The 288,358-nt window shown below is 36.6% G+C and overlaps 4 protein-coding genes across 11 annotated transcripts; 1 reads left to right on the top strand and 3 right to left on the bottom strand.

Annotated features, from left to right (window-relative positions):
• Positions 1–73,396: 73,396 nt before the first annotated feature.
• FANCF (FA complementation group F) lies at positions 73,397–75,118 on the bottom strand. Its single transcript, XM_067749590.1, has one exon. The coding sequence runs from the start codon at positions 75,067–75,069 to the stop codon at positions 73,990–73,992; it is 1,080 nt and encodes a 359-aa protein (XP_067605691.1). The 5' UTR covers positions 75,070–75,118; the 3' UTR covers positions 73,397–73,989.
• GAS2 (growth arrest specific 2) lies at positions 75,072–233,285 on the top strand. Of its 8 annotated transcripts, XM_067749593.1 has the most exons (11): positions 75,185–75,233; positions 106,052–106,322; positions 108,570–108,645; positions 122,034–122,198; positions 132,588–132,709; positions 155,119–155,260; positions 166,022–166,085; positions 174,119–174,260; positions 181,032–181,139; positions 195,662–195,715; positions 232,101–233,285. In XM_067749593.1, exons 4-11 carry the CDS (start codon positions 122,054–122,056, stop codon positions 232,317–232,319), a joined length of 996 nt encoding a protein of 331 aa, XP_067605694.1. In that variant the 5' UTR covers positions 75,185–75,233; positions 106,052–106,322; positions 108,570–108,645; positions 122,034–122,053; the 3' UTR covers positions 232,320–233,285. The 8 variants fall into 8 exon arrangements, with proteins under 8 accessions (XP_067605698.1, XP_067605692.1, XP_067605699.1 ...); XM_067749597.1 differs by lacking the exon at positions 106,052–106,322 and having other exon boundaries at positions 75,072–75,233; positions 155,122–155,260; XM_067749591.1 differs by lacking the exon at positions 106,052–106,322 and having other exon boundaries at positions 75,072–75,233.
• A 10,778-nt stretch (positions 233,286–244,063) lies between these two features.
• Positions 244,064–251,784, bottom strand: SVIP (small VCP interacting protein). The gene is made up of 4 exons (XM_067749589.1): positions 251,573–251,784; positions 248,830–248,880; positions 248,180–248,293; positions 244,064–245,183 (listed from the first exon to the last, which is right to left on the bottom strand). The coding sequence occupies exons 1-4, from the start codon at positions 251,624–251,626 to the stop codon at positions 245,169–245,171; spliced, it is 234 nt and encodes a 77-aa protein (XP_067605690.1). The 5' UTR covers positions 251,627–251,784; the 3' UTR covers positions 244,064–245,168.
• Positions 251,785–259,196: 7,412 nt separating this feature from the next.
• CCDC179 (coiled-coil domain containing 179) lies at positions 259,197–261,495 on the bottom strand. Its single transcript, XM_067749890.1, has 3 exons — positions 261,451–261,495; positions 260,855–260,899; positions 259,197–259,328 (listed from the first exon to the last, which is right to left on the bottom strand). Exons 1-3 carry the CDS (start codon positions 261,493–261,495, stop codon positions 259,197–259,199), a joined length of 222 nt encoding a protein of 73 aa, XP_067605991.1.
• Positions 261,496–288,358: the final 26,863 nt, after the last annotated feature.

The raw sequence follows: 288,358 nt of genomic DNA, 5'->3' as shown, positions 1-288,358 counted from the left end.
ATGTAGTCACATGGTGTTTTTCCTTTGCATGGCTTTGTATAAATTTTCTTCATTTTATAAGGACACCAGTCATTGGATTAGAGTGCAAACTAATCCAGTGTGACCTCATTCTATCTTGATTTTATCTGCAAAGACCTTATTACCAAATAAGGTCACATTGACAAGTACCAGGGGTTAGGACTTCAACATATCTTTTGGGGGGACAAAATTCAACCCACAAAAGCTTCTGAACTGACTTAACTGTGTCCCCAGACCAGCTTTACTACCTTCCTCCTGAATTTCCACTTTCTGCCTGAATTTCCAAATAAACATCTCATTTTGTCTTTCTCCAACTTAAAATCTTTCAGTGGATCTATATAATAATTTACTCTCTGGGTGAATTACCATGACATGCAAACCTTCTGAAACCATTATTCTGCCTACATTTCTATGTTCATCTTTTGCTATTACCTGTTTTTACCCCTGCTACCCATTATTCTATGTGCATATATATATATATGCAGATTTTTGTGAACATAACTGTTCAATTCCTTTGGGTAAATACCAAAGAGTACCATATGGTAAGTATCATATGATCATATGGATCATATGGTAAGAGTATGTTTAGTTTTTTTTTTAAAAAAAACGCCAAACTATCTTAAAAAATGGCTGTACCATTTTGCATTCCCACTGGCAATGAGTGAGTGTTCCTGTTGCTTCACATCCTTGCAAGCATTTGATGTGGTTAGTGTTCCGGATTTTGGCCATTTTAATAGATACGTATTGGTATCTCATTGTTGTTTAATTTGTATTTCTCTGATGATGTATGGTGTGAAACATCTTTTCATGTATTTATTGGTCATCTGTATACCATATTTCACAAAGTGTCTGTTAAGGTCTTTGGCCCATTTTTTAATCAGGTGGTTTGTTTTCTTATTGTTGAATTTTAAGAGTTCTTGGTACATTTGCAATAACAATCTTCTATCACATGTGTTTTTTGCTAGCATTTTCTCCCAGTCTGTAGCTCATCTTCTCATTCTCTTGACAATGTCTTTCATTGAGCAAAAGTCTTTAATTTTAATGAAGTCCAGCTTATCAACTATTTCTTCCTTGGATTGTGCCTTTGGTGTTGTATCTAAAAAAGCATGAATGATTATATTTTCAAAGTCATCTAAAAATGTTCCCCCAGAATAATTTCAGGTTGAAAAGCTGAGAAAAAGATTTGTGTTGGGAAATTTCAAAGCAAAATTTTGCCTGTGCATTTCAGAGACTTAGTCTGTGCATTTCCTGTACTTAGTCTTCCTGTCTTGATATGTTCTTATGCAAGTTTTATAATCATGGAAAGTATTAATATTTCAAATCTTGGTTATTTGTAAAGTAAGGAGAAGCAGGGAAATTAAATAATGGCACTAGGCTCTCATTTTCTTTCTGCAGAATACATTCATCTTTAGGAAATATAATTATTCTCCTTTGTATTAGTTCTTTTCTTTACAAAAATTAATGACTATAATACAAAACCTTTTCCTTTGACTTAGATGAGAACAGCATGAGGACTCAAATAGCCTTTTGGTTTTCAGTCAGTTGTGTAAAAAGGGAAAAAGATGGCATTTTAATAGGTCAAATCACATTAAAACAAGCTCTAAGGAGCTGTCCACATTCTTTGTATAGAAATGCAATTGAACTTGATATATTAATCTTAGACAAACAGCTTCCTAAACTCTTATGAGTATTAATTGTTCAATGCAGGATCTTCTGACTTACTTATGAAGTAAACATTCATATTTGTGACGATTGACAAGACTTTTCTTTCCAAATTTTAATATTTCTATTTAAAAAAAATTATTACCACACTGTCTAGAGCAGTGATAGTGGACAAATTTGTTTTGTATGTGAATTTGAAAAGAAAGCTTCTAACTTTTTATTATTAAAAATAATGTTTGCTGAAAATGTATTGAAGATGCCTTTAGTCAGATTAAGAAATTGCCTTATATTACTAGTTTGCTAGGGCAGTCTTTATCATAAATGAGCACTCAATTTTTATCAATGGCTTTTCCTTCATTTATTAAGTATGATCATGTTTTATCCTTTAATCAGGTCGTATCCTTTAAATCAAGTCTGTGTATGTGTGTGTTTTCTGTTGTTAACAGTTACTTTAACTCTTTCGTTTTGTCTTTGCTTAGTATATCTTGTACTAAACTTTGAATTTTAGCCTTTTCATGTCCTTAATCTTTAGATGTGTTCCTTGTAGATAGAATATTCAGCAGTAATTTATTAATTGGTTAGGTACTGGTGATTTAATGGAGAATAAGAGATATAAGTTCCCTGACCTCATGAAATGTACATTGACAGGGGAGAAATAAAATAAATATGTACACAAATAGTAACAAAATGGTTATAGACTGTGATTAGTACTATGAGGTACAGAAACAGAGTGCTAGGATAGAGGATAATGGATGCAGACTACTTTAGATAGTTTGGGTAAGGAAGACACCTAAAAGAAGGCAATGCTTAATCTAAGACCTGAAGAATAAGAAAGAGCCAATCATGCAAGGAGCTAGGAAATCAAACATACCAGAGTGGGGAATGCACACAGGGCTTCCCTGGTGGCGCAGTGGTTGAGAGTCCGCCTGCCGATACAGGGGACGCGGGTTCGTGCCCTGGTCCAGGAAGATCCCACATGCCGTAGAGCAGCTGGGCCCGTGAGCCATGGCCGCTGAGCCTGCGCGTCCGGAGCCTGTGCTCCGCAACGGGAGAGGCCACAACAGTGAGAGGCCCGCGTATCGCAAAAAAAAAAAAATCAGAAAAGAAATGCACACAGACGTCCTGTGTCAGTATGAACTTAGCATGCTCTGGGATCTGCAGAAGACTCTAACTTGAACACTGTGAGCAAGGGATTGGAGAGTCCAAAGAGAATACTAGAAAGAGAGAAAGCAGAACATTTTTGTCATGATAAAGAATATGTATGTAAATCCAACGGTAAAACATTGAAAGTTTTTACAAAGGGGCACAACATTTTGAACTTAGGTTTATAAGAGTTCATAATGATTTCCATGTAGAAATGATGGAGAGATGGGGTGAGGAAGCACAGACACCAGATAGGATGCTACTGCAGTGAGTGATGCTGGTGACTTGGATTAAGATGGGGAGAGTGGACAAATCTGGAATACATTTTGGATGTAAAACTAATAGAACCTGCAGGTATTTTGGATGTAGGGGGTGAGATACCCGAAAGAGTTGGGCATGCTTCTAATGGTCATGCCTCATAGTGGTAACTTTAACTGAACTGAGAGAGTTACAGAGTTGTAAAGAAGATGGAATATTTGTTTTGGGGTGTATCCATGTGTGACTTCTGGGGAATGGTTGTATAAATAAAGGGATCAATTTTAGACACATTATCATTGAGATGTCTTTGAGACATCCAAATGGAAATGTCAAGTTAAGTATCTATACATGTCTGCAACTTAGAGGAAGTATATGGACTAGAGATACAAATTTGGTGATTGCTATCACATAAAATAGCAGTTAAAAACATGGTTTTGAATCCAGACTGCCTGAGTTCATCTGGCTTTTCAATTTCCTAGCTATGCAGCCTAGGGCAATTTATTTAACCTATCTGATTTCAGAATTGTCACCTATAAAGCTATGATAATGATGCTAGCAACTATCTTATATAAATTAGTTAATACATGTAAAGAATTCAGAAAAATTTCTACTTATATTAACCCTAAATAAATCTTAGCTGCTAGCATCATCATCATCATCATCAGTAGCTCAATGGGTTAAATTTTGGGGGTAAATTTTCCTTCTTAATTAAAGTATCGTGAAAATAATACTTTACTCAAAGATAACGACTTTCTAATAATGAATTTTAAGGTGAAGACAAACATTAGCAGGAAAATTATTACAGGAGAAATACTTTTGGAAGCACAGTATTTTGTAGCCTTCAGTCAGAATGCGAAATCAATAACCTCTGCCATTTTCTATATGAGATCCACCTTAAAATCTAGCCCATCCAGTGTCAGTATGTACTACGTACTAAGATACTGTTTGTAGATGGAATACTACCAAAATATAATGATAATAGTTTGGATTTTAAAAATTGTATATTCCCTAGAATGTTCTAGGAATTCGTTGAACACCACTCACAAGTTAAAAAGATCTTTTGGGCTTCCCTGGTGGCGCAGTGGTTGGGGGTCTGCCTGCCGATGCAGGGGACACGGGTTCGTGCCCCTGTCCGGGAGGATCCCACGTGCCGCGGAGTGGCTGGGCCCGTGAGCCATGGCCGCTGAGCCTGCGCGTCCGGAGCCTGTGCTTCACAACGGGAGAGGCCACAGCAGTGAGAGGCCCGCGTACTGAAAAGAAAAAAGATCTTTTGCCAAATCTGATACCACAATTGTGTGTATTTCAAGCTGTTCTATTACATTTGCCAAACAGACTCCCTTTTCCACTTCCAGTACAAACTTATAATTCAAAATACACACACCAAAAAGAGCGATTCTTTACAATTGTTGGCCACTGAATGAAGTCATAATCCTCGTCCGATTCAAACAACTGGATTATTTTTCTATCGGCCAGTGGTCCTAGACTGCATGATCTCTCAGAGACATGTAAATGTTTATGTGATAGAATTGTCAGATAGAAAGAAAACATGAGAATCTATAGTTGAACCACAGTCCCTAGGCTCTCCATGCTGGTAATAAATATTGTGGTGCACTCTAGTGGTCGAAGGAGATAGGCTAGAAGATCTGGAGGTGCACTAGGATTAGCAGTCGTCATTGTTATTTTTAAAAATGTACCACCAATCGTGGGTTTCAAAACATGACTAAGGGAATGTTTCATGTAAAAGGTGGAACTCACATAAGAAACTTGCCCCTCTCCACCCAGAAAATACCTGGGAAGAAAATAACTGCGTTTCTCTAGTAGTAGAACACCTCAGTTTAAATAGAAATATAATGTGTGTTGCTGAAGGTTTATGATCACTTTATTTTATTTTATTTATATTTTATTGGAGTGTAAAAGGGAACCCTCTTGCACTGTTGGTGGGAATGTAAATTGATACAGCCACTATGGAGAACAGTATGGAGGTTCCTTAAAAAACTAAAACTAGAACTGCCATATGACCCAGCAATCTCACGACTGGGCATCTACCCTGAGAAAACCATAGTGCAAAAAGACACATGTACCCCAATGATCATTTTACTTTTAACAGGAGTGGAGTTCATTGTTATCTTCTCATAACACAATAAGAAGTGTTTCTTTTAAAAAAGTATTTTTCAATTGAAGCTGTCAGAGATAAGAGTATGTACATGTGAATAAAACAAAAATGGACATAAATATAAATTATGTATTTGCACATACATTGATAAATGTTCATTCTAGATGTTTTTGTAGTTATGTCCTACCTTCTCATCATACCCCTGGCTTTTACTCCCTGTAAGAAGTCCTAATTCTCAGGTCTCTGATTATTCATTTCTTGGCTCTCAAATTTCCTTGGGAGCCTCTTGTACTTCCTTCCCACTGTTAATCCTTTTCTGATAATTTGTATCTCCATCAATTGTAAATTTCTGGAAGATTCCCTGCCACTGCCAGATCACCCATCACAGTGCCTAGTGTATAATGGGCATCTGGAAATATCTGATGAGTGAGCAAATTCATGAACATTCTGATCTGCTGTTTTAGAGACTTACCACAATGATCAATAATATTCATAGGTCTGCACACTCTGAAGTCCCTGGCTCAGTCCCAAAAACTAGATAGGAGGGAGTTTGGACCTATTCAGAGCTGTTGTCTCCTTGAAAACCAGGTGCCATGCCAAGAAGAGCTGATTTCACATTTAGTTCCTTCCTTCCTTCCTAGGAAATAGCATGATATTCTCACTTGGCATACCCTAAGAGGGAAGGGAAAATTCACTCAGAAAACTCAGTGTCCATATCATTTTACTACATTAAAAGTGTGTGTGTGTGTGTGATCAAAGCTGAAATGGAGGCAAAACCCATCTATATGTGGTCCAGCGGAAAGACCCCAGGTTTAGGAATCTGGAGAACTGAGATGGTTACTCTGTAACCAACTTACCACATGGCCTGAAGCAAGTAATGGATCATCTGTAGGTCCCAGGTGTCTTATTTATCAAATAGAACCATCATACACAGACTCAAATGAAACAACAGATAGGAAGTGTTTGGCAGAGATAATAAGGCTCTAAGGGCTGAAGGATTTTTGTTTATTTGTTTGTTTTTGGTTTTGTTTTTATTTAAAGGCATCGGGCTTTTCGAAGTATCATGATGCAGCTTTGGGAGAAATATTTGAATTTATCCAGTTACTTACTTAACAAATATTTTATTGAGCATCTATTATGTCCCTAGCATTCTTCTAGAAACAGAAAATAAAGAAAACCATGAGCAAAGCAAACACACATCTACCTTCATGGAACTTGTATTTTAGTGAGAGAGAGCAACAATGAATAGACTAATAATATGTAATGTATGAACATAAATTCAGTGTTGTGAAGAAAAATAAAGCAGGATAGAGAATGATGGAGACTGCAATTTTATTTAAGGTGACCACATATAGAAGGAGCTGTAAGATAACTCTTACTTTAATGTGGGTGAGAGGTGATGGTGCCTTGAGAAAAAAGGTGCAACAGTACAGATAGAAGGGATAGCATTTGGGATAAAATTTTTAGGTTGAGTTACAGTATTTCCTGATGGATTGGATGGGGAGCATGAAAGAAAGGAGTGTCAAGGGTGATTCTAAGGTTTTTGTTTTGAGCCGTTGGATAACAGGTGATATTATTTATTTCTATGGTGAACGCTGGAAAGGGGGCAGTTTGAGGACTGTAAATAATGCATGAAACATACAGCACAGTCGCACTGAATAAAACTGTACTTAAAAGAGCAGTTGCCTTGAAAGCCTTGTTTTGACTGATTTTTACGAGGGAAATCGGCAGCATGATTCAAACACAGGCTCCTGGGCCAAGAGAGGCAGATGGTAGCTGTTCTTCAGGCTCAGATTTTAAAGGAAGAGTTTCCATTTATTTTTTTCTGAATACAGTTTCCAGTATCTTAGTTTATAAATATTTCTCTCAGATTGTGAATCTGGGCTTGTTTTGTCTGTGTATATTCAACTCTCATAGCCCTGGGTAAAGTTACCCATTTGGGAATCAGAGAGCTCACCCTGAAAAACAAATCGAGGCAGCCTTAAAAAAAGATAAAATTGCTCCTCCAAGAAGTAGGAATATTGAAAATGAGACAATTTTGAGAGCCTTCGGTTTTGGATTTATAATAGAATATAAATCTTCTGAAAGAGTTTATTAGTCAGTCTTTTAGCCAACAGTTATTTGCTATGGTCATTTGCTATATGACCCTGTTTGTGGTATAAGGAAAAGAGTTGAGGCTCTCTAATCATCCAGGGGATTACAGATACTGTGCAAAAGGAATCTAGCTTCGGGCCTGGCCCATTGGATATCCAATGAATGGGATGCATTATTATACTATTTAGCATGTACCTTTACCTCTTTGGACCATTGTATATACTGCTTTCTCCATCTGGACTATGCTTCCATCCCTTTGTTGCCTTATAAATTCCACCTTGTTAAAGGTGCTACTCTAATGTTACCCCCTCCATGGAACCTTCCTTTTTCCCTCTACTCCTCGTTCCCAAGCACTTGGTTGGTTCATATTCCAAGCAGCAATGTTTTCCAAACTTCATTCACTTATCTCTCTCTTGAGTTTTTTTCCTATAGACCCATACACTTATGCCATTATAACTATATAATTTGCATATGTTGACCCACTACTTTTACTTAATTTAACTTCATCTTATTCAATACTTGTAAAATCAAATCAAAAGCCTGAGGTGCTTATTGTTTTATTCAGCACATGAAAAATAAATATATACTATTAACATAAAAACAATGGTTTTTGTTTCAAACACAATCAAAAATCATTTCTCATATCACCGATGGACTGTATATCATGGTTTGAAAACCACTGGATTATGTATTTATTGTGGTGAAATAATGGATTGTTTAAATAGTCCCAATTCTCCACCCTCCCTCTATCCATACCCTTTACTTTGTCAACTTCATAGGGTTCTCCCAGTGTGGAAAGAGTGTAAATCCCTCAGGCTTGGCCATATGACTAGCTTTGGCTAACGGGATGTACAAGTAAAGGATGACAGGCCAGGATTGAGGTGTTTGAGTGAAGTACCTAGGGTGCAAAATTTAAGGCAGTATTCACTCTTAGGGGTGTGTCTCAGGCCCTGGAGGCTTGAAAAAGCTACTGGGCTTCCCTCTTGAATTTCTTCCAAGACAATGAAAAGAACATACTGACTGGTCCCAGAAGAAATATGAGAGATATGAGAAGCAGAGCTCCCCCACTATAGGTGCCCAAGTCAAGCTCAGTCTAACGTAGGGCCCCCAGCCAACTAACAAGAGCATGAGCAAGCCAGTCAAGATCAGCCAACCTTAATCCAGCTCCCAACATAACCACTGACCCATTAACTATAATAGTAAATAATTGTGGGTTTTAGTCACTGAGATTTGGGGTGTTTATAATACATAAATTAAAATTTATATGTTTTCAATTCTTCATTTTGAATCCATCAAGGGGGAGGACTATTTTATATCTGTGCACACCTAGTTCCTAGTACTCAGGAGATGCTAGCCAAACAATTATTAAATAATGATTGATACTATTATCATGTATGGGATTTTTAACAAAAGCCATACACATTCCCATGCCAGGGTATTTACATTTGCTGTTCCCTTTCCCTGGAAAACTTTTCTCTCAATATCTATACAGCTCCCTTTCTCACCTCCTTCAGTTTTCACTAAAATACTATTTCATCAGAGACCTTCCTTGTGATAGGCACTTTATCTAACTTGTCACTGCCCAGCACTTGCCATCCCTCTGCCTGTGGTTCTTATCATGGGATATAGGGACCGCTCAGAGGGGTTCTGGACAGGGGATTGTCAATCCTTTGCAAATGAATACAAAATTGTAAACGTGGTACAAATGTTTATTTTTCTTCAAGAAATTCCATAGCTTTCAAACTTTTTTAACAGCATCAGTGAATGAAAATAGGTTAAGAACCACTGTGAGTGAGTTTTGTTTTGGGTCAAAGTACTGTCACCTCCTCACATATTGTTTATTTGTTTATCATCTGTCTCCCTGCAGACTGGAAGATCCATGATCACAGGTTATTATTTTTTTTAACGCCTTTATTGGAGTATAATTGCTTTACAATGGTGTGTTAGTTTCTGCTTTATAACAAAGTGAATCAGTTATACATATACATATATCCCCATATCTCTTCCCTCTTGCGTCTCCCTCCCTCCCACCCTCCCTATCCCACCCCTCCAGGTGGCCACAAAGCACCGAGCTGATCTCCCTGTGCTATGTGGCTGCTTCCCACTAGCTATCTAGTTTACGTTTGGTAGTGTATATATGTCCATGCCACTCTCTCACTTTGTCCCAGCTTACCCTTCTCCCTCCCCATATCCTCAAGTCCATTCTCTAGTAGGTCTGCATCTTTATTCCCATCTTGACCCTAGGTTCTTCATGACCTTTTTTTTTTTTTTAGATTCCATATATATGTGTTAGCATACGGTATTTGTTTTCCTCTTTCTGACTTACTTCACTCTGTATGAAAGACTCTAGGTCCATCCACCTCACTAAAAATAACTCAATTTCGTTTCTTTTTATGGCTGAGTAATATTCCATTGTATATATGTGCCACATCTTCTTTATCCATTCATCTGTTGATGGACACTTAGGTTGCTTCCATGTCCTGGCTATTGTAAATAGAGCTGCAATGAACATTGTGGTACATGACTCTTTTTGAATTATGATTTTCTCAGGGTATATGCCCAGTCGTGGGATTGCTGGGTCATATGGTAATTCTATTTTTCGTTTTTTAAGGAACCTCCATACTGTTCTCCATAGTGGCTGTATCAATTTACATCCCCACCAACAGTGCAAGAGGGTTCCCTTTTCTCCACACCCTCTCCAGCATTTATCGTTTGTAGATTTTTTGATGGTGGCCATTCTGACTGGTGGATCACAGGTTATTATATCAGTTGGTTTGTTCTTACTTTGTTTTTTTGCGGTACGCGGGCCTCTCACTGTTGTGGCCTCTCGCGTTGCGGAGCACAGGCTCCGGACGCGCAGGCTCAGTGGCCATGGCTCACGGGCCCAGCCGCTCCGCAGCATGTGGGATCTTCCCGGACCAGGGCACGAACCTGTGTTCCCTGCATTGGCAGGCGGACTCTCAACCACTGCGCCACCAGGGAAGCCCTGTTCTTACTTTTAATTTTGGTTATTCAATTCCATAGTTAATCTTTACAAAATTGGATAATCTTTATGATAAACCTGCAGCCCAGTGGAAGTCATTTTACCTGGGAGATGCTTGTAACTTTCCTCTGTCAAGGTAATGAAGCATCCTTCTACACATTCCACATCCCAAGCAGAAAGAAATCTTACAAAACAAACATCTTTCTTGGTCTTCATAAACAACCCACTTTTAAAATTGCCTTTTATTCAAAAAAAGCATTATTTTTGTAACTATCAAGAAATGTGCCATGATTCAGAGAGACTCCTGTTTGAATGTCAGCTCTCTGTGATTAAAGTATATGGTCTGGAATAAGTGGTTTGATTTAAATCCTGCTTCTGCTAACTGACTAGTGGTAAAACCTTACTTACTTACATTAAGGTATTTACTTCCTATTTGTCTCAGTTCCTCTTCTTAAAAGTTAGAATAATAACAGTATTTACAACACAGAGGTTTTCTGAGTATTACTTGACTAAACAGCTCTAAAGTGATTTGACAGTTCATTACATATAATAAGCTTTCAGCAATGTTCACTCTAATGACTCTTACTAGTTGTGTTACTTTCAGTAAGATTCTTAGCCTCTCTTAGTTTACCACAGAAAGGGATATAATAGTAACTACCATCTCTCAGGGTTGAACAAGATTGATTTTGTGTCTGTTTCCATCTTCCAGAGCTTTTGCTATTACTGTACTCATGCTAATGTTCAACCACAGCATTTAAAGTAAAGGAGAAGCTCCTTTAATGATTCATGAGTGCTGTTATTTAACTTCTTTCACATACTGTTTGATACCAGGACTGCCATGAATAGCATGATAACAGTTTTTGGTTTTGGAGACTCCATTAAACACTGTACATGCTTTATGTCACTGAACACTGACAACTTTATGAAGCAGGTATAACCTCATTTTGCAAAAGAGAAAACTGAGACTCAGAGAAGCTATATAATTTTATTAAAAAGTATATTTTGCAAATACTAGCCCAGCCGAGATGTTTCCTTCTCTTATAGTATAGTAAGCTGTCTCCTGAATACCACCTCTAATTCCACTACGCCAGCACAGCAACCATTTTTATACCTCTGTGCTCTTTTGTCATATGCAGATTTTTCTTATAGTTGGCACAAAGGTAGTTTCATTTTTCACTATTCACCTAATATTATTTTTTAATATTATTAATTAAAGCTGTTATTAATTATTATATTTCTTGGCTGACAATTGGTACCACTGACTTTCCCCCATTTTCTGATGTTAATATTGTCTCTAATTTCTTTGTAATAATGGGTAATACCAAAATACCCCAAAAAAATGTTTGTGTATCTAGTATTTTAGTGCCTTTGAAAAATTTCAGTGGAAAAATGATCAAATACAAGATGTCAGCTAAATTATACATAATGCTTTATGGTCTCGATAGATCTTGATGAATTATTTTTTAAATGTGTTATGTCAATTTACTGTGTGACCAATGATGAGTGTACAAATTTTTCCACAGTTCTGTAGCCTTAAATAATTCTGCTTTTAATTGTTAAGTTAATGGATGTAAAGAACTTTGCTCTGTTTTTAAATTTTCATTTCTTTACAATGAAAATATAAAATATAATAAACAAATTTGTTTAAGGTTAGTTACACAGCCTTGTTTAATATTTACACCTTTGTGAATTATGTTTTGTGCTCTTTATCCATCTATCCATTGTAATCTTGATCTTTACTGATTTGTATTTCTCCACTAAAACTTTTTTTTCTGATTTGAGTTTGTGTAAACAGTGCTTTAAGCTGTTGTCTCTGCTTTTCAGTTGCAAAATTTAAAAGATTATATTACAGATTAAAGTAGAAGAAGGAGATAGAAGTAACTGAAATTATGTTTAGGAGATAATATTTTTCCGACAAAATATTTTAGTAGATCGAAAAAGTTGTACACATTTATAGGGCATATACCCTAAATACGCATCACTAAATCCTCTTTTACCATATTTTTTCAAGTTGCCTTGTTTATTAAATTCTCTTAAATTTGTAAATAAAATTAAATACACTGGCACCTAACCATTTTGTGTAAATATCGCCTAAAACAAAATAAAATAATTTAAAAATCTATGGATATTTTTAAAGAACTATTCATTTTTTGGATTGAATAAAGAGTACCAAATTATACATTTCATGGTTGGATATAGTTTTTCTAGAAGAGGAATACTATTCTATAAGTTATTATTTGCAAAGTTTTTAATAAAAAACTTGTGATTTTTCATTTTACCTCAAGCTAGACCCATCTCCCATTGAATCTCTTTATAGATACTATATGACAGCTTCAAAGGTGTCATGGCAGCAACTGACTACCTTATAACTTATAATAATACCAACCCTTTCCTTAAACCTTGGATTTGAATGTTAATTAAGCAATTAGAGAGGCACAGGGGACATTTGCCAGATGATGCCTCCTGGTAGGGTTTAGTCAGCAGACAAAAATGATGAATTCTATTAAAACTGTGTTCAAATTTTAAAAAATCTCAAGCACCTAAAATAAAAACCACAACAACAATCACAAAAGCAATCTGAGCAACAAGAGATTGTTATGTTGAAAGGGGGCTTTTTTCATTTTTATGGGAGTGTTGGCAAATGCTATTAATAAAACATAAACAAGAACTCTTCATGCAAGCTTTTCCTTTGTGAATCATTTTTGAACTGCTGATTTGAGCAAATCCTTCAGAATGGAACACCATATTAAAACCAAATCCATGAGGTACAGATGGAAAGGCAGGCTCTTAGCATATGTTTGGATTTTATGGATGAATGGTTCATTCTGATGTGCTCTACCTATTAATGAATTTCTCCTTCTTCATATAATCCAGACTAGATCACCCAACTCAAAATCCTCTTTTGCTGCATTTGATCACCTACCCCTTTATCTACTTGTCCCTCAAAACCCAACCTCCAAGACTAACCTGAGGAAAGGCTCTGGTACAATGACATCATCGTGCAGGGCTCCAGATACCCATTTACCAGATTTATGGATAAAATCTTTGGTTCGAAGGGAGAAGGCAGTAAGAGATCTACCTATATAGAACTTTAATATAAACTTGTACTAACACTCAAATTCATGATTTCAGAAATGTAATGACTTCAACCCCCAAGATAATTTTAATACCACCTCCCAGAGATTGAGAATTTTTAAGTGGAAGTTACTGAGGTTCTTCCATTAATCTCAATGTGTTTTAACCTCTTTTTTGGGTAGGGAGGCAGAGTTCAAGTAAGAGCCCATTAAGCCAGAATGCTTCCACCATGCTAGACTGTTCTGGGGGGGGGGGGGCTGTAAATCTCCCTTGTAACCTCGCTTCTATTGAACTCCTTGCACTCCAGCTCACCAGCAAAGTTAATATCTTTCTGAACCAAAAGTTTTTTTAAACAATTTTTATTAGAGTTTAGTTGATTTACAATGTTATGCTAGTTTCAGGCATACAGCAAAGTGAATCAGTTATACATATATATATCCACTCTTTTTTAGATTCTTTTCCCATATAAGCCATTACAGAGTATTGAGTAGAGTTCCCTGTGCTATAAAGTAGGTCCTTATTAGTTATCTATTTTATATATAGTACTGTGTATATGTCAATCCCAATCTCCCAGTTTATCTCTCCCCCCTCCTTTTCTCCCTTGGTAACTCTAAGTTTGTTTTCTACATCTGTGACTCTGTTTCTGTTTTGTAAGTAAGTTTATTTGTACCATTTTTTTAGATTCCACATATAAGCATTTGAATGTAGATTAAGTTTGCATTTCCAAAAATCAGAACCATGAAACTCAATACAGGCAAATCAATATGCCAGGGATGGGGGAGAGTGCTTAAAAACTGCCTATTGTAGTTATAAAATCAACCCCACTAAACTAGAACAGGACATAAGAGAAATAAATAGGGTAAAATAAAAACGTCACAGTGTATCTCTTGTTGTCAGAGTTAAGCACTGTATTGAATTTTTTTTTTCATTTATATATCTTAAGTAAACCTAAGATCCTGCCAGACTGGGATCCCAAGTGGGGTATTTTTTCTACATTGTACACACGGATGTACAATTGTTCAGTTCAACAAACATTTATAAAATGTTATATCTCAGACACTGTGCTAAACAGAGGGCACATAGAGGTAATAAGATATGTGTTTGCCTGTGGGATGGGTTAATCAATGGTAGGACATGTTAGACCCAATGAGAAAGTGTATGGACTCTTGATGCATCTGAAGTGAGGATAAGGAGAAAGATAAATAATAACAAAAATAATAATATTAACAGATCATATTCGTAGAGTACTTACTTTGAGCCAGACCTGTCCTAAGAACTTCACACGTATTAAGTCATTTAATCCTCAAAAAAATTCTCTGAGGTTGAATTACTCCCACTTTATATATAAGAAAAGTGAGATGTGAAGAGATGAAATAATATGCTTAACGTCACACAGCTAATTAGGGGAAAAGCAGAGATTGGAACCCAGCAGCTCAGCTCAAGTTCACTCTTAATCATCATGTTATTCCACTTCTCACCACAAGGGACAGAGGAGAGCAGACAGGCAGTTTTCCACTGTTTTCTCTCCTCTCCCAATTCCCCAAAGCTCAGGTAGAAATCCGTCCACTTTCCTCCAGAGGAACAGTGAACCTGTGAATTCAGTTGCCTTGATCACCAACACTCTCCACCTCACAGGACCTTAGTATCAGCTTTATCTTATGAATAATGAGTTAGGAAGAGTTGGAAGCAAGTCCTGAAAACTTCCCTTATTCTCTGACTTCCCCTGGGAAGATGCTAACAATCCCATTTCTCACAGCTACTTTTTGTTGCCGGTTGACTCATATAGTCATCTGATTTCTGCATCCTGTGCATGTCACTGTTTTTTTAAGTTGGCAATCTATCTGAAAACTTTCAAAGAAAAAAAATAAAAGGAATCAGCCACTGTCCATTTTGTGTTTTCTTTCCCTTCCCTGGAAACCTGCCTTCAAAACTCTAATGTTTGGAAAAAGTATTCAGAGAGAATAAAGAACAATGAAAATTCTGAATACATGAACCAAGAAAATGAAGTGTGATTTGGGGAGAATTGAGTGTTATGGCCTGGGAGCATTCCACTGGGATGGCGCCTGGACTTCTAAATCTATGGACCAATCATTCCTTCTTCTTTTCTCCTTTTCCTATGCAGTTTTCCCTGAATACTTGGCTTATAAATCAAACAGCTGCAACAATAGTTATTTTAGACCTCTAGTGTTAGTTGTTAAAAATACCTCCCCCTAAGGATTACTGCAACACTTGAAGCCTCTCTGATTAGTCCTGGGCATTCTGAGTAGGCGAATGACAATTTCTTGTGTTGTACAATTGGATGGAAATTGGAAAGTCAACACCCCAGCCCACACACACCCAGGCTAAAAAAAATCTCTTTGACCTGGAAGACCTAGTTTTCTCTCTGTCTCTCTACTGACACTCTGCAGTGTCTGCTGGTGCCTTCTCTACCCCATTTCCAGGAGCAATCTCTCAATTTCTGAGTCAGTACTAGGGAGATTCAGAGGAAAGTGTGGGGAATGACTAACAGTGATTACAACTGAGCATCCACACTGTGTCAAGTAGTGTGTTAGGCATTGTTCATAAGGAAAATATTATTAGCTCTCTTTTCACAGATGAGAAAAATTAAGCAGGAAACAGACAGTGTCAGAAGTGATTGGACTGAGAATTAAGCCATCACTAGAATGATCATACATCTTAGTTTACCTAGGCTATATTATTGTCTTGACATTAATCTAAATAATCTCCCCCACACACTTTGTTCTCAAATTTAGTTATATGGTCACAATAATCATCATCCTTGTTTGAAATGGAATTCTGTGGCCCCAGCAATTCTGCTGGGTTCTTGTGCCCTTGTACCTTTTATTTACCTCCCACTTAGAATTTTAGGTGCTTCCACACAGGCAGGAAATTTAGTACAAAAATTATGTAGGACTTAGATGCCCCTATGGACATTACATTGTGATTTTTCTTAGTTCTGGATTGGGCCAATTTTTAGAACTGAGTGTTAACTAGGTTGTCTCTCCATAGCTTCTGAGAGTTAGCCTGCCTAGTATTCAAACGTTCTGTAGAACTAGGGACCTGCCTTTAAGTAGTTAGAAATCTAGTAGTCCAAGTTAAGATGCTGACCAAACCCTGTGGGGGTGGGGTGACTAAAATTAACTTCCTCTTGCTCTTGAACAATTTGGAGAACATTGCTCATATGCACAAGACAAGACTGTTGCTGATTTTGGTTGCAGTCTGACTTAGTTGGTTCCTATGCTTGGATTTAGAAAATGGGGAGAGGAGTAAAGGTGAAGATATAATAGCACCACTGGAGGAAACCGATTCCCCATGTGTCACCAGGATGATGCAGGGTGTTGTGGCTATCACGATGCTAATGAGATCATGGGTTACATTAAAATCATCCTGATGTCTAAGGGAGGTGACAGACCCATGCTATGCTCTGCTGGCCAAAACAATCCTGGGAAACTCTCTTCCTTTAAAAAGAAAAGCTCTTTGGTTGTTCAAATGATCAACCCCAAGACATCTGAGGGATTCTTTCATCCATTCAGCAAATATTTATTGAAGGAGATGTGCCAGTATTGAGGATCCAGAATCTTCTGCTCTGTAGAACATAGAATCTGCTAGGGGACAAAGACATTTATCTTGTAGTTAGACAGATATAAAATTACTGGCCATGTGAGAGCAATGAAAGACATGTACAGTGTGCTTGTAGTAGAGTATAACTGGGACTCTATGGGCAGTGCACCAGCCTGCTTCTCTAAGGAAGTGACAGTTGGGCTGAGCTCTAAAGGGTGAGTTAACAGTTAACTGGGTGAAGGAAGGGTAAACATTCCAGGCTTGGCAAAGGGTGTTCACTAAGCTCTTGAAACATGAAAGAGGAGCTCATTAAGGAACTGAAAGAAAAGCTGAACCAAGGAAGTTGCATATTTAGTCTAATGGAGCAGATTACAGTGGTGGGATGAGAATGGGGTGGAGTTGGGCAGGGTGAGAGTTTTCCAGATAACCTGTCCTATAGAAGGGGGACTAGCCTGTTACAGTTCCACCAGATAAAGGCTGTAGGAAAATATTTTAATTTAAAATAAGAAAGAACTTCTTGAGTCAATGCTGCAAAAGCTGTGAGCTTCTGCCTCCCAACCTGTTTAAGTGTAAGCTAGATCACAACTTGTTTAGAACTTCTTAGAGATAATAAAAGGGTGTCGGGCCTGTTGAATATTTAAGTCCATCTCAATAAGGTTTTGTGAATCGATTTCTTTCCATTAAAGATAAACAAACAATAGCAACAAAAAGCAAGCTAGTCCACTGGGGCAAATGTCTGGTGAAAAGATGCCATTAAAAATTCCCCAAGGACAAAGTAAAGTCTTAGAGATTCCTTTCTGATCAGGCAATTGAAAGACTTTCAGAAATCTCATTTCTGGCTAGAGCTGTACAGTCCTGGGAATACAGCATTTACATTTTAGGAAAGTTGTTTTCTTCTTTGCTTGTTTCCTCCCCAAAGGATATAAAAATGTGGAAAACACTGACTCACTCTTGGTGATTGTATGAGACTAGTGTCAGTAACCTGCTTGCAGCTGAAATGTGATAAGAAAACAAGAGGACAACCAGGCAGCATCAATTTTTCCCTATAAAATTGTAAACTTTGATTCATCTGTTGAATAAAAAATATAGGTGGACATAAAGTGTTTGTAAGTCAGCTCTGTTTTGATAAGTCCGTTCTTTTCTCCTAATTCCTTTCGATTTTATATTTTTCAATTATCTGGAATTTCTAGAATTTTCTTTGTGCATGGTATAGATCTACTCTTGCTAGACTGTTTACTCAGCGATTATTATAACTCAGCCATTATACTCAAGTGTATAAAAGAGTTATTTCTCTTGCAAAAACAACAAGGAATACAAAGAAGTAATTTTCTTTATTATAGGTAACAAGAGTGGGTTTTTTTATAATAATAAACTAAAGTTGATATGAAATATCTTAATCAGTGGTTATTGAGAATTATAAAGTATCTTCTCTTTTTGTGCATATGTGCTTTAGTTAATCCCATGCAAGAGCTCTGTGTGCCTTTTATAGAATCCCAGAAAAATTCCTTCAAGTCAGATGTCGGGTTTTATAGAAATGTAACATTTTCTAATTGCCTCCTAGCCACACATATCTGAAGTACACAAATACATACACACACACACACACACACACACACACACACACAGACTAGCCTGAGGACATACCTGGTTTATAATGTCCTTATTCATTGTTGGCCCAGTCAGCTCAAAATGACTGGGAGATTTATTTTCCCCTGACTCTAACATCATAGAAGACATAGGTTCAAATTCTGTTTAGAGACAAGGAAAAGTGCTGTAGTCCTTTTCCATGCCAACGTTTTTCATCTACATATACACGTTTTTGTTCATCTCTTTTACTGAGAGAACTCATTTAAAGGTCTCAGATACCTTGGAATTCTCTAGCCCTTCCCAGCAAACATGCCACAGCATCAAAAGCCCTTAAGATGGCCTTCCAGTGACTTGAATCTTTCCTAAAAGTCAGCATTTGCTTTAAGCTCCACATGAAAGTCAAACTTTCATTTAATTAAGCAAATCTATTTTAAAACTGTCTATTATATTTCCAGCTATGAGGTAGGTACTGAAGATATAATGATAAATGCAATTTTGTTGTTTTCAGGTAGCTTACAGTAAGAAGAACCTGGTAAACACACAAAAATTAAATGATACCTAATGACAAATGCTAATAGTAGCTAGAACAATGTGCATGTCAGAGTTTCTTAATCCTTTTTGGGCCATGGACTCTTTTGAGAACATGATGGTTTGTATTGTTGCTATGAACAAATATTTGCCTGAATACTTAGCAGCTTAAAACAACAAACATTTATTATCTCACACAATTACTAAAGGTCAAGAATCTGAAAGAGGCTTAGCTGGATGGTTCTAGATTAGGGTCTCTGATGAGGTTGCAGTCAAGCTATCTGTTGGGGGCTGCTGTCAGCTGAAAGCTTGACTGGGGCTGCAGGATATGTTTCCAACGTAGCTCACACTGTGTGGCTACTGGAAGGAGGCCTCAGGGAGTTCCCTATAAGCTGTGGCAGAAACACTCAGTTCCCAGCCTCGTGAGTCGCTTTGTAGGACTGATCACAACATGGCAGTTGGCTGTCTTCAGAACAATTGATCTTTGGAAAAGACAGAGGAGAAAGTCTTGATGCTGCTCATGACCTAGCACCAGAAGTGATACACGATTACTTATGCAGTATTCTATTGGTCACACAGATCAACCTTGATAAATGGTAGAAGAAGACTACACAAGAGCATGAACACCAGGAGGCAGGGGTCTTTGGGTGCCATCTTTAGAGTCAACTACTACTTTCTCCATGGACCTCTTCCCAGAGAAATGTACCATAGAGCCATGTCTAAGAAACCCTGTACCAATAGAAGGCCAAATGCATAACTGTTCCTGAAGAAGCCAGAGAGTTTTAACAAAAGAGATAAGTTTAATCACAGCCTTGCAGAAAGAGTGATAATTTCATCGGTGAGTAGGGTAGACAGGCAAGCAGACACTCCAGGCAGATAAAACAGGAAAAGCACACACACATGAAAAGAAGTCACCTTGTATTTGCAAAACCACAAGAGGCCCAAAGGGGCTAAAGCCTATGAAGAGTGAGAAATGTAAGTCTGTTTCAGATCACGGGAGACTTTAAAAGCCATACTGAGGAGGGTGACTTTTATCCTTCACTGTGGAGAACGTGTGAAGCCATGGAAAAACTGACTGATCTACAAAACCCAATTTATATTTTAGGAAGATTTTTCTGGCCATAACATGGAGACGGAAAGCAGAGCAATTGGTTGGGAAGCTATTACATGCGTATGGAGACAAGACACAACAGTGACACGAGCAGAGAGGCAGGAACGGTGGAAATGGAAAGAGAGATAATTTCCAAGGGTTTGTTAGGAGGTAAAATGTATAGGAATTGGAAATGAATTGATTTGGGAAATGAGAGAAAATAAGACATGAATGAAGCTCAGGAGCTTTCGACAACTGAAGTGAGAGCTAGAAGAGGCTGTAACTGGGGAGAGGATAAAGCATCAATATGAGTTGAGATGTCTGATATGCATTTTCCAATGCATGTTCAATGGGAAAATACTCATGTGAAAACTTCAAAAAGTAAGTTTCCGTGGATATACTTGTTTAGACAATACTGTGAATCTTATACTGTTGGAGATGACAATGCACATCAATATATTAAAGATCAAAGTTCTTTTATTGTTTTTTTCCAGTGAAGAGACCCATATATTTGCAAGATAATTTTCCCAAACATATTTGATAATGGAACCTTTCTTTTGCTCAATCTCTATTAACATACTACAATTCGAGCATTCTGGGTAACAATGAACACTTTGTAATAATCTACAGTTGGCCTAATTCAACACTAAATGTCCATTAAGAAATTGCCAGAAATGACATTGCAACGAGGTAGTTAACTATTTTTTTTAGCTTCACATTAATCATAGTCAAGTCTTCAGGAACTAATCTTGATTTGGATTTACAAAAAGAATCAAATTGGTGTTTATTCTTTTAGATATTTCAATATGTGCAGTTCCCTCTGTTGAAACCAATACACAATAAAGTTTTTAAAACCATGCCAAAAATCTTTGTACCTTGGAGGACAAAATGTATCTAGCTGAAAAATTTACCCAGCTTTTAGTCTGATACAATAGTTATCTGCTGCTATATAGCAAATGTTAGTCCCCAGAGCACTGCCTCTTATTGAGGCTTTGAAATGGAAAAACATCAGGGCCCTGATGACAAGTAGTGTTTCAGCCAATGTTTTCCAAGTGAGTACTGCTTATGAGAGCCTGACAACAGGCTGACTCGTAGGTGTTCTCTGGGTTCTGAATCCCCATCTGTAAACTGAGGAGAATTTTTAGTGAAGCCAACTGCAAAGCTGAAAAATCCACAATGGTTCCTGAAGCTAAACAGAAGGTGTTTCTTCTCTCATAAATAAATGCAAACACAGAAAATGACCCAAGGGAAAATAATTTGTTTCCAATTTGTAGTGGTTTTAAGGTTCAATTTTCCGTTGATAACTCCAAAGAGCCCAGCATGCTACCTGGAGAAGCAAGAGTACAGTGGTTGAGAGGTACAGCTCTGGAGGAAGGCTTGAACCCGTTGAATTCTAATTCTGCTCTTTATTGTTGTGGAACTGAGCAAGTTTCATAAACTTGTCTTACTTTCTAACCTATAAAATGGAGGGAATAATGTCTAGCTCTAGGGTTTTGGGAAAATTAAAGGGATAACTCATATAAGCCTTCAATTAATATGAGCTATTGTTGTTAACGAAAAGGAGGTTTCCACATATAATCTGGATCACCCTAACACAAAAAAATTACATAGATTTCACAGTGCTAATAAAATAATGACAACACCTTAGACTGGAATAGTGTTTTAGTGTGTGTGAGTGCTTCCACATCTCTAAGCCCATTTGATGAGAAAGCACACTTCTCAATAGAGCCATGTTAGGGAAGCTGTGTCCAGCCACCAGTGAGAAAAGAAAAGGCATAGTGAGCCAGGCAAGCTCAGAACCGACAGCCATTAGTGAGAAATAACAGATGGTGTCTCATTTTTTGCTATAGGCAAAGAGCCAAATGACATGACTAAATAGAAAGACAGCCCCATAGGATTGCATTTGGGCTCCTACTGAGCACGAAGCCTGAAAGCCAGGGACATTTTTAATAACCTTTCTTTGACAAGCTTAAAGCCATTTAATGTCTAAACCTGTCATACACATCCAGCCAGGAGAATAGGCCTCCCGAGAAAACCCCACAGCACACGGTCTCACCTCCCTGTGAAAAAATAAAAATCTCATGCACACATAAAAAAAATATATCACATCATACAGCAAGGTCACCAAATTAGAATTTTCCATTTAAATAAAAAAAGGTCATTGCTCCTCTCAATGGCAACCTTCTAGACCTGCTTTCCATTCTGCCTTGAATGAAAAGTTGGGTTTCTGTCCAGTCATGATTTAAATAAAACAATAGAGCACCCATGCCTACTTTAGCTGAAATTTTAGTTAAGTTTAATTAGAAGGAAATGCATTATAAATTATTATGTGCTGAAAGCCTGCACCACAAAAGGACAGAAAAGAAACTCATGGTTTTTTTAGATATTGGGTTTCACTTTTTCATCAATACGAATGAAACAGTTGTTAATCACTTCTTTTTTAACAGCTTTTGAAGTTAATGAAAAAAATCAGTAATCAACATGATTAAAAATCTTTATTCTGTTTATTGTTATAATATTGAGTAGTGGTACACCAGTGATTCTTCAAAAAAAGAAAACCACTTTCACTGCAGCAAATTTATCTAATAAATTGTATTTGTTTTCTGAGTCAGCTAATAAGAGCATTAGTGTGGACATGAATTTGATTTTCCCTGGAGTCCATGGCTTTATCTTGCCCCAGCTGTTTCACTTTCTTCTCATCACCAAATCATGTATTACAATAACTCTCCGTGCCTTACTTTCCTATAGCTTTATAAGAATGCAAGCACATCAGAGATACCTCCATGCTGAGTAGTGGGTTTAAGGTTTACATTTAAATCCCACCTTAAATACTTGTTTGTCAGGAGGAAGGAGGCTGATAGAAAAAAATAATTTTAAAAATAGCATTTTGCCATTACTTAACTATATTAGATGAAAACTAATGTGAAAGGAAAATAAAAATGGAGTCGGTATTTTTAGGAGAGCTCTCTGGAAGGGAGCTGCGAGGCCATTGAGGAAATATGACTTATGCACGTCTCAGCCTGGAGGGAATATGAACTTCAACCACTCCTTGTCTTAACATGGGCTCCAAAATATTTTCCAAATGTTCCAGAATCTCAAGATACATATCAGACCCTTATTTAGAAAAAATCATGACAGCCATCGCTTAAAGACAAATATTTCCTTTCTTGTGTCAGAGAACAGCCTTATGGCTTTTGCCTTTATAAGCCCCTGATTCTTTCTCTTCCCCAGAATACTCTTTTGGTATTACCTGAATCTGTACTGTCTGTACTGCAGTTTCTAAGACCCCAAATAGAGCATTTGTTCTTTGCAGCCTTGATGCTGGTTATTGTTCAACACTAATTTACAAGGTCTACAAGGGAAATAAAAAAATCACCTTAGTAAAAATAGTCATAGTAATTCTACATAGTAGAATTCTATATAGTAGAATAGTACATAGAATTCTACATAGTAGTTCTACAGATTAATGGAATTAAACTTAAATAAAAGTTACACTCATTGCTATCTCTAGAAAGACCCAGCATAACTGAACATATTTTTCCTTTGAAATCTCTCATGTCAAAAGCATTATTTCAAACTTGAAATATGTCACTCTTTGTAAATTTAATAACTGTAAATTCCATGAAAGAGGCACTTTTTCTTGATTACCACTGTGTTTCCATGGCACTCATGTATGGTAGGTGTTCTATGAGTATTCGTTTAATATGTAATACATAATTGGCAGCAAAAGATGGGTAGTACTGTATAAGCACAGTGAAACAAGTAAAGCAATATGGAAAACACTTTATCCTGGCCATACCAGAATAAGTTTTCAGTTAAAAAATGTGGGTCCCGGGCTTCCCTGGTAGCGCAGTTGTTGAGAGTCCGCCTGCCGATGCAGGGGACACGGGCTCATGCCCCGGTCCGGGAAGATCCCGCATGCCTTGGAGCGGCTGGGCCCGTGAGCCATGGCCGCTGAGCCTGCACGTCCGGAGCCTGTGCTTCCGCTACGGGAGAGGCCACAGCAGTGAGAGGGCGGCGTACCGCTAAAAAAAAAAAAAAAAAAAAAAAAAGTGGGTCCCAATGATGGAAAGAAAAAATATTTAAGCTCATTTTCTTATCAGTAAAATATTCTAAAGCCCTGGCCTTTGCCTTCTTTCCTCCCATTCTTCCTTTTCAGATGATGTCTAGGGTGTCTGTCCCACTGCATAACCTGGGATGTCCATGGTTATCTTGATACCCCACCTCGTGAATGCCCTCTTTTCTTACTGATGAACCAGATACTTATTCTGCTGCTATCACTCCTTTCTGCTGTAAGCATTCCTGGTGGTTTTGTTTACTTTGCTGCTTCTGGTAGAAGCCACATAGTCAATCTTCAGAAAATGAGTAATGAGCGAATGCATATACTGCTTTTGTAGTCAGAAATACAAATGGTATTTTTTAAAAAGTACCATTTACACTGTGAATCTTGTAACAATCTTCAGCAATTGTTGAAAACCAAACTGTAATACAGGCTAATAATATACCAGGCTAATTTTTCTGTAACTAAAAGTAAATATTGCAACATTAACTTAAAACATGCTGTTCTAGTAAGATACAATGACACATCCTATTTTGAGGGTTTGGAGACATGCATGGCCTCTCAATGCTGAAAGCCTGGAGAGTAGTCTCCAAGTCTACTTTCTGTGTCAATTGCTCAGCACTGAGTAAGGATTATTTTATGTAAAATAAGAAAACAATCAATAAACATAAAAATATATGCTTTTTCCTTGTCCCTTTTCTGTTGTTCAAAATCCTAGTTATCCTCTAGGCTACTTTCAATCCTTTATTTCAAAATATGTGCCCCTAACAGGCCTCATAGTATTTGAATATATTACTTATTATGGTCTAACCTGAATTACAGTAGTGCTTTCTCTCCCACTAGATTTTAAGTTCCCCGAGGGCAGGCAAGGCCTATGTATTCATCTTTGTATCCCTTGGTTTAGCACAATGCCCCGTCACAGTGACTAACATGGTGGGTTTATTGAGAGTGAAAAAAGAACCATAATCCATTTTTTTTTGTCTAGTCTATGGAGGCATTCAAGGACTAGAATATGTACAACAATCTTCTCCAGTGTCTGCTTAAATATATTCTCCAGTGTCTGCTTATAGATCCATTTTTCATACTCACTATTTCTGCACTGAATGTAACACATTGTTATGACTGGTAAAACACAATTGGCTTGTATACATATATCAAATCATCACAATGTACACTTTAAATATCTTCCAATTTTATTTGTCAAGTGTACCTCAGTAAAGCTGGAAAAATGTTTTTAAATAAAAGAATACCAGCTTTAAAAAGAAAAAAACTTGATTTTATTTATGAAAGATAGTATTTATGTTCTGATTTTTGCCTGGTGTTCCTCTGGAGAACAGCCCAAATCCATTTTATAAGCTTGGATTAAAGTTGAAGTGATACCTGAATAAAATAATGTAAAAAATTCATTATAATAAAACCTCATGTAAATGTGTGTTGTTTTATAATAACAAAACGAATTTATGCCTATTCTTCAGCATAAGCCGTTAAACTCCTTTTATTTGATTAAATAAACATTTGAGGCCTCACTCTGCACTGTATCAAGTGCTGAGGATTCCAGAATGAATCAGGGAGAGAAGTGTCTGCCCTCACAGATTTTATGACTCAGTGGGGTAAACAGAGGGAATGTGGGTTAATTAACAAATATTCATAAAAGAGCAAATAAAATGCTATAATTTTGGAATTACAGAATGCTAAAGGAGAAAATTTGAGTCTTTAATTAAAAAAAAGAATATTTATATTTATTTCTAATGAAAGAGTTCTTATGGAGAATGGCTATCTGCTGTTACATTTAGGTTAACTAAGCTCAACTTTAAATTATTCTGACATTATAGGCACCTCCCCTTATGTCCCTCAAGATCTTATGTTATAAAGTAGAGAATAAAAACTTGTATTAATGATTAAATAAAATAATCATCGTATTATAATCATTGTATAAAGTACTTAGCAGAGTTCCTGGAATAGAGTAAATGTTGATCTTATTGGATGTTTATGTGCCGAGCCTTCTCCTAGGTGCATTAATAATGGTATTTTCTTTCTTACATCTACCCAGTTAGGTGGATATTATCATTATCATTCCCACTTTAATGACTAGAACACTAAGGCTCAAAGAATTCAAGTAACTGGTTTAAGGTCACCAAGAAACTAGTAGTAGTGCAGCCAAGATCTGAACCTTGGTCAACCTGAATCCCAAGTACATGCCTACCTTTCCTATTACACACTTTACCCTCACTATCTCCTTAGCACTTAATACAGCCCAGGTACTCCTATCTTCTCTTTTTTCTGTCTGGAAGTTTCAAGGGGCTGTGGATCTGATCATCATACTTACCATGCTTTCCTCTACAGCATAGTTTCCTTCTTGACATCCTCCACCATTGCTGTACTCTCTCTAGCTTCATTACATTTTTTCCAATGCCCCAGTATACTTTGGTCTCTCTTTTTATTGCTTATAACTTGTAACTCTCCCTCTTTTGATGTTAACTTTGTTACCCCTTTCCTGCTACTAATGTTAGGACACAAAGTTTGGTGATAGAGTGCTATAGGATCTCAGAAGAATAGCATAGTGGTTAATAGGAACAATTTTTGGATTCAGATCAGTATAAGTTCAAATCTCAGCTCCAGTGCCATGCACACCTTCCTTAAATTCTCTTGCTTCAGCTTCTTTACTTGCAAAATGAAGATAGTACTGTTACTGTGAGACTTAAATTAGGTAATACTTCTACAGCTTTGGCATATGACTGGTACATAGCTAAGAACTTAATAAATGGTACTCCTGGTAAATATTATTCAGATATTTTTAATGAAATAACATGATAACTTTCTTAATAATAAAAAGTATTAAATAAAAATAACATACAATGTGGATAAAATAATGATAAGATTTGCTGACTGTTTAAATCAGACATATGCAACTAATTATAGATCTCTTACACTACGTTTTTCATTTATTTATTTTTAATTTATTTTTTTTGCGGTATGCGGGCCTCTCACTGTCGTGGCCTCTCCCGTTGCGGAGCACAGGCTCTGGACGCGCAGCCTCAGCGGCCATGGCTCACGGGCCCAGCCGCTCCGCAGCATGTGGGATGTTCCCGGACCGGGGCACGAACCCGTGTCCCCTGCATCAGCAGGCGGACTCTCAACCACTGCGCCACCAGGGAAGCCCCTACACTACTTTTTTGTAACTCTGAACTTGGCTTAAATCCACAAACTTTTCTCACATTGGTAGTCAGCAATATTTCACAAGCCATTTTTCAAGGATGTGGGGAGGAGGTTGGAAAATAGGGTAGTTAGCCTCCTACAGCCTCCAATAATCCTCACTTCCTCATATTCACATCCTTATGTATTTCTCTTTCATAAAGAATCAAGGCATGTATGTGTGGTCAGTAGAATACAGTAGTTGTCGTGGTGAGTGACTTGCAAGGCTAAGTCATAAAAAGGACAGCTTCTGCCTTGGTCTCTTGGAATTCTTGCTCTGCTGCCATGCAATGAGGGCACTCAAGCAGTCCTGTGGAGATGCCTGCAAGGATAGAAACTGAGGCTTCCTGCCAACAGCCAGCACTGACTTGCCAGGCAATAAATCCACCTTGAAATAATTCACCTTAAGTGAATCTTCCAACAATTAAACCTTCAAATTCTGTAGCCCCAACTGACATCTGACTATAATCTCATAACAGACCCTTAGCCAGAACTTACTGAGGTGCTCCTGAATATACCACCTACAGAAACTTCAAGGTAAATAAATGATTATCATTGCTTTAAGGTACTTAGTGACGTGATGTGTTATTGATAACCAATACAGACGAGGGGAATTGATCCCAGCCATAGTCTCTTACCTCAGTCTTTGTGCTCCTTAGTACTTTCTGCCAGAAGAACCTCCATTTCTTGAAAGATCTTTGACCGCTTAGTCAATGATACTTAAGTATCTTAGAATAGTTCCAGTTAACACAATATGTTCACCAGGTTTCTGCTGGATCTTGCTGCTAATACTCCTAAGTCACTTTGATTCTTAGCTCTGTTCTTCTTTCTTTTTATACTGATTAGGTGGATTAAATTTTCAGCATCATATTCTATCCATATCCTTTTCACTACCCAGCCTTTCTTGAGTCATATTTGCATGAAACATATATCTCACCAGCCATCATTTTAATCAGAGTGTCTTTTATGAGCACATCAAAGTAGATGAAGGAGGGGGATATATTACGCCAGGGCTTTTGCATGTTTGATTTGTGATTCTTTATCCATCCCTTAAGGTCATGAGATTCTCCAGCATGGGTCAGAAAGAACTCTGTGCTTATTTATTGGTCTCAGTTATTTCTTATTTATTAGTTTTAGATCATACCAATAATCCTCTTAGAATGGATCATACATCAATTTTCCACATACTCCTTGCATGGTTAGGATGCTCAAAGGCTGAAAGTTCCTGGAAAGACAACTAAGATGCCCTAAGAGTTCTTTAATCACTAAATTTTACCTGATTGATCATAAGTAATCAGTATGGTACAGAGAAAAACCACAGGAGACAAATTATCAGAGTCCTGTGTGACTCTGTGCAAGTTGATTAACCTCTCTCAGCTTTAATTTCTCATCAGGAAAATAATGCTTACCATTGTAGGTTTGTAATGATGACAAGATTTAAAGTTAGTCTAGGATACTTCACAAATGAATGGCAGCAATTATTAAAAGAACTCCTACCATGACTCAAAGCAGTGTACATTTCTCCTTAATTACCCCTCCACATGTAAAGGTTTTACCTTTTATTCATTTTAGAATGATTAAAGTCTTTTTAGAAAATAAGGTGATTGTTTCAGTTAAACAGTTGGGAATCCCAGGTAAGGCACCTGCAGTGGTCCTAATTTCAGGTCTGTATAAATCAATTAAAAAGGTTACTTACACGTTAAAAGACTCCTCAAAGAGTCCATAAAACAATGTAATATGTCCTTCAGCTAAATGCTCTACATTTGTTAAAATCGGAATAGCTTTCTGGTTAAGGGCATATGTTATGGAGTTTGACTTCCTAGCTTCAAATCCCAGCTTGGCCACTTACTTCATGATAAGTTGCTTTACTTTTCTGAAACTCAAGTGTGTGTTTGTGTGTGTGTGTGTGTGTGTGTGTGTGTGTGTGTGTGTGTGTGTTTGAAATGAAGATAGTAATAGTACCTTCTTCACAGGTTTTTAAGGGGAGTAAATATGATGATACATGTTAATTACTCAGCACATATCCTGGCACAAAGAAAAACTCAACAAGTCTTAACCATTGAAGTCCCAAGAGATTTAATGCTGTGAGAGCAACGAGCTCTTATGTCAGCTTAACAATTTACCTGGCTCACTTTTTCACAAGTAAAAAAAGCCTGTTACCCTTTTACCTTTCTCATTAGATGAATACCTTTCCAATAGATCCCCGTACAGCATAGGGTACTGAAATGTTTTATGGTGCAGTTTAGGAAACCATATTGAGTTCATTTATAGCCCATATTGAAGTGTACCTTAAACCAAAGAAATGTCTATCACTCCATCATACTATTCTTTTGAAAGAAGCTAAAACTAGATAGTTAATTAGATATAGTTCAAGTTTCTTCCCTATTGAAAATCTGTTCTTGTCAAATGTCTTAAAATGATATATGTCTTCACCTTTGATGATATTGTGCTCTGGAAGTTTGTTCCAGATGGCCTCTGAAGTTGATTTGTTGCAATTTATAGATTAGCAGACATATTTCAAAGCATTTCCATCCATAGTTTCTGTGTTAAATGAGTGAGAACTAGGTCAAGTTTCTGGGTGTTTTCTTGACTCAGCCACCATCACTGAGCCAGATTCCACTAAAGAAACCCTAGCACCCTCAATCTGTGCACACAGAGTTTCCAAGGGCGAGTTATGCATCCCGTGTGGAATGAGGTTTATAACATTCACAAACCCTCTCCTGTGCAAAACTGTAACTAAACTAGTATCTGCAAACCCATGGCAATTAACAGTTGGCTATGGCTTTCATGAATGAATACATGGTTGTACAATTAGCATTGTTTATCTCCAATTTCATAAGGAGAATTTTGTTAAACCAATGAAGGAATTGAGATAATAGGAGAAAAAAGTTTTCATACTTTTCATCCCATAATTTATGACTAGACCACGCACTTGAGACCAGGAGAATGAAATAGGAAGAGATGGGAAGAGAGACACCACTTTAATAAGTCTCTTAAGTGTTTCTGTTTGTAAACGTTTTCTTTTTTCTTTTTATGGCTGCACCAAGTGGCTTGTGGGATTTTAGCTCCCCGACCAGGGATTGAACCTGGGCCATCGGCAGTGAAAACAGAGTCCTAACCACTGGACCGCCAGGGAACTCCCTGTAAAATTTTGTTATCTCAGAAAAATAAAAACAAACAAACAGTAAACATAATCCCACTACCTACCAAGCCCACGTAACTTACGTTGACATTTTTAAAAATAAAAATAATACATGCATGTGACTTAGAGTTTCTTAGAGTATGTATATATACATATATGTATATATATACATATGTACACTCCTACATATATGTATATGTGTGTGTGTGTGTATATATATATTCTAAGAGCATATATTACATTCTTAAGTGCATGTATTTTACTTTATACACCCAGGGTCAAAACTCAAATGCCTACAGAATGCTGGTAGGTAATACAAGTGAGTGACTCAGGACAGGTATAAGATCAACAAAACAAATTCGTAGGGAGAGGTAGTTGATAGGTCACTAGTTTGTACCAATCAATAAATCTTAAACTGCTAAGGTTAGCTTAAGGTTCATATATTTAGTCCCTCATCCAAAGATCTTATAATGCATCATAACGATTTTGATTATTGACTTTTACAAGGCAGAGTAGTTTAGGAGCAACTTTTTCTGGATTCAAGGAATGATAAAACCAACAGTCATAATAGTTAATATGAGATAGTTCATTCTGTTTCAGTTACTGTGCTAGTAGTTTCTCATTCAATCCTAACAGCACCTTATGAAGTAGATATTATAGTTTTTCTTATTTTACAAATGAGGAAACTCAGAGTTAAACAACTTGCCCAAAATCTGATTTTCAGGACCAGGATTTGAAGCCAGGTTAATCCAGCTACAAAACTAAGCTCTTAAAAACTTTCTATAAGCTCTGAGCTCTCAAAACATAATAGATACCTCTCTCACTTTCCTACTGTGAGCCTGCACAGGCAATATGTAGTTTTTAGATAGAGTACTCAGATGAACACTTCTGATTCTCATACGTCCCACAATATGAGAGGAATAATAGTCTGTTTTATAAATGAATTTTAAAGATGTTTATGAATTATTTAAAATGTTTTAATAATGTGAATGTCTCTGAATAAATGTTAAGAACGATTTTTTCTCCAAAATTTATTACAGATCTTTAAAATAATTTGGTTTTATAAAAAATATCAATACTTTAGATTACAAAGTGACCATATTTTAATTAATCAGATTTTTCTCCTACTCTCTATTTTTCTAAGAAATTAACTATTCCATCTGTCATTTACCCTTTTTCTGAGGTATGAATTTAAAAATTCCCTTCATGGAAGTCTACAGATCCTTTCCTTCTGCATCTAAGTTGCTTTAACTGGCAGTCAATGTTCAGACTGATGACTTTCAGAACTATAAAATTACCACCATCAAATATTAAATGATACTCCCACTCTTGCGAAAGTAACCCTCCATCAAAAATAAAATCCACCTATTGGAAGCATCTGTTAATTTGAAAAGCATAACTATCCTACTAGAAATTTAATAAAAGGATGAGTAACAATAAGGACGAAATCTGGAAATGGATAGTCAGAGAAAGCTATGTACACCCAAGCTCAACGATGGAGAATCAATGCTTGGTAAGATGGAATGTTCGTTTTTTGGGCCTGAACCATTGTGCAGGAAAAATAATTACTGTTATGGGAAAAGCAAATCCCTGGGAGAGAATTTTCCAAGGGCTTAAGCCAAGGCCTATAATGTTACTATTATTTTCTATATAAATATATGTTCTGAAAATAGATCGAGGGTGACAATACAAAGACCTGATTCATTAGCAATATCCAATAAATAACAGCTGTGACACAAACCCTCTCAGAGCATCTAATCATGAGGCAAATTTTGCTTGTAACATTGGCTCTCACCAGAATTGTCAAGTTATTAGTTTTGAAATTTATAGATTGGTTTTAGTAGACTCAAGATAGCCAAGGGATATAAGTTGGTATTGGAACAACCTTATGGAATTTTCAATTGACACTCAACTGTAGATAATACCGGAAACTGCATATTATAATGCATGTGTATAAGGGTGTATGTATAAAACTTCCACAGAGAAAGTGAGAGCACCTGGCTAAGAATCCATTTATTAATTCTTTCATGGAATATTTATTGAGTGACTACTGTATACCAGACCTTGTTCTAAGGCCCAGAGAGACAAACAAGGAACAAGAGAGACAAGAAATCTGTGCTCGTAGAGGTAATATTCTACTGGAAGGTGATATACAATTAAACAATAAATGGGAAGATGTATGAAAAAATATAACAGAATGATGCAATAGGAAGTAACTGGTCTCAACATACAGGTAGCTTATTTCTGGAAGAGCCAATTTTAGTGAAGGCTGTGTTGAGATCTAACTGTCAAAAAAGAGACACAGACGTAGAGAACAAACAAATGGACACCAAAGGGGGAAATAGGAACTGGGATGAATTGGGAGATTGGGATTGACATATATGCACTAATATGTATAAAATAAATAACTAATGAGACCCTTCTGTATAGCACAGGGAACTCCATTTCACTGTACAGTAGAAACTAACACAACATTGTAAAACAACAATATGCCAATTAAAAAAAAGCCAGATATGCCTGATGTATCAGATATGCCTGATACATCGTGCTTATTTCCTTTTGATCCACCTCTGGTTTTGTGTTGGCCTTTTAAAAATTTTCTTCAAGTGATCTTGTATGACTATCTAGGTCTGAATCTTAAAACTTCACAATGCATGGATCTCGTCATCCTTTCTAATTCTCCTTCTTGATAGTTAGATGCATCCCTATAGTGAAGCTCCACATCTAACAAGCCACCTCAAAGAATGAAGGTCTCCTCAAATCTTCCAGGCAGTACACGTCTTAGAGTGTGACTACCTGATTGTGTGGGTTGATAAGGTTTTAATTATATCCTTTTGGGAATATGATATTTTTGCCTTGGTATGATACTAAGCTTATAGTGAACATAAAGTTGTAGAAAATATTGTGCAGTTTCTCTAAAAGGTTGAGGAATGACAGATTAACTTGTATGAACAGAAGAGCACTCCAATTTTTCAAACAGTGGAATATTGATGCCATTTTACTCAAGGGGATTGTAAATCCATTGGTTTACTTCCTTAAATAGTCTGCATATGGTGCAAAGAATTCTTAATCAAAGGCAAAATCAAAGACTAATGGGAAAAGTGAGGGCATGAATAATTTTACTAATTAATTCAGCTGAGATATTCACAGCTACCCTATATATTTCAAAATTGTGGAGTAGGGGTGTTAGCCAAACAGTCTAATATTGTGTCTTATGTGAGAAAACAGATTCATGACTCAGATTTGCATCTTAAAATATTACACTGGTTTATCCAGCATTGCCAGTCATTAACATAGTTGAAATTCCTGCTCAAATAGTTATTAGATAAATCATTAAACCATGAAAAATTAAAAGATGTTCCCAAATGCCCAGAACTCATCATGGAACATATAATGAATAGAAGATATTTTCATTAATCATTCATACACTTTTCTATTTAGAAATTGAAACATATTTCCTATTCCTGGTTTCTATAATTTTGTCACTGACCTCTTCTGTAGTTTTCATTTTGGTACTTAAACTTCCCAAGTTATTTATTTTTGCCAGGTATCTGAACTCTAACTTAAGAATTTAACATTTTAATTTCCTTTATAGAAAATGAAATAAGAAAACAATAGTTGTATAAATGTCACTTTTTTTTTTTTTTTTTTGCGGTATGCAGGCCTCTCACTGTTGTGGCCTCTCCCGTTGTGGAGCACAGGCTCCGGACGCGCCGGCTCAGCGGCCATTGCTCACGGACCCAGCCGCTCCACGGCATGTGGGATCTTCCCGGACCGGGGCACGAACTCGTGTCCCCTGCATCTGCAGGCAGACTCTCAACCACTGTGCCACCAGGGAAGCCCTGTTATTTCTTAATTATTAAAACATTCTTGGTTTTGTAGCAAGGTTCTCTAAGACTAGAGTGGGCCATATCCTACTCTCTTGATTGACTTGCTTAACATCTTTTCCAGTCTTCCTATTATAGTGCATTTCTGTACACAGAGTCTGGAAAGGTGAAAATTTCCCAGACTCATTTGAAGCTAGAGTTCCAGACATGATATTGGTATGGAAGAGGAGAGAATTAAGGAGATTCTTGATTCTTAAAGAGACAATCAAGATCTCAGGCTTTCATTTTACAGGTGCAGATCTGCAGGTAAAACATGGATCTAAAGCCAACCTTTCCTGTAGTTTCCTCCTGACCTCCATATCACTGCTAAGCAATGATTTTCTGGAGGCAATGATGTATTAGAAGTAACAGCTTCCTGATTGGATTGTAGATGAGGTAATATGGTACCAGATCCAGTAGTTGATATAACGATTTCCTGATTCCCCAGCTTCCTTATTGTGGAAGAGATAGTAGTTCCCATAGTAAGTAATTCTTGCAGTTTATTCTGGGAGTCTTTCCTAGGAAACCAAGGCTAGAGCTTGCTCCTCTAGCCCTCCTAGTGATTCTATAAGCACCTAATATGCTGTTTTAAATCTCTTTCTGCTCAGCGACCAAATAAGGGTAAGTTTTCAATTTGGGCTGAGGTAAGAGATGAAGGCTCTATTTAAGTCTGTTAGCTTAAATTAAACTCACTTTTTCTAAACTTTTAAAGAATAAAAGCAGAGATTAAATTCTAAAGCTGGTAAATGTTTATGACTTTAAAGATAGAAAGAGAAATTTTTCTTTCTACTCAATTATTTTTTTTAATTTTAAGGGGGATCACTTTATAAATTTCATGGTTAAGTTCCTACTCAATATCTTCCATTCAGCCCCTGATTTTGGTGGAGTTAATCAAATGAAAGTACTTCAGACTGAGATGTCAAAAATTCTACTTGAAAAAGGCTCTCATAATCCTGGGAGGGAGCTCTCATTTGTCCTCCCATGCCAAGAAAAACTCCTGCTCTTCCCAAATGAGAAAAAAGTATATATATTAGAATGCCTGGATTACAGATACTGATTGGGCCTTATTGGCTTACTGGCTACTGACAGAGTTAATTGCACCCATGTGCATGCTATGATGCTGAATAGGTAAACTAAGTCTTATTTCTTCCAAGCAGATTCACTCACTCTTGGCTCCCCATTTCTTCTCTGTATGCTACGGTACTGCATTTCTTCTGACTCAGAGACCAGCTAGAGGTAAGTTTTCGATTGGGCTAAGACAAAAGATGAAGACTATTTAGATCACAAATCTAAGCTGATTTTCCAACTGAGTTTTATCAGAATGCTACCTTAAGTAATGGCAGGCATCTCACATGTAATAAAAAAGCAATGCCTATTCTGCTATTGTTTGAATGTGGAGCTTCCTGGGGGACTTCTTGGGTCATGGACAAAGAAATAGTCAGTTATTCTTGAGTTCTCAGTAACCATATTATCAAAAACTTCACCTTGAGTTCTAGACTGAGGAGTGGGGAATAGAGTTCTTTTCATTACTCTTTCGGTAATCAAGTAGTTTTATGGACATCTGACAACCTAAGCCTTAAAACTATAAAATGGAAAGAAATAGTCTAGCTGCGTCCAAGATAAATATTCACACTTAGCAAGATAATATTTGCATGAATCCTTGACCTACTTGTGTAAAGATAGTTTTAGAGCTGTCAGGTATTGTGCTCAAACCACAGGGGAGTTTAGTAAAAGCAAGTACAGAAATGAATAGGACTCCATTACTTCTTGAAATAATCGAGTTCTCATTATTTTTAATGCCGTTCTCCCTTTAAAATAGACATCGAGTTTCCATTTTGAGCAGGTACATCAAGGTAAAAACAAGACCTCCTACTGTTTACCTGTGGTACATACCTGATCAGCCCAGTACCTTTTATCAACTGTAAACAAATGCTAAAATGCTAGTGTCCTTTAAAACATGAGTAATTTTGGTCTGAGATCCAAGGTCAGATATACCATTCATTGTCTGTTTTACAATATTTTATAGAGAGATAGATAGATGATAAATAGATAGATAGATACATAGATAGGTAGATAGGTACATAGATAGATAGATAGAGGCTAAGTGAGGCTAAAGGCCAAGACTCATGTTGCCCAGTTAGAGTCTTCCTACCCTTGCAGTGAATGATAGCAAATGCAAGAGATCCAGGATGTGAGGTAGATCTGAGTAAGAAACTGAGATTAATGAAAATCAGGTCTAACTTTTCTAAATGGTACATTTCTCTACTTCTTGTGTGACTGACTCTATGGTTTACAGTGGTTTACACAGTGACGGTCTGGCTGAGAATCTTGAAAATTTTCATTGGTTGATTCATCTGAATCCCAACTCAGCTCTAAACACCTTAAAGGCAGGAATCAATTTTAGCACTTCTCCCAAGTGCTTGCTCATAGTCAAATTTCAAGGAGAGTTTGTGGAATGAATGAACTAGCTGTCAGTTTGATTTCCATCTAGGTTGATGACATCAAGAGCTCTAGCCAAGTGCTTCTCAAACAAACGTGAATATAATTACCTGAGAATTTTGTTAAAATTCAGATTCTGATTGAGGAGATCTAGGTGGGGCGCAAGATTCTGCAGTTCTAATAAGCTCCCAAGTGATTTAGATGTTGCTGTTCCTTGGACTATACTTTCAGAATCAAGGGTCTAACTCCTAAGGGGTTTATTTATGTGAGACAATGCTGCATAGTGATTAAAACAATGAATTGGAGTCAGGGAGACACAAGCTCAAATTCTTCTCCTGTAATTATTGGAGTAAATACAGGAAAATTATTAATCTCTCTGTGCCATAATTTATACATAAAAATTTGATAACAGTGTCAAGATTTTATATGGGTATCATCTTTAAATAAAATTACATATGAAAGTATTTAGCAGAGTACCTGACATATGGCAAGCACTCAGTAATCGGTAGCTATGCATTCTCCTTATTTTTTCCCCACCTCTGCCTAAGGTTATATGTTCACAAAACTCTTTGTAGGCTGAGTGAAGTTAAACCTCAAGCGTAATCTTGCCAAATTTGCTTCCCCCCAACCCCCCTGCAGAAACTGCTAGCAAATGCAGGAAACCCAGAGTTGTGAGGTAGGTCTGAGCGAAAAGGCAAGAAACAAAGACCTAAAGATCCCAGATAGAAATGTAGGGGTAATTACTGAAAAAAAGCAGTTTTACCGTGAACAAGAAGGAAAAAGGCTAAAGAAGAACATATAGAGAGCGAATCTGTTTAATGGGGAAAATGAGCACAAAATTTAAAAACTGAATTCAAAATGCTTCTGTTGACATATATACACTAATATGTATAAAATCGATAACTAATAAGAACCTGCTGTATAAAAAATAAATTAATTAAATTACATTTTTAAAAAAATGCTTCTGTTTGTCATGTCTTAAGTCAGGTTGCCCGCAAGAAAGACCTTGAGTCAAGGATTCACTGTAAGTGGCTTAGTAAGGAGGTGTTCTCAGGAAGACACATAAGAGGGTGGGAACTGACTGGGGAAAGGGAGAAAGCCAAACAAAAGTGGGCTGGCTCTCAGACAGTCTCACCAAAGGAAACTTCAGGGAATTCCCGGAGTGTAAATTTGCCTCAAAGGTGTCCTGATTTGAGGAGAGAGAGCTGGAGTTTTATCCATTGGTTTCAGGCTACCCCAGAGAAGTGGGAGAGACATAAATTTAAATCCCCACACACTTCTAATTCTCCACAAGTGCTGGCAAAGCAGGCCCCAGTGCCTGAAAGCAATTTTCCAATAAAGAGCCACAGGTCTGAGAGGCTTAAAGCCAAACCATACAGAAGGAAGGGAAAGGACACAAAAATGATAGATGCCAGACTCTGAGATATTAGATTACAAGGGGAACTTTATTGTTTAGACCTTCCCAGGACAACTGCTAATAATGAAAGTATTCATCTCTGTGATTCTTCCAGTGCTTACGGCTTCTTACTGTGAGATGTTAAACAGAAATGCCAATGGTTCCTGAGAGTCGGGATGATTTTTCAGCATGAGTTTTTATGTTGTTTTACTTTTGTTTCATTTTTTAAAATCATTCCTTACTAGAGGAGTAGTGAAAGTAAACAAGATGAGAGACATGTCAGTAGCACACACATATAGAAATTGGGGTGAACAGTAGCTGTAGCCAAGTTGCTTAAAACCTAATATTTTAGATCAGAATGGAGAATGTCCAAAATGACATGCAGTAATGAAACAAAGTATTATATCAAAAATATGGTTAATCTATATGACTTTAAAAATTGTTTCCCTCCTTTGTTTGCATTCCCACTTTATGAAATGAATGAACTATCATGGAAAGCATAGAGCTGAGTTAGTGATCTAATGAATGAATTTAAATAGCTATGGAAATTTAAATTGCATAACTTGACTGGCAGAAACTTAGAGGCTGAGGGTAGAAAGAACTGTCTTAGGGTAAAAATAAACTGAAATGTTCTGTTAATTCAAGCACTCAGCTTTAGCCCCATATTTCACATTGCCCACAAACTGAATCTGAAGTGAAAAACTAGACATACTTGAATATGGTTTTGGTACTTGTTACCAAAAATACTGAAATTGAAAGAAAAGGAGAAGTTGCCTTTTCCCAAGGACAAGAAATATAGAATATTTTCCCCTGAAATGTTGATACTTCAGTTGGGTAAGGCAAGCTTTAGATTAACCCTCAAATAGCTGAAGCTTTTAAGAAACCAACAAACATAAGTATGTGTGTCTCTGTGTGTATGTACATGTGCATAATGTATATATTTGGTGTATATACATATATATAAAATCATATTTTTCAAATAAAAGAATTAGAAAATGTAACAGAATAGCTAAGAAATTCTTGATAAAAATAATGCAAGGAAACATCTTACCAGATATCAACTCACATTATAAAGATATAAAAATTAAAACAGAGTAATTTTAGTAAAAAAAAATAGTCAAGCAAAATAGAGAGTCTAGGAGCATGTGCATGAGAATTTTAGTATATAAAAAAATTAACATTGCAAATCCATGGGGAAAATATATACTATTTGTTGAGTAGTGGTTGGATAATGAGAGCTCCATTTGTACCCACTAAAGTAAAAAATAAATTACAGTTAGAATAAAGATCAACTTTAGGTTAAATATAAACAAAAATATACATAAGAAGCATAAAAACCAAAAACTATAAAATTTTGAAAGTAAAGAAAGATAGCTTTGATAAGGTAGGGGAAGTTTCCATAAGTAAGCAATCAGAGACTGTAAAGAAAAAGCAGAACTGGCTTTTAAATACTTAAAACATCATTACGATGAAAGATGCTATAAGAACAGTTAAAATATTAGTCAGTTTGGAGAGAAAGTATTTGGAACATTTTTAACACATAAAATACTAGCATCTCAAATAAAGAAGGAGGTTTAAAATCTGTAAGATAAAAATAGGGTAGAGGATAAGATATTTCACTAAAGAAGAAATACCTATAGGTAATTACCATATAAGAGGTGCTCAATGTCACCGATAATCAGGGAAATACATTTTAAAGTGAGTAGTTAGCATGTAAGATATGAATAATTCATATAAAATTTGATAAGTCAATTTTTGCATTTTTATTTAACTTTTGAATAAGTATTATATTCACATGGGTCAAAATACTATATAATAAAACTTCCCACCCAGTTCCCTGCCAACAGTTTACCTTTTACAGGCAATTAATTTGATGAATCTTCTATGAATTTTTACAAGAATATTTTATGCATTTACAAGCAAATGCATAATGCTCAGCACTTTAATTTTCACACAAACACACAGAGAGCGTTCTCATTCTTTTTTATGACTTTATAGTATTCCATTGTATAGATGTGACATAACTGATGGATATATAGGTTGATTATAATGGTACAATAAAAAATACTATACATAAGTTGTATCACATAGATGTGACTATATCTGTAGCATAAATTCCTAGGAGTAGAATTGCTGGATCAAATGATACCTGTACATTTGTAAATGGGTATAACCTTTTGAGGAAGAATTTTGGAGAGAGCTTTAAAATTTTAAATTGTTATGCCTTGGGACCCAGGTGCTATCCTGCAGAAGTACTTTTAATATTACAAAATAATGTCTGCAAAAGGATGCATATTGCAGTATTTTGATAGCAATAAACTGAAAATCTAAATGTCCTTACTATGGGAATGATTTTATATATTTATAAAATATATATAATATAATGATATATTCACATTACAGAATACCATGCAGTGATTAGAAGGAATGAGTAAGGTCCATATAAACAAAGATGGAAATATCTCCAAGACATATATAATTAACTGAAAAAAGCAAATGACTGGACAATATGTATCACATGATTTATGTTTAAAAAAAAGACATCTTTTATGTATGAAAGGGTACACACTAAATTGTTAAATGGGGCTATCCCTGAAAAATGAAGAGAGACTGGGTACAGGTGATGGAGCAATGTGAAGGGAACTTTTATTATCTTTGCTGTTTGTATGGATTTAAATTATTTTTGAAATTAAAAAATAAAAATATTAAGAACACCATCTGAGATGTGAGAGGCAGCGACCTACGTGAACTCTCTAGAAAAGGTCAGCCTCTGAAATCCTATGCGTGGCCACACTCTGAGACCCTAAGGTGGAGATTGCCTATTGCAGTGGATGAAAAGGTGTGTCAACAGGAATGACAGCCAAGGCCAGCACGAGCAGGAACACAGCCTGCCTTCGGTGGGACATATGGTATCTCCATTGCGAAAGTGCCTTTTCAGCTAAAAGTAATAAATCTCATATTAAACTAAAAAACAAAGAAAGCATAGCCACAGTTTTTGAATCTTTAAATGATAAAATGTGATAACTTTGGCAAAATATATAAAATCCATTTTATATAAAAAGGAAAATGTGGAACTAATATAAATAAATCATGTTTTATAAGTTTTTTGCAATTGACTGCTTTTATGGATCTACCATATGAGCCTATACTTACACCTTATAAATGTGAAAAATAACTAAATCAGCAGGAGGGATTTCTTTCCCTCAATAAAAGAACCATATGCCAGGTAAAAAGTAAAATAATCACATCCACCAATGTTGTTTCTGAATCATTGCTCCCGCTCAGTCACAGAACTCTAGCCCAACCATACCATCCATTTTATGTAATGATATAGAGTGATCTTTACTGATGATATGAATCAGTGGAACTAAGCTAAGGACTGGGACTTTCTGTCACTGATTTAATCGTCACAGAAATATTAGTGAAAATTTAGACGTAGCCTGTGTTAAACACCTGTGTACATGCTCCTACTCTGTCATCCCAGTGGAGTAGTTAATCAGCAAATATGGAGCCCTGAGGTAGTGTCAAAATCCTCAGCTCAGCCCTGCAGGCAGTTGTTACTATCAATCAACGAGAATTATCACCAATCCAGGTGAAAGTCAAAAAATTCAGTTTTCTATTTCAATTTTTCCATTACAATACTTCCTGTAGATCAAGATATTTGGTTCTGTTGTTGATTTTGAGAGTTTAATAGTTTTGTTACTTTTGATAGTTTATGAGAGTAATGAGAGAATCACATTCAATAGAGAAATACTTTCATTGCAATCCTCACATGAGTTTTTGTTCTTATACTTACATACTGTGAGTTAAATGGAATGTAAAGAACCTAACAATTCACCCAGTATTTTTTTAGTATTCTACGTTAAAAAAAATTTATCTTAATTTTAAGTTAATTAAAATTGTTTTTTGATTTATACTTTCAAAGCCAGAAAGACCAGTCTTTTTCTCACTATATTGAAACTAGTCATTAGTAAATATTTACCATATAAGATCATCTTCTTTCCAAGGCTCTTGACAGGGAAACATGATTCACAAATACTTCAGTACAAAAGGAAAAGTTTAACATGAGGTTTCATCCTCTTCTGGCTTTTATCATTTCAGAGCCAGCTTTTAAGTTCTTTTTTATTCTTTTTTGGTTTGCTTTTATTTTATTTTCAGTACTTACAGATAGGAAAAAATAACTTGATTAATATTTCCATGCATTCTATTTATTATCTATTTATTATACAAATATATTAATAAATAGAATTTTAAGAAAAGAAATCAAATAAGTAAAAGCTTACTTGACATAAAACAAACACTTAGCAAATATATAGCTTAGGGTCCTGGTTAAATTTCCACTGTCAAAACAAATTATTTATTAATTTCTGTTAACCTGCTTAGTTTTAAAGCCTCATAGTTACGAATGGATGAAATTGCTTTTTATAACTTTCCGTAACAGGAAACTCTAAATTTTATAATTTTGTATTCCATTGTTGGAATTTAATGTAATTTAAGTGTTAACATAGTTTTTATAAGTAAATGTCTTAAACTATACAATGAAAGTGTTTATCTTATGCATTTGCTAATTTCTTGTTATGTTCAGAGCCCTACATAGTAAGAGTTTTGGTAAGGTATTGACTGACTGAATGAAGAACTAAATGCATGAATGACAAAATGAATAAGGAAGACTGGGTTCTTTTGACAAATAGATGTTATGTATTGATGTAGTTATTTAAAGGATGATTAATTGTAGCATATTATGCACTGATTTATAAAATATATTGTGTGTACTTGTTGGGCTTATTTCTAATGGACTCATACTCTGTTTTCATTCTGTGTTACCACACAGATGCTCAACATTTAAAAAACTCTTAACCATTTTACTAGTGAAAACATACTATAATAAAGTTAATTATAAATATATTCCAGGAAGTGCTAACTGTATTTCCTCGATTTAAAGTCACATGTTGGCCATGTTTAATGGGGTGGTAAACTTTTCAATATCCAGCTTCGTGTAGTTCAGGAAATAGAGTAGTTGTAGAACCTGCCTCTAACTTAAACGGTCCTCACAGACTCTTCTCTAGCCACCTCTTTATTCTAGAAACATGAAGATGTAGCCAGAATTACATGAAAACAACATTCACACTCAACATTGAATGATAGTGATGAATGGTCTGCATGGCCAAAAAGCTGTCTCAGCAGTTAAAATATGAAGAGATTTGACAAGTGGCATACAACACTGGAAATTTGGGACCAGAAAGTTTTCTTAAATTCTACACTCTGTATTACTCATATGTACTCAGTAGAAATATGTCATCTCTCACACAATCATTGTTCTTCTCAAGAAAAATAGATGTATTGACCAGAATAATGACTCAAAAGCAAAATATGTGTAGAATAGAAAAACAAGTTTTGTTAATTATATCTTTAAAAATTAGAACATATAGCCCAAATAACCTATTATGTTGAGTATATTTTAATGTGCACTCAGGTTTCATTTTAAATGTTATTATTTACATTGCTAAATTGCTTGGTGAGCTTTTCCAGACTGATAGGTACATTAGGAGCACAATTAAACCAATGCTGTGGAAATTCACTGCCATTAATTTAAGTAAAAGTGTTATCAAAGGTAAAGTTTAAAAGATAATATATCAAGCTACAAATATGTGCTTCAGATGTAATCTAGGATATTTATCATATTAAGATAAACAAAAACGTTAATTAATAAACATATATTCACTAAAGGACTGGAGAATCTGTCATTACTTCTCTTGAAAATGGCCTAGAGAAATGTGATTTGATTCAATTATTATTGAGTTAATATATTTGTTATATTATACACAGTCTGCATAGTAAAATCTATAATACATATTAATAAATTCTAACAAAACTACACAGAATATTGCATTATTTTTATTGTTGGAATTTACTCATGACTTTAGTAAAATGCTACTTTATCACAGCTAGAAACCAAAAAGGAAAAAACCTTATATCTCAAAGTTCTCAAGTTCTTTACCACAATTGTTTCATGTGACCACAAAAATATCAGAGCAATCAGAACACAGAAATCATTGCCCAATTAAAAAAGGAATTATATTTAAGAAGATGTTACTTATCAGTTACAAAAGGCAAATGTGTTGAATCATGTAAAGAAAAACGATCAGATTAGGAAATTTGTTATCAAAATCTACCCTTGTGTCCCTAATAATACTGGTGTTGTGAAATGCTCTAAGCAAAAAATGGTCACGTAGTCTTATTTGGGGAAAATACCACATTTTCTTTTTGTGTATCTTTTGCTTCTATATATGCTTGCCTACATATGTGTGTTTGTGTGTTCATTTCATATCTGTCTTCCCCATTAGTCTATAAATTTCATGATGATGGTATTCATGCTTATTATATTCAGCCAAACTGATAAATATTCTCTCCTTGCCCAAGTTTAATCAGGCTCCTCTGAACTCTCTTCTCAACTTGGCCCTGACTTTTAGGTCTTCTTGTTTGTCTCTGCATAGTTCAATTTTAGCAAGGATCCTGTTAAGTCAGTTTAACCAGAATATCCCAGTCTTGATATCTAATCACCCACAATATCTGGTATGGTTCCTCATCTTCGTACCATTGCTCAGGTGGTGTATGATCACAAATTCAGAAGCCTACTTCTTGGTTAGCCAGAAACCACCTTACCCCTGATGTTTACTCTTAGTAATTTGTCATCTACCGACCCCCCATCCTGCTTCTTCACTATAAAATCCTCCCTTTTCCTTGTTGTATTCAGAGCTGAGTCCAATCTGTCTCTCCTACTACAAAAAGTCCATTGCAGTGGTCCTTATACCTATCATGACAGTGCTGAATAAAGTCTGCTGACTGTCTTTAGCAAATGCCGTGAATAATTTTTTCTATAGCATAACAAAGAGTAAGCCCTCAGCAACACCTTCTTCTTAAATTTTAATAGAATTAAAATGTTTTTCAGTTGGAAATCAATGATGTGTGTTAGCATATTAATAGTTCTAACTAGTTCTTCATATAGAAAACTATTTAATTTTTAAATTTTTATATTTTGTAAGTTGTTGACCTCCTTCGAGATTGGTATTAGTGGAATTCATTTTGAAGAATTGAAATGCTAAACTAAATGCAGCTTTCCAACTAATGTAGTCAATATGAAATATAAAGGTAAAAGTAGAAAAAAATGGCTGTGAGGATAGATATCCAAATCAAATATATTTTTAGGGCAGAACTCATTTTGTAATCTATGTAGGCATTAAGCAAGCTTTGCTGAATATGGTTATAACATTGGAGGATTTAACTTAGTTTTTAGTTATTTGAATCCCATACACGTATTGCTACTTATAAATGAGTGAAGTACTACCTTAGTACTATTCTTTACTTAAGTATTTTTCTCATACATATGTTAACCTAAGGTATATCTAAATTCAACATGAGCCACATTAAGTACTATGCTCTCCTATGATATTAGTAGCATCTATATGATAACTGATAAATAGATATGATAATAGCTTTCTTTTATAAAGTTAATACATCCATATTTTTGAAGAAAGTTACACTTTTCACTTGACAACGTGTTTTTACGTAGGTTCAGTCACAGGCTTAATCTTCTAGACTTTGAGGTAAAGCCATTCCAAATAAATTATATATATATATATATATATAATTTAGATATATTATATAATATATATAATTTAGATATATTATATAATGTATATAATATATATAATATTTTGCCTTCTAATTTTCTATACCTGCATGTGCCTCTTATATATTTTTCTGTTATTGTTATAGCCTAAACTACCAATAGTAATAAAAATATGTATTTGTTCTCCTTAAGGTATAAATTCTAGGAGTAAAATCCTTAGTGATAAAGCAAAATATAATTTCAACATTTCATCAAAATATATTCAGTGGATATGTCAGTCAAATCAGTAAATCTTCCAAAGATGAGTCAATCATTTCCCCCCAAAATCAATATGTGTAAGTTAAGTAAAACTCAGTTTAAAAATATTCTCTTGTAACTTTAAAAAGTTTCCACTTGCATGAAAAGTATTATAGATGCGGAAAATATGTATTTTGCATGTTGATAAGCTACTTATTTATGCATTGTGAAGGCTCTCGTAAGAAATTACATCTTTGATTTTTATCTTTTTGTGTAACTCTAAGAAATTGGAAGTTAATGGACTACTTAAATAGTCCTTGTGCATAGGAATCTCAGAAGATATGAATTCGTATTTCCCATATTTTATAATTCTAGCACAATAACTCATGTAATACCTATGTGGTCAGGAACAGATCTTTCTGTACACCACTTAAAATTCTATTAGGATGTCCCAGATTGATTTAATCTCTCTTCCTTTATACTTTCATGTATGTCCTTTACTATTCTGCCTTAAAATTACTTATGCTATCTCCCTCATTTGTGTATTTCTGAAAGCAGAGAAATCAATCTCAAAGGCTGTAGTTGCATTGCTAGGTATATGAAATAGGATAGAAATATCTGAATAATGTCCTCAGATCCCTGATATTTTTTACTGGAACTATTCCTTAAACATTGATATATACTGTACAATTTTCAGAAAATATTATATTTGGCTTAAATTTATCTTTTGTGATTATAATGCTTTTGATAGTAGTTAACTTCTTTAATTTAGAATTTAGAGATGTATTTTCTTTTCAGCTTAAACTGGAAATACATGATAGCATTAGCATATGTGACAAAAATTAGTACTCCTTTTACAAACAATTGAAACTATAATCAAATCCTAGCTATTTTAGCTGTTCTTGATTATTACCTATACCATCCATTTGGATTATTCTTGACTATTGCATATATGATTTTAGAATATCAGTAGATGAATAAGATATATATGGTTTAGAGCTGTGCTGTTCAATACAATAGCCACTTAGTCATGTGTGACTATTTAAATTTAACTGAATTATAATTAACTTTAACAAAATTAAAAATTCAGTTCCTCAGGTACACTAGTATATTTCAAGTACTTACTTGGCACATGTGGCTACCATATTGGATAGCACAGATTATTTGGGTTATAATTATCTTTGTCACTATAAAACATTTCATCATCACAAAAGTTCTATTGCTCAATTCTGGACTAGAGAGTTGAGATAAAATCAGGTATAAGAACAAAAAGATATTTTTCCTGAAGTCACAGTGTTGCATATAAATAATTCAAGTTTTTCTTTTCAATCTCCTTGATATTTCAATGACAGAGACAGCCATTAGATAATAAATAATGTTTCCAGCACCCTTTTGACAGATGTGACATGGATGTGATTATCTTTCTGTTTCTTTAGTGCACAACATGCCGTGAGTTCACTGTGGGACTATGCCACTAATTCCCATGATTCCATCACTCTTTTAGATACAAACATTTCACTGTAACTGAAAACCTAATTTTTCAACTTGTTTGAATGTGAAGTAATTACATTTCATCATTACTTGCTGCCAAAGAACAAGGAACCTGCATTAGATAAGGCTTACTGATATTGGATGGTTTTATCATGAGAAAAAATATATGTATTTGCATACTCAATGCTCTTTCCCCTATAATTTAATATGAAGTTGTCCTGCCAAGGCCTGAAAAATCCTTCTGGTTTTATGACTTCTCTTTGCAGATGACCCCTCATTATGTTTATTTCATACCTTTTTTCTTCTTAAGGTCCCACTTCTTTCCCACCATCCTCATTTAGAGTGTATGGCTGTGTAAAGTTTACTGGGATCAAAGTCATCTACCTGTGCTTTCACATATAAGTTCTCTAATACCTTTTGCTTCAACACGTTCTTGTCTTCTGTTCTCTCTTCTTGTCTTCTGTCATTCTTGTCTCTGTGCTCTGCCCTCCCTGATGTAGTAATTTTAGATGAAAGAGAGCTTATCTTCTCCAAAATAACTTTTCCATCCACTGCCTTGAATTCTCTCCACTCTTATTCTTTCCCTAACATCTTAAATCTCTAACTCTTTCCTGGTTCCTCTTCATATCAGATAGGATTATATGGTCACAAACAACAGAGATTGTCCCTGGTCAGACTATGAAAAAGAAAACTTATTGGAAGCATATGAATTTCTCACAGACTTACAGAAATAGTTGGAGAAAAACAAGAAAGGGCCAAAAACCAGGGAAGCTCTAAAGATCCAGACGATGAGCTCAAGTCTGTCAGGACACTATGATTAAGGTGAATTGACTCCAGATATTTTTTTCATATTTTGGCCTAGAGGAGAACAGAGTACCTTAACCAGAGCCCCACTGGATTTTGTACAAAGGGTAAGTGTAATTTTCCTAACGCAAAAACAGGGTGCTATTACTGGACGAGATTCTGCATTCTAGAAGGCATAAACTACAAATCTACATTACTCTCCCCATTCAAATATGCACAAAACCATTTTAAATACACACATACACAAATACACATGCTAAAATACTAACGCTTGCCTCCTACAACTTTGGTTCCATGATAATATATATCATTCACTGAGCATTTATCATAAGTAAACACTGTTCTAAATATTTTACATACACTATACTATTTATCCTTACAAGATTCTGTTGGTAGGTACTATTATAATCCTTATTTTTTTCAGATGAAGAAATCAAGTCTGTTCCAGTAGTGTTCCAATCTGTTCCAATCTGTACCTGCCTGATTCCAAATACTGGGTTCTTAGCAAATAATCTGTAATATTTCTGTTTTTAATAAGTCAGTCAGTGATCTGTGGTCTGTTTCCTACATTTTTGTTTCGTTGACACATTCTCTTTAGTCTTCTAAAAACTGTCTTATGTTCCTCTCAATCCCTGAGAAACTACCGCTTCTCAGTTTATCAAAAACCTTCTTTTAGTCATATCCAAGGCAGTTTCCATTCCTTTCATCCTTCTGTTTCCAGATGACAGCATGGATCATCCTCTTCTTAAAATACTCTTTCCAGTTTTCATGACATCATGCCCTTTTTGTCCTCTCATCTTTCTATACATCAACTCCTAAGATCTTTCTTCTTTCTTTTGTATCATAACTCTTATAGAGTTTCTCAGCATGCAAGATATAAGAGCTGAAGACCAAAAGCCCAAGGCCAAGGACAGAACTTTTATGCCAACTTTCTTAGAGAGTTAATCCAATCTTATACCCATCATTTCTCAGCGCTAATTATGTCAAACGCTATATATCTATTTCTAGATCTTTAAATTCTAATTTCATATTTTCAGCTGTCTGCAGAATATTAACCTCACAAACTTATAGATAAAATATATCTTAGTTGACTGCCTTTTGGAATATATCTATATTAGTATGATTAGGCCACTAAATCATGTCAACTCTTTAAATTATTTCATGAATTTTACCTAGATCATTGAAATTGCCTTTTAAATAATGGAATGATGATTGTTTAATTAATATTAGTCCTAGATTTTCCCCAGTCACTCTGATCCCCAGGACTGAATATGTCTAAACAGTATACTTGGCTCAGCTTGCTCACCCAGCAAATCCTTACCATTGAGTGGAGCTTAGAAGAGAATTTAACAGTCATAAGACCAGTGTCTGGTATGACGTTTTGAGTCATGAACATCGACCTATATGCCCATAAAAACTCATCATCTTTAATCCCTGGTAAGGAAGGTGGTACCATGCAGCAAGCATAGATGTATAACCTTGACTAAGTTATTTAACCTTCTATTCCTCAGTTTTTTATCCATAAAATGAGGAGGATAATGGTACCTATTTTATGTAGTGCTGTGAAAAAATAAAAAGTGGATAATTAAATAAATAAAAAAGTAATCTCAAATAGTGATAAGTGCTATTTTTTTTAAGATTTTTAGAAATTTCATGTAATGTCTGAAACATTTATATTAACATATTTCCATACAAATAACCCAAAGAAAGTTCAGTATTAGTTGTTTTTCTTGTTTGTTTTTTTATTCTGCAGGTCCTTATTAGTCATCAACTTTATACACATCAGTGTATACATGTCAGTCCCAATCGCCCAATTCAGCACACCACCAACCCTACCCCACCGCAGTTTCCCCCCCTTGGTGTCCATACGTTTGTTCTCTACATCTGTGTCTCAACTTCTACCCTGCAAACCGGTTCATCTGTACCATATTTCTAGGTTCCACATACATGCGTTAATATACGATATTTGTTTTTCTCTTTCTGACTTACTTCACTCTGTATGACAGTCTCTAGATCCATCCATGTCTGAACAAATGACTCAGTTTCGTTCCTTTTTATGGTTGAGTAATATTCCATTGTATATATGTACCACATCTGCTTTATCCATTCCTCTGTCGATGGACATTTAGGTTGCTTCCATGACCGGGCTATTGTAAATAGTGCTGCAGTGAACACTGGGGTGCATGTGTCTTTTTGAATTATGGTTTTCTCTGGGTATATGCCCGGTAATGGGATTGTTGGATCATATGGTAATTCTATTTTTAGTTTTTTAAGGGACCTCCATACTGTTCTACATAGTGGCTGTATCAATTTACATTCCCACCAACAGTGCAAGAGGGTTCCCTTTTCTCCACACCCTCTCCAGCATTTGTTGTTTGTAGATTATCTGTTGATGCCCATTCTAACTGGTGTGAGGTGATACCTCATTGTAGTTTTGATTTGCATTTCTCTAATAATTAGTGATGTTGAGCAGCTTTTCATGTGCTTCTTGGTCATCTGTATGTCTTCTTTAGAGAAATGTCTATTTAGGTCTTCTGCCGATTTTTGGATTGGGTTGTTTGTTTCTTTAATATTGAGCTGCATGATCTGTTTATATATTTTGGAGATTAATCCTTTGTCCATTGATTCGTTTGCAAATATTTTCTCCCATTCTGAGGGTTCTCTGTTCGTCTTGTTTATGGTTTCCTTTGCTGTGCAAAAGCTTTGAAGTTTCACTAGGTCTCATTTGTTTATTTTTGTTTTTATTTCCATTCCTCTAGGAGGTGGATTAAAAAAAGATCTTGCTGTGATTTATGTCAAAGAGTATTCTTCCTAAGTTTTCCTCTAAGAGTTTTATTGTGTCCAGTCTTACATTTAGGTCTCAAATCCATTTTGAGTTTATTTTTGTGTATGGTGTTAGGGAGTGTTCTAATTTCATTTTTCACATGTAGCTGTCCAGTTTTCCCAGCACCACTTATTGAAGAGACTGTCTTTTCTCCATTGTGTATCTTTGCCTCCTTTGTCATAGATTAGTTGACCATAGGTGTGTGGGTTTATCTCTGGGCTTTCTTTCTTGTTCCATTGATCAATGTTTCTGTTTTTGTGCCAGTACCATATTGTCTTGATTACTATAGCTTTGTAGTATAGTCTGAAGTCAGGGAGTCTGATTCCTCCAGCTCTGTTTTTTTTCCCTCAAGACTGCTTTGGCTATTTGGGGTCTTTTGTGTCTCCATACAGATTTTAAGATGATTTGTTCTAGTTCCGTAAAATATGACATTGGTAATTTGAAGGGGTTGCATTGAATCTGTAGATTGCTTTGCATAGTATAGTCATTGTCACAATATTGATTCTTCCAATTCAAGAACATGGTATATCTCTCCATCTGTTGGTATCATCTTTAATTTCTTTCATCAGTATCTTATACTTTTCTGCATACAGGTCTTTTATCTCCCTAGGTAGGCTTATTCCTAGGTATTTTATTTTTTTGTTGTTGCAATAGTAAATGAGAGTGTTTCCATATTTTCTCTTTCAGATTTTTCATCATTAGTGTATAGGAATGCAAGAGATTTCTGTGCATTAATTTTGTATCCTGCAACTTTTCCAAATTCATTGATTAGCTCTAGTAATTTTCTGGTGGCATTTCTAGGATTCTCTATGTATAGTATCAAGTCATCAGCAAACAGTGACATGTTTACTTCTTCTTTTCCAATTTGGATTCTTTTTATTATTTTTTCTTCTCTGATTGCTGTGGCTAGAACTTCCAAAACTATGTTGAATAACAGTGGTGAGAGTGGACATCCTTGTCTCGTTCTTGATCTTAGAGAAAATGCTTTCATTTTTTCACCATTGAGAATGATGTTTACTGTGGGTTTGTCATATATGGCCTTTATTATGTTGAGATAGTTTCCCTCTATGCCTAGTTTCTGGAGAGTATTTATCATAAATCCTTGTTGAATTTTGTCAAAACTTTTACTGCATCTATTGAGATGATAATATGGTCTTTATTCTTCAATTTGTTAATATGGGGTATCACATTGATTGATTTGCATATATTGAAGAATCCTTGCATCCCTGGGATAAATCCCACTTCATCATGGTGTATGATCCATTTTTTTTTTTTTTTTGGTGTATGATCCTTTTAATGTGTTGTTGGATTCTGTTTCCTAGTATTTTGTTGATCATTTTCGCATCTATATTCATCAATGATATTGTTCTGTAATTTTCATTTTTTGTAGTATCTTTGTCTGGTTTTGGTATCAGGGTGATGGTGGCCTCATAGAATCAGTTTGGGAGTGTTCCTTCCTCTGCAATTTTTTGGAAGAGTTTGAGAAGGATGGGTGTTAGCTCTTCTCTAAATGTTTGATAGAATTCACCTGTGAAGCCATCTGGTCCTGGACTTTTGTTGGTTGGAAGATTTTTAATCATAGTTTCAATTTCATTACTTGTGATTTTTCTGTTCATATTTTCTGTTTCTTCCTGGTTCAGTCTTGGAAGGTTACACCTTTCTAAGAATTTGTCCATTTCTTCCAGGTTTTCCATTTTATTGGCATAGAGTTGCTTGTAGTAGTCTCTTAGGATGCTTTGTATTTCTGCAGTTTCTGTTTTCACTTCTCCTTTTTCATTTCTAATTTTATTGATTTGAATCCTCTCCCTCTTTTTCTTGATGAGACTGGCTAATGGTTTATCAATTTTTTTGTTTGTCTTCACAAAGAACCAGCTTTTTGTTTTATTGATCTTTGCTATTGTTTTCTTTGCTTCTGTTTCATTTATTTCTGCTCTGATCTTTATGATTTCTTTCCTTGTACGAACTTTGGGTTTTGTTTGTTCTTCTTTCTCTAGTTCCTTTAGGTGTAACGTTAGATTGTTTACTTGAGATTTTTCTTTTTTCTTGAGGTAGGCTTGTATAGCTATAAACTTCCCTCTTAGAACTGCTTTTGATGCATCCCATAGGTTTTGGATCGTCGTGTTTTCATTGTCATTTGTCTCGAGGTATTTTTTGATTTCCTGTTTGAGTTCTTCAGTGATCTCTTGGTTACTTAGTAACTTATTGTTTAGCCTCCATGTGTTTGTGTTTTTTATGTGTTTTTCGCTGTAATTGATTTCTAATCTTATAGCGTTGTGGTCAGAAAAGATTCTTGATATGATTTCAATTTCCTTAAATTTACTGAGGCTTGATTTGTGACCCAAGATGTGATCTATCCTGGACAATGTTCCGTGCGCACTTGAGAAGAAAATGTAATCTGCTCTTTTTGGATGGAATGTCCTATAAATATCAATTAAATCTCTCTGGTCTATTGTGTCATTTAAAGCTTCTCTTTCCATATTTATTTTCATTTTGGATGATCTGTCCATTGGTGTAAGTGAGGTGTTAAAATCCCCCACTATAATTGTGTTACTGTCGATTTCCTCTTTTATAGCTGTTAGCAGTTGCCTTATGTATTGAGGTGCTCCTATGTTGGGTGCATATATATTTATAATTGTTACATCTTCTTCTTGGATTGATCCCTTGATCATTATGTAGTGTCCTTCCTTGTCTTTTGTAACATTCTTTATTTTAAAGTCTATTTTATCTGATATGCATATTGCTACTCCAGCTTTCTTTTGATTTCCATTTGCATGGAATATCTTTTTCCATCCCCTCACTTTCAGTCTGTATATGTCCCTAGGTCTGAAGTGGATCTGTTGTAGACAGCATATATATGGGTCTAGTGTTTGTATCCATTCAGCAAGCCTGTGTCTTTTGGTTGGAGCATTTAATCCTTTCGTGTTTAAGGTAATTATCAATATGTATGTTCCTATGAACATTTTCTTAATTGTTTTCGGTTTGTTTTTGTAGGTTCTTTTCTTCTCTTGTATTTTCCACTTAGAGAAGTTCCTTTAGCATATGTTGTAGAGCTGGTTTTGTGGTGCTGAATTCTCTTAGTTTTTGCTTGTCTGTAAAGCTTTTGATTTCTGCATCAAATCTGAATGAGATCCTTGCCAGGTAGAGTGATCTTGGTTGTAGGTTCTTCCCTTTCATCACTTTAAGTATATCATGCCACTCCCTTCTGGATTGTAGAGTTTCTGCTGAGAAACCAGCTGTTAACTTTATGGGAGTCGCCTTGTATATTATTTATTGTTTTTCCCTTGCTGCTTTCAATAATTTTTCTTTGTCTTTAATTTTTGCCAATTTGAATACTATGTGTCTCAGTGTGTTTCTCCTTGGGTTTACCCTGTATGGGACTCTCTGCCCTTCCTGGACTTGGGTGGCTATTTCCTTTCCCATGTGAGGGAAGTTTTTGACTATAATGTCTTCAAATATTTTCTCTGGTGCTTTCTTTCTCTCTTCTCCTTCTGGGACCACTGTAATGCAAATGTTGTTGTGTTTAATGTTGTCCCAGAGGTCTCTTAGGCTGCCTTCATTTCTTTTCATTCTTTTTTCTTTATTCTGTTCCACAGCAGTGACTTCCACCATTCTGTCTTCCAGGTCACTTATCCGTTCTTCTGCCTCAGTCATTCTGCTATTGATTCCTTCTAGTGTAGTTTTCATTTCAATTATTGTATAGTTCATCTCTGTTTGTTTGTTCTGTGATTCTCCTAGGTCTTTGTTAAACATTTCTTGCATCTTCTTGATCTTTGCCTCCATTCTTTTTGCCAGGTCCTGTATCATCTTCACTATCATTATTCTGAATTCTTTTTCTGGAAGGTTGCCTATCTCTACTTCATTTAGTTGTTTTTCTGGGGTTTTATCTCGTTCCTTCATCTGGTACATAGCCCTCTGCCTTTTCATCTTGTCTATCTTTCTGTGAATGTGGTTTTTGTTCCACAGGCTGCAGGATTGTAATTCTTCTTGCTTCTCCTGTCTGCCCTCTGGTGGATGAGGCTATCTAAGAAGCTTGGTTGGAGGGACTGATGGTGGGTAGAGCTTGCTCTGGCGGGCTGATAAATGCTATTATTAAAGTAAAACGACATATAGCAGAGTTAATCTAGTGTGCAGAGGGTAGGTCGTGGAGGGAGGTCTACTTCATACAATCAGCAGCCCAACCAACAATCACCCAGCTCATATTCCTCCATCTGGCACACAAAAATACTATGAAATATTTTGTCAAGTATCTTGCCCAAATCATAAGTTTTGTCAATGGCATTGCCAAGAATATTAGCCTAGTAAACCTCACATAAATGAGACAATCTTTTTTTCATGACATGTTCTTAGTGAATCTTTGTTGGCTGCCACTGATTACTTTGTCCTTTTGCAAGTGCTCACCAAAGCATCTGTTCAGTGACTGCTTATGAAATTTAAAGTAGATAGCATAATACTTGTTTTCTATATTCTTCTACCTGTGCTCAGATTATATAGAAAACCCTGGAAAGTTACTTCTTTAAGTTTTATCTTGCTGTTATGACTCAAAGAAAAACTTATTCTGATATTTGTTAAAATGGTAAGGAACACTTTATTCAAGGCTTTCACAATAGGGATATTGCATTGGGGAGAGAGAGCAGATTCAACTTTGAATACAGCAAAGACAGCTGGGGATTCATAGCCAGTTAGAAGAGTGAGGGGGAAGTGAATGGATAATTACAAAGAGGAGGCATCAAAGACAAGGGGATCTTTGCTAAACTGGCCTTATAAGATTCTTGCTATAGGCAAGCCAAGGACTTAGACATCAAAAGTGGGGGGATGAAGAAATTGATCAGATATCAAGGGTGATCAAATAGCAAGGGTGGGGAGATGACTTAGCAGGATTATTTGCTAAGACAGGGATGAACAGGCCAAAGACAGGACTGGACAGCAGCCAAGATTGAGCATTGGTTGACAAGAGAGTTCAAAGGAACTTAACTAAAGTTTAGTGGAAGGGAGAGTCTTGGTCAACTTGAAGTCACCCATTTTAGCTGTTACTTTCTCTCTGACATGGTATGGGATCAAAATTAAAAACAAGGGAATTCCCAGGTGGTCCAGTTGTTAGGGGGGTATGGGTTTGATCCCTGATCAGGGAACTAAGACCCCAAAAGCCGTGAGGTGAAGCCAAATGAAAAATTAAAAACAAAGAAACCCAAAAAGAATGGTGACTGGCTATGAAGTGCATGAATGTCAGTATTGCCAAAGATTTTTTTTTTTTAATTCTCCCTTAGCAATTTCTGGACTCCGTTAAAGCTTAGCTGTATATCTCCTTTGGAACAGCCTGAAGAAATGGTTATGGGGACAAACACTGAAATAATATCCTATCTTCAAAATGTTATGAGTGACCATTTCTTGAAAGTTATTCTGCAACTGTTACTGTTTAAATTATTCACTATGTGTAATTATATCTCCAAGAAGCTATTGTAAATCAGATATTTTTGTTCACATCAGAGTTTCTGAATATAATATTTAAGTATAACGAACAGATTTCTATGTATTTAATTTAATGCAAAATAAGACATTTCAGTAATTGTTACACTTTTATTTCTTTCTTCTAACCTTAACACTGTGTATTTTTATGTATTTAACCATAATTTGGACACCAGGAAATGTAAAGATTTACTTGATGACTAATAGAAAATGTTAACCAATATGTAATCTTCAAAGACAAGCCAGTAGTCTACAACTTCCAGTTGCAGAAAGGCCACAGTCATTTCTACTTTCTATCAATCTTTCCTGACTCAAAAGAATATTTGAAAGGAACTTGGTTTGGTACTTCCATCTCAAAGTCACAGACAATTCATTTTCAATTATAGATCTAATTATTAAAAAGTATGTCATTCCTTCTAAACTTTAAAAAAGAAGAACAACTTCTAACAAAATAAATAACTAGATGTGTATGCGTGTGTGTGTGTATATATAAGAAAGTTTGGTTGTCAATTATATATAATTGTTAATAACAACATATGTAGATTTTGTTTTTATCATTCATCCAGTTGTCTGGTTTTTTTTGTTGTTTTTTGGCTTTTCTCATCTTTGTGCCTTCTGCTGTTATAATATATATTAATAGTCAAGGGAGAAAATGTCTCTGATTGCTGTGCAATTGCTCTCAAAGTAGACATAAATCAGTTCCATAGGGTCTACAGATCCACCTTTTAAAGTAATCAAATCAATGCTGATGAGTATAAAAATTAATGTGTCCAGTCACCTTGACAGTGGTTACCAAATCAATTGGATGGTGGCAATATTGACATATCTTTATTTGTTTTATTTTGGGGAGATCCCAAAATAATTTGACAGTCCAAGGACATCAAATACCCTTCTATTAAACCATCCATATCCTCCACATTTATCTTCTCTCTTATTTCATTAATATTTTTATCTCACATCTCAAACATTTCTCTATGTCAGTAAATTAAAATTTTCTTTAGTAGAATTTTATTTTCTTATTAATAGTAATCTACTGTTACTTCTATAGTAGTAGATTTATTTGGCTCACAAATTATTTCTTCAGTTTTGCATCTCTCTTCATTTCCATCTTTTGCCTTTGAGCTCTGTTTTCTTTGAATTCATCAGCTCATTATATTTTTCTGTAGCATGAAGAATCACTGGAAGATTTCCCTTTTTCCTTGAGTTTTCTTCAAGAATAATTCTGCCCTTGTTTATTACATGCCTTTCTCTTTTCCTTCCTTCTTTTTTCCTTCTTTCTTTCTTTCTTCCTTCCTTTCTTTCTCCTCCCTTTCTTTGTTTCTCTCTCTTTTTTTCTCTTTTCCTTTTGTTGTTGTGTCTTTGTATATTGTCCAAACCACATCTTTTCATCTTATTCCTGCTTAATACAGGCATCTCTGTCTAGACTTTCTGCTTGCATTCATTAATGAGTCTTATTAGAATCCATTAATTAGGAATATATATAAGGAAATATAAATTCAAAGACTCTATAAATGTTCTTCTATGAACTCTGGATAATTGGTCCAAGTGTTGTAAATCAGTGTAGCAGAGAAAAAAACTAAGTTTGGAAAGAATGGAGTTATAATACTCTCTCACTTACTAATTTAATGAACTTAGAAAATTGATTTAACCTACTTGAACTTCCATTTCCTTATTTATAAAATTAACAAATAACAATGTTATTTATTTTGTAGGGTTATGATGGTGATTAAATAAAATAATGTAAGCAAAAAGCCTAACAAAGTATCTGGCAAAGAATAGAAGCTCAGTAAATGTGAATCTCTCTCCCTGAGGGTCCCAGAACTCCCTACTCATTACTAAATGCTTTGTTCATTTAACTAGAAACTGCTATTTCCATAGAAGTATTGTCACTCTTTTAAGAAAGAAGTATTTGGTGAATGTATGAGACACAAGAAGTTATGAAGAATGCTGAGTTTTAATCTCAATTCCAAGAATAACTATACTTTCTTTCCCTTCTCTTCCCCTTGCCATCAAAAATAAATCTATATGGGATTTTTTTTTGTTCTTAAAAGATACACTCTAAAACCTCTTTATTTATTTATTTTTAACCTAACTCTATCCTACTATGACACTATAATATTTTGATAGCCAATACTCCTTGTGACCTCATTTACATTATCCACCAGTGAGCAAGAAATGCTTGTTTCCTTGGGGAAAGGGAGGATACAACTTTGAACAATGATATCAAGTAGGATCCAAAACATATTTTTCAAAACTATTATTGTGGGTTTTTGTCTGTTTTTGAATTCTGAGAACCTGCATATTAAGAGTGCATGTCTGGAGGACTCAGACCATAGGATTATACAATGAGCTACATAATGAAGGAAGGTTATGGAATGAACGTAGACAAGTCTTTCCATAGAAAAGAGATTAAAATTATTTTCTGGGATAGGCATAGGAATTTGGAGAGGATTTGGAAGACAGAGTAAGGGAATTTAGATGTAAGTGTGGAAGAGTGTGGAAATTTGCTCCCAACTTTACCTCCCCCTTCACACCCACATGCAGTCAAAACAGTAGAAAAATCATGGGAATCTCTCAATAGATTTGGCTAAATAAAAGCTGAAGGAACTTACTTGTGAACTTTTGCAGCACTTTCCATCTTGAACTCTGGAGACAGAGTTGAGACAGTCATGCAGAGTGCACCCATGCGATCATATATGTATGGAAGGTCCCAAAAGAATAAGGACTTCAGGTTGTTCATCTCTCTGCCCCTTGAGTTTTACTTAGCTTCCACAGGACATTGACCAGATGTGAAAATTATTTGCATGCCTGATAATTGAAAGCCTGTACTTAAACCTAATGAGGTGGCAGGTTCATGAGGAACCACTAGTATCAGCTGGGAAATGGAAAGCCCAAACTGCAGTCTGGATGGAAGATATGACTACTTTTCATGACATTAGTACTGCCAGAGGCAGCTGAGGTGTGGACATAGTCATCAAATAGTGACCGTGAAGTTATCTAACCACTACCCATGTGGAAAGAACAGAAAAGCTATATCAGTAGAGGAGTGCTCACAGGTCAGAAGCTCTTCTCTGAAAGATGCCAGAATGACATAAAAGGCCCTCCTGAGCTGAGATCACCTACAGAATACAGGGACAGAAGGGGGAATATTTATCTAAAGAAGACTGAGATTTAAATCACATGAAATTTTATTATCTTAAACTGGCAAAATCAAAATTTCTGACATCAGCAGAAATTAGGATTTGAAAGCTAAGTTCAATAGGAAACTAAAACTATAATTCTAAATATATTATGGTGTAATGTGAAATTTTAAAGGCTACACTACCAGGGCATTTATTCAAGAAAAAAAAAGCTTCATAATTTCCATAGAAACTCTTATTTCAAAAGTAAGAAAATAATAGTATCCCACCTCAGAGAGTTGTTATGAAGATTGAATGCATTAGTATTTGCAAAAGGAATAATTAAAGAGTATTAGCTATTTTATTATAATTACTGATTATGTCCAGGATTAAGTTGATTTTGACACAGAAATTTGTTTTATACATCCTGGTACTGCCTAGGGCAGCATGAGTTAAAAAGCTTTTGGTATCATTTACCCATCTGAGAATCTGATGATATTCTCCATAAAAGTGAACATGTGGACACCAAATTTGGCATATAACTTCAGGATTTCAAAGATAACTCAGGGCCATTCTTTGAGCCTCTAAAGTTTGGCAGACCCTATGCTGAAAGCCCTTGGTCTTAACCTTTGAAATACTCCTTTCTACTATGGCACTAAATCTTCAAGAAGCTAGGTTTTTCTTCTCATTTTTGATTAAAAAAATAAAATAAAATCATCCCATCAAAAATTTTTCTTGGAGAATGAGAAAAGACAATCAACAGACACTAACACAGAAACGACACAGATGTTGGAATTATCTGACAAGGATTTTAAAGCAACTGTCATATAAATGATTTAACGAGCAATTACACACTTGAAACAAATGAAAAAGAAATGCAAAGTTTCAGTAAAGAAATAAAAGACATAAAGAAAAAAAAGTGAAAATTTTAGAATTGAAAAATATAGTAACAGAAATGAAAATTCAGTGGAAAGACACAATAATAGAATGGAGAGGACAGAGGCAAAAATCAATGAACTCAAAGATAGGACAGTAGAAATTACCCAACGTGAACAAAAGAAAATAGACTGGGGAAAAAGTATGACAGAAACTCAGTGACTTGTTGGACTAAAACAAAATATTTAACATGTCATGGGACTCTAAGAAAGAGAGGAGAAGGAGAGAGGGCTGAAAAATATTCTAAGAAGTAATGGCTGAAAATTCTCCAAATTTGGCTGAAGACATAAGTCTATAGATTCAAGAAGCTGATCAGTTCCCAAGAGGGATAAACCCAAAGAAATCTACACCAAGATACATCATAATTAAACTTCTGGAAACTATAGACAGGGAGAAAAATCTTAAACCAGAAAGAGAGAAATGACATTTTGCCTACAGGGTAAAAAAACATTCAAATGACAGATTTGTCATCATAAACCCTGAATGCCAGAGGGAAATGGCACATTCTCAAATGCAGAAAGAAAAGATATGTCAGCCCAAATTCTATATGTGGCTAAATTATCCTTCAGGAATGAAATCAAGACATTCTCAGATGAAGGAAAATTAGGAGAATGTGACACCAGTAAACCTATTCTAAAAGAATTACTAAAAGTTCTTGAATATTCATGGTCTTAATTGTTTTACTAAAGAAAGGTATAGTTATTATTCTCATCAAAATTCTGCAAATAAGAACACGAAAGCTTAGAGCCAGGAAAGAATTTATTCAAGGTTGTCCAGAGATAGTGTTGTATTATAAAAATTAATCATAAAACAAAGCCATTTAACAAGGTTTTTTATGTATTTCCCACCTTTGTCTCCTCATTTATACTTTAGTTCCCCCATCATAAAAAAAATCATAGTTTTTTTAACTTCTTTAACTGTTAAATGGAATTATAAACGCCTTTTAATTGTAATATTGTAATAGTAAGTGTAATAGTCCATTCACAGAACTAGACTATAAAATGGGTATAATACCTTTAACAAATTGCAGAAACCATATTCTTCAAATATCCTGCCTTTGCTAACGTCTATAATGACAAACAGTGAAATCATTTTGAATCTACTGGGACCAATTTACTGGTACAGTGCACAAGGTCCAGTGCTTCTAGCTATAATTAGAAAATGGCGCCTGCTCTCCATTAGTTTTGGTTACTATAGTAATTCCATATGCCTGCTGACTAGTGAACTAGATCGTGTATCTTCTGTAAATTGCTCTTGTTAGTCACTTGTAATTTATTTTATGTTTCCAACAGCAATTTCAAACCAGCAGTGTCAGGAACACATGTTTTTGCAATTATTGGAAAAACAAACCAGAGAATGTGTACCTCCAACCTCATCCCACTCTTGGCTATTAATGTTTACAGAGACTACTGAATATTTTTGAAGCTCATCAAAGATTGTCAACATGATATTTTTTAAATACAAGGTAAGAAAACATACTCTTTCTGCCAAGAATATTTATTACAGGATTTTGAGGTCTCTTTATCTCTAGAAAAAACTATAATTTATAATCTGCATTTTTTTCCTATCTGCATTTTAGTAGACAATTTATTAGTGATAGATTATTTGAAATCTGATCTTAACATTCATTGTGGATTCAAATTCAGTTAACATTTTTTAAGGTACCTAAAGTGTTTGAGATTAGCAAAGAACATTTATCCATTCTTGTCCATGGTGCTTCTGTATTCAGTGAAAGCTAACAGTATGCTATATTCTTATTCCATTTTGGCACATCGTCAGTGCTCATAGATACATGCATAGCCTCAAGCAGAATATCTTACCAAATAAGTATTGATAATGTGTCAAATGCTTGGTATAATAATGATATTTCAACAGCTATCCCACAGAGCTTTGAACAATTAAGGAGGATAAAATATCCAATATCGATCTACATATATATCTCTATACCTCACATATTGCTTTCCAGATATATCTTTTAAGAAATATGAAATTTGGTTCATAACATAAAAATATATACGTTAAATAAATTGGTTTGTATCATTTTAGTGCATTAAATCATAGTCTGACATATTAGTAGCTTACTGAATAAATAAATGAGTAAAATTTTGCAACACAAATATCAAACTGAAAGGATATATATAAAAAGTGAGGAACATTTTTGTAGTGATAAACAAATTTGCCTCTAAAATAAATTTATTTTAAATATTGATGTGTAAAACCCAAATATCAAATATATGCCTGACATTGAGATTATTATAGACTTCATTCAGAATGTGATAATGCTATTTGTATTATATGTATAAATATAAAATATAAACTGATTATTCACATTTTATATCCCTATGCTTATACTTCTGAATTACTGCATCTAAAATGTTCCTAGATTTAAGTCCTGGTCATTCATGATATAAAAGGATAAAACCACAATAAGACTTTAAAACACTGCAAGCTCTTTTGAACTCAAACCTTTACCCCAATATTAAGAGTAATGAAGCTTCAAGAGACAGTTCTATACACATTAATTATTGTAATTATTCAAGCTACTTTCCCTTAGGGCTACCATATTTCTAAGCCAAAAGTGTATTCTTGGTCCACCATGACAATTAGCATCTGATAAATGATGCTACTGCCACACTTCTAATGTAGAGATTGATCATTTCCAATTAAGTTCTGAGAGAAATCAATGGTTTCTTCCTAGAGCATTTGCATTAACTAATTTATGTTAATATGAATACCTTATATCCACAATTTGCTAGGGAAGATTGGCCATTCTATTTATAAACTGGTTACTAATTTAGAGCTTCAGTATACTATTTCAGAGCTCAAAAAAATGCATAAAAGAGCTATAACTGGGTAACTTAACCACAGCAACTAAATCTTGACCTTGATGAATGTTGATCCAACTCATATGCAGCAAAGAAGTTTTGGAAGATTCTTCCGTTTGATTGATTGTAGTTTGGAAATGTTACCATATATTGGGGAACCCACTCTCATTGTTTGGATTTATATTGTACTTCATGTAGCCACTACTAAATTTATGTATACTTCTTAAAGATATGACCCAAAGGGTGATGCTCTAATCAAATGTTTGCTCCAGTCCTATACATTCATAAATAGGTACCAACTACATAATATATGCCAGTATACTGTGAGGGCCTTGGATGTTCAAGCAAAACAGCTTTGTCCTTACTGAACTTATACTCTAGTAGAAAAGACAGACACACATGAACAACACAACTATATTTAATAGGAAAATGGGTGGTCTGAAGGAAAATAACAGAGTGAAACATATCTAGATAGAGACATTATGGTGAGAGAATGAAATTAAGCTGAGAAATGAAGGACTGGGTGAGAACATTCTTGTCTGAAGGAATAATGTAAGCAAAGTTTCTAAGACAGGAAAAAGATCAGCCTATCTACTCCAAGAACTGAAAGAATTCCTGTACTGCTGGAGTGTATAGAAATTGGCTTAATATAGAAGAGCTTATGACTGAAAACAAACAGAAGGTGAAATATGTGGGTATAGATGCTAGTATAGGTAGATGTGGTAGTAAAAGTCTATGTAAGTTCTCTGCCATTGACTTTAAATTTCTCAGAGAACATGACTGAGAGTTGACTACTTGAGCTGTTAGGTGGAGTATGGATTGTAAGAGGTGCAAAAAAGCAAACAGAGAAACCAGCTGATGGCAGAGATGTGATAGATGGGTGAATATACGAATTATCAGCCAAACCAGGGCATTTTAGAGAATGAAAAAGGATACTGTACTTGTATTAATTATGCCAGGACAACAGGCATAACCCAAATCTGTCCTGGGAAAACAAGAATCTATGGTCACCCTATCCTATATTAGGGTAATGAGTACAAATTTAGATAAGGGGAAATGTACTGGTAAATTGGATATGAGGGTTAGGAGAGAGAAAGAATTCAAGAATAACTCCCAGGCTTCTGGCTATTTACGGAGAAATATAGGGGGATAAGCAGGCTTTTGGGGGATATGAAGAATTCTGTTTTGCATATATTTTGTTTGAGAGGCTTGTGAAACATTTAAGTGAGGATATTCATCCTGAAGCTCTGATGAGAGCTCTGGGTTGCAGATGTAAATTGGGCGGTTGAAAGCATACAGGTAGTATTTAAAACTGTGGAAAAGGGATGAGATCACCTGGGATGAGAGCACACATGAAAGAGAAGGCAGACTATTAAACTCTGAGAAATCCAAGAAAGATTGATTAGGGGAGGAGGAACCAGAAAATCAGACTGAGAAAAAAATAGCTAGAAATGTAAGAGGAAACCAGGATAGAGCAGTGTCACACAAGTTCTGAGAATCGAAGTTCAAGCCTAGTTTCAAAAAGAAGAAAGTGGTCAAAATGTCTAATGTTACTGAGAGGTCAAGTAACTTGAGATCAGAAAGGTGTCCTTCGAATATGGGATCATAGGGATGATTTGTGACCTTGACAAGACTTCTTAAAGGGGAGTATTGAGGGCAAAAGTTAGGTCTGTCTGGGTTAAAGGGAAAATGAGGACTTCCACTTTCGGCAAAGCTGTGACTGTATGTTCAGTAAGACCCAGCTGCTATAAACATTTAGATTCTCAATAATATATGCTTCTAATGCTTTGTTGAAATTTTAGGAAATAAAGGAAATTTCCAGCTATCTTTCACCACCAAACATATATCTCTCCAAAAACAGAGAGGTGTGAGTATTATGCAAATCAGATTTGGAAACTATGCTTTGAGCAAGCCACAATGTAGGGAAATTGAAGCCAAACCTCTTGCATTAAGCCAGGAATCTTGCCAAAATGGCCTAGGTTACAGGTGTTCACTATTTCTGACAGGAACTATTGAAAATGCCATCATGGGGAAAGAATACCCTATTTAGATATCTAGGTTTCCATAGATTAAATCAAATAAATGGGAACTCACAATATATGTACAGAAGTATGTAAAGAAACAAATCACCATGAGTGAGAATCACAGAAACAGCAAACAGTTTTAAATCCCCAGGGACTTCAGGTTTTGAAGTTATTACTACAGAATATAAAATAACAATGTAAAAAAATGGAATCACAAAAAATAAACATATAATATGAGATTATAAAAGATGATCAGGCAGGCTTGAGGGGAACAAAAAACAAATAAAACTTTTAGGAAAAAAATATTGTTGAAATTAAAAACCTAATGGATTGCTTAAACACCAGATAAATAAGAGGGAATTAACAAGAATATACCAATACATTTACTAAGGATATAGGCAAAGTTGATGTGACAACTACAACTCAAAACAGTGATTTGGATAAGAGAGTAGGGTAGAGAGAGAAGTATTTCTATCCCATATAATAAGACAAATGAGGCAAGTGGGCTCTGTTCTGCCACCCTGAACACGTGGCCACATCTTTTTGTCTGCAGCAGTTGTTCCAATCTTTCTCAGCGGTGTGATTCAAGGTAGTCTTCAGCACCACAATGACTTTCCAGCTAATTTCAAGAGACAAATAGAGCATTAAGGGAAAATGATTTCATATGTCAGGAGTGTGAACCCTCAGTTGTGCATATCAATTCCTCTTATTCACAAATGGTCAAAATCTAGTGTTATGGCCACATGTAAATAATTGCAAGAGAGACAGGGAAATTTACTCTCTAGCTGGGTGGCCACTTCTAGCTGAAATTTGGGGCTGAGATATTATTACTAAAATGAAGATAGGGAAATATATCCTAGGAGGTAACAGCAGTTTCCACACCAGCATAGAGTGGTAAGGAGATAAAACCTATGAAAGAGAGGTTGTAGGATATAAGGGTAGTATGAGAGGATCTAATACAGGCCTGATCAGAGTCACAGGAGACATTAGAAAAAGTGGAGGAAAGGAAACATTAAAATAAAACTGGACAGAGAAAAACACAACTGCACAGATAAATGAAATACAACACATAACAAGTAAGAAAAAAAAGAGAAATTCACAATTAGATATGTTATAGTGGCTGCAGATACTGAAGCAAGGACTATCTCAAAAGAAACCAGAAAGAGATCACTTAGAAAAAACCATAAGAAGACTGACAACAGCTTTCTGAATATCAACAATGGAAAACAGAAAAGAGTGAATTACTATCTTTAACATGTTAACCTAGAATCCTGTACACAGCAAAATTATCTTCTAAGAACATTGACAAAATAAAAATATTTTTAGATAAAAACTAAGAGACCATTTAGAGACCTTCTTCGGGGGAACTTCTAAAAAAAATATAATAAACTGATTCCAGGAGAAATGTCTGAGGAGCAATGGGAAACAAAAATTTTAAACATGTAGGTAAATCAAAACACACTTGTTGGGCTTCCCTGGTGGCGCAGTTGTTGAGAGTCTGCCTGCCGATGCAGGGGACACGGGTTCGTGCCCCAGTCCGGGAAGATCCCACATGCCGCGGAACAGCTGGGCCCATGAGCCACGGCCGCTGAGCCTGTGCGTCCGGAGCCTGTGCTCCGCAACGGGAGAGACCACAACAGCGAGAGGCCCGCGTACCGAAAACAACAACAACAACAAAAAACACACTTGTCAAAAAAAACCCCCAAAAAACAAAAAAAACACACTTGTCTGTATAAAATATTAATTAAAGTGTTCTAATTTGTTGGAAATTTTCTTGTAAAGAACAAAACTAAAAATGAATAAATTAATAACTTGTGAGTTGGGAGATGAGATCAGGGTTAAAGGTTTCTAAGGCCCACTGTATTGTTAGAAAGGGAAATAAAGATTTCGAACTAATTTTAGATATTTTTAAGTTAAATGTGGTAAAAGTTTCAAGAGGAAAAGCTTAGGTATAGAATATAGCATCTCAATTAGCTGAGGGAGAAATGGAATAGGAAGACAAAAAAAAATTCAGGAAATTAAAAAGAACTGAGAAAGAAAATTAAGCAGAAAAGTCAAGACAAATATCAATAGAAAGCACAAAGTAGGGTAGCAGAAAAAAGTCCAGTCATATTAATAATGATAATAATAATAGAAAAAAGATTTTAAAGCAGAAAATGTCATTACAAAATGAAAAGTTCAATTCATTAAGATGATATAACAATTCTGAATTTGACTGCATATCATGGAATTGCTCAAAATATATAAAACGATAATTGATAAAGTTTCTTGAACCAAGATCATAGTGGGGAATTTTTTTAAATTGAAGTATAGTTGAAGTATAGTTGATTCACAATGTATTAGTTTCTGGTGTTCAGCAGTGATTCAGTTATACATACACAGTTATACATACATACATACAAATTCTTTTTCATATTCTTTTTCATATTCTTTTCCATTATGGTTTATTACAGGATATGGAATATAGTTCCCTGTGCTATATGATAGGGGACCTTGTTGTTTATACATTCTAGTCTCAAACATACCAATCCAACCCTCCCCACCCCACAACCACAAGTCTCTTCTCTATGTCTATGAGTCTGCTTCTGTTTCATAGATATGCTCGTGTCGTATTTTAGATTCCACATATAAGTGATATCATGTGGTATTTGTCTTTCTCCTTCTGACTTACTTCACTTAGTATGATAATCTCTAGGTCCACCCATGTAGTTGCAAATGGCATTATTTCTTTTTTTTATAGCTGAGTAATATTCCATCTCATCTTCTTTATTCATTCATCTGTTGATGAACATTTAGGTTGTTTCCATGTCTTGGCTATTGTAAATAGTGCTGTTATGAACATAGGGGTGCATACATCTTTTCAAATTGTAGTTTTGTCTGGATATATGCCCAGGACTTGGATTGCTGGATCATATGGCAACGCTGTTTTTAGTTTTTTGAGGAACCTCCATAGTGTTATCCACAGTGGCTGCACCAGTTTACATTCCCACCAGCAGTGTAGGAGGGTTCCCTTTTCTCCACACCATCCCCAGCATTTGTTATTTGTAGCCTTTTTAATGTTGGCCATTCTGACCAGTGTGAAGTGGGGCCTCACTGTAGTTTTGATTTGCGTTTCTTTAATAATATTGAGTATCTTTTCATGTACCTATTGGCCATCTGTATGTCTTCTTTTTTTTTTTTTTTTTTGCGGTGCGCGAGCCTCTCACTGTTGTGGCCTCTCCCGTTGTGGAGTACAGGCTCCGGACACACAGGCTCAGCGGCCATGGTTCACGGGCCTAGCCGCTCCGCGGCATGTGGGATCTTCCCGGACTGGGGCACGAACCCGTGTCCCCTGCATCGGCAGGCAGACTCTCAACCGCTGCGCCACCAGGGAAGCCCATTCTGCCCATTCTTTGATTTGGTTTTTTGTTATTGAGTTTTATGAGCCATTTGTATAATTTGGAAATTAAGCCCTTGTCAGTCACATAGTTTGCAAATATTTTCTCCCAGTCCGTAGGTTCTCTTTTCATTTTGTTTATGGTTTCCTTCGATGTGCAAAAGCTTGTAAGTTTGATTAGGTCTCATTTGCTAATTTTTGCTTTTGTTTCTATTGCCTTGGGAGACTGACCTAAGAAAACACTGGTATAATTTATGTCAGAGAATGTCTTGCCTATGTTCTATTCTAGGAGTTTTATGGTGTCATGTCTTATATGTAAGTCTTTAAGCCACTCTGAGTTTATTTTTGCGTATGGTGAGAAGGTGTGTTCTACTTTCATTGATTTACATGCAGCTGTCCAACTTTCCCAACATAGTGGGGAATTTCAGCACTGCTCCCTCACTTATTTGATAGGACAAACAGAAAAGGAGTAGTAAATATGCAGAATAATTTTTTTTTTAAGTTTACAAAGTTAATTTAAAATATATATGTAGAAATGTGTGTCCCCAAATTAGAGAAAACACATTCTTTTCAAGTACATGCAGCACATTTATAAAAACTGACCACTTATTTGGACAATAGACCAAGTATCAATAAATATCAAAGATTCAGTATCATATAAACTACATTTTCTGACAAAAATTAATTTGGAAAAGAATAACAAAAAGATAATTTTAAGAATATTTATCCATTGAGGAATTTAAAAAACAATTTTAAGTAATCCATAGATTATAGAAGAAATCATTGTGGAAACTAAGCTATAAATACTTAGAACTGAATGATAATGAAAATGTTAAATATCAAAACAAGAGACTTGCAGTGAAAGCAAAATTTAAAGGGCAATTTAAATACTTATATAATAAAAAAAGTTACAAATGAGCTAAATGACTTTGCTTAAGAACTGAGGAAGGAACAGCAGAATAAAAGCAAAGAAGAAAATAGATAAAATAAGAACATAAATTTTTGAAATAGAAAAAGTGATATAATAAACTTAATTCACTGGGAAAAATTATGTAATAGATAACACTTGGGAAGACAAATCAAGAAAAGCTAAGACAAAGAGGAAAAAAAGGAATAAAAATGAAACAGGATTGTAGGTGTGTTAGTGATAAAAAGGTAGGAAAACACTAGTGATAAAAAAGGTAAGAAACAACTTTGTTCCAATAGCCATAAAGAAATTGAAATTGTAGTTAAGTCATTCAATTAAAAAAAAATCAGGTTCGGATTGTATTACAGAATAATTCTATAAGACTCCCAAGGAATTGTTCATTCCAATTTTATAAAACTCTCACAGACAATAAGAAAAAGAGTAGTCTCTAATTCATTCTATATGGCCAGTAAAATACTGAATTCAAACAAAAGTATATAAGAATAAAAAATTACAGGTCAATCTCATTCATGAACTCAGAATCAAAAATCTAAATAAAATATAAGCTGAATTGAACAGAATATTAAAAATTTAATACATTTGACTGAGCATCTCTGAAAAGCAACGACAAATTATCATTAGAAGAGTTAACATAATAAAAGAAAAAGAGGGAATTCCCTGGTTGTCCAGTGGTTAGGACTTGGCGCTTTCACTACCACGGGCCTGGATTCTATCCCTGGTCAGGGAACTAAGATCCTGCAAGCCACGTGTGTGGGCAAAAAAAAATAATATAAAAGAAAAAGAAAAGAAAAAAGACTTCAACATTTTTATCTCATTAAACATAGGAAAAAGCATTTAACTAGCATTTATTGAGGACTTACTTTCTAATAAGTACATATTTTCCTTTATTTTTAAAGACTAAACATAAAAATATTTGATAACTTGATAAAATCTAGAGATGTTATATACATTAATTACAGGTATGGAAATAGCAGACACGTGACCAAAAGATGGATAGGAATACACAAAAATGAAAATAGTGCCAATGCGATAGGGTATTCCTTTAATATTGTTACCATATTATTTATCCAATAAAAGTGTATTAAAATATTAAACTCCTCATTTTATTTCAAATTTATTTTAATGGTCAAATCTTAATGATGAGTCTCAGTTCTTATTACACCTTCAGGTATGGTTGCTTTTCATAAATACTAATTCATTGTGTGAATCATATTTTACATTTATTTATATGTTTATCAATTTAAAGAAGAGAAAATAGATGAATCGGCCTGTTTATAATTTCTGACATCATTTTCATATGCATTATCATTTTATCTTTTAATTGTGCTAAGCAGTTCAAAAGGGTGGAATTTTTCTGTTTCATAGATAAATGAACTCTGATTCCTACAGTGAAATAACTAGGTAAAAGTTATAGTAGTAGATAATAACCCAAATTTAAACCATATTTGATAAATATAATTTCTCCCATGTGCCAGTCCCTGTTAGAGTATACATTGATGATACAGACATTTAAAATTTTTTAATACAGTATTGGTTTACAAATCAGCAATCTACCTCCCTAGAAAAGATTTGTGGAGTGAATGTAAGTTAGAAAAGATCCATATCCTTGGTGACCTTACCACTCAAGAGTCATATAAATACTGGACAAATCACTACCTGTAGTCACAACTCCTTAATAAAACTTGAAGTTCACAGCACATTATCCTGTCTTACAGTTATATTAAGAGGTTCTGCTAAGATGATTTAATTGCAAAACTTTGTATACTGTATGACACCATACAAATGCATAGCCTTATTTATGTACTCAAAGCCAAATCTTACACATTTTCCATTAGAATCAGAACCTTAATAAGCAGCCAGCACATGGACAACAGCATTTAGATTTAAAACATTCTAATATACTCAATAGATATACACTCAGTCCAAGGGAAGTTTTCAGAAAGCATTGAGATATTTGTCCTCAACTAATACTAACAAAAAACAACAGGCACATGCAGTCATTTTATCTGCTGGCTCATAAGAATCTTGAATTTATTTATTCAATTTCCCATTTCTTCCTCTCATTTTTTCTCTCTTCCTATAGATTCACAGTGATAGTAAGATTTCTATATTCAATAACACCTCTTCAAGTCTTTAACCTTGTTTAAAACAAGATAAAGAATACAGATTAAGAGGAATTCCCTGCTGGTCCAGTAGTTAGGACTCGGGACTTTCACTGCTGGGCCCAGGTTCGATCCCTCCTCTGGGAATTAAGATCCCGCAAGCCACGTGGCATGGTCAAAAAAAAAAAAAATTTTACTGTTGTTAAGAATATAGATTAAGGTTCTAATCCTGGCTTCATTTATTCAAACATTTGGAGTATCTACCACATGCCAGGCACTGTGCTAGGCTCTGGGGGAAAAAAATAACAGATTGGCTTCTGCTCTCATGTTGCTTATTTTCTGTGTGCCCTTGGGCATTGTAGTTAATCTTCTTTAGCTTGTATCTTGATTTATAACAATACAGTCTTGATGTGAAGATTAAATATGGTTATCTATGCAATGAACATAGCATGGAGCCTAAAATAAGATATGGTGAGTATAAAAATAGATTTAAAATTTTTTTTTACTGAAGTCTATAACAATTTTTACCATTTTATCTTGAAAAAGAGTGTGCAATATTGCAGCAGAAATAGGGAAATAAGTTTACAAACTGTCATTCTTTAAAGCTAAAGGTTAGGGTTATGGGACTTAGGTTTATGGGTCAATATTATGACTTGTGTGGGCAGAACTCTTCATTGGGTTATGCTTCCTGAAAAAAGACTTTCAGGTAACTAACAGAAGGAATTGCCTTTCTTCCTGCATTAATGGCAAATTAAATCTAAAAGATGGTCTACATGGATGAGAGCTAGAAAAAGGAATCAAACCACAGGAAATACAAACTTGCTTGTGTTAACCCAGGATCATCTGGAAAAGTGTACTTGCTAGCAGAACAGTAGTTTACTCCAGGTTTCACTATAGAATAAAAAATTCTACAAGATTATACAACTCCTTTTGCTCTAATTCCATTTCTGGAATTAGAAGAATCTTGCAACCAACTAACTTGGTTATGGAAAAAAAAATCTTGATGAACAGAAAGTTATATTCCCCCTAATAAAAATGAATAAATCATTCGTAAGTTTGGTGATTGGTAATCACTCTGCTGGTAGTGGAGCATCTGGGTAAACTCACAAAATTAGGTTCCTACACACACTAAACAAATATTCTAAACTGTTCCCATAGGGCAGCCAACAAGGACAAAGTGGGAGAATTTGACTATTTTAGTCTCAACAATTCATTCAACATGAGGCAACTGTAACACCAAGGTTGTGATTTATTAACCTAGTCAATGGCAGAAGCAGCACTAATTCAGAAGTTTGTTTTCTTTTACCATCAAATGCTAAATTAATATTCCAAAGGCATATATTTGTATTTACCATGCTGTAAAATTTTTTCTTAAGTCAATGCTTTAAATTACTGTATGATCTTTCAATGCACAGAAATGAGAAACAAAATTTCTGAATAACACAATTTTAATACATGTTGACGCTGGTTAATTGGTTAGAACGTTAGGTTAACAAGGCCAAAGTCCAGGGTTTAAAGTCCAACTAGGCCAGTTGGCTTTCCAAACCATTTCTGACAGCACGTGTTGTTGGTTAGAGAAATCACTTCTGGGGATTTAAAAAAAACCCAAGAAAAACCTGCAAAAGTAAGGCATTAATAATATTAAAAAAGGTGTCTTGTCACTTTAAAGCTGCATTTTCTTTGACAAGCACATATCTTTTCAACGTTATTAGAAATGCGCCTTCTAGAATGCAAACTATTAACTCCATGGCTTTAGGTAGGATATTTCCAATGTTACCTCCTCTAAACAGAAAATCCATGGCACTACAAGCCAGTTACTTACATATCTGTAATTAAGTTACAATTACACCTATTATATATTAGGACCTACAATAATATTTTGGACACATCAAAGTACAGGACATTTGGCGAGAACACTGGGATTTTAATTTTGTAAACCGTATATTCGATTGCTCAGTTACAGAACGTTGCCCATAGAGAACTGGGGCCTAGGCTGAGAACTTGTCTCTGCCCAAATGCAATATCACGCACTACTCCCAAGAGACAGCAACAGGTCTGTCCAGATGCTAAGACCAGGGACTTCGAAATCTCCATCTTGAGCCTTACAGGACTTCAGGGCAGTAAAAACTTCATCTTTCAGAGGTGGAGGGGCCTGACAGAGGCTTTGAAACCTGCTCAACAACTCCTCCCAGGGCACATCCTGGGATTCAGTTCCAATCCAAAGGCCTTTCTGAAGGCTGTAGTGCAGCTGTCGACCCCAGTCTGTTAGCAGGCCCAGATAGACCCGGGAGAGCTCTGGATGGCGCCCCGCCACCAAAGTTAAAAGCCCGGCTGGGAGGCTGCGGCAAAAAGCAACCATGACATCCGATTTCCCCAGAAGCCAGCGAAGCAGCTCTTGACCCTCCTCTCCCGGAGTTTTGGGGCTGCCTAGTTTCAATTCCTCTTCTTGGTGCCGGGGAGAAGACGGCGGCAGCAACAGCGCGGCCGCTACCACCTTCAGGAAGTTGTTCTGGGGCGAGCGCTCCCACAGGCTGCTGAGAAGCCTACCAGGGCCCCCTGCATCGGCCTCCCCCACCTCCTGCAGACGCCTCAGCAGCAGCTCCGCCTGGGTCTTCATCAGTGGGTCCTCCTGAAGGGCCGGGTTCTCTCCATAGGCGTTGAAGCGCAGCATGTGAAGAGCGGCCCGGCGGCGGGCGAGGCGGGCCAAGCTGCCTTGGAGAGACTCCTCCTCGGCGTCCGGGATGCCAGGGCCGGGAAAGAGCTGCTGCAGCAGGTAGTGAAAGGAGGCATCCCCGAGGGCCGGGTTCGCCAGCAGTCGCAGGGACAGCAGCTGGTCGCAGAGCCCCAAGGCCTGGAAGTTCGCCAACCCCGGGGCTGGAGCAGGCCCAGAGTCGCCCTGCTGCTTCCACTGGTTTTGCAGTCGCCGCTCCAGCGCCTTGCTAATGCGGGCATGGCGGCCAAAGCGCTTGTGGATGTGGCGCAGGTACCGAGCCCACTGTAGGGCCCTGCGCACGGTCACGGGGTCCCAGGTGCTGACGTGGGTCGTGCGGGAGACAGCCAGAACCTCGGAGAACCGCTCCAGGTGCTGCAAGAGCGGTTCCATTGAGCGCGCTAGGGCCTTACTTCCGCCTTCACCTTGGAGCCGGCTACTCTCTGCGTGCATGATTGGCGTGTTGGTGAAACGATACGCCTCTCTGCAACGCTATTGGGTAAAATCCCTGTCAATCTGATAGCGGCTTTAATCCGGGTACCTGCACTCCGAGAAATGTAAGCCCCGGGAAAGTGCTCTTGGTTTTACTTTTGCCGTAGCTATCGAGGAGGCTCATACGGGAGGGAGAATAAAGGGAGGGCTAGGATTAGGCAATTCCCGGAGCCACGTGGGAGATGCTGTTAGTTACGGAGGTCTCCGTGCTTCCTTTCGCTTTATAAGGATCTCTAGTAGAAGTTTCCTGAGTTTTGCGTGAGTGAATCTGTGTTAAGGTTTATCGTAATTGGGGAAAGCCAGACACTGGCTGTTGCATATAACAAAATGTAGTTAAATAAAAATTTTGGTTCAATTCAGTTTAGTAGAAAGGTACTGACCTTCAATTAATACCAGACACTATGCTAAAGTCTGGGCCTTGACCTTATCCTTTCATTATTAGAACTTGAATCCTTTAGAACTTGAATCCTGAAACTTAAAGATTAATACTTTATTAAAATAGTAAAGGAACTTAAATTTTATTTCAAAGTTTCATTATTGTTTTTTGTTTTGTTTTTGTAATTCTCAAGGCAGAATAACTTAATTGACTCTTATTTCACACAAACAACTAATTGAACTAAGTGGCATTTAACTGCATATAACAAAAACAAATGCTTGTCTAAAGATTGTGGGAAGGGGAGGGGGAAGAAGAATCTACTTATGGAATGTTATCTGGATTATTCACAAATTTATGTGTTCTACAGATGTTTATCTGCCAACCTGTAGGGGTTTTGTTCAGAAACCTACAACAATTTCTAATCTACTGAAGTTGATGACACAATAAGTCATTTGAGCTGAGTTTGTTTCCAGTCTTAAAGACACCAAGCAAAAGTATTCTAATAAGTAGTCGGAACTGGTGTTTTGTTTTGTTTTGCTTTAACAAAAAGGAGAAGAGAAACAAATTTAACAGGAAGAGTCATTTTTCATTTATTAACTTTTAAAAAAATGAATAAAGCAGTGGTGTTCATGCTGTTAATTCAGTTTTAAGATCTGATATTTATCACTTAGCCTAAACTCTCAGTTGGTCTGTAGCGGTTACTTGATTTTATCTTTGTGTTGGATACTAGAAACTTTGAGCCAAATGTGCAGTCTACTTTTAGCAAATGCACAGGCTTCACCAATTTATTCTTAAATTGAGCACTTATTATGTCACGTAGTGTAAGATACTAGGGATTTATTTGTAAATAAATAGATGTTGTCCTTGTCCTGGTGGAGAAGTTCATTTCCTAGCATTTAAGAGCAAAATTAAACAAATAACCTCAAATGTGATGGGAGGTTATAACGAAGGTGGATCTCCAAGACTTAGGTGATGGGGAAGGCCTCCCTCTGTAAGAAACTGACTTTCTCCTGAAAGCCCAAAGATGAATGTTGAAAAACGTTTTCAAGGTCAAGGGAACAGTTAATTTACAGGTACCTGAGTTGAGAGAGCCCAATCCGTTCAAGGAGGTGAAAAAGTCCAAAAAATCTGCCTTCAGGTCGGGATGGGAGTGAGACCTTATGGCAGGAATTGTGCAGATTAGTTTCAGATCTTTCCACTTTTTAAAAATTTTAGCTAAAAAAAAAAAAATTTTAGCTAAAATCCCTGCTTGGGCATTATAATATGTAAATTTATGCATATTTCACATTCGCTTATTTTCATTAAATGAACACAATGTCTGTGAAATTTTCCCCTTTAGAAGAAAGAAAAGCCTAGGGTTTGGAGCTTCTCCTCAATGTTCCATTTAATCAACAAAATTCAATGATCATTTATTAAGCTTCTACTACATGTAAAGTATTAGGGATTGAAAAAATGATTATGACAAGGTCCTTTGCTTCAAGAAACCTACATTCTTGAGGCAGGGGTGGAAGGGGCACAAAAACACTGAACTATAGTGCAATTCAGATTTTATGTGTTTAAAAAATTCTAAGAATGATGCTATGAGAGACCAGATATAAATTGACAGGAGAGTTCAAGGAAGGCTTTACAAAGGACTGATACTTCAGTTAGGCCTTAAACTATCATGAAATACAGGAAAATGCAAGTGAGAAAAATAACATAAGGATGTTAACCTGTATAGCGTGTGCTACAAATACTAGTACGAATCTCCCATATCTTCATTATGATTCCTAAATTTCTGGGATACAGTAAATTAGGACAGAGACTGAAAGGCCAGATTTCGGGAGATTTCATTAAAATACATCAATCAAACCATGAGAGTTAAGCATCATAAACAACTAAGCATCAGAAAAAGAGACATTCACAAAAAGTTTACCTCATAGGGTTCTGGTGAGGATTAAATGAAATAATAAATGTGAAATGCCATCCTTGGTATTTTGGCTGTCTTTTAATATTCATTCTATTATTACCCCCACCCTCTTTGCATAATAAAGATGCAATTTGGAGTACTGACTCCAGCTCAGCTCAAGGGGTAGGCCAATTTGAGCCAATCATGTTAATCCACCCCTCTCTTAATTCAGTAATTAATTTAGGAACCCTGCCTTAAGCCTATCGATGTATAGCATTTTCTTTTTCAGAGACAATATAGAACTTTTATTTTTCTGAAACATTGAGAAGTAGTTGCCAGTGACATAATAAAACATTACCCTGAGTACTGTGTTTATTATAAATATGAAAATTTTCCTACATAGCTAAATATAACCATCAATGTCAGGAAATTAACATCAATGTATTATTATAAGTTAATCATCAGACCCCGTTCAAACTTATACAGTTGTCTCAATAATGTTTTTCTTTTTATTGAAGTATACTTGATTTACAATATTATATTAGTTTCAGCATAGTGATTCAGCTATTTTTATAGTTTATACTTCATTAAATATTATTACAAGATAATGACTAAAATTCCCTGTGCTATAAAATATATCTTGGATGTTTATTTATTTTATTTTTTGTCCTTCATTTTTTAAATTTTTTTTGAATTTTATTTTCTTTTTTTATACAGCAGGTTCTTATTAGTTATCCCTTTTATACATATTAGTGTATGTATGTCAATCCCAATCTCCCAATTCATCCTACCAACCCTCCCGCCCCCCCGCCACTGCTTTCCTCCCTTGGTGTACATAAGTTTGTGTTCTACATCTGCGTCTCAACTTCTGCCATAAAAACTGGTTCACCTGTACCATTTTTCTAGGTTTCACATATATGCGTTAATATACAATATTTGTTTTTCTCTTTCTGACTTACTTCACTCTGTATGACAGTCTCTAGATCCATCCACGTCTCTACAAATGACCCAATTTCATTCCTTCTTATGGCTGAGTAATATTCCATTGTATATATGTACCACATCTGCTTTATCCATTTGTTTGTTGATGGACATTTAGGTTGCTTCCATGACCTGGCTATTGTAAATAGTGCTGCAATGAACATTGGGGTGCATGTGTCTTTTTGAATTATGGTTATCTCTGGGTATATGCCCAGTGGTGGGATTGCTGGGTCATATGGTAGTTCTATTTTTAGTTTTTTAAGGAACTCACATACTGTTCTCCATAGTGGCTGTATCAATTTACATTCCCACCAACAGTGCAAGAGGGTTCCCCTTTCTCCACACCCTCTCCATTATTTGTTATTTGTAGATTTTCTGATCTACAAATAGATCAGAAAATTTGTGATTTTCTGATCTACAAATACATCAGAAAATTTGTGATTTTCTGATGATGCCCATTTTCTGATGGGCCTCTCACTGTTGTGGCCTCTCCCGTTGTGGAGCACAGGCTCCGGACGCGCAGGCTCAGTGGCCATGGCTCATGGTCCCAGCCGCTCCGCGGCATGTGGGATCTTCCCAGACCTGGGCACGAACCTGTGTCCCCTGCATCGGCAGGTGGACTCTCAACCACTGCGCCACCAGGGAAGCCCCATACAGGTCTTTTGTCTCCCTAGGTAGGTTTATTCCTAGGTATTTTATTCTTTTGGTTGCAATGGTAAATGGGAGTGTTTCCATAATTTCTCTTTCAGATTTTTCATCATTAATGTATAGGAATGCAAGAGATTTTTGTGCATTCATTTTGTATCCTGCTACTTTACCAAATCCATTGATTAGCTCTAGTACTTTTCTGGTGGCATCTTTAGGATTCTCTATGTATAGTATCATGTCATCTGCAGACAGTGGCAGTTTTACTTCTTCTTTTCCAGTTTGTGTTCCTTTTATTTCTTTTTCTTCTCTGATTGCTGTGGCTAGGACTTCCAAAATTATGTTGAATAATAGTGGTGAGAGTGGACATGCTTGTCTTGTTCCTGATCTTAGAGGAAATGCTTTCAGTTTTTCACCATTGAGAATGATGTTTGCTGTGGGTTTGTCATATATGTCCGTTATTATGTTGAGTTAGGTTCCCTCTATGCCCACTTTCTGGAGAGTTTTTACCATAAATGTGTGTTGAATTTTCTAAGAAGCTTTACCTGCACCTATTGAGATGATTTTATGGTTTTTACTCCTTAATTTGTTAATATAGTGTATCACGTTGATTGATTTGCATATATTGAAGAATCCTTGCATCCCTGGGATAAATCCCACTTGATCATGATGTATGATCCTTTTACTGTGTTGTTGGATTCTGTTTGCTAGTATTTTGTTGAGGATTTTTGCATCCATATTCTTCAGTGATATTGGTCTGTAATTTTCTTTTTCTGTAGTATCTTTGTCTGGTTTTGGTGTCAGGGTGATGGTGGCCTCATAGAATCAGTTTGGGAGTGTTCCTTCCTCTGCAATTTTTTGGAAGAGTTTGAGAAGGATGGGTGTTAGCTCTTCTCTAAATGTTTGATAGAATTCACCTGTGAAGCCATCTGGTCCTGGACTTTTGTTTGTTGGAAGATTTTTAATCAGAGTTTCAATTTCATTACTTGTAATAGGTCTGTTCATATTTTCTATTTCTTCCTAGTTCAGTCTCGGAAGGTTATACCTTTCTAAGAATTTGTCCATTTCTTCCAGGTTGTCCATTTTATTGGCATAGAGTTGCTTGTAGTAGTTAGTCTCTTAGGATGCTTTTTATTTCTGCGGTTTCTGTTGTAACTTCTCCTTTTTCATTTATAATTTTATTGATTTGAGTCCTCTCCCTCTTTTTCTTGATGAGTTTGGCTAATGGTTTATCAGTTTTGTTTGTCTTCTCAAAGAACCAGCTTTTAGTTTTATTGATCTTTGCTATTGTTTTCTTTGTTTCTATTTCATTTATTTCTGCTCTGATCTTTATGATTCCTTTCCTTCTGCTAACTTTGGTTTTGTTTGTTCTTCTTTCTCTAGTTCCTTTAGGTGTAAGGTTAGGTTGTTTATTTGATATTTTTCTTTTTTCTTGAGGTAGGCTTGTATTGCTATAAAATTCCCTCTTAGAAGTGCTTTTGCTGCATCCATAGGTTTTGATCATCATATTTTCATTGTCATTTGTCTCGAGGTATTTTTTGATTTCCTGTTTGAGTTCTTCAGTGATCTCTTGGTTATTTAGTAATGTGTTGTTTAGCCTCCATGTGTTTGTGTTTTTTTCCCTGTAATTGATTTCTAATCTCATAGCGTTGTGGTCAGAAAAGATGCTTGATATGATTTCAATTTCCTTAAATTTACTGAGGCTTGATTTGTGACCCAAGATGTGATCTATCCTGGACAATGTTCCATGCGCACTTGAGAAGAAAGTGTAATATGCTGTTTTTGGATGGAATGTCCTATAAATATCAATTAAATCTATCTGGTCTATTGTGTCTATTAAAGCTTCTGTTTCCTTATTTATTTTCATTTTGAATGATCTGTCCATTGGTGTAACTGATGTGTTAAAGTCCCCCACTATTATGGTGTTACTGTCAATTTCCTCTTTTATAGCTGTTAGCAGTTGCCTTATGTATTGAGGTGCTCCTTTGTTGGGTGCATATATATTTATAATTGTTACATCTTCTTCTTGGATTGATCCCTTGATCATTATGTAGTGTCCTTCCTTGTCTTTTGTAACATTCTTTAAAGTCTGTTTTATCTGATATGCGTATTGCTACTCCAGCTTTCTTTTGATTTCCATTTGCATGGAATATCTTTTTCCATCCCCTCACTTTCAGTCTGTATGTGTCCCTAGGTCTGAAGTGGGTCTCTTGACCCACTTCAGATAGCATATATATTGATCTTGTTTTTGTATCCATTCCGTGAGCCTGTGTCTTTTGGTTGGAGCATTTAATCCATTCACATTTAAGGTAATTATCGATATATATGTTCCTATGACAATTTTCTTGATTGTTTTGAGTTTGTTTTTGTAGGTCCTTTTCTTCTCTTGTGCTTCCCACTTAGAGAAGTGCCTTTAGCATTTGTTGTAGAGCTGGTTTTGTGGTGCTGAATTCTCTTAGCTTTTGCTTGTCTGTAAAGCTTTTGATTTCTCCATCGAATCTGAATGTGTTCCTTGCTGGGTAGAGTAATCTTGGTTGTAGGTTTTTCCCTTTCATCACTTTAAATATGTCATGCCCCTCCCTTCTGGCTTGTAGAGTTTCTGCTGAGAAATCAGCTGTTAACCTTATGGGAGTTCCCTTGTATGTTATTTGTTGTTTTTCCCTTGCTGCTTTCAGTAATTTTTCTTTGTCTTTAATTTTTGCCAATTTGAATACTATGTGTCTCGGCATGTTTCTCCTTGGATTTATCTTGTATGGGACTCTCTGCCCTTCCTGGACTTGGGTGGCTATTTCCTTTTCCATGTGAGGGAAGCTTTCGACTATAATCTCTTCAAATATTTTCTCTGGTCCTTTCTCTCTCTCTTCTCCTTCTGCGACCCCTATAATGTGAATATTTTTCCATTTAATGTTTTCCCAGATGTCTCTTAGGCTGTCTTCATTTCTTTTCATTCTTTTTTCTTTATTCTGTTCTGCACCAGTGAATTCCACCATTCTGTCTTCCAGGTCACTTATCCGTTCTTCTGCCTCAGTCATTCTGCTATTGATTGTGTCTAGTGTATTTTTCATTTCAGTTATTGCATTGTTCATCTCTGTTTGTTTGTTCTGTGATTCTTCTAGGTGTTTGTTAAACATTTCTTGCATCTTCTCGATCTTTGCCTCCATTCTTTTTGCCAGGTCCTGGATCATCTTCACTATTATTATTATGAATTCTTTTTCTGGATGGTTCCCTATCTCCACTTCATTTAGTTGTTTTCCTGGGGTGTTATTTTGTTCCTTCATCTGGTACATAGCCCTCTGCTTTTTCATCCTATCTTTCTGTGAATGTGGTTTTTGTACCGCAGGCTGCAGGATTGTTGTTCTTGCTTCTGCTGTCTGCCTTCTGATGGATGAGGCTCTCTAAGAGGCTTGTACAAGTTTCCTGGTGGGAGGGACTGGTGGTGGGTAGAGCTGGCTGTTGCTCTGGTGGGCAAAGCTCAGTAAAACTTTAATCCACTTGTCTGCTGACGGGTGTGGCTAGGTTCCTTCCTTGTTGGTTGTTTGGCCTGAGGTGACCCAACACTGGAGCCTACCCGGGCTCTTTGGTGGGGCTAATGGCGGACTCTGGGAGGGTTCATGCCAAGAAGTACTTCCAAGAATTTCTGCTGCCAGTCCTTGTCCTCATGGTGAGACACATCCACCCCCTGCTTCTGCTGGAGACCCTCCAACACTAGCAGGTAGGTCTGGTTCTATCTCCTATGGGGTCACTGCTCCTTCCTCTGGGTCCCGATGCGCACACTACTTTGTGTGTGCCCTCCAAGAGTGGAGAGTCTGTTTCCCCCAGTCCTGTCAACGTCCTGTAGTCAAATCCTGCTAGCCTTCAAAGTCTGATTCTCTAGGAATTCCTCCTCCCGTTGGGAAGCCTGACGTGGAGCTCAGAACCAGGTTGGGAAGCCTGACGTGGGGCTCAGAACCTTCACTCCAGTAGGTGGACTTCTGTGGTATAAGTGTTCTCCAGTTTGTGAGTCACCCACCCAATAGTTATGGGATTTGATTTTATTGTGATTGCACCCCTCCTACCATCTCACTGTGGCTTCTCCTTTGTCTTTGGTTGTTGGGTATCTTTTCTGGTGAATTCCAGTGTCTTTCTGTTGATGATTGTTGAGCAGTTAGTTGTGATTCCAGTGCTCTTGCAAGAGGGAGTGGGCGTACATCCTTCTACTCCGCCATCTTGAACCAATCTTCAGCATTTTCTAATGACACATTTGTTCAGAAGTGGCCAGATGAATCAATTCCAATCAGTTAGGCCTAGATGATTACTTTTCTTTTCAGAGTTGGTAGATCATGCACATTCACCAATATGAAGAGATAGTCATATTAGACAATGTAGTTGTATACAAGCTGGGTATCAAGCATGCTTAAGAGATTGTTTCTTCCTCTTGATGTTGTATATTTATCTGAGGCCCAAAGCTACCATAGCCCTCTTCTTCCCTGAGCCAATAGAATCTCATAATCACAAGGAATACATTGTATTAAGACAACTCTCAAACTAACCCTGTTTAAGATTATAATCCTATATATTACCAATTTTTTTTCTTGCAAGTTTCATTTTCTATTGCTTTCAACTAAATGCACCCAACTAATACCAGCCCTTTAGAACATTGTGTGGTATGTGGTGCATATAAACACTCAGTAAACATTGGCTATTGTTGTTAATGTTATATAAGCCTCCGAAGTGTACATCTTCCCATGTCTTCTCCAAATTGTACTCCTCCCTAATATAAAAGAGCAACCACCAACACCCTATGGTCAGAGGTAGAGAAAATATTAGCAAAGAAACATACAGCTTGATGCTGCAATATTCACTGTTGGTCCTGAGACGTTTTTATTGCAGTCTTTTCCAATGGAGTATTAAGACTTGAAAAATCGAGTTCATTCCATGCTCTAGTTTAGGTCTAATTTTTTAGTTATTTTAAGATATGCATTAAGTCGGAAATTATAGGACACTATGGAACTGGGAGACCAATGAAAACAAAGTATTCTGATGTCCCTTTATTTTACTTTGAACAATATTATATTCACACACTTATTTCAATATTATATTGACACACTTATTTCAGCCCTCTGCTTGTTGAAATAATATTTTTCTATATGAACAAGCAGACCTGGACTCTACATCTTCAGGCAGGGTGGACCTGAAGGGTTTTGTCTCATTCCAGAATCTTTTTCATGGAAGGAAAGTGCTTTGACTTTTTTACAATCACTCCGAGGGCAAATACTATGGGCAATGATTACACCTGATCCTAACTCTGTTACTTCATTCAAGACTGGAGTAAGAGTAGGTCTCTCTATGTTCTTTAGTAGCAACAATAAATAGCAAGCTGGCACAACTTTTGAAGAGAGATTTCTTATAGGAACTTTACAAACATATTTGCCATTTTTTTGTGACAATGCAAACTATATTTCTTAGAGGTGACTATAGATCTTATTGGGTGTTCCTTCTACAAAATCAAAATTTCTTTGTTTTACTTATTTCCCTTACGAAGGGGAGAAATCGTCCAATGAATTATAATGGACAGAGGATGTTAGACAGGTATAGGGTAATCTGACAATTAAGTTTCCAGGAACAAATGGCCTTGTCCTGCATCCTATGTTATTATAACTAGTCCCTGATCAGATTGTAGAACCTCATACCAAATCTCAAAAATATTAAATTTGTATACCTGATAAGAAAAAAAAACCCCAACAATGTTGATCTTTTTACCCTTTGGAATTGTTTTCATAAAGGTAACTGACTATAACTACGCAAATGTTTTTTCTGGGTCTTGAGCTTCCCAATCAGTGCAGTAAAGGTTACAATCGTATGTCTGAAATATTAATCTCCTTTGGCCTTGGGGCATATGAATGAAGTCTGGGAGGCTGGAGTCATTACTGACATAATGAGAGATCTGATAACCATTCTTCAGTCCTTCTTTGGACATGCTCTGCCACCTGGGCATCTACTCAGTGTCTAGAGTGAGTGTACAGTGCAGCCCATCAAGAAGTTAATGGAGGAATTCTAGATGTCCACAAGGACAGGGCAAACCCTAGTGAGTTCAGAGGAAGGTGTTGGAGGAAGGGTTAGAGGATGAGATCTCCTTGTGGGCACAGATCTGGATGATGGCTCCAAATCTCTGTTTTCACAAATTTGAGACACTCCTTTCCATTTGCAGTGGATGTGACTTTAAGTGGCCTCAAAGCTAGCAGTAGAAGGACTGCCCTGACATTGCATGTGTACTCTGAAAATTAGAACTTCATTAAAACTTTGGAACAAGTGATTTGAATTGTTTTTTGGACTTGAAATTTATTTTCATCATCATAGTATATGTTTAACATATTGCCTTCATAAGAAAAGAAAAAAGAGCTTTTCTTTAAATATAATCTCATTCCTTATAAATTTTAAAAACCTATAAAAATGGTTTTACCTATTTTATCAACAACATTTCTAGTCAATGGTGACTCAAGATTATGAAGAGAACTTTGTTAAGGTCTTGATCAGGAATTGTGACTGACCATTTCAAGCATAAAAAACAATACTAAAAAAAATTACGAAAGCAAGCTTAATTTTCCAATTTAAAAAATTCAGTTTTAATTGTTGGGAAGTTTCATATAAATTTAATATGTAGAATCATGTCTATTCATAGTACAAAGAGAGTGCAAAAAAATATTTTTGTCACCAAGACTTTTACCTATAGATCTTCCTCAACTTACGATGGAGTTGTCCCATTAAACCCATCATAAGCTAAAAATATCTTAAGTTCATCAAAAATGAATTTAATGCTCCTAACCTGCCAAACATTATGGCTTAGCCTCACCTACCTTAAATGTGCTCAGGCCACTTACATTAGCCAGTTGAGCAAGTCATATAACACAAAGCCTATTTTATAGTAAAGCATTGACTATCTCATGACATTTATTGAACACTGTACTATACTAAAGAAAACCCAGAGTGGTTGTATGGGTACAGAGTGGTTGTCAGTGTATTGGTGGTTGACCCTCATGATTGCATGGCTGACCGGGAGGTGTCACTCGCTGCTGCTGCCCAGCATCATAAGAGAGTATCAGACCACATATCTCTAGCCCATGAAAAGATCAAAATTCAAAGTATGAATCTACTGAATGCATATCACTTTTGCACCATTTTAAAGTCAAACAATCATAAGTAGAACCATCGTAAATTCGGAATTGTTTGTATGCATCCCAAATCCTCTGATTGACTGACAAGTGCCATAACGTAAAAAAAAATTGGAAAGCGCTGCTCTAACATAGGCACTCTAACACAATTAGCTAAAGAAAAATGGCAAAATAGAGGGCACTGCAATTCAAATGAAGCTTGCCTTAAATTTCTACAAATAGGACAGGAAGAAAATTAGTTGGTTAGTTATTCTCTGTTTGTCCTTCCCATGTCACCCCATCCATTTTCTCCTTTCTTTCCCTATTCTGTGCAGAGGACTGGCTTGATCCTTATTGACTCTGTCAGCCTTATTCCCTTGCCCTCTGACTTGCCACTGAATCGACCAATGAGAGGCATTAGCAATCAGAAAGAGGAGAGGGATGTAGGGTTTTCTTCCTCTGCTCTCTGCTCTCTGCTAAGGCATCAGGATTCTGGTTCTTTCATTTTAAAATGCCATGAGGCCTCCCTGAACCTCTGATACCACCTATTATTCTCTGCAGCCCTTCCTGCTGTTGCTAATCCCTGGATGCCCTAACATACCTTGTCGATTTCCTTAACCCTGGCCTTGCTTCTGCAAACATCCCTGTTATTTCAAAATCCCTGCTGACTGTGCTGGTTTCCTGCCAAGACCTTAACTGACACAGTCGTCTGAGTTTTCAACCATTCTCATAATTAATATAAGTCTATGAGTCATAATATTATCAATCGGTATGTTTTTAGGGAATGATGACTAGTCTAGTGCAGTGATTCCCAAATACCTGTCATTGCCAGACACTCCTGCCAATCTATGACAAAGTCATCATTATTACAGTGATATATGAAAAATAAATGACATAACAATGTGAAGCGCTTTCATAAACATAGTTAATTTAAGTGAAGGGAAAAAGTTTTTTTTTTTTTTGTAAAGTAAAGGTGATGTTAAATGTCAATTTTGTGTTTTCTTAATTTGGAAAAATTTTAAAGTTTGCAATTATCTTAGACACCTATTTTAGAAACTATGTGTTTATGGGTACACATATATAGATATATGCATATATCTATAGCTAGATAAAAGATAGATTATAAATCTGTGAGATCTATAATTCTGAAAATCTCCCGTCTCATGTGTGGAAAATGGTAGGAGTGTTTGTAGATAGACCCAGCTTGTGAAGACCTTGGAATACTTTAGTAAGGAATAGGGTCTATGTTCAATTGGCTTTCAGATGCTATTGACAGTTTTGGAGCACAAGAATGACATGATCATATATGTTATAAAGCAATGTGGAGAATTGGTTGTAGCCAGCTGAGACAAATGGCTAGAGATGGAGGTCCCCTAGAGAAATATTGCAATAGTCCAGGTGCACAAAATGAGTTTCACTAAGGAAGTAGCAGAGGAAACACTAAGAAGTGGTGGGGAGTGAGTGGTGCTCAGACTTGAAAATTCCTTCTGAAGAAGAATCATTAGATCTTAATGGAGAAAAGAATCAAAATTACTGTGCATATTCTCATTTAAGTGATTGAGTGCAGTCTCTTTACCTTTGGAATGGAACATGGATTGGTATTGATTTTAGCTAATGCCTGTAATTGGAAGAGGGAAAAAAATCTCAGAGCAAATCACGGCTCAGTGGAAACTCTTATGCATTTGTTTTTTAATCCCAAATTACTGTTTTTCTTCACACTCTTCAGGATCCCCTGGACTAGCAAATTAGGTAATAGAATATTTTATTAGTAATTAGTAATTAGTGAATACTAGTGGTAACTCCAGAAGACATCTTGGTTGCATGAGAATTATTAAAAACATGGATTGAATTATTCAAAGGGAAGAATTTAAACAAGAATTTCTCTTCTTCCTTAAATAATCTCTAATTCAATTCCCAGAATCTTAACATTTAACTTAATACTTCTTGGATTGCTAATATTCAGAAACTACTTAAATACTTGAATTAGTCCCACTGGAAGAAACTCCTCTGACTTGTCGTTTTTATATTTTTTCCACTGCTTGGACACCTATTGAAAAAAAATCTATATATAAGGGACAATGATGAGATTCTTACTGACATAAATTGAATATATAATATATAGTTTTGACATTATATATCAATACACAGATTATACATCCTCCTCTGTGTATATGTGTGTATTTGCATAAAAGTAAATGGGATGAAATTCCTAAGAAGATACTTGAAGTAAATAATTGAACTAAATTTATTTTTAAGATTTCATTTTTCTTTTACAACTGGTAATTTTTTTCTAATGTCTAAAGCAGAAAGAAAAAATATGAATCACAATCTCTCTTTACCTTTGAATTAGAAGTTTGATTTCTTGGAGGAGAACTCTGTAATAATGTCTGGGTGCCTTTATTTTTATCCCACAGTTATCAGTATATTGCTATATAAGCACCTGCCAGGAAGGCCTATTTTTTTCTAGTTCAGTAATTTTTTGAGTCTGTTGTTCCCATTTTCAAGTCTCCAAAACTTTTATGTGAATTCTTTCACCACATTTTTTTCATTATTTCCCAACCTTCTTTTTTTCTAGGTGGCTGAAGTTTCCAGACATATAACCAGAAATGTCCTAAGAGAATTAATATATAAAAAAATAAAGCTAAGGAAATGGAAAGCAAAGAAAAATAGGCATGTGTAATACATGCATATGCACATGTAAACTCATTTTAAACTTTCCTTAAAAAAGTAATAGACGAATTGATTTTCCTAATTAATATTCTCTGAGTAACAAATATAGTGGGAAAATTATCAAGAAACTTTTTTTGTTTTTAATAACTTCCAGACCTAATCTAAGTTCTTAGATTGGGCTAGTCTGTTAATACCATTAATGTCAAGTATTTTCCCCCAAAATTCCTAACATTTCAAAATAAACTGCCTGAAATAAGCCAAATAAGTGATTAAAACAAAATTCATAATATCACAGAACATTTTATGGGTATGTAAAAATTCTTTTGGTAATGTTTTTATCAGTTAGTTACCAAATTTTAAGCATAAAGGAAAGCTTTAAAGGGAATATTCCATCAGGTTTGAGCGAAATACTCCACTTAAGGGTCAAGAGGGGTGTTTAAAGCAAAAGTGCTATAGTTAGTATTTCTTTTCCCTTTTTTCTTTTGAGTGGATTAATGAATGTTGTAATTTTCTAACAGTTTGCATATCTCTACTTAAACAGATCCAGTGGGTAAAAACCCCTATTTCTGGTTATCTTAGAATATGGTGTATCTTCACCTTTCCCCTAGTTGGTATAATTTTTGTGTTCATCTATTTTATTGATGCTGGACATAGAGGAGGGACTGTATACAACCGAGCAACATCTCTGTTATCAGGATATTGGTAGAACCTGGATCCATTTGAAGACATTTCAGTATCCCATGGACAATTCAGCATGTTAGAAAATGCTAAATGCCAAGAGTTCAGAACAAGATAAAATTACAGAGAGGATTGTAGGGTAGAAAGAGGAAGGTAGCGATAATATTAAAGTCAAGATTAAAAAAAAACATATATATATATACACACACGTATATATATGTAGCAGATTAAATTTGACTGTGTAATGGGAAGTATTGAGAAAATGTTCAGATAAATATTTTCCTAAATAATGTTATTGAAATATTATAAAGTTAGGGATGGCAATCAACAATATAATTTAAGCAAATCAAGAATGCCAAACTTTATAGTAAAAAATTTTGTTAGTAAAATTATAATTTTTAAAGGGTAACATTCTTAACTTTTTCTAGTTCAGATAAAGTTTTCTGTTCCTAGTGTTTTGGGTTGTTAAAAACAGTATTCATTCTATTGTATTCATTAGTGAGAAAAAAGTTTGGTGTTTTATCCTCTGCCCAACCAGAATATCAGTTAATATCTGCAAATCTGCAAAATGAGAAGTGATTAAAGTGGACACCATGTTCTTCTCTAGCTCTCTGATGTGATAATTTTACTTAGTTTATTTACAGATTTTAATTAAAAGGGGGGGAGCTTAATTTAATTTTAACAGGATGACTGAATACCTCTACAGTGTGCTTTAAGATCAATTGACATTTTATTGCCTGTACTAGCAGCCAGATTTCCCCTATTTTTCTCTACTTTTTTATAGCCTAAAGGACACTAAATCTAGCACTCAACTTCTAGTAGTCCAAGTATTTTCAACTTTAAATCTATGTGTTCTTGAATTTTGTAATCTCATTAGGTAGATGGTTGAGGAGCATAAAGTATGAACACTAATCAGATACCCAGATGATAGAACATTGGAAAGACTGTCAGCACAGCATTAAAAGACATAGGCAATCGAAACTGCCAAAGGAAAATTCTATTTTGTGAAAGGTGGAGTATTTGGAAACGGGTCATAAGACATTTGACTAACTTTGCTAAATTGTTTTTGTATGGCATCTCTTTTAGACAATAATCCAGAAATCAAAAACCTACTTTATGCACTGCCCATGGTACGTGGCTTAGTTAAGTAGTATTTGCACACTGCCAAGTTTGCTTTCTAATTCTAAAATTTCCCTTCCCCCCTCCCTCCCTCTCTCCCTCCCCCGTCCCTTCCCCCTCCCTTCCTTCCTTCATTCCTTCCTTCCTTCCTTTTGTCTATCTTCCTTCCTTTTTTCTTTGTTTTTTATTTTTTTCATTTCTGCTCACTCATTTGTTTCTATATATGGCCAGAATAAGACTCACCAGCTTTGCATAATACAAAGCACTCAGTGAAAGGGAGCTAATATTATTTTGTGTAGCATAGGAGCTCAAAAATAGTCACAAATATATGCAGGCTTTATTTTATGATGTTTCCTTTAAAAATGCACCTTACCTCTAATTTTACTGAACTAGTCTTATTTCTAGCCCAGAACAGTCTTGTTCTTTCCTTTCTCAACTGCTGTGCCTAATGTTTCTTGTACCTGGAATCATTGTCTTCCCTTCTACTTCACATGAAACACATCCTTCTATGCTACAAAATGCAAGCCAAATCCTACCTCTTTTATGAGCCTTTCCTGATAATTCCAGCTGAAAGTAATCTGTTTCACTTCTAGATTCTTTTAACACTTGTGGTTGGATTGTTAATTTGTCATTTACTATTTACTGCCTTTCAGTAGAAGTTAGGTTCCTTTTATGATGCAAATGTTTAATGACGTGAACCAACTGGATCCATCCCCAAGCTGGGCATATTGCTACCGCAAGGATTGAATTCAGTAGTCTGGGTTCACTGTGCAGGGTCCCTCCTCCACAAAAAGGGCAAGAATACGCAGGCCAATTACATTTCAAGTGGTTTTGTGCATCTTAGCTCCAGCTTAACCATTTTGAATGAGATGACTGTCTCTTTCTTGTTTGTTGGTTTTGTTTTTGTTTGTTTGTTTTATTGGGGTATAGTTGCTTTACAATGTTGTATTAGTTTCTGCTGTACAATGAAGGTTCAGCTGTATGTATACATATATCCCCTACCTCTTGGACCTCCCTCCCCCCACATCCCACCCATCTAGGTCACCATAGAGCACCGAACTGAGCTCCCTGCGCTATACAGCAGGTTCCCACTAGATATCAGTTTTACACATGGTAGTGTATATATGTCAATCCCAATCTCCCAATTCATCCCATCCCCCTTTGCCTCCCCCACCATGTCCACATGTCCCTTCTCTACATCTGCGTCTGTATTCCTGCCCTGCAGATAGGTTCATCTGTACCATTTTTCTAGATTCCACATATATGTGTTAATATATGATATTTGGTTTTCTCTTTCTGACTTACTTCACTCTGTATGACTGACAACTACCATATGACCCAACAGTCCCACTACTGGGCATATACCCTGAGAAAACCATAATTCAGAACAATGTTCATTGTAGCACTATTTACAATATCCAAGACATGGAAGCAACCTAAATGTCCATTGACAGATGAATGGATAAAAAAGATATGGTACATATATACAATGGAATAATACTCAGCCATAAAAAGGAACGAAATTGGGATGACTGCCTCTTAATGGTATTTTTAATGTACACAGTACTTTCTACAGTACCTTACAGGATAGAGGGATGCAAGGTGATGGAGTGGAAAAAATTATGCACTTTCTTTTTTTTTTTTTTTTATTTTATTATTTTATTTTTTTGCTTTACGCAGGCCTCTCACTGTTGTGGCCTCTCCCATTGCGGAGCACAGGCTCCGGATGCACAGGCTCAGTGGCCATGGCTCACGGGCCCAGCCGCTCCGCGGCATATGGGATCTTCCCGGACCGGGGCATGAACCCGTGTCCCCTGCATCAGCAGGCGGACTCTCAACCACTGCGCCACCAGGGAAGCCCTGCACTTTCTTTGATGGTGAGACTTCTTTTCATTAGACTCTGAGCTCCTAAAAAGGAGGGGCTAAGTTTTTGTACCTTTGGTTCCTAACATAACCACGAATACATGGTTCGTGTTTAGTAAGTGTTTGTTAAGCTCAGCAAAATTTTGGAATCAAACACACCTGGGCTTAATACTTCTGTTGCTTTTAAGTTCACCTCAGGCAAGTTACTTAAACTTTTGAGTCTATTCCTTCATTCATAAACAGGAGATAATAACATTTGCCATAAAGTTGTTATGAGGACTCAATAAAATCATGTTTGCAAGGCACCTAGAACAGCTACTATATACAATTGATATTAGAGAGTTCTTCTTTCTCATTCAAATATTATATGTATATATATATATATATATATATATATGAATTCATAGAGGAATGAAAGGGATATTCTACCTATCAGAACTGGCAAGACAAAAAAAATGAGGCAAGCAAGATGCATTTGGGAAATAGTTTATATTGCCAACTAATACTTTTTGAACCCATACTATGAGCCATATTATGTCCTAGGGATAAAATAATGAATATAATGGAATCTGCATCAGCAAGACCCAGTCTAAGAGAGAAGAAATCTTCAAATAGCCAATAGTCTGAGTTAGGATTAAGATACTAGGTATGGCAGTTTTAAACACGGCCCAGAAATATTTGACAGTCCTCCTATTGAAAGGATGGACTTGTGGCCAATTTGACATGACAGAAGGGATGCGGTGTGAATCCTGAGGCTAGATCCTAAAAGGCCACGCATCTTCCACCTGGTTCTCTTAGACTGCTTGCTCTCAGGATATTGCTCTAACAACATTCCCTTTAGGAATCTGGTCATCATGCTTTGAGAAGGCCAGTTCACAAGGAGAAGCCTTCAGTCATCCAAGCCCAGATATGAGACTGACAAAGCATACAGATTATTCCAGTCCTTAACTGTTTGAGTTTTCCTACCTGAATTCTCAGACATTGTGGGACAGAGATGAGCCATCCCTGCAGTGCTCTGTCTGATATTTTCCATAGAGTTCATTAGCAAAATTACATGGTGGTTGTTTTACATCACTAAATCTGGAGTGGTTTGTTACACAGCAATAGTAACTGGAGCATTAGGTGATACCTGGGTGAAGGTGCTTAATTCAAAACCTGGCCAAATACTATGAGGTCATTATCACTTAATGGTCCAATAATATTTTAAACCCCTCTAGTTGAAATTATTTAAATAGTTTTCTTTCTAAATAAGTGTAAAATAACCTGTAAGAACTCGTAGGTCCAAGTGATGAGAAATAATTAATAAATAATAGAAGATGTACCTATTTTTTTCTGATAAAGGAGATTCCTTCCTAATGTGAAGTGCATCCCTGAATCTTTATTATGAAACTAAAATATAGACCATAAAGAGTTATGGTTAATGTAGAGCTATATAACTATTTCTGGTGGTTAGAAAATGAAAATTTTCACCAGAGGAAAAAGTGTAGTTGTGTGATGTATACCCCTGAATTAATAACCAAATCTGTTAGAAAATTAATTGACTTGAAACTTGAGTTATGCTATTCAGAGTCTAAACTTCTTAATATGGTATTCAAGACCATCTAAACTCTGATCAGGGCCTCATCCCCACTACTATCCCATCACCTGAATCCCCAGCCTCTCCAGACTGCCTCTCATTCCCTGAAGACTGTACACTTTCACACCTCCATGCCTAGGCTCAACTCCCTTACCTTATATTGGGGTCACCCAAATGGGTGGGCTCACCCCACAACCTCACCTACCCTGATTCCAGAGACAGGCTGACATTGCTTCTGTTTTCTCTTCTCTACATTGTTAATATCTGTAGTTAACACTTACTCTGCATTAAGCTAATTCTGCATTTGTCTCTTTCCTTCACCAATGGAAAATTCTTCAGAGGAAGTAGTCGTTCTAATTCATCTTTGTATTCCCATGGTCCCAGCTTAGGTACTTAATAAAGATTTCCTAATAGTTAAAATATATATATATATATATATGAAACTCTCTGAGATAAGTTTGTGATACAGCAAGAAGCATTCCAAAAACATTATCAGAGTCTCCATCCACTCTTTAATTCCAAAATTGAAAAACAAGACCAAACCAAAAATGACTGTACTTTTTGAAATCATAAACTCCCCAGACTGTGAAAATCACCAATTTGTTTTGGAAAAAATTAGTGTCTCTATTTGTGAGAACTTCTGTATAATTCCCATACATAATTCGGTTCCACTTGTAAACTCTGCCTCAGTGAAAAAAATTAATGTATGTTCTGGCAGCCCTCATAAGTGTCTCCTCTGCTGGCTCAGCAAAGAAATTAAACCAAACCATAAGATATAAATCATATACTTTCTTGGTACAGAGCCTAGCCTTATTTCTTTACCTTCTATGTCTCTAGCTTATATATTTAAGACTAAGTGTTAAAATTTAATTAGCAAAATTAGTGCAGTATTTAAGACTGAGTATATGAGATGTTATAAATTATTTTAAAATTCTGAGGAAAAATATTAAATAAACATTATGTCTGTTGCATATCTTTCCTGTGCTTCTTGTATCATACTTTATTCTTGTTGTTTCTTAAAAATGTTCTTATTTACTAAAAAGTAAAAATATCTTTATGTAGTATCATTATCTGAATAAACTGCAGATTAAAGTTATTCATGAACAAGGAACTAAAAATGTTCCAAAACAAATTGGAACTTTTTTATTTCATCACACCTATAATTTCCACAAACTGTAAAACCATAGCATATACTAGTTGCTGATGTCTCTTCTGATTCTTGGCTTAGATTTTTGGGGTCTTAAACTTGGCTGTTATTTTCTGAAACTTGAAGCTTTTAATCATCTCCTTATGAGTTGCACCAACACATGTCATTAATGAAGAGAATTGGGTAACCTCCCTTGCTATTATTCTTAATTCAGCATATGACAGACACCGGCAGCAATTAGGAAGATCTGCCTAAGGCATAGAACGTTGAAAATAATATCTGATGACACAAAGAGGATTGATGTGGGAAAAAAAAAAAGAATTGTGTAAAGGTGAAATTTAATGTAAAAAGAGTGTTCACATATTGGAGGAAAAAAGAACAATGTATAATCCAGGTAAACTATAAAGAGTTACTGGAATTTAAGAAAACTTAAATAAAAAGTATCGAGAAGTAAACTTTACGCTTTGACAAATCTACAACCAAGTGGTAAAGCAGTATTAACAAATGAAAACCACCTCCACACTTTATTCATAAGCCATAAGATGTATGAGCTAGAGAAAATTGCTGATGGTGGAAATAGTCAAAGGTAGTTCAAGTTAAAATGGATATCATGCAAAGGTATTGCTTATTACTCTCCCACTTATGGTGTCTGTTATTATTTTGTGTGCGTGTGTGTTATAGCACTTCCAAGCTTTTACACTCTATACCTGACATTTTCACTTTTACTCTATTAAAGTTTTAATATTTTTTACTTATTTTTTTTTTAGTTTTAACTTTTATAAAGTCTTTTGAGATAACTTACAGAAATTCATGAGCACAGGGAATTATGATCATTGTATTTCTATAGAGAGGAGATAGTGAGAAGGAAGGAACATTTTAAGAGAGAAGGACAAGGGAGCAGAAAAAATCTAGAAATTATACAAGAGGAGAGAATTCTAGGAGTGTGAATGAGATGAAGAAAGGGAAGTAGGATAAAAACAGAGTTCTCCATCCCTTCCTTCCTTTCTGTTTTTATAAAACGTAAGGTTTCTTTTCAGGGCAGGACACATCAAAATACACTGACAGTTGGATAGATAAAAGTCAGAACTCTTTCTTACAGCTCCAAATGAAAGAAGGCTGTCAGGCAGAGCCGCATAAGCACTTTTATCCTGGGACAGGGTAACAGCAAGCTGGAGCTGTAGGGGCAGCCTCTGTATGGCGAACTTCTGGGTTAATTTTTAGTCCCTGTGAACTGGCTAATTTGAAATCTTCTGTGGACCCCCCAGGGCATTACGGGGTGGAGGGTTCTCCCTGGTTCTGTTTCCTGGCCCCATGGAGATTAGGGTAAGTGCACTGTGGTTCAGAGTATGAAACCTCAATAAGGGAAGTGGTCAGGGTGCAGACTTAATTGGTTGCTTCAGAAGGGGAACTGACCAGACTCTACCCAGGACCTGGAAACCAGGTCAAGACAGCATAAAAACAATCAAACGTCACCTTATTATACTTACCTGGACACACACACAAACACACAAAGAGAGTGAATTAAACTCTAAATATAAAGAAGGCAAAGAAGAACAGAGAAAATATTAATAGCAGGGAAGGAAAAAACAGTAGGTTATCTCCTGAACCAGAGATTCGTTATGAGCTAATTTTCTTTCTTAACCTTCAGGGTCATGACAACTGTTTCCTTACACTCTTTCTACCCCGGGCATTGGTTGTCAAACGGGGCAGCTCAATTATGTGAGCATCGTATCTTGGCCCATAATCATCCATTACTCCTAATACATTTTATTAGGATTTAAATGAACAATTTAGTAATGAGCTGGGTCTCCCCCAGAGTTCTATAACAACTGGTAGCTAAACAATTAGAAATGACAATTAATATTTCTACTTTTATTCAGCAATTCCCCAGTGTTTAAGGTGAGAGACTTTAAGTAATCCAATGCATTTGTGGGGAAGAGGAATGGAGACAACTGAATACTTGTGTGTACACATAAGATTTGCTTTTTAAAGACTCAGTTATTATTATTTTTAATCTCTGGCAAAGGTTTTCAAATTTTAACGTGCATAAGAAGCTTTGAGAGTGTTTGTTACTGTTGATGCCAGGGCTCTTTGCCCTGAGGGTCACGTCTGTGCAGAGCTCCATTTTTTTTTTTCATTTTCTTTTATTTAAAAAATATTTTTTAACATCTTTATTGGAGTATAATTGCTTTACAATGGTGTGTTAGTTTCTACTGTATAATAAACTGAATCAGCTATACATATACATACATCCCCATATCTCCTCCCTCTTGCACCTCTCTCCCACCCTCCCTATCCCACCCCTCTAGGTGGACACAAAGCACCGTAGACTCAGTTATTTTTGATTCACCCTTTACTGGGCTCCACTGACCACACGAGAGCTTCCCTTGGATACCAAATAGTCACATCAAACTTAACTTACGCAAAACTAGAAACCTAATTTCCACGCCACACAAAACAAGATAAGGCAAAATAAAACAAGACAACTTCTTCCCAAAGTCTTTTCCATTTCAGTAAACTGCAGCATTTCTTACACAAAAAAATCTTAGGCTCGCCTTGTCTGTTTCTCACACTGCCTACCCAGCCATCAGTGATAAAATTTAAATCATAATTTAAAATAAAAATCATAGTGAAATATGTCATGGATGATGTTATAGTGTAGACTAGATTTGATGCTCACGTAAGTCATCTGCCTTATTACAAAATGGATAACTGGGGGAAAAGAGTGTGAATCAAAGAGAATAACCATTCAAAAGATATCCAGAATCCGATTCCTTTCTCTAATTCCATTGCTATCCCTCTCATCCAAGTCACTCGCACCTCTCATCTGCATTATTACAATAACCATTGAACTGTTTTCCCTGTACGTAATCAATGTCCTGCAGTCTACTGTCTACCCAGGAATCGGAGTGACAGCTTTAAACTCTAAATCTGATCACGTCACCCCTCTGCTCAAACTTGAGAGAAAAGCAAGTTACAAAGGCTTACTAGGCCCTATGGGATCTGAACTCCCCCCTCCCCCCCAATCTCTCTGATTTTATCTCCTACTCCCCCTTTACTCATCTCTGCCATAGGCGCCTTTTTGATTTTCTGGAACATCTGATTTGTGGCATTCCCCTGCCTCAGTGACTTTGCACTAGTTGTTGCCCTGTCCGCAGTGGTCCTTAGGGATTCTGCAGAGTGCACTTACTTCCTTTGGGTTTCTGCTCAGTTGTCACTTTACTGGCAAGGCCTTCCATGACCACCTATAACATCTGCCATCTCTCAGCCCTTTCTATCACGTTTACCCTTATTTTATTTTTCTGCAGAACCCATTTATTATCACTTGATATATTGTGGATTAATTTCATTGGATTATTTGTTTAATTTCTGTCTCACCTTGGTGAAATATAAGTTCCATGAAGTTAGGGACTTTGACTTGGAAAGAACAAGGCATGCCTCATTTTATTAATTTATTGCTAGCAGAATAAATTGTACTTTAATGGGAAAGAAGTTTCTAGAAAAAAGATTCTTTTGATTTCCTATTCAATATATGTAAAGAGATAAATATCCTATTCAATATATGTAAAGGAACAGTTAGTGGCTACATTTGTTACACAAGATTAGTTGAACATTTACATTTACTGTGTATTCATAAGCAGATTTTGATGCATAAATGCTATTCTGGTACTAAAAGAGCATGTCAGAATCTCAGTCATTATACTTTATTTCAACTGGAATACGGTGCAAACCCTTCCTACTTTCAATTTTTCTTTTTATTTTTAAGCTAATACATGTTTATTTTCATCCTAGCATCTTAGTTTGCATGGGACATGATGAAACTTAGATTTGCTCAGAGTCTTTTTTTTTTTCAGACACACACACTATATTTTATTTTTACAAGAGATAAATAAACTGACACCAAGCATTGTAAATGATGACCATAACAAAAGCAACAATGATTGCAATTACCAAACACGAAACACACTCACACTATGTCATAATACTGACATTCAGTCCAGTAATCCTCCACTGTAACAGCTCCTTTACTTTGCAGTGAAAATTGATTTGTATACTTTTTGCCTCTGGGTCCTTGTGGGATTTTTTTTTTCATTCAAACAGAAAGCCACAAAAATTATAAGCATCCTCCTCAGTTCACTTAGTCCCATGTAATTAATTTTTTTTATCTTGATCTTTTGTTAGCACTTTTATGAATTCATCAGTTTTCCATTAGAGTTCTGAAAATGCTTATTCATTCAGTTCATCATTATAGTCAGTTACCAGAAACCTGTACTTGTCAGAGTCTTTTCCATGAATTCCTTGAAGATGAAACCCTTTTATAGGAACATTTTTGCAAAAGCATCAAAGTACACCCAGAACTGTCTGTAAATGACAAAAGACTTAAAAATAACCACGGTTAAAGATTTGATGAAAGTTCATAATAATGCCATTGACAAGAAAATTTAGTTATTTCTGAGATATATATTTTAAAGTAATAACTACAATTATGACTTATGACATTATACCAGAACATACAAGATTTTTAGAAATTTCATGTAATGTCTGAAACATTTATATTAACATATTTCCATACAAATAACCCAAAGAAAGTTTAGTATTGTTTTTTTCTTTGTTTTTTTGTATTGCAGGTTCTTATCAGTCATCAATTTTATACACATCAGTGTATACATGTCAATCCCAATCGCCCAATTCATCACACCACCATCCCCACGCCACCGCAGTATTCCCCCCTTGGTGTCTATACGTTTGTTCTCTACATCTGTGTCTCAACCTCTGCCCTGCAAACCGGCTCATCTGTATCATTTTTCTAGGTTCCACATATATACGTTAATATACGATACTTGTTTTTGTCTTTCTGACTTACTTCACTCTGTATGACAGTCTCTAGATCCATCCATGTCTCTACAAATTACCCAACTTCGTTCCTTTTTATGGCTGAGTAATATTCCACTGTATATATGTACCACATCTGCTTTATCCATTCGTCTGTCAATGGGCATTTAGGTTGCTTCCATGACCTGGCTATTGTAAATAGTGCTGCAATGAACATTGGGGTGCATGTGTCTTTTTAAATTTTGGTTTTCTCTGGCTATATGCCCAGTTGTGGGATTGCTGGATCATATGGTAATTCTATTTTTAGTTTTTTAAGGAACTCCATACTGTTCTCCATAGTGGCTGTATCAATTTACATTCCCAACAACAGTGCAAGAGGGTTCCCCTTTCTCCACACCCTCTCCAGCATTTATTGTTTGTAGATTTTCTAATGATGCCCATTCTAACTGGTGTGACATGATACCTCATTGTAGTTTTGATTTGTATTTCTCTAATAATTAGTGATGTTGAGCGGCTTTTCATGTGCTTCTTGGCCATCTGTATGTCTTCTTTGGAGAAATGTCTATTTAGGTCTTCTGCCCATTTTTGGATTGGATTGTTTGTTTCTTTAATATTGAGCTGCATGAGCTGTTTATATATTTTGGAGATTAATCCTTTGTTGATTTGTTGGCAAATATTTTCTCCCATTCTGAGGGTTATCTTTTCAACTTCTTTATGGTTTCCTTTACTGTGCAAAAGCTTTGAAGTTTCATTAGGTCCCATTTGTTTATTTTTGTTTTTATTTCCATTCCTCTAGGAGGTGGATCAAAAAAGATCTTGCTGTGATTTATGTCAAAGAGTATTCTTCCTATGTTTTCCTCTAAGAGTTTTATAGTGTCTAGTCTTACATTTAGGTCTCTAATCCAGTTTCAGTTTATTTTTGTGTATGGCGTTAGGGAGTATTCTATTTTCATTCTTTTACATGTAGCTGTCCAGTTTTCCCAGCACCACTTATTGAAGAGACTGTCTTTTCTCCATTGTATATCTTTGCCTCCTTTGTCGTAGATTAGTTGACCATAGGTGCGTGGGTTTATCTCTTGGCTTTCTATCTTGTTCCATTGATCTATATTTCTGTTTTTGTGCCAGTACCATATTGTCTTGATTACTGTAGCTTTGTAGTATAGTCTGAAGTCAGGGAGTCTGATTCCTCCAGCACCGTTTTTTTCCCTCAAGACTGCTTTGGCTATTTGGGGTCTTTCATGTCTCCATACAAATTTTAAGATGATTTGTTCTAGTTCTGTAAAAAATGCCATTGGTAATTTGATAGGGATTGCATCGAATCTGTAGATTGCTTTGGGTAGTATAGTCACTTTCACAATACTGATTCTACCAATCCAAGAACATGGTATATCTCTCCATCTGTTGGTATCATCTTTAATTTCTTTCATCAGTATCTTATACTTTTCTGCATACAGGTCTTTTGTCTCCCTAGGTAGGTTTATTCCTAGGTATTTTACTGCTTTTGTTGCAATGGTAACTGGGAGTGTTTCCATTATTTCTCTTTCAGATATTTCATCATTAGTGTATAGGAATGCAAGAGATTTCTGTGCATTCATTTTGTATCCTGCAACTTTACCAAATTCATTGATTAGCTCTAGTAGTTTTCTGCTGCCATTTTTAGGATTCTCTATGTATAGTATCATGTCATCAGCAAACAGTGACACGTTTACTTCTTCTTTTCTGATTTGTAATCCTTTTATTTCTTTTTCTTCTCTGATTGCCATGGCTAGGACTCCCAAAACTATGTTGTATAATAGTGGTGAGAGTGGACATCCTTGTCTCGTTCCTGATCTTAAAGGAAATGCTTTCAGTTTTTCACCATTGAGAATGATGTTTGCTGTGGGTTTGTCGTATATGGCCTTTATTATGTTGAGTTAGGTTCCCTCTATGCTCACTTTCTGGAGAGTTTTTAACATAAATGAGTGTTCAATTTTGTCAAAAGCTTTTTCTGCATCTATTGATCTGATCATATGGTTTTTATTCCTCAATTTGTTAATATGGTGTATCACATTGATTGATTTGCATATATTGAAGAAGCCTTGCATCCCTGGGATAAATCCCACTTGATCGTGGTGTATGAACATTTTAATGTGTTGTTGGATTCTGCTGGCTACTATTTTGTTGAGGATTTTTGCATCTATATTCATCAGTGATATTGTTCTGTAATTTTCTTTTTTTGTAGTATCTTTGTCTGCTTTTGGTGTCAGGGTGATGGTGGCCTCACAGAATGAGTTTGGGAGTGTTCTTTCCTCTGCAATTTTTTGGAAGAGTTTGAGAAGGATGGGTGTTAGCTCTTCTCTAAATGTTTGATAGAATTCACCTGTGAAGCCATCTGGTCCTGGACTTTTGTTTGTTGGAAGATTTTTAGTCACAGTTTCAATTTCATTACTTGTGATTTGTCTGTTCATATTTTCTGTTTCTTCCTAGTTCAGTCTTGGAAGGTTATACCTTTCTAAGAATTTGTCCATTTCTTCCAGGTTGTCCATTTTATTGGCATAGAGTTGCTTGTAGTAGTCTCTAAGGATGGTTTGTATTTCTGCGGTGTCTGTTGTAACTTCTCCCTTTCCATTTATAATTTTATTGATTTGAGTCCTCCCCCTCTCTTTTTTTTGTTGAGTCTGGATAATGTTTTAACAAAGAACCAGCTTTTAGTTTTATTATCTTTGCTAGTGTTTTCTTTGTTTCTATTTCATTTCTCTGCTTTGATCTTTATGATTTCTTTCCTTCTGCTAACTTTGGGTTTTGTTTGTTCTTCTTTCTCTGGTTCCTTAAGGTGTAAGTTTAGAACGTTTACTTGAGATTTTTCTTGTTTCTTGAGGTAGGCTTGTATAGCTATAAAATTCCCTGTTAGAACTGCTTTTCCTGCATCCCATAGGTTTTGGATCATCGTGTTTTCATTGTCATTTGTCTCTAGGTATTTTTTGATTTCCTCTTTGATTTCTTCAGTGATGTCTTGGTTATTTAGTATCGTATTGTTTAGCAGCCATGTGTTTGTGTTTTTTATGTTTTTTCCCTGTAATTGATTTCTAATCTCATAGCGTTGTGGTCAGAAAAGATTCTTGATATGATTTCAATTTTCTTAAATTTACTGAGGCTTGATTTGTGACCCAAGGTGTGATCTATTCTGGACAATGTTGCATGCACACTTGAGAAGAAAGTAATCTGCTGTTTTTGGATGGAATGTCCTATAAATATCAATTAAATCTATCTGGTCTATTGTGTTATTTAAAGCTTCTCTTTCCTTATTTATTTTCATTTTGGATGATCTGTCCATTGGTGTAAGTGAGGTGTTAAAGTCCCCCACTCTAATTTTGTCACTGTTGATTTCCTCTTTTATAGCTGTTAGCAGTTGCTTTATGTATTGTGGTGCTTCTGTATTGGGTGCATATATATTTATAATTGTTACATCTTTTTCTTGGATTGATCCCTTGATCATTATGTAGTGTCCTTCCTTGTCTCTTGTAACATTCTTTATTTTAAAGTCTATTTTATCTGATATGAGTATAGCTACTCCTGCTTTCTTTTGATTTCCATTTGCATGGAATATCTTTCCATCCCCTCACTTTCAATCTGTATGTGTCCCTAGGTCTGAAGTGGGTCTCTTGTAGACAGCATATATATGAGTCTTCTTTTTGTATCCATTCAGCAAGCCTGTGTCTTTTGGTTAGAGCATTTAATCCATTCATGTTTAGGGTAATTATCGATATGTATGTTCCTATGACCATTTTCTTAATTGTTTTGGGTTTGTTTTTGTAGGTCCTTTTCTTCTCTTTTGCTTCCCACTTAGAGAAGTTCCTTTAGCATTTGTTGTAGAGCTGGTTTAGTGGTGCTGAATTCTCTTAGCTTTTGCTTGTTTGTAAAGTTTTGATTTTCCATCGAATCTGAATGAGATCTTTGCCGAGTAGAATAATCTTGGTTGTAGATTCTTCCCTTTCATCACTTTAAGTATATCATGCCCCTCCCTTTTGGCTTGTAGAGTTTCTGCTGAGAAATCAGCTGTTAACCTTATGGGAGTTCCCTTGTATGTTATTTGTCAATTTTCCCTTGCTTTCAATAATTTTTCTTTGTCTTTAATTTTTGCCAATTTGATTACTATGTGTATTGGCGTTCTTCTTCTTGGGTTTATCCTGTATGGGACTCTCTGTACTTCCTGGACTTGGGTGGCTATTTCCTTTCCCATGTGAGGGAAGTTTTCGACTGTAATCTCTTCATATATTTTCTCTGGTCCTTTCTCTCTCTCTTCTCCTTCTGGGACCCCGATAATGTGAATGTTGTTGCATTTAATGTTGTCCCAGAGGTCTCTTAGGCTGTCTTCATTTCTTTTCATTCTTTTTTCTTTATTCTGTTCCACAGCAGTGAATTCCACCATTCTATCTTCCAGGTCACTTATCCATTCTTCTGCCTCAGTTATTCTGCTATTGATTCCTTCTAGTTTAGTTTTCATTTCAATTATTGTATTTTTCATCTCTGTTTGTTTGCTGTTTAATTCTTCTAAGTGTTTGTTAAACATTTCTTGCATCTTCTCGATCTTTGCCTCCATTCTTTGTGCAAGGTCCTGGATCATCTTCACTATTATTATTCTGAATTCTTTTTCTGGAAGGTTCCCTATCTCCACTTCATTTAGTTGTTTTTCTGGGGTTTTATCTCGTTCCTTCATCTGGTATATAGCCCTCTGCCCTTTCATGTTGTCTATCTTTCTGTGAATGTGGTTTTTGTTCCACAGGCTGCAGGATTGTAGTTTTTCTTGCTTATGTTGTCTGCCCTGTGGTGGATGAGGCTACCTAAAAGGCTTGATGCAAGGGACTGGTGGTGGGTAGAGCTGACTGTTGCTCTGGTGGGCAGAACCCAGTAAAACTTTAATCCACTTGACTGTTGATGGGTGGGGCTGGGTTCCCTCCCTGTTGGTTGTTTGGCCTGAGGCAACCCAACACTGGAGCCTACCTGGGCTCTTTGGTGGGGCTAATGACAGACTCTGGGAGGGCTCACGCCAAGGAGTACTTCCCAGAACTTCTGCTGCCAGTGTCCTTGTCCCCATGGTGAAACAGAGCCACCCCCCGCCTCTGCAGGAGACCTTCCAAAACTAGCAGGTAGGTCTGGTTCAGACTCTGCCGCAGTCACTGCTCCTTCCCCTGGGTCCTGATGTGCACACTACTTTTTGTGTGCCCTCCAAGAGTGGAGTCTCTGTTTCCCCCAGTCCTACCTAGCGAAGTCCTACAATCAATTCCCACTAGGCTTCAAAGTCTGATTCTCTAAGAATTCCTCCTCCCATTGCCGGACCCCCAGGTTGGGAAGCCTTACGTGGGGCTCAGAACCTTCACGCCAGTGGGTGGACTTCTGTTGTATAAGTGTTTGCCAGTCTGTAAGTCACCCACCCACGAGTTATGGGATTTTATTTTACTGTGATTAGACCCCTCCTACCATCTCATTGTGGCTTTTCCTGTGTCTTTGGATGTGGAGTATCTTTTTTTGGTGAGTTCCAGTGTCTTCCTGTCGATGATTGTCCAGCAGCTAGTTGTGATTCTGGTGTTCTCGCAAGAGGGAGTGAGAGCACGTCCTTCTACTCCACTGTCTTGGTTCCTCCTCTCCACAATGTTGCTGAAAGTCTTAAGGATTACGGAGCGTTTAAATCAGCACCAATGCTCCTTTTCACCTATTTCTCCTGTGATGGTTAATTTTATGTGTCATTTTGACTGGGCCTCAGGGTTCCTAGATATTTGGTAAAACATTATTCTGTGTGTCTCTGTGAGAATGTTTTTGGATGAGATTAACATTTAAATTGGTAGACTGAGTAAAGCAGATTGACCTCCCTAATGTGAATGGGCCTCATCCAATCAGTTGAGGACTTTATTAGAATAAAAAGGCTGAATCTCCCCAGAGTAAGAGAGAATTTCTCCTACCTGACTGACTTTGAAGTGGAACATTACCCTTTTCCTGCCTTCAGATTCAGACTGAAACCTTGCCTCTTCCTGGTTCTTGAACCTGCTTGCCTTCCGAGTGGAACTACATCATCAGATCTGGGACTCCAGGTTGCCTGCTCACCCTGCAGATCTTGGGACCTGTTGGCATCCGTAATCACATGAGCCAATTCTGTATAATAAACATCTTTCAGTCTCTGGGCTGTTCAGTCTGCTCAGGCTGCAGGAGCCAATTAGGAAGATGCCTTCCTTGACTCTCGTCTGTCCTCTCCTGCAGCTAAAGCCAAAAGAAAAGAGGTAATTTCACGTAGAGTTTGAAACCTTCTCTTGACTTTTCCTGCTCAGAAGCTTTTTCTCAATGTCTTCTGCTGTGTTCTTAGTGTGAGTTCTTTTTCACACTGCTGTAAGGGATTTAACGTAATTCTATGTGATGTGGAACCCTCAGCACCAGGGGCAGCTCATCCGGTTGAGTTAGGGTACCTGACGGAAACAGTCTCCTCTTTTCAAACATGATTTAACTTTTTTGTCAGAGTATTTTATTATTACCTTTAAACATTTTAGCATACATTTATTTAATGTGTAGACTCTCCCCCCTCCTTAAAAGAAGGAAAAAAGAAAGCAAGGATGGAAGGAAGGAAGGAAAGAAGGAAGAGCGGAAGGAAGGAAAGAAGGAAGAGCGGAAGGAGGGAAATGAACACAGACTTTCAAATCAGTCAAACTCAGACATGAATCTGACTCTTAACCTGTGCAGTTTAATAGTTCATTTTTCCTATTAACCTATGATCTGGTCCTGCAACTTCATCTTTATATAAAAATTACACAGGGCTTCCCTGGTGGCGCAGTGGTTGAGAGTCCGCCTGCCGATGCAGGGGACACGGGTTCGTGCCCCGGACCGGGAAGATCCCGCATGCCGCGGAGCAGCTGGGCCCGTGAGCCATGGCCGCTGAGCCTACGCGTCCGGAGCCTGTGCTCCGCAACGGGAGAGGCCACAGCAGTGGGAGGCTCGTGTACCGCAAAAAAAAATTACACAGAGGTTCAGAATGACTCTCCATGGAGAGTCAATAATTCCAATTAGACTCCTGATCTCTGGGAGCAGACCATTTATTTGTTTGTAACTTAGTTACAATTCCAAATATTTTTAGGTCTTGATTTAAGCTTCACTAAACTGAAGCTTTCATAAACTAGGAAAAAAGCCTTGGTATTATGACTTCATTTTATTCTTTAATCCACTTGTAACACTGTATTATAACTTGGCATTTTGATATTTTCATGTTTTGGTTTTTTTAATCTACATGCAAACAGATTTTATTAATATTTAAATAGGATGACTATTACATAGAAGTACATGGTATTTGAAATGCTTTTCATAGGATCAGAATATTTATTTTAAAAAACCAATCTCTATAAAGATAAGGACAGAGTATTAGGCAATAACCAAGATGTCTTTGTAAATCATCAGTAGTATTTTGTAATTAATTTCCCATTCATAATTTGAAATTGCCTCTTAAATAAAAGGAGTAACAAATCAAAAAAAAATTACACAGAGGAAGTGGAGAATGAATGATTAAATAACGAATGAAAAAAACATGGATATCTAAAAGGGTATAAAATGGAATGTCATAAAGTGGGGAGGAGAGAAAGATTCAGAGAAAGGACACATAAAATTCGCTGATCTTCTGTATTTTTAATGATGAGAATTTCCTTATCCCAGGGAATTATTATAATGAGTAAATAAGATGATTTAGGCCGTCAATTAATAATAAAATACCTAACCTTAATTTCACACTTGTATGTCAGACAGTAAACTAAATATTTTACATGTATTATTTTATATAATGCTCAAGACATGCCTATGAGAGGGGCTATTTGTTAACCCCACTTCACAGTTGTGGAAACTTATAGTTAGAAAGGTTAAGTAATTTGCCTATAATTTTCAGCAAGTAAGTGGAGAAGCTAGAACTTGACCCTGGTTTTATCTGTCTCCAAATCTGGACTCTTAGTTATTATTTCAACTGCGGTAACTATTATTAGTACAATTTAATATGTCTCTTCCTTGGCAGCTTTGGTGGGAATAATGGCTGGTGAAATCTCTTTGCAAATGGCTCTAGAGTCCAAGTGGCTTTGGCGACAGCAGCAGGATGGCAACACTTCCTTCTGCCAAGAGAAGCCCCACCGACCCTGACCCCTTCCTGGTGTCAGAGTATCTCTCCACATCTCTCACTTTGAGTTAGGTGTGCTACCTTTCTTGGCATATTGCCTGGTCTACTATTTGGTACTAGAAAAGCCCTTTGATGAGATAAATTTAAGAGCCATTTCTCTAAATGCTTCATATAAATCAGCAGTGGCAAAGATTCCATGTTTGTGAACTAAGTTATAGTTTCAGTAATGGAAATTTCAGCAAGTTTTCTCATCCTTCAACAAAATACAGATGATCCTCAGCTTATGATGGTTCAAATTATGATTTTTTGACTTTAAGATGGTGCCAAAGTGAAATGCATTCAGTAGAAACCAGACTTCAAATTTTGAATTTTTATCTTTTCCCAGGGTAGTGATATGCAGTATGTTACTCTCTCATGATGCCGGGCAGCCGCAGCTCCCAGACAGCCATGTGATCACTACTGTAAGCAACCAATACTTTTACAACCATTCTTTACCCATACAGCCATTCTGTTTTTCACTTTCAGCACAGTATTCGATAAATTTCATGAAATATTAAGTACTTTATTATAAAATAGGCTTTGTGTTAGATGATTTTGTCCAACTGTAGGCTAATGTAAGTCTTCTGAGCATGTTTAATGTAGGTTAGGTATATTACATGTATTTTTGACTTATGACATTTTCAACTTATAATGATGTGTTTATCGGGATGTAACCCCACCATAAGCGGAGGAAGAGCTGTAATCCTAAATTTATCATTATCAGGATTAAAAATAAATGGATAACTGGACCACGGTCTACCTGCAATAGAGTCCCAAGAAATGTGACAGTAAAATTTCACCTATAATGTAAATTTTTCTATTCACAATGATGCAAAATTAATAGCTGGTGCCATCTTTACAGAGGAATTTCCATTTAGTTCCCTTTTGATGGGCATAGTCCTTCCTTCCTCTATCTGTCCCAACACCCAGTGACACCCGATTTTTCCCTTTCAGATATTCAGTGGTTTTATGGTTCATTTATTTACTCATTCAATCATTCAACACCCTTGGGTTTGGTGCTGTGCTGAGCACTTGATAGGTAACTAGTTCCTCCTTTCCAGGGACTCACAGTTTAGTAGAGGAGATATATGCATACGAAAATAATTGTGATACTATGTCCTAAATGAGATATAAAAGAAATGGAAAAATTCCCAGAGCACTGGACCCAGAGGCACAGCAATATTTTGTCAGGGAGATCAAGAGAACCACAAAGAGGATGACGATTAAGCTGGTCCTGGGAGAATGAATCTGATTTCTTCAAAGGGAGAAAGTTAAAGGTGAAGATCATTCAAGTCAGCATGAGCAAGGACATGGAGGTATGAGGTGTACAATGTTTGGGATACTGTGACGGACATCACATCATCTACCTCTGAGAATATATATGCACGTCTGTTTTGTTCTTTATAATGAAACCATCTGTTCATTGATGCCCTACCTCAATTTTGATGAATCTTCTCCTTAGCTTAGTTTCTAAGTCAGATTTCTTTTTCAAATTGTGGGCTTTGAAATAAATTTAGCAATTCCCCAACAACATTTCTTTTCAACTGAATGGCATAGAAAAGACTAGAATAAAGCCAAACAGAAAAATAACAGAGTGCATTAACTGAGGAAGGTAAGTACTGTTTTGTGAACCATGTTTTGGTTGTGTGTCCGAGTGTGTTTTTATGTGTCTGTTCCATAATGTATTTCTTATTGTGGGTCACAATAAAAAAAGTTTGAAAGCCACTGAAGTAGTAATATTTTCTATTACTTTTCATTGCACTCATAGTATTGGTTATGATTAAACCTTGAGTCCAAGTCAACCTTGATTTTTAATGAAGTGACAAGTGACACAGACTGACCTCATTTATAAGCCTGGCACACAGGCAAGCATCTGTTTTACTGAACTCTAGTTGCATTTAACCAGATGAAATTATTCTAACTTGGGGATGAAACCATCATTTATAATGTTATTTGAACATTATTTTTCTATTCCAAGTTCCAAACTATTAAATTAAAGACAATATATAAAAATCTAACCAATTAGCAGTAAGCTTCTTAAGAGATTAGCTTCTTCTATAATGGTCATTTGTTCATTCAACAATTATTTACTGAGTGCCTACTCTATGCTCAATGGTATTTTAGATACTGGAGATGACAGTCGTGTAAAAGAAAGAGAAGGTTATAAAAGTAAAAATATTTTATCTTAAACATTCATATTAAGTTCGAGCTTCTTGCAATTAGGATGGCATGATATTTTAATAAAAGATTTTGAAACAAGCCACACAAATATTTGGAAAAATAAAAAGCACAACTCCAACCTACACAAGAAAAATCACATAACAGGATATATTTCATAGGATATTTTAAAACTAGACAAGATAGATGGCATATTTCATAAAATGATTTCAATCTATCCCCTGTATAAAAATTAGAAGACATATGGTCATATATAACACACAGTTTGCAAAAATATGCGTCTTCCCAGTAGGGAACAGATATCTGTGCTACTGTTGTGTTGTACTTATAAAGTTTAAAGTTCTCCGTTGAGAGTAAAGCAATAGATTTTTTTAAAGTTGCATATCAAACTGAGAGTATATCTTGAATTTTCCTGTGAAATTTCTCCCATTTAATTCATTCTTTGTAGTTTTATACATGAATACTGATAAAAGTAATAGCATTGACTTTTTATCCCTAACAGTATTTGTAATTTCCATACTAGGACTTATAAAATCCATTTTGTTTGCCTTATGTGATTTAAAAAAATTTATTTCAGTGTAAGTCAACTGAAGGCCTGTATCATGGGCCAAGATGCTAGCTAGGTAGGGAAATACCAACATATTTTACATCACTGATAAACTATTTCAATAAAACATAAATAAATGTTTTCACTTATTACATTGCTTTATGCATTTCTTCAGCACCATTACATGTCTTCATGCTGCTTTCTGTAGCATTTTTCTCACTTGCTTCTAAAGCTATCACTTGCCATCTTTAAGTGCCCTTTCAAAGCTATTTAGGGATATAAGAATGTCTTGGTCACCCTTGGAAATTTATTTTACTTTAATCTAGTGTCTCTTACCACATAATTTATTTCAAAATTCCTGATAATCTCCATCATCTATTGAAGGTTTGTCCCACTTTTCAGAATAAGTGCATTTATATTATTTCCATGAGTGGGGGGTGAGGGGTGAGGGTGAGGAGAGGCTAACCTATAAATGAGGAAAAAAATACTTTTATTGCTCATTTTAAACATATATATTCATATATATACACACATATATATATTTACATTTAGAAAAAGGCACAGTTCATATTGAAGACAATGTTGAAGGTTTAGAACACTGAAAAACATAGTAACCCAGGAATTCTTAATATAAAGTCTTCAAAACTGTGATAACTTAAAAAGGAAAACAATACTATGTTTTCTTTAAATTTGGCTTGACTTTTCCTTTTTATGCCATTATGTTTCAAGAATGTATTTAGACATTTTTCACCCCGTTAGGTGAGGCATTCGCTTCCTTCACCTCACATCAGGGAGGTTATCATTGAGTCAGTTGCACTATGGTTTCCTAAGACAAATATGTTTAGGTTGAGACCAAGGCAAGAAAATTCTTGGATGAAAAGATTTTCTGACAAATTTTTATAAGTGACTAATTGGAATACATAAGTATAAATTTGATTTAAAAAACACAAAATAAAGATCAAATGGAAATTGTTACAAATGCTGAAAAAAATTTAAATGAAAACACTACTTTGCTGCCTCTTCAGAAATCTTTTGTATTACTTCTCTTTTGTCACCAAAAGAATACTCAGCACAACTCATAGATGCTAAGGGAGAAAATACGTATTTCTTCTAGTATTATCCCTTTGGCTTTTGCTAAAAAGGAAAGAGGATCTGATATAAGGCAGAATTTAAAATTAAAAATACCTGGAAGAAAGGGGCATGAAAGGGAGTAATTTGAATGATTATGTTCTCCCAAAGCTTCTGGAAGCCTCCTTATTTTCCCAAACTGGGTTTAACATTGTCCCTCAATCAACAAAAATATTGTCTTTACACTTTGCTTTTTATAATGTCAATATTGAATAATGTGACAAGAATATTTATATAGAAAGGAGACTATGAGCTTTTGAAAATCTAGGTGTTAAACTTTTTGAACTCTTATACCCTGAAGATATTGAAATTAACATTTATTGGCTGCTGATATTTTGATCATGAAGAATTATCAAGGATGTTTGATTTTACTTAAATTGTATAGGTTCAGAAACTAAGAGTTCTTTGTTGGGCCTGTAGTAACACTCAGATCTATCTGGTTAAATTTTGAAAATTTTTATTATCAGAATGATTGCTCAAATTCATCAGTAACCTGTTCTGTATGTTTTGTTGTTCTCGTTGATGTATATCTAAGCAGTAAGATAGGCCTTTTTATAACGCTGTTTCTCCTTAAAATGAGGAATGGCTCTTTTCCCTTTCTTCCGGGAAGCCTAAGGAGGAATATGGAGCTAACTGCAGTACCCAACTGAACTAAAATAAAAAGCTTGGAGTTCAGCGCCAGCAAACTTTTCCATCTGTTTTCTTCCCTTCTTCATTATTTGCACCGCTACTACAACCAAAGAACTGATGCAGTTTCTAGCTGTTTTAGAGCAAATAACCATTTCCAGATGAAAGCAATAAGTACAAAATGCATTTTTTCAGTTATATCTAAAATTACCCACATCAGTTTGCTATTATCCATCCACAGGTAGTTTCTATTTTTGGGGGGGGGATGGGGGGGAGGCTGGGCTGGGTGTGTTGGTACATTGCTCACCATCTTAAACATGATATCCAAGAGAGGACTAGAATACATGTGCCACACGATCATTGTATAGAAATGCTTGTGAAACTGATGAACATGGAAACGACAACAACAAAAAAGTATGATCATTTTCACCTACACTCCACGGAAAGTAGTAACCTGAGGCGATTAGGACACTCAACAAGAGGTCACATGTCTATTAGAGGTGAAGCAGACACTTGAACATCTGTCTGCTTCATGGGGAGACTTTTCGTCTCAGAATACATACCCTAATAAACAACAGTTGGAGAAAATTGTCTATGACATTCAACATAATACTGAGCTGAGGCTGAGAGAAGGAAGGGTGGAACTGTATTTCCTTTTGTAAAGCGAAAACAGCCGTGAAATACAGCCTCTTCTAAAGTCTGATATTTAAAGGGAGTTGTAAGAAATCAAATTGTTCAATTTTAACGAAGAGTGGCCCAAGTTACTGGCAAGCTCACGCCTCCGAGTCTGCAAAATCACTGACCAGGAAAGCAAAACCTTCCCAACACCCAATTTTAATATTGTGCTAAAGCCACTGACTTTGTTAAAACCTCCGAGTTAAATATGATCCCCTCCCCACCGCTCTCCCCCGCCCTTTAGGTTAGTGTTTGGGGGACCGGGAGGGGGCCGGAGCTTGGCCCCAACCTCGGAATTGCTGCCAAGGGCTTGTAATACAATCTCTCCCCGTTTGAAGGGTAAATCAGTGTCAATTGCGTTTGCTGTCCACCAGAAAAAGTAAGCATTTTACTTCCGCTCGGTCTATGTGGACTGATGAAATGTAGGAAATCTGTTTCTGGCAGGGGGAAAAAATCGTTTTCCCAAACAGCACCGAGAGGAGCCATCAGAGAAGTATGAAGAGGGGCAGCGCGGCTGGAGCTGCTGCCGCTGCCGCCGGGCTGGTGGGGTGCGGAGAGCGGCTGCCGCAGGACCCGCGCCGGGAGGGGGCCGGCCCCGAGACGCTGCAGGAGCCGAGCCGGGAGCCCCGGTGCCCCTGAGAGCCGCCAGCAGCCCAGCTCCGGACGCGGGGGTGAGCAGGCGGGCGGGCCCCGCTCTCCGCCGCCGTTGCCGCGGCGTGAGCGCTCTGCAGCCCGGCTTGCGGAGCCCCGGCCTCTGCTGCACGGCTGGCGGCAGGGGAGGGGGGCCGTCGTTGCCAGTAACGTCGGGCACGCGGCTGGGAAGGGTGGAGAGCCTCGGACAGCCGGACGGGCTGTGGCGCTCGGTGTGTGGTCACTGCAGTGGGTGACTCTCTGACTCCCTGGAAGCGACCATGTGTTCCTCATCCCTATTGTGGAACAGTCCAAATGACCGCCGCAACGAAGAAACCCGCTGGGGCGGCTCAGCCAACCGGGGACAGGAGTGAGGATTTCTCATTAGCACAACGATTGTAAAGACACACATATGCATTTCGTGCAGAGGGTCTCTGTCTGCATGCTCAGCGTTGTCCCTTATTGAGGAGAGGAAAGCGGAGGGGGGATGGTCTTAATGGATTGATCCTTATTGCTTTACTTGAGTCAAGGAGGCCGGGAGGGGGGGAAAGAGCACGACACGCGTGATTTGGGGTGATGCTGTCTTCCACTGATGAGTTTGACAGAGTCGAGCTTTTGCTACGTGAATAAACAAACGCTAGGCTAGCCTATGAATCAACCCCCTTTGGGGCGATTTTTTTTGCCTGGTATTGTTCTTCTCGTCCAAAGAGCAAGGTTTTGGAATCTGAAATTATTTGGGGAGCACAGGAGCCAACTTGGCTTTGGAGGCATTAACGATTCTGGCAAGATTAAATTCTATCAGCCTAATAAATTGCCATTAGCCTAGTCCAGACATCCGAAGTTTCTACTGTCATGAATAGAGGGGAAGCAAAAGCAGGGGTTAACAGATTCTGTCTTCTACCTTTCAGTACAATTGGGGTGTGTGTGTGGGGCGGGGGGATTGTACACTTTCCTCCAGTTAACCTTTTTGGAAATCAAAATCTTTCCTCTCTCCCACCTTCTTCATCTTCATCCTCTTACAGTGAAGAGTTTGCAAAACTTTACTGTCTCTCTTGTAAACTCCTCCCTCTCCCCAAGCACCCTCTCCTACAAAGCTAGATCAACTATGGGAGATCTTATGCCCAGGAAATAAGATCTGCATGTGCACAGGAACACCCATTAGGCCTCCTAGTGTTAAATAAAGGCTCAGACAGGTCGGAGGTGCCAGCCAGGCAGAGGAAATCCACCTTTTCTCCTCACCTACCCCCTGAGATTCACAGAGACAAGGCTGAGGAGGCCTCTGCTCACTGGTTTTCTTCCCTAACATCTTAGCAGTGTGGACGCTGATTAACTCCAGCTGGATCTGGTTTGCCCAGCCTGTCTTTGAAATTGATCAATGAGTTCCTTCTCGAGGAATGCTCCCCCCTAACTGTGGAGGAGGAGGTGGTGACTGTGGCAGTCCTCTCCAGCATGGGCATCTTGGTTCTCAGTGCCTAAGACAAGGTAAGGGACAGATATCTGAGGCATGGGACAGGCAGCCTTTGCAATGCACCTTGCAGCTTTAGTACACGGTTCCCTGAGTGGGCTCTGAAAGGGAAAGGTAGCTTGTATTTCAGCCTGTGTGCTACTGAACTTGGGGCTTAGTTCTTCATTTTAGTGTTACACACCATACTTTTGTGATGTGGACTGTGCTTTGCTGGGAAATAAACTCACAAGGCAAAATTTATTTCATCTGGTGCAAAAGGTACTGTGATTGCCACTGAGTGTCCTAGTATCTTGGTAAGAAATGTTAGTTAAACTTGCAGGTATGGAAGAATGTCAGGTCTTATATTAATCCTAAGTATGTTATGCATAATTTTAGAATTTTGCTTCAAGCCTGCAAGCCTGCTTTATATTTATAGACTTCGGGAGCCTTTGGAAGGCCAAAGTTACCTTGGTTGAAACCAAATAATGAGGCTCTAACAGTTTGTTTGCAGAGGGAGTTGTTAAAACTGGAGCTGATGTTAAGGTAATTTTGGTATCTTTGTGGTTTTGATATGGTGGCACAGAGATGCCGCTGTTTCTTTTAATTTCTCCTGGACGACTATCAAGATTTTCCACTCAGTGTTTTCTGACTAGAGAAAAGAATTGGAGTAAAGGTAGAAAATATCTCTTGGCAAAAAGAGTAAGATGCTTGTGTAATTTTTCTGTCCTAAATGTTTTCAGAGTCAAAGCAACTGAGTTTTTGCTAATGCTCTCCCCTTACATGAGAGTACATATATATTCAACAGAATGTAGAACTCTGCTAGCTCTCAACTACACTATAGTTACGTAAAACAGAAATCTTTTTATTGCAAACAACACACACATGGACACACACACAACAACATCTTCTTATGAATTAAGATTTACTTAATCAACTTAGGTTAAATTTTGATGTAAGTCCTCAAACATCCTAATCAATTAATGGCTTTCAGGTGATTTTCTATTCAAATTAAGTTTGAAATTAATCTGGTAGGGGTCCAGAAACCTGAGCTAAATTGTTTGGAAGAATACTTTAGTATAATTAAAAAAAAAAAACTTAAAAATCTCTAATGCCAAGAAAATATAAGAAATTAGTTCCCACTCAGTCTTAATATTTTGGTCATGATTTGAGAAGGAATTATTATTGTAGGTATACCATCATTTGGTTCAAGACAACTCATCATGGGGCTGCAAAATAAGAAAAAGATTCCTGGAAGAGAGTTAGCATTCCTTGAGTTTGGGCACCAGAAGGGCTGAGTAGGGTACTTTTAATGACTAACTAGACTTGTTACTTAGGCCAAAATGTCTTAGGCTTCCAGTCCCTTATTAATAACCAGAAATTTGGCTGGTAAATCTTCTAAGGTCCATTTGAGTTTAAAGATTTTATTATATAATTAGAAAAACTAGTAACGAGTGTCATTTTGCCTTTACACTTGGCGCTTTTTAATTTCGGACAAGTTGCTCCCCTTAGCCAGAAGCAGAGGTCCATTTACAAGATCTAGAATTACCTTTCTGATTACATTTTGGACTTTTATTTTCTGTTCAGATTCTTAGGTTAAGATTTTACATTCATTACATTGGTTGAGAATATATAGCTTTGTAGATATATTATTGGCCAGCCAAAGTGAATCACATAGGCGTAAAGAACTCAGAATGGTGAAAGAGCCATCTAGAGCTATCCTTGGTTGTTAATTCTTTGAGTCTAGTTTGAAAGATAGCATTTTCTCCTTCCAGATTATGGAAGGGTGTTTGGCTTAAGGTGTTTTTATTTTTTTTAATTGTAAAAGACAGTGTTATTGACCTATAAACTTTGTTTTCTTAGTTGTTTCACACCCATAGCACACAAAACTGACTAGACAGAGGGGAGGTCGATGCTCTAAATCAGAACAAAGGTGACATTTAGTGCAGGGACCCTTGACTGTGGGTTCATTAGCACTCTGTTTTAAATGGCCACAGTTAGGTGTCTTTGTGGGGGGGAAGGGTGTGGTGACATCCTTTCACATTTATTTTGAGAGGCATGGCATTCCCCTTTCTTAATAGCTTATGAGTCTTTGATGCCAAAATGAAGTATAATATGTTACCAAAATTTGTTTTTAAAAACATGTAAACTACCCATCTTGGAGTTCAGCATTTCACTCATCATCCTGGGAGTTTCATCCCTCTCAATATGAAGAAAACTTGGGATTTTCCATTATTTATGGTTTTATTTCATCAATTCTTTATCTGTTTTCATTTCTCCCCCTGGCCTTTGCCATTTTAGTTATCTAGAGTTCTACAAAATATTCCTATTTTTGTTACAGAATTTCTTTTCTTTTTAAAATAAGTCAGTGGAAGCTTTATTTTTGCATATTTCCTATGGTGATGATTTCAATTTAGCTAGTGTTTGTTGAATGTAAAATATATGCCAAATACTGACACAAATATTTCATCTTCACACGTATATGTGAGGTGTTAACCTCCATTATACATACTGGAGAACTCAAGTACAAAGAGAAAAAGTCATATAACTAGGATAGAACAACTACTAAATGGCCAGGTAGTAGAGCCAGTATTTGACCCCAGGACTCCTGATTCCAGCTCTAATATTCTATTATTCACGCTTCTTAGCAGAATTTCATATCAGACAGTAGTGATGTAATGTTTATCATTTTATTCTTATTTTTCTGTCTTTCCAATTTATTTTCCATGCAATATTGCGATACTTTTTTTATAATATGGCAACAAAGACTAGAGATAAACCAGAAACCATCTTGGTCATAATCGAAGTACACCTCTAGGTGGTGAAAAAGAATACGTTTTCCTCAGAGTCAAAACTATGTCTTCAACTGGGATTCTGGAACAACAGACTAAACAGAATCTTTAAAACATGTGATATTGTACTTATGGAGTCATTAATTTTTTCTTCTTCCCCTGGGCTGGTTCAAGTCTCATCATATTCATAATGGTTATTCCAGAATCACTTCTATGGAAAGAAAGAAAAAAATACACGCACACACATTCTTTGAAGAATTCTGTATTAAGTTTCTGCATGTTTTTCCCTTTAAGTTTTATTTTTCTGAATTCCAAATCCTGAGGGTTGAGTTATCCATTTTTAGATAGACCCGTAAAGCTTGGAGAAGCCATAGTCTGAAGAAGGCATACAAGCATTTGAATGCTTACTCCTTTTTTCAAAGCGATTGGCTTTGCTTAGTAATTACTGAAGTTACTTATCAAGCTTTTTAAATATTTAGGTTGTATGAATTTTAATAGTAACATCTTTCAGTATTTAGATATGTTATACAAAAAAAGAAGTTTCTCTTTCTCCAAAACCTATTTTTTTTCTTCAAGTCAGTGTATCATTTCATTTCCTGTCTTAAAAGCTACCCCTTGGTATCTCTGGTGGTTTTCGAAAATGTTTGAATGAATTCAAAAGATCAGAAATGACCTTTGTCTTGTAATTTGTTCTTTGTGATCTAATTCAACTCATTCAGATGGATTAAACATTTGTTGAAAATTATAAAAGGTTTATAATCCTGTAGTGATCTTTTTATCTGGGTAATATAAATTTATTTGACCTTTGTTCACCGCAATTTAATCATTTCATTTGGAAACTGCTTCAACATGGGGTAATTCACACTCCAAATTTTGATCCGGCTAGCTGGGTCCATTTTCATCTTTTCTATTCATATCTCAGCTATATTTAAATCCAAGACCACCATGTAATGACTTTCAGCTAAACCATAGAGTCATGCCAAGTTTGATGGTGATTTAAAATGTGAAAAAAGGATCAGAAGAATTTGGATCAAAATCCTAATTTTTTTCAAAAGGGACTTAAACAGAAGAGTCCCTTAAACAGAAGAGTCCCTATCTATGACAGTGACTTAGGTGTCTACATATTTGGCATATGTTTCATTGTTTAACTACTGTCAGATGCTAATTACCCACTAAGCCTTCTTTCTCCTACCTTTGCCTCCTGGGAAAATATAACTGTTCTTTCTTTTTTTTCACTTTACATATAATTTTGATTATATACAAAGCAGCGTAACAAACATTGCTTAGTTATTCTTATTGTTTTAACTTAATGATCATCTGTAAATATTAGAAGATAGTTTAAATTACATTTCTGGCAAAATACAGGACAGACTACATGAGAAATAAATGTGCCACTGTCAAGGAAAATAAAAACTTCACTGTTTAGAAGCATTGAGGGGACAGATTGTGTCCCTCTGGCTCACTGAAACTGTTACATGCCATTAGGCTTACTGTAAACTATCCCTTGATGAATTCTTTGCTGGACAATGAGCTTACGAATCTGAGGTGTCTTCTTGCTTTTACAAAGCAAAATAGGACTCTGATGCTTAAATGGAAGTTGCAGAGAACATAATAGGATGTAGGTAAAGTTACTGAACTACCACATCTCACTTTCAGGAAAGTAGCGGGAGATATTGTGTCTTGAGAAGAAAGGCATTTTAGAGGTAACCCTTTTAAGATTTCAATTAGTTATTTAAATGTATGAATCATGTGCTTAAATGTATTATTACTTAAATGTTTGTTTCTGAGGCTAGCTAGCCTGTAGGAATCCTAACCAACTACTGGGAAATGTTTTGTTTTCCTGGGGTTGGACCTATTTTTTAAAGAACTGGGGCAAAAAATGTTTTAGCCTTCTGGTTTAGTCACAGGGTTTGGAGAATCTTTAGGACTTTATATGAATAATGTCATGATTAACTGCAAAAGAAAATAGACAATTGTGATCTTCTGGTCCCTGTAATGACAATTTAGTAGCATATGACAAGGTATATTAAAATGTTTCACATTTTCACTAGTTATTACTTTAGATGACTAGATATACAGAGATTTATGGAAGGTGTTTTCAAAGAAAACTTACAGTAATTTTTTTCTGCAAAAATTACTTCAAAGCATAATTTCTCTGGAAATTAAATTGTCTGTGCTTTTAAATTATATATTTATGACACTTTTTAGGTGTTTAACCATGTTCCCAGCAGTCTTTTCTAATGCTACAGCAAAATGTTTGTGAAACTGTCACATTTTACAGTTTTCTGAACACCAATGTCTTATTTTGTTTAAAAGCTGTCTTTAAAAGGCAAAAATTAACCGAGGCTAAGAGAATTAGAGTTTGAGATTAATTGGAAAAGAATGCTATGTAACGTTTCAAATGATAAAACTGACAAGGATATATACAACTTATACTGGTGAACTTAAAATACCATTAGTAATAAATATAGCTGAAAACCCCATTATATCATATAAATCTTACTTTTTGTCATTTGCAAACATCTTCATTTTCATTTCATTCAGTCATAATGCATTTGGTTATTTTATAGTCACTATTTGCATACAGAATGGAGTTCTACACATAAATTTATGAGTTTATTACCTTCCCGCTCCAATATTACATCTGTAGTTTTAGGTCCTATAAATAATGCATACAATAGTACTACATTTAAGGCCAAGTATATATTCATACATCTTTTCTGCAACCCACATAGAAGATTGTGTTACTCATAGGTTAGTGAAATCATCCCTTACTGTGTAGATATAAGATATGTAATGTAATTACTTCTTTGCTAAATATGAATACAAACAAACCCTAGTATGCAAAACATACAAAGTGAGAAGGTACAAAGTATGACAAAAGAAAACCTGTGACGATATTTATTAGAATTACGGTGTAATTCCTGGGTTATAACGTGGGTTCCTGATGACACTATTTTGTAAACTGTGTCATTCTGAAAACAGTAATGGTCTTAGAGTAAAGACCCAAGTTCAAGCCTGACTCTGCCGTGATCTAGCTATATGATCTTGGTTGAGTCACCCTTCCTCTTTGATTTTGTTTTCATTAACTGTAAAATAAGAGAAGTGTAGTAGGGACTCTAAAAGGATGCACTCCCCCATGTCCCACCCAATTCTCTAAAGTGTAAGTGCATGATTACTTGGCCATCTGCAAAGAACCAAGGGCTGTGCTTAATCTCATAGGTAATAGTTTTAAGAGTAGTGGTCATATGTTTATAAGAAATTTTGCAAGTCCAAATCTTGCGGATCAAAATTTGGAGTGTGAATTACTCCATGTTGAAGCAGTTTCCAAATGAAATGCTTAAATTGCAGTGAACAAAGGTCAATTTTGCTAGTATTCAGTCCTAAAATTCTGTGGAAATCGATGGCTTCAAAAATTAACCCAAACAATGGGAGTTTACAATTTGGATACCAAAATTTTAATCAACCACTTTTTATTGTTTTTGAATAAGTAGAATTTCTTTCCTTAGAAACTGTCGTTTTTCCAAATCTGATGTTTTACACAAGCAGAGAGCTTACTGTTTGATTTTTCTATTTGACCTTTGACAGCTGCTGCTTCCTACCAAGTAGTTGGTCAAAAGTGACAGGGCCAGTACAAGTAAAGCAAACAGTGTTTCATGAGGGTTTAATAATTAATAACCTGACTTGTCATCCGAACTTCCACAGATCCTGTTCCTTACTGTGTCATTGGCAGTGAGATTTTAACAAGAGAAGTCTGTATAAAAAGCAATTGCTCTTTTGTTTCCAAAACAGGTATTACAAGTGGATAAATAATGTGCACTGCTCTGAGCCCAAAGGTACGCAGTGGACCTGGCCTCTCTGATATGCATCAGTATAGCCAGTGGCTGGCCAGCAGACATGAAGCTAATTTGCTACCGATGAAAGAAGATCTGGCCTTGTGGTTAACCAATCTGTTAGGTAAGGTTATAAGATCTCATTTTGTCATCAAAGATAACAGGTTTATTCTCCCTGCTCATGTAGTGTCCTTCTCCTAAGCATGTGACACCACTTTAGAAAGAAAGACTTTCATTATTTGCATTTTGCATCTGGGAGACCTGAAGCATATAGAGAATTTAAATGAATTTCCCAATGTCTCTCACATTAACTGTGCTTAGTAATTCCAATATCATGCATTGTAACTGTGTGGTCAAATTGCTCATTTCATCTACACTCTTGCTGATCTGATTTATTTTTACTTTTCTTTCATGCAACTGACCAGTTTGGTCTATTCTTTTGACACTGCACACGGGCCACAGTCCGTGAGATCTGGCTTCTAAGGCTAGATTTCGTTGCCCTACTTTTATAGCACACCTTCTAAAACTGCTGAATACCCAGACTCTGGAACAATAACATCTATCCTTTGTCCAAATGAGCTGACTGGAGTCATCCAACCTTGAACTAAAATTTTTCTTTTCATTACACTTTTGTTTTTAAGTATTCTTCCAAAAGGACGATCTTAGAGAAAAAGGCTACCTCATGCTAAGGCTGCCTCTTTTTTTGTTTCTGTTGTGCTGGCATATTCAGAGTATACAATTTCAACCATTTGCAAAGTGGAATCATACGTTCAAAGGATCATCATATAAAGCAATGCTTTTTCACTAGTAATTTTTCACAAAGAACAAAATTGTTTTAAGACCTGAAAAAAGGATCCTTATAGAGTCTATAAGATTTGAATATTGAGTAAACAGAATTTGCATGGTGCTTTATCATTTACAGAAAGGATTTCACCAATATTATTTTATTATTGAAAGGATTCCTTCAAGGTAAGTGTTGTTATCGTCACTTTCTAGCTGTTGAAACTGAAGAGTTTAGTGAAGAGCATAGTGCATCTGTAATTTTAGCAAGGTTTGACAAGGTTTTAGCACATTTGAGCAAGATTTTTCTTTTTGCTCACCATGGCTCTGGATTTTTACATTGCTTTTGCATTTTTTAAGCCTTTATCCTAGAGTTAGATCTTTCCTTTTTCCTTACTGTGTGCACATGCTTTTGACAATTCTATGTAGTCTAACCAGGGCTACCGCATATGGAAATGCAGGTGGTGCCCTTTGCAAGGGAGCCCAGTTAAAGGGTAAGAGAAGAAATGCAGAAGGCATCCTTCACATCCATCACTCCCCAGAAAGACCCTTCACTGTGCTATGGAGTGATATCCACCAGAAGGAAGGGCTACCTTTCATTTATACAAGGGGAGAGCATTTTTATTTATCTCCATTATATAGAGGATGTCAATTTAGCCTAAACAGATGGGTTTCCTCCCTCTTTTGTGTGTTCACTAATTATTGTTATATTAGTATTTTATTAACTTAGAGCTGTTTTCAGATATGGGCTGTCACAGCATGGCAGTATAGAAGTTAAGGCACAGACTTGGAATGAACTGCCTGTGTTTGAACACCAGATGTGCCACTTAACTGGCAATATGATCTTGAGCAAGTTATTTAATCTCTCTGTTCTTTAGTTTCCTCATCTATGAAGTGGTAATGACAGTAGGATTGCTGTGAGATTAAATAATTAAAATATGTATACTACTTAGAGCCTGAAATATTATAACTCTATATGTGGTGGTGTTATTCCATTTATATAGTTCAGTGATATGATTAATTTGATTTGATGGGTAAGTTTATTCATTTATTCAACAAATATTTGAGTGTACATCAGCATAATAATTATTTGAATAAAATGGACTCTGGAATCAGAATGCTTGAATTCAAATCTCAGTGCCATCACTTACTAGCTCTGTGATACTGGGCAATTTTCTGAATGCACTGTGCCTGGGTTTCGTCATCTGTGAAATACATATAATACTAGTACCAACCTCATGGGATTGTTGGAGCGTCAAGTAAGATCGTCAGCTTTAGAACAAGGTCTGGCACATAGTAATCAACTAGCTATAGTAAATATACTAGCTATTGTGTTTATCGTGTTTCAGCACAGTCTGCTAAGTGCTAGAGGGTAGAGTGGTGACTAAGAATAGACAGAGTGCCTGTTCTTATAGAGCTTGGAGTAGATTGAACAAGAAATTAATATAAATAAGTGACTGAATAAATGATTCATTAATTGGACTTGGTATAAACACTAAAAGATATAGGTTGCAATAAGAATGTAAAAACAAGGAGATGGGAATGGGGCAAATGATCAGAGGGCTTGGGGAAATCCTTTTTAAGGGGTCTTATATTTAAAACTGAGATCTGAAGAATAATTAATAGCTAGCCAGACAAAGTGTGGGGAAAAAAGCCTGTGTGGAAAGAATGGCATGTGCGGGATAGGAAGGAGTTTGGCGCCTTAGAAGAACTGAACAAAGGCTAGTGTCAACAGCGTAGATCAAGAGGGGGAGACTTTCATGAGATTTGTTGGGGCTAGAGCGTATACTGCTTTGAATACCATGTTGAGGAGCTTATAATTTATTGCATGCTCCACGAGGAGTCCCTGAGGTGTTCCAGGCAGGGGGAAATCATGATTATGAGTATAGCCTGATTACACAGGTGTGTTCCAAGGTCCCATGACTTGTCATCAAAAGCATTTTATTTGGTGAATGTGATCATTTACAAAGTAGCTTGAGCAGTGTGAGCAGCCCCAAGACAGCCTCAAAGAATAGAGAGTCAGTGTATGTGTAATGGAAATATCCTTGGACTAAAAGTCAGGAGACCTGGCTCCTAACTGGTGTCAGGAGACCTGGCTTCTGATTCTGGCTCTCTCACTTGGTAAACTTGCCCAAAGTCACTCAGCTATCTTTTCTGGGCTCAGTGTCCTCAACCATAAAATGAAGGGGTTGGAGTAGATGATCTCTAATGTCCATTCCAGTTCCAAAAGTCTAAGTTTCCAAGAAATCCAGCTCTTGAGACCCAGTTTGAAATCATCAATATGTATAAACAAGGAGAAAACAGTTTACGTAAATGAATAATCTTTCTTTTAAAGAATAAAAAGGCTAATGTTCTTAATGCCAGTTATTGGTAACACAGAAGCAACTGATGGCTTGTGAAATTTTCTCAGAAAAGAAATCTTAAAAGAATCTCAAAAAAAAAGAATCTTAAAATATAGTAAAGTGCCACTTTCTGTTAACTTGAATTCATAAAAGTAGGTAGATGATAGATTTCAAGTAAATATCCTCATGGTAACTTGGAAAGTAGACCAATAGCTTGAGGTTATTTAAAGTGGTAAAACATTCAGAGGTAAGAAAATATGTTATGTACTAGAATGGTGATAATAAGGAAGAGAGAAAAAATGTATGGCTATGTGACAAGATATTTTTACTACACATAATAGATACATTTAGTATTCACGTATTTTAGAAATGGAGTCATTAAAGTAAATTTTAAAATTCTTACTGGTCATTTTGTTGCCTCAGAAATATTTGCAAATTTATATTATACAGCTCTATTTCAATTCTCCATTTTTATCTACTTGAAGGTTAGAGATATCTTGAAGGTAGTTTCAAAGTTGATCTGGTCTCTAGATAAAGTATCTGAATTTTTTGGTGAGGTGGAAATTCACATACTAAATTAAAGCTTCTAACTAGACTTTGCCATTGTAGTGTGGACCTTACTTGTGGAAAGATTTCCTATTTCTTTCTAGCAATACTTGACTAAAATGTAACTTTTTTTCCTTTTTTGCCTTTCAAAAAAAGTAGTAATGATATTCTAAATTCAGGTATTTCTGATCCTACATATAAAATGTCAATTGAAAGGTGGAATTTTTTAAAGAACGCTCACTTTGCATTCAGGTTTTTTGGTGGATAAAAATTATTTGATAGAGAAGAAAATTATTTCATTGGTTCATAGACCAATATTCACATTCTTGCCAAATATGAAGGCATAATACTGTAATTTTCAAGTACTATATACTTACTTAATCAGTAACAATAATAGCGCTTTAGATTCCTCAGCATAAAATTAAAGCAGCAATAGCAAATTTGCAATAGCAAATTTTTAGGCTAACTAAAATTTATTTATTAGAATATAAAAAACTATTTTATAAGTTAACTAGTTGAGTTAAATAAATTGTCATGATGGTTGGGATTTGTTTATGTGGTAGCATACCAGTCTGATTCATGAGAAAATCATCCTGTGATATTTACAGACTACTTACATATCTTTGTAGTCCAAGTATGTTTTCTATTGATAATAGTTGACACTATGGAGTTTTATGACCAACACTCAGAAAAGACAGCAAAAGAAACCTGAATCAAGAGAATCTTGCCTCTAAAACATTTCTCTGGCCATTGTCCCCTGCTATACATTAAATATACACATGTAATTTTTATTTTAGGCTTTCTGTTTTGTTATTTTTGTTCATGAACTAGCTATTGCTCATTTGTTAATTAACTATGTCCTTAGGACATATTTGAACATCAAATGATTATACAAATAAGTCTTGGAGAAAAACTTGTTACTTTGAATAAACAGCATGTAATTAAATTAACAGTCCCAGATTATAGCAACTACCCATCATTCAGATAGATGAGGCGCATTCTACAGATTTCATGATTGTTGAAAGACTATTGAAGACTGTTGTTGGTTTAATTTTGAAATGAATATACTAACATAGATGTTCTCAGATTGTTTATTTATTTTATGTTTCTTTAATCATTTGAAAATGACCTTTATCTTCAATTAGTATTTGTTTAATAACACTACATGAATCACATGGGAGTATAATTTTGAGAAAAGACTGTAGTTGTTAAGCTACAGAATTAATCACAGAAATTGATATTGCTCTTAAGGATTTTAGATCATTAAGATGTAGGCATATGTGTTTGGATATATGCAGGGAATTTGAATAAATCAAAAAATATATTACAAATCAAGTTAAGCTAAATTGATTTTACTAATATTTAGAAATGCATTATGACAGTTGATGTTATGATGATTGTCCCTTTCTCTGACTTTCCTACATGCACATAAAGGAAAATTCAGTTGTTATATGCGTAGTATGATCAATAGGTAATGTTTTCCTTATTTCAGTTATTTCTGAAAAAACCTATTTTTAGCATTAGAAAGTTAAGCACCTATTTACTGGAGTTGCTGCTGTCTAATGAGTTTGGAACAGCTCTCTTTTCTTTTTTCTTAAAGTCCTTTTACTGGATACTTGTCCTGCAGACTTCTCATATTCTTGATGTAGTCAATAAAAATTTCTTAGGAAAGGTGGTGTCTTATGCTAGTTCAAAAGTTTAAAGAATCAAGTCTATGTTCACAAATTGACACCTTTCAGAGCAGTTACACCCTAATGTTTTTACTCAACTTTTCCAACAGAACCGACTTTGTCTTTTGTTGATACAAATACAGGGTAGACTCTGAATCAGTGTGGAGCAGGTGCTGATCTAGGGTTTCTGGATATAATCAATCATTTCCTATCTCACAACATTTATATTTCAGTCTTAAAACACTGACTAATTTGAGTTAAGATAGCAGATGAGTTGCTTCGAGTTCTCTAATTGGAGAAATAGACTGTGATTGAGAGGTACAGTGGAGATTGGAGTAGAGTTTGATCATATCTAGATCACCGTTATAGATAAAACATACTAGTTTTCTTATGCAATGAATCAGGCTACATAACAGAGCATGCCTGAATGCTATTCTCGGTCATTCTCCAATCATCAGCAAGGTGACTTGCTATTCATTTCTCAGCACCACTGTCTTCAGCCCTACACTGTTTTGCTTTTTTCTGAAGGAGTTTCTAGAGAGAAAAAATCTGTAGATTTTCTAAAAAGAAAAAGACAACTGCATTCAAGAGAATGCATTGTTATAGAAAATAGTCATTTGTGTATCCAGCAAATATTGATTTAACTAACTAAGAATGGTGGCTAAAAACATAGACTCTAAACCTAGACTTCTTGGGTTAAAGAGTCAGATTCACTGTGTGAGCTTAAGCAAGTTATTTAACCTAAATACATCAATTTCATCATCTGTAAAATGGATATAATAGAAGCACTCACTTGGCAGTTTTGTAAAAATATTAAAAACATGAATACATGTAAAGTGCTTGGCATATAGTAAGAACTCAAATGTTAAATATCATTATTAGATATTATATATTATTAGGAAACTGAGTGTAGTACTACTAACTTACTAGGAGGAAAACATTCTTTCCTAGCAAAATAGAAGATAAAAGGGATAATCTTTATGGAAATTATGGCAAGCCTACATTTCTGGGAGGAATACACTTGTATGTACAAGTATGTGTGTTGATTTTAGTTACCTGACAAAATATTTCAGGTACATGATTATTTCATATCATTGTATCCTCATATTTTAAGAGGAAATGACTAATCACAATATTTAACCAAACCACCTGATCTCTGTCTACTGGCAAATCATGACTGAATTGATGATGTGAAGATCTAAGTTCATAATTATGAACCCAGTAAGTAAAGATATTCTTTCTAGACTTGGCTATTTTGGGTTGACCTTCAAGTCAATAATAAAGACAACCCAGTATGTGTCGGCATTCCAAGGTGATTTAATTGTGTCTGTTCATTGCCCCTTCTTTCACTAAATATACCAAAAACGTGGAAAGATGGGATTGGGGAAGAAATGATTCTATGCTACTAGAATCCTACTGTTTCTAGCATTTATAGTCTAATGTCTCAAACCAGCTACACAATTTATATTAAAGGAGATCTGGTTCTGCCTGACAGAGATTGAACTGTGTATAGCTTTTACTTGAGAAACTGTAATTAGTAATTCATAGCCTATTCTGATGGATTCGTCATGATTAAATTCAGCCAACTTTATATTCAGTTTTTTATATACTTTTGGTAATATTAATAGAATAAAGAGTATGATAATATATCACCCCATATAAGGATTATAACTGATTTCTTAAAATTATACAGTACATTTAAAATGTATATTTTATGATTCTTAATCATTGGATGGAAAATGTTACATATGAAGGTTTAAAAAAAATTCTCTGTCTTGCATTTTTCCTTCATTTGAGTCAGTACATTTCAACCATAAAGTATGTAATAGTGTCTGCTTTAGCCAAAAAAAAAAAAAAATCCCACCTTTTGGAGCTATAAAATATACAGAATTGAAAGCTGAGACCTAATATATTTTTCATTAGGTACAGATGTTCAATGTTAAATTCCTCAAGTATTCATGAAAAGGAGGATAACAAAAAATTGTTCAGGTATAATGCAGAAAAAGTAAAAATCATTCCTTTTGGTAAATTGCTAATGACTTTTCAATGAAAGCCATTTTTCTTTTTATAATTTACAAGTTCTTGTAAATTTATTGTCATCATCTCATCACTTGACATTATGAATAGAATCTTTAAATTTTCAAGTAGCTTAATGAAATAATGCCTAAAGACCTCTTCCAAATGTAGAAAATCTTATAAGTAATTTATAAAGGAATCATTCAACAGTTTAGGTACAGTTTACCTTCTTTACCTTGAAATGTAATTGATAATTTTTAAAATATTTCTAATATTTATTTTTATGCTTGTTTGTAAATAACTTTCTTATTATCATTAGAAAATGCAAGCCAATATGGTGAATGCATAATACAAATTCTGTTGTGCTGGCTTTTTTGTATCTTGAGACTATTACTTTCATTCCTTAATTGAGCTGAGCTGCATACAATTTTGAAATACTAATAGCTCTGTATAGGCTACCTCTGTGGTGAGTACTTAGAGCTACTGATGTTTTGCCACCTGCAGAAGTCATTATCCTAACTGAGGGCTAAAATGTGAACTATCCAGTAGGGAAAAAAAGAACATAAAAAAAGTAATTCTTTTTCCTCCTTCACCTGCCCTTCCCCCCAAACTGTAAAAAAATCATTTCAAACAGATGTTTCTTAAAAACCAAATATATTAGATAGTGTGAGTTTAACTTTAAGCCAGTAGTATATCTGTTGTTCCAGTTGGTTTACATTTATCTTAAGTGTTCATGGAATTGAGCTGCATGCATTTTTCTTAAGATAAAAGGTAATCCTATGACTCTCAGTATAAAACTTTAAAATACCTCCTTTTTTTCTTTTTGCTTTAACAACTACTTTTCACGGAAATAATACCCAACATTTTCTCAAAGTTTTCCAAGAGTTTGTTTCTTCATTTGTCAACTCACGTACTCACTGAACATGTTTTACTAGGTACCTTCTATGTAAGTAACATTATGCTTACCTCTGTAGTAACACACACACAAAACAATATACCTCAAGAGGTTTCTAATGTACTGGTGATGACAGGAACTTTGTACAAAGCATGTTATTAGCCACAGAAGAAGTTTGATGAGTGCCAGAGTGAGTGATACTCCTGAGTATGACCATATAGGAAGGAGACTGATGTACACTGGGAGAATCTCTTTCTGGATTTCTGATTAAAGGGAAAGTAGAATGTGGCCAGGCAGGTAGAAGATAGGGGGCTGTTATAGGAAGGGGCCATGCCTGGACCAAGGCATGGGAGTGGAAACGGGAGGATCTGCCCATGGAACTAGGAAGGCAGGGTGCAGACCAAGGAGCAGGGTGTAAGCAAGGTAGAATAGAAAGGTGGATTAGCGGCATATGAGAGGACTTTGGATGTTGGGTTAAAGCGGGTTTGTTTCATCTTTTACGTAGAGGAGAAGATTAGGGACTATGCAGTAAAGATGAAGATTGGCTCAATGAGGGTGGTGTTTAGCAATATTAATTTTAGCAGTGATTATGGTATGTTCTGGAGGCAGACGTTGAGGATACGAAGACTAACCATTGTTCTTGCTGCTAGAGTTTAGGTATCAGACCATGAATTTTTTTTTTTTTTTTTTTTTTTTTTTGCGGTACGCGGGCCTCTCACTGTTGTGGCCTCTCCCGTTGCGGAGCACAGGCTCCGGACGCGCAGGCTCAGCGGCCATGGCTCACGGGCCCAGCTGCTCCGCGGCATGTGGGATCTTCCCGAACCAGGGCACGAACCCGTGTCCCCTGCATCGGCAGGCGGACTCTCAACCACTGTGCCACCAGGGAAGCCCCCATGAATTTTTAAAATTAAGATTATGGTTCTAGAAACAGAAGGAAGCATGAATCTACAGGACTTGTGACTAATAAGTTATAGGAAATTAAGACAGGGAAATAAAATATTCTGAAACTTAGAGAATTACAACACCAGGAAAAGGAGAGAGCTTAGGGAAGGGAGTTTTGAGGAACATACAAAAAAGAAATTAATGATTTTATAGAGCCTGGGGGGTTGGGGAATGGAGCCATCGGGAGTGATAGTTAAAGGGTACAGTTTCTTTGGGGAGTGATAAAAATGTACTAACATTGACTGTGGTGGTAATTGCACAACTCTGTGAATATACTAAAAGTCATTGAATTATGCACTTGAAAGAAGTGAATTGTAAGGGGTGTGAATTATATCCCAATAAAGCTGTTACAAAGTGAAAGAAAAGAAGAAAGAAAATATACTTTGGGAGCATATAAGAAAGAAAAATAACTTTTAACCAATAAAATGGCAGGGATGGACAACTGTGAATCATGTTCATAAAAGCAGTAATTGAAGCTGTGAGTGGTTGTGAGGAGACAAAAAAAAAAAGCAGAGAGATCTGAACCTAATAATTCCACAGTTCAAGCACTGCATCAGGAAGGGGAAGAGTGGTTAGAGGGGCAGTGTTTTCTTATAGAGAGTTTCTTACTTGCATTAATTTTACCTGTATTATCTTCATCAGGAAAACAAACTCAATGGAATTTAGAGATGTGTTTTTTTGTTTTTTAATTTTATTTATTTATTTTTGGCTGTGTTGGGTCTTCCTTTCTGTGCGAGGGCTTTCTCTAGTTGCGGCGAGCGGGGGCCACTCTTCATCGCAGTGCGCGGGCCTCTCACTGTCGCAGCCTCTCTTGTTGCGGAGCACAGGCTCCAGACGCACAGGCTCAGTAGTTGTGGCTCACGGGCCTAGTTGCTCCGCGGCGTGTGGGATCTTCCCAGACCAGGGCTCGAACCCGTGTCCCCTACATTGGCAGGCAGATTCTCAACCACTGCGCCACCAGGGAAGCCCATAGAGATGTGGTTTTATGCATTGGCCACACTCTTAAAATTGCCAGTGGTGGTTGATTTTTGATATACTATGGCTCTATTTTATATTAAAGGGGAGCTATGGAGTTCTTGTGTTGAAAGACATATACACAACACAAAATACCAGTTTCGCTTTATGCTCTTGCCTTACAGGCCAAAGTAACTGAAAAACGTAAAATTCCAAAGAAACCATTCTTTCCAGTGATTTCCTATCTCAGATATGTAACTCAGCTAGAATTGGAATTTTCGTGATAAAAACTGCATATGTTGGCATGAATGTCACATTTGGGTTGGGGAATGATTGTGTTTTTATAATGCTTCTTTTTGTTATTTCAGGGAAGGAGATTACGGCAGAAACTTTTATGGAGAAATTGGATAATGGTGCCTTGCTCTGTCAACTTGTAGAAACTGTGCAGGAGAAATTCAAAGAGAGCATGGATGCTAACAAGCCCGCCAAGGTAAAAGATCCCAAGGCAAAATCAGTCGCTGTCAGATGGTGGATTGCATTTGTAGTCGCTTATGAATTGAGTTTGAGGATTTTGTTGTGAATGGATGCATTAAGTCCTCTCTTAACAATGAAACACAGAGGGTGCTTTTTAATTAGGTAACGTGTTGTTTGCACTCTAATTACATAAATTACATAATCCTTTCAATAAGTCTAATTAAATAGAAGGTTATGGAAGTTGATGGTATTAATACAAAACAAATGCTGTATATAAACTGGTTGAATCTGATCTATTGATTAAAATTTTAACAGAGAAATAACTTATGTCATCAGGCAACGAACAAAATCTGGCCAAGAAAGATTTACTGAATAGGTCTTTGTTTCCAGATAGATTAAGACTGAATACTGGAACAAAATATCTGGAGTGTGTAATATTTTGCTCTTTTTAAGTAAGTAGTATTAAGTATTAAGTACTTAAGTACTAAGTAACTTTGAACAAATTATTTTCTTTCTGACTGCTCATATTTCCTTTCTGCACATTGTTCTAATATTTTTCCTGGTTATTATAAACACATAATAAAAGTGTGGTGTTTGATATTTTTTGAAAGGAACAAGGTAGATGACACTTTTCTTAATTTTATTTTTTTTTACTTTCCTTAATTTTAGACAGAAGAAAAAGAGGTAAGAAAAAATGAGGTTAAAATATTGTTGAAGACAGCTTAAAAGTAAAAGGAAAAGCTGTTAAACTTTCTGCAACTCTGGCAAAAAAAAAGTAAAACTTATTATTTATGTCAAATTTCTTTATGATTACTGAACTAAAATCTAAACAAAAGATAAAGCTCCCTGAAACAATGGGTTTCTTTTTATAGCGCTGTAGTTAGTTTGGGGATAATATTTTATATTGCTCTGTAAAGTATTACATAACATAAAAAGCCTCTTCATTTTTTTTTCCATCTTAAAAGCAGGACAGGAATAATGACGCAGACATAGAGAATGGACTTGAGGACACGGGGAGGGGGAAGGGTAAACTGGGACAAAGTGAGAGTGGCATGGACATATATACACTACCAAATGTAAAATAGATAGCCAGTGGGAAGCAGCCGCATAGCACAGGGAGATCAGCTCGGTGCTTTGTGACCACCTAAAGGGGTGGGATAGGGAGGGTGGAAGGGAGACACAAGAGGGAGGGGATATGGGGATATATGTATGCATATAGCTGATTCACTTTGTTATAAAGCAGAAACTAACACACCATTGTAAAGCAATTATACTCCAATAGAGATGTTTAAAATTTTTTTTTTAATTTAAAAATTTAAAAAATAAAAGAAGCTCTGTGAAAATGTTAATTAACTCATTGGCTCCCAAACCTTGCTGTGCAGAGGAATCACCTGAAGATCTTTAAAAACTATGAGGCCTGGCTCCTTTACCTGAACATTCTGATTTAATCCCCATGGAGAAGGACCTGGGGATTGGGATGTCTAAAAAGCTCTGCAGGTGAATCTGATGTGCAGCAAAGTTTGGGAACCATTGAGTTCATTTTTTGTTTTCCTGCATTTAGATGCAGACTAAATGATTTATGAACGATCACGCAGCTAGTAAGTGACAGAGCAAGAACTTGATGTAGACGTCCTCTTTCCAAGTCTAATGCTCTCTCACTTTGGTTCACTATGCATAGCTTAGACACGAAGAGATCGTTTATGAAAATGCAGACAATGTTAGGACTGTTAGGAAACTGATTTTTCTTCTGCTGTGTCCTCCATTGTAATGTAACTGGCTTTTACTTCAGTTCACTAATGAGAAAACATAATGCATAGTAGGAGGACAATTTGCATAGAAAATTCACTCTAAAATAATTAACAGAGGGAAAAAAAAGTGTTGTGCCCAGATTTTTGAAAGCATTATCTTAATAATGCTTGTATAGGTCCTGCAACCTCTATTTGTATTATTTATTGTTGAGGAAAGAGAGCTCATTGCCTCCATATTAAGATCTTGAATCCTTCCTGGTAACAAAGAATAAACAACTCTACTAAGGCACAGTTTTCTGATTTTGTTTATTTTGTCAACTTTTGCTTTTTAAAACAGAAGTTAAGATCCCTGAAGAGAATTATAAGACTGTCAAGTGTAAGACAGCCCACAAAGCACTAGTCTATTGCATAAAGGCTTTGATGTTGAACACATTTGGCTTGGGTTCTAGTTTTACTATCTATTGAGTGGATGTGTCTGAGCCTTAGTTTTCTTATCTTTAAAATAGGATTAATAATTATGCATCTATGCCTGCCAAAGAGCATTACACAAAAAAGACTATTGGTAAATATTACCTCTCATGCATTTGAGTTAAGAGACCCTGATGAGAATTTTAGATTAACTAGAGGAAACTAGAAGAAAAAAATAAGTACCTTGTAAAAGTTTATAGTTAACGTGATAGCTACTATATGCAAATATATGTATTGATACATTTGCCCCAGATCTCCATAGTAATATGTAATATTGAGGATAGGTATGAGTCAGGAGTTTGCTAGCTGTTTCCTTTGAAACATTTATTTCAAATTATATTAGTTTTATAATAAAACTGTAAAACATAAAAAGAAACAAAAGAAATTTTCCTTTCATTTATTGACCCTAAGCCATTTGTTTAATTGAATAAAAAACTCAAGTAATATTTTGACTATGATAAATGTTTTAGTATAAAAATTCAACCATCATTATTAAACAAGTGTAGGTTTTAAAAAATCCACTATGACCTAACTTTCAATGCTCAAAAAATCAAATTTACTCTGAGTTAGAAGTTGACACAATTACTCTTGACTAAATTGCCTTCTGTGTCCTTGGCAAAATTCATGTATTTCACAACTTACTTCCAGTGCAGCTTAAATCAAAATAGCATGTGCTTAACTTTATGAAAAATGCAAAGACAGCTAGTTTTTCTTTTTGCATTTTATGAGAAATTTTTCAAAAGATGAAAAGCCAAATGGCTAATATCTTCATGGCTATTATTGTTCATAAATATAATTTTCTCAAGAGTCATGGTCTTCAGTCCACCTTTGTCTATAAACAGAAATAGCTGTTATATGATATTCGACAATATTTTGTTATTATTAAATCTAAATTTAAACCAGAATAGATTTTCTAAGACCCACGTAGTTGAGTTTACATTGACTGTTTCCTTTAGGAAAAAAGGAGACTTTCAAATTGGAGGTTACAATATTAAGATCACAATATTGTTTGCTTATGTGTGTATGTAAGTAATTATTTTCCACCTGGACGTTTTGAAATTTAGGGACAATAGTGGTGAAGATAGATGAGTTGGCCAATTACTTTGCTGAATTAGTGAAACTGTTATGTTTAGAAAGATGTTAAAACAATATTACTTAAAAAAAAAATCAACGGCAAACTTGATCTCATCTAAAGTCACGTTATAGGAAGTCCTTTGTAATTCTTTTCCAGCTGCTTAAATCTCATATTCTTGTTCTCATAGCAATATTTTTACTTTTCCTGATTGATAGTTAATTTGGGGATTTTACAGCTGTGTAAATACTTTAGAGCGAGTAAGTTATGTCTGGTATGTGTGAAGTATGTCTGTGTTAAGAGTGATTTAAACACTATTAATATTTGCAAGTAAATTTAATAAATATGTTAGACAGTTTACATATTTAATATTTTATTTATAAATGCATGACTCATAGCCTATTCTGACTTGATAAAATACCCTGAATTAAAATAAATTATATCCTATGATTCTTTCTTTCCAAGCATCAATGGATCAATTTTAAAAATAGCCTCTCTATGATTTTAGCTTTAAGTAGTTAATCTTAGCCTGTGCACTTTCTCATTTTGCATGGAAGCAATGCAGAGATTTCACAGAGTTACGCCATAGTTGGGTTACAAGTATTTGAGACCAGGGTGCAGCAATTTAATGTGTAAATTGATTTTGATTACTTTATATGTACCATAATACAATCAATTTATTATAAATATAAATGTTAATATTCCCAGAGCTGAGGAACTTTAAAGGCAAAAATCTAAACTATTAATCTTTCCAATATCCTATTGGGATGAGAAAACCAAAACAAGTGATAAGTTCAAGGTTAGGTTTTATGCCTTTTGACCCTTAGTTGCTTGGCGTCTCCAATCAAGACAAAATAATTGTTACATTGTTGTATGAACTTTCATATCCTGGTCTAGAGAGTTCACTTGCTATTGTATAATTACTCTGTTCTTTTTCCCAATCATGACTTGCTGATTTGTGTACACGATTTTCTGAACCACTGGGGCATCAACATGGTGCAAAATACTCAAAGGATTCAACCTCTTTTTTTCTCCTAACATTCCTGTTTGTCTCATTTATCTTAAGAGTCTCTGCCCCAGACATCAGAGTTTCCCTGGGTTCAGAGTTTCCTTTGACTTCAAAGAGCTCTGGATGGTTAGATCAGGTTTGAAGTACATGAAGGGAAAAGAAAAAAAAAAAAGAAGTTCTGTTACTTAGTAGAATGCTACATTATGCTCTAAGGAAGGAACTGAACATTCACCATCTAAATGTAGAATCCAGCCCTTGTTTGTGGGAAAGAACATCCTAGTCAGATAGAAGGCCCATAGTATGTTTGCCCATCAAGAAAACCTAGTTCTCTGAGCTGTGAGATAGCAATACCTCAGGATGTTGTGCCATCCAGGAATTAAATAAGACATAAAGATCAGAGTTTTTCCCCTCAAAACTCAATAGCACGTTCTGTTGAGAGAACGTCTTACCAAGATTAAATTCAGAGAAATCCAGAAATTTGTGTGTACTGCTGGTGTCTCTGACAGAACAAGTATGGTAGAAGTGGTAAAAGGTTTTTCTTGAAAAGAAAATCTCAGCTGTGATTAATCTACAGGTGTTTGTATCTAGCTGTGCAACTAAAATAATCGTATATTCCTTAAGAAATCCATGATTTTGAAATGCAAATGTATTGCCAAGATTAAACCAACAGAGTGAATCATGATGAGAGGGAGGGAATATAGGTGGAATGATATGGAAATAAATGATTTTTTTGATGGGTTATTTCTCGGCCTGGGATTGAGGAGAGATGAAAAAAAATAGGAAAGTTAGTGATAAAGTCCAATTCCTAGGAATTAAAAGAAATTATAAATATCTTCAAGTTTTAAATATATTAAAATAAATTATTCCCCATTATAAAATTAAATTCTCTTGTCCCGACTTCTCTAGCTCAGAGACAATGAAATGTCTTGGTTAATGTTTTTATCATTGGCAGTTTCTTCTGTTCTATACCATATTACAGGGATATACCTAAATGGGGCTTAAACGCTATAGCAGTAAATGTTATAGAATAATAACATTTATAGAATAGCATACATAAAACGTAGAATGATATAAAAAGCTTCTTGACTTTTTTTTCACCCTTTGTCAGCTAGTCATAGGGGACTTGATATGGACTCTATGTGCAGGCTGAGAAAAAAAAGTAGTGTGAAAAGTGAGCAGGATAGGAAGTGAACGATGTGCTTGTGGAATTTACCTGGACCTTCAGGACTGATTGAACTAATTCCTTATGTTACACTTCTACTCCATGATAGAGTGTCGCTGGGCACAACTAAAAATATGGTCAAGTTAATTATCTGGAGCTAAGTTCATTATAAACTGTTCAAGTTTCATGGTCATTAGTATCCCGAGACGGGGATTCAACCTCCATCAAACAACCATAGCAAGCTAGGAACACTTACAAGATATCCTTTACAAAAAAGGCAATGTTCCTACATGGCCTCCACTACTGGCCCCAGAAACTTTACTTAGTTGGCAAAGCCCCCTTCCTGGATTCTCATAGAGTTTATCTTATACCCACTAGAATGCGTGTATTTTATGAACTCATCTAATTTCCCTGCTATTCCTGTTCTTCAATATCAAATCAGCAAAATATCATGATATAGTAGAAGAGTTTGGTATTTTGTGGGATGTTGAAATCCCCATAGTCCCTGTAGGCTATGTCACAGAGCTGGAGCTTGAGATGCAGGATAGTAAGTGTTCTGTTATTTTTGTCAAGTGTATGTAAACTGCTTCTGGATTTTTCTATTTATTAGGATTAAGAAAATTGCATCTTCCATATCAGTAGATGCATGCCAAGTACCAGGATATTTGTTCATATACTTCAATGAAAAGACCACATCTGGAACAACTATGATTGAAACTGTTACTTCATTATAATTTCCCCACTGTTCTTTGCATCCCATCTGTCTTATATATGGCCTTGAATCAAATGGAGATATGATGGAAATTACTTTCTTTGCAATGTTCGAGTCATTGATAGTAGTGTGAATCTCTGATTTTTTCAAAATTGTGATATTTTATTTGGTCCTTCTGTCAAATATGAATTATTCCCTGTATCAGGTAATAAAAATTCTGACAGTTGCTGAGAATATCCATGCCAAATACACATTCTGGAAGGCACAATAGTCATAGTGTAATGTGGACTAAGGTCATATATCCATCTATCACCTGGTCCCCACAAGGCATTTCCCTTTCCCTAATGCATAGTAAACAATTGAGGTCTCTTTTATAAGAAGGAAGCTTTACAGTAAAGACTTGAGATCAGCACTCCTTTCATTCACTGGGCTCAGGGTCTACAAATTGGCGCTCATCTGTCAGAACACCTGTACCCTATTGTTATATTTAGTTGTTTTCTTGTCTTATTCTTTCTTTATTCCTTTACTAGACTCTAAGATCCTTGAGGACATGGTTTGTGTTCTATTCACATGTAAGTCCATCATAATAGCTGGCATATAGGTGCTCAGTTGACATGTTTTGGATGAATAAATAAATGAATGAGTGAATAAATGGACCAATGCAGACATTTACTTGTAGATCCAGATGTTGTTATGAAACGATTTTTAATCCTGAAGATTTTTATTCTTATCGACTTGAAAATTCCTCCCTCTGCTGGTTTTGCTTAGCTCAGAAGTCTTTGATGTGCAAAATCATATGGAACAAAGTTGACTTTTTAAGTAATGGAGAAAACGGATTAGAGAATTTTAGGGTGGTACAGGGCAAGAAAAAGGATCTGAGGGCATTAAAAGTACTGACAAGAGACTGGCTGAAGCAATAGACCGTGGAGGTCTAAACTAGTTAGTAAATGAATGCTGGAGGAGGTTGGTCATTTAGGCAATTGTAGATGTTATTAGATAGTCACATGATACATTTATTTGAGTTCAGAGCATTATCTAAAGGTAAAAAAAAAAATGATGATAGAAATGATCGTATTAATATCCAAATGTTTTATTTAGTTTCGGGATTACTTTTCAAGGCCTGTTTGTAATGTTTGCCACAGTTCCTGTAAAATAAGGATGAGATGAGTGATAACCAGTAGTTTTATGAATTTGCTCACCATTGAGAATTAGGAAGAAGAATAATTGTAGGGCCTTTCATGGAATAGGTTCTCAAGAGATAGTTCTGACCTGAAATGAGGTATTGTTACAGCAATTAAGGGTTGTGTTTTTCAATTACTGAAGGAGCCATAAAGATGGAATCACCATGTTTCTTTCTTTTCTTTTTTTACATCTTTTTCCCAGTAACTGCCTCTTTTGCCCAATAAAATAGTTGGTGAGTGAAATGAGAATAGAAGAACTATTGTTTCTTCTCAGCCCCTAATTAGTCATCTACCAAAACACTATTTAACGACCAAGGTAAAAGTACAGTTTCTGTAAAACTGCAGGAGGGAATCAGAAAATTGCAGTGTTTAGGAACATGAGCAATAAATACTGCTATTAGCTTTCCAAAAAACGTGTTATTTTATTCACCAGTGGATAGCTCAAAAAGAAAATATAAAAGTCATTAAAGGGTAACAAGTTCATCATTTTATCAATCTTTAATAATATAGAATATTATGAACTACAAATATTTCATAATAATTGAGTCCTACTTGTACATGTCATTTTGACATTTGTTAGATGATTGATGAGTATATGCTAGGAGCAGGAGGTGATGTTATTTGCTCTGTATATTCATGTGCCTGCCTGTTGGTGGTGAGAATGGGTGTGACAAAGACACAGTCTACTCAAGGAGTTTACTCTCTATCAGGGAGAATAGATGTAGGTGGTAGTACATAGATGTTCAGATCAAGCATACAAAATGATTTGGAAGAAAGGAATTTTAAGCAGTCACAGATTAAAAAAGAGAAAGGCAATATTTTATTATGTGGCTAAATTTAGAATAGAACTTAAAACATATAGTAATATATACTGAAAAGTTTTCATACACATCGTTTTAAAAACATTATTTTGAGTATGTCTCATCTAATTCCTAGATCAAAGGTATACAAATTAAAAATAATACCTGCTTTGTAAAATAATGGCTGTACACACACTTGAATGCCCAGTGTGCACTTATATGGGCCTATTGCAATGGTTTTTAAGTGGATTTTAGTACATTCATTTGACCATGTCTAGTACCCATACATTATTACGTTGTTTAATCTTACTTTCTATTACTACAAAGTCAGAATCTAAATTATTCTCATTTGATTGTTCTCAATGAATCATAGAAGAATTGTCAATCTTCCTCTTATTGTATAATTCTTTTGGTCGGTGGTGGAGAAAGCCAGTGTCTAGAAAGGCAGGCTGAGGTTCTTTGGGAAAATTACTAAAAACAGTATAAAGTTTGTTCAATTATCTGTAGATGGAATTAGAAGTTCAACTACACTTTGGCTTTACATACTTATAATTATTTGGACAAGTGTATAGATCCTTGTATAGCCAAATGGAAAATAACCATGTGCAAAGCATAGAATTAACCTTTGTGACAAGCACTCATGTTTGAGTAAGGTTTTTACATAAAAGAAGCAAATGACAAGAATCAGAATTATTTCAGAATTTCCCTCAAATTGCAAGAGAGTAAAATAAATTTTATTACTATTATGTTTACCTTCTTTCTTACTTGTTGTAGACCAGTAGCTGCTGACCTTTTTAACATGAGCAAAAGCAAGTCATTTTTTTCCCCAAGTTCTAATGTTCTTTTCACATTGGAGTTTGTTTCTGATGAGCTCTTTGTGCTAAGAGATGTGAGAGAGGGTATTTCTAGCCCTATTCTAATGCGCTGCTGAGAATCCCCAAAATCCAGAGTGAGGGGGGAGAAGGAGAAAGGCCAGGTGGCAGCATTTAATCTAGAAATACGAAAAGTTTCAGAGCCTACAAGTTTATGTGGACCTGCTGATAAAGGACTCTCCTTCAAAAGTGTTTTTGAAAACTGTTTCAAAAGTTCAAAGTGTAAGCTATTGTTTCGTAGTGTAAATGTTGGCTGCATTAAAGACATATGAGGGCTTCCCTGGTGGCGCAGTGGTTGAGAGTCTGCCTGCCGATGCAGGGGACACGGGTTCGTGCCCCGGTCCACGAAGATCCCACGTGCCGCGGAGCGGCTGGGCCCGTGAGCCATGGCCGCTGAGCCTGCGCGTCCGGAGCCTGTGCTCCGCAATGGGAGAGGCCACAACAGTGAGAGGCCCGCGTACCGCCAAAAAAAAAAAAAAAAAAAAAAAAGACATATGAAACATAAGACTAAAAATAAAACATGTTGAATTGAAATTCCAGAAAACGTGAAAAAAATTAAAACAAATTTTGGATTAGAAGAAGGAGGCTCACACACACGCACACACATACATCTTTCATCTACATGATTTCATAGCACCAGCAGAACATTGCCCCCTGAGCATAAAAGCAAGCCTGATCAGATTTTTCCATGATGACATCATCTCTTCCCCTTACACGCTTACATACTGCATTTAACTGCATGCAGGCACATGGGCAAGACAAGATTGTAAAAGGAGTATAACTGGGGAAGTGTTTTCATGATATTTGATAGCACTAATTGTGGTCACTGCTGTTTCGAAGCTCTGTGGGTATAGAATATTATGTCAAGAAAAGTCACTCTCACCACATGGAAAATAGAAAATTAATCATTTTAAAATGAGCTGTTACTAAATGCTTTGGAGAAATTCTGGTCATTTAAACAAATCAATAATGATTATGCATGCCATTTCTTAATGAAGAACATCCACAGATTTTATAACAAGAGCCTTTTTTAAGGGACTGAAAATCAGGGGAAAAGAGTTTCTTTTTAATTTAAACATGTCTAGGGATTGCTTGGTGATTTAAAATATAAGTGCTCACCATATTGATGTGTGTGTGGTCCAAGGTATGTGGTACTGGTATATTACAGGCTAATGGCATAATGTTTTTTAGATGAGGTAATTGAGTTTACAGTATATAGAGCTTTTCAACTGTATCTTAAGCTTTTAGGGGCTGACTACATGAATACCTTCTATTGTTTCACTTAGCAGTTTGAAAATGCATTACATATCATGCATGAAGCTGTCTAGTATGTATTTGATGTTTATTATTACTTTGCTAGTCATGTCTAATTTCACGCCAGTTTAGGCTGCTTGTCTAAAGAATGCCTTGCTAGCATCACTGCTCCAAATAAGAAATAATGTAGCAATTCATATGTACATTTACATATGTATAAATATACATGTATCAATTATATTATAAATTATTATAATTTATATTGTTATAATTATATTTATTTATTATGTTAATATTTAATAAGAGCAACAACACCACATTTTATTCTATTTGTCATACTTGCTATATTTAAGCATTGTTTAAAGATTGAAACATAAATGTCTGATCTTTTTTCTCAGACTAAATGAATACCATGTGATATGATAATAAAGCAACCATTTACTAAGTACTTACTCTAGGTCAGTAAGTAAGTTTTTTACATGGATTAAATCATCAGATAATTTAAAACTTAAGTCATGTCATGTCAACTCCTAGCTCAAAATTCTTCAATGGCACCTTGACTCACTTGCAGGAAAAGTCTGAAATCTTTCTAAGTCTATAAGCACTATGTGCTCTGTTCCCCAGCTATCCCCAGTCATATTTCCTATGACTTTCCCCTCACCCCACTTTGCTGCAGCCATACTAGCTTCTTTGCTGTTCTTTGAACCCAACAAGCAGGTTCCACCCACCACAGGGCCTTTGCACTTGCTTTTCTAGCTTCTTAGGGTAGTCGTTCCTCACATGCATGTATGACTTGTTCCTCACTCCCTTCACATCTCTGTTCAGATGTCATCCCTTGGCTGAGGCCATTCCTAACCACCCTATATAAAGTGTCATTTAAAGATGCTGTTCTAGATTTTTCAACAAATAGATATTTACTGAGTGATAACTGTGTTCAAGATGCTGATAACTAAAAAGAAGAAGATTAAAGCATTACTGTCACCTCTCAAAGGGCTTACAGTCTAGTTAAGAAAATAAAATATGAACATATAAAAATACAGATATCAATGGTAAGTGCTCAATAAATGATATATACCAATGGTTCTCAAACTTTTATCACCATAACATATATTACATTGATGACATTTTATAAATTATTCAATAAATATTTATTGGACACCTAAAATATGCAGGACAAGGTAACTCGTGGAGTAGCAGGGAAGGGAGAATAACTTTACGCTAATAATGAAGTCAACAGTGAATTACAGCTGTGTTATGACTAAGTATGGGAAAGTCTAAGTACATGAGTAAGTAAGAGGAAGTCCTAACTTAGTCTTGTAGAAAGATTTTTCTATAATTCTGAGGTAGGAATGGGCATTAGCCAGGTAGAGAGGGAACACTGAGTGTTTTAAATACAGAAAATAGCACCTATGAAAACCCTTAAATGTGGAGGTGCAGGATGACTTCGAGGAACTAAAGGAAAATGAGTGTCTGGATACTAGAATGTAATACTAGAGCATCAAGAGGTGAGACCAGCGCTAAGTTTTGTTGGATGTTGTCATCTATTTTTTTTTTTTTTTTTTTTTTTTTTTGGGTACGCGGGCCTCCCACTGCTGTGGCCTCTCCCATTGCGGAGCACAGGCTCCGGACGCTCAGGCTCAGCGGCCATGGCCCACGGGCCCAGCCACTCTGCGGCATGTGGGATCTTCCTGGACCAGGGCACGAACCCATGTCCCCTGCATCGGCAGGCAGACTCTCAACCACTGCGCCACCAGGGAAGCCCTGTTGTCATCTATTTTAAGAACAATATTATACCATTGAACAGGAACATGATCAAGTCTTTTGGAAAGATAACATTAGCAGTGTGGAGAATGGATTAGGAAAGGTGAAAATGGAACTGAGGACCCACTTAGGAAGCTATTGTCCAGGTCAGGTGAGAAATTATGACAATTTAGCCTAGGATGGTAGCAGTAGTACTAGAAACAAGTAAGTGGTTTTGGCATATACACTTGGCAGGCTTGGCAGGATTTGGTGATGAATTAGATAGAATGGTTAGGGAGATTGGCCCAGGATTTTGTACATGAAGAAATGGGTAGATGATCGTGCTTTATTTTACAGCTGAAAAGGCAGGGGAAGAGTCAGACTGAGGAAAGATCATGGGTTCCTACATATTGTGCAATATACCCCCATGGGTGCCCAAGGGTTATGGGTGCTGTGGGCTCCCTGTCACACCAATCCTTTCATTTCTGCTCAAGAAAAAATATAAGCAAATGAATAAGGGGCCAGGGGGGCTGCCTTAATTGCCATAAGTCCTTAAAAGGTTTTTAGTTTTAAACTGTTAGATCAATAGTTTTTTGTTTTTTTTTTAAATCACAAACATCTGGAGACTTAACTCTTAAGCAATTGAAACACATCATTGTACATGGACATCTACTGATATAGACAGTAGATTCTATAGGGGCTCAGAAAAAAAGTCAGTTTGTCGGAGTGCTTAGAGAAGTTTCCATGGAAGCACTAGAATTTGAATTGCCCAGACCTGGTGCAAATAGATGAACACGGAGAAAAAGCAAATACAATGTAAATTCGTGGTTAATGAACCAAATATTGAAGTTGGAAACATGTAAGGGTATTCTAGGGATGGTGAATAGACCAACTTGATTGATGTGAAGAGTATATGGGGAGAACTTTTTGTAGAGGGACAGATTAAGTTGATAGCTGCAAGCCTTAAGCATTTGAATCCTTGTTTGGTAGACAGTGAGCTGGAGACTGAAACCATTAAATTTAGAAAGATTAATATGATGATGATGTGCAGATTGTGTTAGAAAGATCTGAGGTTAAAGATAGGAAGAATACTTTGTGAAGTTTCTGCATTTGTTCATACATGAGATATTAAAGGATTTAAAGTAAGAGTGTCAATACTACGTTGAAAGGGGCAGGACATTTCAATACATATTTATTAGAAAATAACAGTGAGCTGGTTTGGTGACTTATTGGCCAAAGTAGGAAGAGGTGAGGAAAGAATAAAAGCTATACTATGCTTTTTGAAGTTTGAAAAACTACAATTATGAGGGGACAGAACTAAAAGAAGGAAGTTCTGTTTGTGGGAGAAATATAAGAACTTGATAGTTATCCCAGATGGCAAGGTATGAAAACGGAAATGAGGAATATTTTTGAGACTGCCAATGTGTTTCAGTGATCATTAAAATCCCCAACAGGTCATTGAAGCTGCAGGCTGAATTTTATATCATTTTTTTAAAACTTCTCTTTGTTTCAGTTTTCTAACAAACATATATTTATTCCTCATGAGCAAACAAAAGCTGGGTCTCACCCTGTAGCACAAGGGTCTCTTCTGAGCATCCTTAGTCATCAGGGAGCAGATGTGTAGGGGCAGGAAGCTACACTGTAATCACAGGGCAGGAAGCTACACTGTAATCACTGGGCAGGGGAGGGAGGGAAAGCCTTTATTTTGTGTAACTCAGACATTGGAGAAATGGCTGCCGCTATCACAAGCTATGCATTTTATTCAATGTTTCCAGTGAGATTCATGTCTTGCTTGGAAAATGGATGTGTGTCTGCTTGTCATGAAAACTTACCAGCAGAAATCCTTATTCCTTTGCTACAGATGTACCAAAAATTGTCAAGTCTTTTCAGTTTAGGAGTTTCTTTAAATGTATAGTATTTTAGAAAAAAATCAATAAACAGTTGATCTTGTGAGAAAACAAAACAAAACAGAAAACCTTACTACATGTGAGGCATTATTTCAGGAACTGTTCATATAAACTCATACATCCCTCACAGCAACCCTATGATGTAGACACTAGTATTATTTCACAGGTGAAGTTGATTCACGTGCCTGAAGTCACATAACTAGTAAATCAAGGTCCAGGATTCAAACACAGGCAGTCTAGCTCCAAAGTTTGTGCTTGTAACCACTCCATTCTGCTGCTCCTCTCTGGACATAATATATGCCTTAGCTACACTCAGACTTGTATTTATCCAACAAATATTCCGTAAATACTGTTCAGTAGGTGCTGGGGATAAAATGGTGAACAAAACCAGACACTGTTCCATTCCTCATGGAACTAAACCGTCCTGAGGGAGATAGTTGCTAATCAGTTAATCTCACACAGGAACATGGCAGCAGGAGCCCTTGAACATTGTGGATTTTAAGCAATTATAAAGAAGTGTTGAGGGGTGGTGTTTGGGGGTAAGTGATCTGTCATCTGGGATTGGGAGGTATTTGGGCAAACAGCTATGGGAAGGGCAGAGAGGACAGTTCTCTGTAAGGGCTGTGCAGTGGGAGGGAGCATCGGGAGAATGCAGGAGTGGGAACAGAAGCTCCTGTGGCTACAGAAGATAGGGAAGGACCATGGTGCTAGGTCGGTAGGTAGGAACCAGGCTAATACAACCTGTGGAAGCCATATTATAAGGAGCTTTGTCTTTATCCTAAAAGCACTGGGAAGCTAAATTTGCCTTTCGGAAAGTCCACTGTGATTAGAGTGTGGAGTACGAAGATGAATGCACAGCATGATGAACAAAATTAGAGGATGGATAAAAACAAATTGGAATTAAATCACCATATAAATATAAAGCATGTCTTTTGTTTTTTCCTATGTATTTGTGAGCTTATTATAGTAAGTACAGATGTGATGATGTATCTGTTTTTCAACTCTCATCAGGGTATTTCTTGTAAATAGACTGAAAGTAGACATGTATTTGAAAAAAAAGTAACAGTAATTGGAGATAAACTATGGTCTAGGATTGGTATTAGGCACTTTCCCAAACATTTAATTCTCATAAAAACTTACAAATGATGGACCTGAGGTTCCAAAAGGTTAAATAAATAGCCATTTTTTGTCACGGCCTTACTGCTGGTGATTTGCAGTTTCAAGGCTTAAGCCTTTTCTCTGAATTACTAAAAGTTTAACATCCCTGTGTTTCAAACTACTGAGCATCTATGGAGCTATCATTAGTCAATTGATGGGCATTTACAAGGTGCAGTCCCATGGAGTTACAAAAAAAAAAGTCTGCTCAAAAAGTGTTTAGAAATCAGTTAGCCACTAAAATAAATTGAGTTTCCTGGAATCCATCCATAAGGCAATCTTTGGACCTTTGAAAATGCTTTTCTTTATTGGATATTATACAGATGGGTACTAAAAGTAGCTTTAACTAAAATATTAGAATAAGTGACCCTGTGAACTCAAAATTTGCTGCCAGTAATCATAAGTTATTGCACCTTAGAATGTATAAAATGTTGTTGGAAAGGAAAATTTCAAGATACATTTTAAAAGAATTTTCCTGACTATTTCCTTAAGGTAATTTCTTGATCTGTAGAAAGGTCACAGAAAACTGACATACATTCTCAAAAACATTTTTTTAATTATCATCAACTATCATCATTTGTTTGAGTTCCTATAATTAATTACTAATTAACAATTACCATTAATTTTGTTAAGACTCTGAGGGACTGCCACACCTGGTATCCAACACTTGCTTCCTCTAAGAAATCTTTCATATTCACAGAATGTTTCTCTTCCTTCCATTCAAACCTCATTCTTTCAAGTCTGACTACTATAGCTGTGATTTAGAGGTGTTGCAATTAAAAAAGAAGTGACAGAAGAAAAAGAAGTCACTGGTTTTTACTTCTGTAGAATTATCTAAAAAATTTTTATTCCTTTACACCTTCTACAACAAATGACCTAGTTATTTTTCCAAAGTGTGCATGTAATTTAAACTACTTCTTAGTTTAAAATGTTATTTTTGTTTTTTATTATTCCCCATATGAACACTGAGATTGTAAACTGGCAACCACATAGAGCTGCCTATAGATCCAATTGTTCAAACTCAGGGGACTTTCACATTAAAATATCCAGATTTCCAAATTCTTCTGAGAAACTGGAAGATCCAGCAACACTGGAACTGCATTTCTTTATGGAAACATTGAGTTAGAACTAAATAAATATGGCTGCCCCTCCTGGACATGGCATGAGCTCTTTAGTTTTCCACAATTGCCACCATTTCTTATAGTCCCCTAGTGCTAGCCACTTTGTTCTGTTATTTAATCTGCCTGACTTCTTCTGGGCCTTTGAGTTTGTAACTCCTGGTTGACATTACAATATTAGTAATTCTTTTTATTTATTTATTTATTTATTTCTTGCGTTACGTGGGCCTCTCACTGTTGTGGCCTCTCCCGTTGCGGAGCACGGGCTCCAGACGCGCAGGCTCAGCGGCCATGGCTCACGGGCCCAGCCGCTCCGAGGCATGTGGGATCCTCCCGCACCGGGGCACGAACCCGTGTCCGCTGCATCGGCAGGCGGACTTCAAACCACTGCGCCACCAGGGAAGCCCATTGCCTGCATATTTGAAAGTACATTCTATATACCCTTTGGAAAAGGGAAGATATTAGTTCCTGCCAATTTCCATTTCTTCTTTTATATATCTCTTCTGTTTCATAGCTGAAATGTCTACTTGATGTAGTCAAGGGGAGTATTTTATCTCAAACTTTTGTGAAGAATGGATTATTTAAACTACTAGTAAAGTAAAAAAAATAAACTACTAACATTAAATTTTCAGTTCACTGCCTATGGAGAACTAAAGATGCCATTCTCTCCATTTTTTCTAGGTTTAATAGGTGAAAGAAAATACGTATTTCTTTATTGTAATGTTACCTGGCTAAAACCTTGGGAAATAAATCAAATGCTGAAATATATTAAATTCCAGGCAATGGTGAGCTTTCATGGAGCAGTTAGAAGTGTACGGATGTAAGAGACTGAATGATTCGATTTCAACTATGTGTGAGCTCAGTTTTTTCATCTTGGAAAATGGAGATACTATTATCTACCTAACTCATGGCATTATTTTTTGAGAATTAAAGAGGATAATCTATCTGAAAGTATATGTTTTGTGTGCCTAGAGTGCGGTAAGCACTCACAATGTTAATTCATTCCTTCCCCATCTACCATAAGATTCAGAAAACAAGAAGTCAGGACTGCTTATGTGTGAAGCACTGTATTTGACACTGTGGCAGTATAATGATAAATAATATCGTGGTTCTCTAGGTGTAGATTGTTTTAAGTAATATAAATAGAATTAGTCACTACTGCCCTTCTGAAGCTGTAACACCCACAACACCATAACTAGGACATACACATGCTGTACTCTGCAGCACATAAGTAAACTCTTTCTAAATGACCAACATAGTTATGCATCTCAGTAACTATATCCAGGGGAACTATTGGATTTGAGGGACTTGAAAGACATGGGGACACTATTAGTTAGAGACAAAGTAGTCAAGGGGTTAAGTATTGGACTCTCTAAACCCCCAAATAATGGCTTTACTTTCCCTGTTATGAATGCCCTAATATGATAGCCACAAGCCACATGTGGCTATTTAAGTGTAAACTGATTAAAAAGAAATAAAGTTTAAAAATTAGTCTCCAGTCACACTCACCACAGTTCAAATGCTCAATAGCCACATGCCACTAGTGGTTACTATAATGGGTAGCACAGATATGGAACATTTCTATTATCACAGAAAGTTCTATCGGAAAGCTATTTTAAAAGTGACGTTTAAGTTTAGGGCAAAGATAGAAATAAATTGTTTGCCAATCTTTTTCTGAATTCTTGTACCTGTAACAGAAGAAAAAATGAAATGTTTTCAAGAAAATATGAGAGAAGGAAATCATAGGCAATTCAATATATTTTTACTTGCATTGATGGCAGTGATGATAACTTTATTGAACACTTACTTCTACACTTGAATTATATTATTTAATTTGCACTCACACATAGTCGATGAGATGCATTTTTTTTTCTATGTGCGTTGAATAGAAGCTGAGAGTGAGGCACAGAAACATTAAGTAATCTGTCCAAAGTACCATAGCAAGAAGGTGACATAGCTGAGTTTGAACTCAGGTAATTGAATTCCAAACCCTAGCAGGTGATTAACCTAAGAGGTAATGGATTGAATTAAAAGATTTTAGAAGTAAATTAAAAATCTTTCTTTTTATTTCAACATAATTTGGTTGTTGCTTTGAGGGAATGGGGAGGACACTTTCAGATTTCAAACCATCCATTCTCTTGTATGTTCATCATTCAGTTCACAAGTATTAGTATAGAGGCTGAGAATATATAACTTAGGTTAATCCCGCTGAGAGATAAAAGGATAAACATTAGACTATCAATATTAGAAAAATTAACATGAAATCTAAAAAGAAATAATACGAATGAACTTGTTTGCAAGACAGAAATAGACCCACAGACATAGAAAACAAACCTGTGATTACCAGGGGGGAAGAGGGGAGAGGGATGAATTGGGAATTTGCGATTAGCATATACACACTGCTATACATAGAGCAGATAACCAACCTGCTGGATAGCATAGGGAGATATACTTAGCATTTTGTAATAACCTATAAGGGAAAAGAATCTGAAAAAGAATGTGTGTGTGTGTGTGTGTGTGTGTGTGTGTGTGATAACTGAATCACTTGAAACTAACAACATTGTAAATCAACTACATTTCATTTTTAAAAAAAGAAAGAAAAATTAACATGTATCCTACTTGTACATGATTCTAATGTTTTATTGGTAGTCATTTCTCCTTTTGCTAACACAAAATATTGAAACCTATACCATGGAGGCTGGAGGACGGTAGCATGACTTTTACTAGTGAGTAAGCAAGCCTAAATTTCTACCGGATCTCAGCTCAGCTTGGCAACTATTCTCAACTCATTCCATATTCAGTAACTTTCGAAAACTGTTCAAAGGTTTTATTATATTTTTCAGTTATACTTTTCTTAATTTATGGGAAGCATTTTATGTGTACTATAAATTTAGTGAATTTTGAAGGCCCTGGAAACATGTCCCTTGGAGATGTAAAATCTCTAAGGCAGAGTGTTTGCTCCTGCCCTCACGTTGATTATGATCTAGTGTGAGGGGTCAGATCTAACCATTCATTCGTGTATTCATCAATCAGGTTCTGAGGACATAATATATAGCAGCATTGTCGGGAAAAACTCATCTGAGTAAATAATTAGAGATGGTATTTAAATGCCGTAGGAGTTCTTTGGAGAGTTAAGCAGTAAAGGGAAAACTAATATGGAAGTTGAGCTATATGTGGAGGTTCTCTTTTGAATCCCTAGTTCTTTACATCTGAAGTATTCCTCTCCTTATCTGTGGTCAATTTTTTAGCTATTCAAGTAGACACTGTCATAATTACTCAAGACAGCTCTCTATTCTAAACCTCTTCTTCAAGATTTTTGTGGCAAGGTGAAAGCTGATTTTATTCAGTACATCAATTTGCTTTTATTTTATTTACTGATACTAAAGAAGAGATTCAGAGCTGTCATTTTTCCTAGGATTTTCATGAGAACCTAGAGAAATTAATAATTTTTTAAAAATAACAGAACTTGGAGAGATATACAGTAATTGCTAAGGTTTTTAGAACTTTATGAATATTTTTGTGTAAAATATGTCAAAAAATATTTATAAGTTCCAAAGGTATTGAGTACTGATATTATCGAATCATGTATTCTTTAATTCAAGTGAAATATGACATCTGCTCTAAGACTCTTATGTATAAATGGCACAGCAACCTTGGGAAGACTGTTGACCCTTTGATTTTTGGTTGGTATGCAGCCAGGAATAATATTGGATTCTACAAGCTATGAGCTATGTCCCTTGGTGGATTAAGTGTCAAATCAATCTAGCTTCTCTGGTGCAATCTGGATATTGTATTCCTTTTTGCCATGAAACCCATGCACCTCATGTCCTTTGGCATGCCCTTATATATGTCAAGTATTTTATAGTTCCTAGGTTATAGTTCCTGTGTGCAAGTGTGCAAACTCATTCATCAGTTTGAAGTGGTTTCAGAAGGTTTTTTTTCCCCACCCAGGGATAGAGGTGGTAGATTTTAAAATGGCTTAGTGTTTGACTCTGTTTATGTTCTTTTCCTATTTGCATCATAAAGAAGCTTTACAGTCACCTCTTGAAGACTTTTTTTCAGCAGATCTTTTTGTTATGTTTTGGCTGACATGATTTACCTTATTTGATTATTTAATTGGAAAATATTGATAAAATGTAAAAGTCACTCAAAATCCTAATACATATTTTGGAATTATGTAAATTAAGATATAAATGATTCTCTATGCATCAATCACCTTCCTCAAAGGTAATTACTATCAATCTGATGGATGTCCTCCTTGAATTCTTCCTAAATGAATGTTATATAAATAAATACAATATTCATATTTATAATACAACATATTTATATGCAATTTAACTTTATATATGACCATCTATACTGTGTGTGTATGTACATATACATGCACCAGTATGTATGTGCATACACACACATCATAAAATGAAATTGTAGTGTACATATGTGTTTGCAAATTATTGGTTTCTGCTTAAGAGTATATACTGCACATTTTTATGGTCCAACACATATATATTTATCTTATTCTTTTTAAATTATTGCACGGAGTTCCACTGTATTTGTATACTTTATATTATTCAACCAGCCCTTTCTTGACACATTCTATGTCTATTTTTTTCCTATTCAGTGTTGCAACAAATATACCTGTCCATATGTTTTGAAGTAATAATACTATTATATTGCAAGATATATTTTTAGGAGTAAATTGCTAGATTTAGGGATATATGATTTTTAAGTTTAATAAATATTGACTAATTGATGTTCATGAATATTTTATAAAGGGGACATTAAACTATGCTATTTCTTATTGTTTTTTACAATTCATATAGGAAAGCATTTCTTTGAAAACCACTACTTAACCAAATTGGTTAAGGGGTATTGTTATATGTATATATAAATATATGTGTATTCATGCAAAAATTTTTTTATGTCTAAGCCTAAAACAAATTCAGTCAGCAACAAAGAGATGGATCTTTGCTATTGGACAGACACAGTCTTTGAGTGATGTAGTAACTGAATATTTTAGTTATGTAGCCATAAAATCCCTGGACAGAAAAAGCCCTAGTAATAGTTTGATGATAGTAGGCTTCACCAGTACACCAAGACCACTATTTCATTTTTTGATAACCATCTTTGTAAATGACCTCAACAATCCACAACATTTTGTTTGTATTTTCTTGTTCACAGAGAATAGAGGAAATAACCTATCTGTGAATTGAAATCACAAAATGCTTCTCCCTTGATCTTTTTGCTCTCAGAGGCAAAGCTCTGTTTAGCCCAGATCATCCAAACACTTGGCTCAATCTTTCACATCACATAGAATCACATTCTGTGACTTCATGGAATGCCGTGAAAACTGGTTATATTCTATTAAAGGAAAAAACCTCACACAACTCTTTATAACATTTGGTATGGTAAGGGAGATTTCCAGGGCTAAAATTTTATGAGGCTGATAATAGAAAAGTCTATCCGGGTTCACACACTCCCTTTTCTTAAGCATTTTCTTATCCTGGAAGAGAAATGATGCAGAATGTAAACATGTTTCAAGGTCAGATAGCAGAAATCCAACCAGAATTATTTTTATATTACATAAGAGAGCAATAATCTATGGTTTAAAAGGAAATAGTCTGGAAGAATGATGGTAAAATGTTATTGTTAAAAGATAAAAAATTTTAATATTTCCTTTTCTTATATTGGTGATAGAGAATTATGGATGTTAGACAATTCTGCTGCTTTCTTTTGACTTTATAATTCTATTGTAATTTTTATTGTGTGTGCGTATGTATACACATAAAAATGCAGGTGTGTGTGTTACATTTTATCTATATTCATATACTGCATTTGTGTTTCATTCTTCTTTCACAAGTGAGAAATTCATTTATACATACTTTATGAGAAATACTGACAAAATACTTAGATGAAAGAGAAGGCCAAAAAAAAAAAATAGTAGAAGAGAAAGAAAAGAGGCAATCTGAGCCAGGGAAGGGATTTATGTATGTTTACTTCTAGATACTAAAAAGGTAAGTATATGTTTACAGGCACAGATTTTCCTAGTCTCTTAATTAAGAACTGTTTCATTTGAGTTTCATGTCCTTTCCTATAGTTCTTTACAAACCTATTTATTGACATAAGATTGTACCAAAGCGTTTTGTTGAAATCATAAATGTACACTTAACGTGTCACTGTGATGACTGCCAGATATTCCACCAGAGTGAGATTTCTTTGTTTTTCAGAAGCTGCCCTTAAAGAAGATTCCATGCAAGGCCAGTGCACCCTCAGGATCCTTTTTTGCCAGAGACAATACAGCAAACTTCTTATCCTGGTGCCGAGATTTAGGGGTAGATGAAACATGTCTGTTTGAATCGGAAGGTTTGGGTATGTACATTTCCTTCAGAATTTTAGCTGATATAATATTAAAATTATTGTTTGTCTGTATAACTCTCAAGCCTAACTTTTTTTGTGTGATGTCATTTCATGCTTTGTTAACTTTAAAAAAAATTGTAGTTTGTTGTAAACTTGCAGTTTTTTTGTAAACTTGAGTCTTTGAAGGTAGAAAAATTCACCCTCTTAATCTTGGTCACCTTGTGCATAAAATAACAGGAACGTTAAGTAGCAGAATCCTTTCCTGGTTAAAAATAAGTACATACAATGCAAAATTGGGGGATATTTGGAAAATGTAGGGTTAAGTTTTACCACCAGGCTCTTACCTGGACTAGAAGGGTAGCTATATATGTTCCAGCCCTCCATCAAGAGCATTTTCGTCTTTTCACCTCTACAAAAGTATGAAAACACCATCTCTCATAAGTTCTATCTTTCTTGAAACTGATTTTTTTAGTTAGTTAAGCTTATTTTTAGTTAATGAAACTTATTTTTTAGCTAGTTAAAAATTAGGCAAACAAGCAAGAGGTTAGGATCATTGGAGACGATGGAACAAGAGACAGATACGTTAGTGCCTAGGCCTACCCAGATAATTGTGGGGTTTTTGTTTTGTTTTATGATTGAATTTTGGCAAGTCCACTTCCATACCATAGTTTTGTATTTCCTTGGGAGAAAACATACGTTGGATCATTCAGTGTTTTGACATTACTTGATACCCTTAAATGTTCAAACCTTCGATATAAGATCTACCCCAGTAGAACTCTACTATGGAAAGTATTGGAATTAAAGTCCAATTCTAGTAAAGTGGAACTAAGTGAAGAAAGGAGACATTTAGGGGGGAAAAATGCTTTGGTTCTTTTACCTGAGGCTTTAAAAAATCAATTCACAAAATCACGTAATACAAATATTAACATCACAGTAAGCTGAGCATCCTTCAGAGAGAACAAGTATACAAACTGCCTTCTGAACAATGAGAATACACTTTGCCCTGAGACCTCACAAAACAGCATTCCCCTGCTGAACCTAGGAAATTGATGGTAGAGCAGCTAAAGTCTTACTCATTTTATGTGGTTAAGGAAACTTGTATTTGTACTAAGAGGAGTTGATGTGATATGGAAATACTGTCATCAAATTTCTGAGAAGTCTCCCAACAGAGAAGAGAATAACATGAACTTAGACTAGGAGAACATTTTGTACCTGAAAGAAAAATTTAACCAGAAAAATTGCACAGAAGCATACTGTATACAACAGTGTGCTCTATGAATGCTCATTGTATATGTGAGCTTTGAGTGTTCTTACCATTTCCTCACGTCAAAGTAAAAAGAAGTTGGTGGAGGATATGTATGGATATAATTCTTTTTCAGTGCAGTGGTAATTTTACAAATAGATTTTAACTTTCATGTTTATAGGTTTATGCACGTGGATGAGTTGTGAAAAAAACCCTTGAAAGATCTAGTAAATGTCTGAGTGTGTGTCTACACACACACACACACACATTTTTATATATATAAATTTTAAAAACTCAAATCTTAGTCACAAGAAGCACACTCTTTATGTGTGGACAAATAACATCATGATTTAAAATTCTGGAGTGCCCCTGCATTGCTGAAGAACTGCCACATGGGGAAACTGCTTTATTTTTTGTTAATTTGTTTACTACACAGGTTTCCATTAAAAAAAGCATTTTTTCAGTGACTACTGTAGGCCAAGTGGATTACTAGGAGCTCTGAATGTAAATATGGTCTTGTCTCAATTTTCTTACTATTCATGAGTTCTTTTGTTAATTGAACTAACCAAACTTTCAGTTGGACTCCAAGAAGCTTGGATGGCTTTTTAAAACCCCATTCAAGTAATAAATAATACATTTTATTTTGAAACAATAAAGCATAAAGCAGCTCATGTAACAATGGTCCTGGTATATAAATACATACTCTGTAGCATATAAAATTATGTCATGAAGAATTTTTAGATGGTCGAGTTCTTCACCCTGTTTGAAAAAAGCTGACTTTATAAACAAGAAATTTTTATATAAAAATTAAATACATGATAATTTATATGTCAGAGTAGTTTGTTAAAATATCTTTGATTCTGGTTACCTTCTACAGTATAACTTCCCTTATACCTTGCAATTAAAATGTATTTATATAGCCAAGAAGGTTTAATAAGACCAAATTTTCAAGGCTATAAATTTTTAAAATAATTTTGAATCCTCTCAGTACCAAACCAAATCAAATAGTTAGGCTTTCTAGTTTGCTACTCAATGAAAAGATAAATTTGAAATTTCTGCTGCTCAGAATAGGGCATGAGGTGATGTACAATAGGCCCTGTGGAGATGGAAGAAGGGAGCCAATACTATAGCATTGACTTCAGGATTATTCAGAGAAAGGAAACAGCTGTACCCATAGATGTTAATGATAATCAGGAGGAAGCCCAATGAGAAATTCCATTTCCCCAGGTGGAACCCATTCTCCTTGGATTTTTCTTATTATTCGCTTGTGAGTGAGGAAGTGATTGAGCCGCTGCACTTGCAGAATTGACTTTCTTGCAACAATAATACTGTGTACTCTGCTTGATGTCTTTTCACACTTCACTTTTGAAAGGGAATTTAGGGCAAGGGTGTTTTCTTTTTTCCCTACCTCAAGATTTCATTTCAGTAGCACACAAGATGAAGAGCATCCTTTGTGTCCTAGTGTTTTGAACACCAAATAAAAGGACAAGATGCCCTGATGAAGGGGAAAAATCTGTTTGAATGAATGATAAAGTAGATCATTGTACTGAATGTGTATCAAGAGGCTTCTGTCTTTAGCTCTTCAAAGGTCTTCGCCTGCATAAAGCATTCTTATCTTTGTGGCAACTGATACGTTACCCTCTGTTGCAGTGCTTTTTTTGTACGATTATTTGCGGGAGGATCTTAATTCATGACTCACTCTATCTGTTCTCTTTCCACAACAGCTAATGACAAGAAATCTCAGTGGGTGGGGAAGGGATGCCAGGGATGAACTAGGGAGTATAGACAGCATCTTATTCCATATGCTTCTCTCGTGCTTGTCGTTTTGATTCTGGGCAGATAACTTTCTATGCCACATGACGCGATCACATACACGGTGTAACCTTCCATTTACCTTCTAAGACATTCTTGAGAGAGAATTTTTCCTCTGTCAAACGTCAGTTCTTGGATTATAAGTTTACTAATATCTCAGAATAGTGTTTCAGAAGTGAGACAATAGAACAATGGATAAATATCATGAACAGCTTATTCATAAAAAACTTATAAAAGCCCAAAACAGAGATAAAAATGTTTGACACCTTAGTAATAAGGCAAATGCAAATAAAAACTATGAAAAATTAGTGAGGATTAACAATTTTATATTTAGTGCTGAGTATAGAGGAAAGTGGGATCTTCTATACGTTGCTGAAAAAAAACTGGAAGTTGGCATGCCTTCTTTGGAGGGCAGTTTGACATTATGTAAGGTCAGTGCTCATATCTTTTTATCAAGTTGTTCTACTTCTAAAAGTTTATTTGAAGGAAATAAGTACAGATAAGCAATAGAATGTCCATTGAAACATTTTTTATAAGAGTAAAAAAGGGGATGAAATGAATCTATTTGGTGGTAGCTTAAACTGTAGTCATTCATAGATACCAAGCAAAAATAATATTCATAATATTTTTGAGACTAAGAATATGTGAAAATTATGATATAATATGAACATGAGGTCTCAGCATTTACATTAGTAAATATCAAAAAAAAATACTATATTCAGAATCTGAAAGTAAGATAAATAGTAATTGGGTTGTAAGTAATATCATTTTCTTCTTCAGTTCTCTATTAACATACTTTAGACCGTAAACAGGTGCGGCATGTAATCTGAAACATGAACAATTTTATTTATATTAAGATAATTTGAACCAAGTTGAGTAGAGATTTATTGACATCAGTATATTATACATCAGTATATTTTATATATCAATGTATTATAAGGGCTGTTTTATATTAGGACCAAATATCTATGACTTTTTCTCAATTTAAAAAAATTTTAAGTTATGAGCCCTAAAATTGATGCTCCTATATGATTTTTTTCTAGGATATTTTAAGTAGAAACTATTTCCTTAAATTAGTGATACTCTTGCATGGAGGATTTATTATTTGTAATTTACTTTAGCCCACTGATTTAGAAATTGTTAAGTTAGCTTAATTTTTTCCTCAGAGCTTTGTTTATTTTGCTTTACTTATGTACATTCTGGTGAGCTGGAAGTTGGAAAAAGATAAAAGGATGGGGGAGGGAATATTTGAAAAATGCACATTTTTTTGCTTGCTGTAATTGTGTCAATATTATTATGTTATTGGATGATTATAGGATTTGGAGGCCAGTGACTATTCTTCATCTATTTCTCTGAGAAAGAATCTACTCAGCAAGAAAAGGGTTTGCTATCTGCTGTGCTAGCATGCAAATGTGTGTGATTTGTTTTTTATTTTTTGTATTTGTATTTGCTGTGTGGCACTGTCTTCTTTTGATGCATGACTCTGAAGAGTAGTTTTATACGATTCTTTGTTCTATTGAACACTGGTCAAGCACTGACCTACCTACAGTATTGGTCTGATGTTGCACAAAAGTGAAAAGGATTGTGTGTGGATTTTTAAACATTAACATTTTCTGTTTTATACATATTGCATCAGAAAAAGAATCTATGCCTGCCTTCCAGTGTTTGATAAATCATCCCTTGGTGTTGTTGTTGTCTGTATTGAGGACTATAAGAGTATTTCTGTAGAAAAAAAGTTATATTACTTTTATTAATATTAATGTAGAATAACAACTTCAGGATACCAAATTAGCTCTGGATCATTTATATTCACATTATTTCTTCCCCAGGAACAATTTATTTTAGACTTTGGATTTTTTGACACCTGTTCTTATAAAGTACTTTATTAGCATCTTGGGGTTTTTTTGTTTTTTTTTTTTGCAGTACGTGGGCCTCTCACCGTTGTGGCCTCTCCCGCCGCAGAGCACGGGCTCCGGACGCGCAGGCCCAGCGGCCATGGCTCACGCCTTGAGAGAACAAAATGTCTCCCAGTATCAAGGATTTGATGGAGTCAGGGTTGAATTAGGAAAGGGGACAGCCTTTTAGCTTTCCCAGAATCAAATTTTCACTGTGCGATATTAAATAACAATAGTTATATGCTCAATAAGGGTAGCCTAGCAGTGCACATGTGCTATCATATCTACTTTCCCAACAACCACCATTTTATAATGAAAATACTTGGTTAGGACCAAGAGAATTAAATAACTTGCCCAATATTAACAACTTCTCAGTGACCCAGCTAGGATTTGAATTCAGCTTCATTAACCTTCAAAGATCATATCCCTGTGTTACAGAAAGTTATGCTTCGTATGAGTTAATTTTAGAAGTTCATATGATGATTTCAAGTAAAAGGAAAAGTAAAATATAAATAAAAACCAAATTAGAAGAGACTCTTGACTCCTATTGCTGCTCTGAGTGATAGTGACTTAATCCATTAATTTCACATAAGGTCTGGGTGCTAGAGACAGAAAGGGCACTCCTTGCTCTGGGACATTTTTTGACTTAGTGGCAAAGGCAATTAACTATATTTTATTCTATACATCTTCCATCACTGATGAGATTATGCGAATTATATGGCTGCTGTATCCTGTTTTAAATGCAAACAGTGATTCTGAGAAATTTGGATACACACACACTCAGCATTCTTGAGTTTGTGAGGTTTATTCTTGTTTGCCTTTTCTTCTCTTTAGCTTCCCTCAGATCAGTTTTAAGGCACCTAAATTTCTTTGCTATTCCTAATTGCTCCCTACCTTTAAACTCAAGGATTTCTGCATGTGACTTTCTGGGAGTGACATGATGTAGACAGCCATCCCTTTACTTTCTTGGGAGGCATCTTTTGTACCTTATAGATCCTGGTAGGTGATAAATGCCCATAATACCCATTAAGGGCTAATCCAATTCACAAATTATTTTTTCCTCCATTCATCATCATCTTCATCATCATAATCATCATCATCATCATCACCGTTATCTTAAACATTTCTAGAACATGTTCCATATATCAAATCACATTTTAATATTTTAACCAAAATAGGTATAGAATTATAATTGACGTTTATTGTAATAATCATAACATTGATTAATATAATGATTCTCAAACTTTCATGTGCATATTCATCACCTGGAAACCTTGCTTAAATGTAAATTTTGCTCAATACATCTGGGGTGGGACCCAATAATTTGCATTTTTATCAGGCTCCCAGCTGATACCAATGCCACTGGTCTGTGGACCATCACTTAAGTAGCAAAGGAGTAAAACCAGTTCTTCTGACATCTAGTTTAATGTCTTCTACTATGTCACTCTTTCTGAGTATGAGAATCTGTTCTCTGCTCTGGGGAGGTGGGAAGCTATTAAATTTATGATATTTTCACAATTTAATATTCAGTCAAAAATAAAAGTTTTGCAAATATTTTCTTAAATATAAATCTAAAATATAGTTTCCTTTAAAACCAAAATGAATACTATTGCCTCTAATGTATATAAACCAAATAGATAATGAAATTTTCTTATTTTCATTTTTTGTCCATCTGTTGAAACAATATATATAGGAAAACTATACATTCATGGTCTAATGCATTTTATCCTTGCAGATTCTGTGACATTAAAACTCTACCCCTTGCCTTAGCAGAAGGTCTCATTTTCTATTCCTGGAGCTAGCAGCATTCCATTTGACATTTGATGCCCATGAGATTTTAACAGAATCTAGGTTATAAGATTGCCACATATTTTGAACAGGGATCTATGTTGCTTTTCCCAGAGGTGTTCTGCCTTATACTTTTCTTCGAAACAGTTTTGATTATTTAAAAAGAAGCCTCCAATGATAAGACCTTTTGCATAATAATCACCAGTGACTAGACAGCTTTTTGTTTTAAAGATAATTTGTTCAGAGGAAAGAAAGCCATAGTGATCCCCCCTTCTAACCATAACTCAAAGCAAAAGACCATATTAATATTGTAATGATAGAGTGAAAAAATGTTTCCTACCATAAACCTCAATTTAAGTATAAATTTCATTATATTTTTGAAAAGACAAGTCAGTAAAATGTCTTTAAAATGAGTAGTGCATACAACTCAACATAAAGGCTTTAGTTCAAATGCAATATACTAAAAATTGTCTTTCTAATCATCCTGACAAAAACATGCATTCATATATACAATATATAATCAACTTAGGTAACTTATTGAAAATGGGTTCATCTAAATTATTTTATTCCCAGAGATGCAGAAAAATTGACAGTAAGATGTTTAGTGTTTTATAAAATGACATGTTCTAATGTAATTGTTACTTAAGTTTTATGCTTAGCACAAACCCATAATAATGATAGGCTCTCTCCTTTATATCTGTCTATATATGCCGGCCAAATTGACCTACTTAACCTTAAATTTGATTAAATTTAGAATTAACTATTTCTGATATAATATAAATGACAAAATATTCAAAATACACTCATTATAATAACCGCTTTAAATTATACACATCTATCCATAGTAGTTTTTTTAATTCTGAAGTTTCTTCCACTGCTTAGTATGGTGGCTTACATATGACAGGTGCACAGACAAAAAAATGCTTATAGGAAAAAAAAAGAGTGTATTAATATTAACTAAGCTAAATGAAGATAATCTTTAAGCAAATAATTTACAACAAAAATAATAATAAAGAAAGAAAAGTAACCTTGGGAATTCTTTTCTGTGTGCCAAACATTGGCTAGGAATAACACGAATAGTATTGTGTTAAATCCACACAAAAATATTGCAAGATACACACCATTATTTTCCCTCAGAAAACTGAGATTTTATAATCTCCCAAAATAACAAACTAGTAAATGTTAGAGCTCACACTCAGACCCAGATCTTTGTGGCTCAAATCTCATGGTCACTATTCTCTTTCCATCTGTTAACTTTAGCTTAGAACTTTCTTGAGTGCAAAAACCAAACACAGTCACATCTTTGGTATAATGTAGATACTACTTAAAGACACTTGAATTTAATTTTATAGAATAAGGTAAGAGTGTTTGCTTTTACAATTAAATAAACTTTGACATAATTTAAATTCTTGCCTTTTCTAAATATGCTAGGTAAGATTTTAGCCTTTATTCAGTTTATTGTCACAACCATTATCATCACGACATAATTGTCATCATCCTTGATAATTTGAGACATGGTGTTTACTGAGTAATTGTTCTGTTCTTGTCATTGTGCTGTTATGCCTCTCTGCAGATTTAACTCATTCATTGCTTACAAGTCATCAAACATGATATTTTGGGCCATTATGGATCAGGCATGATATGCCCAATATTCAAAATGCCATTAACAAGTGAGACAATATTATAGGTGTGTTTTGAAGCAACAAAGCAATTGCTTTATTAAAGATAACGCTTCCAAGAAAACTGGGAAGTAAAACATCATCTTTCTATTATCATTTTCCTAAGGAATGATGCTGAGTGAGATGTTTATTTGTCTTAAATTTTATAAGCTGGTTCTGTTAAGGATATAAAAAGGAGAATCATGCAGTTACTTTTCGGTTTGCCAAATTGATTTTCTAATGAGTCCATGGTAGATTCAATATTTTAGTGTTGGCATGCAAAGGCTGTTTTAAATTGATAGCTGAATACACAATAGCAATGCATCCTACATATCACATTGTCTTTCTTACATTACCCACATTACTGTTTTTCTTCAGAATGAATTTTATTTTCCATTGAATGTATCTATTGGTATTTACTTCCAATTCTTACATACTCCCAAATTAAATACAATATGTTGATTAAAGAATCATGATAGTTGAGTCAGGTGTTGCTTTTTAGAGTTGGTGTTGACTGCATATTGGCACAGTTTGGTCAGTTCACTAATAATTTTCATATTTTAACACTGTTTCCATCACAAAATGCATGAGATTGTATCCAAGTCTCCTTGAGCTTTAGCTACTTGCTTCACACAGCTTTCACTGAAGATGAGGGTATTAGCAGGGCCTTAAACATCTTCTTCACTTCAGCTTTCATGTATTCCTTTTTCCTGTTTGTTATTTTGTACCATGGACAGGATAAAAAAAGTCCAAATCAGAAGAAACTGATTATCTAGACAAGAAGATTGATTTTCATTTGTTTGCTTTTGTTTTATGATTTTTGTTATTGTTCTCTGTTTGAATTTGGTGCCTATGTGATATTACAGTCCATACATTTCATTGCACTGAAGTCGATTTAATATATCAAAAGTTGTATCATTTAGCCAGAGTCAGCTAATGGTGCACTTGAAATTGGAGGTAGTAAATATCTTTGCTTTAAGGCCCTTTAGTTAAAAGTAATTTTAGACTTCCCCAACCTGGATTTTATGACAATTCACTAAGCATTAGCTGAAACTCAAATGTATATTACCAAGAATGGAAAGATTCTGTAATTCAGATTTCCCGTAATCAATTCTATTTTAATGAACATTGCTGATGATATTAGAACTTATTTTAAAAGCTTTAAAGATGACATTTTATAGCAAGATAATAAATTTTTGTTTGTTTAAAGCCAAGTGAAATCATATACTTTTATAATCTAAGTAAATGTATTTTTCTATTCACCACACACTCCCAACAAATTCCATTCTGGCGTCAGTGGCAAATATTGCCATCGCCATAACCTGTGGAGAGAAGGAATTAGATATTTAAGTGGGGGGAATAGAATAAAGCTGGGAAATTAAATTACTATAAAATTCTATGTTTAAGAATTGAAGCAATATTGCTATTTTTCTTAATGTTTATCAATAAGCTAGTATTTTCTTTTATCAGGATATTGTGTCTATGTAAAGACCATTCTCAATTCAATCTTTTCCCCCCAATATCTGTTGTTAGGTGCTGTATATAATAACATTTTAAAAATTCTCTAATCTTAGTTTAAAAAGAAAAAAGTATAAGCAGTACATACTCCTCTGGTAGGCTCGACAAATGCAAGTATGATTTGTCAACATTACTGAATGTGTCCAGAGCAATTGATAAAGCAGCTTTATTAAGTAATCATATTATATTAGAAAAGAAATATCAATGCAAGGAACCATCTTCTAATTTGCTCATTTTATGGGCAAAACTGGCTGATGGTATATATTTGTACATATTTACAAAATTCAGTCCGTTGAAAGTGTTTCTTTCTAAAGTATCATTTAATCAAATTTCATTAGGAGAAGACATCAAGTTTCAGAGGGCTCACTTGACATTATTGTTTGGAGGATAACAAAGGACCGTGATGTGTAATTTTTAATCCTTATTCATTGCATTATTTCTGCTAAAATCACTGGTGAAGATAGAGTTAGGATTTTTAAAAGACCAGACTTTGCTTCATAGTCTTATATTTGCTGTCTGTTTTTAAGTAATCCATCAACTATTTATATCATAATTATAGCTACATGTGTTTCCAATATTGACTTACAAATATTAACTAATTGAAGAAAATATTTTCAGGGTGGGATTCCTGAGACTCATGGCTTTTAGGGAGGAAGTTGGGCAAAGAGTTTTGAAAACTGCTTTAGGACTTTAGTAAAGCTAACTGTACTGTGGGATAGGATGGTTTCTATGAATATCAGAATGAAGACTAGCTCATTTATTGGGACCATGAGCGATGAGGGAGTCCATCCTGCTCCCCATTGAGCTGCTTTACTGTCCTTTCTATTGTAAAGGTGTCCACCTTTGTCTTGTCTTTCAGTCCTCCACAAGCAACCCAGAGAAGTGTGTCTCTGTTTGCTGGAGCTTGGCCGGATTGCAGCCAGGTAGGTCATACTACTGCCGCTACTTAAGACTTGACCATCTCAGCATCCAAGCAGCTGAGAAGCTTGCTGCCTTTTCATCGCTGATGTTTAACCTAGGTGTTGAGAAGCAACTCCTTCAAATATGATCAGTATAAACATCTTGAGAGCAATTGTTCAAACTAAAAAAGTGGACCACCAATATTCTTAACATCGTGGCCTTATCGTCAAAGTCACTGTGTTTAGGCATTTTCTAAATATCCTTTAATTGAATACATTTTCCTTGCAACTCTTTCTTGGGAGGCTGGGGAGGATCTTGTACATGAAATTGTATGTGACAATTATGCTTTCCTTAGTGGAAAGTCTATTCCCATTACTCTCTCTCTTTCTCAGCTCCTTCACCCCTCTCTTCCTGTTTACTCTTCAATAATTTTCAGCCTCTTCTTTTGTTCCTTTTTCCTCATTTTCCCCATTTAACATCTCATCCCTCAACTCTTTTGGTTTCTACTCCTGAGTGGATGGATAGTTTTAAAATTATTCTCCATAATTTGATTGGAAAAAGATAGAATATTATCCTTCATATGTAGAGATATCTTTGGAATCTTTTTTTTCTAGAAAAGAAAAACAAGAAGTAATTGTAGAAATCATAACTGTAGCTAAATAAGCAGGAGAAGGGACTTTATTAGCTCAGCTGACTTGATTTGGTTTCATGTCTTCTCCTTATTACATTGCAAATCCTCAAACAAGGCTTCTGACAGTTTTATAAAGCCCAAAGAATTATAAGTGAAGATATAAATGTTTCAATAGATCTTGGTGCAAAATAAAACTTCAGAAGTAATTAGAATTCATTTCTCATCCAGATCTGATTATACTTCTAGCATTGAGATCAGATGAACCAATAAGACAAAGTAAGAGTTTGCTCTGGTTGTTAATTCTCAAAGGGAGAGCTATAAAGAAAAGAAAAGACAAGGTGAGCACATCAGCAAATTACAGCAATGGGTAGAAAACTTGTTGCCAATGAATAGCCCTTTTTTTGAGCCAGTGGAAAATTCACTGTAATCAGAAGTAACCCCAAGTTCTTTAAAACATCATAGTCAACATAATCTTAACAAATTGTTCATCAGGTATGGATTTTACTTTATCATAATAATTGGATGAGAGAGATTGTTTTAATTTTTAAAATTTTGAATTAAATAAGAATGAGGCTCCACTCAATAAGGAGTGAAAAAAATCAATTTGAGACATTTAGGGATGTCCCTACTTTCTCCCACACCTTTCCCAGCTATTTTGTGTGACAGCCTCTGGAGAGGGTCCCCTTGTCTTCTGACCACTCAGGTCTCTACTACTCAGGGATAGTTCATAGTATCTGACTGTTTCTTAGGACCCCCTTCCCCTTCAATGCTGTCACTTTCTTGGGTTCTGAGAGGGAGCGAGACAAAGGTACCTATTGCTTTTAGGACTCCGCTAAGCCACTCCTCTACCATGCTTAAGCCTTCTGACCTGCAGGACAAACAGCTATGAGTCAAAGGACTCAGCCTTGAGTCCTTGGGCTCAGCAGATATCCCCTAAGAAAGGTGATATTAAAAATACAGGAGGGAGGAATACACACAAAGTAAAATCTCAGTAAATGAGCTGCTGCCCCTGAAATGCTAGAGTAAAAGAAAGATTGTCTAGAGTTCCTGGGTAATAGGAGATTAGGCAGAAAACTTTTTGTTCACTTGGTTATTTTAATTATATCATTAGAATATTCTGAAATGCCAGATTCTATTTTGGTGCTTTGATAACCTAAATATGTGGATCAAACAGGCATCATGATTCTGAAAGTTGTGATAGAGGTAAAAAGGAGTGGCGCTATCTGCAGAATTAGCTGGGAGTTGTCATTTCCTCTTGCTTGGTGTACATTATTTACCTATTTTCTGGATTTATTTTATTATCTGAACACTGTTAGGAATCTTGCTGAACTAAACATTTTAACTATGACAAGTCATCAAAGAAGAAGGCATGCTATCCAATGACAAAATTCCCTTAGGAATCACCTTTCCTCCTGCTACTGAGTCTGTCATGAATTGCCCCTTGCCATCGTATATAAAACAAATTAATATCTTGGTTAATGAAAGGGAATCATAATGGCCTGGTCAGTTTGAAGGTGAAGCATTATATGAAGTGCTTTGTGTGTGTTTTTCCCCAAATATTTTAAAACTGAGATTCTGGGTTGCTCCTTTTTTTTGGGGGGGTACGCGGGCCTCTCACTGTTGTGGCCTCTCCCGTTGCGGAGCACAGGCTCCGGACGCGCAGGCTCAGCGGCCATGGCTCATGGGCCCAGCCGCTCCGCGGCATGTGGGATCTTCGCGGACCGGGGCACGAACCCGTGTCCCCTGCGTCGGCAGGCGGACTCTCAACCACTGCACCACCAGGGAAGCCTGATTTTTTTTTTTTAAGCCACTTTATTGAGATACGGTTGACATACAAAAAACGCTGTACATATTTAATGCAAACCACTTGATGAATTTGGATATAAGTATACATTTATGAAACCATCACCACAATCTATGCCATAAATATATCTATCACCTCCAAAAGTTTCCGCTGCCTTCTTTATTATCATCATCATTATTATTATTATTATTATTATTATTAATAAGAATGGGTGACTACATTTCTGACCTCACTTTATGACCATGTGATAAAAGCAGAGATTATTCACATTACAAAAGAAAATTACTAATTTCACAACGCAGTGATCTAAGGATTAAGACAATACATTACAATATTCAATTTGTAAATTTTGCCTTTTATCTTCTTCACCTACTTAAGTGATGTGAAGTATTGCACACTTACCATGAAAAAGAAAAAAATATGCTAACAGATTATTCAGGGCATCACTTTTGTGTGCAGCATAAGGTTAAACAGCTGAATGCCAAATGGATAGATTGAACATTTAAGTGTAAATGTCTATTTAAGTTTCTCTCTGTACACATTTGAAGATTTTATCAAAATTTTAATGGAAGTTCAATTGTGCTTTAAAAACACTAACCCAATAAACCCAAACATCACTACCTTAGCCCTGTGTTGAAGCATAATCGTTGAAGGAAAAAAGGGAAATTCATCATTCCATCTTATTTTACTCCTAATTTTTTCTTTAGATGTATTAAACCTTTATCTAGATCATTGTATGTGTGCTTCCTCCTCCCTGTACTCCTCTATGGAGTTGAATTAAGACAGAGTTATTGAATTATTGAATTAAGACAGCATTAGACAAAACCAGAAGTGGTATTTGGAGAGCTCTCAAGAATCACATTAATTTGTACACACAACAGATGAAGTTTGACCATAACAAAATCCTAATACAACCTTGCAAGTTCTGTGTTTTTTCCACTGATAGATGATGTTTCTTTACACTTGATTCTAAACATTTATTTCTCAAATTTACATAGATGTCATCTTAAAAGCATCAACGTCACTTTAGAAATGATTCACTAAATATTTCTAATTCCCTGCTGTATTCTTTTGCCTGGGAACACTCCGTGGAGCTCCTTTGAGAGCTGTGGGGTGGGAGAATGAGACCACTTATTTTTGTTCTCATGGGTGAAACTTGCTTTTATTTTCAACTAAACAGAGCTGTCATCACTGGAGAGTGAAATCCCTCTGTTAATATTTCAGAAACCATGTCAGTTTCTGTGTGTAAAATATGCATGTTTGTCTTCTGCGAAATAAAACATTCAGCAAAAACAGGTCAATAAAAAGATCTTTTTAATGAGGGTGCTTTGATATTCATTGTTTAAAAAAGGTTACTATGAATTCAACCTTTTTTAAGACTGCAGAATTAAGATTAACTTTATGATAAAACTAAAAAAACCTTTTGATATTTTGGGTTGGGGCTGTGATGAATAGTCAACATCAGAGGGAAGCTTTTTATATTTTTATTTTTGAGTGTTTTCTTCATTTTCAACAAAATTTATGACCATTCAAAAGAAATATACTTTGTGAATATTTTTGTTAGTCTCCTATTTTAATCCATGCCTTAATGAAATGTTACTTAAAAGAAAATATTCTTATACAAGGCTTATTAATTAACTCATCCTATTTAAAGAGCTTGACTCTGACTGCTAAGAATAAAATTTGTTTTCATATGAGTGAAATTTCCATCCAAATTTAAATCTATCTTTAAATAACTTTAAAACAGAATAAAAAATGGGGCAAAAACCATCTTGTAAGAATCTATAAACTATCTGTTGTGTGCCTTAAGAAGGGGGAGTTTCTAAACTTTATCCCTCCAACTCTAGTAAAATAGGCTCCAGATGTCTTTTCTTTGAAAATTATAGTCTAGTAAATAGTTTGAGTAAATTTTCTAGTTCAGGGCTTAGTTTAGGGGCTCAATTATTTCATCTAGACCAATCTCAAAAGCTGTATCCTGTGCCAGAAAAATGAAAAGTCCATTTCTAAGATCTCATCATAAAGTTATTAACCATAAGACCATTTCCCTAGCACTATGCATTTTTGAAATGAGACCAAAAATTTATAATATGATATTGCCCTTTCAGTAACCCCCCTATTTTCACATCACTGGGGTATACAGATGCAAAGATTTGGTTTTAGTGGATTCAGCCTTCTTGCTGTCTTTAGTTTACCCTTATTCAGTTTGAAAGCAACAGTTAACCCTTCTCCCGCAAAGCTTTGAAATCTTGTAGTTGGACAAGAATAGAAAACACTATAAATTTTTGAAAACCTTATAAACAAAATCAAAATGTAGAGTGGTATACAGTTAATCATGGAAACCAGAATGAAGCAGCCTTTTGGAGAGCAGAAAAAAGACCTACTGGTGACTAAGCTGGCTTCAGGTGCAGGCCCCCAACCCAAGGGGAATTTCGTGATTTACACACTGTTGACACCTCCAGACAGACAGGAAGCCAGTGAATCATATTGAAGTGTGTATTTCAGGACTGGCTGACTGTACCTTAAGCAGCTTGAAGTATTCAAAAGCCAATATAAGCAGAAATTTGGGGCTTAGTGTTGATTTTCTATGCAGTGGCATAGCTAATTTTCAGCATTCGCAGATAAAGAAAAATCTCCAGGGCAAAGTTTTCCATGTATGACTTTGTTACCAACTTCATTCAAATTTTGTTTTGTATTCAACATGGAGTGGAGCTTGTTGTTACTTTAATAACATATTTCTTATTATTTCACTTTGTTAAAAAAAAAAAAAAGAAAAAGAAAAAATTGTGCAACCCAACCAGCCTGCTCCTGAAAGATGGCATGAATCCACCTACAATTACAAATGAAATCATATTTTCCAATTGACCCAATTTATACTTTCAAATATGTTTTCATTTATGATTGACTTTTAATTGGCTGTGAATTCTAGCATGTTAAATTCCTCTAGCTTCACTGCCCAGTTTATGTTATTATCTTGAGAACATTAAATGTAGCAAAATGTTATACCTTGTTGGAACTAAGAATTCACATAAGTCTAGAGGGATTAAAAAGGGTTGCCTGTTGAAGTTCATCCAGCGAGTTAGCAGCAAAAATGAATTTATAACTTGTTCTGCTATGCTCCAGCACCAACATATTCCTGCCATCCTACAATTCTAGGAAAATTAATTTAAAGAAAGCCTATGGTGAGTTTTTTTGTAAAGGATACCAACAATAGTAATAATATAACAATAGTAATAACACTACATCTTAATTTTGAGGCTGTTACATAATTTCATTGGGTGGTATATTTTAAAAAGTTAAAACTTTGGCAAAAGGACCTCAATGCTGCAGTTTCCTGGTTGTACAAGCTTTGATACATCAGTTGTCAACAGCCGTCTCAGAGATGGTGCCATGTGTCAGACACTGTACTGGGAGTGTAATGGATACTGTTTTAATTCCTTCTAACTGTATTAAAACACAGGAATTAGAACTTGCATTTTACAGTGAACTAAAACTGAGGCTCAGAAATAATGTACGTCAAGATGCCCAAAAGTTCCAGACACATGGAAGACGTTCAGTAACAGTTGCTCTTTTAACTTTCTTCTTCCTCCCTCCTCCCCTCCCTCCCTCTCTCTCTCTCCTGCTACATCAGACCTCTAGGACAGGCCACTTTCATCTGTGTTTTCCTGAGAGAAAACAGACTCTTAGAGGTTAAGTGATTTGCTAAATTTAAAGAGTAGGTTAATGGCATAGTTAGCTCAAGTCTGCCTCAGGGAAGAATGATACCCAAATCTTCAAGTGAATATTACTGGTACTTGTCAACAGTAATGAGATGCTGGGTTGAGTTAAGTGTAATTAATGAGTGCTAGAAAGTTAAAAATGTATTTTAGTTTTGAATAGGGTTTAAAGTTTTCTAGAAGAACATTCTTGGGGGGTAAAACACTTATTTACATTTAATGTCGATATGTTTTATTAAAGTGATATGCATTTAAAGGTCCAAAACAATGAAATCTAATTCATCTTTGGAGCCTGAACTCATTGTTATATGAGAATATGGAAATTTTTTGCATTCAAACAAAGTAGCTATTAAGTATCTATTGTGTGCCATGATCTACACTGGCTGCTAGGTATGCTGTGAATCAGACAGTCTCTACTGTTATAGAATCTGCGGTCTATTGCATGTTTCTACAAATGTCCTGTTAACTGGCCAATCTGTATAAAAGGTTTGAAATGTGATAAATAGTGCCTAAAGTCTTTTAGCTAATGATTTATGTAACTAAAACTTACTCTGTTCACTAGAGGCAGTTAGCAAAACAGCAATTATTATTTGAGTTGTGCCAGCTTACACTGTTTTGTACTGAATTCTGATATAAGTTTTCCAGCTCTCAAAGGCCACCTGACGTGTGTGATGATGTCAGTTAAAATAACAAGCCCTTAGAACAGGATGACGGTAACCTAAGCTTTTACATTTAATGATGTTTTAATATACTATTCACTCACTCTAAGGTATTAGACATATTGCCAACATATTTATTCTCTCTATATAGGTTATTTACTTTGTAGGTAGTCCACAGCCTATTTTGAAAAAATTTCCAAGTGACTTTTTCTTCTTCTTTCTAACACGTGATCACCTGATTAAAATGTCAGAGAAAACCTGAAGTAAGAAAACCTAGATCTGCATCTTTATTCTGTTCCTAGCTCGTTCTATATTTCCTCTGGATCTGTTTTATTTATTCTGTAAAAATGAAAGGGTATAACTACATGAACCCAAAGATCCTTCCCAATTCTCAAATTCTGGAATTATCTTTGGCCTCCTTCACTTAGGTACAATTGATATGCATCTAGGAAACCAAACCAAATTTAAACTTAGCCTAAGAAAAATATGGGAGATTAGAATGCTGTTAACAACTACATCTCTGTGTTTGAACTGCTGTGGCATTTACAATTTACAACACATAATTTTTAACATATTGTTATTCTAAATTATTTTTTGTTTCTTTATTCATTTTCTTCCTCAGTAATACTGTACATGCTTTCATTATGTTGGTCTTAAAAGCATAACCAATGTACTGTATTACCCATTCTACCTTGATCTGGGTCCATAAAGATATACACGTAAGAGTGAATTTCTTCTCTGTTAATTCATTTAAGGACATTTATTTGGGGAAATTGCTGTTTTCAACTTGACTCTGACTCTCTGATTTTATTTCCATTTTTAACAAGCTTATATTCAAAATAGGAGTTCAATTATAGCACTAATATCATTAAAGCTAGTAAATCTGAAAGCTGAAGACTAAATTAATATGGTAATTCATGTTATTGACTCATTAATATATGGAGTATTTTAATTTATTTTTAGTATGTTATGCATCTATTCATTTATATGTTCATATATAGATATAAGCATATATGTGTATGTATATGTAACTATAAATATATATGTATGTATGTATGGGGGTGTGCATGTTTTTCCCTGCTTAAAAGGGTGCCAATTTAAGAACATACTATTTCAATGCCAGAGAAAAGTTAATGTTGTTTTGAAAAGTTAGCAGTTTGGTCCTATGGTATAATTGGATGCAACATACGGCTAAGTGTATCATTATTACAACTTATGCATGTGTATTGATCTGGTGTCTTTTAAAAAGGTATGGTGTGGAGCCTCCTGGTTTGATAAAGTTGGAAAAAGAAATTGAACAAGAAGAAACACTCTCTGCCCCTTCTCCTTCACCTTCGCCTTCATCAAAGTCTTCTGGAAAAAAGAGTACGGGAAACTTACTGGATGATGCAGTAAGTAAAATTGGTCAAGTTTCTTATCAACACTTGGTCTCTTTTGAACTTCAAAACTTATTCTGTACAATCTTCGATCAGTCTAACCTTTACCTATTCCAATGTTATTGAAATTTATTTTAAAATCCTATGAGGGGTCTTCCCTGGTGGCGCAGTGATTGAGAGTCCACCTGCCGATGCAGGGGACACAGGTTCGTGCCCCGGTCCGGGAAGATCCCACATGCCGCAGAGCGGCTGGGCCCGTGAGCCATGGCCGCTGAGCCTGCGCGTCCGGAGCCTGTGCTCCGCAATGGGAGAGGCCACAACAGTGAGAGGCCGGCGTACTGCAAAAAAAAAAAAAAAAAAAAAAAAAAAATCCTATGAGGAAGTTTATAGTCCTGCAGTTCATTTTGAGATTCAAAACTGAGCCACTTATTTAAAATAAAGCGTCACTTAATTCTGCTGAGTAGTATCTAAAATTTTAGGATAATAAGTCATCCTCCCGAAAATTGTCTTTGAAAACACTTAAGCCTTGATACTATTGGTTCCTGTTTCCTTATTCACTGATAAGAAGCCTGAGGCATGGGACTTGAGGATCTTTAAAGAAGGAAAAGCAAAATACCATGGAGAAGATAACTGCCCTTTATTGACTGCCTGCTATGGGCCGGGTTCTGCCAGTATTCTTCAAGTGCTCTTGTTATCTTTAGGGCAGGTTTCTTATTGAGGAACCTGAGACTTGAAGTTGAAATACCTGCTGAGAGGAAGAGAGGAGCTTAGATTCCAACCTAATTTTGTCTAACTCTCTGAGGTCACCAACCCTCAGAGTTCTTGAGACACCATCTTTGGCAGATTAGGAAATATTTTCATTATACCCTCATAATTACAGAAAACAGATTCTGGGTGTAACAGTAAACAGGATGAAATAAAATTCTCTGGCTACTTCTGTTGTGTCTTAAGTAGTGTGTCATGTGTGTGCATTTACTTCCCAGCACATATGTTTTGAGCGTAAATGTCAAAAACCTATGGGTTTTATAAAAAATGGAAACCTCGGGGATGTCAGACTGAAGTATGTCTCACATACACAAGGAGAGTTCTTAGAAACTAGCACCAACCATAATGCCAGTTATAAGGAATAGGCAGGATTGAAAAGGACAGCTAGCCTGTAGCTGAGAGTTTCCTTCCCAAGGGTCTGAGCTGAAAAGAGCAGGGGAAATGGCTGTTTGGTGCTGTAGGATGCAGAAAGAAAGATTCCCCCATCTTTTCTTTCTTCCATGTGACACTATAACCTATATTGCAGATTTAAATGAGCAGAAATATAACAATTTGTCTGACCGATTGAGAATTCCTATTTCTGCCAAGGGTAGCACACATAAACTTAGCCCATCAAGGTATCTTATCCAATGCCAGGTTAATTTAGTTTTCCTTTGTTCAATCCACTCAGAAATGAAAGGATAGGCAGGGCATTTTAATAATATACCTAAAAGGACTTTAAAATCACAGGAATGTTTTTAATGATCAGCCACATGTCTTGAATCCTGCTGTTTCATTTTTATTTTGTAAGGTAATTGAATAACATTGTACTAATAGTAGATAATGGCACATTACTTATATATTGATGAGAACAATTTTTTTTTTAATTTTATTTATTTTATTATTTTTGGCTGCGTTGGGCCTTGGTTGCTGCATACGGGCGGCATGTGGGATCTTCCTGGACCAGGACTCGAACCCTGTCCCCTGCATTGGCAGGCAGACCCTCAACCACTGCACCACCAGGGAAGCCCAACAATTTTTTCTTCTCTCTCAGTTATACTTTTTTGATTAGACTTACTTTAGAGTAAGATCTTCCTTTTAGTCTTTCTCTCATAAAAGTGTTTTTCTGGGGTTACTATGCTTGATCTTAGGCCTTTTCCTCTCAGCTCTTACCTCTATTCACTTCCTTTAATGCATTAGAGTCAGAGGTCTGACCCTTAACCTCCTAATGAATGAATTACTGAATCAAATGAATTTCTTAGTCCTCAAATTATGAGACCACTTTCTGGTGTTTGACACTGTTGAGCACTCTGTTCTTGAAATTCTTCTCCATGAACTTTATTGCTACCAGAATGATCAACCTAAACGCAACTCAGAATTGATTAAAATTGTATAAGGGCTCTATAATATCCAGGGTAAAGCCCAGCCTCAGGTATGTGTCACATAAGCCCTCCATGTTCTGGCCCATTTTGTCTTTCCCAGACTTTTTTGCCCTATGGATTCATTCTTGCATTCTGATGTATCTGTTGTAAACCTATACTCTAATCCCAAACTCCCAAGGAATTTTTATACCCTGTGTTTTTCCTCACTTGGCTTTCTCACACTGCTCATCTTTGAAATCTACTTTTAGACACCTTTTCATCTTCTAAAATTCAGGTTGTGTGGCCTTCTATAGAAAGCTTTTCTTGGCATCTCTCATCCCAGGTAAAATTGACAAATTTGTCCTTGGTACCTCAAGTTCTTTTATATATTTAATGAAGTGTTTACCTTATTGGGCATAAATACCTATTCTTCTCTAGGTATGGTCCTTGCTCTCAAAGACAAGGACCATATTTTATTCAGCTAGATCTAGTACCATGCTTATTGGATAAATTATTAATGTGGGTAATCAAAGTTTAAAAAAGACTCTCCCTTTTTCTATTTATCTGGAATGGCCATGTGCTCTGGAAATATGTGCACTTCTCAGCTCTGCTGTAGCTTTGCAGAGTGAGGAGATGTCGCCCCTTGAAACCATTTCCATGAGCCTGGGAAAAGTAGTTAGAATGGTTCCCTTTCTTCACCAGCTTGTCTCACATGTGGCCATCCCTCATCCTTGAGAAGGGGAGAAGAAGGACAGGAGGGAGAAGGTGGTGAAACAACTATGAAAGGGATTTTGGAAAAGTTTTACCTATACTCCAGTTCAGAAGAGGTAGATGAGATAGGGACTCTCTTCAAAATGGCAAGACTGTCGCTCTGTGGTTGTTCTTCCCTACTCCAAGTTCTGTTCTCTTAGCTGGAAACAATGAAGGGGGTTTCAGAGAAGCTTTAAAGTTTGTCAGGGTTTGGGAACATAACCATCTGTGTAGTGAAGGGGTTTTCATTGAATGTAGGAAATGTTCTAAGCATATATTTCTGTACTGTTGCCAGCTAGAATACTATGTTCACAGTCTTCAAACTAGCATTTCTCATGCTAGTTTGAATGTTTAATCAAACACTCACACCACCAGATGACCCGTGGAAAAAGAATTCCATGCTTAGGTTAGTTTGAGAAATACAGCTGACTGTAGTCCCTACCTAGAGTTTGGCAACGCATTCTGGCATATCAAAGGCACTAGTGCGTTCCGTAATAAGATCTTGTTTAACCTGGAATTTTCCATGCTTATTTGGCCACAGAAGCCTCTTACAGTCTTCTTCATTCTACATTGGGGAAATTGCATTGAAATATTTGCATTCTGTTTAAGTGATAGTTTTTCATTGAGTGTTTTATTTCAGGGACAGTGGAACAGAGAGAAAAAACATATGAACCTCACTAATGGCTTAAATCAGAGCTTCATATGTCAGATATAAAAAGGAAATAGTTCCTATGGCAACTGCTTCACTGCCTATGAGGCATATATAGCCATTGGGGAGTTGAAGTTCATATACTCCAACATGTTCTTTAGAATAGGGATATAAAATATTGCTTGCAAAGTTCCTGTGTTTAGTTAATACTATTGGCTATTTCTACTCTGGCAAAGTTATTATTTACATCAAAAAAAAAAGAGAAAAGAAAAGAAGGAGAATAAAGAAGGGGAGTAAAAAAAAAAAAAAAAATGGAGAAAAGAGTAAAGAAAAAGAAAGAGACGCAGACCTGTGCTAAGATGTCATATTCCAGTGAACCGTTTCAATGACTGCCAGCTTTGAAACTTTCAGTGTGTCCTCACATTTCTTTGTTTGCTACTTAGGAGAATTGTGGAAAATTGAAAAACAAAATAGGTGACCTTTTATGTGGATAATACATCCCAACTTCTTTAATCAAGCCAGACATCGTAAGAGAAACACAGTGGAGTCCATTCGGATTAATTTATTCCCCTGATGTCCTGATAGAGTGATTTGACTGTGATTAAATGATGGGGTCAGGTTTAGTGCCCTCGTGTTGAGCCTGTTCCCACACAATGAGTTGAATACAGTTCTAAGAAGCCATTCTTACTTTCTTCCTCTTCTCCATCAACTTCCTCAGTCTGGGGATGAGAGATAGTATAATTCTGAGTAATCAGGCTCCTCTTGAAATCCCATTTCAACAAAAGCTGGCTGGGTTCCTGGCCAAAACCAGAACACCTGCCAGACTGACTTACCCCAAGGTAATGTAAGAAGCAAGATGTCATCAGTCACTGTTTACTTAACTCCCCACAGCCTGGCCTTGTCTCTTCCATTTCTGCTTCCAGCTCTCACACAGCCACACAAAAGCCCTTGATCTTAAAAAGCAAGTATATTTTCAAAGCTTAGGAAGGCATTAGAGAAGGACAGGCCACTTGAGAAAGTGTTTCTTGTATTTTATTTCATTTGGTACCAATAGTTTCTGTATTTTGTCTAAAAACACTTCAAGATGGAAATACTTTCCATCCATACTTGTGATTGTCATTTCTTAGCAGAGGAACCACTTGAACACCAATTTACTGTCTGCTCAGTTACTACATCGCGGTAAAACTGTGCCAGGCATGACTCTCCTAAAGTCTGGGCCATGTGCTTTTATGTTGCTGAGTGTTGGATTTGTTTTCAGGGTGGCCAAAGTCCTTCTCCCTCCCTCCCTCCCTCCCTCCCTCCCTCCTTTCCTTCTTTTCTCATGGAATTATTGTGGTGCTAAGGAAAACTGTACTGTTTCTAGCAACAGTATGCAATAAACACAATTTATATATATGTGTATATATATATATATATACACACACATATTTATATTTTTTTAGCACTTTTTTTTTTTTAACATCTTTATTGGAGTATAATTGCTTTACAATGGTATGTTAGTTTCTGCTGTATAACAAAGTGAATCAGCTATACATATACATATATCCCCATATCTCCTCACATTTATATTTTTAAAACATGTCTATAAATACATATTGAAGGAGATACACATAGAGGAACACTTACAACACTTAAGACAGCACACATTCATTGGTCCTGTGACCTCACCCCCACCCCAGAATGTGGGTCTGCATTATAGAAGGGAATCCCTAGGGGTAGGATTCTATTAATACTGAGGGAGTGGGTGGATATATCTGTGGCCCAAGTATCATATAGTATGAGAAATTCAGAACTCAAAGACATGGGCCTAATCGCTCACATAACGATGTTAGTTCCCTCACTGTTTGAGTGAAAGCCATCTCTAAGATTCTTTGAATCCAGGCTTAATCTGTCACACTGATTTCCTCCTGCGTCCTTTTTAGGTCCCTGTGCTTATTTATCCATTTATTATTTATTTATTTATCCAAACTTATCTCAATATAAGTTTTGCTTCAGGATTCCCCCACTCTTTCTAGCTTTCCCCTCTAGTGTCTTATGCTTCCATACTTTCTGGAACCTTGCTTATTCTAGGGAAACCGAGATGCTTAAGTCCTTTACTCCAACAGGAAAGTGAGTTCCTGCGTGACTCTTCCCACAGTTTTTCTTAGTGGAAGACTGATTGAAGTCAGACCTTGAATTATTTGATGAAATGATTGAATTGCTTTGATGACAAAACTCTAGGAATCATATCTTTGTGGAAGCAAGAATTTGGGTGAGGGGTGTCCAAGCCAATCCCTTCAGAATTTAAATTTGTTCAGCCTAGCTTCTCAAATGTAGGCTGTACATTATTTAGATCTGTCTTCTCTGGAAACTTTGACTCAAAACACAACCTATTATTCTTTTGGGTTTTTGGTTGGTTGGTTAGTTGAAGAGAGGACAGTTATGAGACACAGCATGGCAGGTTCCCAACCAAGGAAAACATAAATAAATAAACCTTATTCCTAAAATCAAGCACTATACATTGTCTTTAATAGTCACAACTGTCTATAAGCATTATGCACTTATCATTTAGTGTATGTGTTTTGTAAAGAGTACAGAGATAGATAAAATAGGGAAAATCTGATATTCAGACATGGATTCTATAAAATACATACAAATTGTAAGATGCTGCTACAGAAATAGGTTTTGGCAGGTGGGAATTACTGAGGAGTGAATTGCTGGATTAGTCTGGATGAATTAGAGATGACTTCTTAAAGAAAGTCTCAGGATTCAAAATAAGGTTAAATAGTCTCATTTTTAAATAATAATACTTTTAAAATTCTCATTTATTTTGAAAATGAGTAAAATTAATATTAAAGTTATGACGAGGAAACATATAGACTACGTCTATATGTTTCCTCATCATAATAGACTATGTTAACGTGCCTTGTATTCTAGTTCTCAATATATTTATCTTGACAATCCAATGTACACGATCTTTTTAATCCTCTAAACGTGAGAACCCAGCTCGTCATCCCTACACTGCCAGTTGATTTGCTTGTGATTATCCTCCAGCATCATTATCATTGTCATCATCCAGCTTATGCCTTAGTGCAGCTATTGACCTTCACAAAGTGCCTTCAGGGCCTGACCTTTACATAGTTAAGATTTAATGTGATATGTCTATGCTCACATCGTGTCCATAGTCTGATATAGAACAAATTTAAAAGCATTAATGGTTCAGGGGCCTTTGAACCCATGGAACAAATTAATCTAAAGGCAACCTGATTAAGGAGAATGAACTTGCCTGCTCTTCTATTTCAGGTGAAACGGATTTCTGAAGATCCTCCTTGCAAATGCCCGAGCAAGTTCTGTGTGGAGAGGCTCTCACAAGGCAGATACCGAGTGGGAGAGAAGATCCTCTTCATTAGGGTAAAGTTTTACTTTTCACTTGACAGCTTGTCCTTTCAGAGCATATACAGGACTTAAGTTGCAGGTTACGGGGAAAATATGACCAGTAACTCAGCAGGAACTTCCCTTATGGTGCTTACGATTGGATTTGAAGACATGAGGTATGAAAATTTTTATTATCATACATAATTATCACTGAGAGCTAAATAAATAGAACTTTATCTTTTTGTATGTATACACAAACGTATACCCCAAACAGGTCATAGAAATCAAATAGAATGAGGAAAAGAAGAGAAAACAAATTCCTTTTTTGTCTATGCATTTAGTTTCAAAGGAAGAAAATCCACCTCAATGGGTAATAAAAACAGTATTCTGCCCTGGTTTTCCATATCTCAAGTTTGGGAAATGATTAACCTATAGGTCCTGATAACTTTCAAATTATTGGAACACATGACTTTTCAAAAAGTTTGGGTTGTAAACCAGAGTGAGGACAGTCAAAACTCGTTACAACGGCATGGTTAAATGATGACTGCCATTTTTTTACTGGTTTTCTGGGTTAGAATAAAGAAACATGGGCCTGTGCCAATGAATGATTTGGTGGCCTCTATCCATTTTACAATCATCCTAATGAAAAATCTGACTAGATGTCATGAACAATTCTTGACTGTAATTATTGGCTCAATAAGGTAGCATTTCAGGCTGTGATCTGTTTTGTTAATAATCAAGAGAAGTTAATCTCTCAAATTACATTTGCTGCTTTTCCTGAGACCAAGAATTCTTCTTTTCAAAAATAAGAAAGTGAAAAATAAAGCACTGATATACTCCTAGAAATCTGCAATTAATAAGTATGAGTCCTTCTAGCTTATTTTTAGTCATTTCCTAAAGAATAGAGGTTATGATTCTGAGAAGCTATATTGTCTTGTCATTTGAATAAGTTAAAATATTTTCCTTTTTATTTTATTTTGTAGAGCTGAATAATTTGGATGTGTACATCTAATACATCAAATGAACATTCTTAACATACTCAAATCAGTGATGACCCAGTAGAAATTTTTTCCAGTGTAAAGTTTTCTTCTTAATGACCACTTTTGACTGAAAGTTATTTGTACGACAATTTTTTAAGGCTCTACAAGATGTAATTTAAAGAAAAGTTGAATTATAATTAGCCTTCAAAAATAATGTCAATCATTTTGTATTTTAATCTAACATTAGGTCAGTGTTTATTGATCTAACAAAAATGTTCAGGTAATAATTGCTATTTTGCTTTGGAAAGGCAATGAAAGGGATATAATGATATGTTATTATTAGGGGCTTGAGAACCAGTTTAGGAGATTGGCCTCCCTAGAGTAGACAATTGGCCCAGTCATCACTTATTGTTTTTTGTTACAAGGATAACATGTTTATTTTAGCCAACCAGCCTGCTTTTGCTTTGACACATTAGTAAATGGTGATTTAGTAGTACCTCCACAGATGTGTTTAAATTTTACTAAGTTGGCCTTTCTCAACTGAAGCTCAGCCTTCTTGAGACTATTAAGTCCTGAAGCTTAGAATCAAAACATAGGGTTTTATTTATTTAACCAATTATTCTTTTTTATAATGAAAGTGTTGACAAAACACATGATTAATAAATTAGATGTTTTTCCCTCTAATGTAACCTAATATCTTTAGGCAAAAATATATATATTACATACATTTATTTGTATCTGGTCTTCCATATTTAGTCAACTCTCAAAGAATTTGATGTCTGTATTTGTGAATAACATAAGTGTATCATATTTAACATTTAAAATATTTTTTGATGTTCCATTTTTCTTTTCAGTAAATAGTTTCCTTTTGGTGAAACCTATGCATGTATTGTTTGTAAAGGAATTGAGACTCACTTTACTGAAGAAAATTTCATCAAATTCCTTAGTGATAGCATTTGACTTTAATATCAGTTACCACAGTAGAACATAATGTGCAGTTTCATGCTTCTATAGTTGAAGGAGAGCCTGCAGTAAGAGAACTGACTGTAATGTGGTTATTCACTGATTGGCCCAGCAAGTTATAGCATCATGTTGCTGTGATAGATGTTTTAAAATAGTGTTTTAGTGAATTTTAGTCATTCACTTTTTCTCATTTTGCTCTATCCACATATAATCTGTACTTTTTTTTTTCTTTTTTTGGTGGAAACTTCCCCATTTGGTGGAGAGACCATACCTTTATTTTACATTTGTGTAACCAAAGGGCCCATTCAGTCATTTCCCCCAGCAAAGGGCTAAAGATCTCAGAGGAGCATGACCTTGCCTGTGGAATAACACTTTCCTTTATTGTTCTCCTTTGGTTCTTTTTTTAAACCCTCCTACCTTCTTGTAACCTCATCAGTTTTTTTTTTTTTGTTTTTTTTTTTTAAACCTCATCAGTTTTGAGTGAAGCAACCATTCTAATTACCTCTTCTCCAAAGCCACAGCCTTAGTTCAGGCCCCATCAGCTTTTCTTTTTTATTTTATTTTATTTTTTATGTACTTAGTGCCACTGAACCATACAGTTACATATGGTTAAACTAGTATGTTTTATATTATGGGACTTTTACCACAATAAAAATTTTTTTTTTAATTTGTACTATTTTTTTTTTTTTTTTGCTGAACGTGGGCCTCTCACTGCTGTGGCCTCTCCCATTGCGGAGCACAGGCTCCGGACTCACAGGCCCAGCGGCCATGGCTCACGGGCCCAGCCGCTCCGTGGCACGTGGGACCCTCCCGGACCGGGGCACGAACCCGTGTCCCCTGCATCGGCAGGCGGACTCTCAACCACTGCGCCACCAGGGAAGCCCTGACCCATTTTTTTTTAACCTTAATTTTTTAAAAAGAAAGAATCTATTACTGCCTAAATTGCAAAAGAAACTACTTGTCAAAAAAGGAAAATATCCATTAATATATTTTCATTTCAATTCTTATCTTTTGGCTTGTCAGGGGTCCATTTCTACCCTGATGGAGTAAAGGGATTCTACCAAAACTTTTCTTGTGTCTGGTTATCCCTAGAGACTTTTTACCTCTCATTCCCTGGAGTTCAGGAATTGAAATTTCACAGGCAGGCCATATGCACCTTTCAACACATATTTTTCCCTATTTCTTTCTCTGCACTGAATGGATGAACTAGAAATGTCTCATTGATGTGTGCGCACTTTGGCCAGTACTTTTGGATTTGTGGCAGGGGCTATATTTAATTGACTGTCATTCTGCACTAACACGTTATAAGGAGTTGGCAGTTATTAGTCAAAAAAAACTCAGAGGTATTGATTTTCAAATGATAGTTAGATGGTTGTTGCCGCTAATATCTTAACTTTAAGTTTCTTTGAACACCTGAATTAAGTAGAGAGTGCCTTTGGTCAAATTCTCAGACACACTAGGGGAATGATTGCCTCATGGTATCTGCGTTGCTGTTCTGGGTTTCTTAAGTTTGCATTTTTAACATTGGTGTATTTTAAACTTTGTCCTCTTTGCTAAGGCTTCCAAATATAGTCATATTTACGACATAGTACATAGTAAGTGGATACATTTATGCATATTATTTCATAAAATGAAATATATATGGTATCTTAGCATCTGTCTCCTAGTTTTCTGTCCGTCCTGAGAGCAGCCATGTCTTCCTGTGGTCATAATGAACCTATCCATGCAAAAAAAACAATTTAGGTTCCTTTCAAGCTATTAAGAATGTTGACTTACTTTTAGTTAAAGAGAACACACTAGTTTGCATTTTACCAAGGTTTATATATATATATAAATGGGATTCTACAGTATACACTCTATTTTCTGGCTTTTTTTCACTCAGCATAATTATTTTAAGATTCATCAACGTTGTTGCCTGTGTTAATAATTTATTGTTATTGCTAAGTAGCATTCCATTATATGGATACACTAAAATTTGTCCATGCATTCACTTATATCAATAAGACATTTGGGTGGTTTCCAGTTAGAGATTATTACAAATAGAGCTGCTATGAGCATTTATGTATAAATCTTTGTATGGACATATGCTTTAATTTCTGTTGGGTAAATACCTAGGAATGCAAAGCCTGATTTGTATGGCAGGTTTATTTTTAACATTATAATAAATTGCTTACTGTTTAAAAAAAAATAAAGAGAGCACAATCACCAAAAAACACTGACATAGAAAACACTATCCCTTAGAAAGTCATAAATACACGATTCTATTAATGTCTCTATCTAACACAATTACTCCTGATTTACTCTTCTTAACGTGAGCCAGAGTTAACAATTTTATGTCTAACCAAATTCCAAAGTTTGTTGACAACACCCAATGACTTGCCTTATGTATGGTTTTATGGTTATCATATATATGAACACATTTTCTCATTATGCATTCAAATCAACACAATAACAATACAAAAGAATGAAAAAATTAAGAATGTGTGCAGATTACAGAGAAAGAGTGCAGAAGACATTTCTGCAGATGATATCTTTGCTAAGCATATGTTTTGTCTGTGGATTTCTAGAAACCAATGTATGAATAGATACTTTGCATACATGGCTATCTAATGTTACTTATGTAGATGCATCTATATTCTCATGTAGACATGTTTGTTTATATGCACAGGTCTCCATTTAAAGGTGAAGGAGTAATCTCAATATAAAGAATATATATAATATATTATATATATTATATATAATATAAAGAATCCTTTAGTACAAGGGGAAACCTCCAAGGTTTCTGACAGTGGCTTTTAGGCAAATATGCTAATAATCCCCTGCTAAAGTGGGAATTCTCTTGTTTCTAATTTATCAAACACAATTTCTCATAGCCAGATTTTTGCCCTGCACCTTGCAATGAACAACACTGCTTTTGAACTATCCGGTGGACAAAGCTAAATGCAGCTAATTTCTAACTGTGTGGTACAGATACAGATTTACTCTCTTCCAAGGTTTAAATATAACAGCTATTTTTCACTGACTTTTGAGTGATGATAAAACCTCCTTGCTGATGTCTGTAGTAACAGAGATTTAGATATTACTATTTAGCCATGCTGTGTATCTTTGAAATGTAAATAGATGAATCTCAGCCTAATGTTATGATTTTGAGGAGGAGAGAAGTAAGAATTTTCCTTTGTTCTTTTGTTCATTCAGTTAGTTGGTATCTACCTGGGCTTCAAGTATTGAGAAGTCACTTGACAATATAAAGCTGAATAAGCTTGTAGGAAGGTTTTCAGAAATATGTGTTAGATGCCATGAAAATGTCTATACTATTTGATTTGTCAACCCCAATGCAACAATGATAATAGTCCATGTAAACAATCTAACAGTAATTTTTAAAAGTGGTTCCCAGAAAAACCTGGGAACTTGTTAGAAATGCAAATTCCTGGGCCTCTCCCCAGACCTATTGAATCAGAAGCTCTGAGGGTGGGGTCCAGACACCCGTGTTTTAACAAGCCTTCTAGGTGATTCTGATGCATACTAAAGTTTGAAACCACTAATCTAAAAGAAAGAACTAACTATATGAAGGAAGAGATTTGTTGTATCAATATAACAGCACAATTGGAAATCACTTGCATGTTTGATCATGGAAGAATATAACCATTCGGGTACTAGGAATGATGGTTTTGAAGACTTCTTTGTATCATTGTGAGACAAAAACTGAATATATAATGTTAAGTGGAAAAAAACCCAGGCTTTGAAATTGTGTTTACATATAAAAATACCCGTGTAGAAATGATGTATAATTATGATTAAGACTTGAAGTGAACAGGAATAATTGAAAATGGTTTTTAATTTTCAGAGGTCATTAAATTATGAGTGATTATTTTTTTCTGTTTTGCATTTATTTCTGATGATGAAAAATAAGAACTCTTTAAAAGAAGAGAAGTCAGCAACCTGATACAGTTGCAAATGTGAGAATAAATAAAAGGATTTCTAAAAGCTGTCAGATTAATCAGCTGACTGCTCATTTTTCTGGTCCTTTGCCTAAGCTTCCGATCTTCTGGACAAGGGTAAGGAAGTTCACTGGAGACATGGTGTTGTCTAGACCAGGGAGGGCTTTGCATTTTGTTGTGAACTTGTACCATATTTTTCCTGGGATGAACCTCTTACCTTTCCTTATTGTTCTGTACTATTTTATTTCTCCATTTTCAAAATTCACTCAAGTTGTTTTCCGTTAGCACTAGGAAATGTGTAAACATCTTAATAATGTCCCTTCTCTTTGCAGACCCCATGAGTAAGCCATATGCTTAGTTTTCTCTCTGCTAGTCATTAAGGCTTTAATCATTTGATATCTCTTTCCTTTAAGGCTCAATTTTTAGTGACATGCAAATAATCTAATGTTATACAATAAACTGATCTGTGATAATGCATGAAATGGGTGTAAATGGCTCTAATGAGTAGAACATCCATGGGGGTAAGATCTTTACACTTAACACAGTTGCTCTAGTGTTCTGATAGTAGAAGCATGAGAGCAAGCCAGTGGGGTCACATGTTGTGAAGTAGCTGACTTTTTTGGTGCTACTTGCTTTGGGCACTAATATGATGAATAATTTTTTACTTAATTACAATTTACCACTACCCTAATTTTAGCATTGTTCAAAGCGTGTTCCAAGGAATTATAGTTCCAGAAGATGTTCAAAAATATAATTCATAAAGAAGAGTCATAGTAATGGGTTTAAACAGGCTTCTTTAATAACTCTTATTATTGATAATTGACTCAGCCTCTGTCTGAGCAGGTGTGATATATCTCACTTTAACCTCTCATTGCGGTGTGGGAAGCACTGTTGCCATTCCCATTTTACAGCTGAGAAACATAGAGGTTAAGTAACTTCCCAGGTTATAAGGGAATAAGTGAGGAAAGTGAGGTTCAAAAGCCTAACTCCTGAATTTACACTCTTTACCACTAAGCAATACTGATTTATTTATCTGGGATTTCTTGGAGGGTTGAATATACTAATGTGATCTATTAATCACTAGAATGAGATGTATTATGTAGCACTTTCCAAATGTATCTGACTGTAGAAATGGTCCCTCTGCCACCTTTTTTTTTTTTTTCCCCAGAGCATTATCCTGGGCTAGGGGGTCATGAAAACATACTTCGGGAAAGACATTATCAATCAAATCAATTAAAAAATAATTTGTAACATAGAATTATACAGAAATGAAAGTTTTCTCCATTTTCCAGAACTAAAATCCATGTATATCAAAGTACTTCTAAGAAATACTGAATTTATACTCAGTTTTACCTATAAGTTCCATTTGGAAATTATGATTCAAGGAAATGACTGGAAAACTTTAAAGGAAAGGCAGCTAAAATTTTAAAAGTATCATTTGTGCCAGGCATTGTAACAGGTGCTTTATATACATTGTCTCACTGAATCCTCTACCACTCAGCTGGGAAAATGTTTTTATCCTTTTGTTACAGGTAAAAAGACAAAGACTTAGGTTAAGATCTCAAGTAAATAGTATGATACACAAAATCTAGATCCTGTCTCCCAAACCCACAACACACTCCATTCCAAGCAGCTTCCCTGTGGAATGTCCATCAGATGCAGATTTTTATTCACAAGGTTAGTTAGTCCTCTGAAAAGGACTTGCGACTTTTTACAATATGTTTAAGGCTCAGCTGTATAGTAGTGTATTCCTTATATCATTTTTACTTTACATATATTCAGAATACAAAGGGCATTACAATTGCATAATCAGTAGTGCTATGTAATGTAAGGAAAGGAATATAATTTGTTTGCTTGACTGTATTGGGATAGTAATAAAATTATAACAATATTTATTAGGTGTTTACATGTATGTCAGACACTCTTCAAAATGGCTTATATGGCCTATATAAGAAAATAAGATATATTCTTTTCTGTCTTGATATCTTTTTAGAAGAAGTCAAAAGATAATTTTTTATATTGCCAGTATAGTCTTCTTGAGTCTTCTTACTAATTGTTGATATTTTTAAGTGGATTAATATTATTTCAAGACATTTTAATAGCAGATTTTCATAGTTGGGTAAAACCACATCAGGTTTCATGCTAACACTCTAAAGGGTCTCGGGATTCTTTTTTCCTTCACATTTTAAGAAATCTGACTACTTAAGAAGCCTAAAGAAAAGGCAATGAATAATTTAATTGGAAGTCAGCAGAGGGCTTTGAAATGTTATAGAGTCATTATACTAGTTCTGAATTAAATCATCGCAGATCAATGGAAAAGTCACACACATTGCTGTTGATTTTTTGTAATTACTTCTTTACCATAAAAATTCTTCTGGGTTATATCTGTGTGGTAGAAATCAACTCACTATAACAAGCCAAGCAAGAGAGGTACCAGAGCTCTGTTGCTATAGCAACCCAACCTGGCGATGTCTTCTAGGACTTGCTCTAAGGGAAGGTCCAATGATAGCGAGTAATATTACTTTCTTTTCTGCTCTTATGACACATATTGATTTACTGTGAATAAAAAGTAGCATGATTCAAATTGCATACCTTTCCTGGTAATGAAAAATGGACTCTTGTGTAAAAATGCAAAGGAGTTTTAAACTAGTAGCAGGGAGTAAAACTTTCATTTATCTTAGTGGAAACATTGCACAAACAGCCATTACTCAGCAGTTGAATGTTGAAAATTCACTTTTTTTGAATAACAAGGATATAAATATTTCATCTAATTTAGCAATTTATGGGAGCAGTGATTATGATTTCAAAACTATCTAATGGCTTATATTAATTTCTAGGAAAAAATATGGCTATGTTTGCCACTGATATATGTAAAATCTCGAAACATTTATAAGTGTTCTAATCCATGATGAGAGAAACATGGCTGTTACTAGCACATGAATATTTCCAGACTTAGTACCTTTCTTTGCCCAGCTGCCTCAAAACTGAACACTAATTCAGGAAAAGCAAGCATATTCAAAATTTTAAATATATTCAAACTCTTTAAATTCAGATTTCTTTTTAATAATATCTTTGCTCTATTAAAGACACTCATTTCTCTGTAATTTATTCATGTTCAATAAGGCTGGTCTAATAGGATATAATTTACACTTTGGTAACACATCTCTCAAAGGACTTTGCAAATGTTAATGTCTTCTTAACCTCTTCTTTCGGAGAAAGGCATATATCTTAGATGAGTGCAAAATAAACAAAGTGATCAACCACCACTGTAAAAAAAAATCAGCTGATGGTATGTTGCCCTTCTGAGATTTATTCCTTGAGAATGAAAACCTTTAAACATAGAAAAATTTATACCAGACTTTGTCTAAGATTACACCCAACACTACATTTGACACCAAATTTGAAAGCAAGAAAAAATGCAATTTGATATCTCTTACAAGAATGGAAAGAGTAGTGTATCTGGGCCATTTTCCATATTCCTATTTAAGTTAGAGAATTCACTTGTTCTCTTCCCGTTGAATTGTTAGGAAGTACATCAAGTGTGAAGAACAATAAATAAATGAGAGCTCAAAACCAAAAATCCTTTTTCCCTGAGAATTTACCATTATTAGCCACTTAGCAATGAGTAGATTTTTTTAAATTTTGTGTCTTCCTTTTACCTGAACTGATAAGCATTTTTATTCATCTCCAACTGAATTAGCAAGGTTTAGCATGCCTTTAAGTTGTACAATACACATGTGACTCTATTCCACCTTGAATCATTTTCTTTTGCCAGTACACTGCCTCTGGAATAAATGGACGATTTTTTTTCACTAGCCACAAATCAAAATTATTTAAACTTACGGAAGCATTGAAAAATTAAATGGCTTCATTGAGGAAATGCACAGGTCCTCTGATCTGCATTCCCAATTTCTGCATTGCTATACCCTTCCTGACATTAAGATAAATTTGTTGCATATATATACATCTTTTTTTTTTTTTTTTTTTTGCGGCACGCGGGCCTCCCACTGCTGTGGCCTCTCCCGCGTTGGAGCACGGGCCCCGGAAGCGCAGACTCAGTGGCCATGGCTCACGGGCCCAGCCGCTCGGCGGCACGTGGGATTCTCCCGGACCGGGGCACGAACGCACGAACCCGTGTCCCCTGCATCGGCAGGCGGAGTCCCAACCACTGCGCTACCAGGGAAGCCCACATCTATATGCATCTTATATAGTGGTATATGTATGTGTGTGTATGTACACATGCGCGTGTGTGTAGTGAAAAAGCACAATTTAGGGAGTTAAATAAGTCCAATGATTTGGCATTTTTTATTTTAAAAGAGATCTCAGGTTGATTTTTCTGTGCCAGAGATTTGAATTCCTTATCAAGAAGTTTGTGAGAAAAATTAATCTTTTATTTTGTCTACATTTCTTTACATATACGATTTAACACTCATGGATTGTTTTCTGTGTGTCAGGTGCTTTTCTAAGTACTTTCCTTGGATTCTTTTATTTAGCCCTCACAACTCTTTGAGATAGGTGCAATTATTATCTCCATTTTAACAATAAGGAAACCAGTATTAGGAAGTTAATTACTTGCCAAATGTCACGCAGCTGTAGGAGTCAAAACCTTTCTTTGAATTCAATATATCTGATTTCACAGCCCATGATCTTAACTATATGCTATTCATTCTATTTCAGACTATCTAGTCATGTGGCGTGTGGTGTTGTGTGTATTGCTGTTCAGCGTTTCAACATCCACTAATGATTGACCTGTACTTAATGTGCAGCTCCTAATTTGCTTATTCCTTTGCTGATGTGGTTTGGTAAAACATGGAATTTAATAGCCAGTCCCTGTTAGAGAGACAGAAGAGAGTACCCAGGAAACAGTCTTATAAAACAATAGCAAACCATCCCCCCACAAACAATTCAGAAAAACCAGGATAGCTTTCACATTGTTCAACATAGTTATTGATTTTTTTTTCATATATTGACCATACTTGAAAAATCTTCCCAAAGCAACAATTTATTTGATGAATGAACAAACTAAGGAATATTCTCAATTTACTGCAATTATATATTTCCATTTCCAGTTTGCTTTTATGTTATTAAGATTAAATCCCCTTAATTTGATTATATATGAAAGGATTTTCTGAACATACTGTGGTGGAGTAGGGAGGTGAAATTGCCTTTTGTACCTTTTAATATTTTTATTAAAGGGATTAAATTAGACTTATGACGAAGTATGAACTGAAAATTTTTGGCATGGCAATTAATGCTTTTGAATCAAGTTTCCTAAAAATAAGTTTTGAGTAATTTTTAAATAACATTTTTTCCTTATCATGTTACTTGATGGAGGCTAGAGTATTTCTTACTTTTATATGGTTTGTAAAGTACACTTACTTATACATTATGTCATTTTTTTATCACTACTCTTTAAAAAAATCAGTGTGATTGTTAATCTACATATCTTATTGATGAGGAAACTGCAGATAATAGAGATTTAAGAACTTTCCCAAGGTAATCCAGCTAGTAAGTGGTTGATCCAGGATTAAATCATATTATAATTTTTATATACTAAATTCCATATATTTAAAATGTCACACAATAAAATTTCCCTTTGAAGTTTTAATTTTTATAAATTTTAGCATAACTGAAAACCCTTTGTTGTTCCTTATGTTTTTGATTTAAGAATCATTTGCCTTGTGTTACATAATAATATGAAATTGTAAAGTTTATAAGATCTTTCTTTCTTCCTTTTGTAGTCTTCCCAACAAGAACATTTCTTGGTTTACATGTTCTATGCTGGTATAAATGTGAATGATTTTTTAATGATTGAAATCTGAATGATTTTTTGCAAAAGGGAAAGAAATGGAACAATTATACACAAAGGGTATTGTGTTCTTGAATTATTGATGAGTCTTCCAGCAGCCAGAGAACAAACCTGGGAAATGTCTGTCATTATAAATTGTATGTAATCCTTCCAAGGGCTCAAGTTGCATAAACAGGATTCAGCCAGATTCATTAAGAAACATACTTTGCAACTGTGGCCATCTTGAGTTTGTACTGAATGTAGTCAAGCATGGTAGCAATTTTGTCATTACAACATTGACTATAATAAATTAGAGCTCATTTATTTAGTGGTATCTTTTTCATAAAATCAATGAGTTAAATTTCTGCAGACTTGGTCATGTTAGACCTTGCTTTGTCTTTATCTTCTAATACTTGACATTTTGAATTTCAGTTCCTCAGTAAAAACATGGAATCTTGGTTCTGGACCCAGCAGGTGCCTTCACCACCTAACTGCCAAGACTTTTATTTCAGGAATCTTACTGATTCACGTCAACTTTTCATTCGCTGGAATGGTGTGTTCCGCTCTTATTAGTATTAACATTTTCATCTGAAGCTTGGTTGTATGTTGTTTAGGATATATTCTGCCATTTCCTGCCATCTTGTTAGAAGCATACTAAGATCTTGAGGAAATCGTTGTGTAGATTTTGGGAGGAACAAGGTATAAGAATTTGGGTTTAATATTGGCCTTAGGATATATACTCAATAGAATATATACTCAGTTTGCTTTACTATAATGAAAATCCTGATGTTACCAAAAAAGTTTTAAATCACAGTGAGTTATTTAGAGATATTTGCCCTGTTTCTCTAAAAGGAACATCAGCAAGAAATCACTCTTCTTCTAGCTGCAGCTTTCTCTTATATTCATTTCCTTTTACATACTAGCTTCTCTTGCCAACTTCTAAGTCTCCTGCACTATACTCACGACTTGTTCTTCCAGAGCTCTTGGCTATTATGGAGAAATGCCTTCTCTCTAGTCCAGAGGTTTTATAACCTAACTTGTAATACAGCTACATTTTAGGGCACTATAAACTCCATGGAAAAATTATAATTATTTGAGCTATCACCATGTAAAGGGCTTTCTCATTCTCTCTCTTTCTTTTAAACTAGCTCTATAATTTTTGGGGGGTCAATTTCACAGAAACTGACACCTTAGTTAACAGTCTTTAACTTTTTCTCTAAACATGGTCACTTGTATTTTTCTTGAAATCCAGCCTCATAGAACATGTGGGGCAGAGATGATTGGATAGTCTCTCTGAGGCCTCATTTGAAGGCAGGTAAAGGGAAGACCTGGGATTTCAAATTCACTTCTAACTTTGGCATTAGGCATAACGTCTCCAAGGATCCCATTCCCTAACTGCAACACCCAGACAAATAGTAACACATTAATTTGTCATCATCCACCAGTGTGTTAGCCATGATAATGTCACCCTGTCTAGGACTCTTTAGATAATCATGGTCTTTAGAAGTCCTGGGCTAATAGAAAAATTATGGAAAGTCGTATGGCACACAGAACCTTAGGAGTTTTATTAGCCTGTCTACCTAAGGCTAAGGTAGGCTTCAGCCTTGCACAGAGAGGAACTTTGGACCAAAATGTATATGTCAAAAAATCCCTCTCCCATGGTGATGTTTACAAAATGTCTTTCTACCTTCTTCTAAGTTCCCTAACAATCTACAACCAACATGACAAGGAGCCAAAGTGTTCTCAGAAGCCAAGAGCGGAGTGTGTCTCATATCCAACCTTGGAAAGCTCATCTATCTCCTGTATTTACTCAACATCTTATAACAAAGAGAAATCCTCCAATGAGCACTGAAAGAATTCCAAAGAAGCCTGGGTTTTTAAACTGACATCCTGGCACCAAGGATTGAGTAAGGTCTTTCTTCATGTACAGCATCCATAGAACTGGTGGATAACACAATTATATATATCAGCTAGAGGAAAGGTAAAGATGAAATATTCTAAGGATAAAATTGAAGATAGCCTTGAATAATAAGTTACAGACATAATACTATCTGATCATGGGAAGGGAAATGAATGTTTCCCAAGGATAACTTTACTTTGGAACCCTGACGCTTAAGCTGAGAATCTGGGACCTGTCCTTCAATTCTGACTGAAGGACTTTCAACCAATGACCTTTCAGATAAACTAGGCATCTCGCTGTGAGTATGTGACCATTGTGAGATTAGAACACTGCATAAATACCTTTTTAATTACAACAGAAGGAAATGGTAGTGTACCCACGTGTCACAATTTTCTGAGTGGAAATACAATGGTAAGGCCTTGAATAAAAGCAATAGACCAAGTAAGTGGGGAAGTAAGATCAAGATGGCAGGATATTCCCCTAAAACAGGAAGTTTCGTACAGAAAATAAACACTTCATTTACTTAACAATTTTCTCTACAGTTTCATGAAACATTCTCTAGAGCCTGGTATATTTCACTTGTGGAATCGAGACACAGACTTGATGTTATTTTGGGGGAAAAATTATTTCCTTACATGTATCTCTTATTGTTATAGTAAGAACTCAGAAAGGAACAAGAGACCAAAGGACCCCAGAAAATGGATAGTTCTAAACATTTATGTTTTAAAATGTGAATGACTAACACAGTCTACAATTCTCAGACTATGTATGCTTTAGTTATCACTTAATGTAGATAATTAGGCAATAAAATTTCCCTTGACTATAGGATATGAAGAAATATAGGAATAGTCATTATAACTTGAAAGTAAAGGTTTTCTTGAATCTCATCACAAAAGATCACAGTTTGCATTTTCAGGTAACGTTCGTGTTCCTTTCTGCAGTGGAGATGGAGAACATTTTATGAACTTCATATCTTCTTGTTTCAGTAGGGTCTTCATGGTTGTGACTATGTCTCCACAGCCAAAGCAAAGCAGACGTTTAAGGTAATTACTTAGATAATTTAAGTAATGATTTAGTAATTTAAAACCTTGGGGGAAAACCTCTCCACTTTGCTTTCACTGTGGAGCCTTGGCCTCCCATCAAATGAGGGAAGTTGGGCATCCAAAAGTGAATCTTTTTCCAGTTTTTTATTCTTTTTTTTTTTTTTTTTTTTTTGGTGAGGTATTAAAATGCTGCTTCTCCTTTAGTGTTCCTGTAGCAGTTTGTAAAAATGGCAATCTGGAGCTTATTGTGGATAGGTGGCAGGCAGTAACCTAGTGATTTTTGTCTTTTCTTAGTGTAATTCCCATACTCCAGTGTGTTCCTTCATTGAGCTTATTATTTAAATTATTTGAAAGTATAAACCTGAGTTTAGCTTCTGTATGCAATATCATTTTAGCCTTTACTTTAAAACATTTAAAAGAATACACTTGTGGAATAAAAATGAAACACCATATAATTTCAGAATATTTAATTCTGAAATTATAATTTCATTCTACTCCCATAGCACAAATTGCCCTGTGTGGTTTAACACATGGAACCCCACGGACCTTTGCCAAATTTCTGCTCCTGACACCGTATCTAACCTCCAGATATATCAGTAGTACTTTAAATTAACACGTGTGATTTATTACTTCAGTATAAGAAAAGTTACAGGGGATAGGAACGGGATAGGACTCGAATTTGAGGCCCTGAGGTTTCCAGTGTAGACAGAAACATTAGCTCATTTTTAGTTTTTAAGTATTAATAATTATGATCTAGAAAGAATAGCTTACTTGAGTAAGTCTTGTCTATTTCACATAAACAAATAACTGTTAGAAAAGATCCATTTTGTCAATTCTTCTTTAAACAGGATGAATATATCTTGAAACTACTTTATGAGAACTAGTTTAGATTTCAGAAAAAGTGTTGTTGAATGCATCTACTTATCTGTAATTTATTTCTGCACTCATTCACCAAATGCACGAGTATGAGGCATGTGCAAAGAACTTTTAGAAATTTCAAGGATATAGTTCCTCTGTAAGCTGTGTTTCCTTATAAAGATCATGCGTAATTATATAAATAATTGGTCACACACTACTGATAATTCTGACAATGAAGTATAACTTAACCGGTTATCCACATTAGTAATTGACAAGCAGGAGAAGGAGATGAGTTCCCTTAGAAGCACTTCTAAAATCTCCTCACTGAACCTGAAAATGTTATAGAACAACAGAGCACATGACTGTGTTGGGTGGCAGAAAAACACCACACAGAACTTTCCTTGGACCTGTTGAAAGTCGTTGCATAATGACCTGTGAAGCAACTTACTGCTAAATGAACGTGAAACCTAAATCCGTTGCTCTGATCTGACTACGACAGCCTTGACCCCCATCGATCACCAAAATTGACTGAACCACTCTTCCTAGCTGGGTGTGACGTTTCCCTTTTGACTTTTCAGATGTCACTTGGTTAAAGAGGAAGATGTTGCCTGACAGGTTTTCTTTGTTCAAAGAACATGAATGTCTGTGTTCTTTTCACGACTTAAAATTGCCACACCTCTCTTTGCTTTTCTCGTTTTTAAAAAATTTTTCATACATGTCTTTTAAAAGGGCATGGGTATTGAACTAGAAAGTCAGGAATATAGTTATCTGATAACCCTCATCACAGTGCTTCACATTTTAGGGTGGATCTCTATATTTGAAGTTGGTATGATTTCAGTAGGCATCGTGGATTTTATAGGGGAGGTTTGCAATGGAGCTGGCAGGCTAGTTCTTTTGCAGGCAGTTAACATCTCCTTTGGGAAGGCTAAAAACGGTGCAGAATTCTCTTCTCTCCTTTTCTTTACCTTCCCTTTTTCCCCTAAGAAGATGAGTAGAGGAAGAGAGCATACTTTGCTAAGTTTTGGGGGTGGGATCCCCATTCTGGTCTCTTGGTTTTCTTTCAAATACAGACATAGAATGACAACAGGGACATTGTCTTAATTGAAGTGAAATGCACTAAAATCAGACTTGCTTCCTGGAGGCATTTCTCAGAGACCCTATGATGCCCAAAGCAAGAGTTTGGAGCTGAGCTTTATCATTTGGTGGGTACAGCCCCTCTTGGGAGTTACCTCTCCTTTCACCCGTGAACGCAGGAGGTTCTGGAAGAACAGTAAGAGCTTCCTAGGCTGTGACGAGCACAGTTTAGAAAGCTTTGCTGTACACTGGACCTGCAGGCTGAAATACCAGAGGCCAGCTGAGGCCAAGCCCCTAGTCCTTCCTCCTCCTGGGGGCTGCAGTCTGCTGCTTGTTGTCTCACTTTGCTCTCACACTATTCCCTGCAGGAATCTCAGCCCTGTGGCCCCTCCAACTTTTGCCAGGGAGGCTTGCCAAGCTATCTTCCTTCCCGAGTCTCATCACCCAGTTCTGCTCCCAGTTTTCAGTTCTCCCTGCCTCCTTCAAACCCCTTTCCACAGGTGGGACTTATGCTCTAGTCATCTTTGCTCCTTATACCCAATGCCACACCTCAACCTTAGTTTCTGAAATCTACACCAGCTTCGGATCTGGCCAGGTCTGTATAGGCCTAGAGTTGGGTGCCTGCTTTGGGATTTGTTTGGTTCTCTCTGAAGCAAGATTACCTCTTCTGCCTACTGTTGTTGGCACTTCTGAGATCAATTTTCTTCACTCCCAAGATACCACTTTTTGACCCTCTACCCACAGCAGGTTATAAGAAAGGTGGCAAGATCATTTTAACCACTTAGATTACAGCAATATCCACATAACCAGAAGCTAGTGAGGGAGCTGTTGATGTACTTAAAATGCCTCCACGCAGTGTTTGCTGCCCGGACGTGTCCAGTTAAAAACATTAACACTCCATTTTTATTTTACATGCAACTTCATATTGTTATCTGCAAGCCTACTTACTCTGTTACAAGTACGTCTCCAGGATAACAGGTGTTTTCTCATATTACTATAGGCATTGGAGCTTTTTATTACAAGTGGCTTGCCTTCATCTGTGTTCTGTCTTTGATTTCCTTAAAGTGAAAGGCTTTCAAAACAAGTCTTATGTCCTTGATTAGAATACATTTAGTGTGTCATTTTAAACAGAGCACTTTTTCCATATTTTAATAGAACAATCTCTGTGGTTTTGTTTTTTTTTAAATAGCAAAGCATTTAAAGATTTATCCAAGAGATGCATAGTTAAATTGCTTGGGAGAGCTGGGAGAGTACTTAAAGCTGTACTTAGTACATTGATATGAAGAATTTAGATCATGTTGGGGGAGACATCACAGTTAAGTTAGAGCTCTACCTTTCATTAGTCTTTTCAGGTAAAACATTTTTGGGGGTTAGATTTGGGGGTGGAATTCCAAATAAAGTGTTACCTATCATGGGGTTTTTCTATTAATGTGGGCTTCAGGAATCAGGAAGAGCTATCAGGAGAAAGAATAATCTGAAATGAGACTAAAATAATAAGTCTAGGTTAGCCAAAAAAGAGTAGAAAGGAGAGTGTTTCAATCAGAATCAGAAAAGAAACAGCATACACAAAGGCTCAGAAGCGCCAGAGAAAAAGGGATAGGGAAAAAGATAGAAAGGGAGGAATGGGGGCCAGAGATAGAATGAGACATTATCAAAACTCTTAGAAGTGCAGCCTTCAGAGCAGAGGACAAGGGAGGGAGTGGGTGGAGAGAGGCTTGTAGCAAAGGGGAGACAGGCAGGCAGACGCACAGAGCTAACTCATGAACCATGAGTTCATGAGTATTATGTATTATGTCCATAATATTGTATTATGAGAGCTTTAGCTCCTGAAGGCAGTGTGGAGATAAGAATTTTTTGAAGGGGAGAGATGTGAGTAGACTACATTTTAAATTGCTAAGGCTATAGAGTGGAGAATGGATTGAAATGATGTAAAATTGGAGGAATGCTGTCCACCCATATTGCCTTGAGGAGTGTATGGGTCATGATAGGGGCAGCTCAACCTGGAGACCTATCTGATAAAACTTCCAGATGTAATACATATTCTGATCTACTGGGCAAGGCTCTCTATCTTGGTGTATAGGTTATTTAACGTTGAGACACTGTTACGTTCATCTTTGTCCCTTAAATAGAGTATCGAAAAATCGACATGCTGGTGTTGACTTGTTCTGACACATCTGCCTGGCATAGAGGAATTGGCTGGGTTTCAATAGGTCAGACTTTGCACTTGTTAATAAGGAGTTTCTTTGGTGAGAATGTTGCATAGAATAAAATTGTAAGTTACTCCTAGAAACTAGAAGAGAATGATGGGAAGTGGTGTTTTTATATTTTACAACTGTTGTGTGTGTGTGTGTGTTTTTCTTAAAACCTCTGGGTAATATCAATTGACAAGAGTCAAATAAATTAATTAAAAGGCACAGGCTGGTGCTCCTATCAACAAGTTTTTAGAAATGTATTACCCTAAACTCTTATTCTCCAAATATTACCCAGATTCTCAGCTCCAGGCCTGCCTGGTGATTTGGTACATGTTTTGTTTAGCATAGCAGGGCTATGAAAAATACAGTGCTCTGCTCCCAGTAAGCCCAGCAGTGAGGCCAAGACATTTTCTATAAAACTGTTTCTTGGGCCAAGAATCCTCCCCAGAGTATTCTTTGGCCATTTAAAAATTTCTTTACATGAGTTCATTACATATATACCCAGAAAGCAGTGATTCCAGATGTGCAGCTGAGTTCAGAGCTTTGGGTCCATGTTAACACAATTTACACTCCTCCTGTTAAGTCCCCAAGAGTGGTCAGCAACAGGAATGAAGCATCTATTATGTCCCAGGTACAAATGTCATGGTCAAAGCAGTAAACAAAAAAGTCTCTTTTCAAGTTCTGAGAGTGAGGAGACAGACAAGAGATTCATAGGCCAAGGGTAAGATAGGAAAAAGCCAGATATAAATATTTTAGGCTTTGTGGGCCATACGGTTTCAGTCACAACTACTCAACCTTGTTGTGTTAGCACAAGTGCAGCCTTAGGCAATATGTAATGAGTAAACATGACTGTGTTCCAATAAAGTTTTATTTATAAAAGTAGAATGAGGGTCATATTTGTTTTATGGGCTATATTTTGGCAGCCCCTGACATAGGTCAATAAATAAATTAGCTGTTCTCATGTACTAGTAAGAAATGGAACAGAATAGGATAATGTGGAAGAGATATATGGGGTGTAGCTGCTTTGGCTACAGTGGATGCAAGACCTCTTTGTGATTGCGTTAAATCAATGTCCAAGCGATTAAAGAGCAAGTTGTCAATATCATCTACTTTTCTTTCTCTTAAAAACATACGTGAAGGTAGTAAATTTAAATTGCAGATTACATATTTATAGGAGGTAGAGACTGTATAGAGCAGGTTGACATGTACATGGACTCAAAAATAACTGTACTGTTGTTGAAGAGAATTTCAGGTATCTTCTTGTCATGCCCCAGCCTTCATTAATTCATACTTCCTTCGAATTTCCATGACATTTATTAACTGACGATACTCACATAGTATTGAGAAGAAGTGATATTGGTCAGTATGTCTTTTGTATATGCTGCCTTTTGTGTGTGCTGCCCAGAAGTGTATGGACCCTGTTTTATACTAATTTCTATCCTAGTATAGAATAGGATAGAAATAGTTATCTATCCTATAGGTAGATAGCTATAGGTACCTATCCTATAGTGTGTTTTGGTGTCCTTACATTGTTGACACACCATAACTGTGGGTTATCATTTCATGAGGATCAGAAAAGTTAAAAAAAAGAATGCAGCTAGAATTCCAACAAGAAATGGCTCAGACTGAGAATTTGCTTTCACAATGTATCAGTGATGGTAAAATACTCACAGAAGAAAAAGGAGAGGTACACTTTGAATCTCAAGTGCGTCTCTGATAAAATCTGTAGGGTCAGTTGTTTTATGTGTAGTAGTTGTTAAATCCTGAGCCATAAAACAAATCAGAGAGTGTACGTTTATCAGTAATACAATGTGACATTTGGCTCACTTGGTTAAAGCATGTGGAGTAATCTGTTAGACAAGAGGCATTACTTCTTGTGTGTAAGGAGATGAATAGGAATCATGGCCTCATACCTCAAAGACCCAGTTGGAAAGGGACTCGAGGTTTAATCATACAGGTAAGATAAAATAAGACAAAATAAAAGCTGCCATAAGACAGAGCATGATTTCAACCACAGATTCAGTAATTCACTGGACAAAAATTTGCTGCATACCTACAATGAGCTGGGCACTGTTCTAGGTACTGATGAATTTAGAGACATGAACATTGGAGTTATCTGGAAAACTTTCCAAGAGAAGGTGGAAATTCTCCAGTGTCTTGAGAAATAAATGTAATTTGAATGTGGCGAGACATTTTTTGAAGAATAATAGGGTAAGTGTGGTTGAAGAATAGGAAGAACTCAAGAGATGTTTGAATAGTGAGTGGGCCAGTTTAGCTGGAGATCATGTAGAGAGTTTAAGGAGAGGATAATGTGAGAAAGGTAGGTTGGGGGCAGCTGTGAAGGGCCTTGAATGTAAGCCAAAAAATTTACATTTTAACCTGATGGCAACAGACAACAACTGGAGATGCTGATCAATAGCATGATAAAATTGAAGTTTAAGGCAATTAATCTGGGAGAGACACATATAGAATTATAGACAGGAGCAGGAAGAAACTAAAGGCAATTCAACTAATTAGGAGGCTATTCCAATTGTTCATAGGATATGACTATTAATTAAAATGGTGGCAGAAAGAGTAGAAAGAAAAAGGATGGACAATGTAAATAGTAGTTTGAAAGTAGATTTGATTGGATATTAATAGAATAGAGGGAAAAGGCAAAGAAGAGACTAGAATTTTGAAAATGAAGATTTTCTTAAGATACATTATTTTTTCCCAAAAAATTTAAGAGAAGAAACATTGATAGCTTAAAAGAGTCCCTGAGGTCAAGTGATTCTGCCGTCAACTTGCTATATAACCTTGATCAAGTTATTTCAAATCTTTGTGAGTTATCTGTAATGAGAATTATGATAATATTCATTTTAAAGGACTGACCATTGTTTCACTCATTCACCAGATACTCTACAAAGTTTTTTCTACCTCCTGAAAATAGAGTAGTGAGTAAGGCAAGGTCACTGCCTTTAAGGAGTAACTTTCTAGAAGAGACAGATGCATTTTAAGTAAGCACATATAACAAGGCAATTTGGAGGTTGGTAAATGTTAGAAGGAAACATGTGATGTAACATAAAGCAGGAGAGGTTATTTTAGGAAAAGCTCTAAGAGATGGCCTCTCCTAGGAGGTGATATCGGAAGTGAGACTTAGATGTTGAGAAGCAGCCAGGCTTGAGGAATTCAGGGAAAACAGTTTAGAGGTGACAGGAGGAACAAGAGCAAAGCTTGGCTTATTTGAGAAGCAGGGTAGCAAATTTTTTACCTTATATTTGAACAATTCTGGGAAAATGGGGCCACTCTAGGAGCGCTATCTACAATGGTAGTGGTTGGCTGTTAGTCTGTGGGTGGACATTACAGCAGATTTCAAAGGGATACCTGCCCTCTAGTGTGCCCCGTGGATCATTTTAATCCTTGTAATAGGCTTTCCCCAACTCTTCTCAGTACCATGGAGAAAAGGATGTATGCACACATTGGTTCAGTGAAATGCATTAATATTTTCTTACGTAGGAAACAAAAAATTCTGAGAGGCCAGCTTCTGTCAAAGAAGAGAGTTCCATTTGTTTATTTATTTTTGCAAATGAGAAGGACTGGAAACAGAGGGAAACAAACAGTGTTCTGTTGAGGGATGACTTGCATGTTTCAGTTTGGTCTGTTCATTCTTATATAAACTAGGGCAAAACAATGACCCCATTAAGTGTTATCTTTGCTTACTTCAGTGTTTTTCCTTTTGGGGAAAAAAATCAAATACTAGAATCAGGAAATACTTTGATTGGTGTGGGTTTACATTCTATCATCTCCTCACCCACGAGAAAATTCTGAAAAACAGGCCCTAGAATTTTGTTCTTTATGAACTGTAGTCATTTTTTTTCATTGTTCGGTCCATTCTCATAGTTTAGAAGGTGACAGAGAGACAAAAAGGAATAGAGTGAGAGGTTTTCGACCTTGACTCCCTCTACACTTAATCTGGTGTCTCCCTTGTTCTGCTTGAACTATATTGACTTCTCCTCTTTCAACACACTATGTTGTTTCCTGCTCAAAGGCCTTTGGAAATACTGTTCCTTTTCCTGGAATGCACCTCCACTCACTGCCCATTGCCTAACATCTCATTTTTAAGTTGTCACTCCTAATGTTTCATCCTCCAACAAACCTTCCTTCCGCACATTGGGCCCCTGATAGATTAGGTTTCTCTGTTAAGAGGTACTGATCCTAGACACCTTATAACTTCTTCTTCTTTCACTATTAAGGAGCTTAGGGGTGTGACTTGTGTTGGAGTTGCTCACTGATTCTCTCAGTACAACATACTCTCCAGTACTTGGTCTTGCATATGAAAGTTGCCTAATAAATATTTGTCAAATGTATTGCACTAAAATAAACAAATATTAAGGCATAACGCAGGATTTTTGAAAGTTGAGGGACTCTGGAAACAAAGCTGTGGAAAAGTAACATCATAAGTTGGCTGTGAGTGACAGAAACGAGAAAAACATCAGTGACTTAAAGAATATAGATGTTTATTTCTCCATCATGAAAGTCCAGCGCTGGTTTCATGACTCTGCTCCTCAAAGTTCTCAGAGACTCGGTTGCTCCAGCTCAACACTCTACCATCACTAGTGGTGGGCCTCAGACACATGGTCCAGGGTGGCTCTGTGTCCCAGGCAGAAACATGGAGGGAAGGATGAAGAAGGAACACTTAAGGAGAGTTCCTGATTCACTTGATTGTTCTACTTACATCTCATTGGCTATAACTTAGATATGTGGCCATATCTACCTGCATGGGAGACTAGGAAAGTAGCCTTTTTTCTAGTCAGCTGTGTGCCCAACTAAGCTTTCTACTGCTCTGGAGGAAAATACGAGGGTCTAGGGATCCACCATGTCTTTCCCAGGAGGTCAGGGTACACATCACAGAGATCAGGCATATCTGAGTGACCACTTAGCAGATCATCCTGTGCCCTTGGATTTAAGGCTTTGATTCTATAATTTGTAACAAAAATTAAAGGCATAAGAGTTACTTATTACTGTTACTAAAATGATCTGTTCTTTTGAATAGTGGTTTTTGTGTTTGCTTTGTTATTTTGGGGGAATCCATACAGGAGACTAACGATGAGGATGATTGTAATAAGGAGTAGCATGCTTTTCTCATGAAATGCATTGACTTGTAAGCGGTCTGATTCTAACTTAAAGTCAAAATTAAATTCAATCAGCCATAGAAGTCTTTAACTTTCAATAAGTATGGTAAAGGAGAGTAAGTGTGATTTAGAAATAAAGGAAAAAATAGTCACAGCATCTTATATTTATTTAATGCTTGACTATTTACCAAGCACTTTGAATAAAGGGCATATGACCTTATAACAAATAGCCCTCAAGCCTAGTGAGATTTGTAGATGAGAACCTGAGAAATTAACAGACCGGAGTCGGACAATTTATAAGTGATGGAGTCGAGATGGAACCATGTTCATGTGATATTAAGTTCAAGTTCTTCTTCCTGTCCCCCAAAGCATGTCAAATCCTGGTGAGTGAACATGTGGAAGTATGGATAAGAAAAGATGCATCTCCTAAATGCCCTGTCGGTAAAGCCTGCAATAGAAGAGGAGAACATTACAGTATTTATATGCGTAGCTGATATTCTTCAATCCTAGTTCTTAAAGAAGTTTCATACGGAACCTTCCATGGCCAGGGCTTTTAACTACTTAATTACTGCAGCAAGCAGTGCACGGTGGCAGGGCATACTGTCCTTTGACAAACAAGGGACAGCACACACACACACTAAAGACATGCTGTGGTCTACACTCTGGTTTCACTGAGCAACCAAGAGCCGATTTCTTTGTATTCTGACTTATTCTCTGAGCTAGGGAGGTCTCGCACAAGGCCTTTCAGAGCTAGACTTTATGGAGAGCCATATGAAATGAAATTCAAGGGTATTATGGCTGTTCTCACAGGATAGCTATTTCCCGACACGTGTCCCCGCCTCTGCTGTTGTAGCAGGTCATGTCTGAGTGCAGCTGCCACTGGCCTGATTCAGAATTTTTCACTCACACCTTTAATTAAAATTTCTAGCAAGCCCCATCTATCATTTCTCTTTTGTAATTTTTCTCCCTCAGAGGGAAAAGCTCTTGCGGATTTATAGTGCTTTTGTTGCTACAGGAAGAGATTTGTAACCCTTTAGCAACTCATAGATTTTCATTGGTAACCTTAATGGAAATCAAATCACAATGCTGGTCTGTGCTTTTAGCCAAAAATGTGTGAGTAAACTCCTTGAGGTTTATCATTTAATTCAGTGTAATACAAAGTCCAAAAGTGTAAAATCAGCAGGAATTATTTTTAATGTTTTGTAACAAAATAGTTCTCAACTTGAGATATCTAGATTCCCTGTGTCTGGTACTTGCAGAAATGGGGCTTCATAGGCTAATTTTAGTATCTCAAAAAGCAAAGTGGAACTTGTACCTTCATCAAAGGCAAGGGTGCATGAGCTCACCAAAACATTAGGCTTTAGGTCAAATCAGTATAATAATCGTTTCTTTATACTAATCAATGGCTGTTCTACATAGCATTTTCGTTTGTTTTTGATTAGTTTAAATGGGGACTAAGTTATTTCTTAATGAATAATTTTTGCAGACAAATTCCCTCAGCATGATATGTAAAAAGAATGCAGATTTTAGTATAAAATATAAGATGGAGACCTGATACTGTTTGGTCACTTTGAGTGAATCAGGCAACTACGGTGAGAATGAATTTTCTCAACTATGCAAAGGGGATTAGTGATATCTATGACAGAGTCATTGTGGGAGCTAGAGAGGAAAGCTAGCCCAGCAACGGGCACATAGTAGTCACTTCATTAAAGGATGGTTATCATCACCATCATCATCATCCTCAAAGTTATCTCATTCCATCAACACATGGGGGTTTAAAAGAAAATTAAAGTAAATCACTTCCTTAGTTGAGAACCTATTGGGTAGCACTGTTTGAAGACCCAACAAAGATAAGACTCAGCTGATGTGGGCAAAGCCAGCTTGAGCAAGTCATGATGTTGTTAAAGGGCTCCTGGTCACCATCTGTGAAAAGGAAAGTATTGGATGCTGATCTGTAAGGTACTTTGTAGCTTAGGTAGTTTATATTCCTCACCGCCCAACCAAGACTTCCCCTCCCCAGCTCTGCCTTACGTGGACAGTGATTTCTTGCAGGTCACTGCTCCTCAATGAGCCTAAGTTTCCTTATCTACAAAATGGATATAGAAACATGTGCCTTCTGGATTTGTTGCATATTAAGAGCCTGGCATATAGTAGAAATTGCTTGAACTGTAAGTGGAGGCTGATCTCTCTAAGGAGTCCACTCAGCCCTTCTCACAACCAAGGTTTCCTAGGCTCTTCACCTTCCTGGCCATCCTCTCTGGGCACACTTGAAGCGGGCTTTATCCTTCCCCCACTCTGCCTGGGAATCAGACCCAGTCCTGCACACATGTTCTCAGAAGGGGTCTAGGTCCTCTGCCTACCTTCGATCTCCACTCTCCTGTAAGGGCATTTAAGCTTCATTTCTGAGACATCTCTCTTGACACTATTTCTCAACTGGTTGTTGCCTCTAACTGTGAGGTCTGAGATCATGGGTTAGAGTCATTGGCAGACCATATTCCATCATCTGGCCTGGCCACAGAAGGCTCCAGTAAACCTGAGACAGGCAAAAGCCTGTGGTTAAATTGCAAGGACATCCTTCCTCTTGGAGAACAAAAAGGGCAGGGGGGATTGAAAAAACTCTAAAATTCTTCTGTCACACTCTAAATGCTTCATCTTCAGAATTCTGAATGACAAGGACAGCTTGTTTGGCCCGCGAGAGTCGTGGCTGTTTTATAATCTAAATCCAACCTACTCTGTGTATCACAGACTCAACACTGCACAACATCCTTGCTGATGGAAAAAAAAAGCCAAACAACACACACACTCAGAAAGTACATCCTTGCAGGCTGGGTGGACAAAGAAGGTCAGTGGCATAAGGCATCTAGTGCCCTCCCACCCCCTCTTTTTCTATTAATCCTGGGTGGGTGTGTAGTCTGTCCTCTCTCACACACTCGCTTAGTCTCTCTGATTCACTCTGACCTAGTATTCTCATTGGAAACTGTTCTTCCTTGCTCCTGACACGTTCCTACTGTATCAGAGCTGCCAAGTGGCAGCTGCTTAATATTTAAGAACAATATTACATACAGAACAGAACAGTATTCGTGCTGATTAAAGAACTTTGCTGGTGTCTTGGGAACCAGGGAACGCCCCAGTCACCTCCACAGCTGTGCCTTGACACTTTGTGTGGATTACAAGGTTCTTTGGGAACTCTGCTAAGTGTGTCTCCACCTTTACTTTTTGTTACTACATTGCAACACTTGGAGTTTTTGCTCTGAGCTCTCTGCCATTCAAAGTACTGGATATTATGCCACCTTCACTGGAAGGGTTGTTAGCTTCCTGAGTACCACTCTTCAGAATGATGTGCCTATTGGAATATAAATGACAAAACAAAGCAACAGACAAACAATTGGCATAGACGGTTTTACTTTTATGTGGGAATTGGCATGATAATTCTGGAAGATATCAACATGTTAGCACATCCAGGAATTGCTTTCATGCTGATACTGACTATGAGTTAGTTATATGTAGTGATTTGAATGGATTCTGAACACAATGAGTACAACACATAGGAGTGAGGCTTCTTGAAAAAGTCCTGTAGAATGACTTCGTTTTTTCATGGGGAGGTTTGGTTAAAACCCAACAGAAACCAACAACAAAAAAAACCCCACCCTCTCGTCTTCCCAAAGGCAAGCCACTCTTCTTGTGCCACCTCAGAATAGTTTAAAATGTTCCTAATTATATCTCATAGTTATGTTAAAACAATCACAAAGCTTTTCAGACCTTCCTTCATTTCTAAATTCAGATCTACGTTTACCTCAGTTGAGTTTAAAAAAATGGGAAAAGGAGAACTTTATCTGAGCTGTCAACATCGATTTGGATTTTTTAAGCAATTGGGTAGGTAGAAGTACTGGTAGAGATAACTAAGTAGCCTTGTGGTGGGTTTTTGAAGATTAACTAATAAGACCAGCAAGGGATCTCATCAATTAATAAGTCACTGTCAGTCCATTTATCCACTTACCCACACAGCAAAAGGTTGTCACTTGTTCATTATGTGCAAGGATCTGTGTTCAATAATAGTAATTTAGAGTTAGTATTAATGACAAATCGCATCTCGAGATGTATCTTGGACATTCTGCTGAAGTTCTAGAAGATAATCAGTGATGTAGGACAGAAATGATTCTAATTGTATCTATCACGAACTTCTATGCATGTTGTTGGCCTTGCATGGAAATGCTGTTTATGGAAATAGACAAGAATAGGTTCCTGCCTCTGTCACTGAAGTCACAAAATTGACCACAAATGGAATAGAACACAATTGAGTGGGACATTAGCAGTGTTGGTGGGCTGCAAACTTGTGTCTCCTTCAGTGGCAAACATCACCTTCATAACCTTCTCCACAGCTATTTGTCATTTTCAGTTCTGTCTTTGAGGACTTACCAAAAAGTGAGAAAATGCTTCTCAAACTACTCAAAATTTGACTCTCATAGTCACTACCCTATGGATTCTCAGTAATAGTTGTGTATTAGAATCACCTGGAGACCTTTAAGAAAAATACCCTTCATGAGAAATTCTGATTTAATTAGTCCAGAGTGAGCCTGGTCATCTGCATTTTAACATGCATCCTAGTAATTTCCTTCATTCTCCCATATGAATTATTTTTCTTTAATGCCATGAAATGGGCACAAGCTGTTATTACAACTGATACATTTGTAGCACTTAACTTTGGTGAGGAAGAATAGAAATTAAGACAAGACCCCTGATCTCAAAATGCTCGCAGACTTTGGGCTCTCTGAAATGTGTAACATGAATCCCACTCCTGTAGTTCATTATGCTGTGGTACCCTGGCCAAGTTGTTTGATCCCTCTGATCCTTGGAAATTAAACTACAAAAGGAAAAAACTAATACTTTCCCCATAAGATTGTTAAAATTATTAAGTGAGATAAAATGCTCAACAGAGAGTGACAGATATTATTGGATTCTGTTCACCAGCATTATTATTATAAATGGCATATGTATAATTTATATAATTACATACAATATATGCAATTTATGTTCATATAATATGCATAATTGTATGTCTACATACCCACATACACACTACATATTTGTCACAGAGAAACAAATATTCGAGAACAAAAGATTTATTTAGAAAACAAAAGCAACTTAATAATTTTAAGTCCAATTAAAAAAAATACAAGGCAATGGTGAGAAATGTTGGGGAAAAGCATGTTTACTTCTTTTGTTCCAAGAGAATTTAAGCAATGCAGCACTAAATTTTTCTTCAGGGATGAACCCACGCTCTTATGTGCTGCTTCCCCCTAGTGCCTAGATTCAACAACTGCAATTTTGCTACGCGTTCCTTTCTTTGACAGGTTTTTCAAGGTTGTAAAACAGCTTGGTACCTTGTTAATTATTTTGAAACAGATGTTAAATAACGTTGAGATGTGTCTGTGGGAATTTATTTGTTCCCCTTCCCTTTTTAAGTATGTAATAGCTGATAGCTTCAGGCCCACGCAGAATGGATTACTGGCTCCTTGCTGGTCACGTGGCTTGCCTGCCTTTAAGGTGTCAAGGTGTATCTACAAAGTGAAATGGTGTACATTTCCTCCTCAGCTCTGCATTTTAGCAAGGCACTGCTGACCTACAGGAAAAAGGAATGTCCCCACCACTTTTCCTCTATTATCACTCTTATTATTCCTATAGGAAAGTGTTATTTTGTGAGAGTCTTGCATGTTATTTAACCTGATGAGAATTTTTTTTTTTTTACAGGACTGGTTTAAATATGATTTTAATCTAACTTCATATGAACAGTCATATGATAATAGAACAAGGTTTCTCAACTTTGGCACAATTGACATAGTGAACCAGACAGTTCCTTTTTTTTTAGTGACATATTCTGATTGATTTATTTTTATTTTTGGCTGCATTGGGTCTTCGTTGCTGTGCGTGGGCTTTCTCTAGTTGGGGCGAGTGGGGGCTACTCTTCGTTGCGGTGTGCGGGCTTCTTATTGCGGTGGCTTTTCTTGTTGCAGAGCACAGGCTCTAGGTGCGCAGGCTCAGTAGTTGTGGCTCGCGGGCTCTAGAGTGCAGGCTCAGTAGTTGTGGTGCACTGGCTTAGTTGCTCCGCGGCATGTGGGATCTTCCTGGACCAGGGCTTGAACCTGTGTCCTCTGCACTGGCAGATGGATTCTTAACCACTGCGGGACCAGAGAAGCCCCCAGACAGTTTCTTGTCGTGGGGGGGCTGTCCTGTGCATTTAGGAGGTTTGGAAGCATCTGTGACCTCTGCCCACTAGATGCCAGGGCAACTCCCCCTTCTAGCTGTGAAAACCAAATACGTCTCCAGAAATTGCCGAATGTCTCCTGGGTTGAGAAACACAAATGTGACAGCATGTTATGGTAATTACATATGAACAGGTGATTTTTATACTTTTTAGTTAAGCCTAGGGTTTGTACTAGTTGGAACAGGTTGTATGATGCCTGGTGCATTGTCAGAAAATTCAGTCAATCTATTCATTGATTTATTCACTCACTCACTCATATATTCAAGAAAGGCAGTATCATATATTAATAAGTGGTCTGAGTTTGAATCCAGCTCTGCCACTTACTAAATTTTGTGATTAAACAACTTGATATCTCTAGGTTCCATTTTCTTCAACTCTAAACTGGAGAGAGTAGTTATATCTGCTTCATAAAATTAGCATGAAAATAAATGAGATGTTGCCTTTAAGGTCCTTAATACAGTATCTACTAATTAGTAATTGCTCAATAATTGTTGGTTATTGTTTCACATATATTTTTAGTAAATGCTCTGTGCCAGGGATGATGCCAGTCACTAGAGAGAGAATGCTGGTTAACCTATTTTTCCAAAATAGATTAACGTTGTGGTGGAGAACGAAATTAAATAAAGATTTACATAATTATTTTGATTGCTATTGTGATAGATGAAGGAGAAAAACATGACCCTATTAGGTGTCATTTTACTGGGAATGATACTAACATGACAGAGATGCTCTTAGAGAATCAACTGCTAGTCAATAATCAATCAGCTGAAGTAGAGAAAAATCCTACTTCCTGGAGCCTTCTCATGGCCCCTAGACTAAAAAACCTATACCACCTTATACACTCTGAAATTAATTAGCAGAAAAGCTATACGTTTTACCTCTGAAATATGTTTTACCTATGTTTGTAACTCAGTTTTATGCTGAGTTATAAAATAAGAGTTCAGAGTGAAGGTTTATTATAACACATTAATTATGACAAAGTGTTCTTCTAACTTGGCATGATATACAAGCATGGCCTCAGAACCTGTCCTAGAAGTCGCTCTAAAGGGATAAAATGTTTGCCAAGGCAGTTTGCCTTCTGTGTCTAACTTTTCTCTGCTGTCAAATAGGGAATGTATACCCTCCCCATTTCATCTGCCTTACATCATGTCATGATTCCCACCTGGGAATCCAGGGTGCATTCTGGGAAGAAGATAACATCAATCCTGAGGGGTGAGAGAATGAGGTAATTGGGACACTATGAAAAATATTCTATGAGGCACAGCCTGCTGGCCCAGGCCACCATCTTTAGCCCGGACTGCTGCAACAGTCTCCAAGCTGGCCTACTACATCTACTCCGTCCTCCTTTCTATGTAGTCATCACAGTGCCGCTAGAGAGTGCTTGTAAAAATGCAAACACATTATTTCCCCCCTCAGAGTCTGTAGAAGGCTTTTCGCTGAAGTTGGAGACCAGAAGCCTTAAATGGCTCTACAGGGCTCCTGCCTGGTTCTTCAGGCTGGTATGATGACACTATTCCCTTTGTTTTCTGCAATGTCATCGCCACATACACTCTGTAGCATCTTCAGTGAGTCGAGTGCCCCACATCGGGGACCAACTTGATTCCTATGTCTGCAATGTTCTCTGTCTACTACTGCCCCCAACTTCCTTTGACAGATTAACACATACACATTTTTCACGGTTCAGCACAAAAGGTTCATCTTCCAGGCAGCCTTCTTAGACTTCCCAACACTGTTAGTTTTCCTTTGGATGTATTTGGATTGCACTTGATTACATGTAACAAAAGAAATGCGTTGATGGTGCCTTAAACTTCATAGACAGTGAAGTTCAGAGATCACCGCTGCTGCTTCTTCACCAACACGGTATCCCACTAAGGACATGGGCTTTTTACATCTTCTGCTCTGCTGCCCTGAGTGTATTGGCTTCCATGTTCATGTTTCTTCCCTGTGGTTGTAAGATGGCTGGGGACACTGGTTCTGAGTTTAAGACAGGAGGAAGGTGGAAGAAGTGGTACTGGTAATGACTTCCTTCTGGAGATCTTCTCATCCCTTGTTGGCCAGTAGAGTTATATAGTCACCCCCACTGCAAGAAAAGCTGAGAAAGTGGGTGTTTTGATTTCTCAGTCTCTAGCAAAGAAGCAAAGAGAAAGAAGGAGATTGAGAATGGCTGCTGAGTCCGTTAACCTAAATTGACTTTCAAAACATGATTTTCGATCCCTTAGCCCCCTGGAATGATCCTTGATGGTACTCATATTTACCTTTATTGGTTCAATGTCTGTTTCCTCAGTAGACTCTAAGCTTCATGAAGGCAAGGATGTATTGGATTTATTCTATATGCTTTCTGTAGTGGTTAATATATTATCTGCCACCTAGTAGTTGCTTAATAAATATCTTTGGAAAGAAAGAATAAAGAGTGCAAAGGACCTAGTTGGCAATGTGGAAGATAAAATGTTGAGTGAGACTCAGGTGCTCACAGTAAGCATTTTACAAGAGATAAGGCAAATAAACAAGTCATCATAATTTAAAAAAAAATTTCAAGAGGGCAATTCAAAGGAGGGACAAATGATATCTGATTTGGAGATAGGAAAGTATGAAAGCCATGAAAGCATCCAGATAAGAAGTAGATTGGGGATGACTTTCTATATGTCATCAGGGAGAACGTATCCTATTCAAAGAAAATGACAGTATTCAGGAAACAGTGAGTGATATAGTTTGGCTAATGTCTACGTAAGGTAGGTATATATGGGGAAGAAAGCTGAAGAGTTGAGTTCAGGCCATATTTTAAGAACCTGGAATATACGTATCAAAGATTTCTCAGTACACAGTAAGTTCAGTCCCATAGCGGTGTGTACGGTGGCCCTGAGAAGAAGGGCAGAGAAACTGAAAGCAATTATTGTTTGTTCAAAAAGAGAACAAAAATCTGATAATGGTTGATGGAAGTAAGAAAGTATGGAACTGATTTGAGAGATATCAGAAATTAAAGCCTATTGAGCTTGGCAACATCTTAACTTCTTAGTGTGGGCTGACTTATCAGCTATCTGTCTTGTTTTGAGTCTGTACTGCTTGTCCCCTGTCCAAAGCCATGTTCTCTGAGACATTCCCCAAAGCTTCCTTTACTCCTCACTGAGGTTTCTTCTAGCTCATTCCCAAGAATAAACCCTTTCAAATCCTGAAATCCCATGACCTCCTGGTGTCCTAACCCCAGGCTAGAAGGGATTTCAAGATTAGGAGTTGAAACATAATGCTCATAATTTTATGTTGTCTCTTATAAATCAAAATAAAGGTCCAAGGATGGAAGAGAGAACTTACGAAGTTACTCGAAGGTGAGAAGGCACCAGCAAGATCAGTCAAGTTGTCCCTTTCTCTTCACCTCGATCCAAGTCTCAGTCATTTCACCTCTTTCCTAAATACTGTAAAAACCTCTTATCCAATCTCTCTTCCTTCAAGCTTTGACTTTTCTATGGATCTGCTGGAGATCTTTGAGCAATAGAAATCTTGCAATGCCAATCCCTTGCTTTAAACCCATGAGTGGCCCTCCCTGTCCCATGTGTACAGAATTCAAGGTCATCTTATTCTTTTTTTAATTTAATTTTATTAATTTATTATACAGCAGGTTCTTATTAGTTATGTGTTTTATACATGTTAGTGTATACCTGTCAATCCCAATCTCCCAATTCATCCCACCACCACCACCACCACCCACCACTTCCCCCCTTGGTGTCCATACATTTGTTCTTTACATCTGTGTCTCTATTTCTGCCCAGCAAACCAGTTCATGTGTACCATTTTTCTAGGTTCCACATATATGCATTAATATACGATATTTGTTTTTCTCTTTCTAACTTACTTCACTCTGTATGACAGTCTCTAGGTCCATCCACGTCTCTACAATTTCGTTCCTTTTTATGGTTGAGTAATATTCTATTGTATATATGTACCACATCTTCTTTATCCATTCGTCTGTCGATGGGCATGTAGGTTGCTTCCATGAGGGTCATCTTATTCTTGATCACTCTTTACCTCACTAGCTGCATCTCCTAACAGTCTCTCCTCATCCCTCTCACATTTTAGCCATGGTAGCAGTGAACTACTCGGTGTTATGTTCAGATTGTGCTGCTTTATATTTCTGTCCCTCTGCATGTGCTTTTCCCCCAACCCGGGATGCCCTTCTAGCCCTTCTTTATCCAGTGAAATCCTACTTCTCTTTGAGACTCAGATCATTTCCTCCAAGAAATATTCTCAAGAGCTCTTGCCCCTCAAGACTAAGTTGAAGGTATCTCTAAGATTCTTTCATAACATCCTTTGCAAACCTTTATCAGCATAAGCTTGACAAAGCTATGTGGGAGATAATTTAAATTATGTTAGAATAAAAGGATCAAATAGGCTCAAAATGGAAAGAAAAGAAGATAAGTCAGGCAAGATTAAATACCCTCCTGAAGACCTCTTAGGATATGGGAGAGACAGGGAAGAAAGGGTGGTAGACTTGAGAGTTAAGAATGAATAGATGGTGAATGTGCTGAGACTGGTTAATGGAGTTTTATGAAATTGCACAAAGAGCTTGTAAAGGTATAGAGGGCAGGGAGAACTCTTAAATGGAAAATTAGGCAAAGTGCGGAGAGGAGGGCATTAGGTGAAGATGTCACACTTCAAAGACCACTGCCAGGCTGATGTAGATGGAAAGTACATCTCAGCTTGTAGGCCTCAGTGCTGAAGTCTTCAAGATCTCAGACAGTCATGCTTTTAATAACTACTTAATGGGCAAAATATGGAGTATCCATTTCTGAAGGCCACTGATGTGACTCTAACATTAATTACAAAATTTTTGGTTTTGATCTTGCAACATAAGCTGGTTAGATGCTAGGGGGCATGAATCACAAAGTGACAGAAAAGAACTTTGAGTGGCCTTAAAAGTTATTAGAACAAACAAAAGAGGACATTTAAGACTGAAGAAGGAAAGAGCAGAATCAGAGCGACTTACATCATTGGTGGCTTTCCCTCTTGTAGACCTACACTGCAGATAAGGGGATGGCCTCAACCTGTCTACAGTGGTGACATTTTTATTAGCAAGCTAGGGACAGAGTCTGTATCTGAGGCCCTTATATTAACACACATATTACCAGAGGCTTAGCTGAATTGGAAACAAAGCACTAGGAAGTACAGACTAGATTTGTCACTGAGGAGTGGGCATTGCTGCTCCTTCAACATCATAATTTGACTTGGAATAAAAGGACACAGGAAAGTGTTTATCAGAAAAACCACGATTTCTCATTGACATGAAGAGGTATAGCTGTGCAGGTAGGTTCCTGAAATATGTGAGGACACTTGTGTAAACAGAAACATGTCATCATGTGCAGTGGGTTGTTGAGGAGAGAAAATGAAGTGGAACCCACATGACTGAGGAATGGTTCTGTGGATTTTGTGATGAGAAAATTCACATTATTTAAGACAGATGGACTAAACCAGAAAGAAAGTCTTCCATTGCTCCAGCCAGGCCCTAGTTAGACAAACAACATCCCTCCAACAATAGTTGAAGGAAGAAAAGACATGGTAATGGGGATGGATGTATATATATTTATATCAGCTGGAATACATTTATAAAAATTATTGCTCTAAATTTTATTGCTATAGCATACCTGTACACACACCTCTCACACACACACATGCATGCATGTATGAAAGACTTTAAAAAATCATGAATAAAATTACAGAAATGAGAGAATAGAAATATAAAATTATGGAAACATAGAAAGAAAAGATAGACTGCTGAAAACTTTCATGGAAACTTGGACAGACAAAGAGATACCTGAATTCTTGGAGACAAAAGTGAATTTAAGAGCAAAGAAAATCAATATGCGAGCTTTGGAAGTTCTTGTCTGAAAATGGTGAATTTGAGCAGTTTCAGGTGATCGTTTCCTAGGGTATTAGTTAGGTGTGGCTTTTATCAAGAGAGTGTGTGTCATCCTCCCTATGGGAACCTCTGGGTGGCCTCATGGAACAGTAGGTTCATTTATAAGTGAACATATGACCAGTCCCTGAAGCAAGGGTGGGTAGACACAGTCAGTGATGAATTGTTTAATTGTTCTGCACTTGGTCTTTAGGAAGACTGAATAATTTGAAAGTGAGCTCCAAACTTCACCTCCTCATATTGGAAAATGAAGGCTGGAAATAGAGTATTCAATAAAGAAAGATTTTTGAGTTCAGAATAGTACAATCTATTTAAAAGATGTAGCAAAGAGTAACTGTGTGGAAGATAAAGATTTTTTTAAAAGCCATATGCAAAAGTAATATTTTTACATATATATTGGTAAGTGAGATTGGTGTATATTCTTCTTCTATGCTCTTGAACTGTTTTAATAGCATGAAAAACTGAAAGGAAAAGCAATACTTTGTGCCTCAGAGAAGGTTTTTGGAGACAATGAAGTTTACAAGGAAAGCAGTGACTGGCATTTAATTAGCATGGAGGGAGAAATAGGAAGAACCAGGAAGCGTGATCCTGGAAGGAAAGTTTCTGGAAAAGAAATGCTAAGGCTTTAATTGTAGACTTATAATTGTTCAAGAGTCAGAAAGAACAGGGGAGGTTAAAACAAACTATAAGGAAACAATGCAAGTAGCAAAGCTTTGCCCTCCTAAGTTCATGTAGCCATCTTATCTGAGGAAATTGTGATGTTTTTGTTTAATGTTGGGAGAAATCCAAATATGTATAATATGAAAATAACTTTTAAAGTAACATTAGAGGATCAAACGAAATGGTGGTATAAAGGATTTTGTAAACCAAAAAGTCTTAATAAAATGTTAGTAAACATTTGAGATTAGGTAGCCAGGTTGGAACTCAGGTCTGAATACTCTTCCATTATCTACTACTCCTGAAGTATGTCAAAGAGGAAAAAAGATTCATCATTAAACGTGTAGTGATTTCAGGTAACGTTGCATCCTTATATAGTGAAGTGTATGAGAGCCTGCCAGCGAGTTTGCAAAAGAAGAATAAAGTTTTTATAGCAATAATATAATTTTGTGGATAATAAAATATGTTTTCTATGTTGATGTTTTAGAAATTCTATTTTTCCCCTTTTAGTTTTGTTTCCTTAAGTAGCAGAACTGAGGGTTTTAAATTAAATTTTAATTTTTGTAAATATATATATATATATATATATATATAGTTAATAAAGTGGTGCTGTAAGATTTATGTTCAAAACCAGCAAACCTGCCCCTTCCCTTTCTACCCTTTTCCATTCTTCTTCTCCCAAATTTTCCCTAGAGGCAGCTAGTTTCACCTCTGGAAGCTGTTTCTTCTTTCATTTGTCTCCAAATTTCTAAGTTATGTAATCATGCTGTTCTTCCTTAGTTTCTAAATTTTAGACGTTTTCTATGGTCTGCTTATAAACCCAAGGTAGCAAGAGCAGGAAGATGACAATTTAGCAATCTGAGGCTTCCGCCTAACCCCCCAACACACATATACTTTCCTTCCTCCTATTTGCCGAGCATCATTGGTGGTACCACAATGTTGGTCAAATCAGTACTGTAGTCAGTATTTACTTTATAATGGTCATGTAAATATTGTAGTGTGCCATGATTACTTTTATTTTTTGTAACCATTTTTATTTTCCTTGAAGTCAATAATGTCTTGTTTTTGGTCCTCAGTATGACTAAGAACCCCTATCAGATCCCCTGAAAGAACTGTGAAGCCCATCACAATGACCATGTCACAGGCAGAAGCACCAGTTCATCTGTTGGTTTCATTTCTGGCCTCTCCACATGTGTCCTCCTCCCCCAGATTGGCCTCACAGTGTCATCCGAGACTTTTTTTTTAAACTTGCTTTGATGTTTTTTAAACTTGCTTTGATGGTGGATTCCCTATTTCCTGGATCACGTGTCTTCTGGGGATTACTCCCTTGTATTCTTAGAGCACACCTGAGAAAATGTAATCATTCATTCACCCAACATATATTTATTCAACATATACTCTGAAACATGCCGTGTTCTGGGAGTTGAGGATATATCAGAGAACAAAACAGATGATCCCTGGCCCCCTTGAGGACCTTATATTCCTGTGAGTGTGCGTGTGTGTGTGTAGGGTCGTCAGATTAAATACAGGATGCTCAATTACAGTTGAATTTCAGATAAACAACAGATACCTTTTAGAATGAGTTTGTTTTAAATATTGCAGGGGACATACTTATACTGAGAGAGTGTTTGTTGCTTATTTGAAATTCAGACTGAACTGGGTGCCCTGTATTTTTATATGATAAATCTGGCAACCCTAGTTGGGACGGATTCTACTGTCTAAACCATAAATATAATAAATATGTAAATTATAGAGCTTGCTAGAAGTGATAAGTTTTGTGTTGGAGTGGGAAAGGAAAAGTAGAGCAGGGTAAGGTAGGCTGGGAGTGCCGGGAGCAGAGACTGCAGTTTTAAGAGTCGTTAAGGTCAGCTTACTGAGGAGATGAGAGATTAGCAAGGGCATGAAAGAGGTGCAGAGTTAGCTCTCCAGTTGTCTAGGGGAAATGTTTTCTAGACAGAAGGAACACCAGGTCAAGAATGCGCCTGGAGTAGCCCTGGAGTGTCTGAGAAATAGCAAGGAGGCCAATGTGGCTGCATCAGAGCATATGAAGGGCCCCGTGGTAGCACATAAAGTCAGAGAAGTAACAGGAGTTCAGGTCACGGAGGAACTTGGAGGCTGTTGGAAGGACCCTGTAGTGCGTTCCCGGTGAAATGGGAAGCCAGGCAGTGTCTTGAGTGGAGCTGTGACCCAAGGTAACTTCTGTTTGGACAAGATCCCTCTAGTTTCTCTGTTGAGAGTGTACCGAGGGGCAGAACAGGAGCAGGAAAAACAGTTGGGAGGTTATTGTGGTAAATCCAGGTGAGACGAAGGAACCTTGGGATGAGGGAGATAGCAGTGGAGACGGTGAGAACAGATTGGATTCGGATTTGGGATGAATTTTTCCTCTAACACTTTATTGTGAAAATATTTCAAAGAGAAGTCAATACCCATAGAACTACCATCTGGTTCTACAATGAACACTTTGCTGGACTTGCTTTATCGTGTATCTGTCCATCTTTTCATCCTGTTCCTGAGCCCTAGTCTGGAGCATCTCTGATTCAATTTCTACAAAGAGAAACCTTCAGTCTCCTGCTGTGATGATGTGGTCATTGGTACCATGGAGATAGTCACAGGCATAGCAACTCTGGAGTGGGGTGCAGTAAAAATCTGGGGGCTAACTGATCCTTATACTGATTTTCAGCCATTTCTCTTTTTTTTCAGCTATATTTCTCTCCTTACCTGACGGAAGTACCTGACGACTTTAAAACCTGAGTTTCCTATAGTTTCAAGGCCTGATCTGACTTGCTTCACTTTGTCAGCTGTCATTTCAAGTTTTTAGTTTCAGCTCTCTCTACCCTCAGTCAGTTATGACTCATTTATCTTTTTTCCATCTTCTAAAACTGTGCTTGACCTTTTTTGTCTACTGTTATATCCTCTTAATTTCTCTTTGCCCTGGTAGCTTTATAACATCTTTATTCCTTGCCTTTCATTTGAATGGGGCTTTGAGAAAAAGGAGACTCAGCTTTTCAAATATTTTGTCAATATAAAAGTTCTGAATATATTTAGTAATACTTGGTTTTCCACTTTAATGGGTCTACCAATATACTAAAGATACATTAAAAACAGGGGCAAAGCAGTAATTTTTCCAGCGTCTGGATTCCAGACACTGTTGTTACTTTTCAGGACCTGAATTGCCACCTTTGGCAATGTTAACCTTTGGCTCTCCCAGTACTGATTCCAGTCTGTTGGGTTTTGTTATCAGTACGTAGAAGAGAATGGAGTTCAGATTGAATCAGACAAACATGGCCCTGTTTGATTAGTGGAAGGGTTGGGCTTTCATTGCCTCTTGGAGCTCAGCTCCCCTTCCTGAATAGATGTTGCATCTTTGGGGTAGATGAATTCTAGTTTCTGTTGGGTGTATACCAGCTACAAATCCTTCCTCTAGACAAGTGTTCCCTTTCCGGCACCATCATTTTCCAGCTCGCTGCTTTCACTATGCTGAGTATTCTATTAAATATTTATGGTAACTTTGCCTTCCCCGTCTGAAATGTTGCCATGGACTGGTAATTAGATTGCGGCTAAGGCTTCTTCATTTCCTTTGGTGCAGAACTGGGAAAATGGAGACCTTACATAACGAGGAGATGAGAACTGACAGACAGTTGGCAGTAAGGGCTCCTGCACATATTTCAAGGCAGATGCAAAGGGAACTTTTTACCAGTCAATGGTTACATTCGTCTGCTAGCTGCTCTTCTCATGTTTGCTTCCAGAAAGAAGCTACTGAGAGTCATTTGTCTACATTGAGCCTGGGAATTAAACTTTTTACCCCTCCAGAGGGAAACAACAAAAGCAGGCCAGGAATATTTTTCTGGCCAGCCTCAATAGCCAGAAGGTTTCTGATTCAAGGCCCTGCTCATGCTGGAGGATTGGCTCTCATCATTAGGACACTGCAACAGTTCACCCTTCAAATGAGGGTTCGAGGATTACATTCCCCCTGCTGTGATTTATTACTGAAGACAACAAGTCACAAAACTGGGAATCAGGAGACTAGGTCTGTGTTCTTGCTGTGTGTCCATGAGCTACCCGCCTAACCTCTTTTTCCCCATTTGTGCAATGGGAACAAATATTAACCTGCCAAACCACTGAGCAGGTGTGATAACAAAATGAAATGATTTAAGTGAAAGTATTTTGCAGGCTGTCAGAGATTTCTGCTCTACAGTTTCCTTTCAGAGTATGGGGCCCAGGGCAAAGCACTCTGGGTATACCTAATTTTCAGTATTCTTGTATGGGTTAAACAATCAGGTTCAAATTTAAACAAATCCTTCCAAGCATGTATTAAGTTCCTTTATGTTCTGGGTCTGGGTACATTGAGAGCTGGGCGATAGGATCATAAATGGAGACATCATAAATTGACAACACCTATTCCTAAAGAAAAGAGGTTTGTCCGTGGGAAGAGTCTAGGTAAGAACTCAGGCAACCATGACTCCTGGTGAAGCCCCTTTAGAATGTATAGTTAAGGGGTACTGAGTCTTGCCTTCGAGGTCAGAGAAACTCAAGTTCAAATCTAAACTTTGTCACTTCCTAGCTAAGTGACTTTGGGCAATTTACTTCACCTTTCTGAGGTATCGTTTTGTCATCTGTAAATGTCGATAATAATGCAAGCCACTTAGAGTTACTACAAGAAGTAACTGAAATAAAATCCATAAGAAGCTTATCATCATTATCACAATAACAGTATTATTCTTTTAATAATAATTATGATAACGGCAGGTTGCTATTGAGTATCATGCCCCAGGCAACTTGGCTAAATGCTTGCTCATATTAATATCTTTATCCAAAAAACTCTATAATCATTTTACGGATGAGAAACTGAAGCACAGAGAGATTCAATAAATGTCTTAGGGTTGTACAGCTAGTTAGTGTTAACCATACCTAGGCAGTCTGGTAAAGACAAAACAGATGGTAGCTTCTGCTCTGGTGACTGTAGTTCAAATCTCTGAAGCGTTATTTAGGAAAAGGGCGTAATAAACAAAAGGATGGTTAGGTAGATAAAAATGAGACAATAAACATGAAAAATTCTTTGTAAACAATAATTCCAGAAGCTTGTTTATTTGGGTAGTATTTAACCGTTTATAATTTCAAGTAGCTAGAGATGTTGAGATGAATCCCCAACCTTTGACAAAAAGGAGCCTTCCTATGTCACCTGTGGTTAACAGAGCCTCCGCTGCCCTATTCACAGGCGACCTCAACACGTATCTTGAAAATGCAGGTTTCAGCCTTTCAACTAGGGATTGAACACCTGCCATCTTACTCCTCCAGGTGTCAGGGTACCTTAGGCAGAGAGCTGAATTCCCAGTTGCCCAATTTTCAGCGTATGCCATTTCAATATAACATTAGATGATGACAGAGTCTGTTGTCCTATAAATTAATTTAACACTCTTTCCCTGGATGACTGCATTCTAAAAACAATATTTTCACTCAAGTTATGAGGGCTTGTAAAAGCATACAGAGAGCAGGGTTGGAAACATATGATGTCCCAGGAAGCCAACTGATCTAAATTTAGGTGGGTTGTCTCCTCTCCTCAGTCCGTGTCAGAGATGGTTGGTTGCCTCTTAGAAGGATGGCTCAGGTGGAGAGCAGTTCACAGATTGGGCAGAAATATGAGCCACTGTGGTCAGTTAAGTGGGGAAGGGCTTAATGAGAGTGGCCCCAAACACTTAAGCATTGAAAGAGAAAGAGGAGGGGTTGAAATTTTTATCAAGTGATTTGTTACTATAGTGAACTATATTTTTAAAAAATATGCATTCCTGGTGTTATGAGAATTTGTGAAGGGAGATAACGAAGAGAATAATATACTTACTTTTGGATTCATTCAGGACGCTTTCTTCTTCTCTCCTTCTTTCCCCTTCTCCTTTCTCTCTCTTCTGTCCATTGCTCTATTGATTCTCAATACAATCTCCCCCTTTTAAATATGATCCCTGTTAAAGCTTCCTTCTCTGACCCAAAATCTGTCTCTCTCAAAGGAATTCTTTAAACAATGTTTGATGTGGGTTATCATTCACATCCTGGTTTTGTTTTTTTTAGACTCTTCCTTCTAAAGACAAAGCATTTCATCTTTTCTTTTTTCTTATCTTTCCATATGTGATGTTTTACATAGCACATATGGTAATAGTTGCCAGGTACCCTTTAGAGAGGTCAGAAAGATGGACAAGAAATAAGGCAACAAAGTATTGTAGGTGCTTTGCTTGAGGTCTGTGCAGGAAAATCTCAAGGTCCAAAGAAGGTAATCTAAATGTCAGAGAGTACAAAAATATTCCATAAAGGCAGTGATGCCTGGGTGGAGCATTAGTAGATGTTAACATTGTTCATTCATCCATTTAACGAGCATTTATTGAGTGCCTATTATGTACTTTTCACTGCCCTAGGCCCTCAGGGCATAAAATTTAGCAAGGAATAACCTTGTCTGGCACTCAACAAATATTTGTTGAATGACCAATGGAAGAGACTCACTTTAATTCACCTGGTGAATGTGGAACAATTCTCTGCATGTAGAAAGGGATGAAACTTTCATGGGATTCTAAGGAGTTCAGAATATTTGTTGGGTAAATAATTTGGAAGGTGGTCATGGGTACAGAAAGGTAGGGCCACAGTATAGCGCATAGTTGTGCAGTGTGCAACCTGCACAACAGTATGTGATCATTAAGGCATAATGAGAAAGAAGGTGGGAAAGGAACTGGACTGTGAAGTGCTTGGTGTCTCCGGGTGGTTGTTCTCATGGGGACAGGAGAGGGACAGAGGTAGGGGAAGGGATATCAGAAACACTGGCAAATTGTTTCCTCAAATTATGTGTTCTTCTGCCCACCCTAGAGATGCAGATCCTGCCCCACCCCTACACGCACAAGCACACATACCCATGCATGCTCGCACGCTCACACCCTTGCTTTCCCAGAATCTTTGCCATGGGCTTTTGTTCTGATGAGAAAGAGTCATATTCCTCAGATGGACTGGAACTAAAAATGGCTGAGGAACACTGCAGACAATGGAGAACCACTCACAGGTCCACTGCAAGGCAGTAGCCTGATCAGATTTTCCTTTTCCAAAGATCACTCTGGCACTGGAGTGGAGGGTGGATTAGTGAAGTGTGAGGGATGATGAGGGCATCCTGCTGGAAAGCTTTCACATCCTCCGGGTCTAATGACATTTGTATTCAGAGCACTAGAGAGACACTCCTGCTTCCCTGCATTTTCAAGTTCACCGGCAAAAGACTCAAATCAGAATGAAAGAGATGTGTCAGTGTTTTGCTGAGAAGGTGGCGACACCTGAAGCATTTCATAGGAATTATGATTTAGGACAGATGTGAACATGCAAGCAGATCCGTACTGGGGAATTAATAAAATAAAGCTATCAAATATGGACCTAAAGCATTTAACTTTAAATTCTGCATACCTAAAAGACATTTCCTGTTAGTTAGTTATTTTTGTTGGTGGTATTTTGCTTGTTTTTTGTTTGTATAATATAAATTTATACAACCTGGTCACCTTAAAAACCAAATACATTACCAGTAAATCCATAATATTTCCTGGCTCTCTTATGTGACCATTTTTTTCATTTAGTAAAACATATGATTTTCTGTGATCCATACATAAATATCAGCTCTGCCTTGTCAACAAAAAGTGAGTCGACGTAATTCTGATTAATGTGCCCAAGAAGAAGAAAAATACATATTTTTTCTTGCTTTAAGTTCTTAACAACTGCACATAATGTGATTGCAGTCTGTCTCTCCAATAATTAGAAAGGAAAAAAAAATCTTCTTCCTGAAGTCCTGTTATCACACATCATAAGAGCCAGACCACTAGACCCCCTGATACCGCAGTGATCTCAGAATTTGTAGGAAGCTATTGATTAATCATTTCTACAACGTTTTGGATTTTCCATTATGTTGTAAGTTGATATAAGAGAATTAACTTATTTCCTTTCAACCCATTTGTTTCTTTAAATTAAGTATCTGGATGAGTTACAGAATTTGTTGTTTATGGGATAGTTTGTTACCTTACTATGTTAGGAAAATAAGATTGAAAGGTGGTACTAGAAAGTGGGCTTTAGGTAAACATAGTGTAGCCTGACAAGATGTGCACTGAATCCAGTAAATCAAAAGACTTATCTGACATGTTATAAACCACTACTGGGTCAATATATTAAGTGATTCATCCACCTTTCAAGATTGGATTCATTTTTAGAATAATAATTTTTGGAAGAGTATAGCTGTTCAATTGTAAGGCCATGTACTAGATTGGGAGTAAAGGAGGTGTGATTTCTAGCCTGGCTCTGGGAACCCCCTGTGTGACCCTGTGTCTGCCAGTTTGTACATCTGTGAAATGACAGCATTGCCAATGACCTCAATTTTTTTATCCTCCTTAATTCAAGAAGGCATATTTGTAGATTATCTGGCACATAGTAGGTGCTCTAATATTATGACTCTGTGTCAACTAAGAAAAAAGTTTCCCTTTTGCTGGCACAAGAGAAGAGACCTACTAAGAAAACAACACGTAGTTAAATATCATAATAGAACAAAGGCAGAAATCAAAATGCCCTTGGTAAGAATGGGAGTTCTTTTTCCCATTATTAGAAGAAATTATTAAAAAACATAACTTTGAGACCTACTGATTCTTTTCCCTGGGCAAAGTATGTATGTCACTCATAGACATCAAAAAAAAAATGTTTACAATAACCCAGATCTGCTTATGAAACTTCATTAAGGCCTTTGGGAGAAATGTTGAGACAAGATTTTTGTTATTTTGTTCTTTTCCCCTTCAGCATTGAGAAATGTTGCTAAATTGGTAAAGAATCTTTTTCCCTTTGTTAGAATCAGGGGCATGGTGAGGAATGAGGTCAACTGTAGAAAATAGCAATGTTAGAATAAGCCTAATATGCAAAAACTACTGCTTTGCAATGTGCAGTGTTGGGGAATATTTGTAGCAACTCTAACTTATTTTTCTTTACTCAAGAGAAGTGCAACTAGCACAGGGAGGTCAGCTTGATGCTTTGTGATGACCTAGACAGGTGGGATAGGGAGGGTGGGAGGGAGGCTCAAGACGGAGGGGAGATGGGGATATATGTATGCACATAGCTGATTCACTTTGTTGTGCAGCAGAAACTAACACAACATTGTAAAGCAATTATACTCCACTAAAGATATTTAAAAAAGAGAAAAATGCAACAAACAACATAGAAAACTACACTGAATACTCAATTCACATGTATATTAGCCCTATTAGCCAAAACGAGTTATCTTTTGGAATGGAGAACACAAAATTGTTCAACATTGTGAAGCATTAAAAATAAAGGAACTGTAAAATGCACACTGAACAGAGAATGAAAGCCCAGCTCTCCTTATGCCAACAGATACCTATAAATATATTTTATTGTATTGCCTGTACTTGACACATATTTATTTCTGAAATAATTAGGGCCACTTAGAGGATAACCTTCTTAAATTAAATGCAATATTTATTTAAAGTTTATTAGGACATAAAACTATAAATCATTTTATGTGAGCATTTAATCTGCTTAAGCAACTTATAACTATTCCTGACATTGATAATTCCTTGGCTGTGCTAAATTATCACTTGTAAGTAACTAAGCAGGTATGAAAATCTAAATCTAGGAGCTTTACAGAATAAGTGGATATGGTGTAATAGACAAAAACAAAAGGATTCTTGTCCCAGTTCTGCCACTGATTTGTTGTGTGATCTTGCACAAGTTGTTTAAGAGCATCAGTTCTTCTAAGAGTATCAGTTTTACTATCTATAAAATGGGAGTAATACTGATACTGATATCTTACATTAGGCAAAGTAAGTAGTATGGAAAGATACATGAAAAGGAGTACTATATGGTTACACTATTGACACTGTTCTGAGATCACATATGTGAGAGTCCAAACATGAGAGGTACATCATCACTCTTTTCAGAGAGCTCCATATTATTAAAAGGGGCATACAGGTAAATTAATAGTTACAATTCGGTAGAATGAGCAAAGCAGTGAAATCATGTGTAAACTAAACAGCACATGTCAAGGAAGGATTCCCTTATCCATGAGGGGTATGACCCTGGAAGATTTTTTCAGGTGGAGGTGATGTTTGAATTGGGGAAATGTTTATGGTCCTGGTGAGCAGGGAGGGAAGAACAGAAAGGACGTTCCACATTTAGGGGCAAATGTGCAAAAAGCATGAAAGAAAGAGTATGTTATCTGGGAATATAGAACTACAAGTATTCATGGGTCCCAGGGCTCAGGGAAGGGATGAGGCTGGCAGGAGTGGTCACGGAGAGTAACATATGCAAATAAAGTGACTCACCCTACAGGAGAGAGGGAGGTCGTGAGAGTATTTAGGCAGGACACGATCACACTTGCACTTATGGAATTCCATTTGGTGGCAGTTTACTAAATGGATTGGACACAGCAAGCCTGGAGGCAGTGAGCCCTCTACAATAGACCAGGGAAAGATGAATTCCTGAACTAAGTAGTGGCAATGGTAGCAAAAATCCTGAGAAACATTTAGTGGGAAATGAATGTTTTTGGTATCTGACTAGGTACGGAGGTTGCTCATGTCACCAACCCTATGATGAAAGACCTGTGGGGCCCTAGTGGAAGGAAAAGGGCAGGTTGCCTTTGCATTTGGAAGCTCCAGGAAGAAACAAGGGCTAGAGTTATAGTTTGGGGACGCAAAAGTAGATGGCAGTGAAAACCATGAGGTTGCAAATAGAGAGTGGTTAGACTGAGAAAAGCAGTAGAGAAAGGACAGATAACTTCAGAATCCTCTGGAAAAGCAAAACTTAAAAATAAGTAGAAGAAATACAACTTGTGAAGGAAGCAGAGAGAGAACCCTCAGGTAGGTATCAGGACATCCAGGAAAGAGAGTCTTGTCATGGAGAGTAAAAGAGTAGGGAGTTTCAAGGAAGGAGTGTCAGTACTATCAGATACCTTATTGAATGATCAAAGAAGACAAGGATTAGGGACAGTCCACTGGATTTGATAATTCTAGAAGTCATCTGGTTTTCTTTCTCATGCAGTCAGTTAAGCAGAAGCAATGCCTACTGTTGGTTGGACAGTAAATAGGAAATTAGAAGTGAAAACGTTGAGTGTAAACTTAACTGTCAGGAAGCTCAGGTGTAAGGAGAAGGTATGAAAGCAAAGTAGACTGGGATGAAAGAAGAGTTTTCTTTGCACAAGAGTGGGAAGGGCTTGGATACGTTTATTTCCTAAAGGGTAAGGACCATTATACACTAAATTGGAAAGAGAGAGAAGAGGGATGAGATGTTTGATGTAGCTGGGTTCTTCATGAGTGGAAATGGGGATTGGGACGGGGCGGGGGTGGGGGGGGAGGACTTGACCTTGAACAGAAGGACTTATTTATGTGACAATAAAGGCAGGGTAAAGGATAAATGTAGGTTGGAGTGAATTAGCGGTGGAGGTACCAAGAGAGAGGAAGCCATGCCTGACAAAGATGAAGTCATGGTAGACTGATGAGGATGAAATGGGTGGTGTACTTGAGAATAATAGAGAGGAATAAGAAATGGGACTGACCGAAACAAAAAATAAAAGGCTCAGTTAATTGCACGTGGTCTAATGTCACTAATCTCTGAGGTGGAAGGAGTTCTTCCCGAAGAGCTCAGCAGCTCAGCCCTGATTTAGGAAGAAGATTATACACTTAATCCAAGGTTGGAGTTTGACACGTAAATGCTGTGAAGGGAAGGAAGGGTTGAGAGCAATTTAGTTTATAGCAGGTTGATTTGCTTTTAGGTTAAACAATAGGGATTTTGTTTATGGACATGAGGTTGGCATTCGTTTCTTCCTTTTTTTTTCTTGAGACTGAGCATGTTCTAAGAAAAGGCATGGAATTTAAATCTCTACAATCAGGCTATAGGAATACCTGTAGCTCTGATACCTTAATCCCATGCTTGAAACTTGTCCAGTTTGACCATTGGCTTTCTTTGGGAAGTTATACGTTGCTGATTAGCTATAGGAAGATTCTGGAAGACGAGATGAGCAGAAATTTAATTCCTATGTTACTCACATTCAGAATGACTCTGTCTCATGTTGAATCCACTTTGCATTGTCCTATGGATTCATTAAAGAATCCGCAAGCAGAGTTTTTACCTTCATGATCATATACTCCAGGCTGAAAAGCATTTCTGTCACTGTTTCCCAGAGTTCACTAATTGTTTAAAGACTCTTCTGGCTGGCGGTTCTTTCTGGTTGAAACAGCCTGCTTACAGTCAAGTGAACTTGGGCATTCTGCCAGGGACATTCATACCAAGGACGTTTAGAGACAATTCTTAAATATAATTTACAGGGCTAGGAGGTACCAGAACTTCAACAATAGGCAAAAGCAGTGCTCTTGGAACAATGGGAGAAAGGGTCAAAGTGCTATTTTGACCCTGGCCTTTGCAGTTTTTGTCCCAGTAACTCCCAAGTTTTGAAAACAGGAAGTAGAGGCACACCCAGGAACTTGTGGCAATGAAAATAGGCCCGTAAAATTATAAAAGCCTTGATGGATTTTATAAGGAGGAACCGTTGTGGGAAGAGTACTAGACTGGGAGTCAGGAAATCACATTAAAGATCTGGGCCTCAGTATCTCCAACCTAAACAACAGGAACATGGGACCACTGGCGGACCTGGGGAGGCAGAATGGTTATAAGCTAAATCCTGACTCCTCTTATATGCTTTATATTTCATGGGTTCCCACTGAGATTTTATTTAATGAGTAGATGCTGGTGCTAAAATAAGTTTGAAGCCTTCTTGTTAGAAAATGTTTCCCCAGATCCTTTCTATTCTAAAATTCTAATATTCTAAGTGAGAATAACCAGTATAGTTACACTTAATTCTCATGAGTCTAATAGTTTTAATTATTGTTATTCAGCACATTTTTATTACTTTCCACGATATTTGATTTTGAAAACTGCCTTATGTCAACCCCATGTTTCAGGATTTCATACCTTGAGCCTATGGATGGATTTTGGGGAGTCTGTGAAAGCCCTAAATATATATGCAATATTTTGTGGGTACAGGCATACAGAAAGAGAATCCAAAACTTTCATCAGAATCTCAACAGCTAAGGGCAAAGTCTTCCCCCACTGGATAGGAGTCAAAAAAATCCAGATCTGAAGGTAACACAGAATGAGAGAAATTCAGAGAGATTTCATAGGCTCTACCATGAAAAGTACTTACCAAACCCCTCCCAAACCTATATTCCCTTCCCAAGATTACATTGCCACTCTGTGTTCATCGTATTTCGGGCAGGGGAGAGGTCTTTGGTGAAGGTGCGACATTCCCCCTTATTCTTACATTTTGTGATATTTGAAAGAAGCCAAGATCAAATCTTTGGCTCCCTGTGCCAATCCTCCACAACTCGGACATGTTTTTACTAGGTAGAAAGAACCACATATTCTTCACCTTTTCAATCTGTAGCCTTGTTAACCCTGGAGCTCTAGATGGTTCATGGCCCTGAAGGTAAGGGTTTTGTTTTTTTTGGTTTTGTTTTGTTTCTAAAGAAGTATTCTATCGTAATTAAGAAGAATGAGAGTAAAGACAACATAAATGTTTGGCCATTCCATAATATCTTTCCTTGAAAGCCTCAGACAGTGACTAGGGAAGATTTCAATTTTTCTGAGTGCATTTTCAATTCTATTTTGCATTGAGTATTTGTGTGATTATTAACTTTATATTCCAAAAATAGATAAACAACAAGGATTTACTGTATAGCACAGGGACTACACTCAGTATCTTGTAATAAACTATAATGGGATAGAATTGAAAAGAAAAGAATATATATACATATATATGTATAAACGAATCACTTTGCTGCACACCTGAAACTAACAATATTGTAAATCAACTATACTTCAATTAAAAAAAGCTATATTCCATAGCAGGCATTTCCATGGTCTTTTAAGTCCTGGTTCAGAGGGGAATAACCCAGTGGGGAGAACAGAGCTCTGATCTGAGGCAGCAAGCAGGAAATTGGGCAATGATGAGGCTGTGATGCAAAATCAGGTGTCAGTGTCAGCAAGGAGCCTCTAGACTCGCTGAACCAAGCAAGGGATTGTACCTACACCCTGATTCCCACAGCAGGGCAAAGCAGGATCCTGGGGATATGTACCATGCATGATCCACTTGCATGGGAAAAACAAAGCTTCTCTCATAAACTGTATGCTAACTCAGACACTGTGCAAGAAGTGGAAGGACAATAGGGGCTTGAAAAACAAAACAGAAAACAGTAACGCTAGAGCTGGAAGCTGATTTGAGATACTGCAAGAATTCTCAGAATTTAACTCTTTTGCTCTCTTTTCATTCCAGATGCTGCACAACAAGCATGTCATGGTCCGTGTGGGAGGAGGTTGGGAAACTTTTGCAGGGTATTTGTTGAAACACGACCCCTGCCGGATGCTGCAGATCTCCCGTGTGGATGGCAAGACATCCCCCATCCAGAGCAAATCTCCAACCCTCAAGGACATGAATCCAGATAATTACCTGGTGGTCTCTGCCAATTATAAGGGAAAGAAGGAAATTAAATGAAACTAGTTGGTCACTACAAGGGGACTCTCATAATGGCCTGTATCCACATCTCCAGTAGTCAGTTTAGTTCACATGCTCTGAAAATTACTTTGGAAAAAGACATAACAGATAGAAAGACGTCATCATGTTGAAACATGCTCAAAGAGTAGCACTATTTATTTTAAACGCTTCTGTAGAAAATGACCTATTAAAAAATTATCAACTCAGATTTAAATTAGACAAATTGTAGGCAAATCATTGTTTCTCAATATGTGAACATGGTATTTAGAACACAATACTAGCAATACAATTCTAGCTAAAGATAAAAATTATTAGAAGAAAATAGGATTTACAGTTAAGTCAACAGAAAGTGCCTGCCTAATGTGTACAGAATAACAACACCCCAGACATTTTTTATAATTGCAGGATTTTTAAGCTGATTTTTTAAAAATGACAATTAGTGTGATGATGTGCTACTAAAAATATCCAACAGCACTATAAATTAAAGTACAGTGTATCTACAACAGTAATACGTTACTGGAAAGGCCACTTCAGAAAAGTTTACATTCACTTGGAAGAATGCCTTAAAGTTTATCCCTTATCTCTGAACAGACACCTGGGGCACTTTTGGAAGTTTTCACTGCACCCCTTAGAGAATGGCTTATGAGTTGTTTACACACTCCTAGACACGTGGCTGTGTTGAGACTGAGTGTAATTCACACACATAAGCTGACATACGTTTATATTTTGAAAGAGTAAATTGTACAGTCAAATGTCCATTGACTTCATGTTATTTCAAAGCATTTTCTTATTATATCTTTAGTTAATCCAACTTTGCTGTGCTGTCTAGTAAAGTAATTTCACTGTAGCTAATAATGTTACAGACTTATGTATACCCTTGTATACCTAGGACAGGGCTGTTTTGTACCCATGAACAGCAAAATATTGTCCTCACTGATTGAAGAATTAAAAAGATGTTAAAAAATTTTACCTGTCTCTATATCAATGCTTCATTCTGAAATAAAGATCATATTCAAATGGCAACGTCCCCTGGGAGTTAAAGGAAGAGTCAAATTATGGTTACCTAGCACTTCTTCACTTTGGATAGCTGAGTGGTGCTGGTGTTTGTTTTCCTTAGCAGAGAGTCTAGGTTTTATCATAAACAGTACTTTAAGGGCTGCCCTGAAATAAAAAGTATAGGCGAAATTAATTTGTCATTTCCTCATTTTTCAACAAAGACAAAATCCACCTTTCTTGCTCCAGAAAGTCAGGGAGGAAGTATTTCAGTTTGTCACATGAATGATTTAATCAAAGCAGACACAACCTTTTTTTTTTTTTTGGTATTTATTGAATTTTATTTATTGTTTTTATACAGCAGTTTCTTATTAGTCATCAATTTTATACACCTCAGTGTATACATGTCAATCCCAACCTCCCAATTCATCACACCCCCACCCCCACCCCCACCACCCACCGCTTTCCCCCCTTGGTGTCCATACATTTGTTTTCTACATCTGTGTCTCAGTTTCTGCCCTGCAGACCGGTTCATCTGTACCATTTTTCTAGGTTCCACATATATGCGTTAGTATACGATATTTGTTTCTCTGACTTCCTGCACTCTGTATGACAGTCTCTAGGTCCATCCACGTCTCTACAAATGACCCAATATATTTCCTTTTTATGGCTGAGTAATATTCCATTGTATATATGCACTACATCTTCTTTATCCATTTGTCTGTCGATGGGCACTTAGATTGCTTCCATGACCTAGCTATTGTAAACAGCCCTGCAATGAACATTGGAGTGCATGTGTCTTTCTGAATTATGGTTTTCTCAGGGTATATGCCCAGTAGTGGGATTGCTGGATCATATGGTAATTCTATTTTTAGTTTTTTAAGGAACCTCCATACTGTTCTCCATAGTGGCTGTATCAATTTACATTCCCACCAACGGTGCAAGAGGGTTCCCTTTTCTCCACACCCTCTCCAGCATTTGTTGTTTGTAGATTTTCTGATGATGCCCATTCTAACTGGTGTCAGGTGATACCTCATTGTAGTTTTGATTTGCATTTCTCTAATAATTAGTGATGTTGAGCTGATTTTCATGTGTCTCTTGGTCATCTGTATATCTTCTTTGGAGAAATGTCTGTTTAGGTCTTCTGCGCATTTTTTGATTAGGTTGTTTGTTTTTTTAATATTGAGCTGCATCAGCTGTTTATACATTTAGGAGGTTAATCCTTTGTCCGTTGATTCATTTGCAAATAATTTCTCCCATTCTGTTGGTTGTCTTTTCGTCTTGTTTATAGTTTCCTTTGCTGTGCAAAAGCTTTTAAGTTTCATTAGGTCCCATTTGTTTATTTTTGTTTTTATTTCCATTACCCTAGGAGGTGGGTCAAAAAGGATCTTGCTGTGATTTATGTCAAGGAGTGTTCTTCCTAGGTTTTCCTCTAAGAGTTTAATAGTATCCAGTCTTACATTTAGGTGTTTAATCCATTTTGAGTTTATTTTTGTGTATGGTGTTAATGAGTGTTCAAATTTCATTCTTTTACATGTAGCTGTCCAGTTTTCCATCACCACTTATTGAAGAGACTGTCTTTCTCCATTGTATGTCCTTGCCTCCTCTGTCATAGATTAGTTGACCAAAGGTGCATAGGTTTATCTCTGGGCTTTCTATCCTGTTCCATTCATCTATATTTCGGTTTTTATGCTGGTACCGTATTGTCATGATGACTTATCTTTGTAGTATAGTCTAAAGTCAGGGAGTCTGATTCTTCTAGCTCTGCTTTTTACCCTCAAGGTTGCTTTGGCTATTCAGAGTCTTTTGTGTCTCCATAGAAATTTTAAGATTCTTTGTTCTAGTTCTGTGAAAAATACCATTGGTAGTTTGATAGGGATTACATTGAATCTGTAGATTGCTTTGGGTAGTATAGTCATTTTCACAATATTGATTCTTCCAATCCAAGAACATGGTATATCTCTCCATCTGTTTGTATCATCTTTGATTTCCTTCATCAATATCTTATAGTTTTCTGAGTACAGGTCTTTTACCTCCTTAGGTAGGTTTATTCCTAAGTATTTTATTCTTTTTGTTGCAATGGTGAATGGGATTGTTTCCTTAATTTCTCTTTCTGATTGTTTGATGTTAGTGTATAGGAATGCAAGAAATTTCTGTGCATTAATTTTGTATCCTGCTACTTTACCAAATTCATTGATTAGCTCTAGTAGTTTCCTGGTGTCATCTTTAGGATTCTCCATGTATAGTATCATGTCACCTGCAAACAGTGACAGTTTTACTTCTTCTTTTCCAATTTGTATTCCTTTTATTTCTTTTTCTTCTTTGATTGCCATGACTAGGACTTCCAAAACTATGTTGAAAAATAGTGGTGAGAGTGGACATCCTGTGTTGTTCCTTATCTTAAAGGAAATGCTTTCATTTTTTCACCATTGAGAATGATGTTTGCTGTGGGTTTGTCATATATGGCTTTTAGTATGTTGAGGTAGGTTCTCTCTATGCCCCCTTTCTGGAGAGTTTTTATCATAAGTGGGTGTTGAATTTTGTCAAAAGCATTTTCTGCATCTATCGAGATGATCATATGGTTTTTATTCTTCAATTTGTTAATATGGTGTATCACACTGATTGATTTGCATATATTGAAGAATCCTTGCATCCCTGGAATAAATCCCACTTGATCATGGTGTATGATCCTTTTAATGTGTTGTTAGATTCTGTTTGCTAGTATTTTGTTGAGGATTTTTGCATCTTTGTTCATCAGTGATATTGGTCTGTAATTTTCTTTCTTTTTCATAGTATCTTTGTCTGGTTTTGGTATCAGGGTGATGGTGGCCTCATAGAATGGTATGGGAGTGTTCTTTCCTCTGCAGTTTTTTAGAAGCATTTGAGAAGGTTGTGTGTTAGCTCTTTTCTAAATGTTTGATAGAATTCACCTGTGAAGCCATCTGGTTCTGGACTTCGTTGGAAGATTTTTAGGTCACAGTTTCAGTTTCATTACTTGTAATTGGTCAGTTCATATTTTCTATTTCTTCCTGGTTCGGTGTTGGAAGGTTATACCTTTCTAAAAATTTGTCCATTTCTTCCAGGTTGTCCATTTTATTGGCATAGAGCTGCTTGTAGTAGTTTCTTAGGATGCTTTGTATTTCTGCGGAGTCTGTTGTAACTTCTTTTTCGTTTCTAATTTTATTGATTTGAATCCTCTCCCTATTTTTCTTGATGAGTCTGGCTAAAGGTTTATCAATTTTGTATATCTTCCCAAAGAACCAGCTTTTAGTTTTATTGACCTTTGCTATTGTTTTGTTTCTATTTCATTTATTTCTGATCTAATCTTTATGATTTCTTTCCTTCTACTAACTTTGCGTTTTGTTTGTTCTTCTTTCTCTCGTTCCTTTAGGTGTGAGGTTAGATTATTTATTTGAGATTTTTCTTGTTTCTTGAGGTAGAGTTGTATTGCTATAAACTTCCCTCTTAGAACTGCTTTTGCTGCATCCCATAGGTTTTGGATCATTGTGTTTTTGTTGTCATTTGTCTCTAGGTATTTTTTGATTTCCTCTTTGATTTCTTCAGTGATATCTTGGTTATTTACTAATATATTGTTTAGCCTCCATGTGTCTGTTTTTTATGGTTTTTTTCCCCTGTAGTTTATTTCTAATCTCATAGAGTTCTGGTCAGAAAAGATGCTTGATATGATTTCAATTTTCTTAAATTTACCAAGGCTTGATTTGTGACCCAAGATGTGATCTATCCTGGAGAACGTTCCATGTGCACTTGAGAAAAAAGTGTAATCTGCTGTTTTCAGTTGGAATGTCCTGTAAATATCAATTAAATCTATCTGGTCTATTGTGTCATTTAAACCTTGTGTTTCCTTATTAATTTTCTGTTTGGATGGTCTGTCGTTTGGTGTAAGTGACATGTTAATATCCCCCACTATTATTGAGTTATTGTCAATTTCCTCTTTTATAGCTGTTAGCCTTTGCCTTATGTGTTGTGGCTCCTATGTTGGGTGCATATATATTTAGAAGTGTTATATCTTCTTCTTGGATTGATCCCTTGATCATTATGTACTGTCCTTCCTTGTCTCTTGTAACATTCTTTTTTTTTTTTTTTTTTTTGCCTTACGCGGGCCTCTCACTGTCGTGGCCTCTCCTGTTGCGGTGCACAGGCTCCGGACGTGCAGACTCAGTGGCCATGGCTCACGGGCCCAGCCACTCCGCAGCATGTGGGATCACCCCATTCTTTTATTTTAAAGTCTATTTTATCTGATATGAGTATTGCTACTCCAGCTTTCTTTTGATTTCCATTTGCATGGAATATCTTTTTCCATCCCCTCACTTTCAGTCTGTATGTGTCCCTAGGTCTGAAGTGGGTCTGTTGTAGACAGCATATATGTGGGTCTTATTTTTGTATCCATTCAGCAAGCCTGTGTCTTTTGGTTGGAGCATTTAATCCATTCATATTTAAGGTAATTATCGATATGTATGTTTCTATGACCATTTTCTTAATTGTTTTGGGTTTGTTTTTGTAGGTCCTTTTCTTCTCTTGTGTTTCCCACTTATAGAAGTTCCTTTAGCGTTTGTTGTAGAGCTGGTTTTGTGGTGCTGAATTCTCTTAGCTTTTGTTTGTCTGTAAAGCTTTTGATTTCTCTGTCAAATTTGAATGAGATCCTTGCCTGTAGAGCAATCTTTGTTGTAGGTTCTGTCCTTTCATCACTTTAAATATACTGTGCCCCTCCCTTCTGGCTTGTAGAGTTTCTGCTGAGAAATCAGTTGTTAACCTTATGGGAGTTCCCTTGTATGTTATTTGTCATTTATCCCTGTTGCTTTTGATAATTTTTCTTTGTCTTTAATTTTTGTCAACTTGATTACTATGTGTCTTGGCATATTTCTCCTTGGGTTTATCCTGTATGGGACTCTCTGTGCTTCCTGCATTTGGGTGGCTATTTCCTTTCCCATGTTAGGGAACTTTTTGACTATTATCCCTTCAAATATTTTCTCATGTCCTTTCTCCCTCTCTTCTCCTTTTGGGACCCCTATAATGCTAAAGTTAGTGCTTTTAACATTGTCCCAGAGGTCTCTTAGGGTGTCTTCATTTATTTTCATTCTTTTTTCTTTATTCTGTTCTGTGGCAGTGAATTCCACCCTTCTCTCTTCCTGGTCACTTATCCGTTCTTCTGCCTCAGTTATTCTGCTATTGATTCCTTCTTGTGTATTTTTCATTTCAGTTATTGTATTGTTTATCTCTGTTTATTTGTTCTTTAATTCTTCTAGGTGTTTATTCTTTAATTCTTCTAGGTCTTTGTTAAACATTTCTTGCATCTTCTCCATCTTTGCCTCCATTCATTTTCCGAGGTCTTGGATCATATTCACTATCATTATTCTGAATTCTTTCTCTGGAAGGTTTCCTATCTCCACTTCATGGAGTTGTTTTTCTGGGGGTTTATTTTGTTCCTTCATCTGATACATAGTCCTCTGCCTTTTCATTTTATCTATCTTTCTGTGAATGTGTTTTTTGTTCCACAGGCTGCAGGATTGTAATTCTTCTTGCTTCTGCTGTCTGCCCTCTGGTGGATAAGGCTATCTAAGAGGCTTGTGCAAGTTTCCTGATGGGAGGGACTGGTGGTGGGAGAGCTGGGTATTGCTCTGGTGGGCAGAGCTCAGTAAAACTTTAATCTTTTTGTCTCCTGATGGGTGGGGCTGAGTTCCCTCCCTGTTTGGTGTTTGGCCTGAGGCAACCCAGCACTGAAGGCTACGAGCTCTTTGGTGGGGCTAATGTCCGACTCTGGGAGGGCTCATGCCAAGGAGTACGTCCCAGAACTTCTGCTGCCAGTGTCCTTGTCCCCACAGTGAGCCACAACTGCCCCCACCTCTGCAGGAGACCCTCCAACACTAGCAGGTAGGTCTGGTTCAGTCTCCTATGGGGTCACTGTTCCTTTCCCCGGGTCCTGATGTGCACACTGCTTTGTGTGTGCCCTCCAAGAGTGGAGTCTCTGTTTCCCCCAGTCCTGCCAAAATCCTGCAATCAAATCCTGCTAGCCTTCAAAGTCTGATTCTATGGGAATTCCTCCTACCATTGCCAGACCCCCAGGTTGGGAAGCCTGACGTTGTGCTCAGAACTTTCACTCCAGTGGGTGGGCTTCTGTGGTATAATTGTTCTCCAGTTTGTGAGTCACCCACCCAGCGGTTATGGGATTTGATTTTATTGTGATTGTGCCCCTCCTACCATCTCATTGCGGCTTCTCCTTTGTCTTTGGATGTGGGATATCTTTTTTGGTGAGTTCCAGTGTCTTCCTGTCAATGATTGTTCAGCAGTTAGTTGTGATTCCGGTGCTCTCACAAGGGAGTGAGTGCATGTCCTTCTACTCCATAATCTTGAACCAATCTCAGACATAACCTTTAAAAACAACAGGCCTGGTATAATTTGGTGGTGCTGGAAGTCATGATAATCATTATGGAAAAAAACTAAAGTTTTGTAGAAAATAAAATCATCTTGGAATAGTGATTATTGTTATATCTTTTTATTTATTAATTAATTTTATTTTTGGCTGCATTGGGTCTTTGTTGCTGTGCGCAGGCTTTCTCTAGTTGTGGCGAGCGGGGACTACTCTTCTTGTGGTGCATGGGCTTCTCATTGCAGTGGCTTCTCTTCTTGTGGAGCACGGGCTCTAGGCACGCAGGCTTCAGTAGTTGTGGCACGTGGGCTCAGTAGTTGTGGCTCGCGGGCTCTAGAGCGCACGCACAGTAGTTGTGACGCACAGGCTTAGTTGCTCCTCGGCATGTGGGATCTTCCTGGACCACGGCTCAAACCCATGTCCCCTGCATTGGCAGGCGGATTCTTAACCACTGTGCCACCGGGGAAGCCCTATTGTTATATCTTTTAAAATACAAGTGATTTGATTTTTTAAAAAAATTATTTATTTGTTTTTGGCTGCTTTGGGTCTTAGTTGCAGCTCATGGGATCTTTGTTGAGGCACATGGGATCTTCATTGTGGTGCGTGGGCTTGTCTCTAGTGGTGGCCTGTGGATTTCCTCTAGTTGTGGTGCACAGGCTCCAGGGTGCGTGGGCTCTGTAGTTGAGGCACATGAGCTTAGTAGTTGTGGCATGCAGTTGCCATGTGGGATCTTAGTTCCCTGACCAGGGATCGAACCCCATCCCCCATTGCAGTGTGGATTCTTTACCACTGTACCGCCAGGAAAGTCCCGAGTGATTTGACTTGTATGTTCCTCAACTAATATTAACACTGAATTTCTCTGTATAGTAATCAGCAGTATTTCCATCAAAACTTTTACTGTGCTTAAATTTTTCTCCTAAACATTTATGTCTTTAATAATTAAAGTTAATTTAATTAATTTAGTTACTATTTTAGTTTTCTATTCCTGATGTAACAGCTTACCAGAAACTTAGTAGCTTAAACACCACAAATTTATTATGTTATAGTTTTGTAGGTCAGAAGTTTGAGATGATCTCAATGGGGTAAAATCAATATGTCAGCAGGGCTATGTTCCCTTCTGAGGAGTCTAGGAAAGAATCCGTTCCTTTGCCTTTTCCACCTTCTAGAGGCTGTCTGATCTCCTTGGTACATGTCCTCCCTTCCTCTATCTTCAAAGCCAGCAATAGAGTACTGCAGTGATGCTGCTTCTTTGTTTACATTTCTTTGACCACAGGTTGGAAAGGTTCTTTGCTTTTAAAGATCCATATGGTTAGATTGGGTCCACCTGGATAATCCAGTATAATCTCCCCATTTTAATGTCATTAACTGAATCACATTTGCAAAATACCTTTTGCTGTGTTATATAACATATTCCCAGATTCCAGGGATTAGGATGGGACCACCTTTTGGGGAGGGTGGCTTTATTCTTTCTGCCTACACATCTTATGATGGTCTTTTTAAAATTTATTTATTTATTTATTACCTTTGGCTGTGTTGGGTCTTAGTTGCTGCCGCATGGGCTTTCTCCAGTTGCAGCGAGCGGTGGCCACTCCCCGTTGCGGTGCACAGGCTTCTCACTGTGGTGGCCTCTCCCGTTGTGGTGCATGGGCCTACTTGCTCCGCGTCATGTGGGATCTTCCTGGACCAGGGCTCGAACCCGTGTCTCCTGCATTGGCAGGCGGATTCTTAACCACTGCGCTACCAGGGAAGCCCTATGATGGCCTTTTTAAATGGAGCTAAGAACATGGTCACAATTGACATTGGGGTCTAGCTGCTAGCTGAATGGCACTGAAAAAGAATATGGAAAAGTGAGACTATATTCAGAAGGAAAGGACTAAGTGTAGATGGCTCTTACTCATTGACTTAGTGAAAATCACTAGGTTCTTTTTTCAAACTTGTTTTGGTTATCATAGATCTTGCATTTCCCATATAAATTTTAGATTGTTTTGTCAATTTCTCTGCCAGAGTTTGCTAGGATGTTTCATTTAATTTATTGATCAATTTGAGAATGCCATCTTGACAACACTGTGTCCACCAATCCATGAACATGAATGTCTCACCATTCATATATTTAAAAAAAAATTTTTTTCTCAGCAGTTTTGTGGTTTTTACTTCAGATCTTTTACCTTTTTCTTTTTTCCTAAGTATTTTATCCTATGTGATGATACTGTATGATTGATATTGTTTTAATTTTCAGATTGTTCATTACTTGCATATAAAGACAGAAATGATTTTTTCCATATAATGATTTGGTATTCTGCAACCTCGCTAATCACCTTAGTTTCAAAGTCTGCTATATATGCAAATGGACGGTTTCAGTGGCTTTTGAGAAAGAGAAAACTACCACATCTCAATCAACTTAAAGTACATACAGTAATCATGGGCATTTGACATGCTTGCTTGGAGATGTTAAAGGAATACCTTAAATACCTTAAATATCAACCCAGATAGGTATACATATCTACCTACCTCTTACTGATCTGTTTATGCAGATATTATTCAAATCTAAAACTGACAAGGGTTACCTTTTCTTCTAAGGGCAGAGCATAATTCTTATCAGTGAAAATAAACAAGTTGAAATGTTGGAGCAGAAAAAGAAAATTCATATCTTATGCCAATTCTTCTGAGGTATCAAGGATGATAGAACCTTTACTATAGTATTTCTCTAAGAAAAATCCAGACTAATAATAGCATTTTTTTTTTTTTTTTGCGGTACGCGGGCCTCTCACTGCTGTGGCCTCTCCCGCTGCGGAGCACAGGCGCCGGACGTGCAGGCTCAGCGGCCATGGCTCACGGGCCCAGCTGCTCCGCGGCATGTGGGATCCTCCCAGACCAGGGCACGAACCCGTGTCCCCTGCATCGGCAGGCGGACTCTCAACCACTGCGCCACCAAGGAAGCCCAATAGCATTTCTTTTTGGAAAAGAAACATGCTTACCTATAAATTATTTAAGATGTAGTAAAGATAAATTTTTGTTAAACAGATGGCCAAAGCCAATTTCTTATATAGGAAAATGTATATTTGTACCCTGTAAGGCAGTACAGCATTTATAACAAAACTATTAATTACATTCCAATCAGTGGAACAAAAGTATCACATACAGATGTTTTAAAAAACATGCAGCACGTTAGCAAAGGGGCTGTGTGGTAATATACAACTCTTTGTTACCATAGTAATAGTTTAATGATTAGAATGAAGACGTAGTGATTTAAGCATTTTATATCTCAACATGATAGTTACATATAAGCATTTTACTGTTTGGTTTTATTTTAGTAATTTGGTTGGGGAGTTTGGGTGACATATCAATCATTATAATGCTTTCCTATTTAAATTATGAATTATGGGAAACTGGCTCTAGGCTAAGTTTTCATCAGGAACTGATTCATAACTTTGAGGAAGATTCCTGGAATATGTGTATGTGTGTATACATTTTTTTTTTAAGTAGTCACTTATTGGTTTCCTATCACGCATCCAGTCTCTCCTTTTTCCTTCCCCTTCCTAACACTATTCCTAACATTGAGTATCACCCCTTAGCCCATGCAACCCATGTGGTTTTGAGGAAACACGATCACACCCATGGAGGCAGGCCATGATTGGCGGGAATGGCATATCCCACTGTTCCTAGAAAGCAATTCATCAGCACAGCATTCTTGGTTCAACAGTAAATAAGCATGGTATTTGGATATAAACTGCTATTAGAAATAGAGCATTATCCCCTAGATGTAAACCTTTTGTTTACACTAACCCAAGCTGTAATTCTCTAAGCTGTAATACAGATAAAATTGTTCTTTCCATACTAAAACAGAAGCAAGGACGTGCACAGTTCTAGGATAGTATGCTCTGGTTCTATATCCATTCATCTATTAATGTTCCTTTTCTTTTCTGCCTTGGAAAAATTAATCATGTTGAAAAAGTCAAAAATTATATTTCTAAAATATAACTCAATGGCTTCACTATCCTTTATGAACAAACATACCACTAATTCTCTAAAACTTAAAATTGAACCTGTCTATAACTACATATCTTACCTGGATAGTCACAGATATTTCATTCTGTAATAGAAGGAAGTGATTTTTCCAGTGAGGAGTCAAGAGATCTATATTCTAGTTCAAACTCTTTAAAATTAACATATATAACATACTGCAATATAACACAAGATTTGTGGGAAGGAAGAGCGAGATAGTGGTTCAGTTTCCTTTCTGTAAATCAAATGAGCTGGTCTATTTAATTTACAGTCCCTATTGTACTTGATATTTGAAAATTCTAATTTAGGGCTCAGACTGTGGCCTTGTCATCCAAAAGAGCAACCAAATTAAAAGACACAGCAGTTCTTCTATTTTAGCTTATTATATATTAAAAAACTCAAAAAACCAAATATGTTATAATACATGTTACAAACGAACAAAAATCTACACAGTTTATGGCAATGTATCATATAGAATTACCTCACAATATTTTTATGTTTAAAGTAGACCTTTTTAAATACAGTACTTACATATTCCTCTTTCATATATTCATACTTGCCTTGGTAATTTGACATCTATATAAATCTTATGATCGTTCTTTAATAAATACAAAAGAATAAAAACACCTATGAAATGTGGACAAACACATTACCACTATACTTTGTTATATTTAACCCATCCAGATACTTAGTTTAACTCATTCAATTACTGCAAAGATCTTTATAGAGCTGAATCTGATACTGTATAATAGTACATCACTGCCCTCTGATGGTACCACTAATATATAATTTTAAACTCAGCAAGCAAAAAAAATCCAAAAAGTATTATAATGTAAAACACAGTATGTTAATTTTATAAGCTACAGAAGTAGAAAATAAATTAGGGGAAATTCAATGTTTTCTACAAATATTAATTTCTTAGTAAGTTATAAAAATTTACAGTGTTCCTTCATATAAGCCCTTCAAATGATTTTTCAAGATTTTCCCTGATGATCAGTTTAAAGGCACTAAGTCCATAAGTTTAAGCAAAAGTCTTCACATATAATGAAATAAAGAGATATAAGGTTAATCGGCAAACTATAAATAGCTAGATCATTTTATAAAGGAGGGAAAATACAAGTGCAAACTTTAATATCTGAGATGTATGCAGAATTTTTCCATGCAATATATAAATATATATTCACTATTTAGGCCCATGTTTTAACTACTAAAAAACGGCAAATCACCCACTGTCTGCAGAAGAGCAAATGTAGGGAAAATAAATATTTAATGAAAGGTCTGGCCATTTTCTAAGTCTAACAATCAAAAGCATTTTCAATATTCAATTTTGAAAAAGCACTGCATTTAAGAGCACTAAAATTACGAAGTCTGAATCTTCATTTATTCAAAGAGAAGAAATTAAATTGAGGATGTCCGCTTGACTGCAGATATTAATTATTGGCAGTAGACTCTTCCACTCGTGTTATGCTTTATGAAACTGTCCACTAGAAAAGATAAAAATATAGAGAAAAGTACATTTTGTTTAAAGTTATGTTACTATACTCTAGTGAACAAACAGATAAGAGAGAAATATAGGCTATACAAATGTAAAATGATCTTTGTGAGTAGCAGTGATTAGTAAAATTTTACATTATAGTATGAAATAAGATACATGATGGTATAAAAATATAAAGAAATAAAACAAAATATCTGGGCAGATTAATGAGTGGTAGCTAGATTCCCAAATACCTGATAATCAGTAAAAGAAAAACAAAACATCACAAAACAAGAACAACAATGAAACTACAAAATAAAAATAAAGAAATTCTTGTTTGAGGCAGGGGAGCGAAGAAACGGTAGAAATTATTAAATAATGGTCTGGCAAAGTCTTTTCCTTGCTTAACTTGAGAAACTATTCCATTTGGTGTTCTGTTTAATCAAGTTTATTAAATCTGCAATAGTAAGTTCTGAAAAAGCCATTGGGATATTACCAGAGATATTTACCAGTCTCTAAAGTAGTGTTTTCCAAGTACATTCAAGGAATTTTTTTTTAACGTATTTTTAAAAAATCTTTACTTAAAGTTTGAAAATTAAGGATTAATCCAAGTAAACTTGCTTTTCTTTATTTTAGAACTTCTTACAGACTTAAATAGTGTGCCTTTTTTAATCTCTAAGAAAGGAATTCAATATATAACACAATATTCAGGATTTTTAAACATTTTTACTATGGGATTCTATTTTCCACAAAATATCTCTTAGGACTAGTGTTACAAACACTAGAGCAGTGATTCTGAATCTGGTTTGACATCAGACTCCTTGGGGAGCTTAAAAATCCTGATGGCTAAGTCCCACGCTCAGAGATTCTGATTGATATAAGGTCAGACCCAAGGTTCAGTCTTTTTTGAAAGCTCCTCATGAGCCACTGCTCTAGACATCTGCCACCACTCCTCTACTAGTGTATCCTGAACTGATGCTAGTTTGTGTCCTGATGCTATCATCACACTGACTTCGTAAAATAAGTTCTGCCTTTCCAGAACACAGTGAGCATGGCCAATGCCAAGTGTCCCAGGAAGAGGCAGCTAGTCAGGAGATGAATATGTGGAGGGCATGAACACAGGGAAGGACATGTTTTCCTCATACTATGAAGTCGGGTTAGGAAGAATCTAGCTATACCACAGAACACTCAAGGCCAGCCTGTAGAACAGGCCTGACAGCAGCCCCTAAAAGAGCCTAGGCCAAAGGGTTTGAGCATTAAAGTTACTCTTTAAAGTTACTCCAAAAATTTATTTTGAACTTCACTTTATGCTCTCAATGAGCAATGCAGGTGGTCAAAGAAAAAAGGTACTAAATTTAACACTGAGATGTTCTTCATTTTGAGCACTTCTGAAGGGACCAGAAGAAATATAGGGCCTAATTTATTTTTAATCTATAGGCTTCAGGGCACAGAAGCTTTGGGTTTAATTAAGAAAGCCCCTTTCTCCCTTAAGAGTTCAAAAGCTGATGTTAAATTTGTTAGGTTACAACATGTTAAATAAGTACCTTCTGACTATACATAAAGTATCCCTTTTGTAACATTATATGTGACTTCAAGTCATTCAGAACTTCTTTTTCTTCTACTATGAAATAGTTGATCTCAGCATCATTTTCAGTTCCATAATTTAATTTTCACAAATTCTTTGTCTTTGAGAACTCTATATGAAGTAAACCTGGTGACACAGATCTTTATCTCAACAGAATATTGAAAGTAAGCATCTATACTTCTGATAAATATCTGACCTTGTATCTTCCAACTGTTTTACTTTACATTTATTCTATTCTATTATGAGGGTATATTAAAAAATAAATAACTAAACAAACAAACAAACACAATGGTCAGTTATTTACCTTAATATCAAAACGAATTATTTTATATATTGTTAAAAGTTAACTATAAAAAATTATTTTCTTTTAATTTCATTTATTAAATGAGATTAGATGAAGTAACATATAACGATAAAATGTACACAGATAAATCTTATTGCTATGTGATATTCCTGAGTCAGAATCATGTCTGCTCAGGATGCTCCTGAACTGCCTGCCCCACAACTTGGGGTGGTACGTACATATATGTATTTATACAGATAGTTTTGAGAGCAAAAACCAAACCAAATGGAGAAGACAGAGAATCAGCTAAACAAGTGCTCATAAATCACTGACAAATTAAATATAAATGAAACTCAGGACATTGTCCTTTTCACAAATACCCTTGAGAAATGTATTTCCTTTAAAAATGGAAGAAGAAAATCTTAATATCTGAACCATTCGCCTCCTGAGCTTTAACCTGTAAAAGAAAACCTTTATAATCCTGCTAGACTGTAAAGATCCCCAAGTTCAGGGACGTTGTTTAACTTGTCCATCATTATATTTCTAGTGTCAAGAGCTACAACTGCTGCTATTGGGATGGGCATGTGTCAGACTCACCTGTGTACACCCTATTGTCCAAATTAACATTAACGTAACTATGATAATGAGTGACAATGGGTAGCTCAAAATCTCAAATCATTTAGTGAAAAAAACTCAAATAGTTTGATCAAAGAGTTTGATTACAGTATAATCCAATTTTCTAAGATTGAAGTATAAAATGAGATTAGAAATGATGTCTGTCAAAATGACACTGAATTTGGGTGATTTTTACTTTCTTCTTTGTGTCCTTCCATTTTGCTTAAGTTTTCTACACATTTAAGATTGCCATTAACCATATAAGTATGAAGTATTATGATATAGGGTTGAGATAAACAGGAAAAGTCTATTTTCATTTTGGGAAAAAGAAAGCAAATCTATTCCAATGAATGTTGGAATGTCCAAATAAGCTGACACTTCTTCCAATCTATATTGTTCATGCTTTTAAATTAATTCACAATTTTCTGACAATCCAGTTCCCGAGGAAATTATTGAACAGATTGCTACTGGAGTTTTGAAAAATTCCAGGTAAATCAAACCTTAAGTAAATTTTAATACTTACCCTAAGGCCACCTTCTGGTGGGGGTCCAGATGCAGCCATTTCTTTTTCTATTTTTTCCTTTTTCTTTCTCTTTTCTTCCACAGACTGAACGTTCAGAATGCCCCGAGATGCAGCCTTCAGGAAAATTATTAAGGAGTGTAGAAAAAGAACAAAAATTAACTTCCTGTTACCAAAAGGTGTTGTTTGTTTTCTGCCTTTTAGGTTTTTCTTTGGAGTTGGGGGGTAGGGGATGGGGTTGGTCTATTTTTGGTAACAAAGAATTAGACTATTTCTACAACAGCTTTACGTACAACATATGATTTCTTCATTGGGTATTTTGCAACCATACACATTTCCCCCTAAAGTTACTTCACATCTGTCAGTGTTTTATAAGGCACAGTCATTTCATCTCAAGGAAGAATGTTATTAAGATTCTTCCTTGGCATCTCCCATAACAGAAGACGTGTATAGAAATTTTCATACATTAAATGACATAAATGCATTAAACCAATTTATAGAAACAGAAATCATTTTGAAAATGTTTTCCTTTAATTTAAATTTCTAAGATATCAGATACCATTTTCACTACAGAATACTACTAGTAATAGATATCTATAGAGAACAAAACGCAAATTTAATTATCTAAGGTAGAATTTTATTTTTACTCTCACCTCCTTCTGTCTTCTTTCTGCAGCCTCTGCAAGCTTTGCTCTTTTTTCTTCCTAGGAAAAATGTGTAAGAAATATGGTTTAAAACAAAACCAAACATTATCCTTGATATTTTATACTTTTATCTTATAGGTAATATAACAGTTTACAAAAATAGTACTGGCCCCAAATGTCCTATTAAGAATGCCATTATTTATAACATTTATAAAATACTCAACTTTCTGAATTTCATTCTCCCAATCAATAAACCTTCAAGGACTTCCCTGGTGGCACATGGTTAAGAATCCGCCTGCCAATGCAGGGGACATGGGTTCAAGCCCTGGTCCAGGAAGATCACACACGCCGTGGAGCAACAAAGCCCGTGCGCCACAACTACTGAGCCTGCGCTCTAGAGCCCGCGTGCCACAACTACTGAACCTGCATGCCACAACTACTGAAGCCCACATGCCTAGAGCCGGTGCTCTGCAACGAGAAGCCACCGCAATGAGAAGCCCGCATACCTCAACGAAGAGTAGCCCCTGCTCGCCACAACTAGAGAAAGCCCGCGCACAGCAACGAAGACCCAACACAGCCAAAAATAAATAAAATAAATAAATTTATAAAAATTAAAAACAAATTTAAAACCCTCCAAATAAGCACATGATGAGACATACACCTACATCTATATCATATATATACATTATATATCTCATACATACATACACATACACACACAGAGTGGCCTATAAAATAATCTGTTTGCTTTTTCAAAAAAAAAGAGCTTACAAGCTAGTCAGGGCAATAATAAAACAAATGACATTTAATAATACAAGCAGGGAAATACACGGTTTGGTACTGCCAATTAAAAAGGAGTTTGGGGCTTCCCTGGTGGCGCAGTGGTTGAGAGTCCGCCTGCCAACGCAGGGGACACGGGTTCATGCCCCGGTCCGGGAAGATTCCACATGCCGCGGAGTGGCTGGGCCCGTGAGCCATGGCCGCTGAGCCTGCGCGTCCGGAGCCTGTGCTCCGCAACGGGAGAGGCCACAACAGTGAGAGGCCCGCGTACCGCAAAAAAAAAAAAAAGGAGTTTGAAGCAGGCTGGTATTTTCGGAAGAAGTTCATGAATGAAGTGAGTGAATCTTATTGAGTAGGACAGGAAGGACTAGAGGAAATTTATGAGATGTACTGTTTCATGTTGGGAAACCGTGAATATTATTTTTCTATATCTACATTATTCATAATAATAAGTTATAAATTATGTAAATATACGACAGTAAGTAGCATTCTCTTGGGAGCTGTGTTAATAATTCCCCCATTTTCCATACCACAATACATTCATTCATTCATTTCATCCATTGGATAAATACTTATTGAGCAACTATCATGCCTCAGGAACTTTTCTAGATGCTGAAGATACAGCAGTGAAATAATACAGATAAATGTTTCCACCCACATGGAATTTACATTCCAATGAGGACAGTCACATATAATCAAATAAATATACATCTGTCAGACTGAAGTAAGTGCTTTAGGGAAATATAAAGAAAAGTATGGTCGATAAGAAATGGAAGGATGGGTGGATGGTAGCGTGGAGGATCTACTTTATGTAGGGTGGTGAAGAAAAGCCTCAAAGATAAAGTGACATTCAAGCAGTAAGCAATGTGGTTATCTGGGGCGGGGGAGGGGAGGAAGGGCTTAACAAATGCTGGCAGATTGGTATTTTATCAATAGCTAGATAAACAAAATTAAGAACATTTAAAAGCAACAGTAGCAAGAAAGACAAGGTGAACTTTCTCATATCAACTTCCAGGTCATTTTTAGTATTTATGATCAAATAGCTGAAGAGTTAATGTACTTCCCTAAACAACTCATTTCCTTCAACGAATTTTTAGCCAGATACAAGAGAGGAATTTAGGTGTTCCGTTATCAACTTCCTGTAAGGATTATTAAGGTAAAAATGCTGTTAAAAATTAGAAAGCTACAAAAAGTATAAATGTATTATACCACAAACCACCTAGTTAAATCTGAAATTATCCAGATAAATAACGAATACTTTCTAGTACAAGTATGTCCCAAATATTGCATGGAACAAACCTACGTATCTTTTAAATATATTGTTTATCTGAAACGTCAAAGTTAACTGGGCGCCCTATATTTTTATTTGCTAAACGTAGCAACTTTACAAACTGTACACTCGGTACTACATAAAATACTTCAAAAAAAAAACCTTAAAAGTGATAAAGACTAAAGGTAAATCATTAATACAATATCCAATAAAGCGCAGAAATATACGAGACTTTATTGATCACCTTCTTTAAACAGCTGGTACAAACAGGAAGATGCACATCTCCTACAAGATTAAACACTTCAGTTCCCGGAGAAAGAAGGATTTCTTTTCGCACCCTAACTCCATATACCGCATCGCCAGGAATGGCCGCCACATCGCACCGTCCACGTGCGCCTGCGTCCTACGAACTGCCAATTCTGCCACCCGGCTGAAGGTAAAGAGACGCTGGAGCCGCCTTTAGAAAGACACCGACGCGGCGGCAGCAGCCCAGGTCCGGCAGGCAGGACCTCAAGGTCCCTCGGAGCACGGCCACCATCTCCGCCACCAAGGTCCCCGTCGACGGGCTCCACGGCCCGTGCCGCCGCTTCCAACGGCCAGTCCTGGGGCCGCAGCTCGGGGCCTCCGGCGCGCCCCTCCGAGAACAGGTGCTCGCGGCGCCGGCGGGCGGACGCGGGGACGCTGGGAGGCGGTCTTACTTACCAGGTCCGGCGAAGGAGGCGCGGCCTCCGTGGGACAGGGAAAACACAGCCCCATGGGGATCGCGGCTGGGGGATTCTCCTCCTGGGTCCGCCCCAGACCAGGCCGTGCGAACTGCGCGATCAGACCCGAGTCCCAGTTATGCGGTGCTCGCTCCGCCCTCAGCGGGCGGCTTGGTGACTGGGTGGCTCGGCTCCGCCCCGCTCCTCTGCCGCAGCGCCCCACCACCGCCCCGCGGCTCCACCCCCGCCCCACCATTCCTCTGGGGCTCGGCTCCGCCCCCCTGATGCCAGCCTCCAGCCTGGTCGTGCCTGGACCCCACCCCTGAAGCTAGCCTCCGCCCCACTGAGTAGCCGCCCCACCCACACTTCCAGAGGCTCTGCTAGGACGGGGCCTTGATCCCAGGAAACACCTGCTGAGGGCGACATGCAGAGGAGAGGTGGAAAAGCTTGGCTATGGCCTCAAAGCTAGCCCAGTTGGCTAGCCCTGTATAAATGAGTGACAAGACTCTGGATAGTTTATGCTACCCCTTTTGTGAGAAGGGACTCTGACCTCCAAGAAATTAAAGCCAAGATTTCAAGTTGATGTCAGCCCCCTTTTTGTAAGTGCCACTCAGTACTACTTCAGTTAAGAGGGCAGAACGTGAAATCCATCACTGTGTTTTAGAATTGAGCCTCATGAATGCACCTTTAGTTGAGTTTCCTATTAGTTTCTGGTGCTTTGGATTCATTTATCCATTCAAGAGTAATAATAATGTTTGATATATTCAGAAATATTTACATTGAATGCTTCTCAAATTTTAATAGGCATTAAGAATCACCTGGGCATCTACTTAAATGAATTAACATATGAGTTAACAAATTTCACAGCCAAATGGATGTATCATTGGAAAATTGATGCAAGCGTGCAGGGTTCTTGATCTTAATCTTCTGTTAACAGTTTTATGAAGCCACAAAGTTTTCCTTTAGAATTCTATAATTTCTTACCCAGTTCAGTGCTATGGTCTAAAAATTATCAGAAGCCTGCACCTGTCAAAAAAATCCTTTCTATGACTCCTCTTGAAGATGAAGCATTTTTTGCAAGAGCATGGGAGTGAAATAGTGACCATATGTAAATGACAAAGGACTTAAAAAGACATGATTGAAGATCTGATTACAGTGCAATTGACAAAAAAACTTGGTTACTGCTGTGACATACAACAATTCAAGATAATTACTAACATTATACCTGTTAACATTTTACTAAGACATAACCAGATTTTTAGGAGCTCCATATAATTTCCAGTATATCTATATTAATAACATTTACCCATACAACATAAAATAAGAAGGTTTATCAGCACTCATTTGATAATGCTTCCCATGTAATTTAACATACCAAATAAGCCTAATTTGTTTAATATTTCTCTTTCTCAGATGCTTCAGGTATCCTCTCTGAAGCATCCTAGAGTTAGCTAGAAGTCAAAATAACTTCGATTAGAATTTGATATTTGGGAAGTTTTTCAAAAATATCAAAAAGGTTTCAAAATACTTGGTCACATAGGATTGTATGTCACAGTGGAACAATACTTAATTACTTAACCAGTGACAATAAAAGATTTCAAAAGCAAATGTCAAAAGTTGTAACAGATTACTGGTTAAAGGTAAAGAAACTTTGCAGTCAGTTATCCAAAGCAAATCAATATTTTAAGAAAACTTTGTCTTCTTAATAGAGAGAAAGCCAAATTCAGGTTTTGTACCACTTTACCTTTCATAATAAAATTAATTTACTCAATTAAATTGATTCTAATCTTTATCACTCCTGACCACACATAGAATGGCTTTCTAAAGATTCATTTTTTTTCCCCTCACAATCTTCTACAACTTTCTATATCCACATTAATTGGTCCCTTATTTTCTTTCCCATTTAGGAATAACCAGCTTTAGGACAAAATTACTTTCTTTTCCCTTAACAAAACGCATTTCCATTCTTTATACCTTCTTTTTCCCATACAAAGATGTTTTCCTTATTAATTTTTACTAGTTTTAATTACATATTTTAATTATTATAATTCTTAACCTCAAAAAACTTAGTTTCTAGTGAAAAATAAGGAGTAAGCAATTTATGAACTTGTACATTAGCATTTTGTAGATAGGCAAACTTGTGAATACTATTTGTAGTTTCTAAAAACAGGTGATTCCTTAAAGAAAATGTCTCAGTGTGACACCAAACATATTTATTTATTTATTGTGAATTTTATTTTATTTATTTGTTTATGCATCAGGTTCTTATTAGTTATCTATTTTATACACATCAGTGTATACATGTCAATCCCAATCTCCCAGTTCATCCCACCACCACCCCCACCACCCCTGCGCCACTTTCCCCCCTTGGTGTCCATACATTTGTTCTCTACATCTGTGTCTCTATTTCTGCCCTGCAAACTGGTTCATCTGTACCATTTTTCTAGGTTCCACATATATGCGTTAGTATACGATATTACATATTTATCAATAGTCCTAAATATCTTTAGTTTCTCTGTAAAAAGAAACCTATGTTTGGTAATTAATATTTCAGTATCTTATTTGGAAATGATCTGGATATTCAATGAATTGCCACCATTGAACTTAATTTAGCAGTTTCAAGTTACAAAAAAAAAAATCTGGAGGACCTATTTTCGATAGATATACTTAAAACATAATTATTCCTAAAGAGTTCGCTTAAAACTCTTATTTACATTTAATTTACTTAAAAGTTTCATCATATCAAGTTATTTTTCTTGCTGACAAATTTTGTAATGGGGATAAACCTAGGTACAATAAAAATATTATACTTAATGTTGATGACCCTAAAGAAATGTCTGTATTAATTAAACCAACAAACTGAAACTTGTTTTCATTCATTTAAATTAAATCTATTTCATTTAATCTATTAATTCTAGATCATGTGATCCTAAAATTCATTTGGGTTACTTTCTTTTATATTTCTGAGTATTTATATAAGCACTTAATTTCCTTTAAGCCAATTAAATAGAGTCCTTTTACAAATTAATATTGGCAATACCACATGTCTACAACACACATATATAAATATATACACACAGACACATAGTTTCCACTATGTGGACAGAGAATATAGGCAATATGTTATAGTAACTTTAAATGGAGTATAATCTTTAAAAATATTGAATCACTACATTGCACACCTGAAACTAATATTGTTAATCAACTATACTTCAATAAAAAACAAAACAGAACAAAACAAAACTCTCTCCTAGGACTGTTTAAAGATTTTAAACACTTTGTTTAAACACAAGTCATTATAAATATACAGAAGAGGAAATTTATTTCCCCCTATTATTAAATCATAACTCTAAATCTCTAAATAAGTTGTAAATCCAATTGTAAAAATTTAAACATGAATACATCATTTTCAAAGGCTTATGCATATTATTATTTGTTGAAAAGAAGCAAGTCTCAAATTACCACAGAAAAGAAAGTGGTAGTAAGATATGGTGTTTAATAAAATTCTAGACCCTGTAGCTTGGATGTTAAATGGTTGCACTGTTTATTTTGCGGAAATGTCAGAGCATTGTCTTTATTTTTCAAACGAAGTCAAATCACAAAATGCCACTTGATGTTAGAAATCTGCATATTTTGTTCTGGCATGATTTCTTCCATACAGACTTCAGCTTTATGTCCACTAGAAGAGATTAAAATACACAAAGAAAAATACATTCAATCAAAATATACATAAGGAAAAGTTTATACAAACTGTAAGTCCTCTGGGAAAAGTCTCAGAGAGAGAAGCCTTTCTTATACAAAAAGAATTGTATAAAGAGCTAGAAATGCTATTCTAAATTAAAACAAGGTCACATTCAGATAGAAGCCAGATATGAGATGCACTATTATCAAATAAGTCATATCTGGGAATAAATATGACATAAACATTTTTTTCTACGAGTCAAGGAACAAATGCTACAAGTAAAAAGAATTTGCAGAAACCAAAACTAACAATCAGGAGAAAGGGTGAAGGCATTTCTGAACATAATGGATTTGACAGAGATGTTAAGCATAAGGATTTTTCTTCCCAAGTCTTATGGTATGTGATTGACTAAGAAGGTATGTTATACGCATCTATTGAGTGTTTGAAGTCTTGAAATGACCCAAAATGAAGTGAACAAGAGGGACAAATAAGTGTAAATGGAAAGATTATGTATATCACTATTAGGAAGAACTGAACCTTAAAATAATATTTCAGGATAATTTTAATATGCATGAATATTATAATTATATAATTAGGAGAAAACTTTTGTTATAGAGATTTTAAACAGACAAAATGAAAACAAAAACTACTTTTTCAAACTTTTCACAACACAACTGAGTGCTCTAGCCTCATCCTGCATCTTCTGTTCTACTGGGCACAATCCATGTTAATAAAGGACTTGTACGTATGGACTCGGACCTTTATTTTCATCCCAAACCATTTAAGATGTACAAAGTAGTGTTATTCTGTGTGGTCTGGTTTTGGTGCTAATCTTACATTCATTACTACTTTGTAACAAGATTAGTAGAGAAATTGAGAGTAAACACTTATGTTTGTTTATAATAATTTGATATTGCCATAACATTTTGACTGCATGTTACAGAATGATCAGTCCACAATGGTTTGGAAATTAAACCAAACAAAATTTATCTTAGCCCACATTTGAGAAGCAGGGAGAGCCTGAGCTTAAATAGGAGGTATTATATATTTTGGTCAATATATAGAAGAAACACTAGGATAGTGTATACTTTGGACCTTTGAGCCCCTGACATTCTTTTTTTCGGGAAAAGCGTGTATTTTTTCCTTTACAGAATATCAGAACTTTCATGACTGCCTAGTACTGCCAAAAGAAAATATCTGGATGTTCTGAAGATAACTCCAGAATTTTTGTATTAACGACAATGAATACTAAGTACCAGATTGAGCTCAGACTTTTCATGGATCATGCATTTTATTTTTTATATTTGTATTTATTTGTGAGACATTTCAGTTGTCTCTGAAAGCTCAAGTGAATTGGTGGGATAATTGATAAAGAACATTTTGTAGATATTTCTATAAGACACATCTGGTAGCTCAAGAAAGAAAAAGGAGCTTTTTAATGGAATGCCCTAAATGGTTTGGTATTGAGGGCAAGGCACAAAAGGAGGAGATCAATGGCACAAGATATCAGCACTGGAAAAGGGATAGAAAGATTAACCAAACTAGGGCTTCCCTGGTGGCGCAGTGGTTGAGAGTCCGCCTGCCGATGCAGCGGACGCGGGTTCGTGCCCCGGTCCGGGAAGATCCCACATGCCGCGGAACGGCTGGGCCCGTGAGCCATGGCCGCTGAGCCTGCGCGTCCGGAGCCTGTGCTCCGCAACGGGAGAGGCCACAGCAGTGAGAGGCCCGCGTACCGCAAAAAAAGAAAGAAAGAAAAAAAAAAAAAACACAAAGCACAGATTGGGAGAAAATATTTGCAAAACACATAAAGAACTGGTATCCAAAATATACAAATGACTCAAAACTCAACAACAACAACAAAAAATTAAAAAGTGGGCAAAAGGTCTGAACAGACACCTTTCCAAAAAAGTTATACAGATGCAGATAAACATATGAAAAGATTGTCAAGAGTACATATCATCAGGGAATTGCAAATTAAAACAATGAGATATCACTACACAACTGTCTAAATGGCTACAATCCCCAAACACTGATAACAAATGTTGCCAAGGATGAGAAGCCACAGAGAACTCTCATTCATTGCTGGTGGGAATGCAAAATGATACTGCTACTTTGGAAGACAGTTTTGCCAGTTTTTTTCCAAAGCTAAACATAGTTTTACCATATGAGCCAGCAATTGTGCTCCTAGGTACTTCCCCAAATGAGTTGAAAGCTTATGTCTACACAAAAACCTGCCCATGAAGGTTTATGGCAGCTTTATCGATGATTGCCAAAAATTGGAAGCAACCAAGATGTTTTTCAATAGGTGAATGAATCCATACAATGGATTAAAAAAATGTTATCAAGTCATGAAAAGATATGAAGGAAACTTCAGTGCGTATTACTAAGTGAAAGAAGCCAGTCTGAAAGACTACATACTGTATGATTCCAACCATATGACATTCTGGGAAAAGCAAAACTATAGAGATAGCAAAAAGATCAGTGATTGCCAAGGGCTTGAGAGGGGTGAGGGAAGAGGGAAGGGATGAATGTATAGAGCACAGGAGATATTTAGGGCAGTAAACAATCTCCTGTATAATATTGTAATAGTATATAAAATGTGTGTGTATATATATATATATATATATATATATATATATACATATATATGTTTGTGCGGGGGAGTGTTTATCAGCTTTATTGAAGTATAGTTGACCTGCAATAAACTGCACATATTTATTTGAAGTGTACACTTTTAAATGTTCTGACACGTGTACACCCGTGAAACCATCACCACAAACAAGATAATACATACATACATATAAAGAGGCTATTTTCCTGATCAAAAAGAACCAATTCAGCAGGTGTATACTTTTCGCCCTTTGTCCTGTATCTTTTTCTTTTGGAATGTGGACACAATCTCTACCTATGTAGAAGCTTTTATGAGACAATGAGAATAAAAATCATGTGAAAAGTGTGAAGGATCAAAAAGACAGAAGGAACCTGGGACTTCTTCGATGATTTTTGAAACCACCCTATCAACCCTAGACCGCCTAGGTCAGGAGTTCTCCTTTGGAAGAAAAAATACTCCTATTTGGTTAAACCATTGCAGTTGAGTTTCTCTTATAAGGAGATGAAGTTAGAAATTCCTAACTGACATAGCTATCCATTAGCTGGGCTTATAAAATATTTTCTTTCAAAAAGAAAACCAACAGAAAAAAAATCTTAATGATCAGAAATATAACTTTTCCCAAATCTTTCTGTAATCTTTCTATAATGAAATATAATCCTGATCCTGGAAGTTGCCTGAATAAGGCCAGGGCTCACTACTAAGGTGGAAGAGGAATGGATGAGGAAATTTGGGGATTTTCACCCTGAAGAAAAGTCTGCATATGAAGGGAGGTAACAGCTTTCTTCAAATATCTGAAAGACTTTCCAGTGGAAGGGCCATTGGATTTATGACTGGCTATTAGATGTGTAATTGGTACCACATGTAAAAGGCTCATGGAGGCAATATAACCATGTTCTGTGGAAGAACTTTTAAATCCTTGTCAAAGGTATGCAAAGATGGAATATAAGCTATGGTAGAGTTTTCTGATGTTGCCAAGGGTTCAAGCCTAGGCTGAAAACCTATTTGGCAGGAGGTTTTGTGATTTATTGTCCAAATAATACAACCCAGAAGATTTAAGTGAATAACTTTAGGGAGTCAGATAATATACGCAAAGGAAAAACTGGAATCCAGAGCACTGAGGTTTCAAAGACCACACTCTTTCCATTAAACCACATCATCTCCAGGAGACAACTACAAAAGAGATTTAAATAACAGATGAGAATTTGATTAGAGGAGTTTTAAGGTATCTTCCCAGACTGCAGTTACTGATTTCTCAAAGGAAAGGAAAGAAACAAAATTTAGAGTGTTCCATAAATGAAAAATTGAGGATGCCTCTTGCATTTAAGGATCTGTTCATTTTAGTGGAGTCTCCACATTTACTAGGAGTCCTGGTTCTGGAACAGGGGCAGGCCTTGAAAAACGTTTACTAAATTTCCTCTTCTGTTTCCTTAGGTTTTGCATACACTCAATACGTTTATCTGTGGACTTTGGGAAAATTAAAAGGAAAGAAGACATTTACAATGTTAACAGCATAGCATGCTGACAACATTTTTGGTTTGTGTCCATAAAAAAAGATAAACACAATCAGTACATACAGCTTACATAGCTACATAGAAATAGGAAAAAAACTTTTTGCAGATGTGTGATTTATAGATGAAGAAAACATTTTGGAGCCTCAGTATTCTTTTTTTTGTGGTCTTAGTTGGGGCACATGGGATCTTCGTTGCGGCAGGCGGGATCATTCCTTGCGGCGCGTGAGCTTCTCTGTAGTAGTGGTGCGAGGGTTTTATCTCTTCTCTAAGTTGTGGCGTGCGGATTTTCTCTTCTCTAGTTGTGGCGCACGGGCTCCAGGACATGTGGGCTCTGTAGTTTGCGGCATGCAGGCTCTCTAGTTGAGATGCGTGGGCTCAGTGTCATGGCGTGCGCGGGCTTAGTTGCCCTATGGCATGTGGGATCTTAGTTCCCCAACCGAGGATCGAACCTGCGTCCCTTGCATTGCAGAACAGATTCTTTACCACTGGACCACCAGGGAAGTCCCACCTCAGTAGAGTTTTCAAATGAAACTATTTACTCTTTATTTCCACTTCATTAACTGTGCACAATAGTGCACAATATGGACAATAGAAAACAATGTTAAGAAGGAAGAATAGGACTTCCCTGGTTGTGCAGTGGTTGAGAGTCCGCCTGCCAATGCAGGGGACATGGGTTCGAGCCCTGGTCCAGGAAGATCCCACATGCTGCGGAGCAACTAAGCCAGTGCGCCACAACTACTGAGCCTGCGCTCTAGAGCCCGCAAGCCACAACTACTGAGCCCACGTGCTACAACTACTGAAGCCCGAGCGATGGAGCCTGTGCTCCGCAACAAGAGGAGTCACCGCGTGAGAAGCCCACGCACCGCAACAAAGAGTAGCCCCCGCTCGCCACAACTAGAGAAAGCCCGCACACAGCGACAAAGACCCAACGTAGCTAAAAATAAATAAATAAATTTATTTTTTTAAAAAAAGGAAGAATAAATCATACAATGAATTTTGTGTGATCTTATGTTTATAAAGTTCAAAACCAAGAAAAACAATATCCTTTTAGAAGCACATAGGTGATAAACTATTAAAGAAAGAGATTAGCTTGATAAAAATAAAATTCAAGGTAATGGTTACCTCTGGGAGAGACACAGGGAGGTTGAGTAAGGAAGCGGCTCCTAGATGAGTTCAAGGATACTCATGTTTTCTTAAATTGGAGGTATATTTTGTTACCCTGCTGTAAAGTTATGTATGCTACATATATCCTTGTGTATGTATCACATGTTACATTAAAAAAAGGAGAATATTAAACCATTTAGGTTATCCTAGTTAAGACTCATTCTGATAGTAGTCACAAGATCCTAGAGTCTCAAGAAAGATAACACAGAAGGGTCTAGCTGATAGAACTTTTGTCCTATTAGGGACGATCACACATAAAGAGACAAGATAAAGTCACACTTTTGAATTAACCATAATTATTTATTTAAACATTACCTGCCTTTCAGTGATGTCTGAAGGATAATGCCATTTTGAGCCTTCCTACATAACATGTAAAATTAAAAAATAAAATAAAACTCATGAGCAAACAGAAAAATCAGCTATTATAATAGGAAGCCTATGCTACTGTTTTCTATTTATGTAATAGATGCCTATTATCCCAACTGCAAGAGGCAGGATCAGAATAAGAGCATCAAAGTAAGCATTGGGGTGGAAGATGAGATAGTATTTTGAGAAAAAAGAACCTGCTATGAACCACATTACCGGGACTACTGAGATTTATTCTGGAAGGAAAGGATGTACAAGAAATCCAAAAATTCATGTTTCTGTTGGTACTGAATATTGTCATGCTGGGTCAATAAGTCATTCAACAAACAGATGACTGCACGCGCCTGGCCCCCAGCAGGTGCGAGGTGGGGCTTTTCCTCCTCCCGGTGGGTCCTGCAGCCCAGAAATTAGTCTGCCTCCTTCACCCGGGATTTCCCAACCCCAAAGCACTAACCCCCGCGTAAAGGCCAGCAGCGCGAGCGGCCGAGGCGACCTCCCACGGGGGAGGCCGGCGCCAGGGCGGCAGAGGGCCCGGGGGGACTCACGGGGTTGACTTGGACAGCGTCGTCCTCCCTGCAGCACAGGCACATTCTGCAGAGCCTCGCAGCGCAGCGGCGCCCACTGCCGGACCCCCGCCAAGTCCTCGCGGGTGCGCCACCTACGGCCCGCGAGCCCCACCCGGTCCCGTCACAATTCTCTTTATCCTGGCCAGGAGGGCCCCGCCCTTTCCCTTAGCTGTCTTCCAATCCCAGTGCCGGGAAGGTGGAGTTCCTAGCCTCGGAAGAGCATCTGTGGAACTAGGGATGTCAGGTCACCACAATCCCCTATCCTTCCGGCTCTGTCGCTCAAACACCCACATAACACCAATTTTCTATCTTCCAGTCCGGAACTCTCTACTCTCTCTCCAGGGAGTTCCCTTCCCTTCTAACACATCTAGCTTAGATTCCACGGTCCCTCACATTAGCCTATCCTCAGGGTTCTGAATTCCAACACCTCATTGTTCTTCCGTCACAGTTTCCAGTTGGATCCATCCAACTACTTGTCTTCAGGTCCATAACCGGGCTGAAGGGGGGGAAATCTTGAAGATGGCTACAATACATATTCATGATCTCCAGCTTAAACTGGGTCCTCATCGCTGCTTACCACTTTCATGTTGCACTACCTCTTTCTTTTTAGTACTCCTCAGCATTTCCTTCAAACTTTCTTCCCTCTATTAAAATCTGAATCCACCATCTCCCCATCACTTTTAGCAGAAGTAGGACAGTTCTTGCTTCACACACTAATAATGGCTAACACTTCTGTAAGGCCAACTGGCCCGAGGCAGGGGAACACAATCAGATTCACAGGTTGCATCAGACCGAAATTCTCCGGACCACCCAGTTCCAGAAACTGCCCTGGAGACATTCCGGACCACCCAGTTCCAGGAACTGACCTGAGGACTTTGAACCCAGCCCAGTCTTCCCGCCTTTCGAGGGGCGGGACTAACGGTCCCCCAGGATACCCGAAAAGACCACCAAATAAGGAATACCCTGCGCCCTCTCAGATTCACCACACCCCTTTCCCTTCTTCCCCTATAAAATCTTGCCCAACCCTCACCCGGGTGCGACTTCTCTGGCCCCTTTCTCTCGGACCAGTGAACCTCGCCCGGGAGCGCTCCCTAATAAAGCTCACTTGAAGCTTTCCTCTGTTTCGCGGCGCCATTTGTTAAGATCCGACCTTACAACTTCTATAGAGTTTATGCTTAGCATATTAGCTCATTAACTTCTTATAGCATCCCAACAGGGTAAATGTGTGATGATTACGGGCTGGAAAATAAGGGACTAGTATGTTAAATAACTTGCCCAAGGTTATACAACTGGAGAATGAGCTGGGATTTAAATCCACAGTCTGCCTCCAGAGCCTGTGCTCTTAATACTGTGCTATGCCACCAACTGCTTTTAAAAGCGATAAAACTAATTCTGGGCATGAAGAAAGAATTTAGTAACTGGGAATAACTGCTGCTGGGGTCCATTGCTACTGCCAGGTGAAGTGTCATGGCTAGAGTGACACTGAGAGCAAGAGAACAGGTCTGAGTCCAATCCTTCTCCCCTCCACCTGCCTTCCAATCTTCCTTCAGCACCCACTATTGGCTAAATCTACAAGGACTCCAGCTGGCTAAATTTCCAGCTCTTTCATTTCTAAAGAGAAATAAAATACGCAGAGCCCCAGCCCTGGCTTCACAAAGTAGAATATGGAAGAGTGAGTTTAGAGCTGAAAGACAAAAGGTCAACAAGTGGCACAGCAACCATCGTGCCCTAAATCCCTTTGCAGTCCTTCAACTATACATCTTTGAGAATGGTTTCAAACCTCCCCACTACCCATATTGGTAACCTGTATCACTTTACAGTCAGCCAATGTCCTGCACCAGACACAAATTTCAAAATGTGATATGGCCTAGAGTAAGGGGCAAGGGTATTACCTTTCTGATTCTGGACAGTATATTTGCATAAAAATTGCCTTTGCAGGAAAAAAAATGCACTTTAACTGTAAAATAAATTATGAAAACTCCTAAATACTAAATGTAAGCAGAATCAATATTCCTACTTATTCATGTTTGATTGGTATAGAGCTGCAATTCTCAAAGTAAACTCCAGAAAATACCACCATCCCAAAATGTTTTACATGAAATTTTACATGAAAAAACAAAACAAGTAAATAAGCCACACTTCCCTCCTACCTAAAAATGGGTACTGAGTTCAAATAAGTTTTGGACATTATGGGTTAAACAAAGTTAAATAAGTATCTTTACTGTAGGACTACTCAAACCCTATTAATATGCTAAAGTGATTATGAATTTCCAAAAGGGTATATATTATACGTTTGTCTAATTTATTGCTTGTGGGACCCTTTTTCAGTGTCCCATTTGTAATCTCTCTCATTTACACGTGGAGGATTCTAGATTAAAGACTGAATCCTTTTACTGAATAACTAAATATTATTTTATATTACTTTAAGCATGACCTTGCAATGTCATAAACTACATCAATAATTTTTTTAAAAAACATTATTTATTTTATTTATTTTTGGCTGCGTTGGGTCTTCGTTGCTGCACGCGGGCTTTCTGTAGTTGCGGCGAGTGGGGGCTACTCTTCGTTGCGGTGCGTGGGCTTCTCATTGTCGTGGCTTCTCTCGTTGCGGAGCACGGGCTCTTGGCACGCGGGCTTCAGTAGTTGTGGCGCACGGGCTTAGTTGCTCCGTGGCATGTGGTATCTTCCCGGACCAGGGTTCGAACCCGTGTCCCCTGTATTGGCAGGAGGATTCTTAACCACTATGCCACCAGGGAAACCCCATCAATGACTCTTAATATCAATATTTAAATCAGATTTTTTCCCACATGCAATTGTTTTTCTCATTTTCTGTCTAAGCAAAATTTGCTGATCTTTGTTTTATATCTTAAGTGGCCATTTCATAATGCAAGTAAGATTAGCTTGTTAGAGTGTTTCTGCACTGCAGCTGGTATTTTTATTATCTTTGTGTATTTGAAAAATATATACTGATGAAATCAGTTGAAGTAACATTGCACTAATAAATGCTATGCTATATCTTGTAAAACAGGGTAAGATTTATCAAATAGAATATCTACACAATTTTCCTTAGTTTAAATATTAAGTATTTTCTTTCATTTTTTGCAAATGAAATCATTTTAGGTTTGTGTCTCTTCAGTTTTCTTTTCTATCATCCCTAGTATTTCAAAACTTGGTTATTTAGCAACTGAATTTATAAAAACATTTAGATATTTCATTCACATTTTTATAAGCTTGTCATGTTTGACATTTCCATAATTAGATTTTATTTTGTAAGATTATACAAATATAGTGCAAGTTCTTAAAAAACTAAACTGTAAGCTTTTCCACATAAATGAAACAACTTACGCAGAAATACAAATGGAATGTCAACATTGATCTGTCTTGTGCCATTATTTACAGATTTTCTGTTTTGTTAGTTTGTTTTCTGGGTTTCCAACAGGCCATGGAACCTATTTGGGGGCATTAAGGAACTTTACTTATTTACTTTGACTTCTATATAACTATTTTTCGATTTGAAACTATTTTCCACAGTACATAGGAGAATTTTGACAAATTCATATATTTAGAATTTTCCTATGATTTTATTTTTAAAAATAGCTTTGAGGGAGTAAAACTTTTTTAGATCCTAAGATTCTCTAAACACTGGAAATTTTTCTTACAATTAAAGTCTGTTCCCTTTCCAGGATAAAATGCTATTTGTCTACTTAGTAAATAAGATGTGGACAGATTCATCACTCTTTCTTTTTAGCCATTTTTTCATTCTACAAATATCTATATCCAGTGAATGACTCTTCTGTTCCAGTCTCTGTGGCTTGTGCTAGAGTCTTAGTACTGAATAAGCCAGATTCCTATATGAATGGGTACTGTGTAAAATAATACCAGTGTAGGGCTGACTCCATGGGTGTACAGTCTGTGTAATCACACTTAGAAAGATTGATGCTCTGCTCTTGTTGTCTTAAAATTCTTAATTTTTAAGCAAGTGGCTCTGAAATTTCATTTGGCACTAGGACCTGCAAATTGTGCAGGTTGTCTTGATCCTATCCCACAACGTTTGTGAGAAACATCATTCTATCTATCATCTATCTATCTATATCTATCATTATATCTCTGGGACACAGTACCATTTTGTATCATTTTTTATTATTATTTTATGTAGGGAGTTTATAGCAGATTTTTCCTTTTCTGTACCCATGCAGTTAAATTGTGAAATCTAGGTTAGAGACTTTTAATATGTCTATATTAAGTTACATCTTTTTAAATTCAACCTATCATTTCATCCTGTCAAGAACCCTTTTGTTCTCTATAGCAGAGCACCTCCATGTCATCTGCTGACCAGATCAGCTTGTTATCATCATCCAAATTTGTGATGAAAATCTTGCACAGAACAGGACTGAGAAGAACGCTCTGTGTCTCAGCACAGAAGTTTCATCCATAAGTATTTACCAGTACCTTTTGGCAGAATTGTTTATTCAGTTATAAATTCACTCAACTTTGATATCAGCTAGATCTGATTATATCCATCTTGTGCACATTAATATCATGAAATACTTTTTCAAATATATTATTGGAATCTGGATGTGCTTTAAACTACTAGTCCACATTGAAGCTTGTTCAGTAAACTTCTCCCTAACTTAGAAATTGACTTAGATAAAATTCTAGAGTTAATATTGCATAAAGAAAGCAATGAAGGAGTTAAACTAGGGAGGAAAAAAAAACAGCATTTTTGTTGGACTGTTTTATATTTATTTCGTGGGTTAGTGTATTAGTTTTCTATGGCTGCTGTAACAAATTACCACAAACTTGGTGGCTTAGAGCAATAGAAGTTTATTCTTTTACAGTTCTGGAGCCAGAAGTCTGAAATCAAGGTGTCAGCAGGGCTTTACTCTCTCAGGGGGCTCTCAGGTAGAATCTGTTCCTTGGCTTTTCCAGCTTCTGGTGTCTGCCTGCATTCATTGACTTGAAGCTACATCATCCCAACCTTTGTCTTCATCTTCACACATCTTTCTCTTCTATGTATGTGTAACCTCTCTGCCTTTTATAAAGGTGCTTGTGATGGTATTTAGGGCCCACCTAGATAACCCAGGATAATCTCATCTCAAATTCCTTAATTTAATCACATCTGCAAAGACCTCTTTTCCAAATAAGGCATCAGTCATTAGGTTCCAAGGATGAGGACATGGGCGTATCTTTGAGAACAGTTATTAACCTACCACAGATAATTTTGCCTTTTAATTTTGAATTACATATAGGAAGGGCATTGTACATTTTCATCCTTAGGGCTACTATATATCTTAACCTGGTCCTGGGTAGGGGTTAGTTTCACCTGCTTCTCATGAGAACCTGCTTGTTCTTTCCACCACCTAGGGCTGTAGCTCCTCACCTTTGTGTTGTAGAGCTAGGGCCACCCTTAACGTGTCTCTAGGTTACTGGGCCATTGCAAGGAAGGCAGTTAATCAGCTGCTGCAGTTAGAATGCTAGAAGTAACAAGTGACATCTTTTGCCATTATTAACTGTGAGAAATTATTTTTGACAATTTATTTATGGCACTTTTAATCACATATCTCTATTGGTATGACATAGGTCATATGTCACTGTTTCTGGTCTCTGAATTCCTTCTGGACCAGCAGATAAGTCCGGTCTCTGAGACTGGGCACAGGAATGAGCTGGCAGAGTTAGTGAGCTGCTAGCTGGTGATGGTGCCGAATGAATCTTGGGCCTGGCAGAGACTGCTACCAGAAAAAACAAGGCAGAACAAGCACTTATAGGAGAGGAGATAAGGGGCTTGGACTAGAGAAATTCCACAAGGCACGGGAAATCAGAGGCCGGCATAGACCGTCTCCTAATTTACCTTTGTATTAATGGGTAGGTAATGAGTAAACAGAGGAGAGATAAGAGAGACGTCAGAATCCACACAACATGCCCTATAGGCAGGGAGGGACCATATAGGGAGTCACCTTCACATTAGCCTGGGTGATAAGAAAGCTATGGGTGCAATCTGGCAATTTTAAAAGGTGAGGTTAAACAAAGAGAGATGGAATTGAGAATTGAGGTTAGAAAAGGTGAAGTAAATCAACTGGAAGACCCCAAACCAGTGGGGGTCTCCAGCTTCTAGAGCTTTGGGGAGCTGATATGCCAGGAACCCTGCTTCCACCCAGTTAAACTTTCTCCTAAGTTGTTTTGCACTTGATCTGCAGTTTAGCCTCTTTACCTTTTTGCTGGTTCTCTGCATCTCTCATGCCTGCCCCAGTGTAAGGTCAGAAAAAATGAGTTACCTTATGTCAGAACGCCTATGAAGTCTCTATTTCAGAACTCTTTCTCAACAACTTTATTTTGAAAAACAGTTTCTCAGGAAAATGCATTAGTTGGAAATTGGCCTTAATGGATCCCAGCTTTGAGTACTTATTGAGGTCACCTAGATGAATCAGTAAAAACACAAAGAAATTTAGTAGTTATGTCTTGAAGTAGAACTTCATATTTGGAAGTACGGAAAGTCTTGTAAACAAGGCTTTTAAGAAATCACTTTAAAAACTAACTAAATAAATGGCTATGCTTTGGAGATTTCTAATACACATATAAAGGACAAATGAAAATAATAAACAACTGTTCTAATGTTATGTGAAAGAGTACCTAGGCTTTGGATAAATTTCCAGTAACATGTAATAGCATCAAACTAAAATTTTAAAAGTGCTGTATTCTGAGGCACTGAGATGGAAGTGAAAATGAAAGTTGTTGAAAACTGCTCAAAAAAAGGCGCTTGTGACAATTAAGACAGTGATGTTGAAAATGCATGTGAAGAGGTTGAATAAAGCTGTTTAATGAAATGCGGGTATGGAAATAAGCAATATTTCTAAACTAATATGTTTTTATATAATGTGGTATTAAACATGGATGTATAAGAAAATAAGTTAAGTAATACAAGTAGACATTTACCTATTACAGTTACCTCTCTAAACGTTTAAGGGCTCAAGTTGACCCCCCCAAAAAAAAACCTTGGGGATATTTGCCCTCCTAAATGGTCTCTTTCTTAATTGGAATGTTTGGAATGTTTTAACTTATTAATCAATTGTATATTACAAATTCAAAATGTTTAGAAAGGACTGCAAACACAATTCCTTACCCTAAAGAACCCAGTCTTACTATTAAATCATCAGACGCACAAGTATGCACGCACACACGCACACTTCGAAGGATGGTGCTGTTAAATGGTAAACTGAGGCATATTGAAATTTTTATGAATTTATTTAAGCAAGAATTGATTCGAATGGGGCAGCACCAAACCAGAAGTGTTTGGGAACCCTGGCTGACAGGAGCCACTTTCTCTTATACAGAGAAAGTGCAGAAGCAAAGAAAGGTTATTTGTCTATAGTTTAAAGCCTAATTGGCTGTTTGAGAGTGGTTGTAATTAGCCTCTTGATTTCTTAGCATTGAGGTATTTACAAACTTAGATTTTCGGTTGCTTACATAGGCTACAGTGGCATTAGAGCCTCATCCATCTAATGGCCTCCTTGTTTGATTAATTTAACAGTGCAAAACATTCTCTCAAGTCTCTGCGTTTCATTACATACAGTCAGCCTAGAGAAACATGTAGGGACCTGTTCTTCTCAGCTTCGCATTTATTTTCTGATTTATGGCCGTCTAGGTTATAGGATCCTTTGTTCTTGCTTCATCCTAAAAAGCAGATCTTCACACATAAGAGTATTCTGGATCTTCAGAGCATCAACAACATGAAAAATACTTAGGCTGATGTGATCAACTTTCACAGCAAAACTTAAATGATTCTCTCCCCATCAGGGGTGACGTTCACAAACTGAGGGAAAAACTTCTGTTGCTGTCTCCCAGGCTACAGCTCTCAGTAAGATACGGAACAAAACTCAACTCACAGCCCTTATGTTGTGTGTTTATCTTTCGATTGACATATTTATTGGAAAAAAGCACAATGCAATTTAATTTTAGAACAAAATTAATTAACACTTAAGTTTTACAGATGGAGGGAGCTCCTCTTAAGTACTTAAAAGTCTTAAAATCTCAAATTGTGGGGAAGGTGGGATGGGAAAGATGAAAATGCTAAAACTGTCATCCCATGTAAGAGCAGACAGTTGTATTCATATTCATGGGGATTACAAATCTCTTCCTTCCTGTATTCTTTAGTTTTGACTATCATATAGTTTTCTACACCAAATTGATATTTTGAGAACACAAATAAAAACACATAGTATAGAAGTGGAGATTGAAAATTTATCCAAATAGCACAGAGATCTATTTGTTAAGTAAGAAAAAGAATTAAGACATAATTATTTTAAGACTTCTGATTCCATCTTATCTTAAATCTTTATTTAATTAGTCTACCAAAACTGCATTGGGTATTTAACATCATAGAAGTAAATATGAATTGTTCTTCTGATTCTTTTTTTTTTTGGCTGCATTGGGTCTTCGTTGCTGTGTGCAGGCTTTCTCTAGTTGTGGTGAGTGGGGGCTGCTCTTCTTTGTGGTGCGCGGGCTTCTCATTGCGGTGGCTTCTTTTGTTGCATGCAGGCTTCAGTAGTTGTGGCAAGTAGGCTCAATAGTTGTGGCGCATGAGTTTTGTTGCTCCACAGCATGTGGTATCTTCCTGGACCAGGGCTTGAACCTGTGTCCTCTGCATTGGCAGGTGGATTCCTAACCACTGCGCCACCAGGGAAGTCCCTCTGCTGATTCTTTATACAAGCATAGGATCATTAAGAGTTGGATCGGTATTTCACAGAAGACATTTTCCAGATACCAGGAACTGAAAAACCAGTGTGGGAAATACCTCACTTTACCCTTACAGATATGATGACTTCGCTTTTTTACAAGACAAAAAAATTAAAAGTAATGTTGTTTCTTAAAAAGTATTGCCTTTCAAGCATATATTATATGACAAATATAAATGTCAGTGGATCATTATATTGATACTTAACTGACTGTCATAACATTAAGTTACAGTGTTGATTAAATAATAAAACCCTTGGAAAGTTCCTCTTTCCTACCTTTATGTAGAACTGACACAATGAAAAGGATGAAACTTTATTGAACCGATGCCATTTTTAAGGAGTACTATGCTGGTCACATGGACTGATTTGCTCAACAATATGGCAGGTTTGGATACCATGATTTTGACATTTATATAGCACTTTTACATACGTTTCTAAATCTTTCATTTATAAATCATTTATTTCATATGGTGTTCATTTCATTTGAACTCCATAAACCTTGGGAGGAAAGTAAAGTGCAAATAATTCCCTTTATTTTAAAATTAAATTTTAAAAACAGGTGAAGCTCAGAGAACTTAGGAAAACTAACCAAAGTGATTTCATTTAACATTTATTAAGTCAATAGGTATTTATTGAAAACTGTATTAGTTAGTATTCCTTTAGTTGCAAGAAGAGAAAAACTTATGAAAGTAACAAACTGAAAGATTTTATTATTTTGGTTTACCTGACTGGGAAATACAGGAGGAAATCTGGTTCAGTCAAATAATTATTCATCTCCATTAGCTTTGTTTCCCTCTATAGGTTGGCCTTACTTTGTCTTGCTGTGGATAGATTTTTCTGCAGATAAAAGAGACCTCTTCTACCCCCATCCTGCTGCATTTTGACCCACTATCTAATAGAGTCCTCACTGTTAGCTTTTGGGGAGGAGTCTAATGAGTATATAGGACCAGTTAAGAGAACTTTTAAAATACACCATTAAACAGCTCAGGTTAAATCACATTAAATATGATTAGTACTAATAAATTAATGGAGCATCTTTTCTTTAACTCAGAAGTTTCAGCATTCTCATTTTTAGGTTGAATCTAATCAACACTTTAGAACAGTGACAAATTATTATTCCTTTCTTTGGACTTTTCTGTCCAAGTATAAATGAGTGAAATCTGAATGTCATGGTTGGTTTTAGAGATACCCACGCAGAAAGAAGCCCAGGATGACAAATAGAAAGTGTGTCATTCAGCCTGTGGGAAACTACTAAAGGAAATAAAGTGAACTCGGCTAAGAACTGTAAAGTTCTGAGAAGGAAACGTATTAGTGGAGATTAGAAAATCTTTTTATTAGGCTTTAAAAATCGGATTTATATACAATCCACATTTACTCAAACCCCATTAAGTAGCAATGAAAACAGGCAGGGTAGAAAAAGTAAGCTTCACTGTAAAAAATATCTTGGCTCAAATTTTCTTTGCTCTGTTTTGGTATGAGCTACCTTAGGTGCAGCTAAACCACATCTCTGTTTTCCAGTCAGTAAGACAGAGCTAATCTATTTCTTAGAGTTGTAAGATTTAAGAAATACTGTAAAACATGCTCAAGTATTATTTTACTCTTCTTTAAAACTATTTGGGGATAATTTCTCATATGGCTGAAGTTTGCACAGGGATAGTAAAAGAAGAGCTAGGGAATGAGTTACTAAAGGGACATGTAGCCTCTTTCTCCATAAGGATCAATACAATGCATAATAATTCTTTATAACATTAAAATATTATGTTGAATAACTTAGAATAATTCTTAGAATCAGGAGGTCTAGCTACTTTGCAAGTATTATTATTTTTTTCTAGAGTGGTTAGAAGTCATACCCATGAAGTGTAAGCAACTGATTTCCCAGCACAACTCTTCAGAATGTGTTCATTTTTAGAAAAATATCCAGCAGGTGGCACCACAATCATAATATTTACACAGTAACAAGTTTGTAGTGAGGGAGAAAAAAGAAAATTATTATGTAGCCAGAAGATGGTGCTAAGTGACCAATCTTTAAAAACCAACATCTGCGTTTGAAATAGGCAACTTTCCATTTTAGTGAATTCCAGGATTTATAATCAGGATGCTGTTGACACCATTGTTTGAAATTCTTCAATTTTAAACTTCAAATTTATTATTTATACAATAAAAGATCCCCGACGAGCTCAAGAAAGCAAGAAATACTTTTCTACTCTACTTTTATAACTCACAGTGGTTGCAAAGAGAAAAGACTATATTTAAAATTTTTTATTTTACTGTTTCTCTAGTTTCATATGTTCAAGATTATACTTTTTTTAAAAATATAAGGACTTATTGTCCACCTCGAAATTCCTTATTCTTCTTCTTCTATTCTTCCACTAAGATTCTCTTAGGAAAATGAAACGCTGAATTGGAAGACCTAGAACCTGCAGATATGCTTTCTGACATGTCCAAATCAGAAAAAAAGTTTTGAAACATTTCTTCTGTATATACTCTGTGGACTTTTCTAAAATACTGTTTAACGTCTTCGTATATTCTGTTATTAATGTTCAAGTCTTTAATCACTTTAAAATAATAGAAAATAAAAAATTAAACTGCTTTCAAAGTTTGCTTTAAACTTTCATCTAAACAAAAACTGTATTCTAGGGGCTTCCCTGGTGGCGCAATGCTTAAGAATCTGCCTGCCAATGCAGGGGACATGGGTTCGAGCCCTGGTCGGGGAAGATCCCACATGCCACGGAGCAACTAAGCCCGTGCACCACAACTACTGAGCCTGCGCTCTAGAGCTCGCCAGCCACAACTACTGAGCCTGTGTGCCACAACAACTGAAGCCCGTGTGCCTAGAGCCCGTGCTCCACAACAGGAGAAGCCACCACAATGAGAAGCCCACGCACCGCAACCAAGAGTAGCCCCTGATCGCCACCCCTAGAGAAAGCCCGCACGCAGCAATGAAGACCCAATGCAGCCAAAAATTAATTAATTAATTAAACAAAAAAAGAAATGTTAAAAAAAAAACCTTCTAAAAATTTGTGGTGGTTCATTTGGAATTCTCAACACTTGCCTATTAAACATCTCTTAAATGCACCCATTTCTCACCAGTCACCCCATCTCCTTCATCCTCTAGCCTCAGCTACTGGACCATTCCAATAGCCTCTTAGTAATTGAGTTACATTTCCTCCTTCTCCCCCTCCAACCTGTTTTCTCTCATGAGATCAAAGCGACATATTGTAAATGCAAATTTGATCATTTCACTCTTGTTCTTAAAACTCTTCAATAATCTTTGTAAACAACCAAACCTCAAACATGCCCAAAATTCACTTCTCCAGGTCAATCTCTTAGGAAGTCATTCTTCCCATTCATTTTCTATGCCTTTGCTGCACGACCTTTTTCAGACAATGCTCCCTCCTCCTACAGGTCTTGTCTTCTTTCAATTAGCAAATCTGTTCTCCTATGTCTCCATCTAGATGTCTCATATGCATTCTTTGGATCACAACTCAAATCATCGCTTTCTCAAGAAAGCTTACCCTATCACTCAGGGTATCAGAGCTTTCTATTACTTGTCCCACAGGACTGACTAACTCTCCTCTGTGGCACTCTCCTCTGTAATTGACATGGTTTATGGGAGGTAAATTGATCAATGTCTCTTTTTGCCCTAACTCTACCATAAGCTTCATGAGGACAGAGGTGTGTTCACTTTTCTTACTGGTGAGTTTGAAAGTGCCATACTTGACATGTGGAAAGCTCTCAATAAATATTAGTCAATTGATGGAATGAATGATTTAAAAAAAAATCAGAAGTCTCTGGAAAGTGTAGTTGACCTTATGGGTTCAGAATACCTTCCACTGGCAAGATGTTTACCCTTAAGAGAAACCTCAGGATGTAGATGAGAGCTGTCTTCATATATCTACAAGGCTGTCATGAGACAGAAGGGTGAAGCTTACTCTTTGTGTATCCAGAGGGTTGATCTAATACCGAACGCTTACAGAAAGAAAGAAATCCAAGATTTAAAAAATCTGAGTATCTGACAAATTTCTGCATTCAGTGGAGAAATGCCTATAACTTAGAGATATTTGAACGTAAATTAGTAGTCCATCTGGTGAGAGGCAGAAAGGGGAATTCAAGAACCAGCAGGGCAATTAAGTGGCCTTTGAAGTCCCTGTGAGCTTTGAGATTCTATGGAGGTATGATTTGTCAAAAAGATTATCTCTGTCTTTGCCATGCTGATTGCATTCTGAGACGAATGCTGAATGGAGTATGGCTTCTTCCTTAGAGTTTTGGAGAATAAGTTTCACTGTGTTTAGGACTTAAAAGAACATGTGATTTCCTAACATGATCTGTACCACTAATTTCAGCTTAGGTTTACATTGTCAACCTCTTCTTGGGATACACCTGAAACAAAATGTAACTAGAACTTGCTTCAGATATATTATTTTCTCTGATAACTGAAATTACATTTTTTTATGTAACTTTTACTGCATCACTGATAACATTTACTGATAAACTTTTGAGAATACATTTGATTTTGGGAAAAATAAAATTTGTTTAATTTGTTTTTTGGGGTATTCTAAATTCTGCATTTCACACATCTCAATTCCATCCATAAATGTAAGTGGTTAATGAGTTCTTTGTTCTGTGAATCTAGTTTCAGACTACTGCAGGAAAAAGGGTTAAAATCTTTACACTTAATATATAAGCTCCTAACTTTTATGCCTCAACCCAGATTTTATATTAAACTACAAACAAAAATATTAATTTACCCTCAGGCTCATGATACTATATAAACTAAGTAGTTCTTAACTGTTTTTGGTAGATTGAAAACAAAACTTTCATTTGAAGATCTTCATATCAATTTAATTCCAAATACAGTGAGATATACATTGTACCATTTTCATGAACAAAAATGAGGAAGCAATCTCAAAGTTGATTGATAGGATAAAGGTTAAATAAACTACATATGTAAAGTAAGCCACAATACAGCCTTTTAAAAGAATGAAGTTGTGTAATGAATACTGACATGGAAATATGTCCATGATATACTATTAAGAAAAAGTATCAATTAGCAAACAGTATGGACAGTGTGTTCCCACTTTTAAAAATGATGTAAATAGGGGCTTCCCTGGTGGCGCAGTGGTTGAGAGTCTGCCTGCGATGCAGGGGACGTGGGTTCGTGCCCCGGTCCGGGAGGATCCCACATGCCGCGGGGCGGCTAGGCCCGTGAGCCATGGACGCTGAGCTTGCGCGTCCGGAGCCTGTGCTCCGCAACGGGAGAGGCCACAACAGTGAGAGGCCCGAGTACCGCAAACAAAACAAAACAAAACAAACAAAAAAAAATGATGTAAATATATCAAAAGATGTCAGAAAGTTTTTATCTAATCTGGTAGCACTGGTTATCTCTGGACAGTGGGATTGCATATTGGAATGGCTGCAAACATGAAAATTAGAATCTCCCTTTTTATACATTTGATACACTTTGTTGTGGGTAAAATTTTTTCCCACATGCATTTACCTTTAAAAAGAAAACCTAAGAAGGACACGAACTAATACAATCTATTGTTCACTTTCATCTGTAAGAATAAAGAGGAGGAAATGAATCATAGCCAGAGACTAAGATGATATTCACTTCCAGTGTACACTGTCAAAATTCAGAGTTCTTTTGTGAGAAGAATAATAATGAAATCACACATAGGGATCAGAATAACTAAATATATACTTCCAAATCATCCTTGTTCTTGCCCTTACCAGCTCAAGGAGAAACTCTAGCTTTCTGCAAAATCTCTTTCTACCCCAAATTTTCTTTAGGCCCAGGGGATTTCTCACAGCTCCATCTCACTACATTTTTGTCCTACCATGTTGGACGCCACCATTTCCCCACAGGACTGCTGTTGCTTTACTGGGCACAGTGGATATGGCAGAAATGTTAGAACTCTTAGCTATTACAGATATGCCATGGTTTCTCTCAGTAGGCTTGAGTAGACAGAAGGGAGCATACGTATAGTGGTGAGCAAAGGGCATTTCTGGGAATTGTAAAGAGACCAGCTAATTTAAATAAAGAATTTGTGTTGGTGAGAAATGGCATGAGATTTAAAAGGAGTATTTATGTTACACAAGATATGAGATTTACAGTCACAATATAATAAAATATAGGTGAATCAGTAAGGCTGAGTGCAGAAAGCAGAAATTACTATAAGTATTTTCAGCAGAAAAGAATTTAATACAAGATATTAGGTGCTTACACAATTGTTGGAAGGACTGAAAAAACAGGTCCTGGGCTAGACATTCTGAATGGGTTCCTAGAATAACGCAGAGCTGAACCACAAGGGGAGCTACCATCTCAGAGGCAGCCACTGTTCCTTGCTGTGACAACTTCCTCTCACTCCGGAGGACGAGCAAACTGAAGCTGTGACACGGCTATCAGAAATCCAGGCTAGGAAGTCACTCAGTGTTTTCATAACATTCTGTGTGTTCCACCAAACTTGAGCACGAGGACTGGAGTGCAGCTGTGTGAAAGTCTCACATTTCTAAATTGTCTGCAGCAAAAGCCAAAGGGGGTAGGGAAATGGCTGTTTCTTCAATCTGCCTTCCAGATCTCTCCTAAGTACTGGCAGTATGTAATTCGCATCCAGAATGCTAGCTGCATGAGTATTGGGGGGGGGATTTAGGTGATAACTTTCTAAACCCTCCAAAGTGAAGACTTGAGGTTGAGAATCAAAATATCCACCACATATAGGGAAGTTCCAAGCAGGAAAATCAACTATTAATAATATGGCCATCCAGAAAAAGTGCTATTAACATTCTGTCACAAAACTATTTTCTTTCCATGTGTTAGCCTACCTACCTATCTATCTATCTCATCTATCTCTATCTCATTTACTCAATTGGAAACAGTTATTATTTTTCTAGCTTGTTCAGCAGACCTTTATACCCTTCTTCAAGTAAAAACAGTATTTGTTTTCCTTTAAGGAAGCTCTATCTCAACCCATATCCATGTTGTCTGGGCTAACAAAGTTTATCCCCTTCAACCCTAATATCCCAAAGTGCCACTTATACGTTATATGAACAAAAAGTTCATTTTTTTCCCTAATCATTTTTGACTTCAGTTTTTATCAGTGGTATTTGGATTGTAGGCTGGGAAATACTTTATAACCTTTGATTTTCCTTGATCAACATGGACTGAGACACACACAGAGAGAGAAAGAGAAATGTTTATTCTGAAGAATTGGCTCACATGATGAAGGAAGCTGAGAAGTTCCATGATCTGTGGTCTACAGCCGTAAACCCAGGAAAGGTATAAATCAGTCTAGGTCTGAAGGCCTAAGAACTAGGGGAGTGATGGTTTAAATCTCAGCCCAAGGGCCAGATGAGATGTGATGAGATGTTCTAAGTGAAGCAAGCAGGCAGGAAGCAAGATAGGGTGAATTCCAACCTCCTCTACTTCTATTGTATTCAGCCCTCAATAGATTGGATGATACCCATCTGCATTGGGAGGCCAATCTACTTTACTGGGTCCATGGATTCAAACATTAATCTCATCTGAAAACACCCTTACAGACACGTCCAGAAGTGTTTTAAAGATATTTCTACTAGTTAATTGGATTGAGGAAAAGTTCAAAATTCAGTGCAATGCTATGAATCATGTTATGAATGTTGCCAATGTTAAGATTCAGCAGCAAAATTATTAGATGCTGTTTTAATTCCCTTGATTTACTTTTTCCCACTATTTGGAGCAGAATTTCTCAATGGTTAATCCTCATGTTATGGAGGCAACTTTTTATCAGCCTTTTGCCCCATCCCTTTCTGTGCCTTTCATGAGACAAGATGAAACTCATCTTCTTTGTGGTTCTTCCCTCTGTCCTTATTCCTCACGTTTGGCATTTTTAGATGGGCTGAAGTATAACTGGTTTTATGGGAAAGACTAGGACGTATGAAAGAGTGTATTAGGAAATATCAGATATAAGGGCTTTAGAGTCAGACAAACTTGGGTTTGAAGACTACCTCTATCTCTTATCAGTTGCATAGTCCTGGGAAAATCACTTGGAGCCTCAGATAAGTTATTTCTAAGGTAAGATTTTTATAACCATTAGAGATAAAGCATAAAAGCAAGGTGTTTAGCACACAAGAGGCTAATGTTCAAGAAAGTAATGATCAACATTATTATTATCTATTTTATGCAATCTGATGAATAAAACATTAATGAAAGTGTTTCCTGTACATTTTTACATTATTACAATTGTCATCCTTATCTATTTTAAAAAAACAATCACTACTAACAGCGCTGTGCTCTTTTTTTAACATCAAGATTTATAAAATGAACTTACTTGAGATGAAATAAGGCTGATGACTCAGGTTCAAGACTGTTTTCTTGAGCAGATGTTACCAAGAAAGTAAAACTTCACAAAGAAGTTTCTCTGATGTGAGGGTTATTTCAGCCCAACCCAGTCCATTCACACAGGCAGTTGCAGAGTATGTTATATGGCCACGAGTATTGACTGAAGGCTTTGTGTGCTGTGATAAATTCTGCTTTAGATGTCTATCCTAAAGCCTTCTATTTTAGCAAATATCCCAGCAAGTCAACAGTGTTTTCTGTGGTGCAGTTAGAACAGTTTTCAGCTGAATCCCTTGCTTTTTTAACATTTATCACCACGGCTCCTCGGGGCTACATAACTCATACGAAACAAGGTTTCCATCTGCCTGTGTCTCATTCCTCTCCACATGCAGCGCTCACCCCAACATGTGCTATGCTCCAGGGTCCTGCAGAAAAAAGCACTGGTGTGATACATCTTCATGTGGACGCTTCAGCTCTGCTGCTGCTGCCGTCACTCCTGCCTTATATTGTGGCACAAATATGATGAAAGGAAACAAGAGCAGAGATGTTGGTCTTAGTAGCTAAAGATGATTTCTCGTGGGACTTTAACCAAAGGCATTCTCTTACAAACAGGAGATTCCAGTTTGGGACTGCATACTACAATTTACACGGGTACTAATACTGAAGAGCCCTCTTTGAATAAAACTCAAATTCTGTTTCCAAACTTCTGATTCTTTCCTGGTTATTTTTTGAGAAAAAGGTACAAAGAACAAGGATAGCACACGCACGGCCATGCCTTTCTCTACTCCTGCTCAAGGCAAGGCTGGCAGGCATTTTTGGTTGCACATCTAAACACATCTCCTCCTTTCTTGCTAACAGGATTCCAAACGGGTTTGGGTGATAAGATGCCCAGCCACATGATATTTATTGGTCTGGGAGTTGGAGATGTAGGCAAGTTTGAGAGGGATATGCTGAGAATAATTTCCCTTCCTGATCAAAGGGAGCATGTAAGTAGAAACCCATTTTGCCCATGCCTTTTATTTATTTATTTTTTGGTGAGAATGCTGTTGTGTCTCCAGCTGTGGCACCAATCTCACAACCACATGGAGAGTAGTTGCCAACCCAGCAATGGTGACAGAAAAGTTGGGAGAAGTCTTTGGTAGCACTGCTGAACGGCCACTCCAATGCTGGCCCGTCCTACCTCTAGACTTCTGATTTGGTGAGATGGTAAGTACCTGTTTTTTGTTTTTTTTTTTAAGTTTATTTGCAATTAATAGTGATTTTTAAGCCCTATATCCAATGAAACCATTTTAAAAAGCACTATGTGGAATGGAAATTTAGATGTCTATTACACTTTTCTTTAAAAAAAAAACACCTTAAATTTCTGAATGAGCAAGATTCATTTTTGCAGGTAGAGGCCCTGCTTCTTCGTGATCTTCACCTTTAGATCTAGCAACCACAAGAGAAGAAGCTGGATATCTGTTTAGCTTTTGTTCATTCACACATTCCAAGTCACCACAGATACTCAGCTCCTCAGAGGGAACATACTGCTCCACAGCTGTAGCCACAGTTGCACAACAAATCCAGAACAATACCTTCAAGGAGAGGACAAGAGTCACGGTTAAAATCCACCCGGAATAAGAGAGAGACATCTTAAAAAGTCATCACTTTCTCTGTCTTCAAGATAGTTCCTATGTGTTTGTGAACTTCTCGTTTGAAGATCTGAGGACATTTTGCTTAGTGACGGTTCTTTCGAAATTTTAGGCCTCCTGCTCCAACTGTGGTGCATACTGGACTTCTGGCTTCAACTGGAATATAACTGTTTTTCCATCATCAGCTTGAAAACAAAAAGTCCACGAAGAGGTTATGAAGCTCTGTACAGAGCCTTTTATTATTTATTTATTTTTAAAAACAACAGAAACTTATTTCTCACAATTCTGGAGGCTGGAAGTCTGAGATTAGGGTGCCAGCATTGTCAAATGAGGGCTCTCTTCTAGGTCGCAGACTTCTCACTGTATCTTTACATGGTGGGAGGGGCTGGGGAGTTCCGTGAGGTCTCATAAGAATACTAATCCCATTCATGAGGGCCCCACCCTCAAGACTAAAGCACCTATCAAAGGCCCTACCTCCTAATACCATCACATTGGACATTCTCTTTATTTTTTAACTTTGTATTTTATATTGGAGTATAGTTCATTAACAATGTTGTGTTAGTTTCATGTGAACAGCAAAGTGATTATTGAAGATCTTGTTTTTTCAGGAACAGGCCTTCTCACAGGTAAACTTGGAGTACCTTTTTGATTTTGGGGGTGGGCTGGGGCATCATTTTGGTGGATTTGTGCCAGGATGTAGTGGGATAGAGCTGGACTAAGGAGAGGTGGGCATCTGAAGCCTCCAGAGGAGAAAAAATTCTCTGCATGAGGGCAAGTTAATTTTCAGGAAGCTTAGGGATTCAAAGTCAAGGAAAAACCATAACCTTCAAGTAGGCTGAGAAGGAAAGATAAAACACAAAAGATCAGAAGTTTCTTATGGGAGAGCAGAAGCAAGAGTATGGGTCAAGTGAGAGAACTAAGTGTATTTCCATGAAAAGAATAGGGTGTCCAAGGCTGGTAGCTATTGGATCCCTTCCTGCCCCCTAAGGAGTGTGTGATCCTGGCTTAAAAGCACAACATCATAGAGATAAATGAGTCCTTTTTCTAATGTCCCAGCATCTTTTCAATTCCCCTTTTCCTAAGCTCTGAACCACGGAAGGCATCTTGTGTTAAGAAGTGGATTTGTGGGCCTCTGAATAAAAAGTTGTGGTTTTCTACAGAATAGTTCCTATTCTAAAATCACCAGCCAAAGCAACATTCTGTTCAGAAAGTGGTAAAAATATGATTAGGGGCTTTTCATATATGTTGCTCTGTATAGTCAAGTTAAGAAGCCTTTTCTGAGAGCCTTTTCAGAGCTTGGCACTGGACCAGTTATCATCTTTCAGGAATGATATCCTGAAAGATGATATCCTGAAATGATATCCTGAAAGATATCCTGAAAGATATCATCTTTCATCTTTCAGGAATAACAGTGTCATATTGTACAAGAACCTTGTAAAATCCATGCAAAAAAAAAAAATCTTTCTCTTTCTTTCCAGCTAGCTTTTCTCTTTGAAAGCAACTTCTATCTATCAAAATCAGTAACATCTCTTTCTCTAATATATCATGAAATACCTATCTATGATGTTTCTCTTCCAACATGCAGACATCAATAAAGGGTTGGCCAACCTCTCTCAAGGAGAGTATTACAACATTCACTTGGAAACAATTATATATATATATATTTCATAGTCATTTGTCAAAGCTTCCTAAAACATCTGAATTTATGCAATAGCTACTGTATCAGTCAGGATTATTAAGTGGAAGCAACAGTAATAACTCTCATTTGAGCAGAACATTTGTTGAAAGGTTATTGAGCAGCTCTCAGAATCTCTGAAAATGGTTAGAATCTATGTAGCCAAGAACAATGCCCTAAATGACACTGAAGAACTTGTCTGGTCTAGACATCACTGCACTCTCTTGGTCATGGGCACCACAGTATACTACGCAGACACCATCAACACTGGTCCATGACACTAGCTTTGGATACATGGTGTAGGTTACTACTGATTCAGCCTTACCACTGACGCCACCCTCTGGAGAATAGGCTCTACGCAGTTACCATCTTTTGCATTACTAACATATGATTCAAAGAGCAGCTTGGGTGCCTGTGATTGGAGGAGATTGGATTACATCCCTGAGCCTCAACTGCAAGGAAAGCCAGGAAAATGAGAATTTGGAATTTTCTATTTATTTAGTAGGAAATTATATTTGTCTCATTGGCTAGGAATTTCTGAAATGAGTATAGAGGGAAGCATTTGGTCACGTCTGTAGAAATTTTTTTACTGTTATTCTCTGGCTGGAGTGTGAGGTTTCTGTTGACATACAGTGGGTAGCGGCCAGAGATGCTGCTAAACATCCTACAGTGCACAGGACAGGTCATGACAACAGAGAATTATCAGTAGTGTCTTTGTTGAGAAATACTGCCCTTAATAGAAAAGGATTGCACATACACGTGGCCAAATGAATGACAAATAATCAGGCAGTAGATGGTTTGCCACCTTGGGAGTTTGGTTCAAAACCTGGGTAAAATTTGCAACTCACCCCTGTACAGAGAGGGAAAGGAGAAGTTGAAAAAAGAGGCAGACCACTCCATATTGGTAGGTGGCACATTTAATAAGCAAGGAAAGTTACATAGAAGACTTGTCTTGGAGGGCCACAAAATGAGTAGATCTCTGCATCTACCCACTAGAATCTTGAAAGTTTATATAGCAGCCTTGATAAGTTCAGTCACGTATTCAGTCCAGATGGTCTCAACTACACATTGCTCTCTCAAGGCTGTATCTCTAAAATTGCTCCCACTATGAGAACAGTGGGCAGAACATACATTTCAAGGAAAGGAGAGGAGATAAAGAGCTTCTGATTGCCCAGGTCTAGCTTGTGGGTCAACCAGCGACCACGTCCTCTGGATGAACTCCTCCAACAGCAGTGACCAAAGTTCTTTTCTTTTCTTTTTTATTTGGTTTGTTTTTTACAGTTTCCATGCTTTGCTTCAATTATACTTTTCTATATTTTGTGAGAGAAGACACATATGAAGCAGATGCAACAGATTCACTATCAACAAGGAAACATTTCAGAGAAGTCAATAACTTACCTGAGATAACACAGATAGTACGTGACAGAATCATGACTGAAACCCATAAAGGATTTCAAAGCTCATGTCCGTTCCACTCTGCCATGCTTTTTTCTATTGTTATCTGGGACCACAGACACACATTTATGACAAGACTTTTACGCTTTTGTAAAAAGTATAGATATAGCACACAACAAAATGGGAGTAAGTCCTAATTTCATTGATGTGCTATAACCATCTGAGTTGATAGTGTACTCAACCTCCATCCCACTCCTCCAGATTACTTAGGGATCTTACCAACCTGTTTCCAGAAGAACGTAAGACAAATGGAACTGGCAGTGATATATGTCTAATTAAATGAGTAGTTTTTACTCTCTCCTTAAGACAGGGCGCAGAAAGTAGAAGGATGCTAAAGCAGCAGTGACATTCCTGAATGGGGGTGTAGGAATATTATCCTCTCTCCTCTTTCCTCTCTCCACATTATGCTGTATCCGCTCCACACTTGCCTCCAAGGCAATAATATTTTCTGCTGAGCACAGCACTGCGGGTAGAGGATGTTCTCTCCAGCTCCAGAGAAATCCACTGCAGCCTGAGGCAAGCACTTGCATCAGCCCTAGTTGCAAGGTCTGGAGCAGGTGATTCAGATCTAGCCACGCACTTCAGATGTGCCTGCAGAAACAAGCAGAGGATCCCTTTGGAAACCCTTGTCATATATAATTTGTGTCAATTAGCCTTTGGCTTTGACAGTAGCTATGAAGTCCATATAACATAGTGTATTGTTTTGGAGCAACCATCTTCAGGTGGCAGAAGAAATATTCCAATCCTCCAGCCTCCAGGGAGCATATCTGAGCTCTGGCTCCAGAGACAAGGAGAGAGAACACAATCTTTGGACAAGAGTAAGCACTTGGATTTCTGGTCATATCTGGGGAAGCCTTCAGTAAGTTACAGACACTAGACTTTTTGATAAGATGAGAATGTGTGAATGCAAAGGTTGTGTTTCAGGAAATTTATTTACATACTATATTATACAGCAGGTTATTTCAGTTCTTATATGTTAATGCACCTAATTATCCAAAAAGTCCTATGAGAAAGATACTGTGTCATTCTGATTTCCAGTTTACAGAAGATATGGCTGAGGACTGGAGATATTAAATTATATGGCATTATTACATAGTAAGTAGTAGAGTTGTACCCAGGTCCATATAACTCCAAATCCTGGAGTCTCCAATACAACATTTATGCTGCAAATCAGCCTTTGCTTTTCTTCTTACAGGTGAGAGTATCACCAAGTTTTGTCTTTCCACGTTTTGCCATTTCACCTATGCATTATGGAAATGATCAATAATAACATGGGCTTCGCAGCTTCTCCAACTACAAGGGGGCACCCTTAAAACTCTGGGAAAGGACCTAATATATTAATAGAGGGAGAAAATCCAGACTCCCAATCCTCCATCCTCCATCCTCCTCACTCCCACCAAAACTAGTGTTTTTTCAAAGTAAAGGTCATGACCTTTTAAAGGATCTTTAAACCAATTTAGTGATCCAAAACCAGCCTTAAAAAAGGAACTGGCTAAAACACAAGATATGAGAGCACATCATTCACATCCAGTGAGGGTAATATTATGTGAAAAGCTTTTCCATTTTTGTAATATATAATGAGGGCTATTGTAAATATAAGTTGTATTTCTTACTGTGGGCCACGTGGGCAACAAGCCACCGGATGTGCTTGGAAGCTACAGTGAGACCCACAAATCATTACAACATTACCTGAGCTGAGGAGGGTGGGATGGATGGAGTGAAGAAACTTTGTCATGGAGTCCAATACCTCAAAAGTACAGTGGTTGGGAAAAATAAACACACACATGCACACTCCTTCTCATCTAGTTCTTCTTGTCCTTTATCAGCTCTTCCCAGGACTTGGAGGAAGGGCTCTATAACTTGAGGAACCTAATATTTATTTAGCATCTATAGTGTTCCAGTTGCTTCACATGCATTACTCAACTTATCCTTTATAAGCCAATAGGGTGACTAGAATCGTCTGATCTCGGATAACAGCCTTAGTCTCTGTGGTAACTATGGTTTTCATCTACTTGGTAAATTCTCATTATTACCATTCTTCCGGTGATAGGCCTCCCCATCTGGAAACAGGAGTGTACCTCCTTGGTCACAGTGACTGGGTGACTGGATAGGAAGGGAGGGAAGTGGTCCACCTTGGGGCAATTGGAGTCACTCACCTGGATTTTGTGCTGGAGCTGGCAGTGAAAACTCCTCCTTTATCATTGACTTTGAGTACTATGAATGTAATCCCAGAGCTGAGGGCAGTACTGGAAGAATGCAGGGAAAACATAAAAGGAGAACAAAGTTCTTTTGGTAGTGAGTTCTCTGTCCCAATCCTTGAGGTTTCTTTGCTGGCCTTGTTCTAGATTATGTGAGTCATCCAATATCTTTCCAATCAGTCACTAAATCCTTATGCCAGTAAAAAGTTGAGTTTTTATCAATTTCCACCTTGAAAGTCCTAACAGAGAATATGCAGTCACTTGAATTTCAACCAGGTTTGCCTGACTTTAAAGTTTATGACTTTGCATTGGAATAATTCATAGTATCTTACATGTATCTAGGCTCCTGGAAATATTTTTTGGCCACCATCGTTTGTTCCTGGATAGCTATCTTTTCAAGTCTTTTATAGCCAGTCCATATCCTGTTTTAGACAATGAGGTGAATGATGTAATCCTTCCTTTCAAAACACTATGGAGAAAGAGGAATTTGGGGTCTGTAGAGAATGACTTATACTCAGAAAGACAGGCTAGTTGTGGGGCTAAGTGTGTGGGCTCTGGTGCTGGTATTCCTGGTTCCAGGTCCTGGCGCTTCAGGTTATTAGGTGCGTAGACTTGATCAAATTACATCACTTCTCTGTGCCTCATTTTGCTCTTCTATAAAGTGTAGGTAATTGTACCTATCAAGAATGTGCTGTGAAAATTAAATAATTAGTGCACAGAGACCATTCAGAATAGTGCCTACATATACTTAAGGAATGTTTGTTATTATTACTTTCTTGAAGTATTAATTTTCATCATTTTTTCTTTTACAAAGTGAAAAACTCTCTTCAGATAGAATCTTACCTAAAGTCCCAAAACAGAAATTAGATAACAGAGATGCTTTGGGAGGTAGGATGGGGTTCCTGGATGTCACTCAGTCTCAGCTCTCCTTTTATAGCATCTCTAATAGACAATATTTGAATTTATTGAACTTTTACTCAGTGCCACATTTTGTGCTGTTTGCCTGAATTTTTTCATGTAATAAGTACAATGACCCTGTGGGGTAGGTATTATTGTCTCCATATAGAGATTTACTTATTTACAGGTGATGAAACTGAGGTTTTTTGAGGGTAACTTGCCAAGGGTCACAGAGTCAGTAACTATCAAGACTGGAGCCAGATATGCCTGATATCCCTGAACCAAATGTTCTTAACCATCCCATCATGCTGCTTACCCTCAGGGCTCAGGAACTTGACTTTAAAATAAGCCACTTTTTTAGATGACTTGGGTTATCCTTGTATCTTGAAATGATGAATTGGTTGTACTCCTGGATTTTACGCAGGAGTTAGTTTTAGAACACTTATTTTTTTATGTGAGTTCGGGAATTAAATTGAATTATATATTTATAGCATTAAATTATATTTAATTATAATTAAATGACAGCATTAAATTATATAAGGTGTGAATCCAAAGAACCTGGATCCATTGGGATGAGTATAAATATTAGGCCATGGAAGCCAGACTAACACAAGCATAATTATAAAAAAGACTTAATTAACAAAGAAGCAATAATATGCTCAGACTAAGTTAGAAGACTATAATTTTATTGAATACTTATATTCTTTGGTTCAATGTTCAGCATCATAAAAATCACAGGAAGCTCCTGGAAAATTTTATATAAGAAAATTTCTACTTTCCTGAAAGCCAAAACCTTTGTGATATTTGATGTTGGGCAACCCTCTTCTCAGAGTAGATGTTTTCATGGCATTCCCCTTGATAATAATTTATCTCCTTTTTATAATGAATTCTTCAGCAGGAAGGAACTCCTTTAATCCCAGGGGCTGCCATCTTGTAGTCTCTTTCCCATTGACATCTGGAAACTTGTCAGAGGGAAGGGTCTGTTTTTTTCCTTTATGTATCCTTCCACTGCTAATTAGGTGGCAATAAAAAACTTCCAGACTTTGTGCATTTTAAAGATCACAAACCATATGACTGTCTCCCATCTCCCTGACCAAGGCCTGAAAGGATAAAAGAAATTATTACAGGACCACGGACAGAGTCAAATAAGATCCTTATCTCGATTGGAACAAATGCCTTTGACCAAGAGACATAGATTACTTGAAAAGAGACAGCTAGTGAAATCAACACCATGATCTTATGTCCTTGCTCCTTTTGAGAAACTGCTGGGGCTGCCCCTTGGGTGAATCCAAATGGAAGCCAGAGGGTGCTGAAAGCTCTGATTTAGTCCATACAAATCAGCTTATAAAGGCAGAGATCAAGAAGGAGATGGGTGGAGAGTAGACTGGATGAAGAAATGGTGACTGTCTAGTGTGGATGTGACTGCACACACACACATATACACATGCATACAAACTTAATGAAAATTCACTCCCTGCCAGTCATTAGTGCAAAATTGACTCCTTGGCTGCAATAAGGGAATTTTTAAATTATTAGTGGAGCTAGGCTAGGTGAAAAGTTTCTTATATTAAAATTTAGACTCATTGCAATTAGTTATAGCTCTAAATCAGCCAGGTAGAAAAATTGATACGTAAGCTAATTTACTTCTAGAAATTTGCAAATAATTGTATCAGATGAGATTGCAGAACAAAAATCCCAGTAGTCTCCCAGGAGACAATTTTTTTTTTTTTTTTTTGCGGTACGCAGGCCTCTCACTGTTGTGGCCTCTCCCTCTGCGGAGTACAAGCTCGGGACGCGCAAGCTCAGCGGCCATGGCTCACGGGCCCGGCCCAGCCGCTCCGCGACATGTGGGATCCTCCCGGACCAGGGCACGAACCCGTGTCCCCTGCATCGGCAGGCAGACTTCTCAACCACTGCGCCATCAGGGAAGCCCCAGGAGACAATTTTTGTAATGACATTATTAAGGCTGGCAGTCACTGGGAACAAGG

This window comes from Pseudorca crassidens, chromosome 9 (assembly GCF_039906515.1).
Source record: "Pseudorca crassidens isolate mPseCra1 chromosome 9, mPseCra1.hap1, whole genome shotgun sequence".
NCBI lineage: Eukaryota > Metazoa > Chordata > Mammalia > Artiodactyla > Delphinidae > Pseudorca > Pseudorca crassidens.
This window is presented reverse-complemented; position numbering and strand designations above follow the sequence as displayed.

Excerpts from the sequence above, each read along its gene's own strand:
- FANCF (XM_067749590.1), bottom strand. The coding sequence starts at position 75,069 with ATGGAACCGCTCTTGCAGCACCTGGAGCGGTTCTCCGAGGTTCTGGCT.
- GAS2 (XM_067749591.1), top strand. The coding sequence starts at position 122,054 with ATGTGCACTGCTCTGAGCCCAAAGGTACGCAGTGGACCTGGCCTCTCT. Across the intron at positions 155,261-166,021 it reads GTTTGAATCGGAAGGTTTGG|TCCTCCACAAGCAACCCAGA; the intron begins GTATGTACATTT and ends CTTGTCTTTCAG. Across the intron at positions 174,261-181,031 it reads GAAACTTACTGGATGATGCA|GTGAAACGGATTTCTGAAGA; the intron begins GTAAGTAAAATT and ends CTTCTATTTCAG.
- SVIP (XM_067749589.1), bottom strand. The coding sequence starts at position 251,626 with ATGGGGCTGTGTTTTCCCTGTCCCACGGAGGCCGCGCCTCCTTCGCCG. Across the intron at positions 248,881-251,572 it reads CGCCTCCTTCGCCGGACCTG|GAAGAAAAAAGAGCAAAGCT; the intron begins GTAAGTAAGACC and ends CATTTTTCCTAG. Across the intron at positions 248,294-248,829 it reads CAGAAAGAAGACAGAAGGAG|GCTGCATCTCGGGGCATTCT; the intron begins GTGAGAGTAAAA and ends ATTTTCCTGAAG.
- CCDC179 (XM_067749890.1), bottom strand. The coding sequence starts at position 261,495 with ATGTGCCTGTGCTGCAGGGAGGACGACGCTGTCCAAGTCAACCCC. Across the intron at positions 260,900-261,450 it reads ACGCTGTCCAAGTCAACCCC|GAAGGCTCAAAATGGCATTA; the intron begins GTGAGTCCCCCC and ends CATGTTATGTAG. Across the intron at positions 259,329-260,854 it reads CAGACATCACTGAAAGGCAG|TCCACAGATAAACGTATTGA; the intron begins GTAATGTTTAAA and ends ATTTTCCCAAAG.